The 288358-nt window shown below is 40.1% G+C and overlaps 3 protein-coding genes across 6 annotated transcripts; all 3 read right to left on the bottom strand.

Moving 5' to 3' along the window:
* Positions 1-53442: 53442 nt before the first annotated feature.
* On the bottom strand, positions 53443-56744 carry CYP26A1 (cytochrome P450 family 26 subfamily A member 1; the record flags this gene model as incomplete). The annotated part of the gene is made up of 7 exons (XM_079697464.1): positions 53443-53784; positions 54058-54210; positions 54728-54862; positions 55348-55506; positions 55596-55886; positions 56137-56361; positions 56556-56744. The coding sequence occupies 7 exons, from the start codon at positions 56742-56744 to the stop codon at positions 53443-53445; spliced, it is 1494 nt and encodes a 497-aa protein (XP_079553590.1).
* Positions 56745-61515: 4771 nt separating this feature from the next.
* CYP26C1 (cytochrome P450 family 26 subfamily C member 1) lies at positions 61516-69361 on the bottom strand (the record flags this gene model as incomplete). The annotated part of the gene is made up of 6 exons (XM_079711848.1): positions 61516-61893; positions 63812-64141; positions 66099-66257; positions 67643-67918; positions 68409-68633; positions 69158-69361. 6 exons carry the CDS (start codon positions 69359-69361, stop codon positions 61516-61518), a joined length of 1572 nt encoding a protein of 523 aa, XP_079567974.1.
* Positions 69362-72263: 2902 nt separating this feature from the next.
* Positions 72264-274643, bottom strand: EXOC6 (exocyst complex component 6; the record flags this gene model as incomplete). Of its 4 annotated transcripts, none has more annotated exons than XM_079701106.1 (22): positions 72264-72396; positions 73515-73627; positions 108002-108075; positions 123784-123925; positions 146942-147121; positions 169898-170032; positions 170583-170694; positions 174508-174617; positions 180172-180277; positions 184236-184333; positions 189523-189594; positions 191076-191196; positions 191320-191366; positions 201855-201938; positions 206964-207032; positions 209279-209431; positions 222710-222914; positions 227281-227326; positions 230014-230104; positions 230194-230241; positions 231520-231691; positions 274531-274643. In XM_079701106.1, 22 exons carry the CDS (start codon positions 274641-274643, stop codon positions 72264-72266), a joined length of 2424 nt encoding a protein of 807 aa, XP_079557232.1. The 4 variants fall into 4 exon arrangements, with proteins under 4 accessions (XP_079557232.1, XP_079557233.1, XP_079557234.1 ...); XM_079701107.1 differs by lacking the exon at positions 274531-274643 and adding an exon at positions 262504-262604; XM_079701108.1 differs by lacking the exon at positions 274531-274643 and adding an exon at positions 262504-262604 and having other exon boundaries at positions 174508-174614.
* Between the last annotated feature and the right edge of the window lie 13715 nt (positions 274644-288358).

The following is a 288358-nucleotide window of genomic DNA, read 5'->3' as shown; positions in this document are numbered from 1 at the left end:
CCCTAGTGGCTGGGTAATAGTAGCTTATGTGATAGTAACTGCCATTTAAGGAATGAGAGCTAAAGACAAAACTCAGCAGCTTCCATCTCTAAGGAGGAAGAGTGGTAGCCTCACAGGAATGAGTGCCCATCTTTGCCAGTGTAAGCCAGGCTGTAGAAACATCCATCCTGGCTAAACAGATCCACACGGACTTTTTGGCATTATGGATTAAGGGTGATTTTTTTGTTGTTGTTACTTAGGACATTGTGGAAATCCCTTTTCTAACCCATTTTCTTAAAGAAGAAGGTTCTTAAAGGCAAGGATGGTATCTCCTGAGTGCTTAACACTCAGTACTACGAACTCCCATTCCACAGAAGAGGAAACTAAGACTCAGAGCTAGTCTAACAGGTAGTGTGTGTGGCAGTGCCAGGACTCAAATACATGCCAGTGGCCAGTTCTCACTGATTTCCCTCCAGGGGTCATGGTCCCAAGAGTAAAGGCTCTGAGCTCAGCCAATCCTACCCAGGTCCCATGGGCTCTATAACAGTGTTTCCTGTTTCATTATTCTCTTCCTCACCATCCACAAACCCTCTCACCTATATGTGGAAGTATGTAGCTCAGGGTCAGGATGGGAGGTAGGTAGAGGGGGAAGAGAGATATTTATAAGCAGTTGAGGGTCTGTTTCTGTATACAGACAAAGATGTGTGTACATTACCCATTTACTGAGTACTTACTAGCTAAAGGGCATCCTGGGACTTGGCATAGAGAAGATGTTCGATTAATGTTCAGTGAACAAAAGTCTAAATGAATTCACAAGCAAATTTTTAAAACTAATAATGGGTTTTTGCATTCATATCTTTGAGGAAAGTCCCAGGCACTGCTAACCAGCTCTGTGACCCTGAATGAAATGCTCTACCAATCTACTGATCTGCAAATGAGAAGCTAGTCTAAAGGAGATTTTTGGCCCTTCCCATCCAAGCATTATGGGAATAATGCTTGTTTGTGAATCTTCAACAGGAGGGGCTGCCCTCTGTTAGAATAGCTCCTCCAGTCCTTAGCAGCCCTGGGAGCTCAGTAAATACATGTTGAATGTAAGCTTTGTAAGCTGGCTAGACTGCAGAGTTAGCCAAAAGAGTCAAGTTTCCTAGAAAGTGAGTTTCCAATAAGTGATTTACATTTTTCTCCTGGTTTCCATTGTCAGAAATTAATTTTGCTTGGGCTAGTGAGAAATAACAGCTGAAAGGTATAATAAAAGCACACTCAGAATGTGATCAATAAGAGAAAAGCACACAGATTTCCACTTCCTCAATACAATGGCCTAGGTATCCTGAAATAGCATGGGTACAAATAAAGTTTAAAAGTCTAGACCAAATAGAAAAAGCCCTCTTTAAATAGATTAGCTTCCAAGAAAATAAGAGTACTTTACCTCCCTGAGGCCAAGATTGAAGCAGGAGACCAGAGCTAAGTGACTATTGCCACCACTGCCTATGCTGGGGCCACCTATGTATCTTCAAGCATCTCAACTAGGGTGAAGAGCCAGACCACCCTGCAAAAAGCCACAACTCAAGTAGGCTATGCCCTGGGAAAAAGGTGACCTGGAAGAAAACCCACCCAGCAGTGGCAGACAACAAAGAAAATGGTCTGTGTCAGCCCTGGCTCTGGGTGGAGTTAATAGTAACAAAAATAACAATAAAATTTCCCTGAGATTTTGTAACCATAAACTTGGCCACACACAGACGTTTGGGGGCACAAATGGTTGTACCTACAGTGCCCACAAAAAGAGTGAGGAAACTTTTATTTCAAAATAAGATTTTCAGCAAATGAGTTCACAATCAAAAAATATATAAAACAAAGGAAACAAGCCACCAAGAATGAAAGTCAGCAGAAACAACTAATAACAGAAGATGATTCATAAAGACTTTAGGTATTAGAATTACTGCATACAAAACATAAAATAAGAATGTTTAAGATGTTTTTCAGAAATAAAAAAATCAAAACCCAATAAAAAACAGATCTGAAAATGAACCTACTATAACTTCTAGAAATTAAAATATGAAAATTTAAATTTAAAATTCAATGGAAGGGTTAAACCACAGGGAAAACAATCACAACTAAAGAAACCAAATAGATCTGAGGAAATTAAACAGAAAACAACACAGAAAGAAGACCAAAAACTATGAAAGAGAGGGTAAGTAAGCACAAGGATAGTAAGAAAGTCCCGTAGACACCTAATTGATATCCCAGAAGGAAATAAAGATAATGCTGAGAATTTTCCCAAACTGATATGATTCCAATCTGTTTATTCAGGAATTCCAATGAATTTGAAGCAGGATACATCCTAGACAAGGAAGTTAACAGTAGCCAGAAAGCAAAGATGGAATCCTTCAAAGGAATGAAAATTAAACTGACAGAAGACTTCTCAACAACAAAGACAGAAGTCAGTAGAGAGTGGAATAAAATCTTCAAGTGCTGAGAGAAAAGTATGTACTTAGAGAAACTCAAGAATGAGAGTAAAGATAGTTTTAGATAAATAAAAATTGACAAAATTTACTGACAGATTCTCACTAAAAGTGCTCTTAAAGGATAGATCTCAAAAAAGAAAATTACCCCCAGAGGAATATCTGAGATGCAAGCAGGGGGATGAAGCACATCCCCCTATGGGTATGGGTATGAGTAACTCTATATGATTCTTCTTTTTTTTTTTAATGGAGTAAAATTGCTTTACAATGTTGTGTTAGTTTCTGCTGTATAGTGAAGTGAATCAGCTATATGTATACCTATATCCCCTCCCTCTTTGACCTCCTTCCCACCCCCCGCCCCATCCCACCCATCTAGGTCATCACAGAGCACTGAGCTGAGCTCCTGTGCTATACAACAGGTTCCCGCTATCTATCTATTTTACACATGGTAGTGTATTTATGTCAAACCTAATCTCCCAATTCGTCCCACCCTCCCTGTCCCCCCGTGTCCACATGTTCGTTCTCTATGTCTTCATCTCTATTCCTGCCCTACAAATAGGTTCATCTGTACCATTTTTCTAGATTCCACATATATGAGTTAATATACAGTATTTGTTTTTCTCTTTCTGGCTTACTTCACTCTGTATGACAGACTCTAGGTCCGTCCCCATCTCTACAAATGACCCAATTTCATTCCTTCTTATGGCTGAGTAATATTCCATTGTATATATGTACCACATCTTCTTTATCCATTCATCTATCATTGGACATTTATGTTGTTTCCATGTCCTGGCTATTGTAAATAGTGCTGCAATGAACACTGGGGTACATGTGTCCTTTTGAATTATGTTTTTCTCAGGGTATATGCCCAGCAGTGGGATTTCTGGGTGATATGGTAGTTCTATTTTTAGTCTTTTAAGGAACCTCCATACTGTTCTCCATAGTGGCTGTATCAATTTACATTCCCACCAACAGTGCAAAAGGGTTCCCTTTTCTCCACACACTCTTCAGCATTTATTGTTTGTAGATTTTTTGATGATGGTCATTCTGACCAGTGTGAGGTGATTCTATGTAAATAACCATGAATAATGTTAACAAGAAGCACTTCAGTTTCTAAAAAATGTAGCAATGCTCTGCTTTAAAATTTCTCTGAATTATATTCTTTTTTTCCATCCAGGTTTATTGAGATATAATTGACATACAGCACTGGATACATTTAAGGTATATAGAATAATGATTTGACTTACATACATCATGCAATGATTATCACAATAGGTTTAGTGAACATCCATCATCTCATATAGATACAACAATGAAGAGATAGAAAACAATTTTTTTTCCTTGTGATGAGCACTCTTAGGGAATTATATTCACTCAAGAGAAACACAACTTTCACAAATATTTTTACTTCTCTCTACTTCTTCCCTCAAGCCTCCCTGCCTTCACTTTCTCCACCTTTGGGTACAGTTAAAAGCTAAACTGGCCAAATCTCACCTAAAGATGGAAGGAGTCAGCAGATTATCAAATGCCATAAAAAGATCAACAGGAACATCTTTAGTGCCCTGAGTAAGAGTACTTTTCGTGGATTGTGGAGGCTGGAAGTGAGACTGGGTAATGAGCGAGGGAGAGGTCGGTAGTGAGTAAGATGTGACACGTGGGGTCAGTTCACTAGAGGATGAGGACGAGGGGCACAAGGACAAACACAGAGGTCAAAGGTTACCTTGTGTGCCTGCAAAGACCTCACATAAGCCTCCACTTGAAGCCCAGAGTAAACGGGACTCATTTAAAAGAAATTCAAACTTCAGGAACACATGAATTGGTTGTAATTCCAAAGAATTAGTACCCTTCTCTTTTAAGATTTATTTCTTCAAGGTTTGTTTCAAACTTATATTTATTGAGTGCTGACTCCACACAAGTCATAGAGTGCTTTACATACATTATTGTGTAATCTTCAAATAACCCTCATGAGAGGATTACCGTTTTTATTCTCAGAGGGAAACCAGAAACTCAGAACAATTGAGTAATTTGCCGAAGGTCACAGAGCTAGGAGGGGATCAGTCAGTACTTGAACCCAAGTCAGTCTGACTTCAAAGCTCATGCTCTAATCACTACATTTTTTGCTTCCATTAACTCTTCCTACTATAGGGCCCTATTTATGTTTTTTAATGTGTAGCCCACCATATGATAGTAAAGCAACTGTGTGTATATACACTTAATTTATATTGCCATATGTATATTTTATATACTATGTTAATAACATTATATCTGTATAGATTATATAATTTATATTATTTAATTTAATACAAAGCAATGACTTGAAGACTTTCAGGAACCCTGTGACCCACTATTTAATAACACTGTATGTCTTATTCATCTTTGACTTCCTTGTATTTAGCACACAGCAAGTACTCAATAAATGTTTGTTGAATGTAGTTCTATGACTTTCTCAATAGACTGTATGTAAACACTTGCATGCTTTTGTGTGAAGATTGTTTAGAGACCTTAGAGTATGTCAGTAAGGTAAGGACTGAGAAAACAACTTTTCAAAACATGGTTCAAAAGCACTGGTGAAATCAAGAGAAATGGATTCCACTTCCAGTTCTGACATTAGTAACTTGGCTTTTTCACTTCTCTAATGTGGTATAAATGCAGTGGTATAAATGTATAACAAGAGTAAAACATGGCCCTAATTTGTATCACGTGCCCATTTCCATGGTGTAAATACTCCCACCATGGCTGATTTCTAGAAGACATGCAGTAGCCTATTATTTTCTAATATTTCCACCACACACATACAATAGACACAAATAACCTCAAAAATTTCATCATAGTAAAACATAGTAAAATAATTAGGGAGTGATAAGTTTTGAGTGTTTATAATTTTTGCTTACTTAACACATAATTTATTTAACTACAGTTTAGTTATGTTTATGTAATTTTATTTTTAAAAAATGGCTGTGTTTAACAACCAGATTAAAATTTCCTGGAAATGTAACAATTTACTCTCACAAACAGGCCTAGACCTCATTTGGCACATCTATAAAATGCTGTGAGTTATCCTAAGGAAACAATGAAGGATTTGTGCAAAGATTAAACTACAAGAGTATTTATCACATTATTATTTATAAAATCAATAATCAAAAATTAAGCCTCTATTAATAGATAGTTAAAAAGAACAACAGTAACATTCTTTGAACACTCATAGTGTGCCTGGCACTGAGAACTTGGCACGAAGTCACTCACTTGCTAGCCTCTGGCAAACAGATTCACTGATTGGCCTCTGATCATCATCCTGTAAGATGTTCTGCCTGCTACGAGCTGAACATCCAGCCCAGTTGGCCTCTCTCTAGAAGCCTCCTGCATCCTGTTCCTATGACTGAGCTCTGTGCTTTTCAAAAGTAAAGCGTCCTTGTCCCCAAGCCTGTTATGCCCACTGTACTTGTTAGAGTGTGGCTCTAATTAATATGTATAGCAAAGAAACAAGAGTAATAAGAGAGAGTTACTGTTTCTTTGAATCTCATTTCAATACTTTGAAAAGATCCCTCAAGACAAAAATGCTTTCAAATTATGTGTGAGACATACAACTCAGAAAGACGGAGGAAATCACAAACATACCAGACTGTGTCCTCAGGGTACACCCATATACTGAAAAAAATTATTTGTTGTCTATCTGAAATCCACGTTCACTGAGTGTTCTGTATTTCACTGGCCACTCTGTTGGTGAACCCCTCCACATGCTCCTTCTAAGACCCCCAAATAGCAGCTTTACTCATAAGGAGTTTTATCCTTACAGTAACCTTTGTGTCCCAACAGACCTCTGCCGACAGAAAGAAAAGCTTTCACCTCCTCTAGGACAAGGTTGGGCCTCTTCTAGCCTGCAGTGAGGGGCTTCCCTGAAAGTTGCCTGAGCAGCTGGCCCAGTGGGAGCCAGAGGTCCCTACGAAGCCCATGATGCTCTTAAGTGTGTGGGGACAGTGAAAAGGCCTTGTTTTCAGGGCGAGGCCCAAAAGTCAGCCTTCACTCACTTGACAGTTTTGCCCAGGACTAGCCTAGGTCTTAACTAGGGCTGGGAAGTCAACCGAAACTGCCCACGGAACTCCCTCCTGCCATCCTGAGCCATTTTTCTTTATTGAGCAGTTCATCTCATACTTCCAAATCCCTTGGACATCCCCACTCCTGGATTGAACAACCTGTCTTTAGTTGCAAATGAAGTCATGTATATCCTTCAAATGAGTCTGAATCCCAGTTACAGGAAAAGGCCTCACAGGTCAATTCTGCCCCAGAACGAGAGGTGAGACATTGTCTAAAGGTGCTAGAGCATTGCACAGAACACACGTGTGTGAACTCTCCCCTTGTCTTCGGCACCATCTATTTGGATGATGCATTGTGACCTGCCCATGAAAGTTGGGGTTGCTGCTGCAGTGAGGAAATTGCCTATGATTATGGGGAAACGTGAAAGGATGGGAGTGCCTCTTTGTAGCACCTCACCCATGGTAATAGCTGTCATGAAAATGACCCCAATCTTGCCTCTTCTCACTTGGGAAGGAGGGAGGAACTTCACTTCCCAAGCTTTTGAAGGGATATCCTTGGTGCTAGTTTTGGATGTAGGGGATTTCTCACTTTCAGGAAAACCCATAGGTTTATGCAGGGCATGAAGGCCCAAAGCTGGAAACCACATCTCGGAATTTGGTGATTTGGAGTTTAACAATGATGTTATTCCATAGTGGAAAACCTGGAAAGGGTCTGAATGCCTGTAAAAGGACTGCTAAAATAAATGAGGTGCCTCATGGATAAAATTGTTGCCATTAAATGTGACACTGAAGACTAGTTAATGATGTGAAAGACAGCTGATACAGAATTAGGTGAAAAGTTGCAAAACATGTGCAGTAATAATCCACCCAAAGGCGGACAGTGGTAATCTCTGAATGGTAGAATTATCAATTATTTTCTTCTTTTTCATGATACTCATTCACTTTTTAAAAAATCATTCACTTTTTAAAAATCAATGAATATGAACTGCTTTTGTAAAAAAGCAAAAAAGTTCATCTACACACATTAAAAATCTTTAAGCATGCCAGAGCCTAGAATAATGCTTTTAATTCAGGTGAAAACCAAGGAACCAAAGATCCATTTAAAACCAAACCACAGCAAGAAAATTCAGCAAGGCTTCAAACCATTCTCTACACAATAGAAATGGAAACTTACAGATTTATAGACTCTCCACAAAGCCAATCAAGTATGTGTGAGCCTCAAAGATCCCAGTGATGACACAGTGAACCATTATCATTTCCAGAACTCTTCCTTACTCAGGCATCAGGCTAAGCACTGGATTATCTCATTCAATCTTTCAACAACCCTGTGAAGTAGATACTACCAATCATTATCCCCAGTTTTCAGGTGAGAAAACTGAAAGCTGGAGATGTAAAGGGATATGCCGAAGGACCCACGGCTAGCAAACAGACAGCCCTGACCTCTGTCCCTGCATAGATGCAAATCCTTTCATTTGATTTTTCCAAGTACCACACCCTATGGATGTTGCCAACAAATAATGTCTCTCAGCCATATTAGGCCAGGGTCCTCACTTCACTGTCAAAATCAAGATCTTTTCTCTTTTTTAATTATCAGAAGAGAGAAACCCTGAGGTCACAAAGAATCTGTGTACTTTCTTCAAGCAGTTACTGGAGGAAAAAAGCTAACCCAAGTCTACAGTCTTGTGCACCAGAACCAACACCAGCGAGCATAGAAAAAAGGTAGAGTTTGGTCAACCAGCTGGTTATTTGTAGACTAGCCAGTTGGCTAACTGACTCAACAGGATTTTTTTTTAATGTTTTAATTGATTGCTTGACTTACATTCCCCACTTCTCTCTCTCCTCCCATTCCTGCCCCCTCCCTCCCATCCAGGAAGGAAGAAAATCAAGGTGGGTATATAATAAAAACACTGCACAACTGGGCAGAGAATCCAGGCTAGCAACCAGGTGTTTTTCTACATTTTAAACAACCTTTTGATGTTGGCTTTGTTTTTTGTTTTTTTTTCCCCCTGAACTGATACTCTGTCGTGTTCAATTAAGTCAAGCCTGTTTGGATATCCTGTCCTTGAAAAATACAGCAACATAGAAATATACTGGCCCCACTACTCCTGGGGTCTCTGAGCTCCCCTCCCCATTACCTAGACAGAAGTATTGCAATCTTGACCTCTCAATCTGAAGGTATTTACCACTAAGACTATCAAACATGCTTCTTATGAGACTTAACTCCTGAAACACCCCAGCCCAGGTCTCACGAGCAACATGGCAGTGAGGTCTATTTAGAAAGAGCATAAACAAGCTGAAGGTATGAGGAAGCTGGTGCCTTCCCCACGCAGGCCTCCTTCGAGTTAATCAGGGGAAGGGTGTGTTTCAGAAGTCCAGCTTAAAGGGAGTGAGAAAACCTGAGGCTTCATTGCATAATTCTTATTCGCTGCTAAAGCCATGAGGCCAGGATGTGTGTTTAAAGCCTCCTTAATTCAAAGACCTGTTATCTTTACTTGACCTTATTTCCTGTCATTGGAGAGAATCAAGCTGCTTCCATTCCCCCTAATAGCCATATAGTATAACTCTTGCTGGGAACAACCGCTGTGTGTACCTTCCTTTGTGGCAGGCCGCAATCTTGGGAAGTAATATGTCTGTTTTGAAAAGAGTCATTTACAGCCTGCTGTTTGACCTAAGGGATCCAGGAGCCCACCCTTTTCTGGCCTCACACACTGTATTTCCTTCCTGGGTTTTTTCGCAGGTTTAATGCAGCACAGGTGGCGGTGCGTTTCCAAACCAGGTGTCGGAGGCTAAAGACATTCGCTAAAATATTTGGCTCGGATTTTTCTTTTTGGCTTGGGATTTAACACTGTAAACTGCGGAGACATGGCGATGGCTTGACTTGATTTTTTAAATACATTTTTTTACTGTCCTTTACATAGTTTTTCCTCCCTGCAGTTTTAACACTCCCTAGAGATGCTATAAAATCCCTGCAGTTTCCCTACCAACACCTCTCAACGTAGTGATGCCGCACACGCAAACTGACGGCTCTCCAGCTGACTGGGTGTAGGGCTGGGCCTGCAAATACCTGATGGGGTCACAGAAGGGCTGGCCACAGAGCAGAAACACCTGGGCAGGTGTGTGGCTAGAGATGGAGCAGGTCATTATGCCTGTCACGTTATCCAGTGGTCCTCCTACGCATATCACCAAAGAGCATCCAAAGTCCAGACTTTAACAATGGCTGGTGGGAGACCAAGCCAGGTACGGCACAGGTTTCTATATGCATGCCAATAATAGAATTTATAAAAATACTCACATTTCTTGAGCACGGACCATGTTCCAGCACTGCACTTGATAAACGATGTCTCGCTTTATCCTCACAATAAACTTCTGAGGTAGGTGCTGCTGTTAGTCTCTGTTAAGAGATAAGAAAACAGATTCAGGTTAATTTGCCCAAAGTCACACAGCTAATGAATGGTAGAGCTGGGTTTAAACCCAGCTGATTCAAACCTCACAGTCTTTAACCACTGACCATGCCATAGCATCCTGGGGTGTGTATGTCTGTGCACCCAAACTATGTAATGCAGGATATCTAAACATGTCAAAGATGGGAAAGTTGGGCTTCCCTGGTGGCGCAGTGGTTGAGAGTCCACCTGCCGATGCAGGGGACACGGGTTCGTGCCCCGATCCGGGAAGATCCCACGTGCCGCGGAGCGGCTGGGCCGGTGAGCCATGGTCGCCGAGCCTGCGCGTCTGGAGCCTGTGCTCCGCAACGGGAGAGGCCACAACAGTGAGAGGCCCGCGTACCGCAAAAAAAAAAAAAAAAAAAAAATGGGAAAGTTGTTGCAGATGGTCACTGACATGACACCACGGTCGACTGCTCACTTGGCCTAATTTCATCAGAGGTCCTATTACTAATACTCTACTAAACCTTTTTCCATCGAGACAAACCTACTCTAGACAGTTTCTGGTGGCTGACAATGACTTTTTGATGGAAAATACTGGAATGGGTTCTACATCCTTCTCTCACTCACTAGCTTGGCTAACTCATTTAGCTTCTCCGAGGGGTATAGTTGGTGTGACCATCTGTTCGAGTTTGCCCAGAACAGTACCATCTACACCTATGGCCCCACTGTAACTATGAATGGGGCCCCCTATTACTGTAAAGTATTCCAGTCTGGATCATAAGTTATATGGTCACTTCAAGTACAGTGTTCCTCTCTTGAGGTTATTCCCGTTCTTTTAATAGCAGCACCTAGATGTCTGAGGAATTGAAACCGTGGGTTAAATTCTTTTCACCTGCCTTCACTAATCAAGGTTGTTTTAAGACTTGCACGTCCTCCAAGCAGCACGTAGCCTTGGAGGTTTTGCCCGAGCTATTTTCCTGGAACTTGGGGTCAGCTGCGTCTAGTTCGTGCTGAGCCGGTTAAGACTGGATGGGGCCACCGACCCCCGAACTGGGCGTACATGAGTGTCGCATGCCCTTTCAATATCAGAGCCGAAAACTCCACCCTCAGAAGGTGCCGAGACCTATAGCCTAGTTATGCCTGCGCAGAATGACGATTACCGCACCTTTTCCCCACACTCTCCGTGCCTCAGACCGCCCTGCTTCTTTATTCTTTACCTCAGAAATACTCCAGCCCCTTGGCTTCAGGGAGGAGTATTTGAGATTCGGTCTCCCGTCTGCTTGCATGGCTGCCTTGCAAATAACCTCTCTCTTTGCTGCAAAACTCTCAGCATTTCGGCTTGCTGTGCATCGCGCAAAACGAACCTGGTTCCGGTAACAGTATCTTCCGGCCCTATATGGCTTAGGTAGCCCAAGCTGGCCAATTATCGTTCTGCATCCCCCGGCCATGGCGATTGGTTCAAAGCTGAGCATGTGGCCCACACCTGGCCAATAAGGGTAGACAGGCGGAACTTCCATACAAACTATCAAGGAGGAGGCCCTCTCTTTCCAGGGAGGTTGCTCAGGTGCTGGTAGGATATCAATTTAGAGTTGTTGGCGGCTACATCATGAGGGACACCTGCCAGATAAGGAAGCCACACAATATACAAGAACTGAGAAGTGGAAAGAACCAGCATTCTGATGATATGGGCTTAAACCCCTGCACTGAAGCCAGACCCATGCGAGGACCTTCTAGTTAAGTGTAACAATGATTTCCCTGTTCTGCACAGGCTAGTTTGACTTGGGTTCTGTCCCTTGCAGCTGAAGGGGGGCTGCCTGAGAAAGAGAGGTCAGATTAGAGCATTTCAGCTCTGGCACTTCATGCTTCCATTGTTAAATTCACACATGTGCATGTACACACACACACACACACACACGCACACAGAGAATAACATGCATAGAGCTCCAACCCCACTGAGGAAACCCAGGCATTACCCACCCAGGTCTTCCAGGTCTTTCATCGTTCGGTAATACTTAGAAGAACATCAAACAGTACCTAATCCAGTGTTTTTCTGACTTCTCCATGGAGACCTAGGTTCTTTTTTTTTTTTTTTTTTTTTGCGGTATGCGGGCCTCTCAGTGTTCTGGCCTCTCCCGTTGCGGAGCACAGGCTCCGGACGCGCAGGCTCTGCGGCCATGGCTCACGGGCCCAGCCGCTCCACGGCATGTGAGATCTTCCCAGACCGGGGCACGAACCCATGTTCCCTGCATCGGCAGGCGGACTCTCAACCACTGCGCCACCAGGGAAGCCCTAGGTTCTTTTTTTTTTTGCGGTACGCGGGCTTCTCACCGCTGCGGCCCCTCCCGCCGCAGAGCACAGGCTCCGGACGCACAGGTCCAGCGGCCATGGCCCACGGGCCCAGCCACTCCGCGGCACGCGGGATCCTCCCAGACCGGGGCACGAACCCGCGTCCCCTGCATCGGCAGGCGGACTCCCAACCACTGCGCCACCAGGGAAGCCCTAGACCTAGGTTCTAAGGACATGTCTCAGTGGCCATCCCGGGTAGGGGGAAGGGAATAACAGGGATAGAGCCTGAGGTGGGGCCGGGCTCAACAACCGTCCCCTGCTTCATTCAGGGAAGCTCCACTCTTACCTGCTTTATGTATTAGGAATCAGCTTGAGAGTTCATGTAGAGGACAAAAAGGATTCCATTGCTCTAAGAAGATTGGAAAAACACGTACTTGGTCCAAACCCATCATTTTAATGATGAAAACTCCAGAATCCAGACATAGCTCACTCCCCGCCAAGCCCCCTCCCCTCTTCCACTGACACCCTCATCACCACCACATGGTCACACATAGTTGATATGACAGGGAAGACTTGAATCCTGCCCGGTTCTCTGATGTCACAGTGGCTTCCTTAGTATAATAAAAAACCTTTGACTTCACAGTTACGAAGACAAATAGAGTTATATTTATAGCATAAGCAATGCATATTTATATAGTATATAAGTATAATAGGAATAAAATATCCTGCTTGTTTGCTTGCTTAGTGTCTGTGTCCCTCACTAGGTCCTTAGCCCCATGTGGGAGGGAACTAGGTGGATGGGAACCCAGCACCTAAAACACAGTAGGAGCTCAAGAAAATTTTGTTAAAAAAAAAAGAGAAAAAGAAAAATAACCAATTTATAGATGCTAAACAGCACCATAGGGATGAAATCATCAAAATCCAGGTTGCAAAAAATTCTACAGGACAAACACTAGTTTCTTCAACAAATAAATCTCAAGTGGGGAAAAAAAAACCAGTGGAGAAAGAATCTACAGATTAAGAGAGCTCTGAGCAATATATGAAACAGATGTGATATGTGGATCTGATTCGAACCAGACAAATGTTAAATTTATGGGATAATCAGGAAAATTTCAAAAACCACATGAATGTTGGTTAACATTATTATCGTTTTCGTTTAGGTGTAACAATGACATTGACTGTCCCTTGCTTTGAGTGTCCTTTGCCAAACACTCCCTTGATTGTGTTTAAATAAGAGTCCCTATCTTTTAGAAATATACATGGAAATAGTTACAGCCAAGATGACACAATGAGGCTTCCCTGGTGGCTCAGTGGTTAAGAATCCGCCTGCCAATGCAGGGGACACGGGTTCGAGCCCTGGCCCAGGAAGACCCACATGCCGCAGAACAACCAAGCCCGTGAGCCACAACTACTGAGCCTGCGCGTCTAGAGCCCATGCTCCGCAATGAGAAGCCACCGCAATGAGAAGCCCACACACAGCAACGAAGAGTAGCCCCCGCTCGCCACAACTAGAGAAAGCCTGCGTGCAGCAACGAAGACCCAATGCAGCCAAAAATAAACAAATTAATTAATTTTTAAAAATAGATGACACAATGGCAGGAATTTTGTGCAAATAATCTGGGGGTGGGAGGGGAGGTTGGGGTAGAGATGGAAGAAGAACGGCCTCAAGTTGGTCATTGTTGAAGCTGGGAAAAGCCTATATGGGGGTTCTTGGTACTGTTTTGCTATTTTTGTGTATATCTGAGGTTTTCTATAATAAAAATTTATTTTTATTATAAAATAATAAAATATTATTATTGGGGATGCTGAGGGATGGGAGGGAGAGAAAGAAAGAGAAAGGAAAAGAAGGAAGATCCTAGCCTTTGCAGTCAAACTTGGATTCAAATCTTGGCTCTTCCGCTTACCAGCTGTGAGACTTAAGATACTACTTGTCATCAGTTCCCTTAACTGTGATGGAACTAAAAATAGCACCTGTCGCCTAGCATGGGTTGTAAGAATCAAATAAAATCATATATGTAACGTGTGTCTAATAAATTGTATGTAATAAATGACACCAGCAATTAAGACCAAATATAAAACATGCTGCCCTCGTTATCCAAGTATAATTGGTGTTTTTAAAATTACACCTTGGGAATTCCCTGGTGGTCCAGTGGTTAGGACTCTGCACTCTCACTGCCGAGGGCTGGGGTTCAATCCCTGGTCAGAATCTGCAAGCCACATGGTGTGGCCAAAAAAATATATAAAAATAAAAATTACGGGGGCTTCCCTGGTGGCGCAGTGGTTGAGAGTCCGCCTGCCGATGCAGGGGACACGGGTTTGTGCCCCGGTCTGGGAGGATCCCGCATGCCGCGGAGCGGCTTGGCCCATGAGCCATGGCCGTTGAGCCTGCGTGTCCGGAGCCTGTGCTCCGCAACGGGAGAGGCCACAACAGTGGGAGGCCCACATACCGCAAAAAAAAAAAAAAAAAAAAAAAAGATATTAAAAATAAAAATTACACTTTAATAACAATAATAACTAAAGTTAGAGTACTTATTATGTACCCAGCACAGTTATAGATGTTTTACATGTAAAAATTCATTTAATCCTCACACTTAAAGTGAATCCTCTTTAAACAAGATTAAAAAGTTTGCAGTAAATAGTGACATAATAGTGACAAAAATGGATGGACATTTATCTTTGAAAAATGAAACTAAGTAAAAATAAGTTTATTTTATCTTATATTAAACCACATTTGGAAAATAGTAGTAAATGTGCTCTAATTCTTAGAACAAACAGCAGATAAATGTTTTTAGGATTTCTTTGGTGCAATTTTTTCTGACAACGTTCCATGATAGCACAACAGTAATATTCTTCACATTTTATTTTTCAGCACAGTCATAAAAATAGTAATTCTCACAAAAATATTAGAGGACTTCATCCATTTTCTGAAGGCTTCCTTAATATTTCATATTCAAATCATTCTCTCTTGAAGCATCCTGTTGATTTTCTCTCCTTCAATTGTTAAGTGGACTAATCCTGCCAAATCCACATTTGTTAACAGCTTTGTCTGAAACCATAGGAATTCTCCAACATCACCCTTCAGAATGCTTCATGAAATCCTGCATCTTTGCAAGGTTTTTTAATGTGCTGTTAACTTGGATAGATGTTGATGTTACGTAGGGTGAAGGTATTCAAAGGGCATTGATTGTATAAATTGTTAGTTATTAGGGAATTCTGCTTCCCTGTGCTACCTGCCAATTGTTGAGACTAGAATACTGTATCTCAGATGATCTTGTATAAAGTGAAAGTCTCGTGTAAATCATATATAGCTCCAAACTCCTGAAAAGCATTATTAGAACTGACATTTCAGTATTTCAGCCTAAAAGGTTTTTGGCCTAATTATCTTGACAGTTCCCCTAAATCTCCATTTCTCTTTGATTTTATGGATGTAGATTAAACCACCTCCTCTTAAACCCATTCAGATGGACAAAGCTGGGAAGAGCAGCAGGGCCCACCAAAGGCAAGATTAAAAAGTTAACGATGGGGACTTCCTTGGTGGCACAGTGGTTAAGAATCCGCCTCCCAATGCCAGGGACACAGGTTGGAGCCCTGGTCTGGGAAGACCCCACATGCCGCGGAGCAGGTAAGCCCGTGCACCACAACTACTGAGGCTGTGCTCTAGAGCCCGCAAGCCACAACTACTGAGCCCACACGCCACAACTGCTGAAGCCCATGCACCTAGACCCTATGCTCTGCAACAAGAGAAGCCACCGCGATGAGAAGCCCACGCACCGCAACCAAGAGTAGCCCCCGCTCGCCACAACTAGAGAAAGCCGCCGCGCAGCAATGAAGATGAACGCAGCCAAAAATAAATAAATAAATAAATTTATTTTAAAAAATAAGTTTAAGATGAACTTCGGCCTTTTGTGACTTAGTGTTAACCAGAATTCAAACTCCTGCTGCTTAACCAGAGAATTCCTTTTAATTCAATTCATGCAAATAAATATTTCAGCTCTAACATACAAAGTAAAACAGGGAATGACACCACAGGGAGTAAAATGTTGCTGTATTTCAGCCTTACCACCAAATGTAAACATAATCTCCATTGATTATTTGAATAATGTCACGATGTAACAAATCTCAGCAGTATCTGACAGAGATCAGAGGGAAAGTCCATAAATATAACATGAGAGATTTTACTTCCTGAACCACATAAAACCTTGCAAAGATAAACCATTTACAGCCAACTGAATTTATATTCATAAATGTGACAATCTGCCTTTACCAATGTTGACCAAGCTGGCCCCAACACATGGGAATCACATTTGGAGCATGTTAAAAATAGATTTTTTAGATATATCCCACAGACATGCTCATCAGTAGTTCTAGGAGGAGAGCCCAGGAACTGATATATTTTAACAAATATCCCAAGAATCCTTCAGTTCACTTAAGTTTAAAAAACACTGACTTAGTCAAGTTGGGACATTAAGAGTGAGGATGGTTAAACAATAAACACAGTACCTCCAGCTGATCTCTGGGGTCAACATGGAAAGTAAATCGAAATAGGCTTTGGCAGCAGGCAGATGTCGGGGTGGAACTTGGCTTTCCCCCTTCCTTGCTCCAAGCCCTTGAAGAGGTAATTAACATTTGTAAGTTTCTTTTTCCTGGTGTGTAAAATGGGTATAACACCAACCCATAAGAGAATGAAATAAGGTAAGTAAATGAGAGAACTCAGCATGCTATTTGACATATAGTAAGTGTGCAGTAAATCACTTCACCTTGTATATTGCTGGGAAATGGGTCCAATGAAGAATAATATGAGCCAATACAAGCTACAAGTGTGGCATTCTTTATATCAGCCAGGTGCACCCTGCCAGTATCCTTCTCTACCAGCCCCAGCCACAATCACACTGGACTTCTGTAGATAAAATTAGACACAACCGAGCCGTATTGTGCCAGTGCTGCCACCTGTTGACAGCTCTTCTCCTCTTTCCCCTTGAGGGGCTCATACCCACACGGCACTCCCCCTTTTTTTCTGTCACCACTTCCCCTTCTATAACTAGCAACTGGCATTGTCTTTCACGTGAAACATCTAACTTTTTTTTCCCCTTCTTTTGCTCAAAAACCTCTGAAAACACTTCCTCTTACCTGCCCCCAACACTCTCCATCTGTGTTCGATCTGGGTGCCAAGACCAACCTCAAAAGGAGCTGACGAGCATAAGGGGGCTGTAGGGGCAATTCTACCCGTAGCACAGAACAGAAAAGCGAAATTGGAATAAAAAGCATGGCTGTCAACCTGGGAAGTCCTTGAAGGTACCCAGAAGTTCCCTTCAGAATCAGTCCAGAAACTCGTGCCTTTCTTAACCTTTAAGAAAAACTTTCTCAGGCTTCCCTGGTGGCGCAGTGGTTGAGAGTCTGCCTGCCCATGCAGGGGACACGGGTTCGTGCCCTGGTCTGGGAGGATCCCACATGCCGCGGAGCAGCTGGGCCCGTGAGCCATGGCCGCTGAACCTGCGCGTCCAGAGCCTGTGCTCCGCAATGGGAGAGGCCACAGCAGTGAGAGGCCCGCGTACCGCAAAAAAAAAAAAGAAAAACTTTCTCAAATACCAGCGCTCATGATCACTCACAAGCAATTTCTCTTTTAATCCTTTTATTGCTGCTCATGAAGGGAAGAAACCCTGGTCTAGGTCACAGGTGTGGCCCTCGTAAGAGGTAGTGCTAGAATCACTGAGGCCCACGTATGTGAAGGTGGTCATCTTTCTTCTACTCCGAACTGCTTCTTGGCACCCCATTCTGGTGTGCTCTACAGAGTGGAGAGGATGTTGTGCTTACTGGACTCCTGCTTATACCCACACTGGATTCCTCCCCTCTTTTGTCTTGCTCCCCTTCCTTTCCTCCCGAATTCATTGTTTTTCCCACTCCCCAACTTAGCACCATCAGATCTGGATTCAAATTCTGGCAGTACCACTTACTAGGTGTGTGGCACGGGGTACACCATCCTTCTGAGCCTCAGTGTTCCCTGTCTTTAAAATGGGAGTAGTGAAAATACCAAAGTCACAAGGTCACTATGAGGACTCAATGAAATAATAAGTTCAGAAGACAGTTATTGTGTGTGTCACACTTAGCACTGGGGCTGGCACAGAGCCAGCACTCAACACCTGTTAGTTCTTGCTTTTAGCTCCTCTGTGTCTTTCACTTGTGCTAGCATGGGCTTGCCAGCAAACCTGGGGGAGTACTCCTTGGCCCCTCATGTGCCAGACTCATTCTCACTACTGCCAGAGGATGTGTTAAAGTAGCAGAGGAGAAGGGATGGACAAACCTTCATGGGGGTTAAGGAGCCTGCAGGACTTTTCCTGAAGGAGATTCACTTTTCCTCTTGCCTATTTTCCAAACCTCTGTAACTCATTCAGGTCAGGAAGTAGCAGAAGCAGTTTAACCTTTGAACACATTTCTATTCTTTACCTAAAAAGTAAAGGTACATTTTTTTTTTTTTTTTTTTTTTGCGGTACACGGGCCTCTCACTGCTGTGGCCTCTCCCCTTGCGGAGCACAGGCTCCGGACGCGCAGGCTCAGCGGCCATGGCTCACGGGCCCAGCCGCTCCGCGGCATGTGGGATCTTCCCGGACCGGGGCACGAACCCGTGTCCCCTGCATGGGCAGGCGGACTCTCAACCACTGCGCCACCAGGGAAGCCCTAAAGGTACATTTTAAAATGTTTTTCTCCTGATTAGAAATGAGACGTGATTATTCAGGATATTTTGGAAAAACACAGAAAGCTTCAAAGAAGATGAAAATCCCCTGAAATCCCCTCCGCCCTGAGATACTAATAACATTTGCCATCTTTTTCATGTGCATAGATCTCTATGTTTGTTAAAAATAGACTCCTGGGCTTCCCTGGGGGCGCATTGGTTGAGAGTCAACACGGGCTCGTGCCCCGGTCCGGCAAGATCCCACATGCCGCGGAGTGGCTAGGCCTGTGAGCCATGGCCGCTGAGCCTGCGCGTCCGGAGCCTGTGCTCCGCAACGGGAGAGGCCACAACAGTGAGAGGACTGCATACCGCAAAAAAAAATAAAATAAAAATAAAAGACTCCTACCATTGTTGAATGTTTTTATCATATTTGTATGTTTTGCTTTTGTCACTTATATGGTGAACATTTCTCAGGATTGAATATTCATTGGAAATGATTGTACCATAATCCATCATGAAAAATATGATTATTTACATATATTTCATGGTTTCCAATTTTATACAATTTACACTACCCTGAAAAATACATTTTTTATCAGAAATCTTTTGTCCTCAATTCCGATTATTTCTCTGGGATTAATTTCTGGAGGGGGATTTTTGGGGTCAGAATGCAATGTCCTTCTTAAGACTCTTGGTAGATATTGCAAAATTTCTGCAGAAAGATTGTACTGCTTTACAACCCCATCAGCAAAGTCTGAGGGACCTAAAAGGCCCGCTTTTAGTCTTGGCGTCCTGATGAAATAGCCCCTTTGGTATCTGAGTAAAGGTTGTAAGGGCTACTTAATGAGCATTCAAGAGGGATTGACCTTGCTTCCTGCTGCTTACTTTCTTCAAGAGAACCACTGCTGTATTAAAGAGGCGTCATGCTTCAAACAACCCCTACAGCCTGAAATCATCCTAAATTTCTCCACCATCTTTTTAGTGAGACCCCAAATGCACCTGCACTAAAACTGGCTTGCATGCCTCACGACACCCAGAACCCCACCATCACCACCCTCATATGTTGCCTTCATAACACTAATTGCAAGTAGTAACTTTTTGTTCACTTGTTTCGTGTGTATCTCCCCCAGTATAATGTAAGCTCCATGAGGGGCCATCTTACTTTTTCACGACTGTAAGCTCAGCCCTGGCCCTCTGTCCAGCACAGAGCAAGTGCTCAATAAATATTGTTCAGTGACTGAATGATTCATCTTTGTCTTTCCCGTGCCACACCTGCCCTCATCCCAGGTTTACAAGAGTAGTTTTGGGGTCCATAAACAGATGTAAATTTTTAATAGTGACCTGCAGTATAGCCAGTTACTATATCACCAAGGAGCACTGAGTTTCTTGACTGGCATAGTCTATTTTGTTAACAAAATTCACGGTTATCCACAAGCTGCCCAGTTTAGAAAATCACTTCAAGGAGCGCCACCAGCACCAGGTGATAGCTTGACCACTGGTGGACTGTCATACTAGTTGTACGACGCTGGGTAAGTTACTTAACCTTACTGTGCCTCAGTTTCCTCATCTGTAAAACAGGAATACTAATGGTATCCTCCTCATATTGTTTTCAGGAGGATTAATGAGCTAATACACGTAAAGCACCTGGAACAGTGCCTTGCACCCAGTAAGGACCAGGGAATATTCACCATCATGATTGCTGCTGTCCCACGGCCACCAGCCCTTGCATCACCTCCATCACCTCCAACTCCTGCTTCCTCAGCCTGACTCTCACCCCCTACCCACTCTTCCTTCTCACATCTCAGATTTAAGTCCTCCCACTATTAAGATCTATCAAGCACCAGCTACAAGCCACTGTGCTAAGGGCTAAGGAAATGTGTTTGCCTTTCTCTTGGAATCTAGTCCAGGACACAGACAAGAAACTGGGCAGTCATGACACAGCATGAAAGGAGTTAGGATGGGGGCAGGTGTGCTGCCATGGGGCCACCTAACCCAGGCTTGGCGAACCAGAAAAGCTTTCCTGCACAAAGAGACCCAGAAGATGAACAGAAATGAGACCACTTAGGGGGTCACAGGAGACAAAAGGTGAAGAAGAAAATTACAGGAAGAGCCCACAGAAAGGCCCAGAGACAAGTGAGGAGAGACCAGTTCAGGGCAGTAAAAAAAGCTTCTATGACAGGAAAAAAATGGGGGAGGTGGGGGGAGAGCAGGGAGCTCTGAGAGGTGACGATATGGACCCCAGCCTGACCAGATCATCCTGAGGAGCTTGAAGGCAACAGGGAACATCTGAAGGGTTTTGAGCTGGGTAGTGATGTGATCATATTTCCTTTTTAAAACATCACTCTGGCTGCTGAGGTTAAGAATGGAGAGTCTTCCCTGGTGGTCCAGTGGTAAAGAATCTACCTTATAGTGCAAGGGACAAAGGTTCGATCCCTGGTCAGGAAACTAAGATCCCACATGCCATGGGGCAACTGGGCCCACGACCCACAACTACTGAGCTCGCGCGCCTCAACTAGAGAGCCCGCGTGCCACAAACTGCAGAGCCCGTGTACTCTGAAACCTGCATGCCACAACTACAGAGCCCACACACCCTGGAGCCTGCGTGCTGCAACTAGAGATAGAAAAAACCCACACGCCGCAACGAAGAGCCCACCTGCTGCAACTAAGACCCGATGCAGCCAAAAATAAACTAACTAAATAAATAAATAGTAAATCTTAAAAAAAAAATAATGGAGCCACAGAGACCAGTTCAAGGGCACCAGATCCAGGTGGGATGTCAGTGGGAACTGGGGATGGAAAGGGTTGGATGAACTTGTGAGTATTGAGGAGAAGCAGTGAGCCAGATGTAGAGATGGACTGGATAGTGGCGGGGGGTGGGGGAGGGAGTTACCCTCTCCCAGGCCCTGACCACTTGCCCCTGGGTCCTCCAGTGCCTCCACTCTTAATGCACACCCCCACTTGGCAGCCAGATTCTGCTTCCCCAAGTACCATCTTAAACTGGTCCCCTCTGATCCCCCAAACTACCAGGATTCCTAATCATTGGCTTGGTCACCTCTGCTCACCTGGGAACATGGTGGCTTCCACTTCCATTCCTCATTCACACCGTTGACCTGCCCGCTGTCCCCCTGCCTGGATGTGTCTTCCAGCTCTTTCTCATCCTTCAGGTCTCAGCTTCAGCATCACCGGCCCAGAGAGGGCTCCCCTGAGCACCCCGTTGTTCTCACAGCGCTGACAATGAGCGTGCATTTGTGTCTGTGGCCCACCGGCTGCCCCTTCACACACACACTTCAAGTGTCAGTCCATGAGGACGAGGACCCTGGCGCCTGTTTTCCATCATCGCCGAGACTCTAGCACTATGTCTGCCACACGCTGGTGCCCAATAAATATTTGTAGAATGAGGAACAAGTGAAGGAAACACACTTTGCTCCCAACCATCAGTCAAGGCAATTCCCTTCATAATCCAACCCTCACGTGCCTCTGAACCTCCATCTCCAACCTCACCCCTACACTCACACAAACCACCACAAACACACGTGCGTGCGTGTGTGCTCACACCCACCCACCCCCACACACACTTTAGGCTCAACAGTGTGAACCTGGCTACAATTTCCCAAATACCAAACCGTTGCACACATGGTTTCCCCTGTAGTCCTCCTATCCACCCAGTCAACTCCTACTGGTCCTTCAAATCCCAGCTCAGACATCACTGCTTTCAGGAAGCCTTTGCTCAGCACCTCATGCCAACGAAGTTACTCTCCCCCTTCCTCTCTGCTCCCTCTGCACCGTATTTACTGCACCTGTATGTCATCATTGCCTTGTATTTGAATTCTCTGCACATCTCCCCTACTAGACTTGACTGAGGGCAAGTCCTACCTTTCAACTCTGGAACCCCAGTCCTCTCAGGGTTTTTGGAAGAATAATGCTTTGTTACACAGGTTACCTCTCCCTTCCTCTCCCTCCTGAAAGACCTGCACCAACCTCCTAAGGCCTTGGCACAAAAGCAGCTCTTCTGCTTTCAGACATGACGCTGACTGTTGATTTGGTTGGCCTTGTCCTTGTCCTTCAACAGCCAAGGGCCAGCGGCAAATCACAGTTCCTCCCTCCCCATCGTCCCCAACATTTTCATACAAGTAAAAGTAAATACAAAAATGGACATCCCAAACCAGATGCAATAGCAGTGGCTTCCTCTGGGGGGTGAGGAGAGGGAGCCTGAGGTCTGAGGAGGGAAGGTTTTCTTTTTGCTAAATGCTCTTTGTTGAGTTTTTACTATGGGAATGTATTCATTTTTCAGTTACGTTGTAACAATAAAGTAGTTACTAAACAGCATGTGCATCAAGGGCAGGAAGCCTTAAGAAGGAAAAGGCACCACAGGTCAGACCCTCAGGGAACGTATGAAGGGGATGGGGCCACCCAGATGCGGAAGAGGCAGCTGAGGCCCTTTTTTAGAGGCATCTGCTTCCCCATCCTCCTGCCCTGCTGCATCCTCCATCATTGGATGAACAAGGAGAGACATCACCATGCTCGACACCAGCAAAAAAAGAAAAAGTTTTGACAAAATTATACACCTGTTAAACACGCCCACTATCAAGATATAGATCATTTCCATCATCCCAGAGCATCCTTCATGCTGCCTTCCTGTCAGACTAACCCTTACCCAGTACGCAAACAGGCAAACAGTGTTCTGATTTTTATCACTATAGATTAACTTTGCCTATTCTAGAACTTAATAGAGATGAAAACATACAGCATATGACTTTTAGTCTGACTTCTTTCACTTAGCATACTATTTTGAGGTTTATCCATGTTGTTGGGTGTTTTAAGAGTTTGTTCCTTTTTATTGCTGAGTACTCTTCTATTATGTGAAAATGGCACAGTTGTTTTTATCCGTTCTCCTGTTAATGAACATTTGGGTTGTTTCCAGTTTGGGGCTCTTATGAATAAAGTTACTAAGAACGTTTTTAAAAAAAGAAAAAAAGGGGGGAATTGGGACCATCACTGAATCTATCTGACCCAAGAGTGACAGATATCATCCTACAGGGGCAGGAGAGAAATCTCACGCACCCATAAGTCATGCATCTTGGGGCCTGGCTATTTGAGGCTATGTCCCTGGGCTCTACCAATGAAGAGGGCAGTATGCCTTCCAGGGCCTTCTGGGGCTGCAGATGTGTAAACAGCTGCCCACATGCAATGCAACAACTCATCATAAACACAAGCACTGGGTACAAAGGTGAGTGGAGAGGAAAGTAAGGATTTTTTTCCAGCCACAGCTTCAATCGGCCAGTGTCTCTGGGACTGTCTCTCCCCATCACCCCCTCTGCACATTAAGGACCCAAAGCCTGGGAGGCCCAGCTCCCAGCCACCTGGGGGGCCTGGAACACACACTCTTTTCTTCAGCACTGAGTCTAGGGACCACCTGGTGACCTGTGCCACCTCTTCTCCCAGGAGAAAGTGGCTTTTTTTGGTCCACAGTGTTAGAGAAAGGAGACCTCTTCATGGGCTAGAAAACAGTTGCCTTGTTTGTTTTTTCCCTCCCCTTCATGAACCCAGGTTTTGAAAGTCCTGCGCTGAACCTACCCTGGCTACTTACATCTCTTCATAATTACGCACAAGGCAACAGCTGCAACAACTATAACTTGACACTTGGCAATGCAACTTGGTCCCCTAAATAACTGCCAGCATGGGTATAAAACCTGCAACAATGCCAGCCTGGTGGCTATTAGGGTGATTTACTCTGGACTACATCAAGTTCAGAGGCCGGGAAAGAGAGCACAGCCTGAAATGGTCTTTCACACTTGTGTCGTAAATTCAGATCACAGCTTCAAAGGTGGTGCCAAAGTGTGGTAACCCAAAGTCATGGGGCCTAGGTTTTGTTTTCCAGGGCAAAGGGACACCATCAATGATGGGAGAGTTCTGCAGAGTGACCCACAGATGGGTTCCCGGCCACCTCTCCCCTCGCTGAATTCCCTTGGCCTCAAGGAAGGGACATAAAAGGTGTCGGTGGCCCCCATGCTCGGTAAATCACTGAGTGTGAACCCAGACAGGCTGGGTGATGGCCTTCGGGGGCCCCTTCTCCTGGAGGCTACACCCAGCAGGCCTCATGCTCAGTGACCTCACTGATGGGTCACCAGGAGTGTGACCACTCGGCCTGCTCAGCCACCAGAAGGGACATTTCCCAGGGTTAGGAAGAGGTGACGGGAGAAGCGTCCTCAAGTCCCCCAAAGACATGGCCTCGGCTCTCTCTTTGGGTAGGAATTTTACTTCACAGAGCTCTTAGGAAAACACCACATGCCGATACTGACAGCTTAATCATCCTCCAGTGTTCACTGAGCTCAGGCTTGGTGCCAAGAAGAGTGCTACTGAAAAAAAAAAAGATTTTGTTTCAGGACCAAAAAGGCCAATGGGAAAAAGAAGTGGATATATTGCATTAGAAGCAATTATCAAAGTCATTCGTCAACAACAGGTCCCACCTATTAAGGGAATACTTTGTCCCAATATTGACCTCGAGAGGTAAATATGGTCAGAACTGCCATTTTACAGGAAACAGCAGTCAAGGAACTCTCCCACAATCTCACCACTAGCTGCATCTAGGTGGGTGAAAGCTTTCACATTACATTGCCACATTTAAAAATTCAGCACTTGGGGGACTTCCCTGGTGGCGCAGTGGTTAAGAATCCATCTGCCAGTGCAGGGGACATGGGTTCAAGCCCTGGTCCAGGAAGATTCCACATGCCGCGGAGCAAGTAACCCTGTGCGCCACAACTACTGAGCCCACGTGCCACAACCACTGAAGCCCACGGGCCTAAAGCCCGTGCTCTGCCACAAGAGAAGCCACCGTAATGAGAAGCCCATGCACGGCAATGAAGAGTAGCCCCCGCTTGCCGCAACTAGGGAAAGCCCGTGCGCAGCAACAAACACCCAACACAGCCAAAAACTAATTAATCCATTAATTTTAAAAAATTTAGCATTGGGGTGGTGCATTTACACCTAGTGATCAGATCCTTTCAGGCACAAAGCACAAGCGTTTTAACCATTTTTATGCAATTTTGGAAAAGAAACATCTTTCTCTTCATTTTATTCAATATAGTAGAAAAACAAGTTGGCACGAAATGTATCTTAAGCTTAGATATTTACCGCGTGGCGAGAGTTAAGAACCAGCTGGTGATCCAAGGAAGTCCAGGGACTCAGGAGACCTGGGGTCCAATCCCACCCTGTCACTCACTTGCTGTGTGACCCCAGTCAACTCCCTTCCCTTTTTGATGTCTCAGGTTTATCTTCTAAGATGAGGAGGCTTATTTCTCAGGTTCCCTCCCACCCAGCTATAAAGTTGGAGTTTTAATACATGCGCTGGGAGGGGAGCCTGTCACCCAGACACCCCAGTCCAAGAGTGTAAAGTTGTTCAAGGCCCTTTCTACTTTATCTTACCTCACTGTGCTTGTTCAGTTAGGTTTGCACTATACTGGAACCATAGAAAATCAAGTTTTATGTAGCAGAGCTTCTGCCATTAATACCACAGAGTGGCCTAGTCCAGGGATGGCAAATAGGTTTTATTTTGTTTGCATTACATCAATCAAGGTCGAGTCAGGGGACAGAAATCACACCAGGTATTTTAATAGACAGAATTAATATAAAGAATTGTTAACTAGGCAACCCAAAAAGTAAAAAGAGAACTCTAGGGTATCATGGAGGTTGCAACTGCAGGAGTAGCTATACCCCTACAGCCAGGGCCCAAAGGGAATTAATAAAACATCGAAGCTTGGATGAGGGTCCCTCAGAGGCAAGATTCAGACCCCTGAGGAAGGGGCTGGCAGACTGGTGCCAGTGTCTCTAAAGGAGCACAAGGAGGCTGGTTTTATAGGTGTGTTGGGAAAACTACAAACTGGGTTCAGCATTTACTACAGGAGGAAACTGCCACTGCTGGAGTGAAGGACCGTTGCCCAGGTGACATGCACAGGAACACAACCAGACCCCAAGGAGCCAGTCCCTTCCGTCCCCAAGCCTGGCAGCTTCCCTCTAGCTCCCCCTGCTGGGCAGAGTCCCAGCCCCAGCATCCCAAAGCAGGTATGGAAGGGTGAGGTTGGAATTGAGAGACAGGCATTTGGGTTTGCTACCTGGCCCAGCTACCTGGTATTGCTTCTGGAGTGCAATACTGAGGCTTATGAAGTCTAGTCTAGGCTCAGCAAAAAAAAACTCTCGTGACAAATTGGTGATGTGGACCAGAAGCCTAGAAAAGAGAAATGGTGGCATGAATACCACATATTTGCCCTTCCTCTGGTGACTAAATGACCTACCACAGTGAGCATGAACAGTAAGTGCTACTTCCCAACCTCCAAGATCATGGACAGCTGGGCGGGCAAAGTGAGCCACAGAGCCAAGATGGCGACCCACCAGACCCACTCCTGTCCCTCACGGCCAGCGATCACTCACCTAATGTTCATGATTAGGTTGTTGTGTCCAGAATCTGAAAGTAAATTCTAGACCCATCACCCAGTGATTTCCAGGGAACTGTTGGTTAGAGCACGAGAGGGATGGTTTGAAAGGATGACCCTGACTACTGCCTTAGCCCCAGCCGAGGATATTCTTCTCATAGGACCATGGAAGGGCAAGAGTGGAGGATGGGGGCAGAATCTCAGACAACACCGCAGGCCAGGCTTCCCCACAGGGCCTCAGCCTAGAGAAGAGAATTCATCACAAGGCTGGCAAGGCTTTGGAGTCGGGTAGCCCTGTGTTCAAACCCCAGGTCAGCCACTTTCTTGGTGTTTAGATTAAGTAACAGATACAATCTCTGTTCATAAATCAGGTAGACAAGAAAGATCCATTCGTATGTTTTGAAAGCACAACTTCATTTCTATTTTGCATAAGAAATGATGATTCTAGACTTTTCCGGGAGTGTTCCAGAAGGGTTTCAGTGGTGGGTGGGAGCCAGCTTGCCCCAGCTCATGAGAGCAGACTGTACACAGCTTTTCCCAACTCTGCATACAGTGACCTCACGTTGGTAGCTTGAAATCAGCTGTGATGGAGCAGTTGCACCACAAAATCAGCAAGTGCTACAAAATCAGGGCTTCTTTCTTTTCTTTGAAAGCCAGTTCACCAGACTCCACTGGTCCCCTTCCTTTCCCAGGGCTTGCATTCAGGTTGGGAGGGGAAGAGGGTGGAGGGTAGATCTGGAATGAAGTAGGGCCCGCCAGGCATGGCTCCACACAGCTCACCCCCAGGATAACCCTGTTCCTGTCTGCAAGGCATCTGCAGACACTTCTCTCTTCCCCCTTCTGTGCCACCTCTGCTGAAGGGACAATCTGGGAGGCTGCCCCCTTGTTCCCTCACTTAAGACTCACCACAAAGTCCTTCCCTGCAGTTCTGGGGGGTGGGAGTGTTTCTTCACTCTCCTTACCTCTTACCCCCAGCCCCAGGAAGCTTTTTTTTAAACGTAAATAAAATCCTTCCCTTCTCAAAATACTATCCTTAAAGTTTTTAAGCTTTTGGAAACAAAAAACCAGGAAGCTCTGTCTCAAATCTACCTTGAGCTCAGGAGCATAGGACGGACTTTCTGTCTGAATGGGAAAAAGAGGAGGGCAGAAATACTAGAAAGGAAAAAAAGGTTAATATGACAAAGAATTCAGGTCACAAGCACATTCCAGAATTCTGAGCCTTTGGGGTTTTTCTCTACCACTAGAATGAGCTAATAGCTTTATCACACTTCCCTGTTGAGGCTGGAAGGACAAATAATGTTAGTAAATGGTCTCTACAGTGCTTAGCACATAGTAGGTGGCTTCTTTTACCTCCATTGAGACTGTGCCCAACAAGTCGAGACACTGGAGAGAGAGAGCTGGCGTGGGTGCCTCATCCTTCCCTGTCTTGCCCAGGGAAGGGTTGTGATCCATTGAAATGTCATAGGACCCATCCTCCTAGGCTTTGAGACACAGATACTGCTACATTAATATGGAATAAAAACCCCACCTGCTCAATTAATGTGTAATGTTCTCTTAGGTTAAGCAAAAAGGCAAATGGAATATTTAACAAGTGAATAAAACCAGTAATGGTCTCTCCGAGCGTAGAAGCTTGGCAAGCCACCCTCTTCTTGGATGGTTTCCCTTCAGTCCCTTTCCAAGCCTCCTTTCTTTCCTGTTATTCTAACTCTACATGTTCCCTCTGGTCAGTTTTATCCGTAACCACAGCTGCCAGGCACCTCCCCTCTGCCATCCATTGATGAATCCCAATTCCATTATTCTCTGCCCTGAACACCAGACCATAGCTGCAGCTGTCTCTTGGACATCTCCAGATACACTTCCCACAGACATACCCAAATTCAACATGTCCCGTCTTGAACCCTTCCTCTTCCCCCTTCTCCTGACATTGACCATGGTCTGCTTCTCTGTCCTAGTGAATGTTACTTTCACCTCCTTCATTCTCGTTCCTCACATTCATTCGATTATGAGGTCCTGTGGTTCAACTCCCTGTAGTGCCTGCCTCTGTAGCCTTTCTCTCCAGGTGCCTTGGAGCAGCCATTGTTTCTCACAGGGACAACCAACTGCTCCTGCAAACTCCTTTCTCCGCTCTCCCACTTTGCCCCTTTCCAGTCCAGCCTTCGTTGCCTAAAACAAATCTGAATGTATTAGAGTTCCCTATTCAGTGGCTCCCTAATACCTATGCACTGGAGTTGGAACTTCAGCAGGATACACATGGCTCTCCATGAACCAGAGATTATGCCCTAAACTTCAGCCTCATCTATTCACTCTCGCCATGCTGCCTGCTGCTGCCTGCTCCAGACACACGGGACTACCTGTACTTTCTAGTTCCTTCTGCCCATGGCACCATTTTTCTCTTTTTGCTCCTGGTAAGTCATACCTATTTTTACACCTCCAAGTTTAGCACCTCCTCTGTGAAGTCTTCCTGGATTCCCAACCTCTCTGATCTAATTGGATAAGTCCCTCTTTGAGACCACATATGCCTCCTTTTAAGGCTTCCCTCTCTCTTTATCTCCCTGAAATACAATTCTTCCTTTACATATCCATTTTCTCCCCTGTGCTGGGCTCACTGACGGCAACTTGTCTTAATCTTGCCTATCCTATGAAATAAGAGGTCTCTTGTAAATGGGAGTGGGTAAATAGAATTTTTCTGTTGGAAGGTTATTGCGTTTGTGAAGTAGGATGTCAGAAGTATGAAGTTTCAGTATGAAGAGTGATATATGAAGTCTGAAGTGGTAAAATCGAATCTAAACAGACTTTAGTAAGTTAAGGATGCATACTGTTAGTCCTAGAGAAACCACTAAAAATATCTTTTTAATGGCTAAGAAACAAATAAAGTAAAGTGAGATATCAAAAAAAATTTGATTAACCCAAAAGAAGGCAGAAAAGGAGCAATGGAGAAACAGAAAAACTGAATAAACAAATGGAAAACAAGTAGCAAGATAAGAGGTTTAAACACGGCCATATCAATCATGACTTTAAATGTAAAAATCCTGTTTGAAACTCAGAGATGATCCAACTGGATGAAAAGTAAGACTCAAACACATGCTATCTATAAGAGATACAGGTTAATTATGAAGATGCAAATACATTGGAAATAAAAGAGATGATTAAAGATATAATGATAATGGGGGCAATTCTTCAGGAAGGTATAACTATCTTAAATTTGTATGTACCTAATAATAGAGATTCAAAACTCATGAAGAAAACCTAAAAGAAATAAAAGGGGAAATAGACAAATCCATAATTGTGGTTAGATGTTTTAACACTCCTCTCTCAAAATTCGATACAGCAAGTAGGCAAAAAAGTCATTAAGGAGCAACACCATCAACCAACTTGGTAACCACTTTGAAAACATTTTGGGAATTTCTTAAAAAATTAAACATACATCTACCCTTTGATCCAGCAAGTCCACTCCTAGGTATTTACTCAAGATCAATGAAAATACATGACCACAAAAAGACTTGTTCACGAATTCTTAGAGTTACTTTTTTCATCCCCAAACTGGAAACAACCCAAAAGTACATAAACAGATGAATGTATAAATGAATTGTGGTGTCAGTAAACTAGATTTTTACTCAGTTATAAAGAGGGACAAACTACAATGAACATATCAACATGGATGAATCTTTTTTTTTTTTTTTTTTTTTTTTTGCGGTACGTGGGCCTCTCACTGTTGTGGCCTCTCCCGTTGCGGAGCACAGGCTCTGGACGCGCAGGCTCAGCGGCCATGGCTCTCAGGCCCAGCCGCTCCGCTGCATGTGAGATCTTCCCGGACCGGGGCACAAACTCGTGTCCCCTGCATCGGCAGGCAGACTCTCAACCACTGCGCCACCAGGGAAGCCCAACATGGATGAATCTTAAAAAACATTATACTGAGCAAAAGAAGTCAAATCCAAAAGAATACATACTGCATGATTCCCTTTATATGAAGTCCTAAAACAAGCAAAACTAATTTACAGGGACAGAAAACATATAAGTGGCTGACTGGAGGACAAGTTGACTCCACAGCCATGAGAAACTTTCCTAAGGTGATGGAAATGTTTTATTTCTTGACCGTGATGGTAATTACGCAAAGGTATACATTTGACAAAGCTAATTGAGCTGTACACTTGAAAATGTGTGCAATTTAAGATATGTAAATTATACCGCCAAAAGGTTGACTATTAAAAAAAAAAGTCTGAGGGCTTTCCTGGTGGCGCAGTGGTTGAGAGTCCGCCTGCCGATGCAGGGGACACGGGTTTGTGCCCCGGTCTGGGAAGATCCCATATGCCGTGGAGCGGCTGGGCCCGTGAGCCATGGCCGCTGAGCCTGCGCGTCCGGAGCCTGTGCTCCACAGCGGGAGAGGCCACAGCAGTGAGAAGCCCACGTACTGCAAAAAAAAAAAGTAATGAAGTACTGATACATGCTACAAGGTGATGAATCTCGAAAATGTTATCCTAAGTGAAAGAAGCCAGACACAAAATGTCACATATAGTAGGATCTCATTTATATGAAATATCCAGAATAAGTAAAACCATAGAAAGAGAATGCAGATAGTGGTTGCCAGGGATTGAGGGAAGGGGTGAAATGGGGGGGAAACTGCTCAATAGTTTTCCTTTTGGGGTGATGAAAATGTTTTGGAATTCAATAGAGGTGGTGGTTGTTTGTACAACATTGTGAATGTGCTAAATGTCTCTGAGTTGTTCACTTTAAAGTGATTAATTTTATGTTATTTGAATTTTACCACCATAAAAAAGAGGAGTTTCTTCCACTTCCAACTAAGAGAGAGAAACAGAAACCAAATTTGCCTCCATGCCCAAAACAACCAAAAAGAATGGACAAAATATATGAAACAATGATTTTCAGGACACTGTATATCAGGAAACAAAGGACAGTGATCCCTGAGAGGCAGGGAACAAACGAGGCAAACTCTATGATTGCTCCAGTTTCTAATTTGAAAGAGTTTCCAGGCCACAGCACACAGAGGGGGAATCCAGGTGGAATCCACCAGACTCCCCAGTATGAAGAAACACAGCTGAGTCTGGAAAGATCAATAGACACTGAGAGTATACAATCATATCTATAGGAATACAGAAATATCTAACAACAAACAAGATGTAATTTTAAATGTTTGGCATCCAATAAAAAAATTACCAGGTATGTAAAAAAGCTGGAGAATATGATTCAAAATGAAGAGAAAAATTACCAGTCCAAACCAATTTGGAACTGACACAGATGTCAGAATTAGCAGAGATGGACATTAAAACAGTTATTATAACTACATTCCATGTGTTCAAAAAGTTAAGTAGAGGCAAGGAAGGTACCAGAAAAGTTTAACTAAAATTGAACTTCTAGAGATGCACCCTACAATGTCTGAGATGAAAAATATCCTGAACGGGATTAACAGCAGATGAGACATTGCAGAAAAAGAAAATAGTGAATTTGAATAAATAGCAATAGAAACAATCCAAAATGAAACAAAGAAAGAAAAGAGGATTTTTAAGATGAAAAGAGCATTAGTGAGCCATGAGACTACTTCAAGCAATCCCCAAAGGAGAGGAAAGAGAGAAGATAAAGGGAAAAAATATTTGAAGAAATAATGGCTGGAATTCTTCCAAATTTGGTGAAAAATGTAAACCCGCAAATCCAAGAAACTCAACAAACTCCAAGCACAAAAGGTTTTGAGAAAACTATTTCAAGATATGTCATAATCATATTGCTCACAATCAGTGATAAAATTTTAAAAACATCCAGAGGAAAAAAAGACACATTAGGCACAGAGGAACAGAAGTACGGCTAACAACAGATTTCTTGTCAGAAGCAGTGCAAGTGACAAGACAGTGAACCGATATCTCTCGAGTACCAAAAGCAAAAAGCTATGTATCTAAAATTCTCTACTTGGTGAAAATATCTTTCAAAAATAAAGACCTTATCAGACATACAAAAGCTGAAAGAATTAATCACAACAGACATATACTACAGGAAACTTTAAAGGAATTCCATCAGGCAGAAGGTAAATGATACTAGATAGAATTATGTGTCAACACAAAGGAACAAAGAACATCAAAAATGGTGACTACGTTGGCAAATACAGGAGATTTGTTCTAATTACACAAATATGTTTTTTAAATAATTGATAGTTTTAACCAAAAAATAAAAACATAATGAGAGATTTATATGTAATATGTTTTTTATAGAGACAAAATATATGAAGCAATAATTTTTAAGACACTGGACATCAGGCAACAAAGGACTGTGATCCCTGAAAGACAAGGAACAAATGAGGTGAACCCCACGATTATTCCAGTTACTGACTTGAAAGATATACATATCTCAACAATAGGCGTAGAGAAGAGAATTGGAATTGGAGGATTATTGTTTTAAGGTTCTTATCCAAGTATTGGAAAGGGTGTGGAGCAAATGAACCTATCTTACACTGCTTGTAAAAATGTAAAATGGTACATCACTTCGGAAAACAGTTTGGAAGGTTTTTTTTTTTTTTGCGTTACAGGGGCCTCTCACTGTTGTGGCCTCTCCCGTTGCGGAGCACAGGCTCCGGGACGTGCGGGCTCAGCGGCCATGGCTCACGGGCCCAGCCGCTCCATGGCATGTGGGATCTTCCCAGACCAGGGCACGAACCCATGTCCCCTGCATCGGCAGGTGGACTCTCAACCACTGCGCCACCAGGGAAGCCCCTGGAAGTTTTTTTAAAAGTTAAACATATGCCCATTATATGATCTGGTCATTCCACTCCTAGTTATTTATCCAAGATAAATGAAAGCTCATGTCCATACAAACACAGGTACATGAATGTTCATAGCACCTTTATGTGTAATGGCTAAAAACTGGAAGCTAAATTGTCTATCAACAGGTGGATATGTGAACAAATTGTGGTATATCCATATAATGGAGTGCTATTCAGCAACAAAAAGGAACAAGTCATTATACACATAATAACATGAAGAATTATAATGAGTGAAAAGTCAACACAAAAAGAGCATCCTGTATGATTCCATTTATAGAAAATTCTAGAAAATGCAAACTAATCTGTAATGACAGACCAGTGATTTCCCAGGCATTAGAGAAGCAGGGAGGAACAGGTGAGAGAGATTGCAAAGGAGAAAATTTTATGGGAGATTACAAGGAAACTTTTATGGGCGATAGATATGTTTCCTCTCAATTGTTGTGATGGTTTTACGGGTGTATACCAATGTCAAAATTTATGAAATTGTATACTTTATGTGCCATTTATTGTATGTGAATTATTCTTCAATAGAGCTGTCAAAATAATACATATATACAATAAATTTTTAAGATTCCACCCGGGACTTCCCTGGCGATCCAGTGGCTAAGACGCCACGCTCCCAAAGCAGGGGGCACGGGTTCGATCCCTGGCTGGGGAACTAGGATCCCACGAGCTGCGCGGTGTGGCCTAAAAAAAATTAAAATTAAAATTAAAAATCTGCCCAGAATCAGCATTTTCCTTCACAATTTCTTGCAGCATCTGTTTTCCTGGTCACTTGCCCTCCCTGCTGCACAGAAACAGGGATGGAGGCTGGCATGGCTGTGGTCAGCACGACACCAGGCGCTGCTCCATCCCCGCCCCTTCCGCATCCCCCAGGCCCAGAGCCATTTCAGTCCCCTTCCCCACGGCCTGCAGCAGATTCACCGGAAGGGAAGAGCAGCCCCCAACCCCTACCTTTGCCCCTACCTTTCTACCCTTCTCGGTGTGTGGCTCCAACTCCCCCCCTCCCCTGCCGGGCCCCCCCCAGCTTATCAGGTGTCCCCAACCAACAGCTGAGTGTCTGCACAGGGACACCCTTCTCCTACTCCAGGCTCTGCTCTCACCTTCCCAGGCTAAAGACAGCACTTCCAGGACCCTCCCTGATCCCTCAGGCCCCAACCCAGACCCCTCTGTCAGGCACTTCTGGGGAAGTCCCCTGCTGTCACTCCAGGGAGATTGAAACAATTTGGTTCTGCTTAAAGCTTCTGTTTGAGGAGTTTGTCACACATGCTAATGAACAGCCGGCTGACAGAGCAGACACAAGGGCAGGAGGGGCGGGGTGGGGGTGGGGGGCTTCTAATGAATTCTTCCCAGGCGGCTGGGCTGATAAGATTCGGACAAATCGATGACTGGGGCACCTCCTGTCTCCTGGACTTCGGTCACTTCACCTCCCTGAGCAGCTAAGCTCCCAGGCTGTGCTTCTGGGGCCCTCATGGGCTGGGCAAGGCAGGGAAGGATGCGTGGGCAGTGCAAGCGTGGGCAGTGCAAGTGTGGGCAGTGGGTGGGTGTGTGTGGGGTTGGCTGGGCCCAACTCCTGCCCATTCTCCCCACTGCGCCCAACCTCAGGTGCTTCTAAGCCAAGACAGAGGAATCGCCGAGCAACTTCTCAGGGGGTTTCAACAAATCCAGACAGTGCTCTTTTCCCCGCTTTGTTCTTAGTGAGCTTTTTCCTTCTTACGTGAGTGGCTCTTATGTATAATAGAAATAAAGAAAACACAGAAGAAAATTAAACCGCATGTGATCCCACCACCTAGAGATAACCATTTTCATTCTGTTTTCATTTCTTCCTTATGTTTTTTTTTTTTTTTTGCGGTACGCGGGCCTCTCACTGTTGTGGCCTCTCCCGTTGTGGAGCACAGGCTCCGGGACGTGCGGGCTCAGCGGCCATGGCTCACGGGCCCAGCCGCTCCGCGGCATGTGGGATCTTCCCGGACTGGGGCACGAACCCGTGTCCCCTGTATCGGCAGGCGGACTCTCAACCACTGCACCACCACTGAAGCCCTTCCTCATGTTTTTTTTTTTTTTTTTTTTTTTTTTGCGGTACGTGGGCCTCTCACTGTTGTGGCCTCTCCCGTTGCGGAGCACAGGCTCCGGATGCGCAGGCTCAGCGGCCATGGCTCACGGGCCCAGCCACTCTGCGGCATGTGGGATCTTCCCGGACCGGGGCACGAACCCGTGTCCCCTGAATCGGCAGGCAGACTCTCAACCGCTGCGCCACCAGGGAAGCCCCTCTTCCTCATGTTTTTTTTTTTTTTTTTTGCATTACGTGGGCTTCTCACTGCTGTGGCCTCTCCCGTTGCGGAGCACAGGCTCTGGACATGCAGGCCCAGCAGCCATGGCTCACGGGCCTAGCCGCTCTGCGGCATGTGGGATCTTCCCAGACCGGGGCACGAACCCGTGTCCCCTGCATCGGCAGGCGGACTCTCAACCACTGCGCCACCAGGGAAGCCCCATTCCTCATGTTTTTAATGCATATGTTTTTGAAAGCAAAAGTGGGTTCATGATAATAGTGATGTTTATTGAGCAAGTGCTTACCTTGCCTAGGTAGGCTGTGCTAAGCACTTCACGTGGATTATCTCGTTTAATTTTCACAATAGCTCTGAGTGATGATGTAATTATTATTCCATGTATGGGGTAACTGAGGCTTAAAGAAGTTAAGTAGCTTGTCTAATGTCATCCAGCAATGAAATAGTGAGGCTGGGATTTCAGCCCGGGAGATCTGATTCCAGAACTGGCTCTCTCACTCCTAGTGCTTCAAAACTGACTACATATCCTTAAATATCTCTCCAAGTCCTTAGCTTTCAGGGTCATTTTAAATGACTACATAATAGTCTATTGTTCAGATGTACCATAATTTCCCCAATCCCCTATCCATGGACATCACGTTGTTTTGAATAATACAGTCTCCAACAAGCATCCTTATAGTTAAATATTTGCTCCAAAACTAAAATTAGAAACCTTGGGTCAAAGAATATGTATAATTTGAAGGCTTTTGATACATGTTGCCAAGATTGTCCTCCAAAAATAATGGACCAAATTATGCTTCCTACATCTTCATCCACACAAGACTACAAAGCATTCTTCACTCAAGTGATTAGAGGCAGCTCAAATTCTACTGCATGAATAATAAAAATTAGATTAATTAGGGGCTCAGGGTAGCCCAACCTTTTCCAGTGGAAATTCCATCCCCTCAGAGCAGAAGAACTGGAGCCAGACATTGGGAAGAAAGGAGCCTGGGGCAGAGAACACAAGACCAACTTCGACTTGACTGAATCAGCTCAGTAATTCTAAATTTCTCAGAAATGCCTTGTTTCAACCATTGTCATTGAACAGTCACTGTCAATGATCAAAAGGGAGAATAGTGTGTGGAATGTCATGAGTCCCTTGGCTGCTAAGTCAATCTGCTATCTACCGCTGCTTTTACGCTTGCTTCCTGACGTCCTAGGCTTGAAATAAAGATACTGTACTATTGTACTCTATACAGTGCTGTACAGTACACAAAAGCACAACCACTTGTAGAGGATATTTTCATGCATGTGAAAATATATGCCAGACATATGAACTAACTTACGTGATTGGACGTGTGAATGCACGTTCGCATCTTTGAAAGTTTGCAGCTTGAAGGTTCGTATGTAGGGGACTTACTGTAATCTCCCTTTGGATTAATTCAAAGTCAACTGCTTACAGTTGACAACTGCTTAGAGATCTAAATCCTTTCTGCCATACAATGCAAACTAACCACAAGAATGATAGCCCACCACAATCACAAATCCCTCTCACATTCAAGGGAAGTGGACTATATAAGACGTGTACACCGGGGTTGGGAATATTGGGGGTCATCTTAAAATTCTGCCTACAACAGTGACTGTTGCTGAGAGAATAGATAATGACTGAATGAACGCATAAATAAGTGAAGTGCTCGCCTGTGCAGATAGAAGGGAGGAGAATGGTCTAAATGTGCACTCACATTGGGATCTGAGTTTGCAGATCCCAGGCCTGCTTCACTCTCCCAGGAGTAGGGACCATGAGAGCTCCCCTCTGTCCCCAGCATCTGACAGAGCATAAGCTTACCCAGAAGCTGAACATACGATCTGTTCTTTGAAGCTTGGAGCAGGGGTAAGTGATAATAATCCAGACAGCAGTAAAGATGAAAAGATCACACCTTATTTATGAGACAAAAAACTTTCATGCCAAATCCCACTTCTCTTCCCTTCTCCCACCTCGTGGGTGTTTACACCATCCCCTCGGAGGAACAGCCTCTCACAGAGACCAACATCTGACCTGGGAAAGCTACATACATTCACCCCAGCCATGAAAGGCACATCCAGGAAGCCACCAATCTCTCACCCCACACTGAGCTGGTCCATGGAGAAAGGCAAGGACCTCATCCCTGTTTACCCTGTCTCCTCTTTCTCGTCCATAAAATAACCCTAATCCATAACCACATTCCTCCTGAGTATCAGATGGGCCCAGAGAGTTGGACAAGAGTTAAGTCACCATAAAGATTCCTGGAAGAAGAGGCTAAGACAATCTCCGTGGTCAGTTGCCTTTCAGCCTATATTGATGACCGCTCAGTCCTCCATGAGCCTGGTGGTGACACCATCTCAGGCTCTTGTGTATAACTTAGGAGGCTTTGCTCATCTCAGGGAGAAGGGGGATGACCATCCCTGTCTGCAGCTGGGGAAACCTCCACCGCCCTCAACATGACGCATTCTATCATCTTCAGGCATATGAGTTCCACCTCTTTCTGGGATGCCTTTTGGCTGAAGTGTGTACTCATCCATTCAAAACTGATTTTGGAAGACCTGTAATGGGCCAGGCATTTTGTTCTAGGTGCCAGGGCTATAACGATGTCAAAATAAAAACCCTTGTCTTCAAGGACCTTTGATTTAGTGAGGAACACAGACTGCAAGAAAGATAAATAAGGAAATTATATGACATATCAGATGGTGATAAAGTGCTCTGGAGAAAAACAAAGTCAGGAAAGCGGAGAGGGAAGGCGCACGGAGGAAGGAAGCAATGTTAAATAAGGTAGGAGGGAAGGCTGCCTGAGAAGTTGACGTGTGAGTCGAGCTAGGACTTAAAGGTAATAAAGGGGTGAGTCACCTGGGTATGTAAGTAGCTGCAAGCACAGAAGCCCTGAGACAGTGTGGCTTGCGTGTTTGTGAAACAGCGAGAGGGCCAGACACAGCTGGAGAAAGAGGAAAAGAAACAGGAGACAAGACAGAGCAGCAAGGAGGGCAGGGGCTCCAGAGCACACAGGACCTCCTCAGCTATTGTCACGCCTCTCTTTGGCTTCCTCAGAATGACACTGGGAGCCCTTGCAGGGTAGTGAGGAGAGGGGGACCATGAGCCTGCTTGCGTTTTTAAGGGGTCATTGTGGCCAGTGTGTGGAGGACAAACTGTGGAGGTGTATAGGGTGGGGCTGCTTCACTGGGCCAGGAACGCCAGGTCAGGATCTGAAGTCCTGGCCCTCAGTGAACATTTCTTGAGTAAATGAATTGAATGCCTGGGTCGAAGGCCAGCTGAGAGTCTGTGAAAAGAATAAGACAGAAAGGGAACAGGAGGACATAGTTATCAGGGCCTCAGGAATAGTTATCAGGGCCTCAGGAAGCTGGGACTGTGGCTAAAAGATCAGCCAGGTAGAAGGAAGAAGCAAGTGAGATTAGTAACTAGATGGCCAGCAAGCCAGCAAGGCCCACTACAGGAGCCAGTCCTTCAGGCAGATGGAGTTTGTCCCCTCCCAAGCACTTGTTTTTTTTCCACTCACCTAGTACTTATTGAGCTCCTACTGTGTAGCAGGCGCCTTTAACACAGAGCAGTAAACATGAAAATCAAGAGCTTGCTGCTTTGCGGGGAAGATGGTCAAGTGATCATACAAATAAGGAATAAAAGAGTTATGGGTTGTAGCAAGTGCTGTGAAGGATACCGTATTGACATAAAATAAATGGGACCTAAGCAAAGATCCAACCAACCAAACAGTGTGTGTGGCAGGGGGTGGCGGGGGCAGTATTCCAGACAGAGGAGACAGCATGTGCAAAGGCCCTGGGGAGTGGAAATCCACAGTGGTTCCAAGAACTAAAAGGAAAACTCCATGGGTTTGAAAGTTAAGCAGGGGCCTTGGTACATCCCACTTAGGTGGTCCAGGACTGTAAAGGGCTGTGCAGGAGGAACAGGACTGGGAGAACAGGTACTGGGTGTAGCAGCTGCAGGTGGGTCCTGAGCTCCAGGGATGCTCACTCCCCCAAGAGACCCAGGAAAAAGCTGTCAGCACCAGCAGTTCCTGGACTCACTCAGAGCTTCAGAGGGCACCAATAACCATTGTTAAATGGCCCAAGCATTTTAACAGGTTTATACATGAAATTGTGATAGGAAGATGTAGGAGCTTATTTACTGTTAGTTCTTTATTCCATGAGAGTCACATTTCTGCTTAAAAACAGAGAAAGGAAAAAATAAAAATACAGTCACCCCTTGGTAGTTGCAGGGGGTTGGCTCCAGGAGACCCCGCTTATTCGAAATTCCACAGATGCTCAAGTTCCTGATGGGAAATAGCCATAGTACAGTCGGCCCACTGTAGCCACAGGTTTCACATTCATAGCTGAATCTGCAGATGCGGAACCCGCAGATAGGAAGGTCCTGACTGTACTATATTCCTTCTAGGTGGCACCCCAAAACAAAGGAACTCTATACTAATACTTTTAGCTCAATTTTTGGATTAAAATAGAAAAGGGAAAAACAAAATCCATGGGAATCCTAATTAAAAGTAGCCTTCACCATACATTTAAAAAAAATCACATAGCCAGTTCTATTCCAGCTAATATGAAAAATATATATTAAATTTATGATATCCCACTAAGGGAAAGATCCTTCTTCTCAAAATAGAAAAAAAAAGGGGGGGATAAAACTCTTCTAGATGATACAGACAGGCAAACAACATTTGCCAATAAGAAAAAATCACATCCTCTCTTAAATACTTCTGAAGTAACATCTGCAACATCTTCCTAACTCACAATACTTTCGTCTCTTTTCTAGAAACCCTGAAAGCCCCACTCCTCCCAGGCCTACATGGGGACACCTCACCCCAGCTGGACCAATGAAACTCTCACCCAGGAATCTGGATGGCAACTGAGAGACAGCTTATCAGTCTTGGCAGGTGGACGGAATAGGTGGGAGACTGACTTAATAGCTCCCCACAGCCATGTCCTACCATATGTTCTGCAAAGTGAGAAGGCTATCCAGTCCACAAACAGGTATAAGCTCTTTCTGTGGCTGGATCTGGGAAAGCCAGGATCACCTGAATACACATGGGCTGAGGCTTCCAGGATTCCCATCCAGCTGCAGACAAGCACTTTCTCCTTGGGCCTCACTTTCTCCATCTAGAAAACAATTGAAGTGCCTCTTCCAGCTATACAGCCTGTGACTCCTGAGGACAAAAGCAGTCTGATTGGAAGCTGGGAAGCAGATTTCCCACCTGTTATGGACTGAATATTTGTGTGTTCCCTGTCCCCCAGATTCATATGTTGAAGTCCTAACCTCCAAAGTGACTGTCTTTGGAAATAAGACCTGTGAGGAGGTGAAAAGGTTAAATGAGATACTAAGGGTGGAGCCTTAATCCTATATGATTGGCATCCTTATGAGAAGAGGAAGAGACACCAGAACTCTCTCTCTCTCTATCTCTGTCCTGTGACACAACAAGAAGGCAGCCATCTGCAAGCTAGGAAGAGAACTCTTACTAGGAGTTGAATCGGCTGGCACCTTGATCTTGGACTTCCCAGCTTCCAGAACTGTGAGAAAATAAATTTCTTTTGTTTAAGACACCCGATCTGTGGTATTTGTCATGGCAGCCCAAGTTGACTGACGCATCACCTCTTCTTCAAAGTAGGGCAGAGCAGGCTCTCATATGAGGATAGTTGCCCTGCAGCACCGCATGAAAGCCCCCTGAATGCACACAGCCTGCTTTAAACGGCAGCCACCAGCTTCCCAAGAGACATGAGCAGGAAGGCTCTTCAACAAGCCCCCAAATCTTCCCTGGCCTCATCCCTTAGCCACCCCTCTACAAGGATCCGGGAGCAGACAAAATTCCGCCAGTCCCCCCGGGTGTCCATCCAGTCTCCTCTGCTGTTGCCTGCTGCTTCCTCAGTGAGCAGAGGAAGAACCACTAGGCAAATGAGTGGCCTTGGAGGCAGGAGCACAGCCCAGGACTGTCTGGGCAAGGAGAACTGGCCCCTCCTGCCTTGTTCCCCAGGCTTTCCTGCTGGGATGTGTGGAAAGTGCCAGACGGGGACCTTGGAGGGTTGGGAAGTGGACGGCCCTAGGCCTCTCCTCCAGCCATGCTGCAGTCGCCTGTAATTTATATAGAGGCTCCCCTCCCCCTCTCGTCTTCCTTCATCTCAGTTGACCCACAGCCTCCCCTAAAGCTCACAAAATGCCATTTTCATTCCACTGTGTTATCATTATGCACGAAGACCTTAATGTTCATTAAGATGGAAGACTGGGACGACAACGCAGATCTCTGTCCTGTTTGTTTGTTTTGATAATGAAAGCTTGGTTCCTCAAAATCCAATTTTTATGTCTTTTAAAAAATGTCTCTTGGGCTTCCCTGGTGGCGCAGTGGTTGAGAGTCCGCCTGCCGATGCAGGGGACACGGGTTCGTGCCCCGGTCCGGGAAGATCCCACATGCCGTGGAGCGGCTGGGCCCGTGAGCCATGGTCACTGGGCCTGCGCGTCCGGAGCCTGTGCTCCACAACGGGAGAGGCCGCAACGGTGAGAGGCCCGCGTACCTCAAAAAAAAAAAAAAAAAAAAAAGTCTCAGCCTCCCTTTATAGCCCTCTCTCTCTCAGGCCTACATCTTGCTCTGTGCCCTTGGGAGTTACCTCCTGAAGAGCCTTGAAAAAACACAACCACAAAAGTCTGTCTCTCTCCTCCCTTGGCTTCAGAGATCCTGGCTCCCCAGCTACCCGCCCCCCTCCCTTTCTATACACCTCTAGACACCGCACCCACTGAACAGCAGTCTCTCCCTCCAAACTTGTGTCCACAGCCAAGCTCTCCTGAAAACCAGACCTAGCACCTGCCTGGGGACATGTCCACCTGGTGTCCTGTGGGTCTCCACCCCACAGACCCACCTGTCTCTTCCCCAAACCAGCATCTGCTTCTGGTCCCCGTCCCTCTCAGGAAGCTCACCTGTGCCTAGTCACCATTGTTATTAAGTTTGGGCTCCTGCATCTCCTCATTCCCTGATCTAGAGCATCATGGAGCCCAAGTACATCCACCACCCAGATGTCTCTGGCTTCTGTCTTCTCCTTGACACACCCAATTGTGCCCTAACTTCCTCTCCTCTGAACTTCTCCAATAAACTCACAACTAATTACCAACTGGGGAACTTTACCTCCTTGAGCTTGAGGACGAACTCTGGTAACATATGTAAATATCAATCACCTAGCAAGTGCCAAACAAACGTTAATTCTTCCCCCACTTCTTCAGGCCAGTTCTCCGTGATGTGGTTTATCCTCTAGGGACAAATCTGATTTCTAGATCTGTAGTTTGCCAAAGACACCCTGCAATTTTCTGCTTCCGATCATTCAGCCGCAAGAGTATTGAGTGTCTTTTTTCCCCCATCCTAAACCAAGTTCATATTGTATAAAATGATCTGGTTATTTTGATTTATCTAAAATTTTCAGATCAGATTGATACCTGACTTTTTAAAAATAATTATGATTTTTTAAAGCTTGTCTCAGGAAGTTTTTATAAAACAAAGTAGAAAAAACTCATTCCCATTAGGCATTATCCTTCCTTCTCACTCTGCTTTTGGAAGGATTTTCAATTCAAATTGAGGATAAACTGTATTTTCACTTAGAAAAACACATTCCCTCTTAAGAATAAATCCCCCCGCAAAACAGCCATATCTTTATATGTGTAACAATTTAACATGAAAATGTTATTGATCTCTTTTCTTCTTATTATTCTTTCCCATCATCTCTTTAATGATGGAAATTTAGGACTGCACAATCATACGTGCACGTGCACACACACACATACACACATCCTTTGTCTTTTCAGATTTCTTCCCAACAAATCCTCACAAATGACAGTGATCAGGTTTAATTTAAATTATTTTAGCTGACATCAGCTTAGGGCCAGATCCTCAATATCAAAACAGAATGGAAAATTGAAATAAAACTCAGAGCTTCTGCCAAGTTATCCTGACAATTGCCCGAAGTTCTGTATCTCTCAAGAGAACTGCTTTCAGATCAATAGAGAAGAAAAGGTGTGTTAGTGTGTTGATGACTAAAGGGACAGTTGGCTCTGGAGTGTCGAGCTGAGTGTGTGGGCTCTGGAGACAGACCCTCTGAGCTGGACTCCTGACTGTGCCCCTTAAGAGCTAAGGGACTCTGGATGAGTTGCTAACATCTCTGAGTTTCAGTTTTCTCATTTGGGTTGTTGTGAGGATTAAATTAATTCATATATAGAAGTTAGGACAGTGCCTGGCACATACTAAGCATTCGGTGACAATAAGAATCACTATTATTCCAGATAAAATCAGTGCCCCTTCCAAGTACCATAAACCTATAGGCAATATAATGTAATGATTAGAACCTTTTACTCAGACAGCCTGGGTTCAAATCCTGACTCCACTACTTACTGGCTGTGTGGCTCTGGGCAAGTTACATAACCATTCTGTGCCTCAATAGCTCCGTTTGTAAAAGGTGTATTAAAAACTGTACCTGCATCATGGAAATGTCCTGAGAATGAAATGAGACAATGTGAAATACTTAGCACATATAGTAAATGCTCACTGAAGTCTGGCTGTTACTTTTCTTTGCACTCTATGAAAAAAAAGGTTAATTAACTCAAAACTGCTTCCCAAACCGCACAGAGGTTTTCAAAAGGCTAGTGTTGTAAGGTTTTCCACTTTAGCTGCTGATTAGGGACCAAGCTGTATTACAACACACCTCCTATTTGGAGGTTATCCTGAGGTAGGTGGGCCGCAAAGGCCCCTGGGATCAAAGGAGGTCAGAGAACCCCTCTCTCTGCGATTGGCAGCCGGTATGTGGGCATGTGACTGGGCTCAGCCAATCGGATGCTTGCAACTGGGCGGTGGTTTCTGAGAGAGTGGGGAAGGTTGGAGCGGGGGAAGGGTCCGAGGGGAGGGGAGACTGAGGGCTGACCTCTAGAGCATCATTCACTTCACCCACAACACCTTCACTTTCTCTCTCCTAAAATTAATTACAAAATCAACACATATTCTTTACAACCAGAAGAAGCATCCATAAATGTACTCAGAAAGTGTGATTTATCTCTTTGCAAAATATCCCCCTCAATTTTCCCAGCCAGTAACCTAAGTCCCTCTGCAACTTTTTCTCCCTACTTAACAGTACATCGTAGTCATCCTTCAAGGTCAATGGAAGTCTATCATATGCGCCCTATTATGGCTCCATACATTTCCATAACATAAATGAACCACTGTTTTTTCAAACACTCCTCTTCAGATAGACACCTTTTTTGGCTCTCCATTACAGTTTTAAATGCACGTTCTCATTGCCACAGCCTCACTTTCAGGACTCAATCCTACAGAAATATAGCACTAGTTTGTATATAAGGCTGCACAAACAAGGTTACTTACTGATTGCAAGTTGCTTAGAGTATCAGAAACTGGAAATAACCTAAATGCCCAGAAATCTCCCCTAATCTGTGTTTTTATGGCATTTTGTTTGGGCAAGGGGAGGAATTTCAGCTGTGAAAAGTGATTTATGAAAACCACTACTCAAACCCAGGTGAGAATTGGGAACGTTAGGTTCCTTCCAACAATGAAACTTTAGATGCCCTTCATTTTGGGGAATCTTGGAGGCAGGAAGAAAAAAATAAGATGTGTACATCAAGGTCAGATTACCACAGCACAAGTGGGTCATTGTCAGATCTATTTCACCCACATGGACAGCAAATCTGAATCCTCAGAGAGCCCAAGTTCAGGTTTTGTTCCTATTCAGAGTCCTAGACTGCAATGTGCATAAGAATCACCTGGGACTTTTGATAAACTGCAGATTGATTCAGCAGGTCTAGGGTGGGGTCTGAGATGTTGCATCTCTAACAAGCAACCAGGTGATGTAGATACTGCTGGTCCATGGACCGTACTTTGAGTTGTAAGGACCTAATCAATTCACATCTGCTGTCTGAACTGAATTTTCCTATTTTTCAAATAATGTGGTCGATTAGGGTGACCAACCATCTGACTTCTCCCAGGACTATTCAGTTTTGCACTGAAAGTCCTGAGTACTAGGAAACAGGACCGTTGGATTAGAGCAGGGTCAGATAACTCAGAGGCCTGAAAAGTAATATAAATGAAGGAAGTGGGCTGGTTGGAGACTTTGGCAAACAGAAGGGCTTAAACGCTCACTCTGAGGCTCTACCCAAGGGTCTCCAACTTGCAACCTTGGCACACATGACCCCTCAGACTCCGTGCAGCTGAGAAATGCTGTAATAGAGATTTTCTGATGGCAGTTGTAAGTTCCCATATGTGATGGGTCACTATGAAAATATTAGAAATCAAGCACTGCCCAGAAAAGGGATGAAAATACTTCTAAGAGAGAGCAGAAGAGTCTGCCCACCCACTCAAAAACTGAGTATGGTAGCCAGCCTCCAAGATGGCCCCCAATGGTCCTCACCTCCTTGTATTCACATCCCTCCTACAATGAATAGGGCTAAACTGTGTAACCAACAGGATACTGTGGAAATGGAGTGTGACTTCCAAGGCCAGGTCATGAAAAATACTGAGGCTTCAGTATTGTCTTGCCACTTTGTTAGACCACTTGCTCTGAAGGAGGTCAGCTGCCATGTTGTGAGGATGCCCAAGCAGTCCTAGGAGAGATTCATATAGCAGGATACTGAGACCTCCTGCCAACAGCCCTGTGAGGGAGCTATCTTGGAAGTGGATCTTCCAGCTTCAGCTAAGCCTTCAAGTGACACAGCCCCAGCCAATATCTTAGCTGCAACCCTATGAGAGACTCTGAGACAGAACCACAGTCAAGCCATCCTCAATCAAGCACTCTGAAAACTTCTCAAGGATCAAAGACCCAAGATGTTGCAAACTGGCAGCCATCAGGGCCAGAAACAAGTTTTATTCTGCCTGCACATTTTTTTTAACTTTTTATTTTATATTGGAGTATAGGCGATTCACAATGTTGTGATAGTTTCAGGTGCACAGCAAAGGGACTCAGCCATACATATGCATGTATCCATTCTCCCCCAAACTCCCCTCCCATCCAGGCTGCCACCTAACACTGAGCAGAGTTCCCTGTTCTACACAGGAGGTCCCCGTTGGCCATCCATTTCAAACATATACCTGCACATTTTTCTTTAATGTGAATTAGTTACGAACATCTAAACATCAGGATGTTCCCATGCAAATCTGAATTTCTAGCACCTCCTGAAAAATGGGAAGAGCTTTCATGCCTACAGGTCAAGGATAGGCCAGACTGAGCAGCACCTGCCCCTTTAGAGTGGACTGGTATGCCCTGCATTAACACACCTACCTTCCCCATCTGTTTCTCTCCCTGGTTCATATCACTTGTTAAATTACCTCCTGGCACCCATGAGTCTGTGATCCTTGACCTAGAGATCAGAAACCTTTTTGTCGGTGGTTCTCAAAGCGTGGTCCTGGGACCAGCAGCATCAGCATCACCTGGGGACAAGCTAGAAATGCAAATTCTTGGGTCAATCTAGAAACTCTGGGGTGAAGCCCAGTAATTTGTATTTCAGCAAGCCCTCCAGGGGATTCTGATGCATGCTAACACTGAGAACCACTGTTTCTCACTAATAAGGTTTCTTGCCTTTGGAAACTGTGTTAGTTTTCTAGGGCTGCCATTTTTAAAAGTACTACAACCTAGGTGGCGGCTTAGAACAACAAAAATTGATTGTCTCACGGTTCCGGAGGCAGCTCTTGTCTAGAAGGCTGAAATCAAGTCTCACAGTTCTGGTCTGGAAGTCTGAAGTGGGCTCCCTCTGAAACCTGCAGGGGACTCCTTCTTTGACTCTTCCTAGCTTCTGGAGGTTTGTCAGGAATCTTCAGCATTCCTTAGGCTGCAGATAACATCACTTCAGTCCTCCATCTTCACATGGCATTCTCCATGCCTGTCTTCACATCATCTCCCCTCTGCGTGCATCTCCCTGGGTCCCAATTTCCCCTTCTTATAAGGACTCCAATCAAATTGGATGAGGACACAGCTGAAGACCTCATTTTAACTTGATTACCTCTGTAAAGACCCTATTTCCAAATAAGGTCACATTCTGATATACTGAGGGTTCGAACTTCAGCATTTTTTTCCCCTGGGAAGGGGGATACAATTTAACCCATAACAGGAACAATTTTCGGCTGTGCAGTAGAAGAAACTTAAAATATCTGAGGGTCCAGCTCTACCAACATGCAAACCCAGCCCCCGGCCCCACCAGAAATGCCTGCAATCTGTACCCAGGTGCTCTCAGAGGCACGGTGAGAAGCAGAACCTGTAAGCAATTTAGTCTCAAATAATCTGCTCACCTGCCCTTTATTCCTGACATGTATATAAATAAACAATATGTTTTTTTAATTGAAGACTAATGCTACAATGTACCAGACACTGGACAGCCAGTCCTGATTCTCTGTTGTGGCCTTAAATTTCTTGGAGCCTCAGATTTCTCGGCTGTAAACCTAGGGGCTCGGATGATCTATCCATAATCTCCCTTCCAGCTCTAAAAGCCTGTGACTAATTGACGATTAAATGAACTTTCCATTTCAAAATACCAAATCCCCTCATCTATCATTAAATAAATCACTGTTATGTTGGATGGTATGGCTGTACTTAATGAATCAATCAACATGTTTCGTCAAATGTCTGTTGTAAGCGAAGTACCTTGTCCTCTTTTCACAAAGCATTTGAGTTAAATAAAACTGTTAGTGACCAGATAAAATACTTGAAGCATCTGTGGTCAGAGATGAGTGAGTAGATTTCTGACCCCTTGATAGACTAGGGAGGGGCTTGGCAGTGGTGAGAACTCGTAAGCTGTGGGTCAGCTTCTGTGCTGCGGTGCATGGTTATGAATATTGCAACATGATAACTCTCACCCAGAAAACTCACCTCGTAATCCAGGGCTAAGTTTCCACTCTGTCCCAGGGTTCTAACTCGAGTTGACTCTACTTCAAAAGAAGGAAAGCTTGTTTGGCCAAATACCCATGGAGCATCGGTTTCAGGAATGTGACATGCTGTTAAACCACAGCCGTGTAAGCTTGCGGCTGCTGAGATTTTCCAAGGAAGAAAGTTTCACTTTTCAAAGAAAAACATGGCACCGCAAAGCTGGAGAGACATGAGGTGAATGGCGTCGATTGGCCTCAAGAAACATTTTCTCCCAAAGAACACCTCTTATGTGTGAGTGTGTTCTGGGGGAGGGCAGGGAAGCACATGAGAATGAATTTACAGGATTCCAACGATGAGACACAGCTCCTGCCTTTGAGTAGCCTTTCAGGGAGCTCTGGGGAACGTCTCAGGGCATTGCCCCAGAAGCCAGGTCAAGAGGATGGTCAGCATGGCACAGCTGGGAGAGGCATAGGGGCTGCAGGAGCAGACACAGGACCTGGACCTGCAAGCAACAGGTCACAAGGCAGGAGAGGTCTCCCAGCAATCAACGCAGGGATTCAGCGTCTCTGTGAAGACACGCATCAGCCTCCCTGGGTCCCACCTCCACATTTGGCTTGGAGCTTTGACAGAATGATCACCAAGGACTGCTGAATGCCTCTGGAAGAGGATGTCAGGACGTCCTGTCTCCTTAGATTGGAGTTAACGTGCATTTCAAAGTAAAGTGAGTATCTGAGCGGCTGAATTAATACAGAATCAAGTCTCAGAGAATCACAATTCTTGAATTTTGGAAGGGAATTTGGGAGTCATGTAACCCAACCTTTCCCTCCGTGTCAGAATCCTTATGGCCGCTTGGTTATCGGCTTCAGTTTGGATGCCTCAATTGACAGGGAGCTGCTGTCTCCCTTCTATGCCATGCTCAGCGACCAGTGGTTTCCCCACCAGTGTCCATGAAATCCAGGGGGACAAGGGACAAAAAAAGTTGCAGAGGGACTTAGGTTATTGGCTGTGTCATCACCAGAGGGCTCTAGTTGACTCAAAGTGTTTTCCTTATATGGTGCTAACATTTCCTTCCTTCTCGCTTACCCTCCTCAGTGCATGCATGCTCTGTCCTTCAGAACAGGTCTGAGCCCGCATTTACTACAGCAGCACTTTAACTATTGGAAGGTGGGGCCTCCACGGCCTCCCTAAACATTCCTAGTTCCTCTCACAGTGCTTTTGTGGGGCAGCTCCTGGACCTGGGGAGGGTCGTCTGAACACTGACTAGTACGCGCATGTCCTTTGAAAAACATGGGCCCCACTCCCTAAAAACCGAGAGCCATTTTCCAGGGAGAGTGAAAGCAACATAGGTCAAGTAATGGGCAGTACGTGGGCAACGCTCAAAACCAGAGCCACAGAGACGCAGTGGATGGTGGCTACTTCAGAAGCTAAAAGACGGTCCAGGTCAACCCCGCCTGGGGTGACTCTTCCAGAGGGGCCGGGAAGCCATGACCAGGCCTGAGGCTGAGTATTTGCTAAGCCCTGGGTGATTGTAGCCTCTCACTGTCTGGGGCAAAAGCAGGCCCCAGGCCAGAGTCTGTGGACCCTGGATTTCATGGACACTGGTGGGGAAACCACTGGTCGCTGAGCTTGGCATAGAAGGGAGAAGCCCGCCCCCTTGTGGACCTCTGGTGGGTGGCAAGGTACAAAAAGCACCCTGAAACCTAGAAGGAGATGAGGGGTCAGGGGGGAGCAGCCGCTTCCTGTCGCTGCTCCCATTTCCCCAGTTGCCTGCAAGAGAATTGATCTCTGGAGTGTCACAGGGAAGGGGAGTGGTGGCAGGGGACATGAAGGGAAGTTAGGACGTGGAGACTGCTGGGTCTTCTGGCAACAGAAAGTTGGAGACAAATCAGGCAGGTGTTACTAGATGATGGAAAAAAAAGAAGGAAAAAGCAGCAGGAGGCCTTTCCTGGTTCTGCCACTCCCTGGGTGGCCCCAGGCAAATCACAGTCCCTCTCTGGGCCTCCCAGGGCTAAGCTGGGTGAAAACTACAATCCCTCTGAATGCTGGTGCTTTATGGACTAAGCTGGATGCCTTCATATGCCAGTCCTGACAATGGTCTGTCCTTGGTGGCACCACACCCCTGACTGAAGAGAAGGGGGGATGGGAGGCAGCCAGGGCCAGGGGTACGTGTGGAAGGGGAGACGGAGGCCACCAACTTGACCCGTTTGGCAGGTCTACCCAAGGCCCAGGAGGGCACAGCACCCTCCATCACAATGCCAGGCCCCTGGGTGCCCCAAAGAGTCCTTTCTCATAGTGGTCTCCCGTCCTTCCACAACGCTGGCCAAATCTAAATCTGGAACAGTGACCTCCTCCTGAAACACTTGTCCACTGGGTGATGCACGAACGCTGACCCAGAGGAAGCTGGGCTGAAAAAACACGCTTGCCCCAGACATTGTGACCAGGGCCCATCTAACGTCCACATGGCAGCCACAAGCATCGATTCTGCCTCACACGAACACACGTTGAATCTGCCTTTACTCAGCGCTAAGTGCATTATCAAAGATTGTGTTTTTAACGTATTTTTGAGATAAATTCCACAGTACTCTGTAATCGATGAGTCTAATTAAGCTAAGTGTAGCACTGGGAGAAGCAACCCAGAAGCACTTTCCTTAGAGCTCTCTGGGTAAAAAATATAGGTGGATTTCAAAAATTAAATTATATGCTAAAATGGCTCAAATTTCTTTCTGCACTATGCTCATACAGACACGCGGTCACGGTGTCACCGAAGACAGGGTTTTGAAACACTGACTGTCCTCTGTCTGGCAAAAAGAAAAGTATTGAAACCCTTAAAAAATGACCTTGTATAAATTATCCGAAATAATGTCCTCAGGCTAGTGTGCTTCTAACTGGAATGATCCAGGGCGAATGTTATGGGGCGGGGTGGGTAGGGTCAGCTTTGTACATCACAGTACACTAAAGCTTTGGCTGAAAAAAAAAATGCCTGTAATTTCTCATTAAAAAAAAAAGGCATTTATAAGGTTATTATAAGGTATTATAAATTATTATGTAAACACCCCTTAAAAAACAGAGGATTCCAACCTTAAGTTACAATCCAAGTTCCACCTAAAAAACTAAAGTCAGTTAGAACATGTAATTCTCATTGTAGTCAGAACCCTTTTCAAACACCTATTTAGACCACCTAGTTTTTCTGCAGTATTGCCAAATTCTAAAATTGTAATGAAAAATTTAAAGTCCAAAACCTACAAGCCATCAGAGTTTCAGTAAGCAGATTGTGCCATTTCAAAACTGAAAATGTGCTTGCATAAGCAAGTCACTGGGCTAACCTTTCTGGATTGAGAGTCTGGCCTTCAGTTCAGAACATGGCTATGCCAGGGTCAGAAATGTGACAAAACTGCGCTTTCACGGAGGTTAGCCAAGGTTCACAGGGTCATGACTGGGCCATTTTATCAGTCATGTCAGGCTCACACCCTATTGCCTGGCATAGATAAAAACTTTATCTGTCAGTTTGTTAAATTTACTCCTCCTGCCTTATTTTCAATAAAGAAAACCTGGACTCGCTTATCTAAACCAGAGATTGGCCTTTTCCAATACTGTTTTCATATGCAACTTCAGAGTAAAGGAAACACACCAGTGATTTGGGGTCTCATTTTAGTCAATAACTGTCTTACCTAAAACTCTAATTTCAGAAAACAGTTCTGACACTGTGCAACACCATAGATTTATTATGTTTATTAAACATACTAAGTTTATGGCTGAAGGTGTTATATTAGATGATCTTCTCAAAGTGTTCTCTTTTCAAATTCAGCTTTCCCTAAAGTAAAGCAAACCCCTCCCCAAATTTTTAATTAACTTTGATAGATTTTCCAAATAGAGAATCTAAATTATCATCAAAAACTTAACAAAATTACCTTTAGACTGACTCACACACATACAATACATGCTTTCTAATAACTGTTAAGAGAAAAAAACAGCTAAAGTTTCTTCCTCCCAGAAAATAGATATGTACAGATGACAAATAAAGCCATGAATGTAGACATTTAGAAATCTGGTTAAATATACAAATATAAAACCGGTGAGTTTCCCCCCACAGGAATATTAAACGCAACACAAGCACCTTCAGATTTTACTTTATTTGTAAACTATCCAGTTCATTATTTTAATATTTAAAGACTGTGGTACTGTAGAAGAGACACATAAATATTATAATATACATTTAGCAATTAAATATAATAAAATCAACATGACACTAGGTAAAAACGCATATGTACTCTTCAAATAAGTCTGAGGTCTGGGCATTCCCGCCCATCAGATTTCCCCCTGGAAACGGGTGAACCTTGCCGGGAGATCATCCACAGGATACACAGTGGGACTCGTTTTCATTGTAGGAGGTCCATTTAGAAGCTGCCAGTCACAACGCCTGGCCAGCTCCACTGTAAATATTTTGAGAAGAATTTTTGCGAACTCTTTCCCTACACAGCTCCTAAGGCCTCCTCCAAATGGAATGAAGCTGAACCTGGATGCATCCTCCGGGTGAGGCAGCAGAAAGCGGTCAGGATTGAATTCCTCCTTGTTGGTGAAGATATCGGCGACATCGTGAGTATCACAGATACTGTAGATAACATTCCAGCCCTTGGGAATCTGGTATCCCTGCAAAAGATTATGAAGTCCAAAGGACTGACAAACTGGAATTCAACCTTCAACAGGAAAAAAATCTATCACTGATCTCCTTGGAGGAGTTATGAGCTGAAAGAAAGGAGATGGGGGAGGTGGAGAGAGAAACAGAGAGACAGACAGACATTCAGAGGCAGGACAATGTTATCAAAAGCCTAAGAAATTTAAGTCAAAGGACAGAGAAACAAAGGGAGATTTAAAACTACAACACAAAAGGTAAGGGTGGGAGGGAGAGAACTTTTAACTTACATTTAATTCAAAAGTCTTAAGGGCAACCCGAAACCCTCCTGGAACTGGGGGATTCAGTCGAAGGGTCTCTTTAATAACACACCCAGTGTATTTAAGCTGTTCCAAAATTTCCATGTCCAACTTGTTGTCTTGATTGCCCTTGCAAAGTAAACCCTATCAAAACAGTCACACAGAGGTGAACGGTTATTCTGTGCTCCAATAAAATCAGCCCAGCAGACGTAAACAGGGCTTAAGTAGCGGCTGGACCCAAAGGGCCTCATGATGGGAAAGTGTGAGGGGGAAACAGGGAGCAGCTAGTTACCATTTGCCTCCACCCCTGGGCCCAAGTCCACTATCTGTTTACAATTCCAAGAGAATCCTGCTCACCAGTTAGAACCACCAAGTTTCTCCCCTCCCCCAATCACCACCACCACTGCTGGCTGCCACCACAGTCCCCCGCGAGTTCCCCATTCATGCCCTTGAACACACAAATCCAAGAAAGTGGAACCTCTCTGAAAATCTCCAAGGTTCTGAAAAACGTGGAGAAGAACAAGGCTGAACCCTGCCCGAGTGGGATCACAGCTCAAGATTCCTTCTTTTTTATTGGGAAAGGACACTTACCTTTTGGGAAGCTGGCTAGAGAGTGGCTGAGTTTCTTAAGGTAATCCCCCCACCCCCTCAGTTCCCCTACCTTACTTTTCAGCTCCTCTCGGACTTTCTGGAGGACATGTGGGTAGAGCCCCAGGTAAGTGATCAGAGATGTAGCTGCACTGGCCGTGGTTTCGTGTCCTCCAAAGAGGAGCTCAGTTGAAGACTGCTTTAGTGCCTAAGAGTGGATTAAGACGAACGTTTTGACAAGTCTGCATGCGATTTTACAGAGCGACTACTCAGAATAGAACTGAGGGTCCTGGAGGGAAGATGAGAAGGGCTGAAAGAGTGCTGACAGAAAATCCATTTAAACAAAATGCTAAGACCCTTTAGTTCAGCTAGAGCAGGAAGGCCAGTAAGAGCCCACTCTCCCAGGAACTCTTAAATTAAAGCCTTTGTTGTCTTATAATCACCCAACATTATTTATTTACATCTTGCAAATTCCAACTTTCCTTTTAAAACCTGGAAGGGATAGGGAACGAAGCCTCTCCCCACAGCTCCGCGGACCAGGTGTCTCACCTCTGTGTCCCATCCCTGGGGTCTGGGAGGGCTTCCTACTCTGGGAAACTGGGCCCCAGGCGGGCACTTTGGGGACCCCAGGAACTGCGCTTGGAAAGCCAGGGGATCAAACTCCGCCGTGCCTCTCCCGAAGCTGCCACTCACCTGCATGTCCAGCCTCTCTCCCCTCTCCCACGAGTGCTCGATCAACAGCTGCAGCGCATCTTTGTAGCCCCCGTCCGCCTCGGCTGCCCGCAGCCCGCAGATCTTGGCGCGAATGTTCTCCTCGATGCGCGCGTGGATGAGGTTCCGCGCCTTCAGTCCCTGAGCGCAGAGAGCGCACGGCGGTGAGCAGAAGCCCGGACCCTGCGCTCCCGGAGCCTCTAGCTCCGCACCCTACATGCCGCCCTTACCCGGTACAGCCCGCTGAAGGGCACGTCTATGGGCAACGAGAAGAGATTGCGGGTCATTTCCTCGAAGGCCTCTACCAGCTGCTGCTCTGCTTCCCCGCCGCTCGCCAGCCGGGACTCGCAGCCCATCAGGATGCGCATAGCGATGCGGAACATAAGGCGCTTCACCTGGGGGTAGACTAGGAGGCCGCTCTCACCGCAGCTCAGCCACTGCTCCAGGCAATTGCCCACTTCCTCAGCGATCACTGGCACGTAGCACTGGAGCGCCTCGCGGCTGAAGGCCCGCATAATCACCTGAGCTCCGAGGAGGGAAGAGTGTTAAAACCGGGCCCCACCCGCCCCTCTCGCCTTCCGGGGCCCCCTTCCGGAAACCCACAACCCCACCAGACCCAAGGCACTTCCCGGCTGGGAAGGCTACACTGGGTTTGAGAGGGTACCTAGCCGACGCCTTATGCAGCTGGCGCTCGCCCAGCATCTATTTGCCTGAACCCCTCACGCGAATCGGGTACCCCTTCCTGCCCAGGCGCCGCCACCCCGCCCTCACCTTCTTGCGCTGCTTGTGCAAGGAGTCGTGCAGGTTGGAGAGGCAGCCGGAGCCCAGGATGGTGCGCACCGACGCGGGCCAGTGGACTGACACCAGCCGGTGCTCCCCGAGCAAGATGCGCCGCACGTTGTCCGCTCCCATCACCCGCACCGTGGGCCGACCGAACAGATGTGTCTTGTAGATGAAGCCGTATTTCCTGCGCTTCATCTGCAGGAACTTCCTTCGCTGCGAGAGGAAAGCGGAGGAGAAAGGCGGGAGTGAGGGGGCGCCAGGGAGCGCCGAGCCTCCGGCTAGTACTGATCCTAGCCTCAGTCACCTCCCTCCCGGGGGCGCCTACCCCGGCTTCAGTGGAAGCCTGGAGCCGAGTCGGGCTCCGGGACTCCGGGGAACCGCCCTGTCCCGCCCCCTATCTCCCTTACCTGAAGCACCATCTGCAAAGTTTCCCCAAAGAAGGGGAAGCCCATAGTTCCGGGGGGCAACGGGAGGGCGCAGCTGCGGTCCCGGCTGCTCACGCAGTACAGGTCCCAGAGCTTGATCGCTGCCAGGAAGAGCAGCAGCGGTAGCACGAAGGTGCAGAGAGCACTGGCCAGCAATGCTAGGAGCCCCATGGCGCGCCGCGACCTCCCGCGCCACCTGCCGCCGTCGCCAGAGCTCCGAACCTGTCGCGCGCCCGCTTTATAGGCGGCCCAGGTTGCTGCCCACGTTACCTTAGACAAATTAGTTCACCCAAAGTTCATCTTTAATTGCGGATTGGGCCCCTGGCTCCTCCCCCCTCGAGGCGCTGCCCAAAATCTTTAACCGTTTGTTCCGCGCAGAGACAGAGGCGGCGCGGTGGCGGCTTCCCTCGGAGCGCGCCTCCTGGGGTGCAGGGCTAGGAGCAGCCTGCTTCGCCCATACAAGTTGTGCGGGGCTCTGGGACGCTGGCAGGGGCCGAGCCGGGCTCTGGGGAGCGGGAACTCCAAGCCCTGGGCTTCCTGGCGGTCTCTTTGGAATCCCTCCCGCCGGGTCCGACGGGCGGTCCCAGACCAGAGCTGCCTGCACTGGCTTTCCGTTTACAGGCGCCGTGTGGGCCCCCTTCCACCTGCTGTGGGAGCAAAGGGAAGTGCGTTCAGAGATCGTCCAGCTTTCTCGTCCCACAGGTGGGGAAACTGAGGTGCAGAACGCAGAGCAAAACGCAGGCCTCCCGATTCTCCCAAAGATCCCATAGAAGAGCCCAGGGCCAGGACCCAAGCGAGAGTCGCGGGGAGTCGTGACCGGCTGACCATAGATTGCCAGCTCTCCAAGCCCCTCAAGGAGGTCCACACTCATGAAGTCTTGGAAAGTCCTACTTAAGGTACAAGAGAGGCTCCAGATCCTCAGGACTCCAGGTGCAGCCCTGCACAAGTCTGAGCCCTAACTCTTGACTCCCCAGTGGGGGACAGCAGTGACAATTCATCCGCGGCTCGGCGGTAACCAGAGCTCTGCCATCCTGCCACAGCCGGCCGGATCCCGAGGGCCCTGGGGTTAGCAGCTCCAGCTAGGCAGAGGGGAAGAGGGTCCTTGGCCCTGGCAGGATAAGGACACCGAGATGGAGGATGGATGGAAAGCCCGGAGTCTGGGCTCTGAGTCCCGGCTCCATCTCCACTTGAATGACCTTGGGCAAGTTACCGCACAGCCTTGCGCCTGTCTCCTCCTCAATATGGAAGTGCTCATTCTTGACCCGTCTACACCACGGGGAAGCTGTGAGTTTCCAAAAGGGGCTTCTGGGTGCAAATACTCTTCCCAGCTCCAGGCACGCTAGGCTACGTTACCAAGGTGACCTGGGCTCCGGGCACTGGAGCCATCCTCCGCTCTCCCAGCTCCCACCGGGCAGGAAGCCACCCAGGCGAGAGGGGGGCTGGGTCCTAAACTCAGGCCTCTGCCGGCCGCTGATAAAAGAGTGTTGAGGGAATCCGTACTGGGAAGTGAGGCTTCTGGCCTTCGCCCAGCTATACAATCGGCTGCTCCTGCAGCCAATGCCTGGAGCTCGGACACTGCGGGAAGCGCACGTGCGCTCCCTGCTTCCCGCCTGGTCGAGCCAGTGGGACTGGGTCCGAACTGCCTCGGACCAGTCAGGGCCACACGCCCCCTTTGATTTGAGCGATGAACCCTCCAGTCGCGCCTAAAACGAAGCAATGATATACGTTTGTTTAAAACTGAAGAGCCGGCTCTCCCGGGAGCACGCCTCACTCATTGGAAAGCGTCCCTCGGGGATGGAATATACTTTGATCCTGACAGCTGTTAAATACGCGGCCCTCCCGCGGTGGTCCCCAAACCCGGCGGATCGGGAAGTGTCTGCGGAGTCGCAGGGACCGCACACTCGCCGAAACGCTCCAAGCCTGAGTCGCCCCAGGATGTATTTCGGAGAGTCGGCGTTTCTCCGTAAACCTACTTGGCGTTTCAGAGGCTCTAGGGAAGGGTCTCTCCCACTGTTATTTCTTCTAACGATTTCACAACTCTAAACAGTGACAGACGACTTCGGGGGCACCGACTGGAACCGGGTCGAGACGCGCTGGAGGTAATTCTCAGAAATCCCGGGCCCGCCCCTTTCTGGACAGTGCCTCCGGCCGGTGAGCAAAGCTGGCGAGCGGGGGGCGTGACCTGGGGCCCAGTCCCAATCCTCCGGCCTGACCCGCCTGTGACCCCTGCAGGCCGGACCGTGACATCCGAGTGAACTCTGCAGGGCCATCTCGCCAAGTTCAGCGCGCGCCGGGTCACAAGATGAGCGGGGCCTGCGCGCTGGAAATTGCCACAAGGGGGAAAAATGGTTTAATCTACCTGCCTATCGAGACCCGCGGCGGCGACCGGCAGGAAAGGATTAAATGGGATAGTGAGGATCATTAAAGAACATCTTAAAGGGGGAGGGGCCCATAAATTACCAACCCAATAAGAACTTTGATCTAGATACCTTGCCACACTTTTCGTGGGTGGCAGTAGGTGGGGAGAGGGTTCACTGGAAAAAAAAATGTTTCCAAGATGTCTGCAAAACAGCCTGTTGCTAAGGGTTGGGGGGTGGGGAGTGACTTCCTGACTGGGGTCAGGGGAGCCCAGGCAGCTGAAGCACGCATCCTCCACCTTTCTTTCAACTCCTTCTTCCTTTGTCTTGAGCACTCATCCCCACCCCAGGGTTCTAGACCTGCTGTTCCCTCTGCTTGGGGTGCCTCTTTCCCAGCTCACCGCTTGCTGGTTCCTTCCAAAGTCGAATGTCACCCCAGGGATGTCTTCCCAGGCCCCAGCCTGCCCGGCACTCTGCATTGCAGGCCTGTTTTATTTTCTCCACAGCACCACCATCATCAGACATGTTCTTGCTCTTGTCTGTGAGCTTATTTACTGTCTACCTCCTTGGTGAGCACGCCAAGTCCAGGAAGGCAAGAACCACATCTGCTCCTTCCTCAGAGAATCAAGAGCTACTAAAGCAAGAGCTCAGGTTTTCTTGGAAATTACTGAGAATGAAGTATCAATGGGAAATTAGAGCAAAATTGGAGCTGCCCCTACCGGGGCTTATAGTTAGTGCAGACCACCAGCAGGTAAACCAGGTCTCTTGGAACCAGCTAAGTCTGGGCTTCTGAGAGCCCCCTCCCCCAATCTCTCTCCCCAAGTCAGAATCAGCCCCAAGCCCTCGTCCTCCCACCACCTCAGCCTAGTGGAGTTTCTCAGGCCGAGATGTTGTCTCTGCAGCCTCAGGAGCGCCCTGAGGGCAGGCCCCCAGATCTGCCACTTCTTGCCGGCTCTGTGGCTCTGTCACCTGCCTGCAGATCCCATGGCCTGGCGCCAGGGCCTGTGGTCAGCAGTGGGTGATGAATTGCCCTGGAGGGGGTTATGGCGGTGTCAGCCGAGCTCGGAAGGGCCTGCTGCACTCTTGAGCTACCGACCCTGCCTGTGTCTGCTGCTTCCCCCTTTCCTTCTGGCCCCAGGATCCACCTTAAGCGTAAGGTCAGGAGGGCACCAGCTTTCTTCTGGTTCATTAAGGGGTCAGCTCAGGCCTTGGCGGCAACTTCCCTGACTCACCCATCATGTCCAACTGCCCCCAGCCTGTCCAAAGGTGGGTGGCAGGTTACAGTGAGCTGTTAGGAATAATGACGCTGGAGGCTCTTGGTTTAGATTTAAACACTGTTGGGAACTTCTGTGTTGGAAAGGTCCAGAGAGTCCTTAGGCCAACCTAGGGATCACGTTGAAAGGATAAAAGGCCAAAAGCTTCGCAGCAGCCACAGGCCTGGGAGCTGGAGCAGGGAGTAAGTGATGGGGTATAGGAGAGCACTGGCTGAGTGGTCCAGTCTCTTGCTTGTTTCTCCCCTGTAATAAAGGTGGTTGAAGCAGTAAACCAGAACGTTCCTGCAGCCAACTATCTTGGAGATAATTCACAGGCCAGCTCCCTGGAGCTATGCTCAAGAGAGAAGTTCCAGCAGCCTGGACCCCAGGCTGCCCCAGTTCCTAGTCTCTCTCTGGATATATGCAGGGTAGGTCCTTCTGGGGGAAGGGGAGGGGTTCTTTCCTGAGTCTCCCTCACCCCTCATCCCACTTTCCCACCAGGGAGCAGCTGCCCAGCTAAGCTGTAGCCCCCTCATCCAACTATTGCCAGGAAACTATTTCTTGGCCTTTCTGTTTTGGGTTCAAATACCTCAAACGTCTCTATGTCTCAATCTCCCATGAAAATAATCCAGCCTTAAAGAGTCCTCTCGTTTGCCTATTCTCCCTTGTATAAATGGAAAGATTAAACGCGTTCTTGAACTAGGAAGTTTTCTTTTAAGAAATCGCCAGCAGAGTCCGGCAGTGTTGAGCCTGTTTAGAGCCCTGGAAGCACCCACCGTTCTGGGTTTCTGCCGAGACCTGCAGAGTGGCTAGGGCGCACCTAGTGGAGGCCAGCTGCCTGAAGGCCTTCCGTTGGGCGCCCTCTCGGTGTCTTCCTATGGCCCAAAGCCAGGCCAGAGATGCGCTCCCGGCGTCCCCTCTTCCTCGCGACCGTTGCAGGTCCCGCATTGTTCTACGGCCCAATCCTCCCCTAACAAGCCTCCCCACGGCCCTGCAATCCACGCCTCCTCCCGGGCTTGGCTTCTAGTGGAGATGTTCCCTCCATCCCTGCTTCGAAATCCTGGGAAGGGCTTAAGAGACTTGGCCCACCACCTTTCCTTCCTCAGGGTGCGTGCGGAGTGCAGGAGGCACCTTCCCACTGGCCAGGGTACTTCTCCAGTGCGGTGGCGGTGGCTCACGCGTCTCCTCCCGCAGAGTCCGGCAAAGAGCCGCATTCGGTAACCGTTTGGTGAACTAGAGAGTGCGCCCGACCCGGTACTGGGGAAAAGCAGAAGGGCGGCTCCGCAAGTGCTCCGCTGCCACTGGCCAAGTCAGGTTCCGCGGCGCAGCGGGTCAGAGGCGTTGCCCATCCTGCGCAGCCGAAGGCGCAAGCGGGTGGAAAAAGAGCCGAAGACCGTCCACCGGGTGCACGATGGGCACGGTCTGCATGGCGGGGAAGGCAGGCGTGGCCAGCTCCCAGCGCGCCGTGCGCACCAGCTCCACCGCGAGCAGCTGGAGCACGGCCTGCGCCAGCTCCTGGCCGAGACAGCTGCGCGCACCGCCGCCGAACGGGATATAATGGAAGCGGCCGGCGGCGCCCCGCGCATCCTCGCCCTCAGTGCCGAAGCGCTCTGGGTCGAAGCCCTCAGGCGGGCTGCGGTACACCGCGGCCGTCTCGTGCGTGTCCCGGATGCTGTACATCACGTTCCAGCCCTTGGGGATTTGATAGCCCTGCGGGGAGGTGAGGAGACCCGCCTGACCACGAGGCACCCGGAAACCCAGCCCGAACCGATCCTCCACCCGGGGTATATCAAACAGGCTTCCGAAAACAAGCAGGGAGGCGCGTCTCACCCGGAAGCTACCGCTCTGCATACCCATATCAGCTCCTTCCCTGGTGAGCTGTGTGACGATGGGCTACATGCTCATCTCTGAGCCTCAGTTTCTTAACTGATAAAGTGAGAACAAAAATGCCCATCTTGTTGCGAGGATTCAAATAACGGGTCTGGCCATATATATTAGTGGTCAGTAAATGTGCTCCATTATTTGTTTCACTGTTTTGTTTTTGCCTTTTTTGTTCTCACGTTAGATCGGGAGACCTAAATTCTAGTCCTGCACCCACCAGTTGCCTGGGTCAGAACAATGCAAACGACAGCTCCTCTATGGTCATCTCAATTTTACAGCTCCTCTTGGGACTGAACGGAAAACTGCCTCTCTGTCCTCACCACCCATCAGCTGTAATGTTCAGATCAGGCAGCCACACTCTAAAAAGGTGCACATGAGAATTAAATTGTTGGAAGGCAGCTTTCAGGCTCCCTTTGCTCACCTCCAACTTTTTCAGCTATTCCACTTGTGTGATGTCTTCCAGTCCCGAGCATCCTGCTTCCCTTGCCTGAACAGCTTCAGGAGGCTCTCACAGGCAAACATCTCGGAATCACCAAGGCACTCTCCCTCTCCTCTCTAGGCCTGTTTTCCCATCTGGAACTTGGAGGATGGCTAAGACCCCTGCCTCTATTCACCCTGGTGGTCCAGTGCCCTTCTCCTGCGGTTTCTCTAAGGTCTTGCACCCCAGCGCCTGCATGACATCTGAATTCCAAGATTCAGCATCCACGACACTTCTAAACCCCTCACTAATCCACCTACCTTTGTCTGGGCCATCCCCTCCCAGTGATGTGCCGTCCCCATCCTAACCCCTCACTGTTCCAGTTCAAATGCCGGCTCCCAAAATGTTTTGGTGTCATTCAGCTAGAGATCACTCTCTTCTTCACACCAGTTTGTGATGAAGTTGCTGGCTCTGGCCCCCTTTCTTTCCATGACAGCAACTCAGGGGCACAATCCCATTCCCTTAGGGGTCCTCAAATCCTGGTATGCAATGCACTAGGGACATTTGCTGTTTAAAGTAAGGGTCAGGGAAGGAGGTGCCCACTCTGCCTGGAGCCGCCCAGAGACTGGGCTGGTGGTAGGGGGGATGCAGGGACAGCCATTCAGGCAAACACCTTCAGTTTAGCGGTGCTAGGGCTCCCCTCCCCCGATGCTGCTACTGCAAAGCACAGCGGGGCCCCACCTGGAGTCAAAGCTGGAAGGGACCAAGGCAGCTTCCTTCCAGAGAGCAAACTGAGGCCCAGAGTGAGAAGGGAATTGCCCAGGGTCATAGAGAGATGGAGCCAGTCCTAGACCTTAACTTTCTTGCCCAGCGCATGCCAACCTGATCATACCCCATACTTTAATTAGCCCGCTTCCCTGGAATCCGGCCTCAGCCGGAGGCCTGGACCGGTAACAGTGATTAATCCCTTTTTCTTGTGAGGGAGCCAGAGAGATGGGGTACGGGACATAGTGGGGGTCTCTCTTTGTGCCCCACCCAGCCTCACTGGCTGAAAGGGGGGTGCTGGGCAGAGAAAAGGATGTTTTTATTCTAAAACTCGGCTCTAACTGGTTCACCCAGACCACTGCCAAAAGCTAAAGTGTACAGAGCCCCTAACCTTGCTTTGCTCCCTCAACCGTGGTTCCCGGGAAATGGAAGAGGATTCAGCCCATTTTCCAGGAGGGAAAGCGGAGGCCCGGAGAGGGGAAGAGTAGACAGCTCGGTCGTAACCCCTACCCCACCTCCCCGCGGCCAGCGGCAGGGGCGGGGCGGGCGGCGCGGCGCACTTACGTCGAGCTCGAAGGTGCGCAGGGCTGTCCGGTAGCCCCCAGACACGGGCGGCAGGAGGCGCAGCACCTCCTTGACCACGCAGCCGACGTAGCGCAGGCGGCCGAGCGCCGCCAGGCTGAGGTCGGGCTCGCAGCCGCAGTTGGCCGGGGGCCCAGCACCGCCCCCTGAGGCCGCCGGCACGCAGCCGCACGCGCGCCCCAGCCCCTGCGCCGCCAGCTCCTGCCGGATCTTGGCGATGGCCGCCGGGTGCTGCAGGAGTAACAGGACGAGGGACGTGCTGGCACTGGCCGTGGTGAAAAAGGCGGCGAAGAGGAGCTCCACAGCTGACTCCTGCAAGACAGCCCGGGAGCGCCGAGTCTCCGTTAGCCGGGCCTTGGCCTCGTGGCCCCCTAACTGAGGCGCAGGGGCCCCACATTTGCCGTTGCGCACAGGCCAGAGCGCCGGGTGCTCCCGTGGCGCGGCTACCTGTGCAGGTCCTGGAGTCGATTGAATCCCAAGTCCGACACTTGGGGAAGTCACAGATAGCAACGAGCAAGAGGAGGATCTATCCACTTGCCGTGGGAGGTTCCCAAAGATAATGCCAGGAACTTTTTTTGTGTACTGTTCTTAGCGCTTTATGTGTATTAACTCATTCGATACTCACCCCGATCCTGTGCTGCACAATGCCCGTTTTACTGAGGCTCTGAGAGGTGCTCGAGGTCCCTGCTGTCACCAGTCCCAGTAGCCGAGCTGGGAGTCCAGCGCTCTTAACCATGCAGCGCTGCCTGCAGCACTGCTGACAACCCCAGTTGGGCGTCCTGACAGTGACGGCAGTGGAACTGACCAAGGCACCCGCAGCAGCAGCGCCAGCCTCCCACCAACGCAAGCATCGTGCTCCTCCTGCTTAGCGGTGGTCCCAGTGACTAAACCTCTTCCTGGTGTGCACTGCCGGAAGGACGGAGGGCCCCGGTGGCTTCGGCGTCCAGGACCCAGCCCTCACTGCCTGCCTCTGCCCTCCCAACTCCCCGTGTGTTGTCTTCCTTCCTTGCAGCACCCAGTTTGTGTTTACACACTGATTGATGTTATTATAGGATGAATACGTACCCCTCCCTCTCGCACCTCGAGGGCAAGGGCTATAGTTTGCTCACGGCTGTATCCCCAGGCCCAGCATGGAGCCTGGCACTGAATAGGTAGATAATAATATGTGTGGAATGAATGACCTGATCCAAGGCTAACGGCCTGCCCTGGACAAGATGGGGAGCTGGGACAGAGACCTTGGGGCCCCAAGGTCCTTCCTGGCCAGCCAGAACTGAAGATTTCTGGCCAGTGGGTCCCTTCCTGAGAACCTGGAGGGTGTTGTCACCAGCTCCCCAGCCCTGCCAAGGCTGAGGGACCATCCACTTCTTTCCATACCACTCCCCTTCCCAGCCCAGAACTGCTCCTGTCCACGGGCTCCCCCGTGACTCATGAGCCCCCTGCTCATCTACTTCTAACTCCTTTGACTCTTCCAGACTTCACAGCCACCCCGGAGTCAGGAAAGAGATTATTAGTCCCATTCTCGGAGAAGAAACTCAGGCTGAGTGAGCCCCACCCTTCAGTGGCTGGCTAGTGCAAAGTGGGAAATTGAGGCCCCGAGAAAGGATGGGAGTTGCTTATGGAAGGCTTGAGGTGTTCCCATTTCTAACTTCCCTGCCCCCCAACCTCTCCACTCCTTTTTGGGTTCTGGAGCAGGTGGGTCCAGGGACCACTCCAAAGCTTCCCTCCTTACCTCCATTGTATGTGCACTATGCATACATGGGGAGGGGTTCTAATTCTCCAGGAGATTCTGCAGTGGCAAAACAGAGAGGTGCCAGGTGCCAAGGTGGCTCATGGAAGTGTAGATTTGGGGAGGAAGAGGGGAGCTTCAAGGAGACTGTGGAATTTAACCCTGAACCCTTAGGGTTTGTAGAGAAAAGGGGTGAAGAGAGCTTCATAGGCAGGGCGACAGCAGAGGCAAAGGCATGGAGTGACAGAGAAGTGGGGGAGGGGGAGAGCGGTTTGCTGCCAGAACCGGTAAGGGAGGGCCTAGGATTCATGCCATGGACTCTCCTCTGAAAGGGATGGTGACTGGCCCAAGGCCACAGAGATAGTGGGTGCAGCTGAGCCGTAAGTAGAAGCCAGGTCTCCTCTTTCCCCTCACCCTGAGGAGTGCCTGTGGCTCAAAGTGGGCCCAAACAGGATGTGGCTCCGTTGCTCCAGGGATGCAGCATGTGTGTAGAGACCTGCTAGAAATGCAAAAGAGGGGAGGAAAAAATCTCCCGCCACCTACCTTCAGCTCCTGCACTGAGAGCTCATGGCCCAGCTCCCTAGTGCTGTGTATGATTCCGTCGAGGGCATCGCCTGGCTCCGCAGCAGCCTTGTCTTCATGAAGCTTCTCTGCAATGGCCTCCTCCAGGTGCCGATGCAGCTGGTCCCGTGCCCGGATGCCCTGATGTGCGGGGAGAGAAGGGAGGTGTGGCAGGAAGGCTGAGGGGACCAGCCCTGGACACCTACCCCCAAAATCTCCCCAGTGCTGGTCTGGCTCTGCCGAGAGCTTGGTGTTAAAAGTTTCCCAGCTTAGCTCCATGCCTGGCACATAGAAGGGGCTCAATAAATGCTTAGGAATTTGTCCATTAACCCCACACACCATTCTCTCTTGATCACAAGCCCCCTTTGGGGCAAGGCAAACAGTTACTGTCCTCCTGATGGGAGGATGCTGAGGCTCAGAGAGGTCAAGCCATTATCCAGAGTCACACAGCTGTCAAGTGTCCATGTCTGGCACAGAACCCTCCCAGGGAGTCAGTCCATTGTTCTTTCCCTGCACAAGGCTCAGGCAGGGGCAGTGGGCACCAGTGCAGAGAGGAAGGGACAACTTGATGCGCTCAGGAAAGCTCTGGCTTAAAGGACACTACTGGAAGTCTAAACATTAGCCTTTGTAAAGGGGTAGGCAAGAGGGCTGGGGTGACCCTCCAGAGTTAATGGAGCAAGCACAGTGAAAGCGGCTGCCTGGGGAAGCATTTTGAGCACTTGGGCTTTTTAGTCAGGGGAGATGCGGTTCAAATCCTGCCCCCCTCCCTAATAGCTGTGTGATCTTGGGTAAGTCATTTAACGTCTCTGAGCTTCAGCTTCTTCATCAATAAAATGAGAATAATAATACTTTGCAGACTGAGAGGATTAAATCAGAAAATGTACCCAAGGCAATCAGCCCATATAGCATGTACGTTTATACATAACTATTATTTTTATTCAGGTGACTGAAAACCAGGGCACCAGCACAATAAGAAGCCCCAGTTCGGTTGCTCTCTGGGCCCAGCCCATCGCTCTGAAGTTTGAAGAGGCCATGGTTCTCTGATCCGGAAACTAGTGGGCCTGGGGCCGCAGGCGGGGAGCCGGTACCCACCCCCCTCCAGCTGGCGCCGGGCTGGGTCGGGGGTGGGGGTGGGGGGCGTGTCTGCGGCCCTAGTGCTCCCATCCATTCCGCAGCCACGGGTCTTCCAAAGAGGCGCTGGAGGCCAGGCCAGGAGGCGCCGCCCTGGGGAGGGGCTGGGACGACTGGCTGGGCGCCCGCCACCGAGACCCAACGTCGGGAAGCCGGCGGCTGCTGGGGCTGGAGCTCGTTCCTCAGGCGTGACCCAGAGAGGGTGGGTGACCCAGAGAGGGTGGGTGGCCCGCCGCGGGTCACACAGGGAGTCAGGACAGAGGCCAGCCCCGACGCCCACCGCCACACCACGCCGCCTCCCCACACTGTGCAGAGCCTCCATCTCCCAGCAGAGGTGACGCCTGTGGCGCACCGAGGGAGCCCCAAAGGGAAGGTTTGGGGAGGGGCGGCAGTACCTTGCGCAGGCCACTGAAGGGCACATCTAGGGGAAGCGAGAAGAGGTTCTCCACGAACTGCTCGAAGGTCCGGGCCAGCTCCGAGCACTGCGCCTCGTCTAGCCGCAGCCCCAGTAGGATGCGCGCAGCCATGCGAAAGGTGAGCGCTTTGGCGGCCTCATAGACAGCGACCGGCCCGCGGGTCGCGCACCAGGAGCGCACCTCACGCCGCAGCGCCCCCTGCAGGCGAGGCACGTAGCGCTCCAGCGCCGCGCGGTTAAACACTCGCGCCAGGATCTGTGGGGAGCGCGCGGGGTCAGCCCTGGCAGCCGTCCGGCTCCCTCTGCTCCGCGACTCCATAGGAGCCAAAAGGCCAATTTCGGCCCCTTTCTCCTCTTCTAAGAGACCCGGACCCAAATGTGTTGGGTTTTGCTCTCGCCATTCCGTCTAGTTCTTCTCTGATGTACACAGTCCCTCCCATCCATCCAGGCTACAGGGGCCACCTTCTCCAGGAAGTCGTCGCTAACCCTCTCTAAGTTTGAATTTCCAGCGCTTCTGGTATCAGAATCGCAGAAGATCGAAGATGAAAGGACCTTTAAGTCCCAGTCCTAGCCTTATAAACCAAAGCCGGAGAAGGTAAGGGGCTGGCCCAGTGGCACCCACTTGTTAGTCAAGGGCCCTGTCCAGGTTCACAGTGTACCCCTAACCTCGCCCCGGACTGGCCCACAGCAGGTTCTCTGAAACCGCGGGTCTGACGTCCCGACGGCACCTTCTGTTTTAGGCTCACCTTGCGCCGCTGCCGGTGCGGCTCGCCAACCGCGCCGAGCAGTGTGTGCGAGCCCAGTAGGATGTGCGCGCTCTGCGGCCACTGGCTGCGCACAAGGCGGTGCTCGCCCAGCAAGATTGTGCGCACGTTCTCGGCGCCGCTCACGCGGATCACCGGCCTGCCCAGCAGGTGCGTCTTGAACACTGTCCCGTAGCGCTCCCGGCGGGAGCTGTGGAAGCGCGAGCCCTGCGAGCCAGGAGCGAAGAGGGATGGGGCCGCTGGGCCTCGGCTGGGGATCTAGCCCAGGCCTCCCAACTGCCGCTTGATAAAAACCTCCTGCTCTAGGCTGGCGCCTTACTCTTTACAAAACAGTCTCAAATGGGCCTCGCGACTACCCTATGGTAATGTACATGCTCCTGTTCCCATTGGTAAGATGAGGAAACTGAGGCTCAGAATGGGGACACGAGCGCCAAAGAGCTCACTGCTGAGACTCGCCCTAGACTCGCACCATTCTATGGTGGCAGGACATAGGGTCCTGGAACCCCTCTGTTCACCCCCGCGTTTTGTCGGGACTTAAGTTGCGTTGGAGAGAACGCCAGTGACATACGGTCCCTTCGAGGGAGCAGCTGGGCAAAGGTCAGGGCCGTGTATGCTCCCTGGGGCCCTGGGCGACAGGAAGAGGCTGGCTACGAACCCTGGGAACATTGAGAACCAGTGGGGGATAGGGAAGAAGGGGCCATATTGGGGTGCGGAAACGACGGACTGCTCACCTGAACTAACCAATGCAGCGTTTCCCCGAAGAAGGGCCAGCCCATGGAACCTTTGGGCAGGGGCAGGGCAGAGGCTCGGTCCCGGCTCAGCGTCCAGCGGAGGGTCCAGAGGTGCTGGGCCAGGCTGAGCAGCAGGCCCGCGCACAGGAGAGCGGTGCCCGCCGCCCCCAGCACCGACAGGCAGCTCAGCCCCCAGGGGAACATGGCGAGCCTGCCGGGGCCAGGCCGCTCCGAGCGCAGGAGGCGCAGGAGCTGCGGCGCCGGCAGCGCGCAGTGTTCACCTGTTCTGTCCGGAAAGGGCCTGGGGCTTGGGGATCAAAACCGAGATTTACAACCTCGGACAAGGACTTCGCTCTAAAAGCAGACGGGCAGCGGAGGGCAGCAGTGACCACGCGCCCTTAGGGAACGTGCCTTCATCGAGACCCGCGCGCTCAGGACTTTTCCCGGAGTCCGACGGCTCCCGGGCCAAAACGCAACCCCCTTGCGCGGGCGCCGGCTGCCTCAGGACCGCTCGAACCGAGCACCTCCCACCTCCCCTGGTCAGCACTCCTTCGATAGAAGCAGCGAAGGAGGGCAAAGAAAGGAGCAACTCACCGGTGTTGCCAACCAGGGCTGCGCTCACCCGGACTGTAGACCCCCGCCCACCTCTCTCTTCTCCAGCCTTTTAACCCTTTTCGGCCCACCCAGGCCACATTTATATAGGTATTGGCTCCCTCCCTACGGATTGATACCGATTCACACGACGTGACCCGCCTCTGCATATTTAAAGCGCTCCACGCAGAGTAATGATTGGAGGCGGTGGGCAGCGGCGCGCTCTCCGAGGGGTTAAGTGGGGGAGTGGCAGCCGCTGCGGCGCTATGGCTAAGCCGGGGGCCGTACCCCCGCGCAGATCCTCGGGCGGGGCCTGCAGTTTCGCGCCAAGAACCTCCCGGCTCCCAACAGGAGCTCGGCGGGTGGACTGACCAAGCGCACGGAGCTAATGCGGGCTCTCTCTGGGATCCCCACCCTCGAACTTCCAGGTGCCCCTTCCCCTCCCGGCACTCCAAGCCTAAAGGGCTGGGGGTTCTCCCCTTTGCTCTGCTTCTGTTTCAGGGAAACTGCGGTGTTCGATGCCTACCTTGGCATCGCAAGCCCTGATGGCCGGGGTTGAGAATCTCGACATCCCCACCCCTTCGAGGTCTCTGATCTACCACTTCCAGAATCCTTCAAAAGATGGTAGTGTCACTGCTTCTCAAAGCTTCACGGAGACCCCCTAATCCCAGGAGGAGCAGATATCCCCCGGCGCCTTTCGGGGCTCGAGGACCAAATTCACTGTCCCCTCCCCCCTCGTATCCTTCCCACCCCATCATTCTACATGATTGCTTCTTGGGGCTTTTTGTGGGGCCCGAAATGCCCCAGGACTCGGGCGTCCCAGTCCCTACAGCGCAACGCGAGGGGTGCGGGTGTGTGTGTGTGTGTGTGTGTGTGTGTGTGTGTGTGTGTGTGTGTGTGTGCGCGCGCGCGCGCGCGCGCAGGGTGCTTGTTTTCCTGCGAACAGTAAAGCGAACTCCTCAAGACCATCACCGCTGAGGACCCACAGTGGTCTGCTCCAAGCAGTACAAAGGAGGCGTCTCTCCGAATCTGGGGACGCCTCATCCCAAGCCGGGGAGACATCCCTGGTGACCTGGAGAGCTGGGTAAGGCACTGGAGGGTCACTACATTCCAGTCCTCAAAGAGAACTATCAGCTCACGGCTTCTCTGGTAACTTCCAGATTGTATTGTGCCTGTAATTACCATATTTTCCATGTAATATTTTTTAAAACGTTAAATACTTTAGGATAAGAGACGGTCAAGGGAATAAATGCTTATTTTCTTTGTTTTGGTGACACTCCCATTCCAATAACTAGGGAATAATAGCCCTTCTGAAGAAAGCAGTTGTTTTAAGTCAGGAAGTTCTAAATAGATGCAGTATCATTGAATTTCCAACAACTTGCTCAACCTTTTTAATATTTAATCACAAAATCAAGAAATGTACATATAATTCTTTACACTTACTTTACAGAGTCAAATAAAAGTTTCTTACAGGCATAAATCCTGAAAATGCAGAAGGATTATTCAGCTTAAATACAATGAAGAGAAAGTAAGGATCAGATTGTTATTACCATCTGGACCACAGTACTTTACACAGTAAAACGTACATTCATTTTAGGTTTTCCAGAGTTCATTTGGTTTGGCTTGTTTCCACAGTGAGGACAGGGTACTGAGGTCTGCTCTTTGAAGAAAGTAACCTGACCCCTGTGGTAACTTCTGTGTGTAGGAACACATCTCTCCTAGCACAAGCGGCACCTGAAGTGGTTAGCCCCACTTAGTTTCTGTCCTTCTAACTTGAACCAAACCAAACCAAATAAATGGGGCCAGCTACAAACACTATAGTTAGAAATATTAACCCTGCTGAACAGAAACACCTTGCATCTTTAGAAAATCAAATTCCTTTTCTTCATATTCAGATTAAATTAAACCACCCAAGTAGAACAAAATAATTCAAATTCTTATTGGGTTAAATTAAGTTTGATTTCAGGGACTTTTAAAGATTTATATTTCCTCCCTCGAAATCAGCAGAATTAGAAATTTTAGTCTATTTAAATAATATTGAGGTGAAAATTAAAGCTAAAAGTCAGAAAATGACAGTGAAAGATCAGACATAATTTCATTCCAAAACCAGGTACTGGAAAACAAACAAACAAACAAAAAACAAAACAGAAAAATCATTCAAGTCTAAGTAGAAAAAACACCAATATATAGAGGCATAAGTTCTTCTAATGTATTTACACAATCAGTTTCATAGACCATTTTTGACCTGATTTATATATTAGGTTTTGCCTTTATTCCCTAGAAGTGAAAAAAAATTAATGTCAGGTTTTCCATATATAAAATATTATTCAGTTATTTAAAAATCCATACAAATGATATTTATAATTCTTTCTTGTTTAAGCTCTCTCATCAGTGTCTTTTCTCTACTGTATTTTTGAATTCTGCAAACAACTTTCTGTATCATGACCAGTGCCTGTTAGAGATCAATGTTGAGACACCATGGATTTGGTGTCACTGAGTGCAAGCAATGTGAAGTTTATGTGTGCTGGGACATACCATTCACCAAACTTCTCAGCTGCTTCACAACTGTCTCTATCAACTTCTGTTTGTCTCGATCATTCTTCCTGAATTGAGCAAATATATTGTTCTTTTTGCTAGTATCCTTCATCCTAGGAATATACGTGAATGAAGAAGCTTAGTAAAAGGAAATTAAAAGCTATACTGTCACAAGTGAAATATCTTGGCATGCTCTGGATTATCTCACACTAATCCTATGCTTGAAAAATATACTTCAAAGAAAATAGGTACTACTAATAGAATTACAGAGAAAGCAACCACACAAAATATTAGCAGCTTTATTTTGCATTTTATATGAAGTGGTGTTTTTTGCATTAGTATGTAAATCTAAAGCAAGTTTTCTTACGTGATGCTATTTTCTAATATCATTCCATAAAGTATGCTAAAATACATACCCGCTATGGACTCTGCAAATCACACTCATAGCAAGACAAGGTGAAAGGAAAAGTAACATTAGAAAATTTAAAGCAGTAATTTGTTTGCCTCAGTGGTGTTTCATGGCATTGTAAAACAAGCTTACATTTATTTAAAACAGTTCCTATGTCCTCTCAAATCAAATACACCACAGATATTTTGAAATGTGGGAAAACAATATACACTTTTAATTCAAAAATTGAAAATTTTAATAGTGATGCTTAAAATGAAATATGGTAGAGTGAAAAGAAAACCTGCCACATAAAAGAAGGAAAAGTAACACCTACACTTGTTTTACTTTTAATTGGACAAGACACACCAGTAAGTGTTCTGTTACTTCAGTTTTATAATATCATTTTTTCGAAACGCATACCTCTCTACCTGTAAAGAATCCAAGCCCATCATGGTAGGATCTAGACAGCGCTGGTGGCAAACATTCCAATCCCTAACTACGTTTTACAAAATACTTTCTTTCCTGTGTTACAGTATTTAAAAAAAAAAAAGTTCCAATTCTCACTTATCTGCAGTAAACATATTTCTAAAGCCAATTAGGTCAGATATTGAGGATACAATAGGAAAAATGTTTTGTTTGTATTAACATAAACAAATCTCATATAAAATTACACAACACTGAAGGCGAGAAAGAAAGAGGCTTATGTTTTGATCATTAAAATGAACTGAACTTTTAAGTTCCATATAGACATTTCTCTTTTGATAAAAATGTCTAGTTCTTCAATTATCACTGAATCAGAAAATGCTAAAATGGTATGCAAAAATGTTTGCAGAATATACTCACTTCTCCAAAAGAGTAAGGGCTGTGTTTGGATTCACCCGAAGGTACTTAGAAGCTGGCTGACCATAATCAGCTAGATAAGTAGACCAATCCCAAACCATAAACAGGTCAAGGAGCTGAGGAAGACGGGGAAAAATGTTAAAGCAACTTTTGACTATTTATCCACAGCTAATACATAAAGTATATGTTACTCTTGATCCATTTTAATATAACCTGCTTCTCAGATGGAACAGAATAAGGAATCTCATTTTTAAAAGTTCATTAACTATATTTTATAACCAACAGTGTATAATATCTTTTCACTTTTCAAATTACTAACATTGTCAGGCCTTGCCTTTCTAATAAAATACTTAATTGCATTTTCAAATAATTGTAAAATAATGAAAACAGTTATATAATTATATTTACACGTAGTGAGGTACAGAGATTTAATCTTTACACATTATTCAGTTCATACTCAAATTTAATTAATGAGGGTTGCTGCTACTAACTGAAGAATTTTAAAGAACTTAAATTGAACCTTTTTTAAAAAAAAGAGGTTAAGTATGTTTACCTTTCAAAGAAGTCGTTTGCACCTAGACTTTTCCCAAAGTAATTTAAACCGAAAAGCTCAGATAATCTCAATGAAGTGCATTAAACAACCTCTTCTGGATTCTCCCTGGTGATAGATCCTCAGTAGTGTTATGAAATGAGGCCTTCAGGACTCAGCCTGTTAACTCTAGGCAATCATTTTGTATAAACAAACAACAACAAAAAGGAAACCTTCTTGTTTTCCGTAGTGTTTTAAAATTGACTATTTGCTCTATAATCTCCAGTTAGAATTGTTGTCAAATATGGAAGTAATCTTTTAAAAGCAATGAAGTGCCTAAACCAAAGCACCAAACTCCTTATCCAAATTTAAAACCCTAATCCCCTTTAAGCCATTTAAAACCAACTTCCTATCCCCATTTGAATTGTTTCAGAAAGATAAATGCTTTACTTACTACCTTCCTTCGGTTTTTATATTACTTTTTCTTTTTGTTTTAGCTCACTTTATAAGTAAGGGGTGTATTGGTTTTGCTTTCAAATGAAGCAAGTATTTGTATTTACTCATAGGATATGTAAGCCAACCCACTGGCTCTGAGAGGGATAAAATTTCTGGGGTGGTTAAAACCTACAGAAAGTTACAAGAAAGTTACAAGAAACTAGCTCTTCCTTAGGAAGATAATGGACTTGTTTGACTCTTCCCATCCAATATACGGCTACTAATAGAGACTTTCTTGTACAAAGCAGAAAATTCTATAATGAAAATATTTACTACTAATATTAAAAGCCACACTATTTTCTTTCGGACAACATTCTAGGCCATACCAGCCATACCAAAAGTTAAAACACTGGTACAGAAACTACGCTGAGACAATGTTAAAAGAACACAGTCTTAAAAAGAAAAGGGAACATATTTCAAGTTCTGTGTAATTTTTGACTCTTGCTTAGCAACAAGTACATTTTCCCCTTCTTTCACAAGGAGGAAAAGTTACTTTCTACACTCTGCAGTGAAAATGTAAATTAGTATAACTTCTCTGGAATGTGAATTTGCAGTATGTATTTAAGAACCTTATAAAAATGGCCATCCCCTTTGACTCAGTAATCCTACTTCTAGGAATCTAACTTCAGTAGACAATAATAAAGGTAGATATAAACTTATGAACAAATATATTAATCTCAAAAATGTTATTTGTGTTACCAAAAATTGAAGAAGAAAAAAACCCCACTGAAAACAGCTTAAATCTCAGTATTAAGACAATGGTTAAGTAGTGAGGTGTATCTATCTGTAAGACAAGTATCATGTGGTTATTCAAATTGATGCTTACATAGAATTTTAAATAGCTTGGGAAGAAGTTTATGATAAATATTACTACTAAAATTACATAAAAACCCATCAAAAGAGAGTGGAAAAAAAGTTGAGAAAATGTTAAGAAGAGTTGTAATTTGTGTGGTGGGATTATGGGTAACTGTTATTGTCTTCTTTATTTTCATAATATTCTACAATGGGCATGTATTAACTTTAGAGTTAGAAATAAGGTTTACATACATACATGTATATTTTTTTCCAATAAATTTCAATAATGAATTCTCCTCATTCAAAATAAAAGCCTCATTTTGAAGGAGTATACGTATGTGTTAGCTCAAGTGTGTGTGGGCATGCGCACAGTCAGCAAAAAGCAACCACTTAATAATGTACTGGCTGCAAATTCCCTTTCTTTCCAAAGGCAACAGCAACATGACCTTTGGGACCTGGAAGAAGAGGCCTTAAAATAAGGGCTGATCTACCCCCAGGTGGGAAAGGAGGAGCCCATTTAATGAATTTAAAACCTACACCAACTCCAGCTGTGAGTATAGAAATGGTTCTTTTACAGCACAGAAACAGACTTTCCTAGATAAAGAAATATTACGCTTACTTTTTTCATGTATGGTCTGACACGCATATGCAAATTTCTTATTGCTAGAAATTACAGGAACCACAAAATTTAACCTAACTGCCCATCTGTAGACAAGTCTAATCCACATGCTTTCAAATTTACACTAATACTTTATAGAAATACATACAGTGCATAGTTAACTTGTAGATATCAATGGAAATCTGCATAAATTTGCACACTAATGGTTAAGGAATGCATTGCCAAGGTGGATAAAAGGGCTAAGGAAGGTAAGATTTACTTATTCATTCAACAAATATTGACTGCCCACCTACAACGTGCAAACTACTGTGCTAGGCACCAGAGATACAGTACTGAATGAGACAAAGTCCCTGTCCTCAAAGAGTTTCCGCTGTAAGTGGGGAAAGTGGGGAGGCAGAGTTAATAAGGAAACAAGTAATTTTTATGTTAACATGAAGAAATCATAAAGAAAAAACTATTCACACACAATCTTAGTAGCTTAAACTAGAGTAACACATGAGGAAGCTACTGTCAATTTAACATTAAGTAAGATAGAAACTGATTTACATAGGACCTAACACTGCTTGCTCTGTATTCTCAGGCCATGAATCCAGTGGCTATAGACTTGAGCACCATTTCTGTGTCCATGCCCCAAAGGATACATGGATGTGGGTGGAGAGGAATGATAAGGCCTACCAAGCATGCTGATCTCATATTCTGATTTCTCATTTCCACATGTGTAAGTGACAGGGCCCTGTGGGGCTCCTAGGCACAAGAGTCTTCTTTTGTCCCCCAATTCTTGTAGGCAAAACTCCAGCCTCCATGACCTTCTCTGAGTTCCAAAGGGTAGATGTGAACAGCTGCTAATCAAGGGAGGAGCAGCCAAGAAACCACCTGAGGCCAGATTAAAGGGAGCAGAGACTCTCCTCGAGATTAGGAGACCACCTGAGACCACCTGAGACAGATGAAAGGAGGGCAGGCCCTGCACATACCTTAATCTTGTCAGAGACCCCATCCTTGAACCACTGTTATAAAACCCTTCATCAAATTCTCTGGGGTTGGGACACATAGTTTTTTGAGGCAGGAGCCTGCTGTGTCCCCCTTTGCCTGGCAAAGCAATAAAGCTATCCTTTTCTACTTCACCCAAAACTCTGTCTCTGAGATTTGACACCAGTGCAGAGAAGCGGAGCTTTCGGCATCATAAGGATTTTTCAAATGCATAAACCACATTTAATAAGTAAACAGAAACAAACTTCACGGAGCTGGGCAGGCAAACTCATAAAGTATGTCCAGCAGAGCGTAACCTCTCAGTAGATATTCAAGAAATATCACTCCCTGACTGATGATACCAGACCACTATTCCAAGTTACTTAGGAGCTTTTTTCTTAGGCTTCATAAGTACAAAAAATGAGCACCCTACAGACAATTTCGGTTTATGAAGACAGCTCTAGAAAAAGGCCAAAGTTGGCCAGCAGGCAAACTAGGGCTAGTGAATGTAGTCAACCGACTTCCACCTTTCCCAGGCTTTCCCTGGGGCTTGATAAAGAGGATAGATACCCTTATGATAAGGCATTGGGTCTAATGTTAATTGAGGTAAATGATCTTCTTAGAGAAAGAGCAGTAATATTTCTGAATGGTCTACCAGTGTCCTTCCATCCATAACAATTATAAGATCCTTTTCACTTTTTAAAGTACAGTTATACTGACATGAAAGATGTAACACAAAACTAGGACGTTATTCCTGGGTCCTACCTAACACTATGCCAGGCCAGATTTACGGAATGAGTACATTTCTATAGGCTGCTACCTATGCCTATTTCGACCAAGAAGCATGATCCCAGGTCTCTGGGATTGTTTTAAAAGAACGTGACTGCTCTGGAGCCAGAGTGTGACGGGAAGGGATGCGGAAACTGGAGTGGCACCAGGTACAACCACTGACGCTCCTCTTCACTCCACACAGTCATTGCCTGGGGGACTGCCTCTCGCATTCGGTGAGGTTCCACAGGATGTACTAGGTCCTTAATATTAAAATCTAAATTATGGAAAACCTTACTTCTCTATCTCAAGTTTTGCTTTCTTCAGATGGCAGTAAACAAATAATACATTTGTTATTAATCATACAAAATCTCCCTCAGTCTTAGAAATAAACTGTAAGACATGGTCTCAACAGGTGAATTTATTAGTTAACACATATACCTGAAATCCAAAGATGTAGACCAAACATGAAGAAAATCAAAATCTCCCCGAGATTATCCAAAAGCAATTTTACAATTACTTATTAGAGGATAAAGTCAGGCATATTAAAATGAAAATTGGTATTAAGTTCTAAAAATGGGTTTGTTCCAATAGTCAAGTAAAGTAATTCCACCTTAAATCCTTTAGGGAAGTAAGCAAAGTATGGATCATATAAAAATGAATAGCAAAATAATGTGCCTCAGTTCTATTTCATCATGATTTTTAAGATTACCTAAAATTAGCAACCTAACTTTTTTTTTCACCAAGGATTCAAAAACACCCTTCATAACTAATCTAATAATGTAAGGTGGGATTTATGCCAACTTTTTAAAGTGAGTTGTATGTTTCACTTCCTCAGCCACCCCTGTGTGTGTCCAGCAAACAAAAAGATTCAGCTTAAGGAAAGAAATGGTTGCATGGGTGGTCCATTTATATCCTCAAAATAGTTGAATCACGGAAGAATCACTGAATTAGTCTGTGTCAAGGCATTTAGCTTGCTGACAGCTTCTCATCCTAAGTCGCACTCGAAATCTACACCCAAGAAACTTGGGGTCTCAGACCTGTTGAGATCACTTTGCACAAATGACACAATGAATCTAGGCCGACTTTAAACCATTCTATGAAACTCTTGAAGTGACTTTTTGCTTTTGTAAAAGTGAACCCAGAGTGCCAGGTCATTTTTTCCTTGAATCTGGTTTAGCTTTCTTTGTTTTGGGTCTTTTGGGTTTTGCTTTTGAAGCACCTCAGGGGCAGTGACCCAAGGCAGAAGATAAATAAAGTTAAGCCAACCTCAAGAGAAAAGCAATTGGGGATACCAGGTTTGCTTTTGTAAATGTGAACAGTGACCTGGGGGCTCAGGGTCAACTTTAGTCCCCCAAATTCCCCTTTCCAAACACTAAATCCACCTGGGGGACCTCAAAGTTGCTTTGCAGATTCCAAAAGTAAACCAGGAGATCATTTTTCCTTTGCCTCCAAAAAACAAAGCCAAAGCAAGGGTTCCTAAAGTGCTTCAGAGATTTTAACAACAACAAAAATCCTAAACCAGAATGTAGCTTTAAGGAAGAAATATGAGTAATTAGGCACTGGGGATTCAAGAAAAATGGGTCTTATTAAATTGGCCACAATGGGGGGAAATACAAGTCCTTTTTCTAAATAGATGTTGAAATCAAATGACGAGCTCTATATGTTTTTTAAATAAATTTATTTATTTATTTATTTATTTTTAGCTGCGTTGGGTCTTTGTTGCTGCGCGTGGGCTTTCTCTAGTTGCAGTGAGCGGGGGTCTTCGTTGTGGTGCACGGGCTTCTCACTGCGGTGGCTTCTCTTGTTGTGGAGCATGGGCTCTAGGTGTGTGGGCTTCAGTAGTTGTGGCACGCAGGCTCAGCAGTTGTGGCTTGTGGTCTCTAGAGCGCAGGCTCAGCAGTTGTGGCACACAGGCTTAGTTGCTCTGCGGCATGTGGGATCTTCCCGGACCAGGGCTCGAATCTGTGTCCCCTGCATTGGCAGGTGGATTCTTAACCATTGTGCCACCAGGGAAGTCCCTCCATCTACTCTTTTTTTTTTAATTAATTAATTTATTTTTTAAAACTTTTATTTACTTTTGGTTGCGTTGGGTCTTTGTTGCTCTGCCCGGGCTTTCTCTAACTGTGGCGAGCAGGGGCTGCTCTTCGTTGCGGTGTGTGGGCTTCTCCTTGCAGTGGTTTCTCTTGTTGCAGAGCACGGGCTCTAGGCGCGGGGGCTTCAGTAGATGTGGCATGCGGGCTCAGTAGTTGTGGCTCGCGGGCTCTAGAGTGCAGACTCAGTAGTTGTGGCGCACGGGCTTAGATGCCCCGCGGCATGTGGGATCTTCCCGGACCAGGGCTCGAACCCGTGTCCCCTGCATTGGCAGGTGGATTCTCAACCACTGCGCCACCAGGGAAGGCCCCCTCCATCTACTTTTTAAAGCACTTGGCTTTACCCTTTTCCAGCTATTTGAAAACATATTTGGAAAATTCCACATGCAGCATGGAAGAGAATTTTCAGTAGCAGTTAGAAAGGGCTTGGGCAAAAACTGTAAAGAAGCAGTAATGTGCTTCCACCCACCTCACTTTTTGCCCTCAGGTGTTAATTGCCCTCCTGCTGCCTTTTGGCTCTCTGGTACACCTGACCCCTAACCGGTGCCTGCCCTCTTTAAACGTCCCATCTGCCAAACCCGCTCTCAGACAGCCTTTCCACTCCCACCTATGTGAGGATCAGAAGCAAGCTCTGAGCACATTGTGGCTTAAAGGCATTCATCTCTTCAAGTCACTTAATTCAAGAGAACTGCACACAGCAGAAGTAGAATGTTCTTAAAGTATTTTTGATGGTAAGCCATGTAATAGTCCTAAATAACTACTAGGTGGGTTTGGAATTTGGGGGGAAAAAAGAGGCAAAAAGAATTTATATCATCAGATTTATACACATCTATATTTGCTTTACCTTGAATTTCTTGGTCGCTACCATGGCTAAAAGACCATGCAGATACATATACGTGTACAATTTTATGTGGAAATTTATTCTTTATTAAAAAAATTTTTTTTTAAGGAAAGAGGTATTTATTTATTTATTTACTTTTGGCTGCGTTGGGTCTTCGTTGCTGCGTGCAGGCTTTTTCTAGTTGCAGCGAGTGGGGGCTACTCTTCGTTGTGGTGCGTGAGCTTCTCACTGCAGTAGCTTCTCTTGTTGTGAAGCACAGGCTATAGGCATGCTGGCTTCAGTAGTTGTGGCTTGTGGGCTCTACAGCGCAGCCTCAGTAGTTGTGGCACACAGGCTTAGTTGCTCCGCAGCACGTGGGATCTTCCCGGACCAGGGATCGAACCCGTGCCCCCTGCATCGGCAGGCAGATTCTTAACCACTAAGCCACTAGGGAATTTCCTCTTTATTAAAATTAATTTTATCAAGTAATACATGGTTAATAATCAAATGGGGCATGTCATGAAAACCAACAGTCTATTACCCTACCCTTTCCATTCTCAGAAGCAATCATGTTAACTCTTTCTGTTTTAATACTGGTGATTACCTCAATATCTCTAAATATGCTTATTTTTCTAGTTTTTATTTATCATGTTGCAGTTACCATATATGAGGATTTACCTTACTTATACTACCTTCCTGTTTTTGGTAGTTATAACAATTTTTCTCTATTTTTGCTTTTATAATTTTAATATCATTAAACTCCTATTTTTGGGCCTCCCTGGTGGCGCAGTGGTTGAGAGTCCGCCTGCCGATGCAGGGGACGCGGGTTCGTGCCCCGGTCCAGGAAGATCCCACATGCTGTGGAGCGGCTGGGCCCCTGAGCCGTGGCCGCTGAGCCTGCGCGTCCGGAGCCTGTGCTCCGCAACGGGAGAGGCCACAGCAGTGAGAGGCCCGCGTACCGCAAAAAAAACAAACAAACAAAAAAAACAACTCCTATTTTTTGTTATATCACCTTAAAAAAATTTTTTTAACAGTTTTGAGATATACTTCACATACCATTCAATTTATCCATTTAAAGTATACAAATCAATGGTCTTGAGTACATTCACAGAATTCTGCAACTATCTCAATCAATTTGAGAACATTTTTATCCCGCAGAAGAATACCCATACCCATTAGCAGTCACTTTCGAAACTGGAGTCATGTAACATGTGGTTTTTTGTGTCTGGCTTCTTTCACTTAACATAATGTTTTCAAGGTTCAGCCATGTTGTAGCAGGCATCAGGACTTCATCTTTACTGCCAAATAACATTCCATTATATGGATATACCACATTTGTTTATCCATTGATCAGTTAGTGGACATTTGGGTTATTCCCATTTGGGGGCTATTATGAATAACAACTGCTATGAACAAGTTTTTGTGTGGACATGTGTTTTTATTTCTCTTGGGTATATATCTAGGAGTAGAATTTGTTACAGAAACTTTTAAGAGGATCTTTTGACTCTCCATTTAGTAATGTAAGAATATTAGCACATTATATAGCTGAATTTTAAATAATTCTTTTGGCAATTGGGGTTTAAGATATTTATATTATGTATTTAAACCCAAATAATAAAAGATGTGTAACTAAAGTTTTCTAAAAGTTATTTATGAATGCAGAATATATTAATAAATTATTATCAATAATTTGGGGGGACCGCCCTGGCGGTCCAGTGGTTAAGACTCCACGCTCCCACTGCAGGGGGTGCGGGTTCTCTATCTCTGATTGGGGAACTAAGATCCCACGTGCCATGCGGCTCAGTGCTCCCCGACCCCAACCAGAGCCACCAAAGAAAGAATTTTTTCATCCTCTATTTCTAAAACACGAAAAACCTTGTAACTATCCAAACAGAAGAGAACATTTCAGGTATTTTGCTCAAGTAGATTTACCTCAAATAGCTGAATGTGATTTTGGTTTTTATGATACCTTTACATGTGTATGTGGCTTGTTTTTCTTCAGCCATGAGTACCTGATTCAGCTGCCTCATACTGTAAGGCAAGTCACACACTGAGTGCTAGCACTTACCTAATTACCCAAACCAGAAACCTGGATTCAGGTTGCTTTGACTCTTCTCTCTCACAACTCCTGCATCTTACTTATTGCCAAATTGTGTCAATTTAACTTCCTAAATATTTTTTTCCTAAATATTTCTTGAATTCACTTGCTACCTACCTTCCACCACCACTACTACTACTACTACTGTCCTAGATTAGATATCATACTCTCTCCCATGCGGCCTTTGGTCTTGCCTATCCCCTCTGCTTCTCCTTCTAATACGCCAGGATCCATCAACCTCCACACTGCTGCCAGAGAGATGCAGCTAAAATACAAATCTTATCATACCATTCACTTGCTTAAAACTTTCAGTGGCTTCCCAGCTCCTACAAGATAAAGTTCAAGCTCCTTAACATGACATGCAAAATGACTTTTTGGCTTCCTCTCCTGCCTTGGAATTTAAGCTCCTAAACAAGGAACTACTCATAGTTCTCTTACAAACCGTGATGATGCCCCAGGACATTGTCATTTTCTTCTCTGAGTCCCCTTCCCCTCCTTCTTCACCCAGGTAACTCTTACTTATCCCATAAAATTTAAATCTGGATTCGCCTCTCTCAGGAAGTCTCCCCAGACCACTAAGCGTTAGCTGTTCCTCTTTGTGTGTCCTCAGAGCCCCCTCCACAAATCTCTATCATAGTATTTTTCACAGTATGCTGATATCACAGTTATTCTGTCTGTCTACCCACTAAAGAATCAAATATCAATAATTCCTTTTGTAGTCTGGACAGTTCATGGCTATCTCAGCCCTGTCTCTTTCTAATACGCCAATAGTTGAAGTGCCTTTTCTTCTTCCTAATAATGTACTTTGTAAGTGCCTCAGAGCTGGTGACTTGTTTTGCTTACTCTCTGTATCTTCACATTTGGCCCAGTACCTGGTATATAGTAGGAACCAAGTAAATGTATGTTGAGATGAACTGCAAATGTTACCTTTTGACACAAAGGTAAGTATGTTGAGATGAACTGCAAATGTTACCTTTTATGTCTACACAGAGCCCACATCATATATATTAATAAGATGGCTATGTTATCATTTACTTTACATGCCAACTATTTACAATCAAGACAACTCTGAATTTTTAGTAATGTCTTATAATTATTCTGAAGGCCAGACTAGTCTCTTTGACTGATTTAATTTACGTTATAGAATGTACTAAAATATTTCATAACCAAAGTTCTGCTCCTGAGATTACCGTTTGTAAACCAGTGATGCTACCGTCAAGCATGTTAAATAAACATTCCCAGGTCATACCTTTAATTTTCTGTCTGATTCATTATATCATCTGCCACACTTATATAACAGGTAGTTATATAATGACTTCACCAATGAAGCTCAGACTTCTAATACTAAAGAAATCAAACCTTGAAATTCATGATGTGAGGTGTTCACTAGACTTTCAGTTCTCTCTGATGAGTCACTTTGCTTCATTGAAGCTCTGAAGAAATAAGATCTGCTTATATGAATTGACTTTGGAAGAAATCAAACAACAAAGGAAAACAATATGGATTAGCCAATGAAGAAAAACTGTATGCCAATGTGTCTTTACTCCAGGATATAGTAGTTGTTCAAATGAGGGAAGCTAGACTGGGCTGGGGTTTCTTTAAGTTCTCCTTTAGACTGCAGTTGTTAAGAAAAAGAGGGAGGGACTAACCATTTTTTAAAATTTGTAAGAGTCTAAGTGGATAGTTCTCTCCCTTCCTCCCCATGGTTGTGTTTTAAAATAATCCAAATGAAAACTTGGAGACTCTAATAGCTGGATTAATTTAGTCTTCAAAAAAATAAGTCACATATGTTTTACTCTAAAATTTTAGCAAGTAATATATATTATTTATAATTTGTCATTAGTTATAAACACTGACTTTTGCCTTTGAAACAACAAAGCTAAACTAAAACTAAAACTAAATACTTCAGGCCCCAAGACATATTATCATTCTATTCTTTAGCATGGAACTCAGACCATTTGAGACAAATGAAACATACCATGACCATTAAATCCCAATTGCCTCAGAAGGAAAAGGGAGATTGTCACTGTCTGCTAAGGTATTACCATAGAAACTAAGGCAGACACCCCAGTTCTAGTCCTTGCAAGAAATTTTTAGTGAAGTGGGGAACTGAATTTCAGATACATATGTCATTTGTTCAGCTTTCTAGAGATAAGGTCTCAGTTTTATGTCCTAGAATATAAATACAGACTCTTTATCATTTTGCCTTAGATTCCTAAAGAATGCAGTTAGCTAGTCTACCATACTTAGCATAATGGACATAAGGAAAATAAGGACCTTTATGGTCTATATTAAAGACAAAGAACACTACAATATCTTGGTGAGTATTTGTATTTAATGGGGCTTGCATCCTCACTCATTTTTTTCTTTCAAATCTTATAATAGATTTTATAATTTTTACTCAACTTAAAAAGATATGTATTTTTTGCTTTTCTAAATCTAAAAGGCACTTACTTCTCTTATGTTAACTTATTAACCCCTAATTATCCAGACCTGATTGTATGTAATTACCTTTTGTCAGGTATAATAATTTGCTCAATAAACATGTCAGAACACTTGCTGCTTTGTCTGTTTTAACAGATAAATTTGTTTTTCCATAGCCCCGAGGCATAATTAAATATGAAAAAAGGGGGCAGTTATCAAACTACACAAAAGCTGATTCATGAAGGAAGTGTATATTGGGTTGACCAAAAAGTTCGTTACGGTTACGGAAAACCCGAACGAACTTTTTGGCCAGCCCAACGCGTAAAAGGAGCCATGGCTTACTTTGGGACCTGACGCTTGCCTGAGTGCTTAGTTAGTTACAGATTTCTGGGACAGGGTAACAGTAACAACACTGTGATGTGAACTTCAAAAGGGCAACTGGCAAACTTTAAGACGCACCTTAGTTAAGAAGCAGCTGTTGGTAAATAGCTATTGGCATCCATCCCTCTTTCACTACAGGTTATAGCAGTAAAATACAAAAAGAGAAACTAAATAAAAACAACAGGAGAAGGACTTATTTTCTTGGGAACATAAATGCAGTCACTGGAATTAAATGGCTTGTGATCTAAGTCCTACAATACTTGCATGATGTGACTCTACACTATGGGAGTGCAAAATGAAATCCCTACCTGACCTCTGGATAGCCTAAACAGGAAATTAGGACATTTCTAAGCAAAATAGGCTGCGTCATCCTGTTAAGATAATTGTTTCCTTTGACACTCTGCATAAACATCTTACACTAGGCTGTCAGAAAAAATTCAAGCCATAGAGTCTCTTCATTGACTGCCCTCAACATAGCTGAGGAGGTTAAGTTTGTTGGTAATTAGGAAGACAAAGAAGGGGAAAGAGGTATAACAAACAGGTAAGAAAGTTGGAAGCAGTCTTTAAGTATTTAGAAAGAAGTTGAAAATAAATTAATATTTTTTAAAAGGAATTTAATTCTTAAGAAGAATCTGGGTTAATTATGAGAGTATTCAATGATTGGTGCTTCAGGATGTCAGAAATCGGTACCATTTGGTTGGGAAAAATCAAGTTCCTCCAATGTCTCACATGATTAATACTCTACAGATATGACTTGTTTATCTGATTATATTTCACTTGGATAAGAAGTGCTGTTTCAGGACTTCCTTGGCGGTCCAGTGTTTAAGACTCCGTGCTTCCACTGCAAGGGGTGTGGGTTCGATCCCTGGTTGGGGAACTAAATTCCCACATGCCACACGGCCAAAAAATTGGGAAAAAAAAAATGCTGTTTCTTTTGACGCCAACAGAATATTTATGTCTATACCTTATTAAATTCCCTCCCAACTCAGTTTTTTTAAAAAAAAATCAGCTTTCATTTTGAATTAATAATTTAAGGGAGTTATAAACTCTGGATCTCAACTTCCTCTTCTATAAAATGAAGGGACTGTGTCTGCATGTGACAAGTACTCTATTTGACACTAGCAATGAAAAGATAAAATGATGACCCAGTGTTTGGATTCAAAGAGTTCCTAAGTGTAATGGAAGAGATAATCATACAAACATAATTATGAACTAACATGAGAATTACACTGACAGAGTTACGTATAGGTTATTATTATTAGAGCCTTCAATCTTGCTTGGGGGAGTGAGAAGTAAACACAAGAAAGTACCTTAGTTGGTACCCAAACTGGGTCTTACAAAGGAGTTAATCAAGGGAAAGATGGGGTTTTTCAAGCAGATGAGACAGCATGAGAAAAGGTACAAAGATAAGAAACAGCTGTGTTTATGGGAAGTGTCATGCACTTTATAGTGTTGCTGAACTGAAATATAAGTAAAGAAGACGGTAGTACAAGATAGGCTGGAGAAGGGGATGGGGGCCAGGTCATAAAAAAACATGTATGTCTTGTTAGGGAACTTTGGGTAGCCACTGAAAGGTCTTAAACGAGGGAGCTGACATAGTCATATTCATCATTTAGATAGGTAACTCCAGCAGCTCTGTGAAGAATGGATTTGAGGAGAAAAAACTAAAGGCACAAAAATTAATTAGGAAACTGCTGTGATAACCTTGAAATACACCAGAACAGATAAGTAAGTAGTTGGGTTTAAGAAATATTTAGGAGGGAGCTTCCCTGGTGGCGCAGTGGTTGAGAATCTGCCTGCTAATGCAGGGGACACGGGTTTGAGCCCTGGTCTGGGAAGATCCCACATGCCGCGGAGCAACTGGGCCCGTGAGCCACAACTACTGAGCCTGCGCGTCTGGAGCCTGTGCTCCGCAACAAGAGAGGCCGTGATAGTGAGAGGCCTGCGCACCGTGATGAAGAGTGGCCCCCGCTTGCCACAACTAGAGAAAGCCCTCGCACAGAAATGAAGACCCAACACAGCAAAAATAAATAAATTAATAAACTCCTACCCCCAACAAAAAAAAAAAAAAAGAAAGAAATATTTAGGAGGAAAAATCCCTAGGACATGATGAATGACTAGGTGTGGGACACAGCAGAGTGGTGCCATCAACCAGAATAGAGAACATGGAAAGAAGATCTGATTTGAGAATAAGGGGAGATGATGAGTTGATGAGTTGACAGCTTTGGCCACACAGGATGCAAGACACACATCCCATTGGAAATGTCTACCAAACAACTAGATATGTATCTAAGGCATAGAGCATTTGTGCCAGAGATCCGATGAGAACGGATGAGTTCACCCAGGTAAAGTGGATAGAGAACAGTGTCCTAAGAACAGAAACCTCAGGGACACCAACATTTAGGCAGTAGGAAAAGAAAGCCACAAAAGAGACAGACAAAGAACATTAAGAGAGGACAGCCTTTGAAGAAGAGAGAATTTGAGAGAGGATGTGATCAACATTATCAAACGCAGTAGGAAGAACCAGTAAGATAAGGGCTGAAAACGTCTACTGGCCTTCCCTGGTGACTTAAGTGAATACTGTTTTAGTGAGCAGTGCAGCAAAGCAGGTTGGGTTGAGGAATGAACTGAGAAATGAGGAAATACGGACATAATCTCTTCTAAATCATTCTCTTAAGGAAACTGGGTGCAAAGGAGAGAAAAAAGAGATTGGAAATAGCTAGAATGAGACTAGAGAAGATACTCTCAAACTTCCCTGGCAGTCCAGTGGTTAAGACTCCACGCTCCCAAGCAGGGGGGAAAGGTTCGATCGCTGGTCACGGATCTGGGGAACTAAGATCCTGACTGCAGCACAGTGCAGCCAAAAAGAAAAAAAAGAAGAAAATACTCTTATTCTCTCTTTCCTTCTCTCAGATAGGAAAGATCTGAACATGTTTTTAGGCTAAGGTAGTTAGGAAAAGGATAAAGCAGAGGAAAGGTAGAGGAGTAATGAAACAAAGTCCCATAAAAAAAGATGGCATCAAGGGCATAGGAAGATGGAGAGCCTTGAATAAAATGGCTACCTATCATCTGAGTCTGAAGGAGGGAAAGTGAGGATGAGCGTGAATACAGATAAACTGTTTGACTGTAAAAGCAACAGCGAGAGATTGACGGTGATAGGAATTCAGGAAGCTTAAAGGGGCTGGAGCTTTCACTCAAGAGTGGAAGAACAATGGCTCTATAAATAGAAATGGGGAACTAGGAGAACAACAATCTCTCATTCACACAGTGCAGCCCATGGAAGAACGCATGGCTACCACTAGAGAGGGCTATGGGCTTAGCAGTACCCTCAGAATTCTACAAGGAGGCAGAGAAAACATTCTGCCCCACAGTAAAAGCTGTAGGGCCATTTACATTGGAATGAAGGTGTAAGAGGGCTAGAAGAAGTGAAAAGGTACAGAGTAAACAAAACAATGAGGGAATGAGACAGGAAAAAGGTTGGGAGGTGGGAAGGAATGGGGAAAGTAAGTGGAAAGAGAAGGGAGAAAGTACTTAACTTTATTAAGCAATCAAATATTTAATCTTCTAGAAGGAGGGATGCATGGTTGGGAAGTGCCAGAAATGACAATGTCTGACCAAGACTCAGGAAGAAATGGGGAAAGCTGCCATGAAGTTTTCAAAAGGACAGAGAGGCCTCTGTTTGAATGTGGGCTATCTCAAGACATCTGGAGCAGCAGCAAGGGTCCTGCCTGGTTAAGGGGAGAGCTTCTAGGAGCTCTGGTTAGATTTTCTGAAATCCCTTCTAATTCTCAAGTCTTAGGATTTCATGACCATGAAAATCATTGAGTCACAGACCGAAGGTAATTGGAAGATGATCTGACATTTAAGAAAACACAAGAGTCAAAGACAAAGAACTATAAATTGTAACACACTTTAGGGACTAAACTGTCACTTAACATTAAATACTAAGCACTGTAATGTATACCTAAGAAGGAAGTTCAGGCAAAAATACTATAATGATTAATTCTCAAGCCAAATAATCGCTTCAGCAATCTCATCCTTTCAATATATATTAGCAAAAATTTTCATCATGACTATATGATCCACTTGGTTCTTAAGAAGTCACTATTGACCTAAAATACACTAATCTAAATTTATTTTAATACATGGTTTCATAAACATATAAGAGCGGAATGCATCCCCCCTTCCAAATGCTAGCTGAATGTTAGCAGTGTTGAGTTCCCCGAGCCATCTAAATTTGAGGATGGGTGGCTCTATAGACAACTGAGAACTTCCTGAAGTTTGGAATATGTACATATACCTAATTTGGAGGTTATGTCTGTTTCTCACTTTCCAACCAAATTATGAGTCCTTCAAGGGCATGGTAATCTGTCTTACTTCTCCTTTAGGATACTCAATAAAAGTTTGTTGAACTGAACTAAATTACATTTCATAGAACACTTTCAGATGCAAAAGTTTAAGGACTGTGTCTTTTCTGTGACAAAACAGTCATAAAGGAAAAGCAGAGAAATTAACGCACATGTAAAAGCTTCTAATTTAAATCACTAGAAAAGCTTTGCACAAATATAGCCTGACTCTGGGACTCTTTCACACATAGATTACCTAGTGGATCCTGATAGTCTTTACACAAAGTTCACAAATCACCTAACTGTTAATTTTTCTTTATCTCTATTTCAGACCATTAATCATATTTGTGTATAACTTTTCACTTGAACATCTCATTCCAGTGAAGTGGAGGCTTTTCTATACTTTATAAAAGGAGAAACCAAGTTTCAGAGAGATTGTCTTGTTCAAATTTATATGTGAAGTAGGATTAAAAACTAATTTCCTCAATTTATAAATTAAGTGCTTAAACAACTTATTTAGGATGGCTTAATTTACACAGGACTTCTTTTTATTTGTATGTATAACCCATCTGCTTTCAAAAAGAATGCTTGGTAAGGTTTTTTAGAACACTGCTGTAAGATTTCACATTAGATATAGCAAATATAGTATGGGCAATCCAGGTAATTCTGTTATATGTAGCAAAAAAATCATAACAGTGAATATGGTGTTTCTGGTTATAATATTCATTAGTATGTGAAACAAACTACATTATTGCTATCTTTCTGACAAAGCATTTAAATATTTAAACTTCTCATAAATTATCCTCACAACTCAAAGAAATCTATAATTAAAAAGAGGAACATTTCTGGCTTCCCTGGTGGCACAGTGATTAAGAATCTGCCTGCCAATGCAGGGGACAAGCGTTCGAGCCCTGGTCAGGGAAGATCCCATGTGCCGCAGAGCAACTAAGCCCATGCACCACAACTACTGAGCCTGCACTCTAGAGCCCATGAGCCACAACTACTGAGCCTGCGAGCCTCAACTACTGAAGCCTGCGTGCCTAGAGCCCATGATCCACAACAAGAGAAGCCACCGCAATGAGAAGCCTGAGCACCGCAACGAAGGGAAGCCCCCGCTCGCCGTAACTAGAGAAAGCCCGCACTCAGTAACGAAGACCCAACACAGCCAAAAATAAATAAATAAAATAAATAAATTTATATTTAAAAAAGAGAAACATTTCTATTTAATAAAAGAAAAAATATTAGAGAAGAATATTATTTCTTATAAATGAATAATTGGAATTTTGGCAAAAATGTGAATTAATTTTGAGAGGAAGGATAAAGTTCCCTTTTGGAAAGTGTCAAATACTGATTTTATATCTAATAATTAATGGATGTATAATAGTTATTAAAAGCCAGAATATCACTACTCTTTATTGCTGGCAGACTATTCTAAAAATTTTAACTTATCCCTATCAGTGAAAAAAATAGCAAGAATATCAATGATTAAAAACATTTAGATTTGGGACTACCTCTATTTACATTATGCACTGGCTTATAATTCCCAGTCTATGGAGACAAAGACTCACTCCTTTTGTAACACATTGAAAATTTACCTCAAAATTAATCATACTATAATACTATAGATAAGGAATATTCCCTATTTGTCCAAATGCACAATTACAAAAATGATTTTTCCCCATAAATCTGTTAATTTTGTTTATTGTCATATTTACTAACTTAAGCATTTCTCTTTAAAATAATGCTGATTGGTATAATTTTTTTGAGCATTATTTTGGCAGTACCCAGTAATTCCACTTCTAAAGGGCTGTAAAAATACTTACACTATTGCTCAATATAGATGCCTAGGAATATTAACTGCAGCATTACTTATATGTAGAGAAACTGGAGGGACTTCCCTGGTGGTCCAGTGGTTAAGAATCTGCCTTCCAATGCAGGGGACATGGGTTTGATCCCTGGTTGGGGAACTAAGATCCCACATGCCACGGTGCAACTAAGCCCATGTGCCACAACTACTGAGCCTGCGCTCTAGAGCCCATGCGCCACAACTAGAGAGAAGCCTACGTGCCACAACGAAAGATCTCGCATGCTGCAACCAAGACATGATGCAGCCAAATAAGTAAATATTAAAAAAAAAGAAAGAAAAACTGGAGACTCCTTAATGTCCAACAAAAGAGAACTTGTTTAATAAACTACTCATATGATAGAATGTTATGAAGAAGTGAAAAACAGTAAAGTAGAGCCATATTTACCAATATGAAATCATGTAGCGTTGCATGAAAAATGTAAATTATAGCGTATATGATCCATTTCCCCCCTCAATCAAAGAATTCTATATGTGTGCATACAAGTGGGTGCATGTGTGTGTGTTTAAATGTACATTTAAAAAAGTCTATCGGGAAACACACCAATGATTTTGAGAGGTTGAAGAGGAGGAAAAAATGAGAGCTTTCCTTTTATACACTTCTTCATGTTAGATTTTTCTGTGTGTTTTAAACAGGAAGCATGCAATGTTAACTTCCTGATTTTTATAATTGTAGGTAACTATACAAAAAATTACCATTGGGGGAAGCTGGGTGAAGTATACAAAGGATGTCTCTTAACTATATTTGTAACTTCTTGAGAGTCTGTAATTACTTAAAAAAAAAAAAAAAGAACTGTGAGCATGTGTCATTTTTGTAATTATTATGGTGTTTGTTTGATTTTTTTCCCGTATTTTCAAAAAATCATTTAGAGGGTAATTTTCCAAACTACAAAACAGCTCTAAACCTTTACCCTTAAAATAATCACAAAAATCTAAGTTCAAAATTTATATCAATAACTGAAGAAGGTATAAGCATAAATTACATACCTAGTTAAGCACATAAACTGTAAGGCACCAGAATTATGACACTGAAAGGCAAAAGTCATTTAGGTACAGCCTAATCCTTCCTAATCTAAGCTCTCCCAAAGGGCAGCATACTTTTCTAATATCTGGACCCTAAAGGTAAACTTTGTGAGATGTCTGATCTTGTCATATTCAGGAGTAAACCCAAAAACATCTTCCTTTTATTCTTTGGCACTTCAAATGAATTTAGGATTGTCTAAGGAAAAAATGCTTGCTGGAGGAGCTGTGTGAACAAGCTTGTTGTCCTGCTACCATATCTAGTCAAGCATTTGGATACTACAACTTTGGCAAATCCCATTAATACTTTAAGAAGTCAAAGACTTTAAAACTTCTAAAGAAAGTTCCTGTGAAGTAGTCACAGGGGCATGTTTAAGCAAGCAGAGTGTGTATACAATATAGTAACAAATACAATGCAAACAAAAGAAGATTTGTTTAATTATAGTGGAAATAATTGTTATTTAAAAGTGCCTTCTTCCTCATCATAAAAGAATAAACTGGACTAGTGGCAAAAGAATTGTATGTTATGATGCCTTAAGATTAGTAACAGAAGACAGAAATTTCAAAGTAAAGTCTTGGCAGACGCCCAGTCTCCAAGGCAAGAATTATGGCTTAACAATTCCTTCATAACTTACAAGGCTCGTTCATGTCCCTTTAGGTAGAATCCAAAGTTGTTCAGTTTGAGTCAAATACAAGTATATATTTATCAGGTTTCTCCTATCTTTCTCTGGTGAAGTGCATCTGAACTTCTTTCCTAAATTTTATAACCATTTGGGGGCATGTTAGAGAGAGACTGTCTGACAATGTATATAAAAGGGTAGAAGAAATTAGGTGAGGAGGATAATGAGAACAAGGAAGTGGGTTCCCAGGGTACTTCCCTTATTCAGCAATATTGTTGGAAGGAACTATGCTCCTCATAGTTTAACATGATATAGGTCTGGCACACAAGCCTTGCCATCACCCAGATGAAGTACGGTATACACAAAGAGATGGAAACTTCTAACTCAATCAGCTAATGACACCTGCAATGCAAATTTCACACAATTCACTGATTTTAACAACAAAGATTAAGCATGCCATGAAAAAGATCTCTCCCTGAAGTAAATTATACACCATTTTCCCACACAGATTTCATTAAATCATTAAAATATATAGTTGAAATAGTTGAGGAAATAGTTTCCCAACAGCACATGGTAGTTATTAAGAGAAGCAGGAATCCATCCTGTTTCCTGATTTCCTACGCGATAATGTCCTCCTCAACACACCATTTAGAGTTTTCAGTGGCTTTCTCTCTACACTCCTTAATTTCCATCCTTTCAGCCAAGATATCTTTCTGAATCTAATAGTCATGTTTATCTTCAACTTTATCTTCTTTGATACCAACTAACTCATCTCTCTAGCTCTTATTTTATTGTCTACTGTTCAATTCTGTTTCCCCAGTGGCTGGCTACATAAGGCACTCAATAAACATTTCTTGAATAAATGAATTAGTAAATGAAGCAATAAATGAAAATCCATCCATACATAATGCCTTTTACTACAAACAGTTCTAGGATTCCGCTAACAAATGTTTAATTTACTTATACACTGCCTTGTTCCAAAGGCATCTTAAAGCAACTTACAAAAATACATGCAAGATAAATACAGCTTAATAACTGAGAAAAGTCAGGGCCAAGAGAAAGTGAAGACAGGAGAGAAGATAAGGTTAGTATACAAAATGCACGTGATGCTATCCTATATATTTGAGCATTCTAGCTCTGTAATGAAGAAGAAAATATAATTAGTTGGATAACTCACAGTATTTTGAGATAAAAACAAACTAGTTGTTGTGGATAAATTCAACCACTTCTCATACTGAAAACAGAAACCTCTGAGTCTACATGAAGAAGCTACTGTGAAATACAGTGAACCACAGCATCAGTAATTAAGTATAGCAATCAATCATCTATACCCTAGACTACCAAAATAATCATCTAACTGTTCTTCCTGATTCTAATTTTGTCCCTTTTCCATCTATTCTCCTTAGGATAGCCAGCATAATCTTTTTAAAATGCAAATCAGAGGATGATACTAACCTGCCTAAAATCCTTGAATGGTTTCCCATCATACATAACATCCCAAACTCCTTAACAAGGCCCTCAAGGTCCTACATGACTTGGCTCTGACAACCTTCCCAATTTCATTTGCACCTCTTTTCCCCTTGCTCACTACACTATAGCCACACTTTCTCTTCCCTGACAGCACCTTAGGACTTTTCATTTGCTCCTCCCTCTGCCAGGAATACTATTTCCCCATATCTCCTAATTTCATTCGGATATCTACTCCTTAAAGAGGTTTACCCTGACAACCCAATCTGAAGTGGTCCACTAACTCCCAGTCACTATTCACGTTAACCAGTTTTATTTTTCTCACAGAATCTAAATGTATTTGAAATTCTATATAAAGCTATTGGAAATTATCATTGTTATGGATCTCCCTCCAACAAAACAAGTTTTAAGAGCAGGGATCTTGCCTATCTTGTTCACCACTGTATCACCAGCACTTAAAAGAGTGGCCAGAGCAGGTGCTCAAATATCTGTTTAATAAATAAAGACATCTCTGGAAATGGGACAGCTCTTTGTGATCTGGCTTCATCTGGACAGCTTTCAGTTTCCCTAGAGCAGTGATGGTGAGACAACTGTTGTTAGGTCATATATGATGCCTTTGTGAATCTATTAAAACACTGGACCTTCTTCTCAGAAATATGCACATATAGACCAAATTTTGCATAAGCCTCCTAAAACCAACCTGTGATCCCCAGGTTAGAACCCCTGATCTAAAGGCACATAAGGACCTTTATGCAATGCAATCTATGTTATAACCAATTCCTGCTCATGGAGTTGAACGCTGAAGGAAAAAAAAAAACAGTAAAAAGCTACAAATCATTCCTAACAGATTTCTCTACAAAGTGGCAGAATATCAGAGAAGTCAAATGAGCAATAGTCACAGCTAATGGTTACTTAGTCTCTCATGTAGCATATGGTACTGAGAAGCCCAGATTTGGAATTTATCATGAAAGAAAATGGCATGTATGTTGATGACATATATAAATAAGAAAACAGATCTGAAGTAGTTTTATGGGTTGCCTTTTTTAAAAATGGCATACACTATATTCTTGTTCCAACTATATGAGATCATATTGGATCAGGATATGGATAGTAAAGTTCCAAAAATTGATAAAGTTAAAAAAAAAAAAACTAAAAAGAATTGGCTTAATATTCAGAATGGTCCATTGACTCTTCTGGGACACAGAGAATCTTCCCTGGGTACCATTAATGAAAAGATGCATGTATCAGGTCACAAAATGACTTTTAAAAAATATATTCTTTAAATTATGTCAGATCAAAGAAGTGATGGAAGGTAAAAGAGTTCTTTTAGGTGTACAGCTCCTCCTTTGCCTGCTAGGGAGGACCTGGTGACAGGTAAAAGAGGCAAAGTGAACAAAGCAGCTTTTGTTTCCCTACCCCTTCTCTTTGTGTATTTGAAGGTGCTTACAGCTAAGTTAACGTGTAAAGTAAACCATCTAGGCAAAAAATTTCTGTAAGTTCTAAAGGACTTTGAAGTTTTTTCATCATGTTTTTAGTACCACTAGGCAGGAATACTATCTTCTTTGTGACGTTTTGGCTTCGTTTTAAGATTCTTATTTTGGAAGGTATTAGGTTTTCTGTCTTAAGGAAAGGTGCAGTTATCTCGAAAAAAGTCACTTCAAATGTATTTAATACTAGGAGATGCTCTTTATAACAAACAAAATATAGAACATAACTTGATTGTTTTATCAAAATATCTCTTTCAAAAATTTCCCATCTCATTTACAGTGTATTATTAGTAAGTGGGGGGGGAAGTAGCAAATATATTCTTTATTTCTCTCCAAGTATGCATACTGTGGCTCAATAACGATAGCCTTGATGATTCACTAAGGAATCTGACAACTGTTAGGATCTGAACTCCTTATGAGCTGGTATTTTAATTTCCCCCTTTAATCTCTTCATTCTTCACAAGCAATCCTGTGTTACTGTCTCATGCTTCTTAAAAACAAGTTATTCTGTATGACTGACTGACTGGTTTATTGAATCTAAGCAGCATTAATCCTCTAGTAATTACCATCCTTCATAAAATCATCTGAATGTTTTAAAAAAGAGGAAGTTCAACAAATTATTTTTGAAAACTTTCTACTATTTTCATCACTTTTGTATTATTTGTATTTTAGTATTTAAATTTCATCTATCTACTGAAAGGTTTATCTTTTTGCTTTCAGAGCCCTATGCTTTTTTTTGTTTTGTTTTTTGTTTGCGTTATGCGGACCTCTCACTGCTGTGACCTCTCCCGTTGCGGAGCACAGGCTCCGGACACGCAGGCTCAGCGGCCATGGCTCACGGGCCCAGCCGCTCCGCGGCATGTGGGATCCTCCCGGACAGGGGCACGAACCCGTGTCCCCTGCATCGGCAGGCGGACTCTCAACCACTGCACCACCAGGAAAGCCCCAGAGCCCTATGTTTTAACCAGAACATAGTTCTAGGAATCCATAGAGTAATGCAGTGTAATAGTGGTCCACATAATTCAGTGTTTTCAAACTGTGTGCTATAGAACACTGATTTGCAGGATAGTAAGAGATTTTTTTTGAAAAGTATTTAGTACTCAAACAGGTTTGGGGGGAAAAAGGGGATACATCTCTATTATAGGACTTCTCAAAGCCTTCAATGTGCTAATGAAATTGTGAATTTACAAGAGAGGAGCACAATATTCAGGATTTCCTAAATTTGTCTATAATTTACTTTCTTCATGACTCACTGTTCCAAATAACAGAAGTTTAGGACATGGTGCTTTATTTAAGTTCTGCTCTATATTTAGTCATTGCTGATCACTCAATTAAGGCATATACTGCCTTTGTCTAAATTCCTATAATTCCCCTGTTCAAAATATTTCTTTATCCATAGAAGAACAGTTGGGTTTGGAGCAATGACAACATTTCTTAGAAATAACATATTATTATTTTAGTATCCCTAATGATGACCAAGGTAAATCAAGAAATGTTTGTAATGCTTACACGTTTACTCGAGAAGGCAGAGAAATGTGTCATGTATTTTTAGAAATACTCCCATCAAAACTAACTGAAATAAAAAATTTTTTACCGCTTTTAAAGTATGTTTCTTTACATGGAACATTAACTTACATGTAATATCCCAATTCCAAATAAGGTGTTTCTGTACACCAAAAATATTTTTGAATATAACTGAATAATTTGCATTCACTTATTCAACATTTCTTGATTGTTTACTATGTGCCAGGAATAGGGTTAAGCAATACATGTATGGTAGTGAACAAAAAAGGCATGACTGGGCTTCCCTGGTGGCACAGTGGTTGAGAGTCCGCCTGCCGATGCAGGGGACACGGGTTCGTGCCCCGGTCCGGGAGGATCCCACATGCCGCGGAGTGGCTGGGCCCATGAGCCATAGCCGCTGAGCTTGCGCATCCGGAGCCTGTGCTCCGCAACGGGAGAGGTCACAGCAGTGAGAGGCCCGTGTACCGCAAAAAAAAAAAAAAAGGCATGATTCTTGTCTTCATGGGCTTGTAGCTTAGCTTTTTTCTTTTATGTTACCTGAATTGTTATGAATACTTGCTCTAGAATTGCTTTATTTTTAAAAATACGTTGATGTGGTGGGGGTATAGTTAGGCTGCTATTTTAAAAACTCAACTTGATAACTGATTTGCTAATGGGGAATGGCATGAATCATGAAATATAAGCATACAGTTAGCTGGGGGACGACAGAAACCATTTTACTTGTATATTAGAAGCACATATCATTTATATTTCAAAGTCTTGTGTTTTATAACTATTTTACATTAAAATGCTACGAGAGGGACTTCCCTGGTGGTGCAGTGGTTAAGAATCCGCCTCCCAATGCAGAGGAGACAGGTTCAAGCCCTGGTCCAGGAAGATCCCACATGCTGCAGAGCAACTAAGCCCGTGCGCCACAACTACTGAGCTGCGCTCTAGGGCCCGCGAGCACAACTATTGAGCCTGTGTGCCAAAACTACTAAAGCCCGCACGCCTAGACCCTGTGCTCCGCAGCCAGAGAAGCCACCGCAATGAGAAACCCGTGCACTGCAACGAAGAGTAGCCCCCCTGCAACTAGAGAAAGCCCACGTGCTCCAACAAAGACCCAATGCAGCCAAAAATAAAAATAAATAAATTTATTTTAAAAAATGCTATGAGAGCCAATTCTTTTTAATAAATGGTGCTGGGTCAATTGCATAACCATGTGGAACAAAATCAATCTTGAACCTTACACCCCATACCATGCACAAAAATCAATTCCAGATGGATTGTAAACCTAAATATGAATGGTAAAACAATAAAACTTTTAGAAAAAAACATTTATAATTTCAGGGGAAGGCAAAGACTTCTTAAACTGGACATTTAAAAGAACTAATCATGAAGGAAAAAATGATAAATTGGATTTCATTAAAATTATGAGCTTTTATTCATCAAAAGCCACCACTAAGAGTGAACAGACCAGCCACAGAGCAGGAAAAGATACTTGCAATACACACATTTGACAAAGGAAGGACTCATATTCAGAATATACAAAGAATTTCTGGAAATCATTAAGAAGCAGACAATCCAATAGAAAAAAATGACGAAAAACCTGAAAAGTTTACTCACAAAGGAGGATATTCAAATAGACAATAAATAAATGAAAAGGAGTTCAATTTTATAAGTCATCAAGGAAACGCAGATTAAAACCACAATGTAAAACTATTGTATACTCCCTGGAATGGCTGAAAAGGAAGAGACAACTAATATCAAGTGATACCAAGGATGCAGAACAACAAGAACTCTTCTACACTGCTGGCTGAAGTACAAACTAGTATTCTTGCTTTGGAAAACGGCTTCACAGTGTCTATTAAAACTGATTATAGGGCTTCCCTGGTGGCGCAGTGGTTGAGAGTCCGCCTGCCAATGCAGGGGACACGAGTTCGTGCCCCGGTCCGGGAAGATCCCACATGCCGCGGAGCGGCTGGGCCCGTGAGCCATGGCCGCTGAGCCTGTGCGTCCAGAGCCTGTGCTCCGCAAGGGGAGAGGCCACAACAGTGAGAAGCCCGCGTAACAAAAAAACAAAACAAAACAAAAAAAAACAACTGATTATATACCTACCCCCCTGACTCAGCAATTCCACTCCTAGGTAAATACCTCAACAAAAATGGGTCTGTTCACCAAAAGACATGCAAAAGAATGTCATGTTAGCTCAATTTGTAACAATACAACTGGAATCAATTCATATGTCCATCAATAGTAGAATGTATAAATTATGGTATATTTATATAATGGTAGACTACACAGCAAAGGGAATGAATGAACCATAACTACATGTAACAACATGGATAAATTTCACAAACATAATATTGAGCAAAAGAAGGCAGAACCAAAAAGTTAATATTGGGGTCAGGGGTGGTGGTGGTAGGTTGAACTGGGAGATTGGGATTGACATATATACAGTAATATGTATAAAATAGATAACTAATAAGAACCTGCTGTATAAAAAATAAATAAAATTAAATTAAAAAAAGAAAGTTAATACTGCATGATTCCATGTATACAAAGTTCAAAATCAGACAAAATTTATCTGTGGTGTTAGAAGTAACAATAGCTGTCATCCTTTGAGAGGGAGAAGTGCAGTGAGGGGTAGGGGTCTCTTATGAGGTACTTACTGGTCAAGTTCTTTTTCTTGATCTGGGTGTTAGAGATGTATTTACGTTGTCAAAAATCAGCAATAGTATGATTTGCCTAAATGTACATTATATTTCAATAAAACATTTATTTGAAAAGTGCTATGAGATCCATATATATTTTGCACAATTCGAATTCTCTCTCAAATTCTCTAAATATAGTTCAGAGGAATGATCACTCCTCTTTTCCCTATTTTGCCTGAAATAAAATACTTGAAAACGGAATCTAATCGTAGATAGAGAAAGAAAAATTGTAATTTTTATGGCACAGGGTTGTAACAGGCAGAAGAAAATGGTATAGAAAAAGAAAATGGCTCATATATAAGCTAATAAGAACCACATATTTGATTTGCACTACAAAGGCATACCTCTCTAAGGCTTTAGACTATATATTCCCAGATTTTTTTTTTTTTTTTTTTTTTTTTTTTTTAGCCGTGCAGCATATGGGATCTTAGTTCCCCAACCAGGGATCGAACCTGCACCCCCTGCAGTGGAAGTGAGGACTCTTAACCACTGGTCCGCCAGGGAGGTTCCCTATTCCCAGATTTTTAAAAGGCTCTTCATATGACAAGGTATCCGATCACTCACTACCTTTGTAGTTCTCTCATGTGCTCTCCAATTTGTGAGCGTCCATACCATCATGCACAGTCTTAACAGCCCCAAAGCACAGTGGTCTAACCCAAATACCACACTTTCATTAGTGTAGTCTAAGAATTCCCAGCACGCTGTTGGTTCATTTGGAGTTAACTAAAATGACCAGGTCTTTTTCATAATATAAGTCGGATTTCCTACATCCTGTATTTTTAAAAATTTAATTAAAAAAATTAAATACAGCACTTAATATTTTTCTTGCTAAATTTAACTTTTTTGGCTTTGGCTTATTACTCAAGACTACTGAGAGCACTTTGATTTTGTCTTCTATCATCTTAGGTAACTTTTCTAGCTTTGTGTAATCTATACAAATAATTCATATTTCTTCTATGTATTTATCCAAGTCATCATTTAAAAAAATATGTTGATCCCAAACTGTCAAAGACAGACATCTAGAGGGTGCTGCCAGATTCTTGACTTAAAGCAGCATTTCCCAAAGTATATTTCATGTAATACAAGCCAAAATTAGTAAGGGATGTGTTCTGTGATGAGTTTAGGTTTACCACACCATTTCTCAGTCCTTACAATTCTAATGCACATGGTAAGTCTCTAAGAGGGGATTAGAGTACAAAGTGTTTCCCAAACTTAGCTGACTTGGAATCTTTTTTATTATTTTTTATTTATTTTTTTTTTTTTTATTTTTTTTTGCGGTATGCGGGCCTCTCACTGATGTGGCCTCTCCCGTTGCGGAGCACAGGCTCCGGACGCGCAGGCTCAGCGGCCATGGCTCACGGGCCTATCCGCTCCGCGGCATGTGGGATCTTCCCAGACCGGGGCACGAACCCATATCCCCTGCATCGGCAGGCGGACTCTCAACCACTGCACCACCAGGGAAGCCCTTGGAATCTTTTTTAAAGAAATCTTTTCTCATCTTGAGAAATCAGTGTTCCTGGAAAGACACTTCAGGAAAATATAGGGTGAAAAGATACATCAGCCAACATTCTTTAGGGAAGAAACTGTTTTATTAGCTTCAAACCTACCTAATTGCATTATCATCCAACCTACCTCAACCTCTCCATATTGTCTGAAGGATTATCAAGATACTGTCAAATGCTGCAATAATATCTTGCCAGTCTAATTTATCACAAAGTGAAATAGGACCAGGTAAAGAGGATTTAGTATTAGGATTATTAGTGAGCCATGGATGCTCAGTCTACTGTGAGAATTATGCTCAATAAGAAGCTATGAAAGTGAGAGATACATTTTAAAAGTTTCCCGCTAAATTGGCTACATTTTAAAAGTTTTGGTGATTAAAAACTAATCTTCAGTGGACTTTCCTGGTGGTGCAGTGGATAAGAATCTGCCTGCCAATGGAGAGGACACGCGTTCATCCCTGGTCCGGGAAGATCCCACATGCCGTGGAGCAGCTGAGCCTGCGCTCTACTGCCCAAGAGCCACAACTACTGAAGCCTGCGTGCCCTGGGGCCCATGCTCCGCAGCGGGAGAAGCTACAACGGTGAGAAGCCTGCGCACTGCAACAAAGAGTAGCCCCTGCTCACCGCAGCTAGAGAAGGCCCGCGCGCAGCAATGAAGACCCAATGCAGCCAAAAATAAATAAAATTTAAAAAACAAAACCAAAAAAACCTAATCTTTAGTTTCCTGGGAAATTCAGTTATATGGGACACCTCACTTTCCAGTGATATTTACTGAAATCTTGCTATATATTAAGAATGAGTTATTTTTAAAAGTATCACTGAATACTATATATTATACAAAGTCTTATAATAAAAATAGTTTTAAAATTTTAAGGTTTTCATACATTGTCAAAAGAATTTTACATATTTTGAAATTCTTTTGAAATCCGTTTGAAAGATTACATTTAACAAAAGAGATGGTCTTTGTAAAAGAAAACAGATACAAGTAAGTATACCAAAGTCCTTCACCATTTAGTGACTTCATTTCAGAACTGGGGGTAGAAGGATGGTAGGCTTTACTTATAAAATATGTACATACAGACAAATCATGTTCAAACGGCACGTTTAAAATTGAGTGAAGTAGTATACTCACATAATGCAGTACGAGTACTGCTAATCCTCCACATTGTCTATTGGGGCAGTAGGTCTTAAAATGTTGTTGAGATAACTGGCTTCCATTAGCAAGCATGTGATTGGCAGGATGATAAAGTCTTTTCACTCACAGGTCAGCTATTTCCTTTTCTTTAGAAGAGGGCAATTCTGATGATCCATCTTTTAGCTACAGTCTCTCATTGAGTCCCAATTCTCTTGCCTTCAGCTTTGATATGGTTCTAACTTTCCTCTTGTATCAGCTCATACTTGTCATCAACTCCTCTATTCAGAACAGCAAATATCAGGAGTTTGACCTCAGGGCAAAGTCCGGGTGGGCAGGTAAAATTTGACCACTAGACCTACTTCCTAATCTTTCATACCCAGCAATTCATGAAGCAGTATCAAATTCAAACTAAAAAACAGAAGCATGACCCCTTATAAGTACTATGAAAAGGGCTTTTTTGCCTTTCTAAGTATACTTGAAAAGAACTGTCAGCTGCCCTATTAAGACAGAAATGGATCACAGACCAGGAAAAAAAAAAAAAGGAAAAGTGCAGAAATTCAACTGAAATGTAAATAAAAGTGTTAGCACCCTCTTTATGTTTGGTGATATACTACTTCACAGAAAAGTGTTAAAATAATATGCTGCTATGAAATATCTTTATGAAGTTAGGAACATAAAAACACTACTGAAACTTAAGGTATCCTTATTTAAATAATCACTGATACTGATAAAAAACATTACATCACCTCATATGAGATTAAAGTTTTCAAAATGAATTTTATTTTTGGCCAATTCCCATACTTGGCATTTCACCACTAAACTGTTTGTAAGTTAATTTGAAAAACAAATATAGGTGAAAAATAACTATCATTATCAAATTATTAAATCCAGGCCTCTCAAATCATAAATTCAAGTTGTATCACAGCGGTCCAGTAGCTGAAGACGAGAATTAGTTGCATCGGGACTTCCCTGGTGGCGCAGTGGTTAAGAATCCACCTGCCAATGCAGGGGACACAGGTTTGAGCCCTGGTCCAGGAAGATCCCACATGCTGCAGAGCAACTAAGGCCATATGCCACAACTACTGAGCCTGCGCTCTGGAGTCCACGAGCCACAACTACTGAGCCCATGTGCCACAACTACTGAAGCCTGCGCACCTAGAGCCCGTGCTCCACAGCAAGAGAAGCCACTGCAATGAGAAGCCCACGCACTGCAATGAAGAGTAGCCCCTGCTCACTGCAACTACAGAAAGCCCACGCACAGCAACAAAGACCCAACGCAGCCAAAAATAAATAAATAAATTTTAAAAAAAAGAATTAGTTGCATCTTCTTGTTTATTTATTTATTATTTTTGGCTGTGTTGGGTCTTCACTGCTGCACACGGGCTTCAGTAGTTATGGCTCGTGGGCTCTAGAGCGCAGGCTCGGTAGTTGTGGCACATGGGCTTAGTTGCTCCGTGGCATGTGGGATCTTCCCGAACCAGGGCTGGAACCCGTGTCCCCTGCACTGGTAGGCGGGTTCTTAACCACTGCGCCACCACAGAAGTCCCTCTTCTTGTTTTAGAATACAAAAGTACAAGAAGAGAGCATAATTAAATTTTAACATTAATAATCAGAGAAAATAATTTTAAGCCTCTTTTAAGACTAGAAAAATTAATATGTCAAAAATTAGCTCATCAAAATTTTCTATCCACTACTCGCTTCCACTGCGTACTAACTACCATACTTTAAAACTATGTTTTATATTAACTAGTTATTTCTATATAAATCTTTTATTTTAACAGTTCCATATACGTGTCATAATAGATTTCAGAATTCTAAATGTTTCATAATAGACTTTTTTATTCACTTAAGTCTCTTAAAGAAATTACCTTGCAGTGGTTAAGTATCCGTCTGCCAATGCAGGGGACATGGGTTCGAGCCCTGGTCTGGGAGGATCCCACATGCCACGGAGCCACTAAGCCCGTGCGCCACAACTACTGAGCCTCCGCTCCAGAGCCCGCGAGCCACAACTACTGAGCCTGCATGCCACAACTACTGAAGCCCATGTGCCTAGAGCCCATGCTTCACAACAAGAGAAGCCACTGCAATGAGAAGCCCGTGTGCTGCAACGAAGAGTAGCTCCCACTCACCGCAACTAGAGAAAGCCCACGCGCAGCAACGAAGACCCAATGCAGCCATAAATAAATAAATAGATAGATAGATAGATAGATAGATAAATAAATAAGTATTTTAAAAAAAGAAGTTACCTTGATGAGGAAATGTCAATCAGGACTTAGTGCCTCTAAGTGTACAACTTGATAAGTAAATCAACCAAAAAGATTTGAGATGTTTATTAATATTTATAAGTCTGCCTTCATAACAATTCCCTAGTGAGCTATATGCTTGTAAAGAGGATTTCTTTGCTGTCAAATGATGATTGTGTTTGAAGGAAGAAAGTACCTAGGATCAGAGTTTTAATCTGCTTTGAACTAACTACCTATCTGGACAAATCAAGGAACAGAATCTTTGCCAACAGCTTTATAAATTATGTGATCCTACAGCAACATGGATGGATCTAGAGAATATCATATGAAGTGAAGTAAGTCAGAGAAAGCCAAATATCATATGATATCACTCATTATGTGGAATCTAATTTTCAAAAAATGATACAAATGAACTTATTTACAAAACAGAAACAGACTTACAGGTATCAAAAACAAACTTACGGTTACCAAAGGGGAAACGCTGGGGGAAGGGATAAATCAGGAGCTTGAGATAAACATACACACACTACTATATACAAGATAGATAACCAACAAGGACCTACTATATAGCACAGGGAACTCTACTCAATATTCTGTGATAATCTATATGAGAAAAGAATCTGAAAAAGAATAAATATATTTGCATGTATAACTGAATCACTTTGCTGTACACCTGAAACTAACACAACATTGTAAGTCAACTATACTCTAATAAAAAAAATTTTTTAATTATGTGATCCCATCTACAATCCTACAATGAGATTACAAGCTAGTTAACAGCATAAAAATTCATACAAAACTGAGAAAACAGCAAACAATAAATTTCAAATTTTCTGTGAACAGATTATTTGTATATAATGGGAGCTATCCTTGAATCACATATTCTTTGGATTGGAGATCATATTCATGTAAGTGGTCATAACCTAATTTGGAAATGAATATACCACCAAACCTGTTTCCAACTTGGTAAAGGACTCAGTTTTCTATATCATCTTATTAGGCGCAACAGGACAGCAACAGAGATAACTCCTTGTAAAGAAAATGGATCTACCTTCAATAGTAAGAATATCTTCTAATAAACTGAAATGGAAGTTCAGAATCCACTTTCTTCATTTTCTACTATCTTCCCCTTAACTTAGTAAAGCTAACCATCTGTAGATCTAGGTCACTCATAATAGTGTTTCTTGTTTGGCATAATACATGAGCACCAATTGTAAACAGAAATAAATATGAATATGTTTTCATATTTATTTAGGTTATGAAAATATTTAGGTTATTTCATATTTATTGTATGAAAATATTTCATAAATACGTTCAGTGCTTTACAGATTATAATTGGGAGACAGAACGGCTTTTTCAATTTTCTTCTAAACTTGACTTGAAATACCAGTTATTTCTATATGACTCACTGTCTTATAAGTATTCCTAGCCAGTTTGTGGGTATTGTGCTTCTCTAAAGGATTGTTAAGCTCCATAAGGATGAAACTGTCTCTTATATTACTTTTGTGTCTATTTCAACCATATCTCCTCTCTCCAAATAATCAATACTTAGCATTTCATAAATACTTATTGAACACTGGCTTGGAATTAGAAAAAGCAGCTCTGTGTTCAAACATTTATTAAAATCAGAGCTCTTTAACTGCTCACACTGGTCCTGTTCCAAACATCACTGTGGAAGAGTCTATTCATACCAATGGTGGAGCCCCATCTCCAGGTATCTCCATCCCTCAAAGGGGATGGGACCATTAATAGACTGATACCACAGTGACTTTCTTTTAATCCCATCTCCATTTGGTTCTTCTTGCCAAGGGCAGCAGTCACGCCTGTTGTCAATCCTAGCACTCCTAAGCCCTCTAACTTGGATCCACCCCTCCTCCACACTCCTGTGCCTCTCAGCTTTATTAAGTAAGGAAGAAAAAGAAAAAGGAGGAGGAGGAAAGAGGAAGAAAGGAATAAGAAGCAAAATTATGAGGGAGATGGAAAAAGGTAATATGAAGAAAATAAAGAAAATGACAATAGAGAAGTTAAAGAGTAAACTGAATAGAAGAAATTTAAAAATCATATTTGTTATTATACTTAGAGTTATGTGACTAGAAAAGAATTACATAAATGTATAATTAATTACCTTTAAAAATTAGTTTTATCCTTCTTTCTGGAAGCATACAGAAAAACTATAAAAATAACATTCTTTACACTGACAACATTTTAAGCAAGGGGTTCCTTTCTAGGTTGTAATAATGTACATTTAACTTGGGTCCTAAAACTAATGTTATACTACCAATTTTCATATACGACCACGAAATCATTAAGAAATAATTTAAGCTTCAAGTGTTACTAAACCAAAGTATAAAGTTTTTATTTATTCATGTGCTTTGCAAGTAATAATTAAGTTAAATATTCACCAATAAGAATGCCCCATGAAGTTGAGACACTGAATGGGTATAGGTTCAAAAGAAGGACCAAATACAGTTATCAAAGAAGCACTTTTCTAAAGAAAAGTTTTTTCAAGGCAAACAAGCATTCCTGTAGCATTAAAAAAAAAAAAAAAAAAAAGGTGAGAAGTAGAAACCAATAAATGAGAAGTACATTATTACATCTTACTTGTCTGAGGTCAATGAATGCTAGCTGCAGAGTATCCCCTTGGAATCCTGGCACGGGCTCAGAGTTGGCAAACACTATTTTAAAAAAAAAAGAATAAAAACAAGATTGCAAAATATACAAGGGTTTAACCACTAAATTAATTTCTACCCATTACAAATGTATTATAATATTTACAAGTAATCATTTCAAATGAAGACTATTTATAACCTTCGATTTTCACCACTGAGAATGTTTTCCACACCCATTACCACAAATATTTTAATAATTTTAAACTTCCAATCTGCCATTTAATTACTCTAATCCTTAATTACAATAAATTTTAAATGGTTATCCATTTAACTTTTGCAAAAGTTCAAGGGTAGTAATATACTTCAATCAAGAAAAGTTTTCTGACTCTTTTTAGCCTTAAGTGAATGATTATAGAAGCATTTTGAAACTATACCAATTGCACGGTTGTCAACATATTTCAAAACATCTGCTTTGTTACAGAATTTGCTCTACACAAATCCTACTCTAGCTAACAGCGATAATAGGCAGCCATGTAAGAAGTCAGTTTTACATGCAGTTTTACATTTTACAGCAGGTAAAATGTTCAAAGTAGCAAAATGAGGATGATGCAGGAATGCCTGTTCATTTATTTTAAATAATTTTTTTCCATAAAGGAATCCCACCTCTTTAAAAACTAAGAGACATCTTAAGACAGATTTCTTAATATCTTTAGAAGAAAAATATTTTGAAAGATATTTTTCAACAAATTTTTTTTTTTTGGCCACGCCGCACGGCTTGCAGGATCTTCGTTCCTCAACCAGGGATTAAAGCAGGGCCACCACAGTGAAAGCGCCTATCCTAACCACTGGACCACCAGGGAATCCCTTTCAACAACTTTTTTGTCCTTACAAAAAGTTAACACTAGTAACATAGCTTTGTTTAGTTAGTTGAAGACAATCTCAATACTAGTTATTTTGAAAACAAAAGCCTTGTGGCTCATAAAAAAGACCCTATCATTTTACACACATGCTTCTCTGGTAAGAATATGAATGCTTGCCACCACTCTCCTTCCCCATTAATATCTGAGTTTTCTTAGAGAGTATTATGGATTTTCCATTTGTTAATTTATCTGAGCCAGTATTTTAGAAACCACTTACATGTTAGCCTATATACATCTTGGAATAACAAATATAATTCTTAACTTTAGTATATTCTTGTGAAATATAGTTTAGAAAGGCTCAAAAATCAACATCTAAAAACAATAAATACATGGGCTTCCCTGGTGGCGCAGTGGTTGAGAGTCCGCCTGCCGATGTAGGGGACACGGGTTCATGCCCCGGTCTGGGAAGATCCCACATGTCGCGGAGCGGCTGGGCCCGTGAGCCATGGCCGCTGAGCCTGCGCGTCCGGAGCCTGTGCTCCGCAACGGGAGAGGACACAGCAGTGAGAGGCCCGCGTACCGAAAAAAAAAAAAAAAAAAAACAACAATAAATACATGAAAGCCTAGCACAGCTTAATTTATTTGGCATTTTTGGAGAATGAAGAATTCAAATTAAGTTTTTTCTGTTGATGTTGTTTTTAAGTTAATTATAATTTTTGCTTTAAGCATCAAAACGTTTTTTCATCATAGGCATTTTTTGATAAAATTTTAAACTGCATCATAATACTTTCCAATACTTTCCCTGTCTTTTTTTTTAAGAATACTAAACACTATATAAACTTTTCTTAATTCTCTTCATTGATAACCATTAAGAACACTTTTTATTCTATACAATACAATAAATTCCCAGGGCTGCTATGGTATTAACAGCTGTTTTCTATTACATTAAATAGCTCAGAATGCTGTGTTGTTTGAGTTCTCATGTCTATCTTTTATAATTTTTCTGCCTTCCCTCTTACAGTTTTAACATAAATTCTTACTCCCTCCTCTCTCACTTATCTCTTATTATGTTATCTTTAATCTCCTTGAGCAGGTAAGTAAGCCAATCAATTACTAGAGTAGTATCTAAAGTAAGAGCAAATACAGCTTGAGCATGGGCCTCTCCCACAAGTAAGGTGAATGAGTTTATATATGCCTTTGAGTATATGTACCTTTCAGTTACTCAGAGTTACACCATTTTCCTCCTTACTTCTTGGTTCTCTGCTGGGTACTAAGTAGCTATGGCCATTAGATAGGTGACTACATTCACCTTTCTCAGGCCCCCTATTTCCAGAAAACTAAGATTCATTCAGCAAATCTAACCATACTTTTCATTGTTTACTATAATTTACTCACATCACTGTCTTTTCATACAATGAGAAGTAGAATACTTTCATACTGTGGCAACTCCATTACCCCCTACCATGGCCCAGATAACTGAATTGCCTCTTTTTAGTAACATGAGATCTTAATTGAAAAATAACAAGCAAAATTCTAATAGCTTATTAAAAGAAAAGATTTTTTTTTTAATCTAAAAAGTACTTTTCTTAAGACCATCCAGCGTATCATTGGCTTTCATGGCAAGTCTCAGGCTACTGTTTCCAAGTAACAATTAACTATGAATCCCCTAATGGTCTCTAATCAAGGCTGTATATGTTAGCTCAGCTTCTACCATCACCACATATACATACACACATAAAGACTTCCTATAATACAGAGAGACTTACTTTATATATCAAGCATAAAAATCAGCTCAATTTCAATTATACTTCGATTATTATGCACTTAATCTTCCAGAATTTTTCTACACTGAAAATAATCTGTCATTTTTCTTCTCTCTCAGTTCCTATTTAAGATACTATAGTTTAATAAGCCCCATTGCTTGGCATTAATCCAAAGAGCTTAGAGTCAAAATTATAATAGTACCATAAATTTATATAGCACTTTATAGCTTACAAAGCACTTTCTCACATACCATCTTCTTTAATCGTCATAATAATTTATCTTAGTAAACAGGGCATGCAGATGATGGATCACAAAATCTTGCAGCTAGAAGAGACACCCCCCTTTGAAATATCTCCAACAGTCCTCTGAAGGCTCCGTTTAAAACTCACCGAGTTCTTCATTTTATAGGGCAGAAAAATTAAAATTGAAGTGATTTGCCCAGATCACATAGCTAATTTAGATTTCCTGACATTCAATTCATTGATCCAGAACCTGATTAAGTATTCAGCCTCTCATCTTTTATGCCATCTCTTCTAAGAACCTAACCAATATGGAAGTGAAATTCACTAGTTTATAGCTCTCAGGTCTTTTCTCAAATATTTTTTAGGGATAGGAGGCTTCATATTTTTTCCTTTACTTCTTTAAAACTCAAATGCAGTCAGTCCTGTTGGTTTTATCCTCTACAATATCTTCAGTCTGAATCTGTCTCTACCTCAGTTCAAGCTATCATCATTTCTTGCTTGCATTACTAAAATACATTCTTATCTGGTCTCTCTGCTTATTGTGTGCCACCTTTCCATCTACTTCTCCCAGTAAGATGTAAATGTGATTTATGCCACTTCACAGTTTAACACCTTTCAGTGGTTCCCCATCACCTTCACAATAAAGTAGGACAAGTAAGATCCTTTATAACCCGGCCTTTGCCTATCTCTCTAGCCTCATCTCTTACCACCTTCCTAGGGGCACCTTAAACTCCTTCTATTCCAAACCATCTGCACTTCCTTGTATATGCCACAGTCTCTTACCGAGTACCTTTGATCCTTCTGCCTGGAGCATCCTTCCCCTTCTTTTCCACTGGGTAACTCTTACTTATCCTTCCATTCAATCTACATCTTCCGTGAAAGACTTCCATTACCCTGCAGCCTGGGTTAGGCCCCTCCTCTGTGATCTCCCTGCAACTTCTGCACACAGCCTAACTATACTACCCATTTTGCTATCTTATAATTGTTTATCTGTCTGGGTTTTCCCACCAGACCATGAACTCCCTGAGGGTAGGAAATATACTTCCATTTTTATATCCCAATCACCTAGTATAAAGCCTGATACATAATGAGTAGGCAATAAAAGTTCCTTAAGTGAATGAAGGAAAACTGAACAAATAAATTCTAAGGGGATGCCATCCAATCCTGGTAATTGATACGTTCTCCAGCTTATTGATTAGATCTAGAATGTTGTCCAACAGAACTTTCTCCAGTAACAGAAATATTCTATATCTGAGCTGAACTGAATTCTTAGTTTTATTTAATTTTAATTGAATAGTCGCATATGACTACTAGACAGTGTAAATCTAGAACATTCTGTGCATATTTAGTGTATTTATTTCAAAATAACTGAGTGTGGGTAAGAATACTCCAAATGTTTCCTTTAGCCGAAACTAAATTGTGAGTTCTCACCGGAAATAGAGATTTTTTTTTTTCTTTAACCTTTACATACTCTGTGCCTGGTGTACAAGAGATATTCAGTAAATGCGTTGAATGAATAAATAATAATACAAATAATTAATTTATACTAACATGGTCCCAATAATTCTAGAGGTAGATTTCAATCTGAACTTTTTAAAGAATTGATGACTGATTTCTGGAATAGCTTTAAGTTTGTCTTCAGATTCCTTCTTGACTCAAGCAGATTCTCAATTTTATATATTTGTCATATTTTGGGGTTTCTTTGTTCTCCTCCCTTGGGCCAACTTTTTATTATTTTTATTTAATATCACCTACTTCTTAATATGATATCTTTGTCATTTAGTCATGCCATTAAGGAAAGTTTTTTTTTTTTTTCCCCCAGTACGCGGGCCTCTCACTGTTGTGGCCTCTCCCATTGAGGAGCACAGGCTCCGGACGCGCAGGCTCAGAGGCCATGGCTCACGGGCCTAGCCGCTCTGCGGCATGTGGGATCTTCCTGGACCGGGGCACAAACTCATGTCCCCTGCATCAGCAGGCGGACTCTCAACCACTGCGCCACCAGGGAAGCCCAAAGATAGTTTTTAAAAACACACATTGATCTTGGTCTTTCAATAAGATATTTAAAAATAGTTTCCAGGGCTTCCCTGGTGGCGCAGTGGTTAAGAGTCCGCCTGCCAGTGCAGGGGACACAGGTTCGAGCCCTGGTCCAGGAAGATCCCACATGCTGTGGAACAACTAGGGCTTCGTGCCACAACTACTGAGCCTGTGCTCAAGAGCCCACGAGCCACACCTACTGAGCCCACGTGCTGCAACTACTGAAGCCTGTGCCCCTAGAGCCCACGCTCCACAACATGAGAAGCCACCGCAAAAGTTACCCACCGGATTCTTAACCACTGCACCACCAGGGAAGCCCTGACCATTTCTTTTTTAAAATAAAATAGCTTCATGATATATTCATTTACTCTTATTTTTTACTAGAATATGGAACAATAATAATGATTCCAAGTTTAGAAATACTCTAAAGTAGCATTAGACGGACTTCCCTGATGGCGCAGTGGTCAAGAATCTGCCTGCCAATGCAGTGGACACGGGTTCGAGCCCTGGTCCAGGAAGATCCCACATGCTGTGGAACTAGGGCTTTGTGCCACAACTACTGAGCCTGCGCTCAAGAGCCCACGAGCCACACCTACTGAGCCCACGTGCTGCAACTACTGAAGCCCGCACACCAAGAGCCCGTTCTGCGCGACGAGAAGCCACCACAATAAGAAGCCTGTGCACTGCAACGAAGAGTAGTCCCCGCTCACTGCAACTAGAGAAAGCCCACATGCAGCAACGAAGACGCAACACAGCCCCCAAAATAATTATTTAATTAATTAAAATTTAAATTTAAAAAAATTTAAAAATTAAAAACAAATAAAATAACATTAGAGAGGGAGGTAGAGGGGAAGGTGTCACCTTATTGGGAAGGTAAATTTTTGCTGTATCAGTCTAACTGAGAAGAAGATAAGATTGAATTAATTTAGATAAAACAAAGTAAAAATTAATACATACTGTTGAAGCCGTGATTATAATGACAAAAAAAAAACCCTTACAAATTGGCAATCTATGACATTTTAAGAGAACAGAGTATCTATAGGCAAAAACATGAATTATCTGTAAATCTAACAAAACTTTACGCAGGAAAATATGCCCTTCCTGCCCTCAGGATCTATGCACAGATGTACAGGATTTGTATGGGGGGAACAAAGATGGCTAAGAAGTCAGGCTATAAGTATTTATCCTGGTATGAAAATATAAACCTCTGAAATTAAATGCAGAGGGAATAAGTCCTTGAACAATCCTGTCCTAGGCAGACCGTTATTTTTACTGTAAGGTGGATTATTTGGAAAACATTTACACAGGGTAGGAAGAATTGAGAAGTGGAAGAAAAAGTGCCCATGGAATCAGAAGAGTAAATAGATCAAAAGATTGAAAAAGAGGGTGAGGAGGCTAGGCTAAATAAACTCTCAAGACTGCTTGTGGATGACAAGGCAAGGACATATAAAATGGAATAATTTCATAACTAAATAAATGACTGACTGTAAATAAAAACAGTCTGCATATTGAAAAGATTTCTCATAATTCCATTTCTTACTAGATCTGAAGATTTAAATTGGCTAGTTAGAACCCAAATTTTGGCTCGGCAACGTATTCTATGTGGACCAGATGTGTCACTAGAAGCGATGACGAAGAGCACCATCTAGTGGTTTTTCTGGTGGTGAAGAACTCATGCCTGGGAGTCAGGGGTCTTGTTAGAATTCTTGACTGTTAAATTCTGTTACGTGTGGTTGGTAGCAGTGGAATGCAAGCCTCTAGAACCAACTGCCCCTCTACATTCATCACCCCACTCTTATATAAGGTAGTATCTATTCCTCTCCCTTTCTTGGAAAAGGAGCAAAGCAGCCTAAATTTGATACCCTAAATGCCATTAAAACCAGGAACAAATTCAAGTAGGCAAATAATAAAAGAGCATCCAGCTTACTTAAAAAAAAAAAAAAAAAGACAAATATCCTCTCATACCATCGACATGATTTTGCCTGAAACCTTTTATTTTGGGGTACGGACCTTTTTCAAGGCTAGAATTAGAGGCCCTGGGGTCATAGCCATATACATACAAAAAAATCTATAGAGACTTTCTTTCTTTTTTTTTTTTTTTTTGAGGTGGGCTAAGCCTTTATCCAATTGCAAAAAGACCAAGGCCTTCAAACCTAGAGATTCACCTATTTCTCAATAAATCATCATTGAAAAAGGTACCAGTGCTCTTCAACCTGGAGCTTTTCTAGTGCTTATGAATTTAGGATGTTAGACTTGTAAGAGTTAATAACCTCAGTTAGGTATTTGTGTAGAATATATGAAAAAGTACATTCTAGACCTATTCTGGGTACCTCAAATCCTTCTGATTGCCTGATGCTTTGGAAATGTTATTTTGTTAGGGATGTGAAGGATTTCTGAGATACCTTTATAGGAACTTAAGAAGACACTTTTATTTTTTCCTCTATACTGTTGCATTTGTAAGGTGCCTTCTGTTGCGACCCAATATATGAGGTGTTTAATAAAACAAAAGCACATACACAGATTTAGAACATCAGCTTTATGCCAAGCTTGGCAAATGCTCCTCCAAGAAGTGATTTCTCTTGAACTTATACAAAATCTGTAACAGGATTAAAGGTTCAATGTAGCTTTGGGGCGGGGGGCTACGTTTGCAATTCCGAATGGAATGCCTTCCTGACTTCTCCAACCACACAGTTATAGTAGTATTATTGGTTACGGTCAAGTTAACCAAAAATGTCTACTTTATTCATGCATAAGCCCTACCTAATATTCTCAATCAATACAACTTTTTATCTAAATTAGGTCTTCTTATACTCTGTCACAGTACCATCTACTTTTCTAGAATTTAACAACTTATAATCATATTTATTAGTGCAGTCATATAACAAATGCCTCCCCACTGGGCCTAAACCCCAAGAGGGTTAGGGGCTTTTTCTGTTTTGTTTACCACTGTATCCCCTAAATGCCAAGTACTTGGTAGATATGAAGGAATTAATTAATGCATGACTCTAAAGTACCATACTCTTCTTCGCCTTAAATTTTACTACTTCTGGGACTTCCCTGGTGGCGCAGTGGTTAAGAATCCGCCTGCCAATGCAGGAGACACAGGTTCGATCCCCAGTCCGGCAAGATCCCACATGCCACGGAGCAACTAAGCCCGTGCACCACAACTACTGAGCTGACATGCCACAACTACTGACGCCTGCGCGCCTAGAGCCTGTGCTCCACAACAAGAGAAGCCACCGCAATGAGAAGCCCACACACCACAATGAAGAGTAGGCCCTGCTCACCGCAACTAGAGAAAGCCCACGCGCAGCAATGAAGACCCAATGCAACCAAAAATAAATAAATTTATAAAAATAAAAATAAACATAGCATCAAATATGTGAAGAATTTTTATAAATGATCAGTTGTATCTATATCAAGAAGTTGAATGGTCTCAAAGAAAATTACAGCAGCATCAATTGGCCTTAACCTTTTTTTAAAAAAAGAGGCAGCATTTTATGTATGTATGTATGTATGTATGGCTGTGCCACGAGGCATGCAGGAGCTTAGTTCCCCCTGACCAAGGATCGAACCCGTGCCCCCTGCAGTGGAAGTGTGGAGTCTTAACCACTGGACCTGCCAGGAAAGTTCCTGGCCTTAACTTTTTGATAACAAAGTTAGGAGAACTCTAGAAAAGCAAATGTAGATTATAGAGACTTCCTGATTTGTTAATTTGTTCATTTATGCAACAAATACTCTATGAGCATAGCATTCTGCATTGGGTGCGGACAATTATAAATTCTATGTTGAATTTAATTTAACTATGTATCCTAGATAATTAAATCTCTTCTCTTTCCTCTCTCCTCTTCACCTTCCTCTCCTTTTTTTTTTTCCCTCTTCATACCACCCACCCCAACCATGGGATGTATTCTCGGGTCTCTTCTACTATGTGAGTCTCTGACTCTAACCACCTAAATCATATCAAATTTACTCATTCACTAATTTTATGTATTCCCTCCTCCTCCTTTCAAAATGTCTGAAATCCATCCTCTTCTCTTCATTCCCACTGCCCAAAGTCAAGCTCTTTCTATCCTTCACAGGAAAAAGTTGAATAGTCTTTTAACAGGTCTTCCTACTTGTAGTACCTCTCTCATTTCAGTTCAATTTCCACATGACACAGAGTTAACTTTCTATAATATAGACTTCATCATGTCATGGCCCTGATTAAAAAGCTTCAATGGATCTTTATTGCTTATTAAATAAAGTCCAAGCATTCAGAAGTCTAACTTTTCTCAGCCACATCTTTCAATACTTTCAATCATGCATCTTGTAGTCTAGCTATACAAGACCGTATGAAGATTCCCTAAGCATTCTCTCATCACAGCACTTTTGCCTATGCCATTCCCTCTGCTCAGAATGCCCTTCCTTGCTTTTGATGAAACCTGACTCATCCTTTAAGACTCAAATTTCACTTCTATGACAGTCAATCTTTTCAACCCCATGGCATGTAGGATTAATTGCTCCTTCTCTACAAGTGATATATACTTCTATAAAGAATTTATGTTCTATTACAGTTATTTACATGTCTGTTTCCTCCCCATCTAGTATGTGAGATCTTTGCACCTGATTCATCTTTGATTTCCCAGTAATAACAGGTAGTAGGTTCCCATTAAACATCTGAATAAATGAATCTTCCCTACAAATCAGTTGACTCTACATGGAAAAAATTCAGTTACAGACTGAAATTTGAGCTCAAGCCAATTTAACTCATAAGTATGCGTGTCACAAGGAATACCAAGGAAAAGGGCACACACTGTTTGAAAAAATAAGTGAGTATATAGATGGATCAGTGCTAATTCTTTCACTACCAGAAAAAAACAAAAACAAAAACTAAAAGCACATGGCTGAATGATATGAGAAACTGAATTATTCGTAACTTTCTACCTCCCCAACTTCAGCTGGTTGTGCTATTTGTTTCTACCTGCAGACTGACATTTTAAGGCCTAGGAAATATATGCATAATGTTTTTACAAAGTAATGAGGATGGAAAAATAATCAAACCAAATTATAAAATTTAATTCAGAATAAAGGCCATTCTTGATGCTTATATTTGATGTTAACCTCTTATTGCTTAAATTCTTTGACTTAAGCTTTTCTTGAGTTACCCAAGATCTTCGGTCGTTTATGGTATCTAGTTCCTGATCTCTGCTATCTAACTTCCTTGGACTCTGGATTTCTTACTAGTGTAAAACAGACTAGTAGGATTTTATGTTAATCCCACAAACCAGTCACAGACTTTTTTTTTTTTGGCTGCGTTGGATCTTTGTTTGCTGCACAGGGGCTTTCTCTAGTTAAGGCGAACGGGGGCTACTCTTCGCTGCAGTGTGCGTGCTTCTCATTGCAGTGGCCTCTCTTGTTGAGGAGTATGGGCTCTAGGTGTGCAGGCTTCAGTAGTTGTGGCACATGGGCTCAGTAGTTGTGGCTTGCGGGATCTAGAGCACAGGCTCAGTAGTTGTGGCACCTGGGCTTACTTGCTCCACGGCATGTGGGATCTTCCCGGACCAGGGCTTGAACCTGTGTCCCCTGCACTGGCAGGCGGATTCTTAACCACTGGGTTACAAGTATAAGTGCCACCAGGGAAGTCCCTGGTCACAGACTTTTAAGTAATAGTTTCTAAGCCTCTTGAAGGGAAAGTAATTACTATGAATCAATATGGGTTTATGAAGAATCAGAGTAGTAACATTTTCTTCTTTGAAAAACTAATTAGACTGGTAGATGAGGAAAATTCAATGGCCATTATTATCCCTATATACCAGCAAGGCATCTGGCAAAGTTGCTCATAACTTTGAGCTATGATTTAGATTCCAAACTATGAGTTAGATTCAACTAGGGAATTAGCAACTGGCTGAAGAAATCTAAAGATACCCAAGATTTTGAATAATGGATCTAAGTCAATATGAACAGATAGACCCATGTAATGTTGTGGTTCTCAAACTTTATTGTGCATCAGTATCACCTGAAAGGCCTACTCAAAAAGAAATTGCTATGTCCTGTGCCCAGAATTCACAATTCAGCAGGTGGGGTTCAAGAATTCACATTGCTGGGACTTCCCTGGTGGTACAGTGGTAAAGAATCCACCTTCCAGTGCAAGGGACGCGGGTTTGATCCCTGGTCAGGGAACTAAGATCCCACGCGCCACGGGGCAATTAAGCCCGCGCACGCGCACCACGACTACTGAACTTGCGCACATCAATGAGGGAGCCTGAGTGCCACAAACTACAGAGCCCACGTGCTCTGGAGCCCGTGTGCCACAACTAGAGAAGAGAAAACCCACATGCCACAACTAGAGAGAAGCCCGTGTGCCACAAACGAAAGATCCTGCATGTTGCAACTAAGACCCAATGCAGCTAAAAAAAATAAAGAAAATAAAGAAATAAAATAAAATAAAAAAAGAATTCACACTGCTAACAAGTTCCCAGATGATACTGCTGCTGCTCATCTGGGAACCACGTTTTTTTTTTTGCGGTACACGGGCCTCTCACTGTTGTGGCCTCTCCTGTTGCGGAGCACAGGCTCCGGACGCGCACGCTCAGCGGCCATGACTCACGGGCCCAGCCGCTCCACGGCATGTGGGATTTTCCCGGATCGGGGCACGAACCCGTGTCCCCTGCAGCGGCAGGAGGACTCTCAACCACTGCGCCACCAGGGAAGCCCTGGGAACCATGTTTTGAGAATCACTGATGTACTTTATATCAGGATACAGATATCAGGTTTTGTTCAACATTTTGCTAATGACCTTGTTAAATAAAAGCATGATTACAAATCTGAAGATGATATTAAATTTTGATATAAAAAGATCTCAATAGGCTAGCTGTGGGACAAATCTTAAAATAAAATTTAATAGGGATAATCTTAAAATCCTAAAACAAAAACTAATCATCCAAGTATAAGAAAAACAAAGCTCGACAATCACACACAAAAGAAGAGAAAGATAAAGAGATTTTAGAACGCTACAGCTTCAATGATTCGAGAGTATACTCTGGTAACCAAAAAAGGTAATAAGAGTTTGGATTTTACTAATAAAGTACAAAATATGGAACAATGTATTTGATAGCCCAACTACATATTATACTGGTTCCCCCACACCTGGGTATCTCTGTATTCAACTTCGGGTGTCAGACATTAAACAGAAGGCAGTCAAACCAGTTTGTTCAAAGAGCTTTGGACCTAAAATCATTACCACATGAGAACAGTAAGAGGAATTGTTTATCTCTGGCCTCCAGAAGATTCAGAAAGATATGAGAGCAGTTTTCATATAATTGGCTTGTGGATGAAGACTCGGTTTTCTCTATATGACCCTAAGCGGAACTGCCACCTGTGGTTATCAGACTGCTTACTATACACAGGTACCCAGCTGAGGAGAGGAGTGGGGAGGGAACAGGGGCTGAAATCTAGCTCACTTGATAAGTCATGTGCCTTGGTGGGAATGTCCAGCTGGAAAAGGGGTAAACTTTTTTCTAATTCATAGAAAGGGGACAACACTGGAGGACTATTTCCCTTCAGTGGGAATATCTTTTCTAATTTGCACAAAGGCACAATATGGACTAGTGGTGACTCTAGCCCTAAGGCAGAACTAGGTCCATTAGGAGAAGTTTAGAGAAAACAACTGCAACTCAATGTGAGAAACTGACAGAGTAATATATTAAATGCAAACTCATTTCCTGAAGAGTAGTTAATCTCCCTAATTAAATGTTCAAAGAATAGCTGGACAACTACTTGACCGGGTTATTTTAGAGTGTGTTTCAAGGTAGAGGAGTATGTGAGTATGTACTACTAGGCGGGTGGTGAAACTCAATGATCTTTTAGTTTCTAGGATTCTACATCTGAACTATCTGCCTGTTTTCTCCATATCCCAGTTGATTCTAAAGGCATCCAGATTCCTTCTCTTCACAAATTTACCACACATTCTAGGCTTCCTCTTATCTAGCCAAATTCCTCTTCCTGTCTCCCTTTCTTCTCCTTTCCCTGCCCCAATATGTAGAAAGCATACACACAGCATTAATACTGAAAATAAACCTTGTATTTAAAAAAATTGCTTTCTTCCAGATTAAAAAACAAACAAACAAAAACACTATTTAAAATAGGGATGAAGGGAATTCCCTGGCGGTCCAGAGGTTAGGACTCCATGCTTCCTTTACAGGGGGCACAGGTTCGATCCCTGGTCAGGGAACTAAGACCCTGCAAGCTGTGTGGAGCGGCCAAAAAAAAAAAACGGGGATGAAAACTAAAATTCTCTTGAACATATTATTAGAGAAAGCTAAGTTTCATTTTTAAATGATTTATATATCAATCACTAAAAGTCATGAGTTGGGGAGTAGATAATTCTTTTGCACCAGGAAGAGAGTGGAATAGATATGAAAAATGTAATGTCAGGGAATTCCCTGGTGGTCCAGTGGTGAGGACTCTGAGCTTCCAATGCCGGGGGCCTGGGTTTGATCCTTGGTTGGGTAACTAAGATCCCACAAGCCTCGTGGTGTGGCCAGTGGGGGGAAAAAATGTAATGTCAATTTTTATTTGTTCAGTGAGTACTGAATGTGTGATCCTGTATTAAGTAATGATTAAGTAATATTTGATAAAAACTAAGGAGCAGAGCCAACCACAGCCATAATCTTATAGGAATCTGAGTTATCTTCTGTGGTTTGTCTTTGAGTCCTGGTTTCCCCCTTTCCATATCTATAGTACCAGAACCTTGGCCCCCATCAGGCTAGGGTTTATTCCTCTTGCACGTAACCCCGGCATCTTTAACTGAGTTATACCTTATACTTAGGTATAATCTCTTCCAAGAGATTAGTCTTTTAAGAAAACATCAACATTTTAAAAGGAACCTTCAGTAACTCCACCCAAATAAGTAACTAAAGGGAGAAACTGTCCTATGATGTAACAGAGAGGCAAAGTTTTGTGTTTTTTGTGCCTTTCTCTAAGTATAGTTAGGCTTACTCTTCATGGAGAGGTAAGAGGACAGAGAAAAGCTCTAGATACCTGAAGCTGCCTAACCAACCAGTAATTTCCATTTTTTAACAAAAATATCTAATTGAGAAGACACAACCAAATACCAATAAAGGGCTCAACCACCCTCAAGCAATATTTATGTAAAATGTTTACATAAGCATTATCATACTGAAATGATCTCATAAGACAAGTTTTTTTTCCTTTTGGCGTGCGGCACAGCTTGTGGGATCTCAGGTTCCTACCAGGGATCGAATCCAGGCCCTTGTAATGAAATCGCGGAATCCTAACCACTGGACCGCCAGGGAATTCCCTCGTAAGATAGCTTCTAAAGAACTTTAAGAAATCAGTTTCAAATTATTTGTAGAATGAATTAACAACTACTTTGAGTTAGAAACATTTTAAAAAGTGCTTTTTGGTAAGTATTTTTGTAAATACAAGATAAATGTCATTTTATAAACAATAGTTTTATTTTGAGAAAGAAGTATATATAAAGGTTTTCTAATTAGAGAAAATTAGAAATGCTTTCTAGGAAAAGAAAATGAATCCTTCTCTTCCCTAGGGAAAAACTCTTTCTTTTGCTTTGTAGATCAGTATTTCTCTTTTTTTGAAGGAAATAGGTGGGTTTTTTAAAACTTTGCATTTCTTTTTTTGTGTAATAAACAATTGATCTTGATCGAAGAGCCTATATAATTATTTTTAATATTAATATGTTTTTCCTAGCAGAATGCTTTATATACAGAAGCAGACAAATATTTTTTACTTGTTGAAAAAAAAAATCTGTCACTCCTGCTTCAGGTGCAAGCCACCGACATTTAATTTTTTAATGTCTTTCACAGAGAATATATTATTGCAAAATCTGCCCAAATAAATATTTTATAATCCTTCTTGTGCCCCACTGATTTTCAGTTTATCAACAGTGGTGCCTGACTAAACTGTCAACCAAGGATTTTTATCATTTAATCAGTGTACCATTCATTTGAAAGTAATGCAAAAAATTGTTCCATAAACTCATGTTCTGTATAAGGGTAACCTACATCTAGAAGTATATATAACAAGGCGAATAACTAAATAGCACATTCAATTTTGAAGGTGACTGGCTAATGTCAACATTAGATTATGGAATCTGCTAACTTGTCACCTAAAGAAAATAAAGTGAAAAACAATGGTAAAGGTAAAGACTTGAGAAATTCTTTGAGAAAGAGAATCAAAATTTCAGAATATAAAAGAAGCTTCACTTGGAATGCAGGGTCCTAAGATTAATCTTTAGCAGGTATCTGAAAAGTTATTTACGATAAAGTAAGAATGATAAACTTGGAATAATTTCATTCACTTACTACAAACCTCAGGAGAGTCCTGGCAAGAAGACAAGAATAACCAAGAGAAGGAATAAAGGAAAAAAAATGAATCACCTTTTTAATTATCCAGTCTGGACTGTCACTTCAGTGCCCCTCTAGAGCAGAGGTCCCCAACCTTCTTGGCACCAGGGACCGGTTTTGTGGAAGACAACTTTAACATGGGCAGGGGGGTTGGGGTGAGGGGGGTGGATGGCTCAGGCGGTAATGGGAGCGATGGGGGGCGGCAGATAAAGCTTCGCTCACTCGACCGCCGCGCTCACCTCCTGCTCTGTGGCCCGGTTCTGAACAGGCCGTGGACCAGTAGCGGTCCGCGGCCCAGGGGTTGGGGACGCCCGCTCTAGAGGCCCTAAATGTGAAACTGAGATATTTTTCTCTTGTTGAAAAGAAGTTGCTTCTAAGGCTGCCGAAAGTTTAACTGAATCAGGCCTCTTCCCTCCTTTATGAACTATCCTACTACATACTATTTTTTCATATAATTTAAATATAGATTCTTAGAAATGCATCAGATTTAAACAATAAGGTACTTACATTCACACTGTATGACATCTAAGTTAAATTGCTGAACGGCTCCCATGCTTATCTGTTTTAACTCACTGTCCAGGAGCATCTGCATTAATGATGTTGACAGATGCTGGCAGGCTGACATGCAAGCAGTCTGGGCAACCTTCCCCTGTTATACAAATATCCAAACCAAAAAATAAACAAACAAACAAACATATAAATATATCATCATGTATCACAAAAGTTATATACATGGCATTTTTTTGTTGTTTTTTTTTGGTAGAATAGTAATTATTGGCCTTTCTCTTTCTGTGTTCTGAGTGGCTGTCTTTTAGCATAGGAATTGAAAGTAATATTCTGTTGACTTGTCCTTCTCAAGATATAAATATCATTAAAGCTCTAACTGCATGCAGAAAAATTAAAGTACAAGTTTAAAACCCATTATTTATTATTTCAGATCTCCTAAAATGCCTCAAGTATTTTTAAAAATGCACACTAAAATATGACATTTGTGACATAAAGTAACTGTCATGTTGACAGAACATTTTATTCATATAATGCTCTTTAAGCTTTCCTTTATAGAGTTAACCAAGCCAAGAATTAAAGAAGTTAATAGTGTAATTTATTAGAATTGAAACTATACCTAATATGCTTTATAATATATACTTTGATATGTATGTAATATATAAAATATACTTTATAAAATATACTTTGAGTCATTAAGTCCTTACTTCTAATAGGAACATTAGTTTGTAGCACAGCTTCAATTAGGAGGGAAAAAAAGAAGCTTGCATACCAATATGATTTCACAGTCATCTACAGATCTTCATTTAGTTTTAGAAATTAAGTTTTAGAATCATCTGATAATTTAGAAATATGTAGTTAAGTGAGCTATAAATACTTGTGGTTGTCTTTTAGTATATATATTATTATGTTTTCTACTATAATAAGCTCCTAAAACTCTACATGAATTTTGACGGACAGCCTTGATTCAGGCTATATCTTCTTTAAAATGATAGAAAGTAATTTTAAATGTTTAGCCTCCAGATTACTGGGATCACAATATAATATTGCTTTTAGTATAAAATGTTCTTCTAAGCAGGCTTTTTATTTCAACTAAAAGTTTAAATGAAAATATTACAAAAACTATTTTAGGTAAAGTTTTCCAGTGTAATGCTGCTCCTAGTATGGCTATCTCCAAACCACAAGTATGTGATTTGGTGATGGATTGACTCCCATGATAGGATTCAAAGATCTAGGAACAGGGTTAGAAATAATGACATTTGGAAGATGTGCCGTGTTCTGCCTCATTCTCATTAACAAATATTTACCCAGTGATATTTGATAATTATATTTTTTCCTACTTATCACAAAGGCCAATAAAGCTACAAAATCATGAAAATCTTCCAAACATAAATGCTATAATAGATGCAAAATGTTTACATAGGGTTGATCTGTTAGAAAAGTAAGAACAAACATAATATATTTTCAAGTTTACTGGAACAGCTGTTCATTAAGTTATACATTTAAAGTCAGACTAGAAACAAGCAACTTTTATGAATCTTTTATGAGTCTTCAGCATATAGACACTATGCGCAGTGGAAAAACTGTGCATCTGAAGTGGAATGCCAATATCTAAATCAAAAACTTTAGAGATAAAAGCTGATGCAAACAATATATTTGACAGATACTGATGGAACTGCCAAAAAGGAATGTAACAAACAATGCAAAACCCAGCATGCTTCAAGACCCCCCAAACCCAAGAGGAATTAGTCTAGGAGACATGCAGCTCCATTCCCCAAGCAGAATAATATCAATATGAATGGGGGGCAGGAGGGAGACAGAAAAAGAAGAAATCAGTGGCATGTAATTTAATTACAATGTAATAGGCTTGAGAATAGTTAATGGAAATGTCATTTTGACCAAATGGAACAACTAGTGCATTTTAGTTTAATGTACTTCTCCATCAAATCAGCTCCATGTCCTACTTATGTTGCCACTATAATGTACTAACTGCAAAAGCAGATTAATAAATTGCCAGAACAATTATTATTACATTCATTTCATAAACAAACACATTGCATAATGTTAGTAGTATTATTTTAAGGTGATCTTTAAATTTTAACATAGGTTCAGATGCTACAAATGACTATGTAGCAATAGTAATGGAGCCAAAATGATGGTACTAGTACAAAAATTCAGGCTATTCCATAAATTTGGTGGATATAGGTAATGAAAACATATGTGTGTGCGCATGCACACGCACACACACACGCAAACACACGTGCGTTTAGCTTTTTGTTTAAATAATACATGTAATAATAAAATCTTAATATAAAATTTCCTTTGATTATGCATATTAAATACAGGCTTATTGTTCTCAAAGATAGAAGTTTAAAATATTTGTAAAATATTCAAATGAAAAATTCTTCCTTTTTTATAGCTCAAAATTAATATCAAAGGTTCAAATCCTTTAAATATTTAAAGTTATATTCTATAAGATTATACTTTCTTAAATGTCTACTTCCTGATTATAAAATGTGAACAAATATTCTTAAATTTTATCTATTACTTATTTTGAGACAGAAAATTTTAATGTTCCCGAAACTCGCACATTCCAAAAACATCTCTGGCAATTCATTTTTGATGCCTGTAGGCCTTGGTACACTTTTGTATAACCAAAACACCCCTTTCTGAACACTATTTTGCTATTATTGTTGATCCTTTTAATACTGTATCACTTTCTAGAACAAAAATAATCTAAGTACTTTTACAACTATCTTTAAAAACTAGCCTTTTTCATTAGAGATGCTCTGGTTTTTAACATTACAACAAACAAAGCCAAAGTAATTAAGTGAAGTGACTGAGAAAACACAGCGCATTTAATATCAAGCACCTAGAAATTTCTGCTGTCCTCATCTGAAAAATTAATTGCAACTATTATTAACATTCTCCTCTTTAACAACATAAATTTCAGTAAATAAGTAAAAACACCTGCCAAACTTTTAAAGGTAACTACTTTTTTACCCTGATCTAACATTTTGCTGAAAAACAACTTGTAAAGAGAGAAAACCCTTGGACAAACTTCTTATATTTCAAAGGAACTTGTAAAAGAGAATCTGCTGACATATTAGATCCTTTTTGCATTACTCAAAAGCTTTTCTTCTAAGAACAATTGTGGTAAAGAGACATTTGGCTCCTAGGAAATTCCCAAAGGGTCAACCATATGCATCCTTCCATGGCACCTTCACAGTGCTGCTTTCTAGATCCATGTCTCAAAAGCAGCTTTCATCATTTACTTGTGTGTCAGTCAATATGATTTATGGACTGCATTCAACAAAGTCAAAGCATATAGAATGAGAAATATGACTACAATCTGCTAATTTGTTTTGTATTGAGCCACTTAAGAGTCAAAGACCTAATGTCAGACTGAGACCAGCAACACAATTAACCGGTCGGTGACAGATTCATCCATCCTCCCTGCCAGGCTGTGCCAATCAAAGACAGGATGAGGTGACATTTGGTGAAATCAGTAAGAAAACTCATTCTCTAAGTAACCTATGTGAGACCTTGATTGACACTTTTTGAATTTAGTTTGTGGAACACAGACACTCTTTACCCAATAGTCCCTCACTGCAAGCTGTGAAATAAGGCTTTTAATGCCAATCACAGGAACAATAAACCACAAACCACCAATCCTCAGTTTAAAAGGAATCAAGAAAACACATCTGTTTGTATGTCAAGCCAAATTTTCAAAATAATTTACTATTATAGATTAGGCTAAAGATACTCTGCTTCCTTTGAAACGTCGTAAAATGACATGGTAACAAAAATACAACACATTTTATTAGATTATAGCTCAAAACTGTTTTGGTTTCAAAGTAATGTTTTGATAGATCTACTCTCATATAATAGTAGGAGAAATGTAGAATACTTAAAAACTAATTTGACACATTTAAATTTTCATTTGAAGTTTTCATTTCTGTCTCACCATTCTCTTATTTCAAAGGCCTAATAAAGAAGGAAGGTTTGATTTCAATAGTACTTATTTGAAAGCGTTTTTCAATGCTGCTTTCATTCTCTCAAATACATTTAACATAAAAATGTACTCTTGAAATCACAACCATTCTTTCTGCGTTGGTCTACTTTCCTTAATGATCCCCGGAGAATCCACTTTCCTTTATTTATACCCCCACAAAAGATCAACGTGGCACAAAAACCTACTTTTTATTTAAGTTAAAAAGAATATAGACTCAGAAATATTATGTGCTGTATTTATTAATCTTTAAATTGATAACAGGTTTTGTTTTAAAAGGTTATGTAACTCTTGTCAGGAAAAACTGGAAAACAAAATCATGGTCAATTTGAATATTAAATCTAACATTGATAAGCAAATTTATTAATTCTGATTCTATGTGGCTTTTTAAAGTTGTTATTAATTTTTAAAGTTATTTAAATAAAAATAGTAAAATACTGCTATATTATTCAAACTTACTGCCTCTCAGTTTGCTTCATGAATTTCAGTTATGAGACTATGAAATAGTCTTTTCAGAGGGAAGACAAAAGACGAAAGGAAGTATTTTGATGAATTGGTCAGTCTCCTAAAGAGCTACAATTTCTAGCCTTTTAAAACACATAGTCCAAAAGAGTGAAGTCTTTCATCAAATATGGAGTAAACATTAAAATTAGAAATAAATTCTTAATTGAAAAGTGATGCCTAGTTGAAAAGTAGACATTTTAATTTAAGAAATCTATTCTTCTTTCTCTTTTACATAAGAATCACTAATTTAAATTTTACTATATGAAACTACATTTACTCAAATGTAAAGAATGTTACTAAATCAGGAAAAAAGTACCTAAAACATGAAAATTTCTCCAAGGTGATTTCACAAATGCACAAAGATTCCTTTACCTAGTAAGTTATGTTTTAATCTATTTTCTGGCTGAACACTCTATATAAAACTGAAATGTCTCCGATTCCCAATACTACAGAATAGATGAGTTATAAAGGTTTAAATATCAAGATGAATTCCTTTAGTGAGTTTTAATAATAACGTTAACACTATCTTAAAGACACATTTTTGAGATTATGCTCCCAAAATTCATAGGTCTATCAAAATATACTTATTCTAACACCCCTAACATTCTCTAAAATACCTCCTTCACACCTCTCTATTCCTCTCATACTCTCTCTGTCCTCATCTAAGTAGCTCTAGCTCCCAGAGGATTGGTTATCACATCAGTTAACCACAATTCCCATAGTCAATTATGAATTCCCTTCTTCCCCCTCTGAGGCTTTTCTCCTCTAAACAATCCTCAATCATAAGGATACAAGACATAACATAAAGGCTTGCTCTCGGGACACGGACACACACACACACACACACACACACACACACACACACACACACACACATTAAATAAAATAGAAGTATTGCAAGGTTAGGTTGGGAAAAAAATTCCCCAAACTTGGAAAACTTCAGGACACTTGTAATATATGGCACATTTCTATTTCATGCCTTATCCCAGCTTCCTTATCCCAACCATAGGTCTCATCAAACTTTGGTGGCCTTTTTCTTTTTTTTAAACAATCTTTTGAATGTGGCCTTTGATGACATGTAACACCCAGATTTTTAGCTTTCTGCAAGTATCATTGTTGCTGTCATGGCAAGTCCCATGACATCTTCAAACTCCTCCTAACTTTAAAAGGCAGAAAGAGAATGCAAGGACAAGTAGAGCAGTAAAAGTCTAGAAGAGGTCAAGGTTTTGAAGCTACTGATTATACCAGAAATCTGGATAAAGTGGTAAAAGCTGCACGCATTCTTGTCCGAAATAGCACAAAGAGGGAGCTAGTTTGTACTATGTAGGAACTGACAGATTCTTCCTATCTCTTAAATCTACTTGATAACAGCAAATTGGGCAATTAGATACATGTTTAAGTAGGGAAGCAATAAAATATCAAGACCCTATAACTTTCTCACTTGGCAAATGTAAGAAATACAAGAGAAGTTTCCACATGGTGACTGAATACTATGGTCAAGCCACAAGAATTAAGACTGAAAAACCGAAGTATCCCAGGAACTGTTATCAAAGCAACATCTCTGTGACAGCAGAGTCATAGCCTCATTTTTTTACATAAGAACCCAGCTCAGAGTATTAGGGCTAATATAATCATTAAAATGTACTATTTCACAACCCCAGTATGACTTAAAATTTACAAAGAAGTTGTCAGAATCACTAACAGGTTAGACAACATAGATTATTTCTGAAACAGGAGGGAAGGGGGCAGGGCACAACCTTTAAAAGAATGACAGAGCCCAAGGACACGACATAAACTGATTAGAACCAACTAGGTCCAAGATGGTGGACCAGTCGACTTCTACTAGACCTTGAGCCTCAGTATACGCTCACTGTAACACGTGAGCAAGCTAAATGACACACCCACAGGCGCCATGACAGTTCCAAGGCCTACCATAAGGGTCAAAAAGTGGGTGGTAGCCCAATTCCTGGAAATCCCCACCCCTTCCCCAAAACAGCTGGAATACTCTTCCCACTCATTAGCCTATGAAATTACCCACCCCTATAAAAACTGACAACCCCCATACCCTGGTACCTTTCTTACCTTCTGAGATGGCCCACACTCTGACTGTGGAGTGTGTTTCTCTCTAATAAATCACTTCTTACCTATCACTTTGTCTCTCACTGAATTCTTTCTGTGATGAGACATCAAAAATCTGAGCCTCATTAAGTCCTGAGACCAGGCATGTGATCTCAGTTAAAAGACTGTGGGTTCAAGTCCCAATCTGGGTTTTGGCCAGGTTCAAGTCCTGGCCCGTGGGTTCAAGTCCCAACCTGAAGTTACACAGTTTCATTTCCACATGATCAATAGTAAAACGGACAAATGTCACCCAAGCCAAGAGGTGGCTGATATATTATAAACATAGCCATGTATATATAAACAGCAGAGAGCAGGCCTTTGTCATTCAAGGATTTATGTTTAGGTTTCAACCTTTTAAGAATGACTCTGAGAATCCAGTACAAGTAGGGCCTCATTTGCTGAGGCACACATTTGAATTACTTGCTCTGTGAAATGGGTATTGGGCAGGGAGGGACCACTCAGACTGAATGCAGTCAAAGTCCCAACCTCCCCAAGTCAATGTGGCTTTGCTGTCTTCTGTTAGCCGACATGGATAAAGTAACTCTCGCTAAGGCCTACAGTTTTCAATTATATTTTATATCATTTCTGAAAGAAATTACATGGCACAGCAGTATTCTCATATTTGGGAATTTTCAAAGGTTTTGGGTATACTCATCCAGAATGTTAAGGGCTTTTTGAACAAGTAACTTCACTGGGCTAAATCCTAGATTGTGGGAATGTGGCTGGGGTAAATACTGTTAGAGTCACTTCCAGTTGAGGGGGTACCTGGGATAGGAGTTTAAAAGACTCAGGGAAATGTATCATGTGAGGGGAGGATACATATTAAAACAAAACAAAACCCATACAAAGGAGTGATGCCGAAAGCTCAGCTTCTCTGTACACCAGTGCTGAACCAAATCTCGGGGACAGAATTTTGGGTGAAGAAGAAAAGGAGAGCTTTATTTTGAATACTTTGCCAGGCAAAGGGGGACACAGCAGTCTCCTGCCTTGAAAAACTATGTGTCCCAACCCAGGAGGATTTGATAAGGAGTTTTATAACAAATGCTTCCGAAGGGTGGGGTTGCTGACAAGACTAGGGTGTGTGCAGGGTCTCAGGTGGTCTCCTAATCTTGAGGAGCATCTGTGGTCCCTTTAATCTTGCCTCAGGTGGTTTCTTGGCTGCTCCTCTCTTGATTAGCAACTGTTCAAATCTGCCCTTTGGAACTCTGGCAAGGTCATGGAGGTTGGAGAAATGGGGGACAAAAAAAAGAGGCCTCCATGCCCGGGAGCCTCACAGGGCCCTGCTCAGTTTCAGGAGGAGGGAGCAAACAAGGTAAGTTATCTACTTACCTTGTTTTTTCTAAAGACAATCTTGCAAATGACATTCAACAATACCCTGAGAGTGAAAAATAAGTAGGTCAACTGCCCCCCTCTTGTTTCTAAACAGACAAAGGCTTTAAATCTCAATGCTACCATCTACCACACCAATTTCCATAAGAGGTAGAAAGATTTAAAACATGACAGCTTCCCTACCAGGCTTAAAGTCTCCTGAATGAAAGAAAATGAAGTGATTAAAATGTTGTTGCTTATCTTCTGAATTCCTCCCCTATGTGCAATATTCATCTAAACATGCACTTTTGTTGGGACTTCACTCTGCAAAGTCTAATCTCTTTACTTTTTGTATTACAGTATCTTGCGCATAAGCTTTTTATGAGTATGTATCAGCATCTTGGCCTGTTGCATTTTGTCTTCTCTACCTGACCTGCAAACATTCTGTAAATATGAATTCACCAAAGCAGTTCTACCTCTCCCATGAGCTCTATCCTCACCCTTATCCACTCCTGTCTGTTCCGTACAGGGAAGAAAAAAAAAAAAGTAGGGGCTCTTTAGCCTCACCAGACTCTGGCTTGCACAGGAAACTTCTGACTCCAACATCTTTCCCTACCATCTCCTTTCTTTCTCTCCAGGGGATCTGACCTCCTTTTCGCTATCTTCATCTGCTCACAATAAAACATAAATTCCAACTCAAACAATCTCTTATCCACATATTTTAGTCTCTTTTCCTCCCCCATCTCGACTTTTGCCTATTTAACTCGAGGTGGGGTGGGGTGGGGGGAGAGAACTATCTTCTATTTTTTTCTTTCTATTGTGTAATACAGGTTAAAGGGAAAGATAACATTTGCATTCCTAGAACTTATTCCTATCTGCAAAAACTCAAGTAACTTTCTAAACATGAATTCTCTGCTGCCATCTGGTAGTGAAACTGCTAGTGGTACATTTTCATTTGTTTTTAATACTGAATCTTCCTGTTCAAAATGATCCTTTGCTCATAAAGCCTGCATCAATGGTGTAGTTTATTTCATCTACAGCCATTAAAGAGTAAAGTTATAGGATATTTGTAAGTGTGCACACGCATGTATGTACTAATACTGTGTGTATTTGTATAGGTTGGGAAGAGTCCACTTTATTTTTTATTATTATTATTATTTTAAAATATTTATTTATTTATTTATTTTGGCTGCGCAGGGTCTTAGTTGCTGCATGCGCACTCTTAGTTGCAGCATGTGGACTCTTTGTTGCGGCATGCGAACTCTTAGTTGCAGCATGCAGAATCTAGTTCCCTTACCAGGAATCAAACCCAGGCCCCCTGAACTGGAAGTGCAGAGTCTTACCCACTGGACCACCAGGGAAGTCCCAGAGTCCACTTTACTTATTTCCATTTATATGTCCCTGATCTGTTACAGGTTGTTCTTGTAATTCTCTCCTAGCCCACTGGCTTCCTACTAAAACTCCCATGCTATTTCCTTCTAAAAGCCTTCTATTACTACTACTTCTTCCAACTATGCCCTGATTAAGAGCAATTCAAAATACCGTTTTTTACGACCTTTGACAGCAGAGAAATATTTAAGTATGCTATGCTATATACACACATAAGACTTACAAACTTTTGAAATTAAATTTCTCACCAAGATTAGTCAGCATTTAGCTAATAGAGACAGCAACTTAATACCTAAAAGGATTAAAGTTATAAAATTCAAGTATGTTCATTTTCAACTAAAAAGCAAGATTCTTTTTTTTTTACAATTAACTTCCAGCAGTGAAAATAACAACTGTTTTATTACATTATGAAAAAGCTTAAGAAAAAATATAAATTCTATTTCTAATAGTGGGCTTTGACTGTTTTCAACTTTTTCATTTACATTTTCTCTCAAAAGTTCTCTCTCTCCAATGTACTGATATACTGTCAATGGTTTGCTCTTGTTGATTTCTGTGTACTTGGAAGTAACTTATTATAAATGTATGGAAATGAATATCAAAATGTGTCATAGAAATACCTAATTTATCACCACAGAAAGAATTATTTCATATAAGTAACTTTTTCAAAACACTGGACATTCAAGTGCCAAATCTTTCTAAATTTCTCATGAATATTTATCTAAAACTGATCCCAAAATCTATCCCTCCTTAAATACAGGACAAGAATCAATTCGAGGTTTTTTTTTTGGATGGCAGGATTAGTGTCACTTCTGCATTTGGAATATGCATATGGTCTATCTGCAGGAAACCTGTTAGCATGCTTAATAAGTACTTAACAACTACTACATTCATTTAATAAGCAAAAAGGTCAAGTGAAAGCATGAGGGTCTGTCTCTTCCATGAGTCAAAGTGTTTGTCCTTAGTGATGGCAATTTGCAAGTTATTTTGGTGCTGTAGGTTCTTTTATTTTATTTTAATCACTCTTCAAAATTTATAGTAGCATCTAGAGAGTTGTGATCTGAATTATATTATTCTTTCAAATATTTCTAATCAGTACTGATAACATCTTTACTAAATCACACTCATATAGACATTTTCTAAATTACTGTCTGTAAATAATAGACTGCAAACTTTCTCTTCAAAACTAGAAAGTATTCTATATTTGACAAATAAATTTCTTGATTCAAAAATTCTGATTTTTGCAGTGTACTTTTTTTTTTTCTTGGCTGAGCCGCACAGCTTGCAGGATCTCAGTTCCCTAACCAGGGACTGAATCTGGGCCCCGGCAGTGAAAGCCCAGAATCTTAACCACTAGGCCACCAGGGAACCCGCTGCAGTATATTTTTCACACTTTTTAAACATATAAGAAAATGACTTTGGGGCTTCCCTGGTAGCGCAGTGGTTAAGAATCCACCTGCCAATGCAGAGGACACGGGTTTGAGCCCTGGTCCAGGAAGATCCCACATGCCGCAAAGCAACTAAGCCCGTGCACCACAACTACTGAGCCTGCGCTCTAGAGCCCAAGAGCCACAACTACTGAAGCCCATGCGCCACAACTACTGAAGCCGATGCACCTAGAGCCCGTGCTCCACAACGAGAAGCCACCACAATGAGAAGTCCACACACCACAACAAAGAGTAGCCCCCGCTCACCACAACTAGAGAAAAGCCCGCACACAGCAACGAAGACCCAACAGTCAAAAATAAATAAATTAAAAAAAAAAAGAAAATGACTTTTATAGTAGTCCATTTCTTCACTATTTCTCTCATATTAACTTTAAAAATACTTATCAAGCACTTACTCTATGTAACACACTGCTTAGATGCTACAGAAGATACAATGATGAGTAGATATAGCTCCTAACATAAACAGATTAAATTCCAATAGCAGAAAGAAGGCAAGTCTACAACCACAGTACAAGACAAAATATAAATAGAACCTTGAAAGTGGCACAAAGTAGCAACATATGGTTAAACAGAATTAGCAAAAGCTTCAGGAAAGAGGTAACATTATAGATGTCTTTTGGAAGAGATCCAAGATTTTTACAGTTATAAATGAAGACAAGATAGAAAATTGAAGCTAGATCCAGGACACAGTGAATTTTCCACTTTAAATGCCCTTGTTGAATCATGGACAGAAATGTATCAGAAAGAGGCCGAGATCATTTATTTGTTAGCCTGTGGAATTTTTACTTAATTCAGTAGATAAGTGAGAGACCCTGAAGTTTTGAATACAGAAAATAAGATTAAACTGTGCTTTGGAAAGGATTATCTGGCTTTGATACGTAGGATGAACTGCAATAAAGAGAGGCTATTGGCAGAGACTAACTAGAAGACAATTACAATAATCAAAATTTGAACTTTGATAATAGAAGTAAGAACACAACGGACAAAATATAGGTTAGGAACATTTAAATTTCAAATGCTAGATGAGATTTTTCAAAAAATAAGAATAATTTTTGATATCTATACTTAAACAACATTTGAGTTCTTATTTTGGCCGTCAAGAGCTTATAATTGGAGGTGGAAAGGATGAACAAATACAATAAAAAGCAAAATGTGATGAAGTCATTAAAAAAGGGTAGAAGCTAAGGCAATTCAGGAGAACAAAACTAGGCTCAGGGTGAAAAAGAAACATTTGCATCGGGTCATGAACCACACTGTGTTATGCACTGAGTTGGATTTCTAGAAGTAGAGTTTGGGTAAGTGTTGTAGAGAAAAAGCATTCAGGAAAAGCATAAATAGTCTTACAAACAAGTAATAGTAACAACTAATATTTTTTGAGTGTTTATTTTATGCCAGGCACTTTTCTAAACATTTCATGTTATACTACCTCATTTAACCCTCACAAAAATCTACAGGCTATACACTCTTATTGAACTCATTTGCAGATAAGGAAAATATCTCCAAAGTGTGGCCTGTCATGTATGAGGTGACCACAGACAGCTTTCCCAAAGCACTGCCCTCACCACAGACACGTCATGATATTAACTTTCACAATCAAGTCCCAGAGAATCTTGACTGCTTCACTAAAACTACTAGTATTATCTTCAAACTTTGGTTTCCATAAAACTACAAATATAACAAGAACACTGCCAAAACAATTAGAATTTACCATAAACACCTATGCAGAGAAAAATAAGCCTGCAGAAAGTTCATTATTTTCTAATTCGCATGCTAGCTTTAGCTTGTATCTACTTACCGACATGGCTGCATGATCATTGCTGTTAGTCTGAGAAGGAAGTCAGACAGGCAATCAAATAAAAAAGGAAAATGTATTCCAATAACAACAGAAGTGGTGTTTAAAGTAGCAAAGCAAAATACACTATAAGACAAGCAAGCTGACTGTGTGTTGCTATAATTTAAAGGCATTAATTAATCACATAAATGTGACTATCATTTTATTTTGAAGATTTACAGGTGAGTTTTTACACCCACACTAATCAGATAAATCCTCCTCCAAACTTTTGTCTACCTAATCAAGTTGTCTAGTCAGCATTAAAATACTGAGAACTTTAGCAGTTACTAAATGTCTGCTGAACCAGCAAATTTAGAAAACACCAGCCCATTGAAAGGGTTCTTTCCTGGAGAACAGTTATTCTCAAATTTTAAGCAAAAAAAGGTAGATTTCTAAGCTCCAGAAATTTTAGTTCAGTTAGGTCTAGAGGCAAGCACTGGAATCTGAATTTTTAACAAGTATCTCTCCCAAGTGATTTTAATACAAAAAGAAATAAAATGTCTATTTCTTTACACATAGAAAATTATACTGAATAAATGACTCTGAAGATGCTTAGAAAGGATAAGCCACTATGCTTCCAAATACTCTAATGCAGCTTAAAATAAATTACTCAAGGAAAGATGGCACACTAAATCATCTTACAATTAAGCATTTAAATATATTTTCTCCCCTAAGAAGTGACAAGTCAAAGCAAAAACCAAATCATTGGTCTCAATTTAAATACATATTAGCCCCTGCTGAAGTTTTGTACTAAATACATGGTACTGGCTTATTCTTTTAAGATATTAAGAGCTAAATTAGTTAAATATTAATTCCTTAAAATAATAATGATTAATAAAATTAAGTTTAAGGAGCCTTAAAATACTGTTTTTTAAATGATCTAATTTACTTTTCAAATTCCAGTAATAAACTATGTAATATTTAAGCACTACTTTTTTTTTTTTAGAAAAAGATATTTACCCAGAAACATGGATTTAACCTTATTATATATTAGGTCAATGAAACTCAAAATCTATTTATTAGTGGCAGTTGAACATCTGGTATAGCCTACACCAAAGGTGACCCTCCATATGGGAAGTTGCCCTCTTTGCCAAACATACAATGAGTAAAGGAGCAACCACAAGCAGAAATGGAGGAAGAAGACACTTACCTAGCCAGGCAGATTATTGCAATTAACCCCAGTAAGCAGTGAGCTGGCAGCTGTGTTAGCCAGACAATTCATTCTTCTAGAAGACTGGACTAGACTCTAGATAATCTCTAAGTCCTTTCTAGATTTAACTTTCAATAAATTTTCTTTGGAATAGTAAAATTATCCCATCACCACAGTTATTTTATTCAACTATTTTTCCCAAAATCTTTCAAATTGTATGTAAAGGTATAAAATTGTATGTGAGATATAAAAGTCATAGAGTCAAGATGAAATTTAGCTAAGATTTAGTAACTCAGTCAATAAAAGTCAGTGAACAACATTTAACACATGAACACCATGTAAGTCATAAGACTTGTGATGTTTTCATCATTGCTCACATTATATAATTTTTGTATGTTATAGTCAATAAATCATCAGATCAATATTATATATTATCATTTTTTAAAAATTAATATACCAATAAGAAAAAACAATTCGTAAGCATATATATATACAATAAATATATGGTTATGTTTTCATTTGATAAGGAAAGCACTAAAATGTATTCAACGTTACCTATGTCACAATTTAAAAAATACAACCTTTTCTGTATTTTTTTTTTTTTTTTTTTTTTTTGCAGTACGTGGGCCTCTCACTGTTGTGGCCTCTCCCGTTGCGGAGCACAGGCTCTGGATGTGCAGGCTTAGCGGCCATGGCTCACGGGCCTAGCCGCTCCGCAGCATGTGGGATCTTCCCGGACTGTGGCACGAACCCGTGTCCCCTGCATCGGCAGGTGGACTCTCAACCACTGAGCCACCAGGTAAGCCCCTTCTTTGTATTCTTAATACAATTCTTTCTTGTCTCACATAAAAGGGTGATTAAAGCCTGTGACTGTACTATTGACTATTAAAGTTCTCCTTAGTAGTTTTCAGTGAAGTCAAAGGACATGTACATTTATATACTTAACTCAGGAAAAAAGTATGAACCAAAGAACATAAAAGGGAAGAGCTAAATGAGAAAATAAGGTGCCAGAATGAATAAATCTAAGTTTAGGTTGAGATTTTACAGCTGTATAACACTTAATAACAAATTTTAGATATGGGGACCTTAGAGATGGACTCATCCAATCACTTTACTTCAAAGAGAAGGAAACAAGTTGTTCAAAATCAAGATGGTAGACTAAGTTTATGTGTTTGCTTCCCATTGATCCTGAGATATAAGTGATACAAAAAGCACAGAATTACAAAAGGAATAAAATATTTAACAACAGAGAAAATGAAGGTGTAGGGAGAAATTCATCAAGGGATATTTTCTAAAAGACAGAAAGCTGATTAAATAGAGAAGAGAAAGCAACTGCCCATTATATGCTACCAGGGAACTACAGTGGAGCTGGGAGTCAGCTGTGCATTAGAGAGAGGTCCAGCTGTGCATATGAGAGAGGACAGAAATAAGAAATGGAATGGAAAGCAGGGAAAGTAACTGAAGATTTCTGAAACAACTGTGCCAGTGATCCCCTAACTACAGAGCACAAGCATTTTCCATAATGAGAGAACTTCTAAGGGGAGAGCTGAGGCTCCTGGTATAGGTGGAAAGAGAGAGAGCAGGAAGGAGGGAGGGGGGGAAAAGCCCTCCTCATTCTGGCACAGTGTCATGACAATGGAAAGAGAGGCAGAGAAGGCTACACAATTTGTGGAGCTCAGTGCAACATGGAAATGTGGGGTCCCTTGTTCAAAAATTATTAAGAATTTCAAGATGCCAGCAGAGGACCAACCCACATGCAGGACCCTTCTAAACTAGAGACCCCGTGCAACAGCACAGGTTACACATCCATGAAGTCAGCCCTGAAGAGAGGAAACCACAATCTCATGGATAGCTCCATACCTGCTCACTCTAAGGTGAAGAATCCTAGGCAAAATGCCTCTCAAATTAAAAAAAAATTCCAGTCAGATTCCTACTAAGGGGAAAAATAATCTATAAAAAAATAGGGTATTTATACAGTAGCAGAGTAAACCTATATCAGCGTTCCAGGTCCTCTTTGTTAAAAGAGAATGAGAAAAACAAAGAAACAAAAAGCCTATTCGAGAGTAACAGAGATAATTCAAGAAACAGAAAATACCTTCTTTAAAAAACACTCTAATACCTCAGGGAGATTTGAAAGATATATCCATTAAAAAAAAGAGAGAGAACAGTATTCTAGGAAAGAGGAACACTTTTAAAACAGAAGTGATTCCTTAAAAATTAAAAAATACAACTAATAAAATATTCTCTAGAAGTACTGAAAATAAAATTTAGAAATTCTCCCAAAACAGGGAACAAAAAAAGATAAAGAGATAGGAAATGAAGGAAAGGATAATAGATATAGAAGACCAATCTAGTTAATGAGAGTCCAAGAAAGAGAGAACAGAAAAGTAGGGGGAAGAAAATTATCTAAAAAATAATAAAAGAGAATTTTCCTAAGCTGAATTTCTGCTTTGACAGAAAGGGATCATTGAGTAAAGAGCTAAGTGAATGAAATAAAAGCTTACATCTCCACACATCCTGTGACATTTTAGAATATTAAGGAATAAAAAATAAATCCTGAAACCTGGATGCCAGAAGACAATGGAGGAATGCAATAAAAATTGTCAGAGAAAAACTATTCAACCTAGAATTATTATAACCAGCTAAACTATCAATCAAACATGAGGACAGAAGAAGGTATTTCATGATATGCAAGGACTTAAATAGGAGGAAATTACTGAGGCAGTTTAGCAAAACCAACCAGTGAAGCAAAAAAAACCACACAGAATCCAGGAAACAGTTCCCAACCCCGGACAGCAGAGAAGGAAAGTCCTAGGTTAACAGCTACACAGAAATTCTAGAGAGCAACTGGTACAAAGTAGAGACAGAGGTCTCTGTAGCTGTTAGAAAACAGCAGATGAAGAACTGATAGAGTGAAGGGTAGGGAGGCTAACACCTTTACCTTACATAGAAGAGAATTAAGATACTGACTAAAGAAAAGGAACAAAAAATAGGAGTATAACCATTTTATATAAAGAAATGATAAACAGAAGAAATAAAACAAAATGTAACAATGAATGGAAGAAAAAGGGGTAAGCAAGAGGTTGCTATATGTGCCTTATCTTTCACAGTAGGGACTAACAGACATTCTCTTTTTAAGATAACCACCAGAAGAAATGAAAACATATGGTGAAATGGTAGCCTGGGGTTTGGGGGGGACAGGAGGAGGAGGTTATTTTCCATCCCAGACTCTTCTGGGCTACTTGATTTATTATCATGTACACAAATTAACTGAAATAAAAGTATATTAAGACCAAACAACCTTTATTTTCAGTTCTATGAAATAAAACAGACATTAGCAAATTAATCCAGAGACTGAATGATTTGTCTACTTCCATAATGCTGGTTAATTGGAAGAATCAGGCCTAGACCCCAAATCTCAGAACTTTCAGTATAGTGCTGCATTTTCAGAAAAAAATTCTTAAGGAGAGAATGGTTTTAAAAGTTAGACACTATCCATTTCTGGCTAAATCATGCATCTTCATTTACTGGATATATATATTTGTTTCTCACAGAAAGCATAATTTTTTAAACTACTTATGGAAATAAAAATGCAAATTAAAAATTCCGTGGCACCAGATTCATCATTTACATATATCCCTTAGTGGTTGTAAATCAATAAAACATCTTTACTGAAACAAATACATAACTAGCATTTATGAAAGAAAGAAATGCTGAGTGTTCTTTTCAGCAGCAGATCAGTGCTGGGTCTTTAGGTGGTACTGTATTCACAGTGAAAGGTTACTGAGTTCCATTTGGCAGTCATGAAGAATTACTAGATAACTTCAAGTTGCTCAACAATTTCTTCTATTTATAGACTTGTAAGGGGTGAATGAATGTTGAATGCTTTAAAAAATTCTTCTGGTTTTAAATTTTCTGGCTAATATAAAATCTTATTTAAAAAAACACAAAGCTTACAAGTTAGGCTTAAAAATAAGTATCATAAATGCATAGAAAAAGATGACTTGTAGAACACATGCCAAAATGTTAACAGTGGTTTTCCTTTTACAAGATAACAGCGGGTAATTTTTATTTTCTTCTATACTTAGCAATACGTTCTAGTTGTCAGGGAAAAAAAATTATTAGAAACAAGAAGGGTCACTTACACATTTAAAGTAGTAAAAATTGCTGATTCCAAGAGTACTGATTTGGGGATAAAATAATATTTATTCCATATACTAATCATACTTCACTGGCATTAGCTAGCATCTGACCATTAGCCACTGTAAGCACTGCAGTCAAGCTATAATAATTATTCAAATAAACATGCTTTACAGTATCTTTCACAATTAATGAAGTTTTTAAAATATCTATATAATGCAAAAGTATAGAACTCAAAGCTAAATAATATCAAGCTAAAAATGTAGGCATAAATACAAGGAAAAAAAGCAAAAAGATATTAAAATAAAAGTAATACTATAAAGGGCCTTAAAACAACAGAGGAGGGTTTCCCTGGTGGCACAGTGGTTGAGAGTCCGCCTGCCGATGCAGGGGACACGGGTTCGTGCCCCGGTCCAGGAAGATCCCACATGTCACAGAGCGGTTGGGCCCATGAGCCATGGCCTCTGAGCCTGCGTGTCCAGAGACTGTGCTCCGCAATGGGAGAGGCCACAATAGTGAGAGGCCCGTGTACCGCAAAAAAAAAAAAAAAAAAAAAAAACAGAGGAAGAAAGGAGAAGGAAAGATAAAACTAACATTTATTAACAGTACCTACTTTATGTCAAGCACCCTGCCAGTCAACTATTTCACACACGATTTAAATTCATACTCTGATAGTCCTATGGGAAAAATGGATTCTGCCCATTTTGCAGAAGGAAAGGGGCTCAGAGACGTTACGCAGCTTGCCAGGATTCTAGAGCCAAGAAATTAAAAATCTAAGGCTCAAACATAAGTCCTTCTAACTCTAAAGACCACCCTGTTCTCTCCTCCCTTCATCACCTGGTCCCTAAGAACAATAACAGATAAATGGGTCTAGCTCTGAGTCATAAAACGGCAAGTTCCCTTGAGGCAGATAATATATTTAGCAGGGCAGCTTAACATCATTATTATAAATACTGCCTTTTAGCTTGCTGTTAATTCCTATGGCCAGTAGAGAGCCTGGCTTCTCTGCTAGAGCACAGGGAAATGCAGATGAGGAGATAATTTAACATGGAAGCAAGGAAGCTCTTTACTTTTCCGCCCTCTGCATAGGCTTGCACGGGCTGACTCTTAAGAGAAACAGGTCAGGGAAGTAATATACCAATACTCTCATGCATCCAACCCCAGAGATAGGAGGTATTTAAAGTAGACATTACTGGTGATCTTCCAAATCCTGCAGCTTTCTACCACAACCACAGTGTAGTAGAAAAGAGAAAACAATAAAGTTCTTTCTCTGGGCTCCATCAAAACCATTATTATCCAGTAACTTCTATTATTCTCATACCCTGTGAGCAGAGAACACAATTCTATTAGGTGGATTATAACTTTTCTAGAACCAATGAAAATTTTACTAGGCAATGTGGTCAGCAACTGCATTTCATGGCTACCTTTAATGGAGAAAATATTCTTTTGCAACAATGGTAGGGACTGACAAAAAATAAATATGCAATGAAGTTAAGAATGGAGCTTTTAAACTAAAAGTCTTAGGTACTTTTTAGGGTCGGGGGCGAGAGAGTCATCTTTATACCACAGAACCTACTTCTCTGTCCAATTATTTGCAGTACTGGCACTATTTGTACTATTTGAAAGAGTGACCCTTGGTTTCATAGCTCCCATTGACTCAAACTCATGGCATTGTTTATTAACACTGCCAAAACCAACAATCATGGAGCCAAAACTAGCTCCCCCATGTAATTCCTCATGTCTATACATGGATAAGCTGATCGACTTGGGACTGACTGTGATAAATAAATATCTTCTGAAGATTCTTTTAGTTTGAAAGAGTCCAAAACTGGCCCCTCTTTCTATCTGGGTACAAAGGTAACCTGAAGACAAGGATTTATTTTCAGCTTAAAACATTTAAATAAAAATGGTAGCTTATATAATGCCATATGTTGCTTAGAAAAATAATACATTTAATAACATTGCCTCTGTTCTTTGCTTGAAAGAACACAAACTAACTGGATATTTTATACAATTTCCGGATTTCAGAGAATTAATACACTAAGCCATAATATAATTATCAATCTTGCTAAAATTTACCATAGGCAATAATTTAATATTTTTGCTTGGGAATTATACTTTTAGTTCATCCCTTGAATAAGAATATACTGTTGTTAGTACCATTTTTTTCTTTTCCTAGCTGTAAACTATAATTTTCTCCTTATTTGGTCATATACTATATTGATTGTTGGTCTACATTGTATAAAAGTGTGTTTTCTTTGCAGAAAAACCCATGTTAGATGACATAAAAATCCAAAATGGCACACAAAGATTCACCTAAAACTATACAAAATATCATAATAGATCAGATGAGTGACAGGAGTCTGTCATTCTCAATGTCACCAGAGTATGTCCTATGAAAAAGCAGGATTTCCCTCTAGATGTCAGTCTCCTGAGGTGAGGCATTAACCCAAAACATTTCTAACATATAACCTCTCTTAATCTTACCCTAGTTATGCACAAAATCCCTACCCATCATCTCATGTCAACCTGCGAAGCAGATACTGCAACAATAGAAACATGATGTGTGTGTATCTTGTGTATGTGTGCACACATGTGCATGTGTTTATTCTTGAGGACTGGTTTTGGCTGGAAGCACGGAGATTTACATTCACAAGGTGAATTCCAATTAACTGAACAATTATTTAATGCATACTTTTTTGAAATTAATTGATATAAAAATTATACACACACACACACACACACACACACACACACACACGTTCCCTTTTTCAACTCAAGGACAACAGTGAGGAATATAGTATCATCCCTGGGTAAGCTTCTAAAAGTTCTTTGGCACAAATGCACTGTTAAAATCTCTTTAAGAAATTCTTTAATTTATTTTTTAGCAACACCTTCCTTCAACTATTCTAAGTGGCCCTTTGATCGGGAAAGAGTGAAGGGTGAGGAGAATAACATTTTTTTTTTTTTCATTTTAAACAAGGGAGATGGTTGGAAGCAGTTGGGTAGGCTCCATATTAAACTTTTTTGTGTCTAGCTACATCTTAGCATGAGATTAAAAAGGTCAAAATTTCTCCCTATTTTATTTGTATAAAACTATTCCATTCACACTTTAACAGTAGTTCTGTTATTTTTTAAAATATACCTAATGAGAGAATGTGCACCCTACCATCATCTCTTTGATCTTTGCCTTCCTTTTTTTTTTTCCCTTTGGTCACACCATGCAGCTTGTGGGATCTTAGCTCCCCAACCAGGGACTGAACCTGGGCCCTCAGCAGTGAAAGCGTGGAGTCCTAGCCACTAGACCGCCAGGGAATTCCCTTTGCATCCCTCTTCTGAAGAATCCAGTGTTTCAGCCTATTCACGCTCAAATGTCCCTGTTACATCGTTTTTTTTTTAATGTTTCATCAACAGATTATTCAAGATATAGATGTACTATGACTTTATATTAGTATAGAACAATGCTCCTATTTTACTTTTAATCTCTAGCCTAAAAATATCCAATAATTTCTTGGCCTTTTCTGATAGGAAAAGGCGTTGATTATACTGACTTTCATAAAAACTACTCCTATTAGAGTTTATTTCTATTTAAGCCTATGCTGTCAACTTCAGGGTTCTGTTTTGGGTTTGGTGGAAAGAGAGTTGTAGTTATTTGGGTTAAAAAGTAAAACAAATTAAAATTTCAAACAACTGACTAAAGAGGTATCATGATCCCTGATTTCAAACTATACTGCAAAGCCACAGTAATCAAAACATAGTATTGGTACAAAACAGACACACTGTTCAGTGGAACATAATAGAGAGTCCAGGAATAAACCCACACATACATGGACAACTAATTTACAACAAAGAGGCCAAGAACATACAGTGGGGAAAGGAGAATCTTTTCAATAAATGGTGTTGGGAAAACTGGGCAGCCACATGCAAAAAAAATGAAACTAGTACCATACACAAAAATTAACTCAAAATGGATTAAAGACTTGAAACTATAAAATTTCTGTAAGAAAACATAGGAGGTAACCTCCTTGACATTGGTCTTAGCCATATTTTTTTAGATCTGACTCCAAAGGTAAGAGAAACAAAAGCAAAAATAAACAAATGTGCCACATGAAACTAAAAAGCTTCTGCACAGTGAAGGAAACCATCAACAAAATGAAAAGGCAATGGGACAAGATATTTGCAAATCATATACCCAATAAGGGGTTAATATCCAAGATATATAATGAACTCACACAACTCAACAACAAAAAAACAAACAGCTGAAAAACTGGACAGAAGATCTGAATAGATATTTTTCTAAAGATGACATACAGATGACCAACAGGCACATGAAAAGATGTTCAACATCACTAATCATCAGGAAAATGCAAATCAAAACTTCAATGAGATATCACCTCACATTTGTTAGAATGGCTATTATCAAAACAACCAGAAATAATAAGTATTGGAGAAAATGTGGAGAAAAGGGAACCCTCATATGCTGTTGGTGAGAATGTAAACTGGTGCAGCCACTATGGAAAACAGTATGGAGAGTCCTCAAAAAATTAAGAGTAGAACTTCCATATGATCCAGCTGTTCTAGTTCTGCATATTTATTTGGAGAAACAGGAAGATACAGATTTGAAAGTATATGCACCCCTATGATCACTGAAGCATAATTAACAATAGCCAAGATATGAGAACAACCTAAGTGTCCATCAATGGATGAATAGATAAAGAAAATGTAGCACATGTATACAACACAATGCTATACAGCTATAAAAAAGAAAGAAATCTTGCCATTTGTGACAACATGGATGGAACTTGAGAGTATTATGCTAAGTGAAATAAGTCAGATGGAGAAAGACAAATACTGTATGATTGCATTTGTATGTGGAATCAAACAAAATAAAAACAAAGACAAACAACAAACTCAAAAATACAGAGAATGGACTGGGGGTTACCAGAGGGGTAGGGGTTGGGGGGAGGGTGAAGTGGGGAAGTGGGTGAAGGGGATGGTAACTAGACTTATGGTGGTGGTCACTGTAGTGTATACAAATATTGACTTACAATGTTATACATCTGAAATTTATATAAATGTTATATACCAATTTTTACTCAATAAAAAGTGGCTAAGATTCATCACAAATTGATTTATAAAAACAGAGAAGAAATATTCAAGCTAGGAAGTTGGTTTAAACAAGTAAGCCTCCAACTAAAATTGAATTCTAAAGTATACTTTAGAAAGCAAAATTATAACAATTTTTTGAAATTTTTTATACTTACGGGCAAATGAGTAAACACTTGAAAGATGCTTCTCAAAAAATTAATAAGATCCATTAAGTAACCACTAGCTCTTCCATCTGGCTCAGACATTGTCCAGTCATAATCAGCAAGCTGAACAAATTCATCAATTTTCTGATTAAGTTTGGTATATATTTCTCCTTCTGCTGCATGTCGGGCATCCTGACAGGAGACAACATAAAAAGTAAGAAACAGTTATAGAAGCAGTTAATAAAACAAGTTTTCTTAAAATTCTAAATTTTGTTTTTTATTTTTCTTTGGTCTAACATCTTAAACATTTATTCAAAGTCCAAGAAAACTGTTGGATTTTTGGCTGGAAGTACTCTATTTATTTGAGTAGATATCACTTTTTTTCCATTTTTACTATTACCTTTTTTGTCTTTATCTGGTAGTAGAACTTATTAGTTATCAATTCTGAATTGTTCTCACAGCTCTAAGAAATGGAAAACTGAAGTTGTCAAGAATGCAGAAGACCACTCCCATCCGTTGACTCACTGAGGGAAATTAAGTTGGACTATCACAGAAGAAATGAAACTTACTGGTGTTTTGAGTCAAATAGCCCCCCACCCCCACCGCTGCCCACAAAACAGTAACTTCTCAAGGAGGAGAAAAGAAACAAAGGGAGTGATGCAAAAATAGCAGAGTAAGGATATACAAACATTTTCTGATCCATAAAAGCATCAAGAAAACTAGCAATAGTTGTCAAAAATCAATTTTTCTAGAAGTCTGGAAATTAATTCAAAACTTGTAGCAATTCAAGCAGCATTATTCATGAAAAATTTCTGAATCTTGGTAAGGAAATAAGCTTTGTGATGTTTTGATGTGCCCCATTTCCACTCTCCTTGCCCGGGTCCAGCTCCACAGTATCCTTGAAAATCAACATCCCACAACTGTGGTGCAAACCAGCAGCCTGTCAGTGAACAAAGTGGGGCAGAATGGACTGGAGCTCCTTCAAAGCCACATTCCCAGAAAATTATCATTATTTGACCTATCTGGTGGTTCCCTGGAAGACATCACTTGCAGAGATGTCTTTATATGACCTAAACTGGTGATTGTCCAGAGCAGAAAGCCTTTTTCTTGGGAGCATTTGTTAAAAACAATTATAGGCAATTGTTTAACATCACAGATATCTCAGGTGGTAGATAATAGCTAGGGTATACAATAAGCTAACCAAAAAGCTTAAAAGGAAAAACTGGGGAATGAGATGTCCACAGATGGCTTTGAAAAGCTCTGACATATTCCTGGGAACCTAGAAGACTATGTACATGCGTAGGGCTGTTCACCTGCTCAGGAAAGACCTGAGAAAGCTCTAAGCTCTCATTTACAGCTGACCCCGAAGCTCTGTGCAAGCAGGAAGTGAAGACTAATGCAGAGTTGTCAAATGCCTGATTGCTGAAGGCATGCCCCAATACACACACAGAGTCCCTTAGCAAAGACTGGGAGACTGACTGGTTCCAGGTTTTTAAGGAAATCTATGTCCAATCATTAGCTGGCCACTAAGCTAACCAAGCAGAGACTTAAGTGGCCACACACAACAAAAAATACAGACTTCACAGAATTAATTCAGAGAAGTCATGAAACAACCAACCAACCACCAACAAGAAACAACAAACCTTGAGGAGAGAAGAGAATCTGACTTCCAGAATTGCCACATTACATTATTTAATTAATTTATTTATTTAAAAAATATTATTGGAGTATAGTTGATTTACAACGTTGTGTTAGTTTCAGGTGTACAGCAAAGTGAATCACTTATACATATACATATATTCACTCTTTTTTAAGATTCTTTTCCCATATAGGCCATTACAGAGTATTAAGTAGAGTTTCCTGTGCTATACAGTAGGTTCTTATTAGTTATCTATTTTTACTATTAGTAATGTGTATATCTCAATCCCAATCTCCCAATTTATCCCTGCCCCCCCTTATCCCCTGGTAATCATATGTTTGTTTTCTACATCTGTGACTCTACTTCTGTTTTGCAAATAAGTTCATTTGTACCCTTTTTTTAGATTCCACATATAAGCGAAATCATATGATATTTGTCTTTCTCTGTCTGACTTACTTCACTTAGTATGACAATCTCTAGGTCCATCCATGTTACATTATTATTTTAAATGTCCAGTTTTCAACAAAATTTACAAGTTACACAAAGAAACAAGAAACTATGAGACACTGGTCTATAAGACAAAGGTTTTAAATCAGCTATTTAAAATAACCAAAGAACTAAAGGAAAATATGAGAACAATACCTCACAAAATTGACTATAAATTAAGAGACAGAAATTACTTTTAAAAAAGAAGAACCTAATAAAAATTCTGCAGTTGAAAAATACAATAAATGAAATGAAAAAATCATTACAGGGGTTCAACAGCAAATCTGAGTAGGCAGAAGACAAAGAAGATTAGATCAACAATATGAACCACTAGACCTAACAGACATCTACTGAACATTCAACTCAACATTAGCAGACCATGCATTATTCTCAAGTGAACATAGGACACTATCCAGAACAGAGCATACGTTAGGTCATAAAACAAACCTTTAAAGTACTGAAATCATACAAAGTATGCTCTCTGACCACAACGGAATGGAATTAGAAATTAATAACAGAAGGCGATGGAAAATTCACAAATATATGGAAGTTAAACAAGAGACTCCTATAAATAACTAATGGGTCAAAGAAGAAATCATGATCAAAATCAAAAACTACTTTGAGGGACTTCCCTGGTGGTCCAGGGGTTAAGACTCAGCACTTCCACTGCAGTGGGCGCAGATTCGATGTGGTCAGGGAAGTTCCACATGCCGCATGGTGAGGCCAAGAAAACAAACAAACAAAAAACAAAAAACTTTGCGATAAACAAAAATAAAAGCACACTATCAAAACGTACAGGATACAATGAAAGAGGTGCTTAGAGAGAAATTTATAGCTATACATGCTTATATTATAAATGAAGAAAGATCTCACATCAATAACCTAAACTTCCAACTTAAGAAGCTAGAAGAGGGCTTCCCTGGTGGCGCAGTGGTTGAGAGTCTGCCTGCCAATGCAGGGGACTCGGGTTCATGCCCTGGTGCGGGAAGATCCCACATGCCGTGGAGCGGCTGGGCCCGTGAGCCATGGCCGCTGAGCCTGTGCATCCGGAGCCTGTGCGTCCGGAGCCTGTGCTCTGCAACGGGAGAGGCCACAACAGTGAGAGGCCCACGTACCGCAAAAAAAAAAAAAAAAAAAGAAGCTAGAAGAAGAAATGAGAGTTGTGGGTTCTCACTCAGACAGCGGCACTCTGACAGAACAGCATGAGGGATGTTGGGGGACTGAAGATTATGCATTGTGTCTTTTGGAACCAAGGCAAAAGATCTTCACGCCTATGCTTCTCTTTTAAAGGATCACACAGACTTGGACAAAAAGCATTTTGAAAGTTAAAACTAGAACAATCTTTGCCTTTCTCTCAGTTTTTTTTAGACTGTAAAAGGCCCTGGAATTCCTTTTATCACCTTAAGGAGGGTGGACAACTTGCCACTCTGGCTAGTAGAACTGAGAGCTAGATTTAATTTGATGGTGGTTGGGGGCAGTGGTGGTGGCAATGTGATATTTCTGGCAAAACTAATACTTATTGGGAATTCCCTGGCAGTCGAGTGGTTGGGACTCTGAGCTTTCACTGCCGAGGGCGCAGGTTCAACCCCTGGTCGGGAAACTAAGATCCCGCAAGCCACACATCACGGCCAAAAAGAAAAACAACAACAACAACAAATATTTATTTAGATTCATATCTTGACTAAGAAGAGACCTAAGTATCACTCACCATTATCAGTCCCATAATATATTTGAATACAACTTAACCTAATATATCATTTATATCATGTCTATGAATAATAGCAGTACGAAGACACAGATATCTCCCACCCTCAAGGATCTCACAATCCAGGAAGAGATACAATATTACAAAACATGATTAGTGCTATATTAGAGGTTTAAAACAAAGCATGCTGAGTAAACAAAGGAGGAAATAATTACTACTTATTTGATAAAAAGCTTTGTAGAAGGGATGTCATTTGAGTTGTAACTTTTAAAAATATAATCAGGAACTCTTACTTTGGTATTTTGGTTTGTGTGCCTTAAGAAATTTTCAAAAAAAGAACAGTGTAAGAGAAGGTAAACATGGACAATCAAAACGTACCATTTTCACATTTCAATGCTTTTTTTGGCTCCCTCTCTAATTTTCACAATGTCTAACCACTTACTACTCACGTTGGGTTGAAGAAAACTAACTACTGGTAGACATCTTTCCATTTGCATGCTTGCCTACACAGTAGGATTGAAACAGGAATTCCAAGAAAGATTTTTCTGTTCTCCCTACTCAGAGGTCTAACACAAATTTGACACAGATAACAAAAACTTTCAACACTGTCTCTCCTCAACTATAAAGGAAAACAAACATTGTTTTAAATAAGCAGGAATTTAAGATAAAGTAATGTTATTAACTGAAATTTTAATAATTATTAAATATGACAGTAGCTAAATAAGTTCTGACTCAAAATAAAATTAACTACAGCAACTTAAGCTCTGTTAAAATTTCTAATGCAATGCAACTCTACTCAGAAAAATCTTAAGATTGAGGAGTTTAACATTAGAGTTTATCAATAACACTGTATCGGCCACTATAAATTTGGTACTCTTAGGTAATGTAGGTACAAAACACCCACTAAAATGTAAGCTCCATTAAGGCAGAAAGTTTGCATCTGTTTCTGTTCACTGATTAATCCTCAGCACCTAGAACAGTGCTTGCAACAGAGCAGACAGTTGATGAGTACTTGTTAAAAAAATTTTTTTAATCACTCCTGCCTCAAAGAAGTTTATAACCTAGTTGGGATAGAAAAGTACCACAAATAAAATAATCACAGAATGAATAAATATTAACAAATTAGTAATGACTACATGTGTAGTAAAAGTGTAGTGAAAAAGGAGAGATCATGTGGGCTGGAAAGGCTTATGTCACTTGCTGTTCCAGTTACTATTGTTGAGTAACAAACCACCCCCCAAATCTTAGTGACTTAACATAACAGGCATTTTATTCTGCTCACAGATTCCATGGGTTAGGAATGCAGACAAGGAACAGTAAGGATGACTTTGTTCCACTCTATCCAGGACCTCAACTGGGATGACTTGAAGGCTGAGAATGAGACTCAACAGCAGGGGATTAGAATCACCTGGAGGTTTCCTCGCTCACATGTCTGGATAGGCAGACTCTCCATATGGCTTGGCTTCCCCACAGCATGGTGGCTACAGGGTACCTGGACTTCTTACATGGCAGCTCAGGCCTCCAAGCATGTGTGTTCCATGGATTAAGGTGGAAACAACATTGTTTTCCCTGTCATCTATTGGTTAAAGCAGTCACAAGCCTGCCCAGATTCCAGGGGAGGGGACATAGATCCCCACTTCTTAAGGACAGAAGTGTCAAGAAATTTATAGCCATGAAAAGAAATCACCATCTTGCTAATAATGAATAATGGAAAAATTATCTATAAAAAATACGGGCCAGGGGTTTGAGAAAATAAGAAGAGGTTTGACGGCCACTATTTCACTTATCTTTATATCTTGAGCAAATTACTTAACTTTTGTAAATCCTAGTTTTTCATCTATGAAAAGAGCATCATCATCACTCAGAGAGCTGTTCTGAGCATTACACAAGTTTCTACCATTAATGTAAAATACCAAACAGTACTTGGTACCTAGTAGGTGCTCAAAAAAAGTTAGTTTCCTTGCACCTACTAGTGTTGGGTACTTAGTAATGCTCAATAAATGTTTCTTAAGTGAACCGTATTGAGACAATTAGTATAATCTCAAGCCTTTCATATTGTCCAATTAGCTTAAGTTAACTATAGTTATTTGCATGTAAGGGAGAAAAAAATTGGGTATTAAACATTCACAGAATAATTTTTTAAAACATGAAACAGTGGTGAGATGGAAAGGGGGTCATATTTAATGTGCAGCAATTAGAGATAATATATATCTCTCTTTAGCCTCCTGAACAGCATTAGGGGCAGGTACCCAAGATGGCAAATGCTTATGGCCTACAGAACTAAACCATTACACACACTAATGATACCACTTATATGTCAATTTCTCAAAGCAATATAAAAGTGTTTATTATTACCACTTTGCATTTTGCCCCAGTGTTCATCATCAGCCCCCTCTGTTTCATGTCTCACTACCTTTACTGAATCTCTGCAATTCTAGAAGACAGCTGGATAAGGGAGGCTTAAAGCTCAGAACTGTATAAGCATCCCGTAATGCTCAACCCACTTCCCTTCTATCACCAGGCAAAGAAAATTTGGAGTCTCACTGCTCCCATCTTCTACTACATTCCCTATCTGCTGCACTCAGACTGCTACATATGATTTCTCTTGCTTTTCTGGGATGCCTCTAACATAGGCAAAAAGGGAACAAGATACCTAACAAAATTTTAAAAACCAGTATCAAGGGACCCCTTTCCTCCAAACTCAAAGAGCTAAACAACTTGGTGAAATTTTAGACTTTTTTGTTAAATGGCCATTCTTTTAAAAGCCTAATTTAAATCTACCTTTAAAATCAATGGTATACTTAATTTCCCTTTTTACTCTACAGAATTTCATTAAAATAAAGAAGATGTTATTTCGCATTTTCCTAGATTTTAAAAAAAGCAATATGGAACAATTAAAATATTAACCAAAATTTGAGATGGAGAGAGGGTCCAAAAATCTAGAAAATTTGAAGTCATGAAAGAAAACAAATGTTGTATTTATCTGAAGGAAGAAAAATTATAAAAGTGATGATGATGAAACCATTCACATTATAGTCAAATAAAGTCATTATATGCTTTCTGGATAAAGTGATTCAAAACCCACTAATTTTCTAAAAAAAAGAACTAAGCAAAAATAAACGGAAAAAACTCAAAATTTATTTATTACGTTTTGTTCTTACTATTTAGAAATTTGCTGATTGATCTACTTTTCTGAGGTGACATCAAGAACAGGTTCCACTTTTCCCATAAACTATCCAGATTAAGATAAATTTAAATGAAGTTTGGGAGAGGGGTATTTTTTATTTTTAGAAGCTTATTAATACTTTCAACAGGCTATAATAACAAAGAAATCTAAGGCAGTCAGTGGCTGTGCTGTGTGAAAGAAAAATTTCGAACAGCAGTTCTAGGCAGAAACGTGTTTCTTTTCTTTTCTTTTTTTTTTTTTTTTTTGGCTGCATTGGGTCTTTGTTGCTCTGTGTAGGCTTTCTCTAGTTGTGGCGAGCAGGGGCTACTCTAGTTGCAGTGCACAGGCTTCTCACTGCAGTGGCTTCTCTTGTTGCATAGTACGGGCTCTAGCCTCGCAGGCTTCAGTAGTTGTGGCATGCGGGCCCTAAAGAGCATGGGCTTCAGTAGTTGTGGTGTGCAGGCTCAGTAGTTGTGGCGCATGGAGTTAGCTGCATGTGGGATCTTCCCAGACCAGGGATCAAACCTGTGTCCTCTGTATTGGCAGGCGGACTCTTAACCACTGCGCCACCAGGGAAGTCCAGAAACATGTTTTAAAGTTAACACCTGAAAGGACTTTGCTAAGGACTAAGGATTCTGCTTATTTTATAATCCAGACAAATATAATCATTACAAAACAGGTGCATGACCTGACTCACTACATTTTATTTTTAAAGAAATAGGAGTAAGGAAAGAAACACAGAAAAAGATTTCATTGTAACTTTTCCTGTATTTATACACAAGGATACACTGAATTATTTGGTAAGATATTTCTAAAAGAGATCATTAATTGTTATTTAGAGACTGTTAAGAAAATTAGTTTGGACTTCCTGGGTAGTTATACTACAGGTGAAACGGAAATACTCTCAATCCTTATGACCTGACCAGAAAGTCAAGAACATATCAACTAACTCCTAAATTAAATTTTAAAAGATTCAGCTTATAAACAAAGCAATTAAATTCCTCCTTTGCTTGTTAAAGAAACAGTGCCCTCTGGAGACAGAAATGTATGACGCATAACTTGAGAACTATTTTTTATTTCAATGTACAAGAATTAAGTGATACCATACTATCAGTGGTTCTTAACCACAGGTGTGCAACAGAATCACCCTAAGAACTTTTTTAAACAGACATATGCACAAACTCCATGCTAGACTTCACAGACCATAAGCATGTGTGTTCTGAATAAAAGATAAGTAGTAATATCACTGAGTATTTTAGTAAATATCTATGATTTACTGTCTATCATCCATTCCCCCTTCTTAGAAAAGTCCTCAGATGCATTTTGGAAAAATCACTCTGCCCCCATTCACAGCTCTATTTGGTCTGGATAGGACTGATCTAGTGCCAAGGATGGATCCTGATGAGTTTAAGTCAACTAACCATGGTCATCCTCTTACCCACAGGGAGTTCCTTAGCAGCTAGTAGAGGGACACACTCTTTTAGATGATAGAGCATGAGGATATAAGGTTTGGAACTGTGACCTCGCAGCCATTTTACTACCAGAGGAGAAAGCCTATAGCTGCTGCCCCACCATGTACAGTCTGAAGATGAGGCCAAAACTGCATAAAGTGGAGTTCAAAGATAGAAGGACTCTGGGTCCTTGGTGACATTTCCTGAGTAGCTGGCTCTGCCTTACATGGAATCTGCCCTATTCTTGGACTTTCCAGTCATACTGGCTAATAATTTCCCTCTACTGTTTAAGACAGTTCAAGTTGGGTTTTCTATCAGTTCTTGTCAATTTTCTTTTAGTTTCCTTGATTAATACAAGTGGCTTAAAACATTTTATTGAACATTCTAGAAAAAGAAAGGTTACATTTAATATTACTCATTTGGAGCAAGGGGAACACTTCTATGACATTTTTCTGAGCCTTAAAAATCTAAGCAAGAGGGCTTCCTTGGTGGCGCAGTGGTTGAGAGTCTGCCTGCCGATGCAGGAGACACGGGTTCGTGCCCCGGTCCGGGAAGATCCCACATGCCGTGGAGCGGCTGGGCCCGTGAGCCATGGCCGCTGAGCCTGCGCGTCCGGAGCCTGTGCTCCGCAGCGGGAGAGGCCACAACAGTGAGAGGCCCGCGTACCACAAAAAAAAAAAAAAAAAAATCTAAGCAAGAGATGAAGTTGGAATTGTCAAAATGAAGGTGTCCTCCCTAGCTAATTTCTTCCTGCTCTTAATTCAAGAAATGATGCTTTGATAACCTATGCTCTTGATCTGGAAATTTCTAAATGTTAGTAGCACATAGCATCCAACTCGTTAGTCAACGTCACTAGTGATACTATAGACAGAGGGAAAAAAGTAGATAAGACTGATCATAGAAACCTAGTAATCAGTTATGATGTGGGAAGGGATATGACAGGAGCAGTTAAAAAGAAATACATCTAAGATAGCTCCAGATTTTCCAGGAAAGGAAGCAAGAAAAATGGTGGTACCACCATAAAAAAATCAGACAGGCAGAAAGAGGAGCCAATTTTAAAAATTACGATTTTTTTATTTACATATTTTAGATATCAGTGTGACAATTAAGGGAAGTTGTTTTAATCTTATATTTGGCACCTAAAATCAATTTAAAAAGAAAAGTGATTTGCTTCCTTATGCTTCAACTTAATTTAATGAAATGGCTACTTATCACTAGGTTTTTTCATTATACAATATTACTGTGATTCAAAAATAAAAGTTGTAGGTTTTAGGATATGCTTGGTTGCCTTATATACATGCAAATCATATATTACCTCTTGCCCAGTAACACTCTGGATTAAACAAAGCTCAAGATCTGCTCCACATGAACTAAGAGGTCCAATGTAAAAAGTGAAAGAAAGTTTATATTAATTACAAGAACTGAAGTTTTCATAAAGTTCCAGAAAACTCTTTGATTTTTTTTTTTTTGGCCATGCCACGGGGCATGAGGGATCTTAGTTCCACAGCCAGGGATCAAACCCGTGCCCCCTGCAGTGGAAGTGTGGAGTCTTAACCACTGGACTGCCAGGGAAGTCCCTAAAAGATATTTCTTCATAAAAGAACACAGTCAACATGTAGTATAAATCAGGGATGCATAATCTCTTAGTTCTAAAGTCAACAGGTCACAAATAGTATACTAATTGTTCCATTAGAGATACAGATTACTGTAGGAGTTACAGTTAATTACACCTAAACAATTTCCATGGGGCAAATCCAAAACTCTTCTTAAGATAACTAGAGTTAGATAATAAAAGCTGGGACTTCCCTGGTGGTCCAGTGGCTAAGACTCTGTGCTCCCTATGCAGGGGGCCCGAGCTTGATCCCTGGTCAGGGAATTAGATCCTGCATGCCGCTATAAAGATCCCGCATGCTGTAACGAAGACTAAAGATCCCGAGTACCACAATTAAGACCCGATGCAGCCAAATAAATAAATATTTTAAAAAAAAGATAATAAAAGCTAAAGTAGCACACAGAAAGCTACGGCTCAGATGAGAGAAAAAGAAGCTGAAGACAGAATTTAAGGAACCTGATACCAACTGTCGAGAAAGAATTATATTTTCCCCCAGAAGAAACATTCAAAACACATGTAAACCAAACATGATTTTTAAACAAAATATGCATACTTATTAACACAAAATAAATAAATATGATTTTATATCCCTTCTGCTGGGTCATTGCATTTTAGGTTCAGGATCTCTGAACTTTCTGATCTTGAGCTGTCTAGCTTCTAAGAACGGGTTTATACCAGTTCTTCCCTTTCCTCATCTCTGCTGATTGCAAACTTATCCATGCTCCAAGTTGATGCAATACCCAAATGCCTTCAGGGTCCAGGCAGGGAAACATAAATGAGTATGACTGGCAAGGTGACTGTGGCAGGTAGGATAACTATGGAGCATAAATCTATCTAAAGGTGAGATTCCAAATGCTATAAAACCAAATCAAACATGTCTACAGGACCACATTTTTCTATTTGTTATACACTGTGGTTGTTTCTTTGTAGTTATCTGTCCTTTTAGATTAAAAAATCCTAGTGGTTAAGAACCATTCCACAACCCTTCCTCAGCAACTAGCACAGTACAACAGAAATATATTTTTGCTCTATAAATATGATTTAATATATCCTCCCAGTCCAAAACTATCAGTTTAGATGAAAAGTTCCAAGCAATTATTGATTTGTCCCAGAAAAATGTCCTCTGGGGGACTTCCCTGGTGGCGCAGTAGTTAAGAATCCGCCTGCCAATGCAAAACTCCTGAAGCCGAAACTAACTAAATAAATAAATTATATTTTTTAAAATGTCCTTTGGACACAATCAAAGCCTCACTTTAGATAGGACAAAGGATTTCTTTTTTTGGGGGGGCTGCGTTGGGTCTTCATTGCTGTGCATGGGCTTTCTCTAGCTGTGGCGAGCGGGGGCTACTCTGTCGTGATGAGTGGGCTTCTCATTGCGGTGGCTTCTCTTGATGCGGAGCACGGGCTCTAGGCATGCGGGCTTCAGTAGTTGCGGCATGTGGACTCTGTAGTTGTGGCATATGGCCTCAGTAGTTGTGGCTCGCAGGCTCTAGAGCACAGGCTTAGTTGTGGTGCACGGGCTTAGTTGCTCCGCGGCATGTGGGATCTCCCCGGAGCAGGGATCGAACCCATGTCCCCTGCATTGGCAGGCAGATTCTTAACCACTGTGCCACCAGGGAAGTCCCAGGACAAAGTATTTCATTTCTTGCTCCTTACCACAGTAGGTCCTAGAAAAATCTAAGCCTACCACAGAGCCACTTGCTAAGCTACTCCACTTCTAACAATAGGCCAAAAAGGGCAATATGTGTTTTGAACTAGAATCAGAGTCTAGACTAATTCAAAATCCAGCTTCTGGATTATCTGGGACTGTTATAAATCATTATAAATTGAATCATTTTCTAATTCTCAAATTACCAAATTACCTCCTTTTTCTTTTAAAAAGACAAGTGCTACATATTTACCTTTCCAGTTTTCAGGGACTTCTGTATCTCAAAAGTTTTTAAGAATGTCTAGGGGCTTTGGAGTAGCATCTGCCACTTCTTAGGTAATCTAGGTTGTTTGTGATCAGGTTTGCATATCATCTGATATAAAGTTTTTTAAAGTAGCCTCAACCATTTCCTTCCCTATTCTGTTTCTGCTTTCCACACCTTTGTAAGAGGCACTTGCTATAAGCAACTGACTACTGATGATAAATTACAGAAAAACAGAAAGCTGAGCACATTCATGTATCAATGGGGTCCATAAATTTTGTGATCTTCCTCTTTGGCTTACAGAGCTGAAAAATGCTTTTTTTTTTCCTGTTAGCTTTTATATTTTTGGTGAAGTAGCATCCCCATTTTTCACTTTTCTGTAAAATTAAACTAATTATTCAATAAATATTTAAGCTTTGGCTTTTTTCTTTTTTCTGATCTATCTTTTAGGACTTTATGTCATTCAAATGTATTAAATCAGCTGCAAGCATGAAACTGCTTTATGCAGCCCTCTCTAATGGGGGGAAGATAAGGAGAAGCTGGTGGTAATGAGTGACAAAAGAAATAAATGTCACATACCTTTTAAAAATGACAACCAAGTTACATAAATAAAACACGAAGTTGTACAAAGGAACACTCCACCAATAACACAAGACTATGTACAAAGCACATGAGTAATCAGAAATTGAAATGTAATTAATCAGTCAAGAAATAATATTGCAAGTGTTATAGCAAAGCAGAAATAAATCAACTTTATATGTAAAATAATGTAACAGTTATAACTTAAATGAGAAATTTTTAAACTTCCTAACGCCTTACTAGTTTTAAAAGTATGATTATATCAGTTTATGAATTTATATCTTTACCACTAAAAATTAAATAATAATTTTATTTTATTCATACAATAACACCTCAGTTATTCAGAGGTCACATTTGCAGTCAATAATCAAGAAGAAAGCAAAAACAAGTCTCTGAGTTGTAGTAGTTGTAGTAAATTGTAGTAAATTTTATAATGGAATACTACACTGAATTGAAAATAAACTACAGCTACATGCAGCAACACAAATGAAACATTCCAAAATACCATATTGAGTGAAAGAAGTGAGATACACAAAAAGATGCACTATATATGATTCCATATAAATAGTGCCCCAAACAGACAAAACTAATCAGTACTATTAAGAGTCAGTACTGAAAGGCAGAGATAATGACTGGGAAGAGGGATGAGGAAGGCTTCTACAATACTACTTATCTAATGTTTTATTTCTTGATTTCATAATTACATGGGTGAGTTCACTTTTTTCAATTTAAATGTAATTTATTTTTTAGAGCAGTTTTAGGTGCATAGCAAAATTGAGAGAAAGGTACAGTGATTTCCCATATACCTCATGACCCCACACTGCCACTTGTCAAATGCCCCCCAGTGAGGTACATTTGTTACCATAAATGAACCTACATTGAAATATCATTATTATTCAAAGGCCATCGTTTAAATTAAGGTTCACTCTTGGTGCTGTATACTCTATGGGTTTGGACAAATGTATCAAGACATATATCTACCATTACAGTATCATACAGAGTGTCTAAATTATGTTCATGTTTTAGTGTTTCATGGAAGACAGACTTGTGAGCAATGAAATTGGATATTTAGCTGAGGAGATTTCTAAGCAAAGTATTGAAGGAGCAGCTTGGTTCATACTGACTGCTTATAGTAAAACGAGAAAAGAGAGAAATGAATAAAAAATTGTTAAGCAAAAAGGAATCAGAACTTAAAGATGTGGAAAATTCTCAACATGTCCATATTGCAAAAATTGAGAAAGCAGGTTAGCAAGAGAACCCCAAGGGTAAAGCTAAACTATCAGTTGGTAAAGAGATTATGGGGGACTTCCCTGGTGGTGCAGTGGTTAAGAATCCGCCTGCCAATGCAGGAGACAGGGGTTCGATCTCTGGTCTGGAAAGACCCCACATGCTGCGAAGCAACTAAACCCATGCGCCACAACTACTGAGCCTGCGCTCTAGAGCCTGCGAGGCACAACTACTGAGCCCGCGTGCCACAATTACTGGAGCCTGCGCGCCTAGAGCCCGTGCTCCACAACAAGAGAAGCCACCGCAATGAGAAGTCCATGCACAGCAGCGAAGACCCAACACAGCCAAAAATAAATAAATAAATAAATACATACATACATAAATAAGAAATTATGGGACTACATGAGCAGAAACTGCCAATTTGAAAATGAAGGGAGGCTATTGGACTTCTTAGATGTTACAGGACAGGACCACACAGCTAATAGCAACAACTATGTGCTATTCTTCAAGACGACTGAATAATAACCCCTAAGGTAATTCAGAGATCATCAGAGCTGCCTCCTTGGTTCAAAAAGGGGGGCCACTGCCTCAGATTCAACAGGTCAGAAGGCAGCCACCCAGAGCCTTGTGGATGGGCCCCCTCCAGGCAGAGCTGCAGAGGCACAACCCCCACCTCAGCAAGGCTAGAAAGCAGAATATTAAACCAAAGAGGATTAGTCTTGAGCCTTATGATCTAATGAAATTCACCATACTAAGTTTTGGACTTGCTTGGGACCTGTCACCCCTTTCCTTCTTTTCTCTTTCTCCCTATTGGAATGGAACTTCTATCCTATGCCTGTCCCATAGTTATAACTAAGAAGCACATGACTTGTCTGGTTTCACAAGTTCGCAACTGGAGAGGAATTTTGCCTTAGAATGAATCATATCTGGAGTTTCACCCATATATGATTTAAATGATATTTAGGTAAGATTCTGGACGTAAGAACTTAGAGTTAACGCTGGAACAAGTTAAGACTTTGGGGGCTCTTGGGATGAAATGAGTGTATTTTGGATGCAAGGACATGAATTTTGGGGATCAGGACTGAATTATGTGCCTCCAAAATTCAAATGTTGAAGCCCTAACCCCCACTGTGATGGTATTTGGAGATGGGGACTTTGGATAATTAGGTTTAGAGGAGGTCATGAGGAACAGGGCCCTCATGATGGGATTAGTGCCCTTATAAGAAAAGGAGGAGGCATCAGAGATCTTTTGCTGTCTACCATATGAGGACACAGTGATAAGGTGGCCATCTGTAAGCCAGTACCTACCATGCTGGTACCTTAATCTCTGACTTCCAGCCTCTAGAACTGTGAGAAAATAATTTTTTCTTGTTTAAGCCACATAGTCTATGGCTCTTTGTTTGTTTGTTTGTTTTTTATGGCAGCTTGAGCCACTTAATGCACTAACAGGAAAGCTATTAACTTTCATACTTTAACCTGTGCCTTGAAACTTTGTTATAGTTGCTAATTAGTTTCAGAAGGTTTTTTAAAAAAATTATTTCAGAGTTTCTGCATAAACAGTCATATCATTTGCAAAGAAAAATGGTTTTACTTCTCCCTTCCCAATCGGTATATCTTTTCTTTTTCTTACTGCATTAGCTAGAACTTCCTGTATGATGTTGAAAAGGAGTGGTGTAAGGGAACATCCTTGCCTAGTTCCTAACATTAGTGGGAAAGCTTCAAGTTTCTCACCATTAAGTATGATGCTAACTGTAGGTTTTTTGTAGATATTCTTTATCAAGTTGAGGAAGTTCTCCTCTATTACAAGTTTACTGATAGTTTTTATCAAGAATGGGGGTTGAATTTTATCAAATGCTTTTTCTGTATTTATTGATATAACCATGTGATTTTTCTTCTTTAGCTTGCTGATGTGATGGATTATATTAACTGATTTTTGAATGATGAACAAGCTTCACATAGTAGGATAAATCCCACTTGGTCATGATGTAGAATTCCTTTTATAAATTGTTAGATTCAATCTGATAATATTTTGCTAAGGATTTTTGCATCTATGTTCATGTCAGATATTGGTCTGTAGTTTTCTTTTCTTATAATGTCTTTGTTTGGTTTTGGTGTTAGGGTAATGCTGGCCTCAGAGAATGAATTGAGAAGTATTCTCTCTGCTTCTTTACGAAAGATATTGTAGATAATTGGTGTAATTTCTTCCTTAAATGTTTGGTAGAATTCATCAGTAAACCCATCTGGGCCTGGTGCTTTGTTTCAGGAGGTTATTAATTATTGATTCAATTTCTTTAATTGATACAGGCCTATTCAGGTTGTCTATTTCTTCTTGTGTGAGTTTTGGCAGATTGTTATCTTTCAAGGAGTTTGTTCATTTCATCTAGTTTGTCAAATTTGTGAGCACAGAGTTGTTCATAATATTCCTTTTTATGCTTTTCTTTCTTGACCCACATGTTTAGAAGTATGTTGTTTAATCTCCAAGTATTTGGGATTTTCCAGTTATCGTTCTGTTACTGATATCTTGTTTAACTCCATTGTGGTCTTACAGCAGACACTGTATGATTTCTATTCTTTAAAATGTGTTAAGGTGTGTTTCATGCCTCAAAATGTGGTTTATCTTGGTGAAGATTGCATGTGAGCTTGAGAAGAATGCATGTTCTGCTGTTGCTAGATAAGTAGTCTATAAATGTTGATTATATACAGTTGATTGATGGTGCTGTTGAGTTCAACTATGTTCTTACCAATCTTCTGTCTGCTGGATCTGACCATTTCTGGTAAGAGTCGTGTTGAAGTCTCTAACTGTAACAGTGGATCCATCCATTTCTCCTTGAAATTCTATCAGTTTTGGCTTCACATATTTTGACCATCGTCAGGCACATGCACATTAAGAATTGTTATGTCATCTTGGAGAATTGACCCCTTTGTCATTATGTAATGGCCCACTTTATCCCTGATAATAACTTTCTTTGCTCTGAAGTTTGCTGTTTGAAATTAATATAGCCACTCCCACTTTTTGATTAGTGTTAACATGGTATATCTTCCTCTATCCACTAATTTTTTTTGAATAATTTTCTAAATTATTTATTTATTTATTTGGCTGCACCAGGTCTTAGTTGCGGCACACGGGATCTTCGTTGCTGCATGAAGGATCTTTAGTTGCGGCATGTGGGATCTAGTTCCCTGACCAGGGATCGAACCCAGGGCCCCTGCATTGGGAGCATGGAGTCTTAGCCACTGGACCACCAGAGAAGTCTCTCCATCCACTTATTTTTAATCTATGTATGTCTTTGTATTTAAAGTGGGTTTTATAAACAACATATAATTGGGTCTTATTTTATTGATCCACTCTGACAATCTCTGTCTTTCAGTTGGTGTTTTTAGACAGGAGATGTTTAAAGTGACTATTGATGGCTGGATTAATATCTACCATATTTGTTACTGTTTTCTATCTGTTGCGCTTGTTCTTTGTTTCTACTTCTGTGTTCCTCTTTTTCTGTCTTTCGTGTATTAATTGAGCATTGTATGATTCCATTTTCTCTTCTTTCCTAGCATATTGGTTGTACTTTTTTTTTTTAGCTTTTTTTTAGTGGTTGCCCTAGAGTTTCCAATATACATTCACAATTATTTCAATTCCACTTTCAAATAACACTAACACTACACCATTTCATAGGTAGTGTGAGTACCTTATAATTACAAAATAATCCTAATTCCTCCCTTCCTACCCTGTGTCATTGCTGTCATTCATGTAAACATACATAAGTACACATATATACACACAACTATATATATATATATATGCATACATAATTGAACACGTTGCTATTAATCTTTTGAACAAACTGTTTTCTGTTAGATCAATTAAAGATTTTACCTTCACTTGTACTTTCTCTGATGCTCTTCCTTTCTTTATATAGATCCAAGTTTCTAACCTGTATCATTTTCTTTACCTCTAAAGAAGTTATTTTAACATTTCTTGCAAGGCAGGTCTACTGGCAACAAATTTCCTCAATTTTTGTTTGTCTGAGCAAGCATTTTTCCTTCACTTTTGAAGGATAATTTCATAGTATATAAAATTTTATGTTGGTGTTTTTCTCTCAACACTTCAAATATTCTCCTCCATTCTCTTCTTGCTTACATGGTTTATGAAGAGAAGATGTAATTCTTATCTTTGTTAGTCTAGGTAAGCTTTTTCCTCTAGATTCTTGAAGGATTTTTTATCTTTAATTTTGGGCAATTTTGAACATGATATGCCTAAGGTGTAATTATTTCGGTATTTATCCTGCTTGGTGTTCCCTAAGCTTTTTGAATCCATGGTTTGTTGTGTGACATAAATTTGGGAGAAATCTCTGTCATTATTGGATCAAATATTGCTTCTGTTCCTTTCTCTCTTTTTTCTCCTTCTAATATTCCCATTGCATGTATGCTACACCTTTTGTAGTCATCCCACAGTTCTTGGATATTCTTATTCAGTGTTTTTTTCTTTGCTTTTCTGTTTTGGAAGTTTCTATTGACAGATCCCCAAGCTCAGAGAGTCTTTTTTCAGCCATGCCCAATCTACTGATAGGTCCATCAAAGGCATTATTCATCTCTGTTGCAGTGTTTGTGATCGCTAGCATTTCTTTTTGATTCTTTCTTAAATTCTCCATCTCTCTGCTTACATTACCCATCTGTTCCTGCATGCTGCCTGCTTTATCCATTAAAGTACTTAGCATACTAATCTTGGTTTTTTAAAAAAAAAATTCCTGGTCTGATAATTCCAATAGTCCTGACATATCTGAATATGGTTCTAATACCGTATTTATCTCTTCAAACTGTATTTTTTGTCTTTTAGTCTGCCTTGTAATTTTTTCCTGATAGCTGGACATGGTGTACTGGGTGAAAAGAATTGCAGTAATTAGGGCTTTAGTAATGTGGCAGTAAGACAGTGGGAGAGGAGAAGTGTTCTTTAGTCCTACGATTAGGTCTTCATCTTTAAGTAAGCCTTTGCCCCTCAGCTGTGCACTTCACATGTGCTTTTCATTTCCACCCCTCAAGTTGGACAGGATGGCCAGAGCAGAGCATCTCCCATTAGTTTAGGCACTGGTAAATAGTTTATTTTGAGGTAAGATCTTGTTGAGAAAAACAGAATGCTTAAAGAACTGAATGCTCTGGCATATTTCAAAATGGTTCCTTTTCCCTTGCCCCTGCTGGAAATGTGAGAGGATTTTCCTCAAATCTTCACTGAGAGAACCTGGTGCCCCCTCTAAGACTGGGTTCCCCTGGAGTTTTAACTCTCAAACTTGTCCATATTGATTTTCTAATATTCATTAATTATACTTCAGGTTTTCCTACCCCAGTAATGATTCCTATGGGTTTCTACTCCATTAAGTTGTGATTCTCTGTATTTCCCTACTTCTCCAATTTTGGGGGTAGCAGTGTGTCCTGTGATCTCACTTCTCTGAAAGATCAAGGAAGAATTGATTTTTTCAGTTTTCTCAGCTTTTTACTTGTTGGGACAGAGTGAGAACTTCCCAGCTCTTTACATGCCGGACTAGAAACTGGAAGTCTGTGTTCACTTTTTAATAATTAATTGAGCTATATCTATTTATAATTATTGCATTTATAAATTGTGTGTGCTTATATATGAATGTTACATTTTTTAAAAAAAGTTTTTTTTGTTGTTTGTTTGTTTTTAAATTTTATTTATTTATTTGTCGCGGCCTCTCTTGTTGCGGAGCACAGGCTCCAGACACGCAGGCTCAGTAGTTGTGGCGCACGGGCCTAGTTGCTCCGTGGCATGTGGGATCTTCCCAGACCAGGGCTTGAACCCATGTCCCCTGCATTGGCAGGCAGACTCTCAACCACTGCGCCACCAGGGAAGCCCTAAAAAAAGTTTTTTTAGAGTCCACGTACCATGTCCTTGCTCCACAGGAAGAGAATTTCAAGCCCTTAATCAAAGATAATTTACCACTGTCACTTTAGCCATAATCCTAAAAACACTTTGCTACATACTCATCAATAGATTAAAAAAGGCAAAATGAAAAAGAATAGCAAGCATATTCTTTCTAGGCACTTACAGTTGCAATCACCGCCAGGACTCAAAAGGAAAGGACTCTTCAGGGTGGCAGGTTGGAAAAGCTCCAGGGAGCAAAGTTAAAAAGCTCTGATGCCAAAGAAAAAGAACTGGGCCATTTGTCTACACAGATTAAAAAGGGAATGGTATTCCCATTTTCCCCTCTATTCTGATGCAAATCTTTTCAGTTAGAAGCCTTACATTAGCTTCAAGTAGCTCTCAGTGTGGGTCCAGGTTAATTTCAAAAAGCTGTGGTACTGCTTGAGGGCAGGAACTACTTACTTTACCTCTTTTGTACCACTCACAGATTTAATACAATGAAAGGCAAGCTAACAAGGCAGTCTATATAATATTTCATAAAGTAAACAAATATGATATAAAATCTACCACTTTATATATGCATATGTGGGATTTTGGAGGGGAAGCAAATGGAGGTATGGGTAAAAGGATCATGTAAGTGCTTATTTCTATAATCATTAAGCAACTAAATAGAAATATGTTTGATCAGGTCACTGGACTGAAAAGAATTAGGCTAAGAGGTTAACTAAGCAATCCATGCTAATATCTGTAATCAAGACTGTACTTTAATCATCTACAGATTGACTATTCACTGTGAATGGAAATTCCCCCAATCTCCCTCAGTAATTCACTTTAATGTTGATTTAATGATTTTCCCTGTTGAACTGCTTTCTCATAGTACAGTTTAAGACAAATTCCTCTTGAAACAGATCAAAGGAAGAGTTGAAGAACACTTAACCTTCAAATATTGAGCTTGAAATAGCTCTTGTTTTTATATCATAAGACAGAAAGGGTTTCCTGAGTTCTGTGCAAAAATAAAACAAAAAATAAACAACAAAAAATAAGGATGCTCTACTATTTATACAGGCTGAACTTGATTTCCTAGAAAACCCAAGGGGTATCCTATGGCAGTTGTAGCTTCAACTAAATATCTACAACTTAAGGACCACTGGAACGATGGACCAGAGCTAACATTTCTAAACATTTCCTCTCAACAGGCAGATTTTGAGAAGTGTAGTTCCAAGATTCCTTAATCTGAGGCATCATGTTCCAGTATCTGTGGTTCTTTGACTTACAACTGATAAGAAAAATTGCTTGAAGATCCTTAGATGCACCAGATGTCAACGCATTTCATGTTTTAATCAAAGTACAGAGTAAGCATATTAAATATAATGTTAATAGTTAAATATGCTTACAACTCCATTCCCTAGTAAATCCCTTCTTGACAGCGTATGAGTAACACATGGACATAAGGACAGAGAACAAGAAAGAAAAAGGATTGTGTAAAATCTAATATTGAAGCAAAGAATCAATTTGTGGATAAATAAATGTCTACAAATTTGTGCAGTCTCCTCCTATATTATGGTACTTATTATATCATATTGTCAAGTGTCTTTTTATAGTTTTTTCTCCTGTGAGCTCCTTGAGGGCAGGGATACACTTCTATATTTTCAGCACCTAATAGAGTGCTCAGAGCACAGATCATGTACAACAAATGGCACTGTGCTAAGTATCCCCTTTAATCCTCAGAATAATTCTATGAGGTAGATAATATATTGCTATTCTAATTTTGTAGATAATAAAACCAGGAATCATTAAAATGAAAGAATGTGGCCAAAGTCACACAGCAGTCTAACTCCAGAGTATATGCCCTTAATTACTGTACTATACTATCTGAATAAATGAATGCCTGTTTTGTCCAGCTTCTGTCTCAGTTTTAATAAATAATTTTATTAATTCATTCACTCAGATATCATCTGCATTTGTGTCTTATGGATTAGGATGACAACATGGGCTCAAGAATCATCAGAGGAGCATAAGACTTGGGGGCCAGGCAGATAATTTTAGGAACCAAGGGTCTTTTCTGGACTTCACACTTTCAAAGTCTGGTTACTGTTTTTTGTTTTTGTTTTTTGGGGTTTTCTGGTTGCACCACGTGGCACGTGGGATCTTAGTTCTCCAACCAGGGATCAAACCTGTGTCCCCTGCATTGGAAGTGCGGAGTCTTAACCACTAGACTGCAAAGTCTGGTTACTGTTAACATTAAATTAGTTATATCTAAATACAAGTATACTGAATTTTTTAACTGTAAATGATTATACTATAATTTTAGGAGATAAATTGGGTAATTTATAATATAGCAAGAGTAGGGAAGATGAGAATTCTTATTAATAGAAAACTTAGAAAGGGCTATGAGGTTAAACTAGCAAGCCTATTTTATAGATAAGGGATCAGTAAATAGTTTAACAAAATATTCAATGCAAAAGGATTTATTTTGCTAGACTATGCCAGTGTCTCATTTACATGATTTCCAAATCAATAAAATAATAAAAGTTTATATACCAAATTTATGAAATTATTTAATTCATAATGCTTAAAACAACCATTAATTAATCTTTTGTTATATTCCATGGTATTATAAAAACAAATATCTGTCCATTCAGAAAAGAGTAGGACTTGAATAACATTTAATAAGGCAATATTTACTTTTCTTCAGATCAGAGCCAATAAAGGATGTAAAGCAAATCTTACACTTGTCTAATTCTTCTTACAATTTTAATTTCCAAACATACATACACTTATATATATTACATATACAATTAACTATTAAACTGTGAGACATGAAAGAAAATCAAGTTAGACTGATTCAGCACAACTCTAAGTCTTCAAAACATGAAGAAAATGTAATATAGCTATAGAAAATCAGTATACTTTTTTTTTTTTTTTTTTTTTTTTTGCGGTACGCAGGCCTCTCACCATTGTGGCCTCTCCCGTTGTGGAGCACAGGCTCCGGATGCGCAGGCTCAGCAGCCATGGCTCACGGGCCCAGCCACTCCACGGCATGTGGGATCTTCCCGGACCGGGGCACGAACCCGCATTCCCTGCATCGGCAGGCGGACTCCCAACCACTGCGCCACCAGGGAAGCCCTACTTTTCTTCATTTTAACAAGATGTTTAATGCCAAAGAGGAACTGACATTTATCTGCTCATTGTTGACACTGATTACCTCTAATTTTCAATTGTTAGAAATATAATGGAATCATGTGTATAACAAAAATTGTCTTTACTTTTTAAAAGTTTGCTTACAGTGAAATAAAAACTTTTGGTCAGATTTTTACATACCTTAAAAGTAGAGAGCCCATAAAGTCTTGTGGTATGAACAGTTTCTTGAGAAATATTTGTAATGTTAGTTATAAAGTCCTCAAGGTATTTGCAAGCTTGTTCCAGGTGTGTGGTGTTTATAATGATTTGCACTAGCTAGAAAATAGAAAATGCCTCCAGTGAAATGCAGGTTACATGTATACAAAGCCATTTGATTTTTAAAATTAGGATTATTACTTCCAGCAACTGTACCACTTCTGCATAATTATAGCATTATAGGATATAACTGATTATCTGATTTCAAAAGCCTGCTGTAAATACTGCTTATGAATGCTATCATCTAAAAAAAATAACCAAGTGTCTAACTAGCAACTAATTTAAAATAACTTTTCAAAGAACTTTTTCAAATTTTATACATTCACCAAGTAAAAAAAAATGAGTATTTTCACTTTTCATGTAAAGTCTGGCAAACATGAATCTCCATATATCTTCTAACATCATCAGCTATCTACTATTCCCCATGTAAACCCTTTTCCCTCACATCACTGGAATTTACAATGATGCTTTTATTTTAAAACAAACCCACTTCTATTAATAAATTTAAAATGGAAAGCTAGTTTTATAGGATGATGTTCAGCAATAAATTAATTTAAAATAATTGTTTCATATAATGAAACATTTAGCTATAAATATCTTTTTAACCTACCTCTGTCAAACCTATGTGAGGTTTTTTAATAAGATTCAGTAAACAGCTACTCAAAGTTCTGGTCAGCAGCAGATTTGTTGATTTTCTAAGCATATCATCTATTTCTGTTGAGCTAAAAACAAAGGTTGATTTTATTAAGGTTTCCACAAGGGTTACAATTAGTTAGCTTCCTAAATAACTTAATGCAATTTACTAAAATAATTTGCTCTAATTCCTTTATATCTTTAAATAAATTACAGTCATTCATATCTATTAAATCACATATTTCAATTCAATTTAGTTTCACAAAAGGGATACTTTCCATAAAGTAGAATGTTCATTTATAGAATAATTTAAATGTATTCAATTAACCATTACAGTAAAACCATGGAGTACTTAGTATAAGGAAATAAAACTATTCTTAAATTATGACTCCATTATGGTACAGCCACTTTCAAAGACACTTTATATACAACTGTAGCTAAAATTACTTTTAAAATACAAATTGATGTGAACCCTCTGGATACAATCGCTAGATTTGATTTTAATATAACTAAGCTATCCATTTCCATTGAGAACTTTTTAAAAAAAGATTCAAAGAAATTACTTGCCTTACACTAGTTTTAATTTGGGGGAGGGAGGAACTAACCCTATGATGTTTCTTAACATCCTAAAAATTACTAGCCTAGCACTAAAAAGCTTATTATTTTCTTCTAACCACTAGGCCTTCAATTTAAGTGTCATGATTTTTTGTATATAGCCTCATTATCAAAACGGTTAAGCTGTCCTTAGACCAAGTTTTCTCAGTCTCAGCACTATTGACATTTAGGCTAGAATATTCTTTGTTGTGGAGCTGTCTTGTACCATTGAAAGATGTTTAGCAGTATCCCTGTCCTCCACCCGCCTGATGCAAGTAGCACTCTTCCCCCTAGTTGTGACAACCCAAAATGTCTCTAGACAGTGTCAAATATACCCTGGGGGGCAAAACTGCCCCAGATGAGACTCACTGTCTTAAACACAGTCTAACATTTTATTTTTAGCACCCTTTCACTTTTTACTTTATTAAAACATTACTCTTAAAAATCTATGAAGTACAAATATTTACTAGTTTACATTTATTTTAAATATGCAAATAGAACAAGATTTGACAAAACAGGTAATTTTCACTACTATTCTAATATTCTCCATTTTAATGCAGGTACTCTTCAATTTCTGCTAACCCTAATTCTGGCAAACCTGAGGAGAATATGCCTCTCTGATTTCTTCGTATCTAAAGTCAAGACTTCCCAGGGAATAGCATATATATACCAGTAGGGTTTCAGGGTTACACAGTAGCAAACTCTCTGACAGAAATCAGTAGTGTCCCTAGAACAAGCAACGTACTCACACCGATATAAAGGAGGTGGTTGCCAATTCCTCTGGTTTCCTTTCTGACACACTCAAATTATGCTTAAAGACACCCTGTATAGCATCCTTTTCAGATGAAAAGTTATGCATGACAGATAATGTCTTTTGTTTTAATTCCCCTGAACTTCCTTGAATGCTGAATCAATGCGTAAGTAAAAGCAGAGAAAGAAGACCTATCAGCACTTACGTCCTATTCTTGCCAGCAAGATTTACCCAACAATGACCAGGATTTTCTCCAAGAGGTTTTTATCCTAACTGAGCAATTTTTTTCCCTTAACTCCTTCTCTTTTGAGCTTATAACCTGTACTCTTCCTAATTTTTAAATAACAAATAACACAGTAATTAAATCTCAATATACAATAAATCTCCTAAATTATTTTAGAGCTTAGCCTCTTATGAAAACTGAAAATTCCTTAAAGATCATATTAGATCCAGATGTTTTCTCTGCAACCAAATAACTGAGACTTTAGAGTCTCATCATGAAATCACTTAATTCTCTGGCCCTGCTCTTATTCACATATAAAAAGAACCCCAAACATTTTTACTATAAGAGCTCCAAAGCATCTTTTTGGTCTAAAAATCTAACTGCAAAATATGTTTAAACATAATAAAAGAGTTTTAAACACAGCAAGTTATTTTTCCATAATTCTTTAATGACAAATTTTTAAAAAATGACTCAGCTCAATTTTAGGCCACAGATGTAAATTTTTAAAACAAAATATGCCAGAAAGCTGATAATCTAGAATAAATTTAGATTTAGATATTTTTATACTAACTATGCTTTCTGTATTCTGAACTACAAAATGAAAATAGCCAATGTTATTTAGTAAAGCTAATTTTAAAAAATGTAAGTATAAAAAGCCTTGCTAAATGAAAAACATAGTATCATAGAGTTAAATAGAATGACTGGATATTGAACTAACAAAAATGACAAATATTTTTATCAGAGAAGGAAAAAATAGATAATCTTTTCTGCTGTAGCATTAGTATACAACATTTACCTTTTAGAATGCTAGGAGTTCATGCACAAAAAGAGCCAGAACTGAGGGGGCAATTCTAGTTCTAGTCAGTCAGTAGGGAAGCTTTAGGGATAATTACATATAATATTATGACTAAAGGCTTTTATCTTTGGTGTTATAAATGTGGTAAAAAATCAAATAATGGGACTTCCCTGGTGGCACAGTGGTTAAGAATCCACCTGCCAGTGCAGGGGACACGGGTTCGAGCCCTGGTCCGGGAAGATCCCACATGCCACAGAGCAACTAAGCCTGTGCGCTGCAACTACTGGGCCTGCGCTCTAGAGCTCACAAGCCACAACTACTGAGCCCCCGCATGCCACAACTACTGAAGCCTGCGTGCCCAGATCCTGTGCTCCACAACAAAGACAAGCCACCACTATGAGAAGCCCATGCACCGCAACGAAGAGTAGCCCCTGCTTGCCACAACTAGAGGAAGCCCACGTGTAGCAACGAAGACCCAATGCGGCCAAAAATAAATAAATAAATAAATTTACTTATTTAAAAAAATCAAGTAACAATTAGAGATCCACTGTCTCTCCTCTGTAAATAAACAAAATGAAAGTTAATTCCAAACTGCTAAATTTCTATACTTTCTACAGTTTACCTCCCATCTACCATCCACATTGAGGCCAGAGTAAACTTTCTAAAATATTACTCCAGTCCTGTCCTCTCTTAGTTAAAAATTCTTCAACAGTTCCCCAATGCCTGCAAATGAAATATAAAAACTCCAAGCTCTAGTCTCACATCTTATATTGTAGTATCTCATCTGCTCCTACCTTATGCGCCTACCATGTGCCAGGCTACACGGAGTGCTTTATACACACTCACTACCTCATTTAATTCTTAAAACCACCCTATGAGTTATTTCTCTCATTTTACAGATGAGGGAACTGCAATTTAAACAGATTAAGTGACTAGCCCAAAGTCCTACTACAGCTAATGAGTGTCAACATCAAGAATCAAGCTCAGGTGTAAGTCTGAAGCTTATGTTCTTAACTACTGCATTATACTGCTCTGTTTTAGATCGGAACTTCAGAATGTTCAATGAAAAAAAAGATAGGCATAAATTATTGGTAGCTCTTGGACCATTAGAGCTCCGCTAATGAAAACTACCACTGTAATAGTCTGTCATTCCTTTTCAATGAATACTCATTTGTATCCACTGTTTTTCCAATGCTGAATGATATTGTGTGTTATGTTATAAGCTAATGTCTTTAAAATACATGTTTAGAAACTTTGGTATAAGAGACTAGTAGAGTATGATGAAGCTTAAGGCAGTGGTTCTTAAACTTGGAGTGCATCAGAATCACCCAGAGTACTTGGTAAAGCCAAGGGCTCCATCCTCAGTTTCTAATTCAGTAGGTCTGAGGTTGCATTTCTAGTTAACCCCAAATGCCACTAAGATATGTAAGCCTTCCAATGAGATAACAGTCCACTGAAGAGTCATGGCCTAAAAATCAAGTGTTAATGTTTCACAAAAATAGCTATGATAAAGATACATTTCTTATTAATAAACTTACCTCCGGTGTAATGACTCTGAAAATTTAAGGCTGGCATAAATAAATTCTTTAACTTGAATATAAATATGAGGCACTGATTGAGACATGGGCAGTTTCTTTGGGAAAGATTGCTGTTGAAAGAAAAACAAAGTTGAAACTGTTGCTGAAATTTTAGAAAAAGATATTCTAATCACCTCAAAAATGTAAAAATTAAATTGATTTCACATTTGAATTAGTAGTTAATACCTGCATTTTAAAGTCTATTGTTATCTCATTATTTTTAAGATTTTAAAAAGAACTAAAATATTTCTGAAGAAAATAATGTGGCAATTTACCTGTTTCTTAAATCATGTTATCAGACTTCTAACAAGCAGAGAAAGTATATAAGTGTGTGTCCTGATCATAAGTATCCTGCAGAAGATGCTTAACTTTTTGCTTCCTTGCAGCCGTAATACAGAGTCAGGTTGGCATGAAAGTTATGGGCCAGCTTCCTGGCTCAGTGTCATCAAATAATTCTAAGACTCCCTTCACTTGCTTGAATGCCAATTTAAGAAAGTATCCACTTCACTCCATAACTCCTAGAATACCTTACAGCAGCTTTCTGACCTATATACATCTAATGCCAGTATGAAGCTAATGGTTTGCAGTGTGCTTCTTGGCTAAAATGCTTTATCAGCCAACATCCATTAGCAAATTCTCAGTCTCCAAAAGGTAAACTCTCCTGAAGATTGTTACCAAAAGCCCCCTCTTTACGCTTCATGAAGCCTAATCTACTTCAATCTTCACATTCATTGCAACTTAGTTTACATCATTGAAAACACCCTCACGAAGGTCACCAATGACCTCACAGGTGTTAAATCCAATAACTTTTCATGTTACCTGATTCACCTGAACAATCTGACACAATGGGCCTCCTGCTTTCCCCAGCCCCTAAAAAAACCCCATTTTATTTATTTACTTTTGGCCACTACAGGGGGCATGTGGGATTTTAGTTTCCCGACCAGTGATCGAACCCGTGCCCCCTGCATTGGAGAAACAGTGTCTTAACCACTGGACCACAAGGGAAGTCTCGCCTCCTGCTTCTTAAATGATCTCTCCTTCCTTGGAATCCATGACCCACACTGGTTTTCCTCTGTTTCTCTACCTTCTCTATATCTCCTCCTCCAGCCATCCCTTAATTGCTACTCCTTAGGGTTCTATCCTACACCTTCTTCCCTTCTTACCACACATACTGTCCTTAGAGAATCTCACCTACTCTCACCATGCAAGTGCCAATATCTCCCAAATCTAAAACTCTAGGCCAAATCTTTCTCCTGAAGTCCAAGTCTGTATATCTAACATTTGAATACCTCAATTTAGCTGTAACATTTGAGACATTCTCAACAGAACCAAAAGTGAAATGATCATCCCTTCTTTCTAAATCTGCTCCTCTTGCGTTTCCTATCTTAGTGAATGCTACCACCATCCAAGGCAGAAATGTGGCTATCACACTTGCGCCTCTATCTTCATCATCCCTCATATGCAAGTGATAATCAACTCCTGTCATTCCTACTTCCTAAATATCTCAAATCAAGTTCCACAGCCATAACTCCCATTCAGGTCACCAAGCTCTCTTGCCAAAATAACTGCAACAATCCCCAAGCTAGTATCCCAGCCTTACTCTTCTCCAATCCATTCCCCACACACTAGCCAGAGAGATCTTTCTAAAGCACAAATCTGATTATGTTTTTACTGCTTGAAATCTGGTGGTGACTTATTCGAGCCATCAGGCTAAGCTCCCTAACACTGTTTACAAGGCCTATTATAGTCTGCCACTTTCTACTTCATCTTCATTTTTTGATCTTCGTCTCTTGCACTTCATCAACCTTGTACTTTATACTGCAGAATTACAGCCTTTCTCCATGTTGTTTCTTCTATCTTGAGCAGGGCCAACTTCTCTGAATTGTAATTTCCTGTTTATTTAATCTATCCCTCACTTGACTACAAGTTCCTTGACAGCAGAGACTGAAAAACTAGCACATAGCACAGTGTCTACTAGATAGCAGGTGAATGATAAATATATGAATTAACATATGTATTCTTAGGTACCTACAGCAGAAAGAAACTTACAATAAGCTGGTAGTGAAAACATTTGCAGAGAGCAGTCTCTCTCCAAAACTGGTAGGTTCAACCTTTCCAAATTTAGGAACTGAATTAGGAGTACTACAAAAATCAACTAAAGAGTTGCTATTCTTTAAAATCACCTTATAATAATGTGAGAGCTAACTCACCTCCAAGTTATGTTTTACAGAATAATGAAACCAAAATTAACTATTTGAAAGCTATTTCAACTTTAAGAATTGATTTTAATGACATTAAAGACAATATGAACATGTTCTTATTTTAGCCAAAGGATCCTAGTTAAATTAGCACAGCTATCTGCAAAAAGACAGATTTTAGCATATATGTTCAGTCTTATTCCTTTCTCACTTGTCATTTCTGCTGAAAATAACTCATGTTATTTGAGAGACAATTTTACATCTTTTTCAATCGTTTTAATTGAAAATTATACTTAAAATAGAAAAAAATTAAATATATAAACACACAACCAAGAGACTATTACTACATAACTTACGGGATTTCTAAGTTATCACATTTAAATTTTCCATGTGCCTTTTGCCTTAATGACAGTTTTTTTTAATGATGAATAATACACAAACCAATGAATACAATTCCTAACAAGCTTAATCCTCAGATGCTGTATATTTTGGAAGTACCCTACAAGCACAGTCAAATATCCTTTTAATTATAAATCTATTTAGAATACTTTAGTGTAATTAGAAGAGACTTTAGAGATTATTTAGTTCAACCTCCTTATTTGACAGATGAGGCAAAAATGCCCAAATAGGGTAAGTCACTTGTCCATAATAAGCCACAGACAGGGCTAGCACATGAATCCAGACCAAATCCAGTGCTCTTTTTGCAGATGCTATATCCTGAACACATTTATTACCAGTAACTAAAACAAAACAAAGCCAAGCTGTGAGACAGAGAATATTCTCATAATATTTCTTTTAAAAAAAATACATTTATTGGGCGTCCCTGGTGGCGCAGTGGTTGAGAGTCTGCCTGCTGATGTAGGGGACACAGGTTCGTGCCCCGGTCTGGGAAGATCCCACATGCCCCGGAGAGGCTGGGCCCGTGAGCCATGGCCGCTGAGCCTGTGCGTCCGGAGCCTGTGCTCCGCAACGGGAGAGACCACAACAGTGAGAGGCCCGCGTACCGCAAAAAAAACCAACAAAAAACCCCACAACATTTATTTATTCATTTGTTTGTCTACTTATTTATTTTTGGCTGCATTGGGTCTTCGTTGCTGCACGTGGGCTTTCTCTAGTTGCAGTGAGCGGGGGCTACTCTTCGTTGCAGTGCGCACGTTTCCCATTGCCGTGGCTTCTCTTGTTGTGGAGCACGGGCGCTAGGCATGCGGGCTTCAGTAGTTGTGGCCTGCGGGCTTAGGTGCTCTGCGGCATGTGGGATCTTCCCGGACCAGGGATCGAATCCGTGTCCCCTGCACTGGCAGGCAGATTCCTTTTTTTTTTTTTTAGTATGTATGTATGTATGTATTTATTTATTCATTCATTCATTCATTCATTCATTTATTTATAGCCGCGTCGGGTCTTAGATGTGGCATGCAGGATCTTTGCTAAGGCATGCAGGCTCTTCATTGCAGCGTGCGGGCTTCTCTCTAGTTGTGGTGTGCAGGTTTTCTCCTCTCTAGTTGTGGTGCACAGGCTCCAGGGTGCATGGGCTCTGTAGCTGTGGCACGTGTGTTCCAGAGCACGCAGCTCTAGCTGAGGTGCATGAGCTCAGTAGTTGTGGCATGCAGGCTTAGTTGCCCCGTGGCATGTGGGATCTTAGTTCCCTGACCAGGGATCGAACCCTCATCCCCTGCATTATAAGGCGGATTCTTTACCACTGGACCACCAGGGAAGTCCTGGCAGGCAGATTCTTAACCACTGCACCACGAGGGAAGGCCCTCGTAATATTTCTTGACAGGGAAACTTTGATTGGGGTTTCAAAAATACAGAACTAGAGGGCTTCCCTGGTGGCGCAGTGGTTGAGAGTCCGCCTGCCGATGCAGGGGACAAGGGTTCGTGCCCCGGTCTGGGAAGATCCCATATGCCGCGGAGCGGCTGGGCCCGTGAGCCATGGCTGCTGAGCCTGCGCGTCCGGAGCCTGTGCTCTGCAACGGGAGAGGCCACAACAGTGAGAGGCCCGCGTACCACACACACACACACAAAAAAATACAGAACTAGAATAATTCTGGTCTTTTGTGTGTATTAGAATACAATTAGGTATATGCAATGGCAGTGTTAGCTATAATCTAAAAGCTATGCATTAAAATACTTGGTCCTGTATTTAGTGACTATTACACATAATATGCTTAGTTTATGTATATACAAATGTAACATAAAAATTTACAGTCACAATTCACACAACTCATTCAGAATTCACTCTTGTTCATTATTAAGGGATAAAAATGTAGAAAAGGACTAAATTATAAAGTGTTGAAAAAATAATAAAAAAGATTAAGGGAAAAAAAATCAAAAATGAAGAGAATGAAAAAGGTTATAATAATAGGAAATATGATATCCTTTTCTCATAAGATCTAATTCTACCCAGGGATACTGGATTGGTACAAGCGTGTGTGTTTCTGTGTGCACGCACGCATATGGGCAATCAGGTGTATTTCCAGAATATTCTACGTGCTGGTCTATTTCCTTTCTCTAGCCTATCTTTTGTTCAGACATCTTGACTCCAAAAATAGACATTCTTACTTCAGAAAAAAATCTACAGGTGGCTATTGCCTTCATACACCTCTTACTTAACCAAGATAAACTTTTTTTAAAAAATAAATTTATTTATTTTATTTATTTTATTTTTGGCTGCGTTCGGTCTTCGTTCCTGCATGCAGGCTTTCTCTACTTGCGGTGAGCAGGGGTTACTCTTCGTTGCAGTGCGTGGGCTTCTCATCGTGGTGGCTTCTCTTGTTGCAGAGCACAGGCTCCAGGTGCGTGGGCTTCAGTAGTTGTGGCGCATGGGCTCAGTAGTTGTGGATCGTGGGCTCTAGAGCCCAGGCTCAGTAGTTGTGGTGCATGGGCTTAGTTGCTCCTCAGCATGTGGGACCTTCCCAGACCAGGGATCAAACCCGTGTCCCCTGCATTGGCAAGCGGATTCTTAACCACTGCGCCACCAGGGAAATCCCCAAGATAAACTTTTTATATAAATATATTTTTAGAAAAAAAGCCACAAAATAAGATCTTCCACAGTGATGGAAATTTCAAAGAAATTCTCTCTTTCCTTACAATACTATCTTATTCCTATAATCTACTCAACATTTAGTATATATAATTTGGAAACCACCCAATGATAGTAACACCTGCCCTGGGAATCCACCTAATATTTGGGACAAGGGCTCCTAGTAGCCCCAGGAAAGTCCTTTCTTAACCTCACCAAAATAGTAGTAGTAGTAGTAACATAATCTTTAAAAGTTAACAAAACATAATTAATTTTCTCAAATAACACAACAATAACAACAAAAGCCTCAAAAGAAGCTATTCTCACACTATCAGGTTAATATAATGTAGCAATAAATATGATTAATTTATTTTTAAGAAAATTCTTGAATTAAGAACTAGCTTGTACCTTTTCAAGGTCTGGATCTTGAAAGGGAAATTTACTGATGACTGTTTTATATTCTTCTTCATTAACAATAGGGATGGGACTATAATTATCTTCTTCAAAAATGTCCCTGTTAAGAAAGAAGACAGAATTGAAATTTAATATTAGAAAACATATCAATAGAGTGCTATAGGACAATACTTTTAAAAAACCCCAACAATTACAAAATCATTTTTTGTGTGTCAGTTAAAGTTCTAAACAGGAAAACAGTGCCTAATCACTGAGAATTCTGAAATTCAATATCAAATAAGTCTGTCCCTCAAAATTAATGTGCAATCTCTTCTTTCCATTTGATATAGTCTGAACAAACTCATTACAACTAAAAATGAGGTGAAGAGTATCCCAGTCACATTTCTTGATAGGAACAACTCTCAAGTTCTATGTTTTTTGTCTTCTCTTTCCAACTAGACCATAAGCTCCTTGAAGATAAAAACAATGTCTTCCATTTGTTTGTCTCTCATAATGTTGTACTTAGAAAAGGACCTTTTATACTTAGCAAGGTAGGCACATTTACTACTCACCAAATAGGCAAAGTCATATGACTAGTTTTAGCCACTGGACTGTGAATACAAGTTACATGTGTTGCTTTAAGTCTAAAGCATTTATGAACTAACTGTGTGACCCTTAGTCCCACGGTGATAGGGGAGACCACCATGTTGAGAAAGTAGAATTACAGATGTCAAAAGCTCAAATCTTGGACTACTAGACGCACTATGGACTTCTGTGCAAGTGAGAAATAAAATGCCAGTGTTCATCCAATGAGATTTTGGGCATTTTTGTTACCGTAGCATAACTCATCCTGTCCTAATATACCTGCTGTCCAATCAACTTCCTTTTAATCAATAATTCAGTTTGATTTTTATTTACTGAGCACCTATTATGTGCTAGTCTGGGCTAACTCTGATGAAAACTCCCTACCCTCATGAAAATAAAAGCAAGATCCCTGTTCTCAAACCTAACAGGAGAGATAGATATGCAAACAAATTATAATGTTTACAATGATGTGTTATACGTACAATAAAAGAGGTGCAAGTTTCAGAAATAGGACAAAGGAGGAAGTGGTAAACTTTATCAGAGTAGGTGGGGGACATCTCATGAAAAGTTTTACAGAGAAACTACGGGCTCTGTAGGGTCTTCAAAGATGGAAAGAAACACTTCTAATGAGATTATGGGAGAACAGCATTTCAGAAAGATGTAACATAACATGCAAAAACATAAGCGGAGAAAAAGTGTAAGTGTGGGGAGGGGTTGAGTAAAACCACAAGTAGTGCAGTACTACTGGAGTATAAAGTATTCAAGGGACATGGTTTAAAATGAGCCTGGGCAGATGGACAAACTGAGGCATGCAGATTTTATCCTGTAGGCAGTGGAATACCATAGTAGGTTTTAGGCAGAGGAATGTCATAGGAAGACTTTCATACAGTGGAGGAAAAACTAGGAAAAGGACAATAATGAACAGAGAGAGGCCAGTTAGAAAGACTGAATAATCCAAATAAGAAGTGATGAAAATTTGAATTAAAGCTGTATTTGTGTAGGAAGAGAGGAAGTGGCAGAAACAAGAGTTTTTAAAAAGTAAAATATATGGGATTTAGAAACTAAATGAGGATTATGAGGGAAAGTATTATATATTCCTGATGAATCCGTGGTTTCTAGACAGGGCAAATGGACAAATGATGTATACCTCACCTCATCAGAGACATTTGCTGAGGTAAGGAACATAAGAGAAGGATATGGTTTGGACAGTGGATGATGGATATCTAATTGATAAATGGCTCTGGCATCTTAATGAGAGGCTGGAAATAGTCATATGCTTGTAAATCACTGAGGTGCACAAGGTAGTTAAAATACGACTCTGTTTGGAGCTAGGCAATCAAGAATATAAATAAAACACTAGTGCTCTCAATATAGGTGGAGAGAACCACACATTGATAAAGTATGACAGTAGTCAGATCATAAATTCTATCATGGACGTCATCAAGTTTTAATTATTCAGTACTGATAACTTACTTTTTCCCCATTTAATTGTTAGGTTGTCAATTCACTACTTGTACAGTCTTTGAAGATACAGATCAAGGACAAAAAAAGCTTAAAATCTGCTACTTCTTAAAAATCTAAGCAAAAAGCATGACAGTACTGAAAGTAGAAGTCAAAATATATTTGGTAATTACAATTGACATGCTATCATTTGCTCTCATCCATGATGATAATGGAGGATAATGTTAATCCTATCTCTTTTTGAAGGAACCCATTAGCTTTTCAGAGAGAAAACAATACCTCACAGTTTCCCCAATCTTGAGGAACAATCTCACTACTAGAAGTCTTAAGATAGATAAGAGAGAATAGCTGGTTCAATACAAATCTATCAGCAACTGTAAAAACTTAAACACTCTGCTGAGAAGGGTAAGTTAATAACAGAAATCCTATAAGTAAAGATTTTTATATACAAATATATATAAATAAAGATATCATATTATATCACATTAGATCATGGCATATATATTATATATTACCATCCCTATCAATAAGCACTACCTCTATTTCTAAAATACTAAATATCAAAAATTGTTAATATTTATACATGACTCATCTAAGACTGTCAATTATTCATTTGGGACAACATCCTGACAAGATCACTCCTATGGAATGTTAATACAAAAAGCTTAAATAAGGATTGATTTAGTTCATCTTAATAGAAGTGTATAACCTTGTAAACCACTTCGGTATTTTAAAAGATTTCTATCACAGTATTCAGAAGGTCAGCCCTCCATAGGTTTTGAAAAATAATGGGGTAAATGTAAAGCTAGTGTTAAATCATTTAACATATTTTCTATTTTAATAACATCAACTATTATTGCCACAGTGTTTCTATCATATTTTGGCTAACCTAGATGTAAGCTCTCAAGATTGACTTTTTGTTGAAACAAAGAAAAAAAGAAAGGAAGGAAGGGAGAAAGGCAGAAAGGGAGAGAGAAAAGTTTTTAGAATTTAAAAAGGAGGGAGTTGATATTTCTTTTCATGGCAACACAAAATTATATAGTTATTAAAATACTTTGTGCCCTGAAGGCAAGTGGTTAAGGCAAAAATAATTGTCCTAATTAGATACTTTAAGATTTTTAATTTAACAATTATGTTGTTTGTAAAAATAGCACTTTCCCCAAACAAAATTTATAAGCCATAAATTTTTGTCTCTAGTACTAAATACCACTGAATATTTACAGCCTCATATCTAATCATTTACTGGCGCAAAAAACTACAGAGATTAGGACTGAAAGCAGAACAATTAAAAATTGATTATAAGTGGTACAGCCACTGTGGAAAGCAGTATGGAGGTTCTTCAAAATATTTAACATATATTAACCATACAATCCAGCAATTCCACTTCTGGGTATATGCCCAAAAGAACTGAAAACAGGGACCCAAACAGATAACTGTTCGCCAAGGTTCATAGTGGCATCATCCACAATTGCTAAAAGGTGAAAGCAACCCAAATATCTGTAAGTGGATGAATGGATAAATAAAATGTGATATACATAATGAAATATTATTTAGCCTTAAAAAGGAATCAAATTTTGACACATGCTACAATATGGATGAAGCTTGAAGACATTATGCTAAGTGAAATAATCCAAACACAAAAAAAACAGACAAATCCAGACACAAAAACCGAACATTGTATGATTCTACTTATATGAACTACCTAGAGTAGTTGAATTCATAGAGACAAAGCAGAATGGTGATTGCCAGGGACTAGAAGAAGAGAATGGGGGTTACTGTTTAACTGGTACAGAGTTTCAGCTTAGGAAGATAAAAAAGTTCTGGAGATGGATAGTGGTGATGGTTGCAACAATGTGAATATACTTAATGCCACTGAACTGTACATTCATAAAAGGTTAAAATGGTTAAGTTATATATATTTTACCACAATAAAAAAATATTATAAGCATTTTTTATTGCTAAATGCAAAAACCAATTACTTTAGCATTTGACAAACTTTTTCATTACATTAAGGCACCACGGCTTAGACTAACCTGAAAACTCCAGCCCATTTTTTAAGCAGTGTTTCATTGTATTGATCTCTTATTTCAAATAAAAGGTCAAAAAGTCGGTTCACTGGAAAACCATAACCCTAAAACACACACAAAAAAGCAGATAAACAAGTAAAATAAATAAAGATATTCATTTTTAAAAGTTCAGAATACTAGAGAACTGTTTGAAGTGATCACTGTATCATATTGTATGCCATCCTAACAGTATGAAAAAAAGATATCCTTTCGACTTTCTACTAAGTTGTACTAGGTAAAAAGGAGTCTAGAAAGAGTTTTATGAACTGGAATAATTTTTTTATTTCTTCTCTTTTTTGTCTGGATTACACTGTTAACCTTAAAAAGTATTAGAAGTCAGAATTGGAGAAAAAGTTCAAGATTATTGATCTATACATCTTGGGAAGTTGTCTCTAAATAAGACACAAGAAGAAGAGAGAATACATTCTGTCTGAAACATGATGGTTTCCTTTTGCACCTTCAATTTAACACTGACTTTGTTGTACAGAGAAAAGTTATCAAATGTAACACTCCAAAACTTTATTCTTTTGCAACTCCAAATCCATTTGAAATGCTACCCACATCAGGACCAAACACTTCTGCTCGCCTCAAAGTTGTCCCTATTCCCCTTCAAGGCTTACTTCTTCATCTTTGGTCTTGATCCTATCTCCTCCTGCAGGAACTGCTCCATGCATTATCTACTCACTCTGCTGTGTCTTTAACTTCCACTAGCTCCTTTCTCTTCACGAAATAAACATGCTAAATTGCCTCCCACCTTTAAACCAAGAACAACTAAAGAAAACAAAAAAGTCTTCCCTCAGTTTCCTGTGTCACTCCTTACATAGCCAAACCTACTACAATCTAACTCTCACTCCTATTCCTTTATTGAAACTGCTCTTAGCAATGTCACAGAGAATCTCCTGAATATAAAATTCCACGATCTCTCACTCCATCTTACCTCTGTTTCTTGAAACTCTTCTGTTTTGAATTCTATAACACCACTCTCTCTCCTTGTTCTCCTTTTATCTATGAGTAATCCTTCTGGATTCCTTTTTTCTTCTATCTCTATCCTTCAATCTTTTTTTCTAGCTCTCTAGGGCAATTTCAAGTTGTTTGACTTCAAACACTACTTTCTCTGATTATTCTCAATCTGTATCTCTAGCTAGACCTCTATAAATTCTAAATATTTAATTCCAACAGCAATTAGACATCTCTAGTCAGTCTGCCAACAGGCACATTAAAGTTAGCTTATCTCTTCCCTTTCAGACTAAACCACGTGTTCTTCCTATTTCCTATCCCTGTTAATAGTTCTATCATCAATCCAATTTATCAGGAAATAAACGTGAAAGTCATCTAAATGCCCTCAAAACAAACACATCTAATCAGTCATCAAATTCTTTTGATTTTACCTCCTTTACAAATCTCATTCAAACCTATCATTCTTCTCTATCATTTACTACCTTTCTTTCTTCCAGAAATCTTCCCAGTATCACTGTTTTACTTCAGGTCCTTAACATCTCTTGCCTAGACCACTGACTGTAAGAGCTTCCTAAACTGAAATTCCAACCATCCGTCTCTTTCAACTCAATCTATTGCCCAACTCTTAAAATTATCATCTGAAAGTGCACATCTGATCATGCCATTCCCCTACAGAAAGCTTACTAAAGCCTCACAAGACATGCCACAATCTGGCTCAAACTACCTTATCAGTTTCATTACCACTCTCTGCCCTTCTTTGCTTACACTCAAACACTACAGGTTTTTTGTTTGTTTGTTTGTTTGTTTTTGCGGTACGTGGGCCTCTCACTGTTGTGGCCTCTCCCGTTGCGGAGCACAGGCTCCAGACGCGCAGGCTCAGAGGCCATGGCTCACAGGCCCAGCCGCTCCACGGCATGTGGGATTCTCCTGGACCAAGGCACGAACCCTTGTCCCCTGCATCGGCAGGCGGACTCTCAACCACTGTGCCACCAGGGAAGCCCACACTACAGTTTTTAACACCATTAAGCTGCTCAGCCAGTCTCATGCTCACCATACCATACCTCTACCTGTAACTGACACATGCTATTTTGTCTGCCATTAATGCCTCTTCCTTCATATCTACTTGCTAAACTCACATTTCCTTCAAAATCCAGCTCACATTTCAACTTTCTGTGTAGCCTTTCCCAAATCCTGGAATCAAAGTTATCATTCTATCTTCTATGAGCCCAAAGCTATTTAATATATTACTAAATTAGCATGTCTTATTATACATCTTATTTGTTTACAACTAAAGTGTGAATTTCTTGAAGCCAAGAATCTTTATGTCCCTATCGTCCTACTGATTTTTATATCTATCATTGTATATATCATCTAGCTGCTAGCACACAGGGGGTGCTCAAAAAAATGTTAACGAATGAATCAATAAATGCTTGCTTTTTATTTGCTTAATAGGCAGTAAGCAGAACTATGAACATGCTGTTTTTTATTTTTAATTTATTGTTTAGTCAGCTTTGTTTTAAATGATGAAATAATTACATTTTTACAAGAAAAAAATTCCTTAAGTTGGCAAAGTGTCAATTTTAAAAGCTAAATATTGTGCAATATTCTTTAATTAGTTAAAGGTTAATTAGAAAAGACCCTCCTCAGGATTCCCCTGGTGGTCCAGTGGTAAGAATCCACCTTCCAATGCAGGGGATGCGGGTTCAATCCCTGATCGGGGAACTAAGATCCCACATGCCACAGGGCAACTAAGCCTGCACGCTCTGGAGCCTGTGTGCCACAACTACAGAGCCCACATGCAACAACTACTGAGCCCGCATGCCACAACTAGAGAGCCCACGTGCTGCAACTACTGAGCCCACATGTTCTGGAGCCCGTACACCACAACTAGAGAGCCCCCATGCCACAACTAGAGAGCCCTCGTGCTGCAACTACTGAGCCTGCGTGTCACAACTAGACAGAAGCCTGCACACTGCAACGAAAGATCCTGCATGCCGCAACGAAGATCCTGCGTGCCGCAACTAAGGCCAGACACAGCCAAATAAATAAATAAATAAATAAATAAATAAATATTTTTTTTTTTAAAGAAAAGACCTTCCTCAATTCTTCAATTATTAAGTATAACTTGAAAAGCCAGTATTTATTAATTCAGTATGAGATTTACCTAATAATCAGCCTGTCAGTATTCAGTGAAATGAAAATACTGCAGGATTTCTGAATAAGTAAGAAGAACTGGTTTGTTTTCCTTAACTTTATTTCAAAGCAGTAGGATGAGAAAGGTATATTTACAAGGGTTTATGCACCCATCACTGTTGCTTTTCTAATGCTTCTATTATTTGAATGTTGTCTATTACTCCTTGATTCTCTGCAGAGTTCCTTGGAAACACATCAAATACTCAATCTACAACTGAATCTACAGTTGTACTCAAAGTGCCAACTCAAGAACAGTTTGTATGGTTTTTAAAAAAGAGGTAAGGAGCTTGCACCAGAATATATATCAGTGCTGATACTGATATCAAGGAAGTCTTGTTACCAAAAAAAAAAAAAAAAAAAAAAGCCAACTGAGCTAAATTTTGTACTTAGTGACATAGTTGATTTACATTCTGATAAAAGTTTCTTTTCATTATGGATCCATAACAAATGATTTGTAGACCTGTGATCCCTGGACCATATTTTGAGTAGCAAAGCTTTAAGTCATTAAGGATAGCAAACCTCCCTCAAGTTACTTAGACATAGACCCCAGATATTAAGGAAGTCTTTAATAAAACTTCCTGAGTTTTCTTACAGAGAAATCAGTATTACAGGTACATTAGTCACAAAATTTATGAAAGCAAAAAACCCCAAATTATTTTGGTATTATAGTATAAGCCATACAAACTAATAAAGATGAAAGGCAATAAAATAATTTACTAAGGAGCTTGTGGTATCTTCTCCTTAGGTTTAAGAATAAAATAGACAACTATTATTCTAGGATGGAAAGACTCCTGTGATAAAGCCAACAATTTAGCATTTCCCAAAGCATTTTTTATGAAGCTCTAGATCAAAAAGATTCTCTAAGGGGAAAAAAGATTTACGTGTCAAATATGTTGGGAAAATGCTGCATAATCACCTTCCTTTTGGAAACGTATGGTGTAAATTTGCTCTGAGATAGGCTTTTAGTGGAAAAATCTGTTTTACTTCACTCAGCATTTTCTAAACATTTTTGACCACAGAACTCTTTAAGTAACATCTATTATCACACTTTGGAAAATGCTGGTCTATATTTCACAAAAAAGTTATTCCAACCATAAAAATCCCATAAATTTAAGCATGAAAAACAAATGCAATCAATTCTTTATTATCTGTGATCAAGGAAGAAGGACAAGTTTAAAACTTTGATACTGAAAACCACAAAGGCATTGAGTTTTAAGATAATTCAGTTTTAACCTTATTTTAAAAAGAAAGACAAGGGCCTCCCTGGTGGCGCAGTGGTTGAGAGTCCGCCTGCCGATGCAGGGGATACGGGTTCGTGCCCCGGTCTGGGAGGATCCCATATGCCGCGGAGCGGCTGGGCCCGTGAGCCATGGCTGCTGAGCCTGCGCATCCGGAGCCTGTGCTCCGCAACGGGAGAGGCCACAACAGTGAGAGGCCCGCATACCACAAAAAAAAAAAAAAAAAAAAAAAAAAAAAAAAAAAAGAAAGACAAAACCCAAAACGCAAAGTAAAGTGATTTGCTTACAGTCACAGTACACCTGAAATTAGGAAGAAAATAAGTACACACAGCTTTCAAACTAGTATGTGTTTTCATATACAGTATCACATTTAAAACTCAAAACAATTCTGAAAACTAGTAATTAACAAACTCATTTTCACAAATGAGGATCTAAAGTTTAGAAAAGTTGTAGACATACAATTAGTCAATAGCAAAGGTTGAATATAAACTCCGGGTCTTTGTGATTCCACAGCTCATGTTCATTATCCTCAGGCAGAACTTTAATCTTCTAATTTCTAGTTCAGGGTTCTTTCCACTACACTGTGTATTTTTTTTTTAACTGCAAAAATATTGCATCTACTCTAACAGAATGACCAATATTTTAAAAGATGGTAATATTCCCTGAGCTCTGTCCAAGCTTCATAATCAGGAAGGAGGTGGTATGAAAAGTCCTGAGTAATAGGAGAATATCAACACATAAGTAAACATTTGATTACTACTAATTTACCACCATTAAGCCACAATAAAATAAATGAGTGTGGACTATGTTTTGAATAGTTTTAAGTGCTCAAATAGCCATTAATTGAATATTAGATTATCACCCACCTGCAAAGTATCTGCAAATATTACAATGAGATTCTTCAGTTCCAGAACAAGATCAGGATCAGTGCAATAAGACTGCGAGAATGAAGGGTAAGTCAGGGTGGAAACACAAACAAACAAACACACACCAGAGTCATTCGGTTAAAAACTAAGAAATAAAACTTTAAAATTTCGCCCTTAATTTGCCTGATTTACAATAAATTTGAAGTCTTGGTTATTAGATCCACAGCTGGCTTCCTCTATTCATGAAAAAATTCTTAGGGAAAGATCATAACATGACATAACTAAAGTATCTGTATTATATGAAAAGAAATTTTTCTGAAATTTGTACACACTAAACTATGGTCAAAGCAATGATGCTTATATTTCTAAAAGTCTTTAGATTTTAAGGAACTAGTTATTTCAAATTGAAAAAATGGTTTATATATAGACCATATATTTCTACTTTTCAATTATAAAAGAGATACAATCAATATATTTCTCTAATATACGAAATGACAATTTAAGTATTTTCTTAGTAATGCACCAAAGAAAAATAATTAATTTCAAAGGGATAGTGAAATTCATTCTTGTCCCCTTAATAGCATGTAATAAGATTTTAAATATGATATGTTGCATTTAATATATTATGATTTCATACGTGATGCCATGGAATTAATAGGAAGCACACTATCATATTACATATTCCTAGCTGGCCTGAATATAAACCATGATAAAATGTATTGTTCTTTATTATAATATGTTAGAAAAAGTTGTAGTTCATTGGACAAATACTGTATCCAGAATCTATGTCCCTGATAAATAAAAATATAATGTATTTATAATCTAAATATCACTTAAACTAATAATCTTCCTGCAAAATACTTTCAATCTCTATTCTCAATAATAAAATTTTAAATAATAGATTATAAAATTTTAAGTTTGGGGATATTTCACTGAAGGTAAACTCCCAAAATTGTCTTAAAAAAAAGTCCACACTAAGAAATTATTAATTTCAATAGTCTTTATAACACATATTTTTATTTCCACAAAAGGCATATTATAAAAATATTTTATCATTTTACCTTCATTCATAAAAATAATTCTCACTACTTAAAGGGTCATTATTCTAAATGAGTTCAAATTCTGAGAACTGCATATTTTAAAGAAATTTATAACTGTATTACTGCAAACAAATTATAAACATCGACGAACAAGTTCTACTGAGTTTTAATGGTGGAGTTTATTTTAGAAACAAAGAATCTGGACTGATAATTAAAAACCCTTTCTTCATGGTGCTTTTCAGTGATCTAATGAAGAGGTCAGTTGAGACTAATGAGACCAGCTTAATGCTTCATCTTCTACAATGCTGGACTAAAAGTGTCTTCAGAAGCCCCACTCAGTTGCAATATTACCAGACAAACAAAGGCCTGTCATTACTACTTCCAAATCTGAGCAATTACCAAAAAAAAAAAAGCAGAACTAATGGAGGTATAGTTTTCTTCTGACATTATGCATTTCAGAAGCTCTTGAAGTAACTGAATTAAAAATTTAGTAACATAAATTGTCTGACTTACTGAATGAGCTCTAAGGACAGCAATTATCTTTGAGAGGGCCATGTTCCAAAGTTCATCAGTGTATGCCCTGGTTACTAATCCTTGGGTCACATGTAAAATGTGATCTTCCACCACAAAGAACCTAAGAATAGTAATTACCAAAATAACATGAGTTAAAAAAAAATTAAAACCTAAATAGGAGATCATTAGTTCTGACACATAACACAATATCAAAATAATACTTATTGCCATATTAGATACATACCCTACAATTTGAGTGAAATATCTTCTATAGCCATCAACTGTTTCATGCTTTAAATGAAAAATAAAAATCAATTTAAAACAATAAATATCAGTAACATAAAAGTTAGTTCCACATCAGTGCAACATTTATTAACAAATATTTATTGAGAGTCTACTACATGCTGCATACACTTTTAAGGCACCAGGGATACACTGGTAAATAACAAAAAGTCCTTGCCCCTCATGGAACTTGCATTCGAAAGGAAATAAACAATAAGCAAATTAAAAAGTCAATATGATTTCAGAACCTCCTTCTCAGCAGGCTACTTCAAGCTACCAACATCTCTCACTTGGACAATTACATCATTCTCCTACCTAGTCTTCCAAGCTTTCAGGCTTGATCCGTACAGTCTATTCTCCAGATAGCTGCCAGAATGATAGTTTTCAAACAGTAATCAAATAATTATATCATTTGCTAAAAATCCTCCAATGACTTTTCATCTGATTCATAATACAAGTCAAATTCCTTTAAAATGGTCTACGATTTCCTATTGTTTATAATTTTAACAAAAGGTATACAGGAAAATATTTGATCATTTGAATTTCATAAAAGTTTATTACATGAAATATAACAATTAAGTTCAAATATTATATTTTATATATTTCATAAAAGTGATCAAAAATTTCAAACATCTGGATTTTTTCAGGGAGGGGACTGTTATTACTTTTTGAATTAAAAATACTATGATCATAGAATATAGTCTCTATGACACAAATGTTTGATATTTCTTGATACTTGCTTTATAACACAGTATGTAGTCACATTTTATGTTCCATGTGTACTTAAAAAAATGTTTCTACAGGTGTTGAAACAGAATTCGTTTTGTTTTGGTTTTTTTTTGGCTGCACTGTGTGGCTTTTGGGATCTTAGTTCCCTGACCAGGGACTGAACCCAGGCCCATCGCAGTGAAAGTGCTGAGTGATAACCACTGGACCCTCAGGGAATTCCCAAACAGAATTCTACACAGTTTATTAGATAAGCCTATTAAGCATATTCTGTATTCTTACTAATATTCTGTCTACTGGCTGATAAGATACTGAAGCATCCACTATGCTTATGGATGTTTTTATTTATCTTTTAAGTTGTGGCAATTTTGCTTTAAATATTTTGAGTCAATGTTATCAAGTACTTATAGATTTAAATTACCATTTTTATCACCTCTAAGACATAAATTTCTTTTATCATTCTAGCTTTTTAAAAGTATATTTAAGTAGAGAAGCAAGAAGAACAGAAGCAAGAATGACAGAAGCAAGAAGACAGCAGAAGCAAGAAGAACTACAATCCTGCAGCCTGTGGAACAAAAACCACATTCACAGAAAGACAGACAAGATGAAAAGGCAGAGGGCTAATGTACCAGATGAAGGAACAAGATAAAACCCCAAAAAAACAACTAAATGAAGTGGAGATAGGCAACCTTCCAGAAAAAGAATTCAGAATAATGATAGTGAAGATGATCCAGGACCTCGGAAAAAGAATGGAGGCAAAGATCGAGAAGATGCAAGAAATGTTTAACAAAGACACAGAAGAATTAAAGAACAAACAAACAGAGATGAACAATACAGTAACTGAAATGAAAAATACACTAGAAGGAATCAATAGCAGAATAACTGAGGCAGAAGAACGGATGAGTGACCTGGAAGACACAGAATGGTGGAATTTGCTGCCACAGAACAGAATAAAGAAAAAAGAATGAAAAGAAATGAAGACAGCCTAAGAGACCTCTGGGACAACATTAAACACAACTACATCCACATTATAGGGGTCCCAGAAGGAGAAGAGAGAGAGAAAGGACCCGAGAAACTATTTGAAGAGATTATAGTCGAAAACTTCCCTAACATGGGAAAGGAAATAGCCACCCAAGTCCAGGAAGCGCAGACAGTCCCATACAGGATAAACCCAATGAGAAACATGCCGAGACACTTAATAATCAAACTGGCAAAAATTAAAGACAAAGAAAAATTATTGAAAGCAGCAAGGGAAAAACAACAAATAACATACAAGGGAACTCCCATACGGTTAACAGCTGATTTCTAGCAGAAACTCTAGAAGCCAGAAGGGAGTGGCATGATATACTTAAAGAGATGAAAGGGAAGAACCTACAACCAAGATTACTCCACCTGGCAAGGATCTCGTTCAGATTCGATGGAGAAATCAAAAGCTTTACAGACAAGCAAAAGCTAAGAGAATTCAGCACCACCAAACCAGCTCTACAACAAATGCTAAAGGAACTTCTCTAAGTGGGAAACACAAGAGAAGAAAAGGACCTACAAAAACAAACCCAAAACAATTAAGAAAATGGTACTAGGAACATACATATCAATAATTACCTTAAACATGAATGGATTAAATGCTCCAACCAAAAGACACAGGCTTGCTGAATGGATACAAAAACAAGACCCATACGTATGCTATCTACAAGAGACCTACTTCAGACCTAGGGACACATACACACTGAAAGTGAAGGGATGGAAAAAGATATTCCATGCAAATGGAAATCAAAAGAAAGCTGGAGTAGTAATACTCATATCAGACAAAATAGACTTTAAAATAAAGAATGTTACAAGAGACAAGGAAGGACGCTACTTAATGATCAAGGGATCAATCCAAGAAGAAGATATAACAATTATAAATATATATGCACCCAACATAGGAGCACCTCAATACATAAGGCAACTGCTAACAGCTATAAAAGAGGAAATTGACAGTAACACAATAATAGTGGGGGACTTTAACACCTCACTTACACCAATGGACAGATCATCCAAAATGAAAATAAATAAGGAAACAGAAGCTTTAAATGACACAACAGACCAGATAGATTTAATTGATATTTATAGGACATTCCATCCAAAAACAGCAGATTACACTTTCTTCTCAAGTATGCACAGAACATTCTCCAGGATAGATCACATCTTGGGTCACAAATCAAGCCTCAGTAAATTTAAGAAAATTGAAATCATATCAAGCATCTTTTCTGACCACAACGCTATGAGATTAGAAATCAATTACAGGGGAAAAAAATGTAAAAAACACAAAAACATGGAGGCTAAACAATATGTTACTAAATAACCAAGAGATCACTGAAGAAATCAAAGAGGAAATCAAAAAATACCTAAAGACAAATGACAATGAAAACACGATGATCCAAAACCTATGGGATGCAGCAAAAGCAGTTCTAAGAGGGAAGTTTATGGCTATACAAGCCTACCTCAAGAAACAAGAAAAATCTCAAATAAACAATCTAACCTTACACCTAAAGGAACTAGAGAAAGAAGAACAAACAAAACCCAAAGTTAGCAGAAGGAAAGAAATCATAAAGATCAGAGCAGAAATAAATGAAATAGAAACAAAGAAAACAATAGCAAAGATCAATAAAACTAAAAGCTGGTTCTTTGAGAAGATAAACCAAATTGATAAACCATCAGCCAGACTCATCAAGAAAAAGAGGGAGAGGACTCAAATCAATAAAATTAGAAATGAAAAAGGAGAAGTTATAACAGACACCGCAGAAATACAAAGCATCCTAAGAGACTACTACAGGCAACTCTACGCTAATAAAATGGACAACCTGGAAGAAATGGACAAATTGTTAGAAAGGTATAACCTTCCAAGACTAAACCAGGAAGAAATAGAAAATATGAACAGACCAATCACACATAATGAAATTGAAACTGTGATTAAAAATCTTCCAACAGGGCTTCCCTGGTGGCGCAGTGGTTGAGAGTCCGCCTGCCGATGCAGGGGACACGGGTTTGTGCCCCGATCCGGGAAGATCCCACATGCCGCGGAGCGGCTGGGCCCGTGAGCCGTGGCTGCTGAGCCTGCGCGTCTGGAGCCTGTGCTCCGCAACGGGAAAGGCCACAACAGTGAGAGGCCCACGTACAGAAAAAAATAATAATAAAATAAAATAAATAAATAAATAAAAAATCTTCCAACAAACAAAAGTCCAGGACCAGATGGCTTCACAGGTGAATTCTATCAAACATTTAGAGAAGAGCTAACACCCATCCTTCTCAAACTCTTCCAAAAATTGCAGAGGAAGGAACACTCCCAAACTCATTCTATGAGGCCACCATCACCCTGATACCAAAACCAGACAAAGATACTACAAAAAAATTAAATTAAAGACCAATATCACTGATGAATATAGATGCAAAAATCCTCAACAAAATACTAGCAAACAGAATCCAACAGCACATTAAAAGGATCATATACCATGACCAAGTGGGATTTATCCCAGGGATGCAAGGATTCTTCAATATATGCAAATCAATCAATGTGATACACCATATTAACAAATTGAAGAATAAAAACCATATGGTCATCTCAATATATGCAGAAAAAGCTTTTGACAAACTTTAACACCTATTTATAATAAAAACTCTCCAGACAGTGGGCATAGAGGGAACCTACCTCAACATAATAAAGGCCATATATGACAAACCCACAGCAAACATCACTCTCAATGGTGAAAAGCTGAAAACATTTCCTCTAAGATCAGGAATGAGACAAGGATGTCCATTCTCACCACTATTATTCAACATAGTTTTGGAAGTCCTAGCCACGGCAATCAGAGAAGAAAAAGAAATAAGAGGAATACAAATTGGAAAAGAAGAAGTAAAACTGTCACTGTTTGCAGATGACATGATACTATACATAGAGAATCCTAAAGATGCCCCCAGAAAACTACTAGAGCTAATCAATGAATTTGGTAAAGTTGAAGGATACAAAATCAATGCACAGAAATCTCTTGCATTCCTATACACTAATGAAGAAAAATCTGAAAGAGAAATTAAGATAACACTCCCATTTACCATTGCAACAAAAAGAATAAAATACCTAGGAATAAAACTACCTGGGGAGACAAAAGACCTGTATGCAGAAAACTATAAGACACTGATGAAAGAAATTAAAGATGATACCAACAGATGAAGAGATATACCACATTCTTGGATTGGAAGAACCAATATTGTGAAAATGACTATACTACCCAAAGCAATCTACATATTCAATGCAATCCCTATCAAATTACCAATGGCAGTTTTTAGGGAACTAGAACAAAAAAATCTTAAAATTTGTATGGAGACACAAAAGACCCCAAACAGCCAAAGCAGTGTTGAGGGAAAAAAACGGAGCTGGAGGAATCAGACTCCCTGACTTCAGACTATACTACAAAGCTACAATAATCAAGACAATATGGTACTGGCACAAAAACAGAAATATAGATCAATGGAACAAGATAGAAAGCCCAGAGATAAACCCACGCACCTATGGTCAACTAATCTATGACAAAGGAGGCAAGGATATACAATGGAGAAAAGACAGTCTCTTCAATAAGTGGTGCTGGGAAAACTGGACAGCTACATGTAAAAGAATGAAATTAGAACACTTCCTAACACCATACAGAAAAATAAACTCAAAATAGATTAGAGACCTAAATGTAAGTCCGGACACTGTAAAACTCTTAGAGGAAAACATAGGAAGAACAATCTTTGACATAAATCACAGCAAGATCTCTTTTGATCCACCTCCTAGAGTAATGGAACTAAAAACAAAAATAAACAAATGGGACCTAATGAAACTTAAAAGCTTTTGCACAGCAAAGGAAACCATAAACAAGATGAAAAGATAACCCTCAGAATGGGAGAGAATATTTGCAAACGAATCAACGGACAAAGGATTAATCTCCAAAATAAATAAGCAGCTCATGCAGCTCAATATTAAAAAAACAAACAACCCAATCCAAAAATGGGCAGAAGACCTAAATAGACATTTCTCCAAAGAAGACACACAGATGGCCAAGAAGCACATGAAAAGCTGCTCAACATCACTAATTATTAGAGAAATGCAAATCAAAACTACAATGAGGTATCACCTCACACCAGTTAGAATGAGCATCATCAGAAAATCTACAAACAACAAATGCTGGAGAGGGTGTGGAGAAAAGGGAACCCTCTTGCACTGTTGGTGGGAATGTAAATTGATACAGCCACTATGGAGAATAGTATGGAGGTTCCTTAAAAAGCTAAAAATAGAATTACCATATGATCCAGCAATCCCACTCCTGGGCATATACCCAGAGAAAACCATAATTGAAAAAGACATATGCACCCCAATGTTCATTGCTGCACTACTTACAGTAGCCAGTTCATGGAAGCAACCTAAATGCCCATTGACAGACAAATGGATAAAGAAGATGTGGTACATATATACAATGGAATATTACTCAGCCATTAAAGGGAATGAAATTGGGTCATTCATAGAGACATGGATGGATCTAGAGACTGTCATACAGAGTGAAGTAAGTCAGAAAAACAAATATCACATATTAACACATATATGTGGAACCTAGAAAAACGGTACAGATGAACGGGTTTGCAGGGCAGAAATTGAGACACAGATGTAGAGAAAAAATAAAAATTATATTTAAGTATATATTGTTTCTATTCTTTTAGTGGTTACAGAAATTACATTATGCATACTTAAGTAATCAAACTCCAAAATTAATCAATAATTTTACTCTTTTCTGGACAATTCCAAAACTGTAGAACAGTTTCACTTCATTAACTTCCATCTCACGCTAATGTTTATGTTTTTGTTACTGTGCATTTCAACTCTATCTTGTTTTAATGTCCATAATATTTTATTAATATTATTTTCTATAGTCAACACAGATTTGTCCACATATTTACACTTTCCTTGCTATTCATTCCTTCTAACATCTCATATCTTCCATTTGGCATCACTTTCCTTTTGACTGCAGTATATCCTTTCTTTAGTAAGGGTGTCTTGGTAACAAACTCTCCTGTTCTTTGCCTGAAAATGTCTATCTTTGCCCTTGTTCCGCTGAATATAGAATCCCAGGTAGAAAGTTATTTTCCTTCAGCACTGAAAATATTCCACTGTCTTGTTTATTTGAAAATAATCTCTTCTCTCTGGGTATTTTTGAGGTCTTCTCTTTATCTTTGTTTTTAAAGTCAAATTTACTGAGGTATAATTTACATGAAGCAAAATTAAAACCCTTTTTACATACAGAGTCCAATGAGTTTTGATGAACATAGACATTTGTGTCACCACAACCAAAATCAAGATATAGAATATTTGCATCTCATAAAAAGTTCCCTTTATGCCCCTCTACAGTGGATCACTCTGCCCAACCCTGGCCCATTGTCACGGATCCCATTCTATCCCATAGTTGTGCCTTTTCAAAAATGTCATATAACACAAATCGTATTATACATAACTTTGTTGTATCTGAATTTTTTCACCTAGAGTAATGCTGTTAAGATTTATCCATGTCACTGAATGTATCAGTTCCTCTTCCACTGCTGAGTACTATTCCATTATGACAAGGTACAACAAATTTTTTTTTTTCTTTTTTGCAGTACGCGGGCCTCTCACTGTTGTGGCCTCTCCCATTGCGGAGCACAGGCTCCGGACGCGCGGGCTCAGTGGCCATGGCTCATGGGCCTAGCCGCTCCACAGCATGTGGGATCTTCCCGGACTGGGGCACGAACCCGTGTACCCTGCATCGGCAGGTGGACTCTCAATCACTCAATTTCTTTATGGTTCATGCTTTATGTATCTCACCTAAGAAAATACTGCCTAACCCAAAGTCACAAAGATTTTAACCTTTGTTTTTTCTAAAAGTTTTACAATTTTAGCTCTTATATTTGGGTCCATGTTCCATTTCTTGAAATGCTGAATGAGGTAAGCATCAACATTCATTTTTTTGCAAATGGATAATTTCATTCTCTTGTAGTAAAAAGACACACTTTGTACAATTTCAAGTTTTTTAATATTTACTGACATTTATTTTATTACCCAGAATATCTATCTTGGTAAAACTTCCAGGTACACTTGGAAAAGCATGTGTATTCTGCTGTTTTGGGTGAATTATTCAATAAATGTCAATTAGTTCACTTAGCTCATAATGTTTTTCAGATCTTCTATTTTCTCTTTACCTTTGGTGTTCTACATTTTCATTTTAAGTTCTCTAAAAGTGTACTTCTTTTTATTTAACCTACTTGGATTCCTTGGACTTGACTCTGTAGGTTTCTGTTTCCCATCTGTCTTAGTAAGTTCTCAGGTATTACCTCAAATATTCCTCTGTCCCTCTTGTTCTATCCTCTCTTTCTAAAACTGCAACTAAATATGTTACACCTCTCTGTATCTCCTCTATCTTTCTTCTATATTTTTATTCTTTTTTTTTGGTTTTTTGGGGGGTTTTTTTTTGGTATGCGGGCCTCTCACTGTTGTGGCCTTTCCCGTTGCGGAGCACAGGCTCCGGACACGCAGGCTCAGCAGCCATGGCTCACAGGTCCAGCCGCTCCACAGCATGTGGGATCTTCCCGGACCGGGGCACAAACCCATGTCCCCTGCATCAGCAGGCGGACTCTCAACCACTGCGCCACCAGGGAAGCCCCTATATTTTTATTCTTTTGTCTCTCTATGATGTAGTCTAGAAATTTCTTCAGATCAACTAAGAGAATTCATGAACCTGTTCACAAAATTTTTCACGTTGGCTAATATATCTTTTCTTTTTTTTTCTTTTTTTTTTTTTTGCAGTACGCGGGTCTCTCACTGCTGTGGCCTCTCCCGTTGCAGAGCACAGGCTCCAGATGCGCAGGCTCAGTGGCCATGGCTCACAGGCCCAGCCGCTGCACAGCATGTGGGATCTTCCCAGACCGGGGCACGAACCCATGTCCCCTGCATCGGCAGGCAGACTCTCACCCACTGCGCCACCAGGGAAGCCCTGGCTAATATACCTTTAATTACTAGGTATTCTACTTGATTTTTTTTCCACATTTTTTTGGTAATTCCTTTAGAGTTTCTTGTTGCCTAATGATATCAGCAAGCTTGCCTTTTATTTCTTTAAATATAATAGTGTTATTTTATATTCTATGCCTAATAACTCAAATATTGAAAGTCTTTTACAATTTATTTCTGTTGTCAATATTTCTAATGATTCTCACTTGTTTGATAACTAATTCTGAGTATGAGTTGCTAACTTTCCTTGAAACCTCAATTATGGATATCCTTTAATTTGGTATGAAGGTTCGGAGAAGAACTGCATTTGCTTCTACTAGGCACCTGGAGACAATATCAAAATGGAACCACTTTAAATTTTCAGCTTGAGATTTTTTTGATTATCCAAGTAGAATGAATTTGGATTGCAAACACATTTGAGGAACTGCTTGTTATGAATTCTCAGAGATTTTTTTTCTTTGTTTACTCAGCACCAGGATTTGGGATAGGCAATTTTCTTTAGTGTATTTGGCAGAAGGACCAGAGAGGTTTTGCTAGATGGTTTTATCTCTAGGTCATACTAATAATGGGCTATAATTCTTTGGAGTCTCAGCCTTACAAAGGAGACAGTCTCTTATCACTCACTTTGGGTGACTCTACACTTAGCCCCCTGTACCCCTATGTCCTCAAAACTTATGCTTTCCCATTCAGCACATGCCCCTAGGATAAAAGCTACATTCAGTTCTTCATTATGCCTGTCTGAATTTCTTTCCTCATTTAGGTTCTCCTGTTTTGTTTTTCTTATATTTAGGTGTATTGAGGTATAAGTTACATGAACAAAACTCTTTTTCATGTGCTGTTTCTATGTGTTTTCACAAATACATCTAGTCACATACCTATCACCATAACCAACATATAGAACAGTTCCATATTGACTTAGTTTTTTTTTTTTTTACATTATGGATTATTTTATTTCAATTTTTCCTTATTTTTCTACAGTGAATACATCACAATTTTATAACCAAAAAAATACATATATTCTTGAGAATGACTAATGAAAATCCCACAAACATAGCCCTTTCAGATTACTTATTTAGTCTTTGTCAGGACTATACTTTCCTACCTGATCCTCAGTACATTTAAAAAGAATTTAAGATTTTAAAAAATGTTTTATCCAGCATCTTTAGTTGTTTTTTCAGTAGAACAATTAATCAAGATACACAGTCTAGGGCTTCCCTGGTGGCGCAGTGGTTGAGAGCCTGCCTGCCGATGCAGGGGACACAGGTTCGTGCCCCAGTCCAGGAAGATCCCACATGCTGCGGAGCGGCTGGGCCTGTGAGCCATGGCTGCTAAGCCTGTGCGTCCGGAGCCTGTGCTCCGCAACGGGAGAGGCCACAACAGTGAGAGGCCCGTGTACTGCAAAAAAAAAAAAAAAAAAAAAAAGATACACAGTCTACCAGATTGTCAGAAACTAATTATCACTCCCTGACATTTAATATATTTACTTATCTATCTTTTTATGTATTCATTGTCATATTTATTCACTGACAGTCTATCTTCCCTAATAGAATGTAAGTTCATGAGAGAAGGGACTTAGCCATTTTGTTCACTGCTGTAACCTTCACACCTAAACCAATTATTGGAAATGGTAGGTATTCAATAAATATTTGTAGTTGAATGCATGCCTTGAAGAAATTAAAGAGGATAAAAACTTCAACGTAACCAATTCAAAATTTTCACATACTTACCATATTTGACTGGGGTTGCAATACCAGTCTTGCCTGTTTCTTTCTTTGTTTTCGGTAATAATTTTCAAATGTTTCCTCATCACCCTAAAATAAAATCAGAAGAGTAATGAAAAACACACATACACAAACACACTGCTAAACGGATAACTTTACCCCGTAAGAGTCATTTTTCAGTTTTTTTTTTTTTTTTTTTGCGGTACGTGGGCCTCTCACTGTTGTGGCCTCTCCCGTTGCGGAGCACAGGCTCTGGACGCGCAGGCTCAGCGGCCATGTCTCACGGGCCCAGCCGCTCCGCGGCATGTGGGATCTTCCAGGACCGGGTCACGAACTCGTGTCCCCTGCATCGGCAGGCAGACTCTCAACCACTGCGCCACCAGGGAAGCCCCATTTTTCAGTTTTTAACAACTGGATTTAAATGTGGAATGGTATTTCATATTGAATACCAAGAACAAGTTTTGGCATTATGGTTCATAGATAGTAACCTTGTTTGGTATCATGACAATTAAGAAGACTAAAGGTAAGTTCAAATAATTTGACTGTTGCCCAACTTGTCACTTAGCCTTTGTACATTTTTGACTGAAGAAAGAAAATATCGCTGTCAGTGAGGGAAACTAAGAAAATCAGTTGGAAGCCTCAACTTCTGAACATGTTGTACGAGAACTAAGCAAATCTGACCACAGGACAAAATATACTATTTCTAACATGGTTTACTATTAATCTGCACAGGAAGAGAAAGGGAGGAACCCTTTGTGTATACTGTCCCTTGATTAAAGAAGACTTCTCCTTTATTTGGCACCTTGGAAGTTTTTACACATCAAGACAATGCACAATGGTACCACCAGGTATCAGTGAAGGATATGTCTTTCTTTTATAAAGTAAGTGTGGTAGCCTCCAAGACGCCCCCCAAAGATCCCTTGTGTAGTCTCCTCCCACATTGTACCAAGGTAGGTCTATGTGGCCAATAGGATGCAGCAGAAGTAAAAGTATGTCACTTCTGAGATTAAATTATAAAAGGCATCATGGTTTTCATTTGGTCTCTCTCAGATCACTCACTTCTGGGGAAAGCCAGTTGCCACATCATGAAGACTATCAGGCAGACTTGCAGACAGCCCATGCGGCAAGAAACTGAGACCTGCCAACAGCCACATCTGTTACACAGGTATAAAGATACAGTCTTTCCCAGAGGACTTAGTGCCTGTTGACATAAACTCCCAGATAAAGATATATAAAGTGTCTGTATTAAAAACTGAGTGTTGTGTGAAAGAGTCAAGTCAATTACTAAATGCAGCAAATCTTTACGAAATATCAGGTAAAACGGAAGGCACTGGGGAAAGAACAACAAACAACACTCATGGTCTCTTGCAGATCACACACATATAGAACAGGAATAATACAAAGTAACAGAAGTGCCTACTGGAACTCACTGTAGCACGGTGCCATATAAGACAGAAAAATTGAGCACTATCAAAGCAAAAAATCATTCTTCTACACCAAACTCAAAAACTTATAGGAGGGCTTCCCTGGTGGCGCAGTGGTTGAGAGTCCGCCTGCCGATGCAGGAGACACGGGTTCGTGCCCTGACCTGGGAAGATCCCACATGCCGCGGAGCGGCTGGGCCCGTGAGCCATGGCCGCTAAGCCTGCGCGTCCGGAGCCTGTGCTCCGCAACAGGAGAGGCCACAACAGTGAGAGGTCCGCATACCACAAAAAAAAAAAAAAAAAAAAATTATAGGAGAACATCCAATTCGAAAGGAGTTGTGAAAGAATAAAACTTCATGTGATTAGACAAAAGGAAGCCTAGTTTTCAATGTTACTACAGATAGCAGTGTAATCGTGATGGAACCTAACCTCTGTTTGCCTCAGGTATGAATGCAGTTAAGTGTATATACTACTACCTCATATTGAAAAGAATCTATGAAGTTAAGGTAGTTTATACTCACACACATTGAAAGAACTATTTTATCAGAGACTAGACTAAAAGTATTAGTTTTGATACTACACTATGATTTATTATAGCTTTAAAAAGAGAAATTCTTTTTAAAGGTCTATTCAATAAAGTTCAACACACTTGAAACGTCACTTACTTATCTGTAAAACAGCAAGTTTACATTGATATTGTGCTGTTAGATCACTTGCATCTCAGCTAGGAAGTGCAGAACTAGTCCTGTCTTTTAATAGAGGACTAAAAGAAAAATGTTAACAAATAAAGATAGTTCTATTTGCTCTAATTAACATGATTACCATTCTTTTTTCAATTACATAAATAATCCAAACCTCAAAACTCCTTAAAAGTAAATGGCTTAAGAAGGCAGTGGGATGACATATTCAAAGTGCTGAAAGAAAAACCAAGAATTCTATATCCAACAAAACTACTCTTAAAAAGCAAAGGAGAGGGAATTCCCTGGTGGTCTAGTGGTTAGGACTCTGTGTTTTCAGTGCCGAGGGCCCAGGTTCAATCCCTGGTTGAGGAACTAAGATCCCACAAACTGCACAGTGTGGCCAAAAAAAAAAAAAAAAGCAAAAGAGAAATTAAGACACTCCCAGATAAACAAAATTGAGAGAATTTGACACTACCAGAACCTTCCCTAAAAGAAACACTAACAGGAGTACTTCAGTCAGAAACGCAAGGACACTAGACAGTAACTCTAATTCACATGAAGAAATTAAAAGTACCAGTAAAAGTAAATACAGAGGAAAATATAAAGACAGTGTATGTGCATTTTTGTTTGTAACTCTTTTCTTCTAATTTAAAAAAACAACTGCATAAAGAATTATAAAATTATAAAACTGTGTCAATGGCTAATGTGTAAATATATAATTAGTATGAGAACAATAACATAAAGGAGAGGGATTAATGAGAACTAATTATACTGTTTTAAGATAAAGATGTTATTTGTAATTCCCAGGGCAAACACTAAGAAAATACTAAATATATAAATGTGTGTGTGTGTGTGTGCGTGCGTATAAATAAATGACAAGGGAATTAAAATGGTACATGAGACAATATCTATTTAATGCAAAAGAAGGCAATAATGGAGAAAGAGAGGAACAAAAAAAGACATCAGACATATTAAAACAACCAGCAGATGTAAATCCTACCTTATCAGTAATTACATTAAATATAAATGAACTAAACAATCCAATCAACAGGAAGAGATCAGCAGACTGAACTGAAAAAAAAAACACAGATCCATCTATATGCTATCCTACAAGAGACACATTTTAGACTCAAAGACACAAAAAGGTCAAAAATAACATAATAAAAAAAATACCATGCCAAGAGTAACCAAAAGAGCCTGAGTGCCTATACTATAATCAGCCAAAATAGAATTTAAGACAAAAAATATTACAAAGAAGGACATTTTATAATGAAAAAAGGTCTTACCACGGAGACATAACAATTATAAACATATACACACATAACAACAAAGCCTCAAAAATATATGAAGCAAAAACTGGCAGAACTAAGGAAAAATAGACAATTTGACAGTTATAGCTGGAGGCTTCAATAATCCCACTTTTAATAATAGATGAAACAAGCAAAAGATCAACAAAGATAAAGAAGATTTGAACACTATAATCAACTAAACCTAACTGATGGCTATAGAAAACACCACCCAACAACAGCCAGATACACATTATTCTCAAGTTTACATGAAACATTCTCCAGGATAAAGCATATGTTATGCCATAAAACAAGCCTCAGTAAATTTAAAAGGACTGGAATCATACAAAGTATGATCTGTGACTACAGTGGGATTAAATTAGGAATCAATAACACAAGAACTTTTGTTTGTGAACAGAAATTCACAAACATGGAGATTAAACACACTTCTAAATAACTAATGGGTTAAAGAAGAAATCACAGGAAATTAGAAAATACTTTGAGATAAATGGAAACAAAAATACAACACACCAAAACTCATGGAATGCAGCTAAAGCAGTAGTTAGAAGGAAATTTATAGCTTTAAATGTCTGTATTAAAAAAGAAGAAAGGGACTTGCCTGGTGGCTCAGTGGTTAAGAATATATCTGCCAGGGCTTCCCTGATGGCTCAGTGATTAAGAATCTGCCTGCCAATGCAAGGGACACAGGTTCGAGCCCTGGTCCAGGAAGATCCCACATGCCACGGAGCAACTAAGCCCGTGTGCTGCAACTACTGAGCCTGCGTGCCACAAATACCAAAGCCCACACGCCTAGAGCCTGTGCTCCACAACAAGAGAAGCCACCGCAATGAGAAGCCTACACACCACAACAAAGAGTAGCCCCCACTTGTCACAACTAGAGAAAACCCGTGCGCAGCAACAAAGATCCAACACTGCCAAAAATAAAATAAAATAAAAATTTTAATAAATAAAAAAGAAGACAGATCTCAATCAATAACTTAAACTTCTACCTACATGAAGGAAGTTGGACACAAAAGGCCACATATAATATGATTCCATTTATATGAAATACCCAGAATAGGCAAATCCATAGAGACAGAAAGTAAATTAATGGTTGTCAGGGACTGGGGGGAGGGGAGAATAAGGAGTGACTGCTAACAGGTAAGAGGTTTCTTTTTGTAGTAATAAAATGTTCTGGAATTAGTTGTAATGGCTGCACATCCTTGTGAATTATACTAAAACCACTGAACTGTATACTTTAAAAGGGTAACATTTTGGGTATATGAATTATATCAGAATAGTGCAATTATGCTTTTAAAAAAGATAATTGTTTAACCAAAACTAGTAACAATATAGTGTGGGGTAAACAAATGTAGAAGTAACATATTTAAAAGTAACTGTGATACAACAGTACAAAGGCAAGAAGGGAGAAATGTAAGGTTCTTTTAACATACATGAAAAGTATACTTGAAAGTGCACCATGATTAAGTTAAAGAAAAAAGTAAATGCCTTACACACAGTGGATATTTCACAAATAAATACTGCATGAAGGTTTAGAGCTCAATGAGCTGGTAGTCAGCCTTTAGAAAAAGCAGGCCTAAAATGCATACCTGTCTTTTTAATAATACAAATATACACACACAAGTGTGTATACACACATATGTATATACACACAGAGATATATATGTATATATATACCCATGCACATATACAAAAGATACTTACCAGAACAGAATAAATGTGCAAACATCGGTAAACAGGGGAAAAATCAACAAGATCCTGAACAGTTAAGACCTGAAAAATAAAACCATTTTTTAAAAATTATAGGTCAAACTACTAGTCTACTGTTGAATAATATAAAATTAGAAAAGGAGATTCATGGACTTTGTGTTATAACATTTATCAACTATAAAAAGCACACACTATAAACACAATGCCTTTTTTATTTTGTTTTGGCATTTGTTTAGTAATTCATTCTGCATATATTTATCATCATTGTTGACTATTTTAGATTATAAGGTAATAAAGGGGAGAGACTGTATATCTTTTTTTGTGTGTGTGTGTGGTACGCGGGCCTCTCACTGCTGTGGCCTCTCCCGTTGCGGAGCACAGGCTCCGGACGCGCAGGCTCAGCAGCCATGGCTCACAGGCCCAGCCGCTCTGCGGCATGTGGGATCTTCCCAGACCGGGGCACGAACCCGTGTCCCCTGCATCGGCAGGCGGGCTCTCAACCACTGCGCCACCAGGGAAGCCCGAGACTGTATATCTTTAACATGCTTGATAGATTACCAGAAAATTGCTATGGATAACTAGATACATCATTATTGCTTCTGGTAAAGATGGTGCACAAATGTATGATTTACCTATAGATGAAATTCCTTCTCTTATGCATGACTTATAATTATTTCATCAAATTGAAGAAATCATTATTACTATTTTATGGAACACTAACAAGAAAAAAAACCACTACCACTTGAAACTGTAGTATCATCAATTTTAAGATGTTTCCTGATTCTGAGATGTTAATAATATTTTTTAAAGTAAACCTTACAATTAAAGAAACAGTAATATAAAGTTCCCCAAACTTGAGAAATAAACTCTTTTTAAAGGAACACATTTCTATTCTCATGAATTCTCTGAGTGAACTTAAATTATTTTTATTATAGAGTTACTTATTTGGGAAAATGATAGAAACAAAGTGTAGTAATAATTAGAGTATGGATTTGGGTGTTGGGCCTGACAGCAATGTTCCCAGCAATTAAAGATATACAAAACAGACTAGGGAAAACTGAGACACGAAGACTAGATGGTCCATTTTTACCATTCTGAATCTCAAGGGAGAAAAGACTTACAGAGATTCTCTGAATATTGATTGAGAAAGAGCAAAAAAGTAGATTTCAAAAACATTTATTTCATTTCAAGGGACTAATCAGGTCACATTAATTCCACATTAGAAAGACATTAAACTATTTAAGGCTGTTTATCTGTGTATCAGACATCTACTATATATGCAAACATAAATGTATATACATACATACATATTAACATACATATACGTACACACACATATATACACACACACACACTCACAAATACATACAGATTCACTCATCCTCAGGTATATAATGCAAATGTACATACTGAACACTCAGTGGTTCCCCCAGACACAGAGAAGCCATGGACACATATTTATATGGCTCCTTTTTAATCAATCAATTAAAAGTTCTTACTACACCCCAACAGTGTCCTTAGAAAAAGAATTTAAACTCTCACTGACAAGGCGAAACTTATAAACAATTGGGAATACTAGACTTCTTATGGTATTAACTAAATTCAAAAGGAATTCAACAGAAAAGATAAAAAGTAGGCTCAACAGAAGACTTCGAGGAGGGAACAAAAGCAGCACTAGGACTAGGAATGAATTTGAATGAAGAGGATAAAAGAAAGCAAATATTTAGGACAATTTCAAGGTTTCTAGACTTAGTAAAACTTTTTTAAGAAACTGAAAACTTAACTTTAATCATATTAAAATTATTTTGTAGTATCTCAGCACCAGCCGAAGGATAAAAAGGTAGGCTATCCAGAATGTCTAAATGGCAAGGTTAAGCCATCATGCAATTAAATGTCTGCCACAGGTAATTAAATTATGAGTGATCACTACAAAAATATCATTAAATTTACACTTTTACTGCTAATTATGGCAGAAAACCTAGGTTCAACTAACTGCAGCTTACAAATATAATCTACAATATATCTTGTTTATCTGTCAATTATTCAGTCTAACATTTCAGATGACTCCTTTGCCCTAATAGCTCATTACAAACTGATCTACATAAATTCAGTTCCCACATGGCAAGACTGAGTGAGTGTCACACAGACAACATTACAACTCAAGAGAAAAAAAACATCCAATAATAGATGAGGGAGGGAGAAAGGAAAGAAAGGAAAAAAGGAAGAAAAGAAAGGAAGGAAGGAAGAAACAAAGATAGAAACAAAAAAAGATACAAAGAAAGAAAGAGAAAGAAACAAATTCCCATCACCTCCTCTTCATTCTCATCCTCTTCCTCAAATACAGGTTTCAATACAATTTCATTCCTTTCTTCTGGAATTCTATCATTTATATACATAGTCTTCCCAAATTTTACATTATTTTGCTTCTGCAGAATAACACTGAAGAGTTTCTGCTGCTGTGCCTATTTGGGAAAAAGAAAAATTAAGTTTATTTGAAAAATTATTGTAGTCAAAATTGGTTCAAGAAGTTATTCATATTTTCTCATTTTTTATTTCTTTATTATTATTATTATTTTTTTTGCAGTACGTGGGCCTCTCACTGTTGTGGCCTCTCCCGTTGCAAAGCACAGGCTCCGGACGCGCAGGCTCAGCAGCCATGGTTCACGGGCCCAGCCGCTCCGCGGCATGTGGGATCCTCCCGGACCGGGGCACGAACCCGTGTCCCCTAGCCTCGGCAGGCGGACTCTCAACCACTGCGCCACCCGGGAAGCCCTTCTCATCTTTTTAATGTCTGTAGGTGTAGGATCTGGAATGATGTCCCATTTTTGTTCATGATTTGCACCCTCCTTTTTTCAACAGTCTTGCAGGGGTTATCAATTTTATCTGAAAAGACTAAGAACCAACTTTTGTCTTTGTTGATCCTCCCTTTTGTATTTTGTTTTCTATTATATTGATTTCTACTCTTGATTATCTCCTTCCAGTTTCTTTTTTTCAATTTTATTTTATTGTGGTAAGCAACTTTAACATGAGATCTACCCTCTTAAATTTTAAAGTGTACATACATATTACATTATTAATATGTATATCAATAATTTAATACATTATTGTTGATAGGTATAATACTGATATTTATAGAAGACCTCTAGAGTTTGTTCATCACTTTTTTTCTTTTTTGGCCGCACTGTGCGGCTTGTGTGATCTTAGTTCCCCAACCAGGGACAGAACCGGGCCCACAGCAGTGAAAGCTCGGAGTTCTAACTGAGACAGGCCTAGGACCTGGGACCCTTTGCTTCAGTGCTGCAATACTTGCACCTGGACGAACCTCTCCTCCAGCAACAAAATACAAAGAAACTATAGGGACTAAAAATAACTGCATGCATGCACAGTTGGGGCAAACTGTGGACAAAAGATACAAAGGGACCAAAAATCCCCACTGCCACTTTTTAAGAGCCCAGAGCAAAAGCAGGGTACTGAGCATGCCCTCTACACATTAGGCCACTTAAAGGGTGGGCAAAACACCTAAGCCACCCCTCCAGCCTGACCCATGGACACACCCCTACCCTCACCCCATATAAGGAACAAGCTCACCCCTCCTCAGGGAGTAAGCAAGCAAGGGAACCTGTTGTCTGTTCTCGCTCCCCCCCTGCTGCAGCAGGGGCCCCAATAAAGCCTTGGCTTAATTTCTTGTCTGGCCTCTAGTCAATTTCTACTGATTAGGGGAGACCAAGAACCCTGGTAGGTATCACTAACCACTGGACTGCCAAAGAATTCCCTAGAGCTTGTTCATCTATACTGAAACTTTATGTCTGTTGATTAGTAACTCCTCATTTCCCCGTGGCAACCACCATCCCACTCTTTGATTCTATGAATTTGACTAACTTAGATAGCTGATAATTTCCTTTTTAAAGGCTGGATAGTATTCCATTATAGGTACATACCACATTTTCTTAATCCATTCATTTGGCAATGGACGTTCACATTGTTTCCACATCTTAGGTATTGTGAATAATGCTGCAAAGAGCATGGGAGTGCTAATGTTCGTCAAGACCCTGATTTCAGGATTTTTAGATAAATACCCATAGTAGAACATATGATAGCTCCATTGTTAACTTTTTTTTTTAATTAGTTGCTTTATTTTTAATTTTGGGGGGCTGTGTTCGGTCTTCATTGCTGTGCACAGACTTTCTCTAGTTGTGGCGATCAGTGCTCTTGGATGTGGTGCTCGGGCTTCTCATTGTGGTGGCCTCTCTTGTCGCGAAGCACAGGCTCTAGGCACGTGGGCTTCAGTAGTTGTGGCATGCAGGCTCAGTAGTTGTGGTTTGTGAGCTCTAGAGCGCAGGCTTAGTAGTTGTGGCACACGGGCTTAGTTGCTTTGTGGCATGTGGGATCTTCCCGGACCAGGGCTCAAACCCATGTCCCCTTCATTGGCAGGCAGATACTTAACCACTGCGCCACCAGGGAAGTCCCCATTGTTAACTTTCTGAGGAACCTCCATGCTGTTTTCCATAGCAGCTACACCATTATATATTCCCGCCAACATTTTACAAGAGTTCCAATTTCTCCACATCCTTACCAACACTTGCTATCTTTTTTTCTTTTTTTTTTGCGGTATGTGGGCCTCTCACTGTTGTGGCCTCTCCTGCTGTGGAGCACAGGCTCCGGACACACAGGCCCAGCGGCCATGGCTCACGGGCTCAGCCACTCCGCGGCATGTGGGATCTTCCCGGACTGGGGCACGAACCCGTGTCCCCTGCATCGGCAGGCGGACTCTCAACCACTGCGCCACCAGGGAAGTCCTGTTTTTTTTGATAATAGCCATCTTGAGAGGTGTAAGGTGACATCCCATTGTGATTTTGATTTGCATTTCCCTAATGGTTAATAAAGTTTAGCATCTTTTCATATATCTGTTGGCCATTTTTATGTCTCCTTTGGAGAAATGTCTTTTCAAATCCCTAGCTCATTTTTTAATCAGGTGATTAGTTTTGCTTTGTTTTGTTTTTTGCTAGTAAGTTGTATGATTTCCTTATATATTTTGGAGACTAACCCCTAATCAGATATACAGTTTGCAATTTTTTTCTTCCATTCCGTAGGTTGTCTTTTCACTCTGTTTCCTTTGCTATGCAGAAGCTTTTGAGTTAGATGTAATTCCACTTATTTTTGTTTATGTTGCCTATGCTTTTTGTGTCATATCAATACTTCTACTTTCATTGAGTTTAATTTGCTACTGTTTCTCTAACTTCTTGAAATGGATACTTAGGATCATTGACTTCTGCCTTTCTTTCCTAATTTATAAATTTAAGCCTACAAATTTCCCTTAAACTTGACTTTTATCATATCCTACAAGTTTTTCATATATCACATTTTCATTATAATTCAATTCAAAATATTTTCTGGTTTCAAATTAGTTTCTTCTTTGACCCATGGGTTATTTAGAATTTTATTTCTTAATTTCCAAATATATAGGGATTTTCTACTTATCTATTTATTACCAGTTTCAGGAATAATTCCAATGTGGCCAGAGAATATGTTCTGTATTATTTCAATCCTTTGAAATGTATTGACATTTCCTCTATGGACCAAAACATAATCAATTTTGATAAAGTTCTTTAAAAATGTATATTCTGAAATCAAGAGACACAGTGTTACATGTGTCAATTAGGTCAGGGTTGCTAATAATTATTTTAAAGGACTAAATCCTTACTATACCTATTGGCTCTAGTAGTTACTGAGAAGAGTGTTGAAATCTATTATGATTGTCAAGATGTCTATTTCTCCTTTTAATTCTGACAATTTTTGCTTTTATATATTTTGAGACTATGTTATTAGATAGAAATAAATTTAGAATTGTTTATTTTCCTGATGAACTGAACCTTTTATCGCTATGAAATGTTACTCTTTTTTAAGCTTTTTGTCTTAAAGCCTACTTTAATATTAATGTACATACATCAGCTTTCTCTTGGTTAATCTTTTCATGATACAACTCTTCCATCCTTTTGCTTTCAACCTCTCTATATGTTTATATGTAAGATGTCTTCTGAAAGCAGCATAATTTAACAGGGTTTTTAAAACTCATATCAATTCCCCTCCCAACTTAAGTGTGGTTGTTGTTTCACACTGTTAATTCTATACATGCATAAACCTTATAAGATGATTTTGTTTCATACAGCCAATAGATATGTAGTTTTATCCCAAATAGTTGCCCTTTCTATTTACTTCTGCATCTCTGGCCTTCTAACTGGGATGATTTTTTTTTTTTTTTTTTAGGAAGGAAAGGAAAGCTTTATTCTTTAATAAAGAATGGAGAGATGGGAGCTCCCATTTCAGAGCACATGTTCTTCGCAGCAGCCTGTGGGCAGGGTAACTGGGATGATTTTATGTCTGAAAACACTAATATTTCCTTTAGTGCAGGTCTGCTAGAAAAAAATTCTCTAGGTTTTTATTTATCTGAAAAATACCTTCATTTCACCTTCATTTCTAAAAGATTTTTGCTAGGTACAGAATTCTAGGTTGACACATAAGGCTTATCAGCACTTCAGATATACTTTTCACTATGTTTTGGCTTCCATTGATTCTGCTGAGAAGTCAGCTATTGACTGATATTATTATTGTCCTTTTGAAGATAATACATTTTTTCCTCTGGCTGTTTTAAAATTTTTCTTTGTTAGTTTTCAGTATTTTACTATTATATGCCTAAATATGGGTTTGTATTTCTTCTGCTTAGAATTCATAGCACTTTTGTGGCTTCAAGGTCTGTCCATATTTTTTATGCCCTATTCTCTCTCTTTTCTCCTTCTGGGACTATAATTACATATACATTAAACCTTTTCACCTCACCCCATATGTCTCTAAGCCCTTTCCTGTACTTTCCATTCTTTTGTCTTTCTGAGCTTCAATTTGGATATTTTCCTCTGACCTATCTTCTGGTTCATTAATTTTTTCTTCAGCTGTGTCTAATATGTTCTGCCTCCTATACGATGAGTTCTTAATTTGTTAATATATTTTCAGTTTTAGAATCTCAAGATGATTCGCTTTATGGTTTCCAATGATCTCCAACTTCTCAATCTTGTCTTATAGTTCCTTGAATACATTGGGTTGGTCAAAAAGTTCATTCGGGTTTTTCCATAACATCTTATGGAAAAACCCGAACGAACTTTCTGGCCACATCATTATTAATTAATTAATATTAAAGTCTATGTCTAATAGTTCCATTATTTAGACTTTGTTTGCATCCTAGATTTAAGCTTTATATCAATTACCAATGAGTATACTCCTCTTCCATTGAGTGATTCAGGTGAAATAATGATTCAATTATTTTAATGACCTTTGGTTTGGAGCACTGTCAAGGTTTTACAAAACAATTACCACTAATTCTTTTTTAAGAGGAAAACCAAATACATTAATCTAAAAACACTAGGAAAATTTGGGCTTCCCTGGTGGCGCAGTGGTTGAGAGTCCACCTGCCGATGCAGGGGACGCGGGATCGTGCCCCGGTCTGGGAAGATCCCACATGCTGCAGAGCGGCTAGGCCCGTGAGCCATGTGCTGAGCCTGCACGTCCGGAGCCTGTGCTCTGCAACGGGAGAGGCCACAACAGTGAGAGGCCCGCATACTGCAAAAAGAAATAATAAATAATAAATAAAAATAAAAACACTAGAAAAATTTTAAAGATATGATACATACAGGAACATACATAAAATATACTGCCTTAACTTCAATGGATTATTGGAGAGAAAAATGTCTACTAACCTCACAGAAGGAACTATGGTATCAAGTTATTTTATCTTCCACAGAAAATGACCACAGCTTGTGAAGACTAGGAATGCAGAAGCTGTTATCCCACAACTGACTTAATTATTGACAAAAATGAACATTTATACAGATTAATAAGTTGAGAAGCCTTGTATTTTTTTTTACACATTTTAGTGATACTTCACTATCAGAACTTCATTATCAGAGATTGAAAAAAACATAGGCTTAATTCCAGGATTTTAATTTCCTTACATAATGCATGTTAGTGGAACATTCCCTCTGTTGTGATAGGTCAGATCGTAGCTACTCTGTTCTGTTAGCATGTAGAAAGTTTATCCACTGTCTCTTTTGGGTGAATTTTCTCTGAGGAATACACTACTGCTAATCAGACCTTTCTAATCCCAGGTAATCAGACAATGCAAATCACAGAAATCTAGCTCTGCCCTCACCTAGACCTTAAGGCTGGCTCCAGAGGCTTGTGCTTAAGAAAATCATTATCCCTTCTCCTCCATTACCATTATTAACCTACTCACTGAAAAAAAAAATCAGAATTCCCTTTCTCCCTCTGTGCCCAAACTTATTTTGTCTATGATTTTTGGTTTTCAGAGTAAAAAATCATTTATTTAGAACACTGCTTCCAAACAGTGTTATGTACAAAACTAACATTTCACACATTATCAATAGAACTCCTTGAAAAAAGGGTTCTATGCTCAAATAAGTAAGATAAATATTACATACTTTACCTCCCTTCCAGGGGATTTACAATTCATAAGAAATATGCTTAACTTTATTTAACCCAGGTTTCCAAAACTTATTTGACCATTTAGTCCCGTTCTCCCCTAAAGAACAGTATTAAAATGTGTGCCAGGGGATATAATATGAAAATGTTAACTAAGACTATGAACTTTAGGTATTTAATGACTAATTAAGCATCAGACTACTCATAGTGGATTCTTCTATCACATTAGAATGAGGAAAAAAAAAACACTACAAACGCAAGTCTGCCTTTTACTTTAAAAAATTCTCCCTAGAGAAGCTAAAGCTCAGCTCTAAATTCCTTCAAAAAAAAAAACTTTTTGTGCATCTCATGCTAGGCACAGTGCTAGATCTCAGGAAGGTAAAAATAAACAGGATATATCCCCTCACTTTAAAAACTCACTGTCCAGTTAAAAACACAAAATATGCAATTATAGTGTAGTGTGAAAAGTACAACAGACATATGCACTGAGAAGGAAGAGACCATCTCTTGCTAGCAGTAGTGAGACAGAGGAAGGTAGATTTTACAGATGAAGTAATACTTAAGGCAGCTTTTGGGGGGAAAAAAAGCAGCAATTCATCAGACTGGAAAATTTAGAAGAATGGAAGGCATTCTAGGTAGAGGAAACAACCAGTGTAGTCAAAAATTTATGAGATGTGTACTTCTGTAGCACACAGGAAGAGGGAGTATCCAGAGATGAGGCTTTTGTTTCATGCTGAGGAATCTGAACTTAGGTAAAGAGTAACTGGGAATCACTGAAGAGTGAGTGATGTGGTTAAAGTTGAATTTTAGGATAATAAGCAAAAGGAGAAAAGACTAGAGATAAGGAGAATAATTAATTTGATATAACAACAGTCTGGGTATGTACAGCAGAGGATACAGAATCTACAGATATTTAGAAGTAAAACTGATAGTTACTAAGTAGGACTTTGTAACAAACTACATAGAGTATAAATACTCCTGAAAAGTCTAAAGTACTCCCCAGTTTCTGGCTTGTGAAAATAGGAGATACTACTATCTGAGATAGGAAATACAGAAAACACAGATTTAGTGAGTAGATAATGAGGTTACTTTCAGAAATGCTAAGTTTGAAGTGCCTATAGGACATTCGAGTGAATATATAACAAGCAAATCCATAAATGGGACATGAGATCACAGAATTAAACACAAGATACAGAGAATCTCCAAGGGAGGGAGCTACTTAGCAAAGTACAAGGCTTCCATTTATGTCACCTAAGGAGATTCCAGAACCGAACTGTGATTCTGACAAAGTGATGACACTTTATGAGAGACTCCAGAAGGCTTCCAATGCTCAAAAAAACCACAAGATATTAAATGGGTGCAAGAAGGGAAACCAAAATTGAACAAAACACAAATTTTCTTATCAGATCTTAAGGACTCTTGTTGTTCCACCATAAGAAAACTCTCTAACCTCTCAGTTCCGTGGGAGACACCTTCTAAAGGAAATATTGTAAGGAAAAAATCCCTATAGACAGATGATTAGGAAAGGTTTCTGTATAAAACATCTGTCTTTTGGTTGCAGAGGTAGGGAGCTTGACTGTTTATACAAAAAAAAAAAATAGTGGTGAACCAGGAAGAGTCTATTCCTTCCCAGCAGGAAATTCTCATAAACCTTAAGTCCTAGAGCCCATGATTTGATGGACTGCCTAGGTAGAAAAAGTCCAAAACCATTCTATATGAAAAACAGGTCAGAGAGAATAAGTTTAATAATGAAACTCTTAATTAAAATGTATAATGGAACATGAACTTTAAACTACTGTTCACATCTTCACACTGAAAAATCTTCCATGTGATTGTGTTTTTTATCCCCATGGCATACACATAATTCCTTGCCCACATGTAGGAGAAAAAGTACTGAAAACAAGAAGGCAAGATACTGAAGGCAAGAACATAAAGTTGAAGAGCTCACCAGTGGGGAAGAACATTCACTGATCAGAGGCAATCACTCAGGAAGACATAAGATCCTGAAAATAATGGGAGGTGCTATGGAAAGCAATTGATTAATTGCTTCTCTGACTCCCATTTTAGCATAAAATGTACCAGCAGTCCTGTGAGCATCTTGAATTGTTGAAGTGTCAGCAGTGGAGGAGAAAGAGGAGCTCTTCAGAGGAAAACTATGAAATCCCACACTTTATTCTAGCTTAACAGTGAGTTAATGTCCAATCTTTTGGTTCTACCGGGGCTTTCTTAACCTATATAGTTCCCTGGAATAATCATATTATCTAGATTCAGAATCTCTGGATTCTTTTCCTGAACTTGGCTTCAAATCTTACTCTTTTACACTTTCTTTTTTTTTTTTTTTTTTTTGCTGTATGCAGGCCTCTCACTGTTGTGGCCTCTCCCGTTGCGGAGCACAGGCTCCGGATGCGCAGGCTCAGCGGCCATGGCTCACGGGCCTAGCCACTCCGCGGCATGTGGGATCTTCCCGGACCGGGGCACGAACCCGTGTCCCCTGCATTAGCAGGCGGACTCTCAACCACTGCGCCACCAGGGAAGCCCTCTTACACTTTCTTAATATTTATGTTTTCCAGGCTCCTAATGTGATGTTCAAACTCTAACTTGCTGGCCTACACTTCTACTATTTCTGTTCCTATAACACCACCCACAACTAACCATATTCCCACCATCCCAATGGTAGGGAAAATAGCCCCAGGCCTAGCTTTCATAGAAAAGAGAGGCAAAAAGTGTGGTTTAAATTCTGCTTAGTAGCTTCTTCTTATTTACAGCAAATAAAGATATTTTGGGGAATTCCCTGGAGGTCCAGTGGTTAATACTCAGTGCCCTCACTACCAGGGCCTGGGTTTGATCCCTGGGGTCAGGGAACTAAGATCCCACAAGCTACTCAGCGCGGCCAAAAAACAAACAAAAAAGAACTTTTGTCAACCAAGTATTTAACTAATCTTAACAAGAGATAGCTATCAAAATAATTTGAAAATCAAATCTGCTATATGGAGAAAAGGAAACCCTCATAAACTGTTGATGTGAATGTAAATTGGTGCACCCGCTGTGGAAAATAGTATGGAGGTTTCTCAAAAAGCTAAAAATAGAGCTACCCTATGACCCAGCAATTTCACTCCTGGGTATACATCCAAAAGCAAAAACAAAAACACTAATTAGAAATGATACATAGGGCTTCCCTGGTGGCGCAGTGGTTGAGAGTCCGCCTGCCGAGGCTAGGGGACATGGGTTCGTGCCCCAGTCCGGGAGGATCCCACATGCCGCGGAGTGGCTGGGCCCGTGAGCCAAGGCCGCTGAGCCTGCGTGTCCGGAGCCTGTGCTCCGCAACGAGAGGCCCCAACAGTGAGAGGCCCCAACAGTGAGAGGCCCGCGTACCAGAAAAAAAAAAAAATGATACATAAACCTCAATGTTCACAGCAGCATTATTTACAATTCCCAAGATATGAAAGTAACCTACGTGTCCAATACACAGATGAATGGATAAAGAAGATGTGAGATATAGATGCGCACACACGCACATATATACACACACACACACGCAATGGAATACTACTCAACCATAAAAAGGTATGAAATTTTGACATTTGTAGCAACATGAATGGACTTGGAGGGCATTATGCTAAGTGAAAGAATTCAGAGAAAGACAAATACTGTATGATACCACTTATACATAGAGTCTAAAAAATACAACAAACTAATGAATACAACAAAAAAGAAGCAGATTCACAGGTATAGAGAACAAACTAGTGGTTACCAGTGGGGAGAGGGAAGAGGGAGGGGTAATATAGGGGTATGGGATTAAGAGGTACAAACTATTAGGTATAAAATAAGCTACAAGGATATATTGTACAACATGTGGAATAGAGCCAATACTTTAAAGTAACTATAAATGAAGTATAACCTTTAAACATCGTGAATCACTATATTGTAAACCTGTAACTTATATAACATTGTATATCAACTATACTTCAATAAAAAAATAAAAATTTAAAGAATAATAATAAAACAATGAGAAAAGTAAAAAAAAAGAAAAGAAAATCTGCTATAGTCCATCTACAGGTAAGAAACACTTAACTACAAATTCTTTTTTAAATGAGACAGCTTTTAAAAAACATTATTGTATATCCTCACAAGTCCTACATTATTGTACATTGTTTTCATTTTTTAAAGTAAATTCGTCCTGGTAAAGAATTTTCAAAATCAATGCATCCTCAAAGTAAAACAATCTATTAAACAAGGCAAGTTAACATAGAATATAATACTGTGTAAAGCTGAAACAATTAATAGAAATATAATGGAGTTATCTGATTTATAGCCAATCCTTTAAAAGTTAAAATAGGAAGAAACTTCATATACTGAATTTTAATTTCCTCTGCTGTGGCAATAATCTGATACAGACATATTTCTTTAATTAGAAAAATGAACAGACAACCTAATCAAAAAATGGCCAGAAGACCTAAACAGACATTTCTCCAAAGAAGACATACAGATGGCCAATAGGCACATGAAAAGATGCTCAACATTGCTAATTATTAGAGAAATGCAAATCAAAACTACAATGAGGTATCACCTCACACCAGTCAGAATGGCCATCATTAAAAAGTCTACAAATGATAAATGCTGGAGAGGGTGTAGAGAAAAGGGAACCCTCCAACACTGTTGGTGGGAATGTAAATCGATACAGCCACTACAGAAAAAAAAGTATGGAGGTTCCTTAAAAAACTAAAAATAGAGTTGCCATAACATCCAGCAATCCCATTCCTGGGCCATATCCAGAGAAAACTCTAATTTGAAAAGATACATGCACCCCAATGTTCACAGCAGCACTGTTTATGATAGCAAAGATATGGAAGCAACCTAAATGTACATCAACAGATGAAGGGATAAAGAACATGTGGTGTATATATATAATGGAATACTACTCAGCCATTAAAGGATGAATGAATTAATGCTATTTGCAGCAACATGAATGGACCTAGAGATTATCATACTAAGTGAAGAAAGTAAGAAAGAGACAAATACCATGCAACATCACTTATAAGTGGAATATAAAATATGATACAAATGAATTTATTTACAATACAGAAACAGACTTATAAACACAGAAAACAAACTTAGAGTTACCAAAGGGGAAAGGGGGTGGGAGAGGGATAAATTAGGAGTCTGGGATTAGCAGATACAAACTACTATATATAACACAGATAAACAACAAGGTCCTACTGTTTAGCACAGGGAACTGTATTCAATATCCTGTAATAAACCATAATGGAAAAAAAACATGAAAAAGAATATGTATACATACAACTGAATCACTTCGCTGTAAACCAGAAACACAACACTGTAAACCAACGACACTTCAATTTAAAAAAAAAAGAAAAAAGAGGGACTTCCCAGGTGGCACAGTGGATAAGACTCCACTCTCTCAATGCAGGGGGCCCAGGTTCAATCCCTAGTCAGGGAACTAGATCCCACATGCATGCCTCAACTAAGAGTTCGCATGCCACAACTAAGGAGCCCGCCTGCCGCAACTAAGGAGCCCTGGAGCCACAGCTAAGGAGCCCACCTACCGCAACTAAGGAGCCCACCTACCGCAAATAAATAATTAATTAATTTAAAATTTTTAAAAAAAGAAAATAAAAGCTTCTCTAAAGTAGTTTGTAATACTTGAGAAAAAATCAGGAGTTAGAAAGCATGATGAACATAGCTTTATTTCTATGACATTGTGATTATTGGGGGGTTTTAAAAGCGAACTCTTAGAAGTTTTAATTCATTCAAATAATTTTAAAACTTTTTATTACTGAAAATTTCAAATACAAAGTAAACAGATAAATATAATGAACTCTCAAGTTCACATCACCTATCTTCAACAATTAATGTTTATACATCCTTGTTTCATCTATGTCTTTACCTATTCACTCCACAAACACCCCATGCATTGTTTACTTTTTTTTTTTTTTTTTTTTTTTTTGCGGTACACGGGCCTCTCACTGTTGTGGCCTCTCCCATTGCGGAGCACAGGCTCCAGACGCGCAGGCTCAGCGGCCATGGCTCACGGACCCTGCCGCTCTGCGGCATGTGGGATCTTCCCGGACCGGGGCACGAATCCATGTCCCCTGCATTGGCAGGCGGACTCTCAACCACTGCGCCACCAGGGAAGCCCTTACAATTTTTTTTCAGATAAGACTTACATACAGTAAAATATACAGATCTTAACTATACAATTTTGACAAGTGGATATACTTTGTCATGGTATAGAACATTTCCATCTCCCCAGAAAGTTCCCTTGTGTCGCCTCCCAGGCAATCTCCCCACCCAGAGGCAGCTACTGTGTTGATTTTTTTTTTTAACCTTAAATTAGTTTTGCCTGCTTTAGAATTGCATGCAAATAGATATAAGTGTGTGCTTTTCTGTGTCCAGCTTCTGTAGCTCAGCATAATGTCTGGGAGATTCATATGTGTTGTTGCACATATCAGAAATTCATTCCTTCTTATTGCTAAGTAATAAACCATATTGTGCATGAGTATAGCACAATTTGTGTATCCATTCTCCTTTTGATGTCCATTTGGCTTGTTTCCAGTTTTTGGCTAGTTGTGAACAAAGCTGCTGAGCATCGTGCATCGTGAGGATGCGCTTTCATTTCTCATTGGTAAATACCTAGGAGAGTAACTGCTGACTCAAAAGGTAGGTACATTAATTTTATAACTGCCAAATATTTTCCCATTGTTTGCCTTTTTGTTACTGAGCTGTAGGAGTTAATTCAAAGATAATACTTTCAATTTGCTTTAAACAAAGAACAATTTATAACCTTAGCATAAAAGGGCTCCCACTTACCTCTGTGGCTGCCACTTTTTAGCTAATTTTATTCCAAATTTGCTGAAAAAAGTTAATGTGATACTACATACATGGGGAAGATTGCTGAGAGATCAGTTGGTGAATCAAGCTAGATCAACTTTACTGAATTAAATAAGGAATAACTGCAAACCAAAGAAGAAATACTGATGAAATCCATTCTAAATAAGAATAAGGAAAGCTAAGAAAAGGCTAAAACAAAACAAGTATTTTATGTAAGTAAAAAAAGTAAACTTTGGGTATATTCTATAACCTAGATTATTAACGAACATTAAATTAAAAGTCTCCTTTTTAAGAATGTCTGTATGTGTAAAACTGAGTCACTTTGCTGTACAGCAGGGATTGGCACAGCACTGTAAATCAATTATACTTCAATAAATAAATAAAATTCTACTTTTTAGTCTCACCTGTTTCATTGCTGTTTCACCTATTTTGTCAGAATGTTTGCGAATGCTTTCCAAAAAGTCTTTGAGATCAGACATGGAGATTTCTTTAATATCTTCACGGAGCTTAGGAAGATTTTCTATCATTAGCTGACAAAACCGGTATTGACTAACCCGGGGAAAATACACATTCTCTAATTGTTCCATAGTTTTTAGAGCAGAATAATACCTGTGAGAAGTTAAAAAGAACACTCTATAAAAAGTTCTTATTACATTTATTTTACAAGTAAGTCCAAATAATCAGTCCAACACTCCCAACAAAAAGGATATTGTTATAGTAAAAATAAAATAAATAAAATTAACATCTATTTCTATTTACTAAACACAAACTACAAACCATATGAAAAAGTTGCAGGATGAAAATTCACTAACAAACAACTTCTGTACTTCATTTCATCTAAATCTATAACATCACAAGCATCATCACAGTCATCATAATACCTTAAATGTATACATGTATAATAGTTCCAAAATTTTTAATTAGAATATTTAGTTATTTGATATATGATTTCATGATATCTCTCCCATCCACATCCCCTACTATCAAAAAAGTACACAGCACAGGTTTAAATCAAATCAAAGTGAAATATATTTTAAGAAAAATTTTTTGGAAAATTTTACACTCTTTAAGGCAATTAGAAATAATATTGTGTCACAAAAACCATTTAAAAAGCCATTAATAGAGTAATGTTTTTTCAATTCAAAAAATATTTTTTGAATGCCTATTACTTATAAAAGCATTGGTGGGGGCTTCCCTGGTGGCACAGTGGTTGAGAGTCCGCCTGCCAATGCAGGGGACACGGGTTCGTGCCCCGGTCCGGGAGGATCCCACATGCCGCGGAGCAGCTGGGCCCGTGAACCATGGCCACTGAGCCTGCACATCCGGAGCCTGTGCTCTGCAGCGGGAGAGGCCACAACAGTGAGGCCTGCGTACCGCACAAAAAAAAAAAAAAAAAAAAAATTGGTGAAGATGGCGGTGTGGGAAGACGTGGAGTTAGCATCTCCCCACAACTAGGACGCCTGTCAGCCACTGGTGCGGGGCTGTGATGCCCAAGGAGATGGGAGTGAACCAGTTGGAGGTAGGGAGACTGAGCGGGGAGGAGAAGTGGAGGCCAGACAGGATCGGTGCCCCTGAGGCCAGGGAGATGAGGAGAGGCAGGTGGGAGGGACTCTCCGGGAGGAGCGGGAGAGGAGCAGAGGGCGATCACCTGGCCCACTGGGCCCGGGGAGCCTGCTGAGCTCCCAAGCCTGTCCCCCCACCTCCAAAGCCCTATCCAGGCCACGCGGGTGCTGGGGGCATAGGAGGGAGGCTGGGGAGATCAGGAGAGGCAGGCGGGAGGGGCCCTCCAGGACTGAGGAGCAGGAGAGGAGAGGAGGGTGTTTGCCCCGACCACTGGAGCCCAGGAAGCCTGCTGGGCTCCCAGGTGAGGTCCCCTGCCCTCTGAGACCAGGGGTGGGGGGCACGCCTGGTAACCTTCTGTTCCTTCAGCCTAAGCCCCACCCCCCACAGCCCCCAGGGCCTTTTCCAGACCTGTGGGTCCAGAGCATTGGCCCCACCCACAGCCCAAACCTCACCCTTGCTTAGGCCCCGCCCTCCACATCCCAGGCCTCGCTCCCCCCCTTTTTTTTTCCTTTTCCCTCCTCTTTTTTACTATTGTGGTACTGATGTACCTTCCAGTTGTTGATTCATCTATATTTTTATTTTTATATTCTTTCTAACATATCTGTTAATTTCCTAGTCTTATTTTATTTTTTACTTTGTTATTGTTCTTTTTTTTTTTTTTTTTTTTTTTTGCCACCCCATGGGGCTTGCAGGATCTTGGTTCAGGAGCCCGGGGTTGGGAAGAAGCTCCTGCAGTGGGAGCTCCGAGTCCCAACCACTGGACTAACAGAGACCTTCGTACATCCAACCTGACTTAAAACACTGATATCTGTGTGACAAAAAATAATTTTTTTAAAGAAGAAAAAGAGGGACTTCCCTGGTGGTGCAGTGGTTAAGAGTCCGCCTGCCAATGCAGGGGACATGGGTTGGATCCCTGGTCCAGGAAGATCCCACATGCCAGGGAGCAACTGAGCCCATGTGCTACGACTACTGAGCCTGCGCTGTAGAGGCCACGAGCCACAACTACTGAGCCCACATGCCACAACTGCTGAAGCCCACGTGCCTAGAGCCCGTGCTCCACAACAAGAGAAGCCACCACAATGAGAAGCCCGCGCACCGCAACAAAGAGTAGCCCCCGCTCGCCACAACTAGAGAAAGCCCGCACACAGCAACGAAGACCCAATGCAGCTAAAAATAAATTAATTTATAAAACTAAAAAATAGCTTTAAAAATAAACTCACTTTCACTTTAAAAAAAAGTAGGTTCACAAAGTACCCAGCACAATGGAAGTAAACAGACCCACCCACATCAAAGCTCACACCAGGAAATTACAGACCACAGATGACAAAGAGAAGATGCTAAAAGAGAGAAAATGTGGGTCACAAACTATGGATGAGAAATCAGAATGACTTCAAACTTCTCATTGGCAAACGTGGAAGTTGGAGGGCATGAAAGATAGGGTGTGTGTGTGTGTTGTGTGTGTGTGTGTGTGTGTGTGTGTGTGTTATATAATAAGCCTACCTAGCATGCAGATGCAGATCTTAGTTTCTAAATACCATTACTCACTAAAAGGAGCTGTACTTTGGAGGACAGCTCCAGATCTAGGGCAAGAAAAGTACATGAGTCTGGAACATCTTACTCATTGTATGATAAGCAAGAAAGCACTCAAAGACTCCTCAAATGAGGACACAGGAACTGGCTTAAGGGGTTCCCCTAGACAAACTGGGGACAATTTGTGCATCAAAAAGAATAAAGAGAATTACAGATTATAACTCATTTATTTTTTAAAAATCTGTGAGTCCATAGTGATAATCAGAAAAACAAACAGCTAAAAAGAGGAAAAGTTCTTTACATTAAAAAGTCACCTAATAAATGTTAAAGGAACGATAGAAGTATAAAAATCACCATTTTGTAACCCCAATGTGATAAGTGACTAAAATAAAAATCCTAAAACCACTGGGTGAAAGATTGTCAAGAAACAGGACTCAAAATATCACCCCCCACAGATTACATATTAATTGCAAAGAGAAAAATATACCTTTTCTTAAGAGATCTGATAGCCATCCCCTTAAGCAAATCATCAAATTTAGGATAACCTAGAGATAATCTGATAGCATATACCTTCTGATGTCATACACAATACCACTTATGTTGTACTCATGCCAAAAACATGTAATCTGCATCTAATCATGAGAGAATGATCAAACAAATCCAAAATGCCCTGGTCTACAAGACAACTAACCTTTTCTTTGTTTTTCATGAGAAACAAAGAAAAGTGGGAAGACTATTCTAGATTACAGGGACAAAAAAATACATACTAACCAATATTTCAGGAAGGAAAAGAAGATATAAGACATTTTGGGGACAACTGGGTAAATTTAGATATAAATATTAGATTACGAATATCTGAAGAAATATATAATGCCCCAAGCTTGAAAATAGAGAAGTAATAGTAAAACTTAGTTATTTAATGACATAAATGTAAATACCAAAATAATTTCTTAAAAGAGGTAAAGGTTTTTGCCCCTAGGAAGGAGGAATGGTGAATGGCAAAAAGGGAAGGTGATGTCTGGGTTTTTTTTTTTGCAACAAACACACAGAACTATTAACTATTATTGTACTTAAAATATGAGGATGTACAACTTTGATAGATAAAATACAATAAATTAATAATATACACATAAAATAAAAGACTCTTTCAGAATAGATTATGGCTCATGTATTAGTTAGGAACAAAATCATTCTACAATTAGTACCAATTGGTAAAGACCAATAAAATTCAATGTAAAGCACTATGAAGCAGGACATACACAAATCTGAGTATAGATTTGCATATACTGCAATGTGATAATTAAGCAGTTATTAATAAACAAAAAGAAATGATTATTTCCCTGTTTCAAGCACATCTCATTCTGATTTTTCTATGTAATTTAAAATTGTTCATCTTTAAAACATTTTAAACATAATTATATCTAATGCTCCTACAGCAATTCATAAACTACTTTAAATTACTTTATCTTCCATCTGTCATGTATTCATATGTATTATAAAAGAGAACATGAACTACACTAGCCCAGATTACCAAAATGTAACTACCCACACTTTGCTTTCACAAAGTACACATTTAGCCTTTGATTGTATGCAACATTAACGTGTTGTTAAGTTAATCAATATTTTTTCATTCCTGTTCAGTTGTCTATTTGTTCTTCATCAATATTATCAATCTCTGATATCAATTACAAAGGACAAGGATCCACAAATAAATGGCTAAGGACTGCTTTACTGAATGATCCTGATGGGCAAATTGCATTAACAAAGAATGGTTAAACACAGAAAAGCAACACTTCAGATGATTCACTATAATTTTATCTGTGCTCTCAGTAATAGGAAAAAAAACTCTTATTAAAAACAATTAGGAAAGAAAACAACTCACCTTTTTGCACTCATCTGTTCTTTCAGCTTACTGTACATTTCCAGCACTGCATTAAAAAATATAACTTATTTTAGCTTTCAAAATAAAAAAAAATTTTGAGAGATGAAAATAATTAAAGCAGGGAAGAACATATAAATTCATAATTTTCTCCATACCTTGATTTAGGCTTATATTTTCAAATAAAATTTTATACTTCAATTAAATGAAAACATTTAAATTTCTACATATATTGAACATTACATAAATTAATACATTATATTGAAATGGGAACACTTGTACATGCTAACACCTATAACTGAGACAACAACCTAGTAACAATTATCCTAATCAGAAACTTACTAATATCTCTTCCTGCAGTGGAAGTGGAAGTTTGGATTTTAGTTATTTGAGAGAGAAAGCTGAGCAACAGTGAGATCAATTGATTTTGATTCAATATACCAAATAAAATAATGCAACTGTGTTACAGCTCACTAAACAAAATTTTACACCAAACGCACAGAGAAAGAAAAAACTCAAAAGTTTACAGCGGAGAGTAAATTATAATAAAGGCATAAATAAACATAACAAAGTATCTATATTTGTTTTATCATTTCCATCGAAGGCTCAGAAATACAATTATTCAATAAAATTGTTATAGCTTCAGCAAGAAGACACACTGCCACCAAAAAGGTTTTAATGCAATGATGTAGATTACCATTCATCCTTAGTAAAATTTCAAAGTATAAAGTAGGTAAATTACTGTTAGATCATCAAGTCAGCTCACATTTTCCTAGACAAGAGAGATAGACACATTTTTTTTTCAGATTTTTTACAGTCTTATGGCTACTCCCTAGGGGTCTTCAGGTTCACAAAAGATATTGTTTAACTGCCTCAAAAAACATAAAAACTGCAATGGTGGCTATAATGAACCAGCCCTAACTCTGCAGACCCTATATATATCTCTATCAAAGTCCCTTTATTGCAATGCAATATATCTCACATTTTCCAATCAAAGCATTAGAGTGAACACATAACCTAGGAAAGAGCCTAAAAAACTGCTGCTACAAGTATGAACTTTCTTTGAAGTCTCCTGTTTTATATCAACAATTCATGTAAATTTCACATCTACCTTATATTTCCATATTGTTTTCATATAAAAATAATGCTTTCCTCAAAAATAATTAATTAACTAATACACCAGGAAAACGCATTGTTTACCCTGTGACTTCTTATATCCTCTCATACTCCTCTTAACCTAAGGAGGAGTTAGGTAGTTGTACAGTAATGGCTCACTTGTCTTTATTCACATTAGATGGTGGGACCCTTCAGAGCTGGGACTATATCATTTTCAACTTTATATTTCCAATATCTACCATAATGCCTGACACAAAAAAGTAGGTATGAGTGTATAATTAGATAGAAGGATAGATGGAAGAAAGGAGGTAGTTCTGGATGTGGCTATTAAGAACACAATGTTGACATGAACTCAGATTTCCTGTCCAGCCTTGAGAGCAAAGACAGTAGCAGTAAAAAAAAATCTAGCTTCTACTTCCCTTTATTTCTCTATTTCAAATAGCCCACTAGGGTTGAATAAGCTGAATTTACTCTTTCTTATTCCATCAGTACCCAACTTTTTAGGCTCATTACCATTCAGGGACAAAGCATTCAAACCTAGAGGCTGTGTTCATGACTATTTCAGTGTATCTGATGGTGACAAAGAGGTATTATTAAGCATTACTATAAGGAAATAGGTTTCTCAACCCTAAAACCTAACATAATAAGCAGACATTTTATTTACTCAAAGTTAATGTGCAGATATCCCTGGTCCATTAGAAATTAAGATGAGCAGAATTTCAGTGATTCTAAAACCAAAAAAAGCTTTATTCTCACAAGTCAGAAAACAATTTTTTTAGCTAATAAAATATGCTAACAGTTTATGTAATTTGTAGTCTAAGCTAAATTTACATTATATAAATATTATACAAAGCACCTTATTCGATTGCCCTGGATATGGAGGTTCAGGTTCCTTCCAAAAAAAAAAAATAAGTTAAAAATGGGACACTGAGATTTAGCTTACTATATTAAAAAAGGATGTCATATACCTGTTTCCTTTTGTTTGAACAGGGTATATCCAGGTAAAGAAAGTACTGGTTAGTTTCTTCAGAATTTATTTGATGTCCCAGGAATATGTGAGCCCTAACAGAGACACCAGAAACTCAAAACCTAAAACGTCAGTCTTCCCAAAATATAAGACGAAAGGCAAGACCGAAAAAGGGAAAAGATCTAGCACTTTTGGATGTTTTCTTAGTAGCAAAATGAAATTGTGACCAAAGACAAACCTGCTTAAGTGACAAAAAGAAAACAATGGAAAACTAAAGGTAAAAAAATTAGGCAAATTAGGAAAATGAAAGAAAACGTAATCAAAAGACACTCTCTCCATGGGAAAGTATTCTGAGGGGAAAAAAGGCAGGGGGTGGGTTGGGGAGGGACCGAGGGCAAACTAGGCAGAAAGGAAATGGAAAGGTAGAGGTTGTTCTAGGAGACTGATGTGACAGATCATCAAATAGGGGCCTTATAATAAGGAAAACCATGAAAATTCAGGGAATAAAGTAGATAAGAAAGAATACCATGGGCTCTGGGGGGGGGACAATCACCAAGTATTCTGTAATACCTATAATGAATAATGACTATACACTACCATTAAATTACAATTTCACCAAGCTGAACGTTACATTATAGTCAAGTTTAACTTACCTGGAAGGCATAGCTGCAATTTTTCTACTACAGTTGTAATATTCCTCTGCTGAATTCTACATCGAATAATATCTTCTGTTTGGACTATCACCTTAAAAAGAAGAAATGTCCATATTTTTAAATGAACAGTTAAATTGCATCCACATATTGAATACACAAAAAAATGTATCATTTTCTCACCTCCTTTCCAGCATCTTGAAATCTTCGGTTGGTATCAGTAACTTGCACCTTAAAAATAATTTCACCTTAGTTAGACAAATACACATAAAACTGCCCTGATGTAACTGCTCACCCTTGTAATCAGATCATGCTTCATGAGAAACTTAGAACAAAGAAATGCAAATTCAAATTAACTCTACAGCTTGAACTTGAACTTTTGATTGAAAAGGGCTTTTGTTAACTTCAATTACTTATGACAGTTCTTTTTAACAGATTCTGTGGCAAACTTCTCAAATTTAATCCAGATTTTTGAACTTTACTTGCTTCTCTAAGTCTGTAAAACAATTCAAATCACTGACCCAGTTGACCACTGGTCCCTTTTTGATAACTTCAATGAGGTCTATGTGCCATTCATTGTCTGTAGGAAATGGTGATTGCATTTTATGGTAATTAAACATTCATACTTTGCTGAATGCAAACACTGGGTGGTTGATTAACATCAAACACGGAAATCTCAATCCACAGCAACATTTTAATGCTGCAGGTGCAGGCAAAGCTCAACCTCAAATTTTCCCACATATTAAGTGACTCATTAGGTCATCATAGTAAGGAAGCACATTCTGGTTTATTAAAAATCTCATTAATTTCTGAACAAAGATGCTCAGTGACCTCATTGATGCTGTATTTGGTCTCTTGTTATCTGAATATCCTTTATATAATGGTTTTCTAATCATAACCTCTGGTGAACCAGGGTCATTCTGTCTGCTAAGCTCTCCAAATGTAAAGAAAAGATAAATAGGACAATTCTTATAACTAAATATTTTGTATTCTGACAGAACAAATCCATGTCTCATTTAATAAATAATGTTTTTGCTGTGTGGCAGAAAATGTAGACCAACTTTCCTTAAGGAAACTACACATTGCTATTAAACTAAGAAAAAAACCCAGAAAACAGTTTCACTATTATTAAATAATTTTGAGAACACAATCATTTATAGTAAGTTTTTAGAAGTTTTCAGAAGATAGCTTTTTATCAATATAGTAGTAATCGTCACTTTAGAACTCTAAAACTCCAAATGAGGCCTTTCATTGTGTGAATTTTTTTAGTTCAATTCCCTGCATGGAAAGAAATCCTGTTAAGTAAATGCATTACTTGGTTTACAAAAAAAAAAAAGAGATTACTCCTGTCATTAGCATGACAACTGTATTAATAGAGCATTCCCAAATATGTACACTAATCCACTTCTTAAAAATAGTGCATTTAATAATGATTTGTAAATATGCACTATAAACTAATACTTGAGTAATTTGAGAGCAAAGGTAAATAGAATTTTAACTGTTTCTTACCTTCAGTTTTTCTGCATCAGTCCTTACTTTAAGGAGTTCTGTAATAGCATCTACAAAACCCTGATGATGAAAATTACACATCTTTTCAATTTCCTTGTCATGATTACGGATACAAGCATCTAACTTTTCCATAAACTTCTTGTGTGCATTTGGTTGGTCATCATACACAGACCTGTATATATACAAAAAGAAAGCTAACATTAACTTCCCAGTTCACCAAAATTTACTCTTTATTAAGCCCAACCCAATCTCTGCAAGAGCTGATATCTTAAATTTTTTTTTTTTAATTTTATTTATTTATTTATTTATTTATGGCTGTGTTGGCTCTTCGTTTTTGTGCCAGGGCTTTCTGTAGTTGCGGCAAGTGGGGGCCACTCCTCATCGCGGTGCGCGGGCCTCTCACTATCTCGGCCTCTCTTGTTTCGGAGCACAGGCTCCAGATGCGCAGGCTCAGTAATTGTGGCTCACGGGGCTAGTCGCTCCGCGGCACGTGGGATCTTCCCAGGCCAGGGCCCGAACCCGTGTCCCCTGCATCGGCAGGCAGACTCTCAACCACTGCACCACCAGGGAAGCCCAAGAGCTGATATCTTAAAATAAAATCTCTGAACAAACAAACTAGGTTGACAGTACTGACATTAATAGAAATAATTTGGGTGGAAAATACTTAACTTCTTGTTGAACATGTTAATATTTAAAGAGCCACAAGCCCTCTAGATATATCACTAGGCATCTGGAAATAAAAGTCTGAGATTCAGGAGATGAGTCTTCAACATACTAGTGCTCAAAAAAGAATCACTAAGTGAATGATGAAGGAATGAATGAACAAACTCCTGATTTCTACAGCATTTACTATGTGTCAGGACATATTCTGAGTGCTTTATATATTAACTCTTTAATCCTCATAACGAGCCTGTAATGTAGTATTGTTATTACCCTTGTTAATTTACAGATAAGTTACAGATTATGTAACTGTCATAAATTCCACAACTAGCAAGTGACAGCTACTTGTTAGTTGTGGAATGAACATGAATACGGGATATGAATCCTGGTAATCTGGCTCCAGACTTCATATTCCCAAGTACGAGGCCATACTGCAATCACCCCAATGTTCTCTAAACATGACGTTTAGAGACTACTTTATCTTAGTATCTTAGCTACTGTATCTTAGCTCCTGCTGTCTCCACACTGAGGGACTTCCCCATCCACCATGAAGGAAAGGATTAACCTTGCCCAAAAGAAGGTTTGGGCCTTGCTCCCAACTCCTAGGCGGTTAGCCTTTGGAATGTCCTGCCTGATAGATGCCTTTGTTTACTTGGGCGCCTGGGGCAATGCCAAATAGTCTAAGCTAACAATGTGACTTACAATGTGATTTACAGTTGATGGGGGCATGGGACCACATTGTATGAGCTCTGGAGGAGCTGAAGATTAAGGTCAGCAACTCAGGCAGTCAGCCGTGCCTATGGGACCAACCCCCAGTAAAAGACACCATGGCTTGGGAGAGCTTCCCTGGTTAGTAATACTCCATGACTGTTACCATGCATCATTGCTGGGGGAAATAAGTGCTGTCCACATGACTCCAGTAGGAAAGGACAATTGGAAGCTCCCTGATGGAACTCTCCTAGATCCTGCCTGATGTGCCTTCTCCTGTTGTTAATTTTAATCTGTATCTTTTTAAAAATTATTATTATTTTATTTATTTATTTAGGCTGCACTGGGCTTTCGGGTTTCTCTAATTGCGGCACACAGGCTTAGTGGCAGTATGTGGGATCTTAGTTCCCCAACCAGGGATCAAACCCGGGCCCCCTGAGTTGGGAGCGCGGAGTGTCAACCACTGGACCATACTGAACCTGAAAGCAGTCTTGGGGACCTCCCAAAAATGTGCGCCCCCATCTGTTGCCCATGCTTTGAGGTTCAAGTCCCATTTCCTCCAGCAGGCCTTTTTCAATCATTTCCATGCCAAGTAATCTTTTCATCTGTAGGACAGACGAAAAGTCAGTCTGCTCACTCTGACACATTATATACAAATATTTCTTTACATTGTAACTTAAATGTTTCAAGTATATGTCATATATTGTGTTTCTCCACAAAGACCATAAGCTTCTTGAGGGCAGCCTCCATGTGGCAGATTTTTAGTGAGTACCTATTATAACACTAGACACAGCATTATAAGGTTGCAATCATTAAGAACTTGGGCCTTCAAGAGCTAAGCTAGAACTAGGCTCTGATCTTGGATATCTTCTCTTTTCTACCTATACTGTCTCTAGATCTCACCTAGACTTGAAGTTTTAAATTCCATAAACACTCTGACACCTCCCAAATTTATATTTCTAGGCCTGACCTCTCCCTTGAACTTCAAACTCATGCATCACTCCAACTGGATATCTGATAAGCATCTCAAATATGTCCAAAATGAATTCCTATCTTCTTCCCCAAACCCTGGTCCTCCCACAGCCTTCCCTCATATTAGTAAACTCCATTATTCTAGTTGTTCAGGCAAAAAAACCTTGAAATCATCCCTGACTATTCTCTTCTCTCACCTCCCCACCAAAACAATCCAGCCACATCTCACTACCTCCACTGGTATCACCCTGCACTAAGCCAACAACGTGTCTTGCCTAGATTATTGCCAACAGCTCCCTAACCAGTCTCCTTGATTCCACCCTTGTTTCCCTTCAGTCTGTTCTCAACAAAGTAGACAAAATAATCCCACTAAAATATAAGTCAGACCCCATGTCTCTCTTCTGCTCAAAACCCTATTTTTCTTACAGCAGCCTATAAAGCCCTACATAATTCTGCCCCATATTATCATAATGACCTCACTTCCTAATACTTTACTTATTCCACGCCAGCAACACTGGCCTCCTTGTGGTTCTTGAAACACACCAAGCACATTCCTGTCCTATGCTTTGCACGTGCTGTTTCCTCTAGCTGGATCACATTTCTCACACATGGCTGTCTCCCTCTCCTCCTTCAGGTTTTTGGGTCTCCTTCTTGATGAAGCCCTTTCTGGCCACAATATCCACATTATAAACACACACACACACAATTCCCTTTCCTGCTTTTTTTTTTTTTCTAAAATAAAGGAATTTACTTTGTCACTGCATCACTCTTACCACTATTGACTATGCTCTCTATTTCACACTTTTATTTTCTGTCTTTGCTCACTGGAATGTAAGTTGCAGGAGGGCAGAGAGTTTTTGTCTGTTTTGCTCCCTGTTGTACACCCAGCCCTAGAATAGAGCCTAACATGTAGCAGATGGTCAATAAATAATTGATAGATGGACAGATGGATGGATGGAATCAAAAAGGACACTTACTAGCTGCTCAACCTCAGCTAAGCCATCCAACTTCTCTAAATCCAAATTCTCTCAACAATAAAATAGGGACTTAAAAAAGTATCTACATCAGAGTGTTATGACAATTAAGTTAGTAAACATATGAAAAACTCTTAGCACAATAACTGACACATAGTAAGTGCTCAATATACACTGGCTACTATCATAGTATGCACATAAGAGACAACCAAATCCTTGTTAAATAAGTGAACCATCTCATCTGCTGAATAATTAAGTACTGGCTGCAAATATCAAATAGCTAGCACTCAATTACCCATGCTGTAGGAGTTAACTACCCCTAATACCTGACAATTGTATAGGAACTTTTATAATTTTTACATCTAATGTTTCATTTATTTCTTACACCACACCAGAGAAAATATCATTGCCTCCTTTTTACAAATGAGGAAACAGGCATAGAAATGGTAAATGAGTTGCCCAGCATCGCCTAGTTAGTGAGTGACTGATGCAGTACCAGAATTCCCATCTCATGCTTTTCCTATAATTAACACATATAGCCAACAAGAACTCTTAATTAAACAAACAACATTATACCAAAGGAAAATTTGTGTGCAAGAGGAAATTTATTTAACTGACCCTGGTGTGCTATAAACAAATTTTTATTTCATAATTGTGAACAAGTGTTATATTTCTTTAAGTAATGTATATATATGCATTTCTAAGATCATTTTTTACATATTTTAATAAAAGTTTGATATTTATCTGGCTCTTAAAATACCAGGTAGTAAACAGAAAATACCAAAAGAACCGGCTCTTTTTTTTTTTTTCTATTACTGTTGTAGCATTGTAGCAATAAACTAGCAAGAGGTATTTCAGGACTGCCCTACTACAATGTCTCTCCAAAGGAAAGTTTGACTCCTTTTGTGAGTGCAAAGGCAATACTGTTATCTCTTTAAAAAATAACACTGACACATATATAAAAAGAAAGAAGAGAAACAATAGTTATTTCCCAGAAGTCTATTTTATTTTAGAAAGTTCTTAAAGTCCAAACCTTAGTGTGCCTTTCCAATTTATTCTCTAGAGCTTTAAGAACTACTCCTGGGCTTCCCTGGTGGCGCAGTGGTTGAGAGTCCGCCTGCTGATGCAGGGGACATGGGTTCGTGTCCTGGTCCGGGAAGATCCCACATGCCACGGAGCGGCTGGGCCTGTGAGCCATGGCCGCTGGGCCTGCGCGTCCGGAGCCTGTGCTCCGCAAGGGGAGAGGCCACAACAGTGAGAGGCCCGCATACCGCGGGGAAAAAAAAAAAAAAAAGAACTACTGCTTCATAGTGATTCAGAACGCTGCCAGTGCATCTATCATAGCATCTATTTATATATATACACACATCTATAGGGATACAATACATATATTACAGCATATATATTAAAACATTTAATAGCAGTGTATTATAGCAGGTGAACACCTTTTTTCCTACTGATGTTATTAGTATGGAGAAAAACAATATCATGACATACGTAATACCCACCATCCATTAACAGAAAACCAAAGCCTGAAATGGGTGAACTACTTAAATTTCATGCCTTCTGCTATTAAAATAGAATGTTAAGTCCCAATATAGGAAATAAAATTAACATTAAAGAATTAGTACTGTGAATGAGAAGGAAGAGTAGGTCTTGATCTGCCTACTGATAAGTCTCTCCTGACCCTTGGTAACCATCTGCCATTCCAGTCCTGAGTACAAGCTGCACTCCAAGCTGATACAACCACTTGTCAACCACAATCCGTATCAAGGAGATCATTCTGAGCAGAGTACACAGAAATGAAGTTGAGATAAAGAAATGTTCTAAATCACAGAAATGAATTACATTTAAACAAAGTATTGAAGGATGACCTGGCAAGTGCCAGAATCCAAAATTCACCAAATGATAGAATATTCTAGGGTCCTGAAAAGAACCCTAGAAAGTTCATAGTTCTGCCTTTCTTAATTTAATAGATGCAACGCAAATCTAAAAGCCAAATCCAAGTACTCAAAACAGGCATTAATCACGACATGTAGTTGAGCTGACCCTCTACCCACTCGTATGAAAAGTAAAGTAAAAAATAATTACTCTAAAAATTTGCCAGTAAAGCCAATAACAAATAGCTAAGTGCATAGAGAGAGGCAGGAAGGGAGAAAAGGTGGGTATGTATAGAACACTGGAAAAAGGAAGAAAAGAAGAGCAATTCTTATCCCAAGAATTTTTGCATAGCAAGAATTATCAATCTTCTCTCTGAAGGGGTCCATGCTTAATTATAGAGATAATCTGGTGACAAGGTGGAGGGAGATGTTTATGGAGAGAAGCAGAGAAGATGTGCACTCCCTGTCAACAATTCCCCAGAGACTTAGTGGACTAAAGAGGAGTCATATTCTGCTGCTTCTGGCTTAATGTAATAAAGACTACAAAAAAAACAGTAACACACGACCAAGTACTCACTATTAGGTGATTTACATGCATTATCTCATTAGTATTCACTACAGCTTAATGATCTAGATACTGTTAGCATCCCAATTTACAAATGTAGTTTGGGAAGATTAAGACTTTAAGTCCAAAGTCACAGAGTAGTGGGACCAAGATTTAACCCCAGGTCTACCTAGCTCCAAAGCCAGTGCTCTTAACCATTATTTTAGACAGCCTCTCCAATCAGAAATGGTGATAAGCAGCATGAGAATGCAGAGAAGTTACCAGCATAGCAACTAACCAGATCACCTTTGAAGATCAACAATTGAGAATGACTCAGTAGGGAATCCCTGATGTGCACTGTTGCACCCATCAGGTGAAATCATCCAACGAACAGAAAAGGGGATGAGAACTGAGGCATAGCTAATTGTTAGGCAGCATTAAATTACAAACGCAAGAAAATAAGGAGGAATAAAGTATGAAGCAGAGAAAACTGAGGGCCCGGTACTCAGCTAACCTCAGCTGAAGGGACTCTGAAAAATCTATTTTTCTTTTTCCTTTTTATGTCTTTGAATGATAATCATTATTCTTTGAAATTCTGACTTGCAGGGCAAGAAAGGAAATACCATTCAGCACTATTCATTCCTTGAATCCTAAGTTGGTTAACAGTTGTATCCATCTAATTAGTGTGCAGATATATTGCTGTTCTAAATGTTCAAGCAATATACAATGTTAATGAAAATAATTTTTTCTTCTTTCAAAATGTCCCTGGGATTTTATAATGTCTATTGGCAAGCCTAATCAAGTTTCTATAAATAAATACACACAGATATGACAAAACCAGGAAGAGTGAACATTAGAAAGTCGGTAAATTTTCCACTACCCACATCCACTATGGTTGCAACTTAGTGGTCCATATATAGATAATGACTTCAGTATAAGAGTCCAGTCAGCATTTCCAAAAGCTTAGCACAATAAAACCTTACTTCTGGCAAAATTTAATGCTAATCAGACAAAAGTCAGATGCAAAATCAATTTTAAGAGATGACTTTAAAACTTCGTGAAGAAAAACAAAGATGGACTATGCTACACTATGATTTTATTTACATATTTTAACTTTAGCAACTAGGAATGCATAAAAGCATTCCCGTATTTGTCTTAAAAAAATCTTTATGTCTTAAAAGCATAGCAAAAAAAAAATTTTAGGTACACACTTTCTATCTTCATTATATCTAATCTTCCACACCAATGCAAAGTACGGAAATATGAGTTATCTCACAGTATATGATCATCTGATATATCAGGCTTACAGCATGTAAACAAGTAAATGTGCTTTCTGAAATGCCTCTTGAATTGTATGCACAGGGCTCCACCTAGTGGTAATAAAGTAAATACAAGAAAACTAAGATGTCATTTAAATGTTAAAATTGGTTCTTTGAAAATTAATGCTTTTATCATCAAATCAAATGTCTTAATGGAGGCACTCAGGCTACTTTGATATTTTAGACAGATGCTACGTTCTGTTAATAATATTAATAATTTACTAATCATATTCCAATTTTTTTAAGGAAAACATCTTTCTGAAGGAAAACAAACATTCACAAGATACTATGTGAAAAAGAACTCACTTATTACTGGCAACATAAGGATTTTTTTGTCAAAAAGCATATAATACCCGTACACTATTTTCAGTATCTTTTTCTTTCATTGTATCTTCATTGTAAAAAAAAAATTCCATCATAATAACTCTAAAGAAAATAAAATCTGTTTCCTGAGAAATTATTTTTTAAATTTTCTTTTACTAAAATAATTGTATCAGCTACTTCTGACTTCCACTGTATGCTTTTTAATGTCATTTTCTACTTTTTCAAACATTAACCATTTTTTCACCAGTTCCTCAAATGACACATTTGCCTTAATTCTGTACTTCTAGTAATAAAAAATTGTGTTTGCATCCATTTGAGCATTCTATATTCTTCCAGTCCATAGGCATTTTTCTATTCTCTCACCAATGTTTCAAATGGTTTATCAAACTTAATTTCTAAAATATTAATTTTATATTTCCAATAATTAGTATTCAAGATTTGGTATTTCATATTAATGAGATTATTTATGATACTTTTTCAGCAATTTCATATTTGTATTGAATGCTTTTCATGTTCTAAGTACCAATCATACTGATTAGCACTGAACTTTTGGTTACTAACTATAAAAATATACTTTTCTAATATTAAACATATTTATGACAATTAACCACCCTAGGATTATCAGCTTTTGACAAATTTAACATTCCTAAAAACGCTGCTATGAAAACAATGTTAAACGTAATACAGAAAAAGCGATCAGAAGTTTTCAAAAGCTATGAAAACCATCTTATCCAATACAAATTACTTACTATCAATCTCAAAAATAGTTTTAAGAAAAGGTTGTCGGTATATCCATAAATTTGGTAAATTCAGCAAATTGGTCATGCAACAAACCCGTCATTTGGCAAGTAATTTAAGGCCAAGATTTGAAAATATTTCCTTAAATAGAAGCACATGAATTGCTAGTTTAAGTTCTTTCAGAACAGGATACATGTAAGCCCCAAGTATAAAAGGGCAGTTACACACCAGTGAGATGCTACTTTGTCTCATCAGCAGTTCTCTGTGCCTACTGTATGGATCCTGGAAACTAGGAGAAGCTACACTGAGATACTCTAACTGCTCCTACCCTAAGTGACCACTTGGTTTTTGTATCCTACGCTATGTAAATTGGAAATGTAATCTAATTTTTCAGTGGAGCAGTGTCTTCAATACCAGTTTATAACCCACCTGAAAACCTGCAGCTAGAGTCAGAAATGGGACTTGATACAGTGCAACTCTCTTCAGCAGCCTTTAGATACATTTAAGGTGCCCAAAATTCCAGTAACATCCATATGAGAAACAATGAGCTAAAATATTCAAAGAGAGCAAATGAGTTCTCATTGGGGAGAAAAGCCCCTTTTAAATAAGGTCACATGATTTGGAATTCTTTTTTTTTTAAACAACAAATAGCAAAGACACCATTTCCCTTCCTTAAATACACAAAAGGACTGCTCAAAGTACCACTCCATCTTGGGGAAAAAAATAAATTTATATTACAGTTACTTAGCAATTTATAACAGCAAGAAAGAAAGTAGTCAATATAAGGTATCATGTTAAATGTTAGTATTCCTAACATTTTCCATTTCATCAAATACATCAAACATGAATAACAAATTCCCAGAACTTTCCCTGATTCTCTGTAATCCAGGTGCAAATAAGAAGTGAAATAGCTCAAAAGCATTAACAGCAGGATAAAGAGAAAGGAGAATTCTTTCCAACAATATTCATTAAGTACCAACAATGTACAACAGAAACTGAAAATTAAGCGCAAAAGACAGGCGTATGCACAGGTAACTTTAATACAGAGGATGGCTGCTCCCTAAATCATTAACATTTATCTGTGCTGAGCCTAACTCTTCAAGGAGGCAGGAAAGTAAATGAAGTTTTATAACACAGGTCCAAAATTCTCCGACACACCTTCTCTTTCCTTTGAACTTGGACAGGCTTATGACTGCTTCAACCAATGGAATATAACTTAAGTAATAGTATGTGACTTCAGAAGCTAGAAAGAAAAGCCATGCAGCTTCCACACAGAGGTCTTTAGATACTCATTCTGGGGAAAACCATCCATCACGTAAGAAATCTAACAATCCTAAAAATGACATGCTGAAGAGGCCACATGTGGGCACTCCCAAATGACAGCACATCAACTGCCAGCAATGTGAGTGAGCCACCGTGGCTGTCTAGTCCAGTTGAGCCTCAGCTGATTTTAGCCCAAGCAGCAACCAATACCTGACTGCAGCTGCATGAAAGACCCCAAGCCACAACTGTCCAGTAGAATCCTTCCCAAACCTCTGAAAAAGGTTTCTAAGTACATGAACAAATTGTTTAGACATTTGCTTAAAATATTTAAAATTGAATTAAATTTAAATCTTTTCCAGAATAATTCCTTTTTTCACTATTTCTTTTGCCCTTTTGGCACTAATCCTTTTTGGCACTGTCCTTAACTTCTTTTTTGACCCCAGGATGCTCCTCCCCACAATATGCCTCAGTCTTAAACTTCCTTCAGAATTCACCTCAAGATAGTTCCTTTGGGATACTTTCATGAATAGCTATATTGAATAATGACTTCCCCATTACCTGGAATTTTCCCAGCTCTTTTACATACAGTCTATAATACACTACCTTTTATTTATTTGTATAACACATCAAATTTATTCTCCAATTACTTAGTGTATGTTTTATCTTCTAAATTCCTTGAGAACTGAAGGTGTCTTCAGTCCACAAATGCTGTGAGGATGCAAAGAACTGCAAATCTTAATAAAGAGAAAAGGTTCACTAGAGGGCACTCTTCACCAAAAAGTAATCTCTAGAAATCCAACTATTTTTCTTTTACGATTGTATCAAAATACGGTGTGCATCTCATACTCAACCTAATTAACAACTAAGTACTGTGATATCAAAATAAAAATATTTCCTCCTTTCTTAAATCTGCTTTATGCTGTTATCTACTGCTTTAATATAATGGTTAAAAACAGCAGAACAACAAAAACAGACATACAAATCAATGGAACAAAATAGAGAGGCAAAAAATAAACCCACACACCTACGGTCAATTAATCTACGATAAAGGAGGCAAGAATATACAGTGGAGAAAAGACAAGCAAGTAGTGTTGGGAAAGCTGGACAGCTGCATGTAAATCAATGAAATTAAAACACTCCTTCACACCATATAAAAATAAACTCCAAATGGTTTAAAGATCTAACTATAAGACATGATACCATAAATCTCCTAGAAGAGAACATAGGCAAAACATCCTCAGACTTAAAACGTAGCAATATTTTCTTGGATCAGTCTCTCAAGTCAAAAGAAATAAGAGTAAATATAAACAAATGGGACCTAATCAAACTTAAAAGCTTCTGCACAGCCAAGGAAACCATTAACAAAATGAAAAGACAGGGCTTCCCTGGCGGCACAGTGGTTGAAAGTCTGCCTGCCGATGCAGGGGACACAGGTTCGTGCCCCAGTCCGGGAAGATCCCACATGCCGCAGAGCGGCTGGGCCCGTGAGCCATGGCCACTGAGCCTGCGCGTCCTGGAGCCTGTGCTCTGCAATGGGAGAGGCCACAACAGTGAGAGGCCCGCGTACCGCAAAAAAAAAAAAAAAAAATGAAAGTCAGCTGTAAATGCATTTCATTCTAACTCTGAAAGGATTCCAAAATTATGCATTTTTAAAATAAATATACATTAATACACATTAATTTAATTTTTATAATGTGTTTTTCAAAAGGCACTTTGCCAAATAAGTGTAATTCAGAAATAGTGTGGAAGAAAACCGAAAGATGGTTACCCTGATACAAGGCTGATCCTAACTCCCACTATTCATCCTGACCACACAGTCCACTTCTGCTGGTCATTTCACAGCTCAGCAGAAAAAACGGACAAAAAACAAGAAGCTGAGAAGAGCAATTCTGTGTCCATTCAAAAGCAGAATATAAACAAAATAAAAAATAAAAATAATCTTTTACATTTGTACTGGTGCTTTGCAATCCACAAAGCAATTCTGCAAACATCATTGCATCTGATACCAAGAACCCTAGGGAAGTGGACAGGGCAACTGGTTTTATCTCTGCCTCACAGATGAAGGAAATGAGGCTCAGAGAAGTTAAAGGATTTGCTCAACAGCACGTGTCTACAAAAGGCCAGAGCCAGGTCTACAATCCAAGTCTTGAACTCACATGGAGTGTTAGAGAATATTGCACGAAAAAAGGTAAAAGGAGCTCACTGCAAAAAATCACCAAACACTCAGTTGCTGAAATTCTTTACCTTAAATATGTCAGTAACATGTTCATTACTCAATTCCAGAGCATCTTTCTTATTACTATGGCAATGCCTCTATTAATGAATTCTCTCAAAATTAAGCTCCTTTAAAATGAAGTTGGCAATACTCAAACATCAACAACACACACACTCTCTCACAAACCACACAAATAGTTGCCTGCCTTCACATTCAGGCATGACAAAAACAGAAAACAAGACAACAAACAAACCATTGTACGTGGATTCTAATAGGCCTGGTCTACCAAATTGAAAAGAACTAGCCCTTCTAGTAAGAAAGGCTAAAAGCAAATCTGATTTATATTCTTTTTAACACAGGAATGAATGAACGAGGATAGGAATGATGAAAAAGAGAAGGCAGGGAAAGATGGCATCCTGTTTTTTCCATCATTTAGAATTGAAAAAGGGCCTGAAGACGGTACAAAGGTCAGTGATTTTTCTTGCATCAAGCAACCCCCAGTCCTGGAGAGAATAAACCAGAGACTGGCCTTACTAAAACTACTGGAGGCCTGTATCTTGTAACTGCAGAGCTGCAGAGGAATAAGGGACCTATATCTGACCTAGTACAAGTTCAAGATACAGGACCCGCCCTCCCTGAGTATAATTCTGGTCACATTCCTTACTGTTTCCAATCTAAATGTAAACCTTCCCACCTTCTAAAGTTAAAATTTAATAATGTTTTTATATTGCAGCTTTCATTATCTGATACTCTAAATCAGAAGGCAAAGCATCATGACTAAGATACAGGCTCAGAAGCCAAATGGCCTATGTTCATATCTAGCTCACCACTTACTGACTGCCTAGGGCAAATGACTTAATCTATCTCCACCTCAGTTTCTTCATCTGCAAAATGAGTACCTCATTTGCTTCTTATGAAGATTAAATAAAATAACACATATAAGTGTTTAAAACAGTGGCATATAGTAAATATTCAACAGATGTTAGCTATTACCTATTATTTCCTACATGATTATTTTCACTTCCAGGAACCAAGATTATTTTAGAGTTAATATCACTGTTCACAGAATTTCACAAAAAATAAGAACCACCTAAAAGTGCAACCATAGGAAATAATCAAATAGAGAAAATAGGTTGAAAATTATATATAATGTAATTTAACTTCATTTAACAAATATTTAACAAAGTTCAACATTTAAAATGTTGAATATCATAACTTCAATAAATAAATATTTGTTATTTCTAACATAAAAAATGACTAGAATTTTGATTATCTAAGCAGTAGGGGAAAAAAGTGATTTTTTCCCTCCTCTCTATTCTATATATTCTTCAAGTTTTCTATAATGAAGGTTCTTGTTTTTCATTAATTCAGTTCAAAAAGTATTTAATATGAGTCTGTTGTACCCATGGCATTATGCTACGTAACACAGTTGGAACTAATCAGAGATGCATGACAATAATAAGCTTCATGGACTATTACATTAGGCCTGCATTTAAGACATTTATTTAAAATATACAGGGAATTCCCTGGCGGTCCAGTGGTTACGACTCAGCACTTTCACTGCATGGCCCAGGTTCAATCCCTGGTTGAAGAACTAAGATCCTGCAAGCTGCACAGTACAACCAAAAAAAAAACAAAGAAAAGAAAATATATATCCTAAGAAATACAACTAAATAACATTGTGTAGCATTTTTTAAAATCCATGCTATAAGATTTCAGACACAGAAAATACACATATATGTATATGTGAGCATATATTTATTTATTTGTTTATTTATCCACATAGAATGCAGTCTTCTAAATGTCAAGATTTCATAGAGGAAATAGGACCTAAGAAAGGAATTCAGTGATGACAGGTAATACTTGAGTAGGTGGAGAAATAAGGAGGAGGGAATTCAATCATGGTAAACACAGCCAGGAAGGAACATAGATAGTATTGTGAAAAAGACAATTAAACTGTCTAACTGATATGAAGGATACCTGTTGTAAGTAGAGAGAATTCTATCATAACTCTTAGAGTAGTTATTCTTAACCTTTATCTGGGCAGTGGCCAGGGAGTGGCAAGACTCTTCTCTGCGATTTTAATAAAAGTTATATATCTTCTCCCCAGAAAAGTGCACAAACACAACGGCAATATATTTTTTGTCTCTGAAAACTGTTCACAAGGCTGAACGAGCAGTACAGCCCCTTCCCATCACAGTACGTTGCACCAGAGGTGTACAACTGATCCGAGCTGGTTCAATTAGACACATTCTTTCAGGAATTTTGAAGTGGAATTCAGAAATAGCCAGCTGTATGTGCCTGACTGACATATAGAAGCTGTAGGTAGTCATCCTCAAGTGCAGAGATAAGCAGAGAAAGCCAGACCTCAGAAAATGAAGACAGAATGAAGCATGGAGAAACAGAAAGAAATATGGTCTTCTACTTCTTTGTTCCAGTCTTTTGAGAAGTATGATTTTTGTGAGATACCCAGTAACTTTCATTTTTTTCCTTAAGTTAATTCAAGTTGGTTTGGTACTTACAACTAAAACAAACGAACAAAAAATCCTTAACTGAGACATACATGCACGCAGGCACACACGCACACAACACCCACACACATACACAATTTTACAATTATAAGGAGTTGACAAACTCCCTCATCTGATCAATACATTAGAGTACGTCTTCCCAAATGAATAAGTTATAGGCATACCACAATAATGACCATCTCAACCCTCATTCTAACTTTCTGTTTGTGACATGATATAAAAAATGCTGGGATGAATTACCACAAAATAATCCAGAAATAAAGGCATAGTTTAAACAGACGCTTGAGGAAAAGAAAATGTCAAACAGGTCTCTAGAATAATAATAATAAACAGTAATAATATAATGCCATCTAGCTTTTACACAACACTTTTAATTTCTTCAAAACATCCACAATATTGTACAGCCAAGTAAAGAACTCAGGATAAGTTAAGTGTCCTAAAATACCAGTGTTGTGTATCTAAACCAAATAGGTATCTTGTAGCTGCAGAGTAACTGAGAGTTTCTAGCAACTCTAGGAATGTATAAACACAGAAATGTATAAACACAACATTTAATTTCTTTCATCACAGAATGCTGAAAAAGATTTCTTGTTAACAAAATATTCACCCTTTTCCCATGAAATATTTCATCTAGTTTGCCACATGCATTCTTAGAATGCTTTAGTAAAAAATGCCCAGGTGTTTCCTCTAATTCAATTGAAGATAATTCTGTCAAACAATATTTCAATGATAGAGATGACATGCTCTAATTTTTTTAAAAATGGATATGATCATATCTTAGAGGATCATACAACCTATCAAAGCATCAAGATCAAGCAAAGGCAAAAAAGCAAAGGATGATTTTCTCCACATTTCTGATGTTATATTTTACTTGCCTTGTTTTCCTCTATGTACAATTTCTCAGCCTTGTTCTCAAGAATAGTATCCTGTTTCCATGCATAGGAAAGAGCCTAGTGCAGTCTGTTAGTTAACATTACTTCCTATAACTAGGACTGACATTCTGTAATACCAACATTAACACTCACTGGAATTCTGGTTAACAACACAGCACAAAGATGATGGTTAATGGACATCCTCTATGGTGAAATGTGAATTGATAATCAGCTAACAGAGATTTGCAATAGACTTCCTCCTTCCTGTTTTTACACTCCTGACCAAGGAGATGTCTCTTCCTGTTGACTTTTGTGCTACTTGGTAAAAAGCTAAAGATGAGGAATGGAAACACCTAATACACAGAAATTTAATTTCTCCTCTAGGATAACAAATTGAATTGCTAAATAAATTTTAATTCAAAAACCTTAAACAATTAAGCAGATTAATGAATGCAGACATAGACTGCTTCCCTAGAATTTAGAAAATTCAACAAAAATATCAAATTGTCTACAGCAGATCTAATGTGCAGTTTGCCTAATAACTTAAGAGATGATCTATATATGCTACCAAAGTCCTTTACAGGAGTATTAATCTATAATTAAGGAGGAATTCTCTTATGATTGACTTCTCAGCAAAACAACCAAAAACAAAACAACAAAAACAAAAACCACCATTCACCATGGAAAAGAGAAAATTATTTGAGCTTTACACTTACAATCTGTGCACTTTATGCTAAAAAATACAGTTCAAAATATAAGATTAATATTTATATACCCAAAACGTTAGCAACAAACTTTCATAAAACAGAAACTATAAGAGATGTGAGAAGAGACAGTAACAAATTAACAAAATGGGACAGTAACACACCTCTCTCAATTCAAGAAAGATCAGGTGAAAAACAATATGAGGCCTTAGAAGATATAACCAACTTATTTAATAAGGAGTCTGTGTGTAAAACTGAGAACCCAAATAAAAAATATGCTTTATTTTCAAGAGTACATGAAACACTCATGAAAACTAACCATATATTAAGCCACAAATAAAAACCTCAGTGAATTCCAAACAATAGAATTAGTGCAAACAGATTTACCTAACTGTAGTGTAATAAAACTAAAGATTAAAAGCAAATTTTTAAAAATAAAAAACTTCATATCTAGAAAAATTTTTAAAGACATACTATTAAAAAAACTGTTGGATCAAAGGGAAAATACAAAAATAAAACAGCAGAATTTCTTTAAGATAGCAATAAGGGGGCTTCCCTGGTGGCGCAGCGGTTGAGAGTCCGCCTGCCGATGCAGGGGACACGGGTTCGTGCCCCGGTCCGGGAGGATCCCACATGCCGCGGAGCAGCTAGGCCCGTGAGCCATGGCCGCTGAGCCTGCGTGTCCGGAGCCTGTGCTCCGCAACGGGAGAGGCCACAACAGTGAGAGGCCCGCATACAGCAAAAAAAAAAAAAAAAAAAAAAGATAGCAATAAGGAAAACAACAGAATATGTGAGATACAGCTAAATCAGTCATCAGAGAAAAATTAATAGCATTAAATAATTACCTCAATAAAATAAAATAAAGCAAATGCAAAATACAAAAAGCTAGAAAAAGAATAAAATAAATCAAAAGAAACAGAAGAAATAAATCGTTAAATATAAAAGCAGAAAGGAATGAGTTAGAAAACAAAAATTACTAGAATGAATAAATTCCAAGACAGATTTTTAAAAAAATCAACAAAACAGACCAACCACCAGCAAACCTAATCAAGGAAAAAGTGAGTGAAATCACAAATATCTACATTAGAACGGACAACGGGGATAAAACAAGCCATCAAAACTGAAGAAATTTTAGCATAAGACTACATTTGCACAACTCTACTCAAATAAATTTGAAGAAATGGATAATTTTTCAAAAGAATAAAACTTACTGACCCTGTATAGACAGAAAGTGTAACACAGACCAACTGTCACAGAAGAAATAAAGGAATCAAGACTATCCTACAAGAAAAAAAGAAAGGCACCAGACCCAGCTGATCTCATCGGTAATTCTAACAAAATTTTAAAGATTAGATAATAATCAATACTAATTATATTATTCCAAAGAAAAAGAAAGAAAACTTCCAATTTTATTTAATGAAATAAGCACAACATTGATTCAAAGACCTGAGAAAGACTGCACCGAAGAAGAAAACTACAGACCATCTCATTTATGAGTATCAATGCAAAAAAATTTTGAAAAGCATATGCACAAACAGAATCCAATGGCACACTAAAACAGCAATTCATTATGACACAAATGGGATTTATTCTATGAAGACAGGACTATTTCAAAATAGGAAATGCATTAATAAATTCAATCATATTAATGGAGCAAAAGGAAAAAAAAAACATATGACCATCTCCATAGACACAGGAAAGACAAAATTCAGCAGTGTTTCATGTTAAAAACACTAAGTAAAATGGGTATTTTTCCTCAGCATAATAAAATACAAATACCTCGGCTCAAAAGCCAGAGTTCTCCTTAATGAGGAAACACTAAAGGCTTCCCTGCTAAAGTCAAGATAAAGATAAAGATGCCCACTATCTCTACTGTGTTGCAATTATTAGGCTATGAAGTTTGACTACATAGTAATCTAAGGTTTAAGACCTGGAATGGAAGAAGTAAGATTATTTCTATATACAAATTATATAATTATATTCCTAGAAAACCCATAAGGAATCAATGGAGAAAAAATTACTACAAACAGTAAGAAAATTTAATAAAGTAAGAGGTTAAAAATTAACATACAAAGATTACCAGCATTCACATATATAAACAAAAATGAGAATGTAAGAAAAGACCCAACTAAAATAACAACCAAAAAATAACTACACGTAACCTTAAAGAATTCTAAAATTTATTTGTGCAAAACTTCTAACTCTCCTGAAAGACATAACATGTTGGTAGATATGAAGACTAAACATCATCAAGATGTCTGTTCTCACTATTTAATTTATAAATTTAACTCATTCTCAATAAAATACTTCGAGGATTTTTCTAGAATGAGACAAGTTTATTATTAGGTTCATTTGGAAGAATAAACAAGGAAGAGTCACTAGGAAACCCCTGAAAAAGATGAGCAATAAGGTGAGGGAAGCCCTACCAGATACTATAGCAATAGAGTCTCTATAATTGTATGATGGTATATAGCACATGAACAAACATGTAGACAATGAACAGGATAAAAACCAAAGATAGACCCACCACATAAGAAAATTCAGTAAATGATAATGGCAGCATCTCAAATCAATGAGAAAAAGATATACTTTTGAATAAGTGTTAAGATAGCTGGCTTGCCATATAAAAAAAGATAAAATCAGGACATTCCCTGGTGATCCAGTGGTTAGGACTCCGTGCTTCCGTGCTTCCACTGCAGGGGCGGGGGGCCAGACAAAAAAAAAAAAAAGATAAAATCACATCATACTCCAGGCAAATTCAAGAGGATCAGAAATGTGAATGTAAAAAATAAAGCCATGCAAGTACCAAAAGAAAACATGAGTCGATTTCCCTATAACCTAGTAGCATGGAACACTTTCCTATAATTCAAAAATCAAGCAAAAAGGCCAAAGATTGATGAATTTTCTTTTCTTTTCTTTTTTTGGCCATGCTGCGCGGCTTGTGGGACCTTAGTTCCCCGACGACGAGGGATCAAACCTGGGCCCTTGGCAGTGACAGCGTGGAGTCCTAATCACTGGACTGCCAGGGAATTCCCTGAATTTTATTTTCATAAAAACTTCTGCATGGCAAAAAAAGGGATATGCATAGTAAAAGACAAAATGAAAAAAAATGTTTCCAACTAATGGCAAGAAAAACTGTGAAAGATTTTGAAATGGACAAAAACAATTACTGAATGTCCCACCTAAGGCCACCCTTCTAGATTATCTGTGGTTTTCACTGTCTTAGGCTATTTTACATTTCTGTAAATTGCTGAAAGCTGATAGTAATGCAAGTTACTCTTGCCCATAGAAATGCAAAACACTTTTACCAGTGGAATGCAACTGATTATTGCCCTGCAGATACTGACCAGTTATTTGTCCACTGACAAATCTATTTCAGCATTCCCAAATGCCTATATCATTTTTTTTTTTTTTTGCCATTGCCTTTAAAACAATTGTAACATCTTACTGGTTCTCTCATTAATTATTAAGTTAAATAAAATTCCCTGGCATGCATTAATTTTTATTTAATGATAGCTGTGACTTTCTCACTCAGTCATCACAGCTCTGTTTTTAGGGGTTTTTTTGGGGGGGGGCGGTTCTTGGTTGGCTTTTTTTCCGCCATTCCACGCAGCTTGTGGGATCTTAGTTCCCTGACCAGGGATTGAACATCCTCCACCCCGCCCTTGGCAGTAAAAGCACGGAGTCCTAACCGCTGGACGGCCAGGAGAGTCCCTAATTTTATATCTGTATAATTTTATCATTTTTAAAATTTATCTTTTAATAGTTTTGGAGGTTTCACCAGGATGCCCAGTGGATTCACCCAGCAGAACCAGGAAACTGCATTACCACAGAACTGCACCTCATGGGCTGCTTTAGCTTTTCAAGGGCTTCTAGGAGGAAAACTCAAGTGGCAACATACATTTAACTTTGCTGACTCTGTTTCTGTAAGTTTTGTTTTGTTTCTTTTCCCTCTCTACAGATTGTATATTTTCATCTGGTTTCCAGTTACTATATGGCCAATAAGTTATTACCCCTAAGTGGTAGCAATGACTGAGAACTTGGTTTCATAGTTTGACATTTATTTGATGATCCCTATACAAGGATGACAAATCTCTTGGGTACAAGATGAAAGACACTCTGGTTTGTCTATTTGTCAATTTTGAGCTCAAATTTTTTAAGAATTTCATTTTCAGTTCTTTGATAACTAGACCCGGGAGGTTTTCTCTCTACAACTCATGTCTCTTGACCTGGGGGTGAAATTATAGAATCAAAGCTATAAAGCTCTGTATCTGTAATTCAGAAAGGTTTTTACCTCTCATTGTGTGTGATAAATCAAACAATTTATCTCCAGAGGTTATTCAGTATTTAGATTTTTTGTTTGTTTGTTTGTTTGTTTTGTTTTGTTTTGCTTTTTTTGCGGTACGCGGGCCTCTCACTGCTGTGGCTTCTCCCATTGCGGAGCACAGGCTCCGGACGCGCAGGCTCAGCAACCATGGCTCACGGACCCAGCCGCTCCGCGGCATGTGGGATCCTCCCGGACCGGGGCACGAACCCGTGTTCCCTGCATCGGCAGGCGGACTCTCAACCTCTGCGCCACCAGGGAAGCCCCAGTATTTAGATTTTAAAGTCTCTATTTTGACTGGCTTATTGATTAAAAAAAAAAAGCACTTATATAAATGGAATATTTGTAAAATTCCCAGAAAACCAAAGAAATTGAATTTCTAACACTTTAAATGTGCTAGACTTCTTTAAAAATTTCTTCCTACATGAATTAACTTAGAAACATTTAAAAAATCTAAGTTCAGGGCTTCCCTGGGGGCGCAGTGGTTGAGAGTCTGCCTGCCGATGCAGGGGACACGGATTCGTGCCCCAGTCCGGGAGGATCCCACATGCCGCGGAGCGGCTGGGCCCGTGAACCATGGCAGCTGAGCCTGCGTGTCCAGAGCCTGTGCTCCGCAACAGGAGGGGCCCCAACAGTGAGAGGCCCGCGTACAGCAAAAAAAAAAAAAAAAAAAAAAAAAATCTAAGTTCACATAATTCACGTACAGTTCACCCTTGAACAACTCAAGAGTTAGGGGCACCAACCCTCCACACTATCAAAAATCCACATGTAACTTTATAGTTAGTCCTCCATATCCAAGGTTCCTCTGTATCTGCATTCTGCATTCGCCGATTCAACCAACCTCGGACCCTGTAGTACTGCTGTATTTACTACTGAAGAAAAATCTGCGTATAACTGCGCAGTTCAAACCCCTGTTGTTCAAGAGTTAACTGTACAACTTCAGCAAACAAGCCTAGTTGGATCATTTTGGTTTATAAAAATAGCTATTTATTTTTTATGATTAATCATTTTATTCCACTTGGGTTTGTTTTTCCCTGACCGCACACAGGTTTACTAATCAAACAAGCTAACATTACCCTACAAATATATTCAAGATGATTAAAAATGTAAATTTGTGCTCAACTAAGCAGAATCATTACTCTGACAAACTTTTTATTTCAACACATATTAAAGATTAATTTCTAAGATCTTTAGGTAGCTTAAAACCTTAATATTAAGTTAATTATGAGACAATCACTGGGTAGCAGTTAATTTTTAAGTATAATGGAATCCTAGCAGACTGATTACTAAGCATAACTAAGTTTATATACTTTTGCTTCTTATTTTTATATGCTATTGAAAATCTATAGTTTCCGGATGTGTCCATGAAAGTGTTCATTTTTGCCACTTTAAGGTATAAAAGTGACGTTTGTATCTGTAAGAAGTTGTATTCACGAGATTTGCTCTTATTCAGACAATTCTCAATGTTCCACTTCCGTGTTTCAATGTGAAATATAAATTAGTTACTTTGGTTAAAAGTTAGAACCATTAGCAGTAGTTAAGATACTAGGAACAGTGACAGAGAAATACAACTGTGTATGTACTTCTGTTTTATCAAGGAAAAAGAGCAGCTTTCTCCTACAGCAGTAGTTTTCAAATTTGGGGGTCTCTTTTACATAACTCTCAAAACTTACTGAGAAATCGAAAAAGCTTTTGTTTATGTGGATTCTAACTATTGATATTTACCGCATTAAAAACTAAAACTGAGATTTTTTGTGTGTGGGTATGGGGGGTGCTGCATAGCGTGGCTTGCAGGATCTTAGTTCCCTGAGCAGGGATGGAACCCAGGCCCCCAGCAGTGGAAGCGCCAAGTCCTAACTACTGGATTGCCAGGGAATTCCCAAAACAGATATTTTTTTTTAAATTGACCGATTCATTTGAAAGTAGCAATGATAAATGCACTGCATTTTAATGTAAATAACCTCTTAGCATTATTTGAAAATAGTTTTGACCTCACAGATCCCAAAAAAAAGAACAAGTGCTCTAAAGCAAACTGTTTAAGAACATGGAAGAGCACAACGAAGGACAAAACATGGAAAATGAATTTTATTTGCCTTCATTTACAATATAAGACTGAAAATATGCTATGATATATGTTTAAAATTTAGCAACATTTGTTCAGTTTTGTTGGGCTTGCTTCCTTGGTTTACTGGTTTAATGACCTGCCTAAAATATGAAAGGTTACTCTTTACCTTCTATGTAATCTGCCTAGATGACTGTTTTGCCAGAATAATGTCTGTACTTCATGTGGACTTTATTATATTCTTGATTATTCAATAAAAAACAGAAAAGGTTTCCTCTCACTTATGAAAGAACTAAATTGCTTTACAATCAAGTTATCTATGTTTATTTTTTAAATGCTTTACTTTCACTTTAATTAACCAAGTTTTGCGTCTCAGGCAACCTCTGACAACTGTTCTGATTTTGCCTTTCCAATCTGGATCCTATAGAAAAAATAAAATAAAACTTTCAAGATATCTTTCACATCTATAACTGTCTTGGAGATTTCCCAGAAGAACCCAGAAAGAGCACAGTTATTTATTTTCATCTTATAAAAAGACTATAAATAATTAGGTTTGTTTGATATATTACTATAGTAAATGTTGCACGGGAAGAGCTGTCAAATTAGAGAGATGCTCACCCTTCCTAGGTTAAATGTGTATAAGTAAAAAATGTTATAATACAAACATTTTTGAAATTGTACTCTTCATGGGAAGCCCTTGAATGTCAATTTCTGGGACAAAAATTGCTAGCTATAACTACGTTTTCACTAATCAAAACTTTTAAGTAGGGCTTCCCTGGTGGCGCAGTGGTTGAGAGTCCGCCTGCCGATGCAGGGGACACGGGTTCGTGCCCCGGTCTGGGAAGATCCCACATGCCGTGGAGCGGCTGGGCCCGTGAGCCATGGCCACTGAGCCTGTGCTCCGGAGCCTGTGCTCCGCAAGGGGAGAGGCCACAACAGTGAGAGGCCCGCCTACCGCAAAAAAAAAAAAAAAAAAAAAAACTTTTAAGTAGTAATGTATTGTACCTGACAGAAAATTTTACTGTTCTCCATTCTAATATTAGTTACAGGAATAAATTAACCATAGCCATTAAGCCTCTGTCATCTACAGATAGTCTTTGTTTCACTCTTACGCTTGCCCAAAAGCTCTGCTATAAGCTGTAAGTCCGAGTTTATGGCTTCAACAATGAAGGACAGTTTCAGAGCCTTGCGGCACTTCAAACTATTGACACTTCACAAAATAGACTTTTTAAAGTTAAACATAGAATAGCCATATGACTCAGCAATTCCACTCTTAGATATATACCTAAAAAAACTGAAAATAGACATTCAAACAAAAGCTTATACATGAATGTTCATAGCAGCACATTCACAACAACCAAAAAGGTAGAAACAACCCAAATGTTCACCAACTGATGGATGAATAAAACATGGAATATCCACACAGTGGAATATTATTCAGCCATAAAAAAGAAAGAAGTACTGTACATTGTTACAACATAGATGAATCTCAAAACATTATGCTGAAATGAAAAAAAGACACAAAAAGTCATATACTGTATGCTTCTATCAATATTTTAATGAAATATCCAAAAAAGGTAAATCCATAGAGACAGAAAACAGAGTAGTAGTTGCCAGCAGCTGGGGGAAGAAGGGGAATGGAGAGTAGCTACTTAAGGAGTACAGGGTTTCCTTTTGTAACGATGAAAATGTTTTGCAGCTAGATAGAGGTAATGGTTGTACAACATTGTGAATGTACTAAATGTTACTGAATTGTACCTTTAAAATGGCATATTTTATGTTTTGTGAATTCTACCTCTATTTAAATGAAAAACAAGATGAAGTTTCCCAGAATTCATGAACCTACTTCCTAGTGAAACAACCATAACCAATGAAAATTACTTAAAAACAAAAAACACCATTTGAAATCTCTGAAAATTGTCCCAAGAGCATACAGCAAATGAAGAAACATTTATTCAAGAAAATCTACTAAGAACAGTAAGAGCTTATGGCCCCTGAACCACAACTAACACTCTTCCTCCAGTTTAGCATGATAGAAGCTCCATCCTGGCTGGGTGTGGCTAAGTAGTCAGGGCTTCCTCTCCCACCAGGTTTCAGTTAAGGGTCAGAAAAAGGGCAGGCATACCGCATTTCTCATCCTCCCTCCCCCACAGCTCTGTGTTACAGAAGCTAAATTCCAGGTGAGTGTGGCTGAAAGGTTGGGGGCCTCCTTCTTCCACCCAGCCCTCCTTCCTCCACCCAGCCCCATGAAGGATGTCATAGGACAGAGGCTTTCTCAAAGATGGAGTAGCCAGGAATACTGGGATCCCAACTGCCCCACCTCAGCTTGAGACAGGCTGGGACCTGGGACCTGGGACCTGGGACCCGTTGCTGCAGTGTCTGAACCTGGGCAAATGTCTCCTCCAGCAACAAAATACAAAGAAACTATAAGGGACTTAAAATAACTGCCTGCATATGCAGATGGGGCAAATTATGGACAAGACACAAAAAGACCAAAAAAAAAACCCCAACTGCCACTTCTGAAGAGCCAGGAGCAAAAATCGGGTGTCAAGAGCAAAAGCAGTGTACTGTGCATGCCCCCTGCACTCAACACCACCAAAGGGGTGGGCAAACCACCTAAGCCACCCCTCCAGCCTGACCCCTGGACACACCCCTACCTTCACCCCATTTAAGGAACCAGCTGGCCCCCACCTTGAGGAGCAAGCAAAGGAAATTGTTACCTGTTTTTGCTCCCCCTGCTGTAGCAGGGGCCCCAATAAAGCCTTGCCTGAATTTCTTGTCTGGTCTCTTATCAATTTCTATTGATTAAGGAAGGCCAAGAACCCTGGTCTGTGACAAGCTCGTAGGACAGCGGCTGTACACTTGAAGGGGCAGGCCAGGAAGAACAGAGGTTACTGCCCCACACAGAGTCCCACTCCTCTGCCCCATCCAGAGTGCTGCTCTTTAAGAATAGTATCACTTGAAACAGGCCATTGTTCCTGCCCCAAGCTCTGGTGCAGTGGCGCAGAGATTATCCCCACTGGAAGAAGCAGGAGAAAATTGCAAAGTTCTCCCTGAAAAAACTGACTTTATTTCGAACAGAATGTAAGGAAGTCCAAACATTATGGTACTCATGAAAACAATGGAGATTTTGGTAGTAAGCAATTGAGAGGAGGCTGGTACCTCCATGTGATCAACAAGTTAAATCATAGGTCAGCCAGTTTACCAAAAAGAACCAGAGAAAGAAAATGTGAAGAGCCCTCCTATGATCAGAACAAACCTCAGAGATTGGCCTGAAAAACTAACCCTGCACTCAAACACGTATTTGTACATCATGTTCACAGCAGCATTCACAACAGCCAAAAGATGGAAGCAATCTGAGCGTCCATCAACAAACAATGGATAAACAGAAAGTAGTATATACGTACAATAGTATATTATCCAGCTTCAAAAAGGAATGAAATTCTGACACATGCTACAACATGGATGAACCTTGATGACATAATGTTAAGTGAGATAAGCCAGTCACAAAAGAACAATTATATGATTCCACTTATATGAGGTATCTAAAGTAATCATATTCATAGAAACAGAAAGTATGGTAGTAGTTACCAGGGGCTGCTGGGACAATGGGGAGTTACCATTTAATGAGTACAGTTTCAGTTTGGAAAGGTGAAAAAGTTCTGGAGATGGATGGTGGTTATGGCTGCAGAGCAATGTTAATGTACTTAATGAAACGAACTGCACATTTAAAATGGTAAACTTTATGTTATGTGTATTGTATCACAATTCTCTAAGTAATATTTAAAAATCAAGATTGGGAAGATTAGGGAACTTAATCCACTAGAAAAATCATTAAGCCAGGAATAAATATAAAATAGAGAAATAAATGAAAAAGTCTATCATTTTTTCCTTCAAACTTACTAAGCGTGATCTAGTTGGATGTGTTCTAGCTGCTGGGGTGTGTAGTAGATCCCTGTTACCTGGTGGTGCATTCTCCTCCCAGCTACTAAGGACCCATAGCTGCATCCTTCTCTGGAGACCTGTGAGTAGGAGGCACTCTGCCCAGTAATGCCTGGGAAGGTATGCCCCCCAGTAGTCACACACTCTGGGGGGTAGCCTATAGCCAATGAGAGGTTGTTGGAGGTGGGAGTAAAAGTTCAGCCCCATTGCCTCAAAGTGGAACAACTCTGTGATATCATTCTTTTTTTTTTTTAATTTATTTTATTTATTTATTTATTTTTGGCTGCACTGGGTCTTCGTTGCTGCACACGGGCTTTCTCTAGTTGCGGCGAGCGATGGCTTCTCTTGTTGCAGAGCACGGCTCTAGGGGCACAGGCTCAGTAGTTGTGGCACACGGGCTTAGTTGCTCCGCGGCATGTGGGACCTTCCCAGACCAGGGATTGAACCTGTGTCCCCTGCATTGGCAGGCTGGAATCTCAACCACTGTGCCACCAGAGAAGTCCCTGTGATATCACTCTAACTTCAGAGCTCCTCCTGGAATCAGGCTGAGGCTAGACTTAAGATGAACCCACAGTTTTAGATCTCCTCTACCCTATCCTATTTCCCTCACTCCTACAGGTTTCATCTGAAAGTACTGCCTCAACAAATTACTTGCATAAGGGGTAAAAAAAACCTACCACTGCAAAGGGGACCAGATTTAATTGGATTAGACTGTGAAACAACTTACGCCCCTGAATACTGTTGAAAACAATAAAGCAACCAGCCAGCAATTACTGGAGTCTAACATGTCAGTGTGATTATCAAGATAAGCAGGCAGGGACTTCCCTGGTGGTCCAGTGGTTAAGACTCCATACTGTCAATGCAGAGGACATGGGTTCGATCCCTGGTCAGGGAACTAAGATCCCACATGCCATGGGGCCTGGCCAAAAGATTTTAAAAAAAAAAAAAGATAAGCAGACAGCTTAACAGAGAGATCAGGGAAAGACATAAGGAGAATTCTGCTAAAACCATTATCATTCCAGAGTGACTGTGTACATGCCAAGACTGTGCCCTCTGAGGAGCTGCAGCAGAGGCTTCACACTGTGAGGGAAATACACTTGACTGAAATAGTCCAGCCGAGCCACTAAACAAACAAACACAAACAAAAACAAGCTCCAGGGACTTCCCAGGTGGTCCAGTGGGTGAGACTCGGTGCTCCCAATACAGGGGGCCCAGGTTCAATCCCTGGTCAGGGAACTAGATCCCACATGCATGCTGCAACTAAGAAGTCTGCATGCCGCAACAAAGACCCTGCATGCCACAGCTAAGACCTGGCACAGCCAAAATAAATAAATTAATTAAATAAATATTAGGGAAAGAAAAAAACAAGCCCCAGAAGGTGGTTGGGGGGGTGGGGGTGGGAATCAATATGAAGAGTTGATACACGGCTTCCCTGGTGGCGCAGTGGTTGAGAGTCCGCCTGCCGATGCAGGGGATACGGGTTCGTGACCCAGTCTGGGAAGATCCCACATGCCGCGGAGCAGCTGGGCCCGTGAGCCATGGCTGCTGAGCCTGCGCGTCCGGAGCCTGTGCTCCACAACGGGAGAGGCCACAGCAGTGAGAGGCCTGCGTACCGCAAAAAAAAAAAAAGAGTTGATACAATATACTGTCTAAACATTTTAGTTTTCAACCACGACAACGAATTATGAGATAGGCAAAGAAATAGGAGACTATGACCCACACACAGGAAAAGAAACAGGCCCTGTGAGAGGGCTTAGATGGTGGAGTTAACAAAGACTTCAAAGTACTAGGTTCATAGTACTAAAAACAAAACATGCTTAAAGAAGTGAAAGAAGGTAAGATGACAATGTCTAATGAAATAAGAGACTATTGACAAAGAAAGAGAAATCATAAAAAAGAACCAAGTTAAAATCCTGGAGTGAAAAGTCAACAACAGAAAAGAAACACTCATTAGAAGATCTCAACAGTAGACATAAATTAGCAGAAGAAAGACTACTTAAACATAGACTAATACAGAATATGTAATCCAAACAGAGAGACAAAAGAATGAAGAAAATGCAGAGCTTCAGAGAAATGTGAACAGCATTAAGCACACCAACATACACATGATGGGAGTATCAAAGTAAGGAAGAAAATGGAGCAGAAAGAATATCTGAAGAAATAATGGCTGAAATTTCCCAAATTTGATGAAAAACATTAAACTAAACATCTAAGATGATCGACAAACTACAAGAAGGATAAACACAAAGAACTCCATACCCAGACACATCACAGTAAAAATAATAAAAGACAAAGGGAAAATCTTGAAAACAAGGGGGAAAAAAACACATATAAGGGAACCCCACTGAGATTAACAGTTGACTTATCAACAGAAGAAATGGAGGCCAAAAGGCAGTGGGATAATATATTCAAGTGTTAAAAGAAAAAACTGTCAGCTAAGAATCTTATAACCAACAAAACTATCTTTCAAATAATGAAGGCGAAATAAAGACACTTGCAGATAAACAAAGACTGAGGGAATTAGTTACCAGCAGACCAGCCTTACAAGAAATACTAAGAGAAGTTCTTCATAATTAAAAGAGTGAACCCAGATGGCAATATGAACACATGCACACACACACACAAGAACACCAGCAAAGGTAACTATGTAATTCTAAAAGACAGTATAAATGCATCTTTCCTCTCTTAACTAATTTGAAAAGCAATTGCATAGGACAATATGTACATAACTGTATTGACAACATATAGAAACATATTTGAAAATAACAGCACAAATTAAGTATGTGGGAACAAAGCTGTAATGGAATAAGAAAATGACACAACTAAAAACTCAGCAACAAATAAAGAGAATTAGAAATGGTAAATAAGGCTAATGTAACAAACTCTATAAATATACTTGCTCTCTTTCTCTCAGCTTCTTTGAAAAATAAGAAGTTATATACAGCAACAAATGTAACACCATATTGTTGTGTTTGTAACATATATAGATGTAAGATATTACAATAATAGCACAAAAAAGGGAAAGAGGAAACAGTTATATAGAAGTAACATTTCGGTACTTCACTGGAATTAATTTAGAATTAATCTGAAAGCTGATTCTGAGAGCAACCACTAAGAAATAAATTTCTTTTAAATACTGGGAAAAAATCACTAAAGTAATTAAAATGTTGCACTAGAAAATATTCACTTAACAAAAAACAGTAAAAAAAAAAAAAAAAAGGCGGGGGGGACAGAGGAGCAAAAAGAAATAAGACATACAGAAAACAAAAAGTAAAATGACAGCTATAAATCCAACTATATAAATATTAACATTCAATATGAATGGATTAAACAATCCAGTCAAAAGTCAGAGATTATCAAACTGGATAAAAAACAAGATCCATCACACTTTAGATTCAAGGATAAAAATGGGTTGAAAGTAAAAGGATAGAAAAAGAGTCATTCAATCAAGAATATGTAACAAGTATACACATTTATACACCTAACAACAGAGCCCAAAACACATGAAGCAAAAACTATCCAATACCCAATAATGGATAGAACTAAGCATTATATCAAAAAGGAAGTAAAATACTTTGAACAACTATTATCTAATGAGATCTAACAGACATCTATAGAATCTTCCACCCAACATCAGGATTCATATTCTTCTCAATTGCACATGGAACATTCTCCAGGATAGACCACATGTGAGGCCATAAAACAAGTCTCAATGAATTAAAAGGACTGAAGTCATACAAAGTATGATCCCTAAGGTCCTGGGCTTTCTGGGCATCTAAACACCTACCCCTCCCCTGTCTACAAATAAAGAATCAAGGTCCAGAGAAGTTAAATGATTTTTGCCCATGACCGCACACTTCATCAGTGGTTCGACTAGGGTAAACCAAGAACCCAGGTCTCCGGATTATCAGAGCAAGGTGGATTTACGTCATAACTTGAACTGGCTTCACTTTTATACTACATCCTCAGTCCACAAAATATCCAGCGCTCCATTTCTAGGAATGTATCCTGAAGAAATAATAATGATTAAAGCCCAATGTGTCCCAAGTTCCCTAAGTGAATAATAATTTCATTATCATCACAGCGAAAAATGAAACCTTGTGTTTAAAAGGCACTCATCCTTGAAGAAAGTGCCTAACACTCTAATGGATCACTATAGTACCCGGCTAATATTCTATTAGGGCAGCAGGTATTCAGTCTGGAATATTCATTGTTTTTGTACTATTTTTAAAGGGTGGAGATTCTTTTTAAAATAAACTGGGAGATGCATGCAAAATTAATGTAACGTTCGTAAATAAGTAAAAGCTCCCCAGACTTGCCGAGCGAGCGCACGGTCACATCAGCGCGTTCCCGAGCGTCAGCTCCTCCCCTCCAGCCCACGCTCCCTCCTCGCCCACTCTGGCCGCGCGGGAGGGGCGATAATGGTGCCGGCGTCTCCCGCTCAATTTCAATTCTCCCACGCCCTCGGCAGCCCAGCTCGCCAAGGTTTCCACCTGCGCGAGCGTCGGTACCTCTGTCACGCCGGCTGTCGGCACTTAACCTTGGCCTCCGCCACGCCCGCAGCCAAGCCGCCCTCGGCCCCTGCACGATCCGAGAGCCAGAAAGCCCCAGGCGCGTCCTCGAGACCCCAGGCCAGGGCCGGGACTGGACTGCGAAGGCGGGGCGGCGCCGCGGCTCCCGGGGTCAGAGGCGCCTTGGCAGCCACACCCTCCAGCTGCGCGGTGACAGCTCCCGCGGCTGAGGCGGGCCGCGCCGACAGGTGTAGCCTCCCGTGCCGCCCCGCCCCGGTCCCGGCTCAGGTCCCGGCCAGCCGCCCTGAAGCGCCCCCACCCGCCCCCTCGCGCACCACCTGTCTGGCCGCTCCGCGCGCCACCGGCGGCGGACGACCCGCCCGGCTCCCGACGAGCGGCCGGAGGGGGCAGCCCGAGACCCCGGGAGGATGAGAGCTTTACCGGAGGGTGGGCCCCACGCAGGCGGTGTCGGTGCTCTGGATCTCCTGCAAGATCCGCTCGTGCTCCGGAACGGTGCCCAGACCTTCGCCGCTCTCCGCCATCTTGGCTGGAAGCTGAGGAGCCAGCGAGGCGCGGCGCCGCGAGAACCGCGGGGGCGAGCGGCCTGTGGCGCGAGCGCGAGGGGGCGGGGGAAAGGGGCGGGGCTGGGAAAGGGGCGGGGCGGGCGGGGTGGGGCGGGCAGCGCAGGGGCGCGCGGGTGGCGTGGGAGGCAGCACGTGGGCCCGCGACCAGGTGTCGGGTCTCCACACCTGCGGGAGGCCAAGGTACTGCCGGGGGCGGTGGGGCGTGGAGACGCGTCACCTCCAGCTCTCGCTCGGCACTTGTCCCTAGTTGCTGTCTATTAACTGGCTGGGCTTTAACACAGATCCCTGTATTCTGTGTGCCCGACCCTCTGCCACGCGCTGGGGATACTTCAGTAATGAGGGAGGTCGACAATCTGTAATAAAAGCTATGGGAACGTTTAACAGGGAGGCCTGATGTACTACTCTGGGTGGTGGAGAGTCAGAGAAAGGAAAACGTGTACTCAAGAAAAGCAAAATGGTGTGTGGGAGTACGATTTATTTTAGGAATGAGCCAGGAAGGTTCCAGCTGGCGACTGCTCTGAGTGGATTCCTGTCCCTGCCCGCGGGAAGTCCACAGAGGCCAGTCAACTTGGAAATAAATTATAAGCGCCAGAAAAAGTAAATGACATCAAACTATGACACCTTATGGCAAAGATAAAAGTGCAATGTGTGATTTCATGCCAAAGTCCTTGAACCCAAGTGCCCCCAAGTTGCTGTGGCTGGGATAAGGCGTGGAAGCTCTTGAGAGCAGTGGGCATCAGCGAGATGGGAAAGAAAGGCAGGTGGCTTGGGCAAAGGTACTAGTGTAGAAGAGTTCTGTTTAGTGAAGTGTTTGTGGGACGCTGAGTAAACCAGTTTGTCATGGTCAAAGCAGCGACTGAGAAGGTTAGTCAAGAAGAGAGTACATACCTAGCCCTGAAGGACAAATATTTTCTGGTCTCCATTAATCCAGGGCTCTGAATGTCCCTTTGAGTCAGCCAAGCTCTTTACTATACAGCTGTGTAACTCACTCCTTCAGTGAGCTTTTTCTAGAAGCTTTTACTACTTCCATCCTCCTCCCACAAAAATCCTGGGAGATGATATTGCATAATAATTAAGAGCATGAGCTCTGAAGACTGGTGTCTTCAATTTAACTCCCTGGTCCTTCACTCCACAGCTGGGTGACATTGTGCAAGAACCTAGTCCCTTTATAATTCAGTTTCCCCATCTGTAAATGACCATAATAGTACTGTCTACCTCATTTTGCTGTCCCATGGTGTGTTAGCTTTCTATTATTGCTGGAACAAATTATCACAAACTTAGCTTAAAACAACTCAAATGTATTATGTTATAGTTCTGTAGGCTAGATGTCTAATACGGGTCTCACTGGGCTAAAATCAAGGCGTCAGCACAACTGTGCTCTTTCCAGAGGCTCTAGGGGAGAATTCATTTCCTTACCTATTTCAGTTTCTAGAGGCCTTCCACATTCCTTGGCTCATGGCCCCCTTCCTCAGTCTTTCAAGCCAGCAATATTGCATCTCTCTGACCATTCTTCTGTAGTCACATCTCCCTCTGACTCTGACCTAGGCCAGAAAAGAGTCTCTGCTTTTAAGGACCGATGGCATTAGGTTTGACACAACCCCGTAATTCTGGATAATCTTCTATCTCAAAGGCTTAACATTAATCACATCTGCAATATCCCTTTTGTCATGTGAGGTAATATATTTGCAGATTCCAGGGATTAGGACATGGACATTGTGGGGGAACCATTATTCTGCCTGCCACACTTAGTAAGGGCCCAATAAACATTACTAACATATATAAATGTCCTCCTTCCTATTAATGTGAAATTTCTGCCCTCCTTGGAAACTTCAACTCAGATTTATCTCCTTCATAAAGATTTCCCTAACGAATCACAACCTTCTCCACTGACTCTAGATTCAATGTAGCACATATATCCATTCCACCAACAACTGTTATAAGAGTTTGCACTTGTTTTGATTAGTTCCTTTTTATAATTTGAATTTTGTTTGTTCTGTACAGTTGAGCCCCAGGGAACCGAAACACGGCTGACCTCAGTGCACACTGGCTTGGAAAACTAAGGAAGCTCTGCTACATCCAAATACTTATTCTACCAAGAAACCCTATCACAAGCCTGTTTCCACTGTCTTGATGCTACAAGAGAATCCAGATCTTCTCTGGGTAGTCTCACTTCCTCAAGTTGTGAAAATATACAGAAAAAAAAAAAAAAGAAATCTCTTCCCAAGTCCACCAGCACTTTCACACCATGTTAAGGTCCTTAAGTTCAGAGATGACATTTTTTTTTTAATTTTACAATTTCTTATAGTTCCTCATAGACTCCTGCACATGGCTGAGAGAAAGTTGGAGGGTCTTGCTGAAGTTCTGAAGCCACTGGAAAGAGTTCAGGATGAGTTAGAAAGGAGCATTCCAAACAGGTCTGAGTAGGTAGGAGTTTAATTAATCCATTATTGGTAACAATTAGGAATTAAAACAATATCAAATTGTAAAAAGTTAGTTTCTTCAAACTTGCTCTTTATATGTTGACATTAAATATAACATCTTATAATATTGTGTATTCAGTTGCCTTAATAGAAATCTGCAGCACAAACCGTTACCTCAAACTCCCTGATGTTCACTTTTATCAGGAGCTTCAATGCAAGAAATGATATTTATGGACTTTTGTCACAGGATATAAACTTCATCCATTCCTCTGGTTATTTAAAATTTTTTCCTTGGATGGAGCCAAATACCTAGACCCTAGTGTTTTGGCCCTTCATACCACTGTTTTTTACTGAGTAGTAAAAAACTGAATTTTTTTCTTAGCAGACTGTGTCCTCAATTGCTGAGGCACCACCACCTGGTGTTAGCACATCTGAAATGCAGGTTCAGCTCTTGAGAGGGGAAAATAAGCCTTTTGAAAATTGAACCTGAAACCAAAACATAAGATCAGAGAACAAATTTTTACTGTCCTACAAAGAGAACAGAAAGCCAGTTCTCTCTGCAGGAAATGGCAGGCTATCTTAGCTCAGACAATGAGCAGGGCCAGAATTCACTGTTCTGAAGAGTAAAGCAAGGTGAGGAGACATATGGCACAAGCCAGCTTCTTATTTGGCAATGCCCCATACTCGTGGGGCATTCCTTTTTAGAGTGTTCATTACCCAGACCTTTTCCCCTTCTCTTCTCCAACCCTGATGCCATCTATCTAAACCCAGCTCCAAATGCCCCTGCCCTGGGAAGCCAGCCCTGCTTACATACTCCTCACTCCTGGCCTGTTTCAACACCTGCCCACAGAGATTACCTCAACGTTAGGTGGCAGTATCTTCCCCTCAAGTCAAGATGGAAGGAAGTCCATATACCACTTCTCCTTCTGAAACAGCTCTTGCTGGTTCCCTCTGTGACTTCTGACAGTTCCGTTAGTACCTGAAGTTTTTTGCTAAGAATTTAAAGCTAAATGTCCTAAATAGCTAACTATGTAAATTTTAATTATGGACGTAGCTATAACAAACACATTTATGTGAAAAAAGGCCTAAAGTGCTACATTTCTAAAAGGCTCCAAAATGAAGAATTTCAGCTATACGCCAAAATAAAAACCATAATAGCTATTTACTGAGCACTATTTGCTAAGCCCTTTATATTATCTAATTTAATCTTTACTAATTTAATTCATAACTTTTTTTTGGTAATTAATACTAATTTTACTAAAGTCTAATTTCACCCTCTGGGGTACTTTTGCTATCTCCAATTTAATTTGAAGAAACTGAGACTTAGAGAGATTAGGTCACTTGTCCAAAGCCACACAGCTAGTGAGTTGGAGAAGATGGAGCTAGTAAGCTGTTCCTGTTTTTCCTGTTAATAAAAAAAAATCAGATAAGAAGACTGTTCCGATGTTGTTTTACCCAAGGAATAAATGACTTAGTCTGGTCTGAATAGGTTGGGGGCAGTAGGGCACACTGGAGGACTGCACATGCATGTCGAGTTATTTTGGGGGCAGTGGATATTGACTTCCAGAGATCCACCCAAAATCTCTCATCAGGACTCCGGGGAGGGAAAAGATATATCAGGAAGACTGACAGAGCAGGAGACTGGCAGAGCAAGAGATGTGCTCTGTGTCTGGCAGGAAACTAACCAGCAAAGTAAGGGTTTAACCTGTAGATAAAATCTTAATCATTAACAACTTATACTTTGAGCCTCTTGTCTACAGACTAATAAACAATCTTGGGAAAGCCCCTCCGTCAGAAGGAGGCTGTAGAATGCAGCTGCCCAGGTCTGGCATTTAAATGCTTGGGTTCAAATTCCAATTCATCTCTTACTAGATGTGGGGCCTTGGTAGAGTGACTTAACTTGTCTAAGCCTCAGTTTCTTCAAGTGTGAGTTGGGAGCAATAATAGTCCCTAGCTCACCAAGTGGTTAAAGGAGATTAAAGGAGATAATATATGTATAATGTTGCATGAGCATTGGAGACGAGGATTATCCAGCATTTGTTATTAAATCAGGAAGCCCAGAATTTAGCTTCCTCTTTGGTAAAATAAAAATAAAAACCAGACACAATATTGTTCTTTTTTTCTAACCATTAACAAAATAGCCTAATTCTGTATCAGAGTTCTCTGAACCTGAACCTCATTTTTTTTTTTTCTGAATGCTCCATGGGAGGAAACTGCCTGAAAGTTGTTCCTGTTGTGGCTGGGGAACCAGGGCCCTGTCTTTGGGTTAGATCCTTGGCTCTGGATCCACTTTAGTGAGCCCTCCGGATCTTGCTTTAAGTCAAGGGTCTCTTCATTGTCCTTGGAGGCACACACATCATGGTGCCGAACAATCAGCGAGTCTGTCTCCATTTCCAGGCATGGGACAATGTCTGTATAGTTTACTACCAGCCCAGTTACTATTTGTTAAATAAATAATACACATGCAAATACTTCTCATGTTAAGCTTAATGTTGTAAAAGCATGTTTCATGAGATAGGGTACAGCTCTACAGAAAGATTCCCTTTCTCACTCCTAGGAACCCTATAGCAGACTTCCTGATCTTTATCCTCTCAAGCCTTTGCTAATATCATTCAGATGTTTCTTAAAGAGTTTAAGAGCCTTTGTTATATAATTGCAGAACTTTATCAAAATGTAGAGTACAGGCAGTCTTTAGATATTGGCTCTTATCAACTAACCCTTCCCTGTGCCTTTTAGCCACTCTTTGGGGCTGTCTTGTCAGCTGCTTTCCTCCAGCTTCTACCTTGTTGGTGCAGTGACCCCAGGTGGCCATAGTCTGTAAGTGCAAGAGAATGTGAACAAAGCCCAGCCAGGCCTGGGAGGATTCCTGCGGCAAAACTGTGTCCAGGAATCTGTTCCATATCCCACAGGGGAGAACAATAGAAGGAAATCTGAAATTGAAGCCAAATAAAATCAGTTTTTCTGAAATATGGGCCAGTCCTCAAAGAAGTTCAAAAGTAATTAGCCCCAGGTTCTCTTCATTCAACAACTGCTTTTATTGAACGCCTGCTGTGTGCCAGGTTCTGCGCTAAGCTCTCAGAGCTGGCTCATCCATGCGGGGCCTAAGAAGCTGCTCTTGGCTTAATGCCCTGCCATCACCATCTTGTAATTCTTAATAATTTTTTGAACAAGGAGGCCTGCATTTTCATTTTGCATTGGTCCTGTAAATTGTATCACTAGTCCTGCCCTCAGAACGATGTCCTGAAAGCACCATTACATTGCTCATCCCAAAGCTAAACATTTTAAAGTCCACTGAGCAATTAAAGAGCAACAGTATTTTCTCTGAATTCCATTCTCTCCTTCCTCTCCCCACGGCACGCCAGCGCCAGCTTATAACACCATTTTCTCTGCTCTTTCCTCTTTCTTTCCTCCTCATTGTTGGCCTTTTATTCCTCACTCTTTCCCCACTTAGCTTTTCTTTATTGCCTTTCACCTTCTCTCCCTCTCTTCTCACTCGTCCTATTGTCCTATTTTTTTTTCTTCTCTCAGCAAAAAAGGATTTAGATATGTAACTAATGTAATGTAATGAAATGTTAATCAAGATAATAATAGCTGACGTTTACTCCCTGGACCTCCCTTTTGTAAAATAGGATCCCTGGACCTCCCTATCCTTCACCCTGATTTGTTATTCTTCATAGCACTTATTACCGCTTTTTAATTTATTTTTAGCTCTCTTCACTAAAAGGCCAGCTCCCTGTGAGCAGGGAGTTTCCAGGTCTCTTGATCTTGCTACATCAACAAGACCATTGCCCATCCTCCACCACTGCCTGCCACATTGGAGATGTTCCATAAATATTTACTTAATGAATGACTGAGCATTTGCTATGTATGAGCCGCTACATTAAATACACATAATGCCTAATTCATATAAACCTTTCAATAGTTCTATTAGTAAGTAGTATAGAGGCAAAATTTGAACACATGTCCTTCTGGCTCCAGAGCCCATTCATTTAACCACTAAATAAACAGAACTGTCTCCTTGCTTGGAATACTTAGTTTCCAATGTAAAAAAAAAATGTTTTTTTTAACTTCTCTCTAGTGTTCCACTGAAGATCAAGCAGCTAATCGTATTATTTAAGTGTTCAGTGCAAATGTGGCAACTACACAGCCCACTGTCATCAGGGACCCCAGGCTTTCCTGAGGTGCTACAGACGTGGCAGGCCTCAGTCATAATTAGGCCCACAATTATTCCTGAACAGTTTCTCTGGATTCCATTTTATATCCACAGCATGCTGCACACTACACCACTCCCATTAGAGATTAAATGAGGTCATGATATTACATTAGCATCAAATATAAGAATCAGTAAATAGGATTTTGAAAAGGGATACCTCTCTCCCCTGAATATTAGGCAACCAAAATAAAATTTACATTACTCAATATTTTCCCCCTGCTCAGAATTTCAAGGTGTTGTGAGTGCTTGTTTACTTCAACACTCTAAAGTGTATATTATACCATGCTGGAATATATATCCCGGATGTAAATTAGACATAATAATAATAATAATAGCTAAAATATTGAACATTTACAATGTGCTAGGCCAGCATTGTGCTAAGCACTTCAAATACATTTGAGATAGGTTTTATTATAATTCCCATTTTATAGTTTCAGAAACTACGGCCAAAATCAAATAACTAATAAATGCTAGAGCTTTGATCTTAACATACTTAATGAAATAAGATTTAATAGAAATCTTACACTTCTGAAGATAAAAACAGCAAGAGCATCCTAGAATGTCTACGGCTGAATTTAACTAGTTATATTTTTTAGTATGTCATTCTAAGATTTTACTGTGTTTACAGTTCAGGCGGTTGTTTTTAGTTGTTGTTATTTTAATGTTTTCTGTTCTTTCCTAAAAGTATGTTATCTTCATTCTTAAAAACATTAAAGTCAAAGAAATAATAATATCCTGTTTGCTCTTAAACTGTTAAAACTTCATGGTCAGCTTTTGGAAAAGAGCCCGAGAGAGTCTGTGAGTACAAGTGTAAAACAATTATGTTATCATAAAACAATTACAAAAATTTCTTCTGGTACGTCATCATGTACAATTCCCTTTTCCTCCTATTTTTCCCAGCCCTCGGCAGGGCTTTCTTTGGATATGTCCTCCTTTTCTTCCTCCCACTAACACTGCACTGCCCTTCAATCTCTTTATCTCAGTCTCAGCTCTAGCCATAAGACACACTGTAATTTCTGAATTCAAATTGGTTCAGACATGTTATGATTTCAAGACCTGTTCTAAGAGGCTAACAACACACCTGCAGGAGCCTAAGAGGCGTAATAAGCCCAGGCTATATCCAGGTATGAGAGGGTATCCATGAGGGACCAGGTCTAATGAGTGAGGCCTGGCGGCAGGAAGTTCTAGTGTGGATATGATCAATGGAAGGATGCTGCTCTACTGTGTTATCCTAAGACCATAGCTACCATTGCTATTTTATCAGAACCACTCTCAACATGAGGATTCAGAAAACCACTACCAATGCACTGGAATTGATATGCTACTAGGTGAAAGCTATTAACTATCCTTGTTCAAGGAAGTTGGTAATGCTGAGTAAGGCTGAATAAGGTACTAGTGTTGTAGTTCCTTTTCTTTTCTTTTCTTTTTTTTTTTGGCTGCACCATGGGGCATGTGGGACCATAGTTCCCTGACCAGGGATCAAAACCCGTGCCCCCTGCAGTGGAAGCATGGAGGCTTAACCCCTGGACCTCCAGGGAAGTCCCTGTAGTTTCTTTAAGCATGGCTCCAGACAGCCGGTAAGACTACCAGGGAGAGGCACGCCCCCTAGAGGCAGCAGCTGGCAAGGAGTTGGGCATATCTGGGCCAACTGGAGGAGCTGGAGTAAAAATCAGAAAACCTAATAAGAATAAGAAAATCTAGTGGAAATTACCATATGGTGGTAACATGATAAAAACAGTGATGCCCAGGGCAAAAGGATTAGGGTAGCAAAACTAATTCCAGACCCCACCTGCTCATGAGTTTTAGCCTACCAAGCATCTGCCAGCCAGGTGATTTTGAATGCCCAAAGCAAAGCCATGCTAGGACAACACAGGCACTAGCAGTAGGCCTTTCTTTACATTTCTCCCTTTTCTTTGAAATTCAGTCACTGTCTGCATGGTTAACATCAAATTCCAATTTGCCACCCTGGAAATTTATTCCCCAATTCAATTGTTAGAGCTGCCTGAGATGTCTTTATCGGGTATTTCATTGGCAACACAAATAAACCATGGAAAAAACATAATGTCTCAACTCTCCCCTAAAACTATCTCTCCTTTAAACTTAATACTTTGGGCAGTGGTCCCATTTCACATATAGATGAAAACAAACACAGGATCTCAGAATCATCTGATTCTTGTCCACTTTTCCAGCAAAACAGAAAGAAGACCAAAGGAGTTGACTCAAGGGGCCCACTGGGAGAGTCAGGCAGGAGGCAGGATGGGAGCAGCCTTGTATGAAGTCAGGAGGTAGGTAGAAGGCAGCCCGGGCAGGTGAATGAGACTATGGCCATCGACAGTACCAGACAACACGAGTCCCGGTTCCAGCAACCCCCTCACGACTCCTAGGTGGAGGAGACCCATTCTCTCAGATGATGGTGGGGCTAAGTGTGCCAGGAAGCCTTGCATACCCTATTAAAGAAGGGCTGTTGAGCCACCCTTAACTGACACTAGCAGAAATCATCTCTGGGCTTTGAGTTCCTGAGCTCTCTGAGCTCACCTTGCTAGAGAAACAAACCCCACCTGACCCTGATCTGAACACTGACCTTGAGCAGGGCACCTCAGAAACAAGGTGGGCTGGGAGAGGAAGCTAACAGTTTAGGATTTTACAACAGAAAACGTCTGTAGAAGTAATACCTTTCTTCTGTGACAGGGAAGAACAACTAGGAGAATGCTTGGATATTTTCTCTACCTCAATTCCCAGGTGCAGGGCTTTCCCTGAGAATGTTTCTCTGCTGTATTCCCAGCCCCATCCTCTCAATGTCCTAACCCTCCCCTCACTGTCCATTCCAGCCCTTGGGCCAATCTCCCTCCAGCCAAACTTCTTTTCCACCCTCTCTGCCTTTAGAACTTGTAACTATTCAAATACTTTAGCCTTCTCTTCTTCCCTGAAATGATGACTTTCTCTCTGGACTACCTTCTTTCTTTTGCCTCGCAAGGTCATCATTAGCTCAGAAGCTCACACAAATTAGTTCAACAAATATTTATCTAGCTACTGTGTGCCAGGCATGGTAGAAGCTTCTGCAGAGGATGCTAAGATATAAGTAAGACACAGGTTGTGCCCTCAGGAGTCTTTAGCCTGAGAATGGTTATAGTATAAAATACACACACACACACACACACACACACACACACACACATCCAAGTGAGTCAGAATAAACGCTCTGGATTCTTTGGGGCTTCAAAGGACGAAATGCTCACCTGTGGTTGATAAATCAGAACATTTGAGCTGTGCCTTGCAAGATGGGCTGGATTTTGGCAGGCAGAAATAAGAGTGAAGGATAATAAAGGAAAGGAACCATGAGCACGAGAAGGAAGAAAATCTCAGGGCATATTATCAAATAGTAAACACTCCAGTTTGGCCAAAATGGAAGTCCTGTCTTTATTTTCCAACCCTCATATTTGGCCACATGAGCTGATTATGTTCCATAAGAGCAGTGAGCCAGAATAGGTGACATTGGAATATCAGTGACATGCACAGGGATGTGTAGAAAGGCGTCGAATGCTAGCCTAAGAAGTCTTCATTTAATCGATGATTACAGCATCAGTTTAGGAAAACTAATTTTGGTGAATATTGTCCCAATTAAAGGCTTGTTAGGAGCTCTGTGTCTATCTTCCAAAATAACATTGAGGTGTTTTAACAGTAGCCTTTGGAAAAGACTGCTCTTACTCCTCATTCAATAACCTAAATACAAAGCTAACAGTGGGCATTCCAGGTCCACTGGTGGTGATGACAGGCAGCACCTGGAGAAAATATTTGTGCTGTGTCTACTCTTGTGCTGCTGGGAGAGTGCTGTGACTGCCAGATCTAAACCAATTCTTTTCTTTAGCAAGACCAAGTACAAGACTGGGATATTTGCCCTCAGAACAGAGGGTAGGACAGATCCAATACCCAAAGCAGGAAGTCAGATACAGTACCAGAGCAAGACTAGCTGATAGTTCCAAGGATGCATGAAACTTATAGATGTTGGCCAGGGTTGTGAGATCAGGAGAGAAGTAGAGGGGGTCAGGGGTGAAGACCAAGGGCTCTAAAGCAGCAGTAGCAGCAGAGGCCACAGTAATTAACACACATCCAGGCTCCCTTTATCCCCTTCTCATGTTTCCCTTTAGACTTCTGACCTAGCCACCAGGCAGATGCACAAGTTTGAGAAGATGCTAGTATGGTATAAAGTATGTTCCATTTGGAAAAAATTACCAAGTTTCCTATTAGTGAAAAGCTTTAGTTTCTTCTACCTATTGAATAGGGTAAAAATCACCTGCCCTTCTTCAAGGATGTTCATGATGCTCAGATAAAATGAAGGTGTAAGGAACAGTTATAATGGAGTTGTAATTATTTTTCAACTGCACCTACACACTGATAGCCCAAGAATCAACCAATAAATATCAGTATCTTCCCATACCCCAACACTACCCTAGGCCCTTTGAAAAGATTCAGAATTTATTTAATGCAAAATCAAATTTAAACATTTGGGAGAAATTTATTCAGATTTAAACTGTAGGATTTCAAAGCATTTTGTCCTGGATCTTTCTGAGACTGAAAAGACAAGAGCAAAAAAAAAAAAAAAAAAAATCCTTTCACTTAATCTACAAATATTAGTCAACAAATATTTATTGTCTATCACTGTCACATTCAGTGATTACCATCCTGTTCCCACACTGATAAGTGTCAGGTACAGGCAGACAGTCAAAAAGAATTAAAATTTTAAAACTGCCTGTTTAACACAGAGATACATGGTCTTTCATTTTAATCCTGTCCTTGAACTATGCAAATTAATCCCCCTCTTACCAAAGAAGCTATTTTTAAATCTTATATAGAAATAAAAAATACATATCCGAAAGGTCACCACATACCCAAGAGCAGCAACAATACAAGCAAGCATTCTACGTTTTTTCCTACAACTCACATCCACTCAAATATAAATGAGTTTCAATCTATTTGGAGTTGGCATGAGGTCCTTTTTGATCACTTGAAAGTCAGTTCTATTTTTTAACCTTGTGGTGATGAATCATGAAACAAATACAATGCAAAAAAAAGTGGATTATTTATTTACTGTCATTCCTCTGAGGATAAAATTTTGAAATTAGGTATGTACAGAGTTATAACCATTTTTCAAAAATTATTTTTTATTCTGTTTTAGAGAAAAGGATAAAAAGAAGTGAATAAGACTACCTTATGAACACTAAAGAAGAAACAACAAAATATAAAGGAGCCCTACCTTAAAGTAGCTTCAATGGGCAGCTCAAAAGACTGAATCTCAGCCAGGACATTCTCATAGGTTTGATCTGGGTCTTCCACCAACATTGCTCCTGATTTTCCAGCCACAGACATCAGATTTTAAGTGCAAAACAGTTGTAATTTATAAGAGAAATGCAGTTTTCCTTATAATTATGACAAGGGTTCTGTGTTCACCCAGAGTAGCAGCAAAAACTGAGCTCACTGTCTGACTTCATGCTATCAAAATCCTTGCTTCCAAGAATGTTGCACAGCTGTTGCTGTCCTGTCTCTACTTATAACGTTTAATTTATTATTAACCTTGACACAGTTCAGAAAGTTCCTGCCTGATGCCTGCTGTATTTATTTACTTGTTTCTCAAAGACAGTAACTGCAAACTTTGGTAGGAATTAGAAGAATTATACTATAAAAAGTTATTAAGTACAATCGACTTGTTAGGGCACATATTATAATGTTATTTATGCTAATTACACCATTAAAGCTATGCTCCTAGTTATTCCTGCAACTATACCCTTGCCCACAACCCTAAAAGATATAACAATCAGAGAAAAACATAACAATCCTATAGGATATAATTTTGAGGTCACTGGGCAAGCACCTTGATTCCCCATCTGTTTCACTTCTCCACACGACTCACTGCTGTGTCAAGTTCCACCATTATAGAGCCATTCCATTTTTTGTCTCCTGTTCAAATACAAATGCTCCTGGGAGTAAATTTTAATCCTTATCAATCATTTATGCCTAACTGTGAGTGAGTTTGCTAGACCCTTTCTGCAGGATAGATTTTGATGGGTAGGGCGAAAGCATGAAGGTGCCAGGACGTTAAGGGGCCTGGTTGCCACTAAGAGGAAGGAAGTGTGCAAGAACTAGAGGCCTAAAATATCAAGGAGAAATGTGGCCGACAGCCAGCCCCAAGCAGGCCTAAAAAATTAAATGGGTACATATTTCCCATTACCATTTGTACTAGATCTTCCTCAATTCTGAGTTTAACCTCATGCTTTCTTGCCCAGTACAAGAAAGTGGGTATTTAAGGGATGAGTAGGGACTTCCCTGGTGATCTAGTGGTTAGGACTCCGTGCTTCCACTGCAGGGGGCATGGGATCGATCCCTGGTCAGGGAACTAAGATCCCGCATCCCACATGCCTCGCAGCCAAAGAAAATAAAAAATAAAGGGATGAGTAGTGACATTCTTCCATATGAATCTACATTTTTTAAGTTTTTATCAGATTTGTTAATAATGCTCCACAAAGAAGTTGAAGTTCTTTCTCCTCAAAATGTACTATTCATGTAACCACGAGGCATATGTCATAAATTGCATCCACTTTTCACTTTTCCCTGCATCCATACCTTTGCCAGTGCCTCACTGAGTGTCCCTCCATGCCCCAGGAATTTGGGCTTAGCCCATGAGTTCTGCTAGGCAATGATATATGAGCTGAAGTGACAGTACGTGAGCTCCAAGCCTGGGCTTTGTAAGGCCTCACATACTTCTCTTTGCACTCTTGCACTTCTGCCATCACCTGAGAAAAACATGCCCTGGCTAGCTTGCTGGTCCAAGGAGGATGAGAGATGCATGAAGCAGAGTCATCCCGACTGATCCACAAAACTGCAGGGGGAAGCTTATTTTCCCAACCAGCTGCAGCATTCTGATGCAGAGCTGCTCACCCTAGCCCCAGCCAGATCAGCCATGCCCCAAATACCCACAGAGCAATAATGAATGATGGTTCTTCGCAGCCACTGAGTCATGGGTTATACGCAGCAATAGCAAACCAATGCAGCATTCTTCACATCAACTCCACCAATAGGCTCAACTCTTAGCCCTAGTTTTCCTCCATGGCAGAATAGAAAAATGCATCAGGAATACGTCTAACACCATTTCCCCTTCTTCAAGACCTGACACAAAACAGTAATTTTCTATCTTGTATTAAAGTCATTTATGTGCAGGGTTTTTAATTTATACCAAATTATCAGATTATTTAAGAGCAGAATGTCTATGTGATTTGTATTTGTATTCCCTGTAACACAACACACTGCCCTGTGTAACAGTAGGTTCTCAAGAAATGCTTATTGAATGAATGAATGATTGACAGCAAAGCTACAAGCTAAGAGTTACTTCTGCCTTATGCCCAAGTGTTGGTCCAAATGATGCAAAAATATGAGATTTCCAGATTGAATTTATCAGACTATGAGAATACATAAATTCATGATGGGAAATCAGTCTGGTCATAAGAGAGTATTGGTCATCACTTTATTATATAGTAGAGAACAACTTCATAGGTAATGCCACATACACATGAACATATATCTATGATGACCCACCGAGCCTTAAATATAACATAGTTTAAAAATTGATTTTTCTCCCTACATACCCCAAATTTTTATTTTTAAAATTTTCATACTGGGCTTCCCTGGTGGCGCAGTGGTTGAGAGTCCGCATCCCATGCAGGGGACACGGGTTCATGCCCTGGTCTGGGAAGATCCCACATGCCGCGGAGCGGCTGGGCCCATGAGCCATGGCCGCTGAGCCTGCGCATCCAGAGCCTGTGCTCCGCAACGGGAGAGGCCACAACAGTGAGAGGCCCGCGTACCGCAAAAAAAAAAAAAAAAAAAAAATTTCATACTTACAGAATAATTACAAGAACAGTCACATAACCTTCATCTGATTCATCAATTGTTAACATTTTGTTACCTTTGCTTTCTCTTTCTCTCTTTGTTTATTCAAGGGGATTTTATAATGTAGGCATATGCTTTTAATACATAGAGTGATAAAACTGTGTTAATTTATTTTTTTTTTTTTTTTTTTTTTTTTTGCGGTATGCGGGCCTCTCACTGTTGTGGCCTCTCCCATTGCGGAGCACAGGCTCTGGATGCGCAGGCTCAGCGGCCATGGCTCACGGGCCCAGCCGCTCCGCGGCATGTGGGATCCTCCCGGACCGGGGCACGAACCCGTGTCCCCTGCATCGGCAGGCGGACTCTCAACCACTGCGCCACCAGGGAAGCCCAAAACTGTGTTAATTTAAATAGAGTATTTTTAGAACAGTATAATGCTATAAAGTAGTATAATTAATGTACCACAATAGCTTTGACTCATAGTTACTGCCCTACCCTGTTCCTACTACACAGCGCTGTTATCCTCTTCCTGTACAGCCAGCCCCACCAGGAGACTCAAAATCATCCATCCTGTTGGTTTGATTGCCTCCCTCCACCCCTTAGCTCTCCCCATACCTCCTCTACTCCCACCCCGTCTCTTCTGCTCCTCCCACTTCTGTTAAGTGAATTTTCTCTCTGCTTCTTACTTTCTTCTAAGCCGTGTAAGACAGGCTACAACTTCCTGTTTCCACTGACTAAACCAGCATCTTCCTTTTATTCAAAACTTTCCTTGAGTGCCATTTCCTGCCGGAAGTCAGCACAGATTGAATGAACAGGAGAGGATCTCCTCCCAAAAGTAACAGTCAGAAAAACAACCTCCCCTCTCCCATAGCGCTGACAACAAATTCACCAAATAAGGAAAAGAAGAGGAGGTAATGGAAAAATTTTAAACAGCCATATTCCAAGATGCCCATAAAAGAGAATGGGGAGTAAGACTGGAATGTTCCCAGTCTCAACCCTTAACCTCGCCTCCCAGCTGCAGCTCAAACTCTTTTATAGTACTACTTTCTGGGATCAAGCCTGACCACTGACAGGAGATGATTAAGTAGCTCTAGGCCAGTGGTTCCCAATGGGTGATCTTGTCTCCTCCCACCCCTAGGGCAATGCCTGGAGACATTTTTGATTGTCTCAGCTGGAGGTGGGCGCTACTGACATCCAGTGGGCAGAGGCCAGAGGTGCTGCTAAATGATGCACGATGCACAGCACAATCCTCCACAACAAAGAATTATCTAGCCCCAAATGCCAGTAGTGCTGAGATTGGGAAATCCTGCCCTAAGCAGATCTTTGGGACACATCATCAGGCTATGTGTGGTGTTGATATGGCCCTGGTCCTGGGCCCCTTTCTAGGCATTTTTTTCCTGCTCTGTAACTAAGCCTTTGTTCTATTAATCTGCTAGGAACCCTCTAGAACTAGAAACTGACCCTTTAGAAAAAGTAAGTTTATTATTCAAATAAAACCTGGTTGGTTTTTTGCATTCCTCCCTCACCAAAACTGGAATCCCAGCCTCCTTACTCTATACTGGAACCACCAATGGGAAACATTATGCTCATGGGTTTCATTGGCACAGGTGCCCCTTCTGCAATCTGCAGTCTCTAGGAAACAACTGGGAGCCTGGGGGCAAGGCAGGGGTGGTTAGAAGGTAGAAAGATACCAAAAGAGGTGGACTAGCCTGACAATTCTCACCTGGTGTTTAGTTCTGTTAAGAGGCTTGGTTCCACCCTTCCACCCCTACAGCATACCTTCCTGTAGAGGTAGTTTCCTCACCTTTATAGGTAATTCTCACACCTATATATCTCTTGATGGGTCCAGGAAATTTAAAAAACTGTTACCTAGGAATAAAAGAGAATTTCTTAGTATAATAAAAGGAGTCTATCCAAACAAACAAACAAAACAAAACAAAAAAAACCTCGTTAACATCTTACTTGGTGACAATATGTTAAACGTTGGCTTCCTCAGTTCAGGGAAAAAACAGTCCTTAACTCTATTTGAAATTGACCTGGAAGTCCTAGCCAATGCAATGAGGCAAGATAAAGAAATAAAAGATATAAAGGTTGGTAAGAAATAAGAAAAACTGACATTTGCAGAATACATGATTGTATTAAATAAATACAATAAGTATCTAGGAAGTTGATGTACTGACTAACTAGGACTTGAGGGTCTATTGGGCCACAACTGAAAGTGCTAACAAAATTTTAAAACATTAAGGAATGACAAGGTCCAAGATTTCAGAAAGGCAGAATGAGGATTACAAAGCCAGTGGGGCCAGAGGTCAACACTGAGTTAGGGGCCTGTAAGATAAGCAAAAGCACAAGAAAATCAGGAGCAGCCTGGATGTGGGAACTCCTGAGCAATTATCTAGAATGACCTTTAGCTTTTGAAGATTACTTTTATAAATTCATTTGGTATGGTAAGTGGATATTCTAACTTTTAGGGTCAGGGATGACGCCACAGGTAGCAGCAGCTCTTCATATGTCATAACATATAATCTGCCTTTCACCTCTGACTTGCTGCCTTACCATACACATCTGACAGTGTAACTTAAAATACAGGAACATTGCCCAGCTATTATATACGTGCACAGGAGTTTTCCACTTCCTCCCCCATAAAACTCAACGTGTGAGCTTCTAACCCCCACATGGTGACTTGTGTTTCTCTGGTCCTACCTTCCCCTACCTGGTATCTTCTCTGGCCAGCAACTGAGCTCTCCTAGGCCAGACTTGTCTCTGGTAGCTGGCACAGAGAACCATCTTTTTCAGCATCTCTCCACCTCTTCCTTTCTTCCTCTCTGTCTTCTGTTTTAATCTTCAGAGACATCAGGTACTTGTCATTCCTACCCCACTTGTCATTCTCATCCAAATAATCACTTTGTTACACGTGCACACACATTCAAGCATGTACATACACACACAACTTCTCTAAAACCACAGTATTTTTAAATGGAAGGATCATCTTCAAGCTCTAAAATTGAAGGTCAAAGAGATTTTTTTTTCAATTGTGTAAGATTTTTGTGTTGGTAACAGAACACAGAAAAGAGTGTTAACCTCCTGACTTGTAGTCCAGTGTTCCTTCGCTGTGCTATTCTGACTTTTTTTCCTCTAACTCCACCCGACCATGACTAGCATCTTTGCAAAGAAAGATCTAAGCAAAGAAATTTATCTCAATCAGAAATAATAAACATATTTTTTAACAAACACCTACATAGCAATTAACATATGCCAGACATTGTTCTAAGCCTTTTACAAATATTAATTCATTTAATCCATACAACTTCCTATGAGGCTGATTATTATTATCTTCATAAACGTATAAGTCAATCATGTAATCCAACTGCTAAAAGTCTAGTGCAATTTTAGGCTGTGCTAATAACAGTACAGAGTTCAGCGCAAAGAAGGCTAAAATTCAATTGTATTCTGTGTTCTCCTTCTGATATTCACTTGGCTCACTCTGTCACTTCCTTCAGACCTTTATTCAAAAGTCACCACCTCAGTGATGCCTTCACTGGAAACAAAATCCAACATTTTAACTTTGATCCAGAACTCTCTATCCCCACTACTTCCTCCAATGTATTTATTTATTTATTTTTATTGTTGCTGTTATTTTTTGACCACGCCCCATGGTATGTGGGATCTTAGTTCCCCAACCAGGGATCCAAACCGCGCCCCCTGCAGTGGAAGCAGGAGTCTTAACCACTGGACCACCAAGGAAGTCCCCCTCTGCTTTATTTTTATCTCTCAATATTTATCATCTTTGAACATATAATACACTTCACCTGTTTTATTACCTGTCTCTCCTCTTAAAATGTAAGATTAATCAAGACAGGGAATTTTTTTCTGTTTTGTTCACTGAGGTATCTCCAGAGCCTAGAACTGTGCCTGGCAAAGAGGGGACACTCAATAGTGTTTGTTGAATGGGTGATGAATGAATAAATGAGAAAACGTACAGATGAGAAAGGTGAAAAATAAATACCTGAATAATTATAATATATGAAGGCAAGAGATGAGTACTAGAAAAGAAGAAGGAATAAAAATGCCAGGAAGAGCAACCTAAGTGTCCACTGAAAGATGAATGGATAAACAAGAATATAGTACAAACATACAATGGAATATTATTCAGTCTTAAAAAGGAAGGATACCCTGTCACATGCTCCAACATGGGTGAATCTGGAGGACATTATCCTAAGTGAAATAAGCCAGTCAGAAAAAGACAAATACTGTATGATTCCATTTATATGAGGTGTCTAAAATAGTCAAATTCATAGCCACAGAAAATAGAATGGTGGTTGCCAGGGGATGGGAGGAGTGGGAAACGGGGAGTTGTTGTTTAGTGGGTATAGAATTTCAATTTTGCAAGATGAAAAATTTCTGGAGATCTTGATACACAACATTGGGAATATACTTAACACTACTGAACTGAACACTTAGAAATGGTTAAGATGGTTTTAAAAAAAATAAAGGGAAAGCTCAGGAGAGAACAAAAATAGCCATGTAGGAGGGACATTGGTACTGAAAATTGAAGAAGGGGTACTATTTGGATATTCTAGGGTGGTGAGGGAACTCACAGCCCATTCATATGCAAAGCAGTTGGTGGGAACATGGACTTCTGATGTAGAGAGAGGGCATGGCCAGGGAATTGAGTGAGGCCAGGGTGGTAAACAAGGGTTGCTTGCTGGAGAAAGGTGTGGAGATGGAGAAGTAAACAAAGAGTGTTCCCTTGTTGTTGTTTGCTGCTACTGTTACTATACCCACAGCAACTAACAGGATGGCTGGCACTAGTGAGGTGTTCAATAAATATTTGTTCAATAAATAACCTTGACACAGCAGTACAGTGCTTTGTAAGTAATAGGCAACCAATAAATATTTAATCGTGATATCACAGTTTGTCTTACAAAGGCTATCTAAAATAAAATAGTTAAAAGTTGTTTTAGTTATATTAGCATTATTATTTCAACATTAGGAAATCTTTCAAGATGCTCAATTAATTTTAAAACTTTAGCATTTTTATTTTCAGGAGACTCTCAGCAATATAGTTAGTTATTTGAAAGTTAGTTTTTTCAGAAAAATCTATGGTATCCAAAATTGTGTTTCCAGAGGCCATTCTATATATTTTTCCTATCATCTTCAAAATTCAGGATGTAAAATTTCATTACAAAAAGCATTTTGGTCTTTTAATGGATCAGTGTTTTCTCAATAAACTATATTCCTACTGTTCTTTTTTTTTTCCTACTGTTCTTTAAAGAGTAAATTTTTTTTTTTTTTTTCTGGTTGTGCTGCGCGGCTTGTGGGATTTTAGTTTCCTGACCAGGGATTGAACCTGGGCCCTCAGCAGTGAGAGCGTGGAGTCCTAACCACTAGACCAGCAGAGAATTCCGAAGAATAAAATTTTTAGGTAATTAAAAAAAATTTTTTTTTAATCTGTTCTAAATTTCTTTCTTTTTTACTGGCCACACTGCACAGCATGTGGGATCTTGGTTCCCCCACCAGGGATCGAATCTGCCCCCCCGCAGTGGAAGTGCAGAGTCTTAACCACTGGACCACCAGGGAAGTCCCTGTTCTAAACTTCTGATACAACTCACCACATTTTTCTGTTTATAAACTCATAGAGGACATGGTGTTTCCATGAATATTATATCATTACTGTTATCTGAGCTTCTACTCCCAGGAACATGCCATGGTTCTGTACATCTTGGAAACTTTATACATGCTACTTCCTTTATCTAGAGTACCCTCCCAAAACGTGTTTTCTTGTATGGAGCTTGGAGATAATAACAGTATCACCTACCTCCTATGGTCATTGTGAAGATTACATGACTTTTGAACATTTATTAGGTCGAGCACTCTGGAGAGTGTTTGGCACATGGACATCAGTGTGGTCTGTTACTGTTACTTATTTTTCAAGGCCTTGTTCAAATGCCTGGCTGTGTAGAATGATTTGCTACTATCTCCCATAACTCTCAAACATGTCTATCAAAGCTCTTACCCCTTAGTATTATTGTTTTTCTGTCAGATATTCATCTACCTTACTGGACTGTGAGCTACACAAAAGCAAGGAATGTGCCTTATGCTTCTTTATATTCCAAGCATCTAGCATGATGCATGGTGGGCATGTTCTGAATGAATGGAAGACTTCAGTGGGAATGACGAAGACAATATGACTCCAAAACAACCATGAGTAGTGTTTACTGCTTAATTAAATTGACATTTTTCTATTTTGCCAAGGAAATTCTGAATTGTTTTAATTAATTGTGATTATTGCTTTTCCTTATCTTCGTGCAAATCTGGGGTTTCATTAAGAGAAGGGGAAGGTAAAATCTCTTCTACCACTCACTGTTTTTCTGAGTTCTCAATAAACATAATTGCTCTGGTAGAAATAGCTTCCCCAAGTAAATACTTGAAACTTATACCTCTTACGTTTGCTATGCTAGGGTGTTCTGATGCAAAATTTTTAGGGCGCCCTTGTTGATCTTTTTCCAAGTGTAAATCTTAAACATGGTCATCCTGGCGATAATCAACAGCGTCAGTCCTATTGTCACAGAGCTAGATTATGGCGCTACCTAGTGGTCAACTTTGGTCATGGAGTTCATTGAAACTGGCTCAGGCCCTTCTAGGTTTTAATTTTATTTTTTACATTGGCAATTGTAAAACGTCATCAGAAATCACTAAATATCTTGCTCTCTGTTTTCTAGTATTTCTGGCAACTGTTCTATGTGTCTTTTATCCTCCATTCATCTAGTTCAGATCTCTTCAGCAGAACTGAGAAGACGTTATGCAAAGCCTATTACCAAGCTGCCAAAAAAAAAAAAAAAAAAGCTACCCTTTTCTTCCACAGGAAAACCTGGACCTTTACTGTCAGAATTCAGGACACTAACTTCTTTGGGCCACGACATGAGAGGATAGGTTCCCTTGTGCCCCATCTGAGTCTACGCACGTCTGGCAGGCAGCCCTTGGCAAGTACATCCTTCTTTGCACACATTCTTCTAAACAATCATCTCTTTTCCCTCTTTTGAAACCAAACAATCCCTTCAAAAATATGGTTTCAGGCATAAAATAGGAAATAGTACTAAACAAACGGAAATGTTTTGCTTTAAATACTGAAGCCATTTGTTTACATTAAGAAACAGTTTGCATTCAAAGCCCATAATTGAAAAGAAACATGAATCATCAATCACAAGGGGACTTTATAGATAAGAAATCGGTGCTGGCCTGAACAATTGTGTTAAACACGAACAACTCTTCTTGGGAGCTTTTGCTGAGTCATTTTTCAGGAAGTGGGCTGTCCAGGGAGATTTCTATGGGAGGAACAATTGACAATATTTTCGTATTAATAACCTCCAGTTACTTTATTGTTCTCAAAATTTTTGTTAATGAGTACTTTCCTGTTCAGTGAAAAAAAAATTAATCAAAAGACAAAGCCTAATCTGATTTATTTTTATATGTTTGAGGTTCTTTTCTTCTGTAAGTGATACTAAATATATTTAAGTAAGAGTTATAAAACATCCTCATTCCTGAGCATAATATCAGGAAATATTTTGTTCTGAATCCTTTTTTTTTTTTTTAAATATGTGCTATAGTATATACCGGACACGTTTCTTAGAGTGATTCCAAATAATCATTTTGGATTCAAATTCCTTTCAAGGCAGTGGCAGTGTTTCCACTTGGTTTGGAGCCTCTTCTGCCCAACTCTTTCTGAGATTTCTCTCAGTTACCCTCCTCAGATAAGTGACAATCAGTGTGGGCTCCTGGACACCAACTAAAAGATTAGGCCATTCATACAAAGTACCCTCAGAAAACTCTCCAGTAAAAGCGTAGAGGACAGACCGGGTCAGTGAGTTCCCCAGAGACTCCCAAGTAGACACACTTTTTGGTCCTGTCCACAAGCAGAGCCTCTTTCTCTCTTAGTCTGTGACAAGGGACTGAGATCATCTGCCTATGGAATTGGGGATAGTCAATTGCAAAATAAGATCATTGTGTGATTATGATTTCTGTTAGTGTAAGTAATTATCATGCTTGTGGTCCTGATTTAACACAAATATATCTCCCACAAAGTGCCCCTGCTCCACCTGTCCCCACAGAAGCCCTGCTGAGAAAGCCTCACTTCACATGCACAGTGTAGCTTTCCTTCCATGCTAGGTGATAAACAAAGTGGTCCAGCTATGCAGGCAAGTAGCAGAATCAAAGTAGATTTCTGTGTAGTGTAGCAGTTACATGCACAGACTCCAGAATTGGACTTCCTGGGTTCAAATCCTATCTCTGCTAATTATTAGCTATGTGACCTTGGGGACGCTTCTGTGTCTGGAGTTTCCTTATGTACATAATAGACAAGCTCCTATCTCATAGATTTGTTGGGGAAATTAAATTAATTAATGCAAATAAGTTCTTCAGAACAGTGCCAGGAAAGTAAAAAAAAAAGCACTATGGAAGAGTTAGGATGATCCCATTGCTTAATAAGGAACCACATTATGAACCATTGAGGATAATTTTTTGTTTTTTTTAAATCAACTGCTTTATAATTTTGTTATAGTAAGTAGTATTGTTCTCCTATATCCTTTAAAATGGACATAGGCAGATGTTTCTCTGATGCTCAATGGTCAGAGTTTTGAAAAAGTCAGCGGCCCATAAAAATGTCAGGAGACTACAATACTCATATGCTTATTATAAAGTTATTTCCTATGTACCAATCTTTAACTTCTGTTCGTTTACTCATCGTTGAGAAAAGAAGCTACACATTTAAGTACCTTCTATGTACTAAGCCCTTGAGAAATCCACAGGTCAGTGGAGAAATTTCTCCTTTATTCCAACCAGCCTGAGAGTAGGGGTCTGGGAGTGAGACACCTACAGTCTACGCCCAGGATGGCGTGCACACCTGCTGAGAGAATTACCCTCTGGGCCTTCAAAGTGTCAGGCTTTGAATGCAGATCCATCTACTTCCAGAGCTGATAACCACTATGTCTCCCTGGCTCATTGAAGCTTCACAACCCAGGACAGTCCCTTTTACCTGAATCCTAGAACCTTCCATTCCATGTGCAACCCCAGCATTAGTTACCTATTTGGTCTACCCTAGGCTCCTGGAGTTTATTTTATAGGGGTAAAAAGATGAATCAAGATTCTAATCTAAAGAGGGAATTCCCTGGCAATCCAGTGGTTAGGACTCTACGCTTTCACTGCCAAGGACACGGGTTCAATCCCCAGTTGGGAAACTAAGATCCTGCAAGCCGCGTGGCGCAGTCAAAAAAAAGATTAGAAAAAGAACCCCAAATCCCAGGAAGGAACCTCAAAAGAAAAAGGATCTGATTAAATGCAATTTTAGTGTTTCATTTTCTGCTTTGACATTCCCCAATGATAACTAAAGGACTGTACTGTAGAGAAAGGGGAAAGCTGCCGTTTTCTTGTGGTTTTCCTTCACATCTCCCTGGCTTCTCCTTCTCAGCCTTCTTCTTAGGCTTCTTTTCATCAGTCTGTCCTTTACGATTATTTTTTTTATATATAACTTTATTTATTTATTTATGGCTGCATTGGGTCTTCGTTGCTGCATGCAGGCTTTCTCTAGTTGCGGCGAGCGGGCTTCTCATTGCAGTGGCTTCTCTTGTTGCAGAGCACAGGCTCTATGTGTGTGGGCTTCAGTAGTTATGGCTCTCAGGCTCTAGAGCGCAGGCTCAATAGTTGTGGCGCAGGGGCTTAGTTGCTACCGGCATGTGAGATCTTCCTGGACCAGGGCTCGAACCTGTGAGCCCTGGTCCAGGAAGATCCCACATGCGCGCAGGCTCAACGGCCATGGCTCACGGGCCCAGCCGCTCTGCGGCATGTGGGATCTTCCCGGACCGGGCACGAACCCGTGCCCCCTGCATCAGCAGGTGGACTATCAACCACTGCACCACCAGGGAAGCCCCGGCAGGCGGATTCTTAACCACTGCACTACCAGAGAAGTCCCACTCTGTCCTTTAAATGTAGTTGTTTCCCAGGAATCTGTCCTCAACTACCTTTTCTTCTTACACTAGACTCTATGAGTTCGTCTTCCACTTGTATATTGATGAGTCCTAAATCCAGACCTTCAATTGCACGTCTCTCCTAAGCTCCAGACTTCATTTCTAACAACCTACATAACATCTCCACCAGAATATCCTGTCTCAGCAGCACCTGACATTCAGCATGTCCCAAGCTGAACACATTAAATTTCTTCTCCATCTTAGTCTGTTTGGGCTGTTATAACAGAATATCATAGAATGGGCGGTTTAAACAACAAACACTTATTTCTCACGGTTCTAAAAGGCTGAGAAGTCCAAAATGAAGGCACCAGCATATTTCGTGTCTGGTGAGAGCCTATTTCCTGGTCCATTATGACCATCTTCTCACTGTGTCCTCACACGGTGGAAGCGGCAACAGAGCTCTCTGGAGTCTCTTTTATAAGGATACTAATCCCATTCACGTGGGCTCCACTTTCATGACCTAATCACCTCCCCAAACAATCACACTGGGGATTAGGTTTCAACATATGAATTCTGAGGGAACACAAACATTTAGTCTATAGCACTCTCCTCCCACTGTAAGCCAATTTCCATACGCCAAACACCCATCTACTAATAAGGATGATATTCCCAACACAGATATTCTCAACCCGCTCTTGCTCTCCAAATCAATCTCTGCCTATCTCTGATCCATTAGCTCTGAGCCTGGTCACCTCAGTGCCTTTGTAGATGCTGTTTCTTCTGTCTGGAATGCCTTTCCATCTGTTTACCTGGTGAAAAAATATCTATGTATTCTTCAAGACTCAACATAGGGGACTTCCCTGGTGGCACAGTGGTTAAGAATCCACCTGTCAATGCAGGGGACACAGGTTCGAGTCCTGGTCTGGGAAGAACCCGCATGCCGCAGAGCAACTAAGCCCGTGTGCCACAACTACTGAGACTGTGCTCTACAGCCGCAAGCCATAACTACTGAGCCCGCATGCCAAAACTTCTGAAGTCTGTGGGCCTAGAGCCCGTTCTCTGCAACAAGAGAAGCCACTGCAATGAGAAGCCCGAACACCGCAATGAAGAGTAGCCCCCACTCGCCGCAACTAGAGACAGCCCGTGCAACAAAGACCCAGTGCAGCCAAAAATAAATAAATTTATAAAAAAAACAAAAAAGACTCAACATAGACAGCCCCCTCCTCAAAGCCACCCTGGGTCTTG

Source organism: Hyperoodon ampullatus, assembly GCF_949752795.1.
Source record: "Hyperoodon ampullatus genome assembly, chromosome: 1".
NCBI classification, from domain to species: domain Eukaryota; kingdom Metazoa; phylum Chordata; class Mammalia; order Artiodactyla; family Ziphiidae; genus Hyperoodon; species Hyperoodon ampullatus.
The sequence above is the reverse complement of the archived record's forward strand: the minus strand, read 5'-3'. Positions and strand labels throughout refer to the sequence as shown.